This window comes from Hippoglossus stenolepis, chromosome 16, assembly GCF_022539355.2.
Source record: "Hippoglossus stenolepis isolate QCI-W04-F060 chromosome 16, HSTE1.2, whole genome shotgun sequence".
In the NCBI taxonomy this organism is placed as follows: domain Eukaryota; kingdom Metazoa; phylum Chordata; class Actinopteri; order Pleuronectiformes; family Pleuronectidae; genus Hippoglossus; species Hippoglossus stenolepis.
Window position 1 is genome coordinate 9,981,222 of NC_061498.1, and position 271,971 is coordinate 10,253,192.

General features: G+C 43.2%; 13 protein-coding genes across 32 annotated transcripts; 7 read left to right on the plus strand and 6 right to left on the minus strand.

Annotated features, from left to right (window-relative positions):
- Positions 1 to 490: 490 nt before the first annotated feature.
- Positions 491 to 3,977, minus strand: cenpx (centromere protein X). The gene is made up of 5 exons (XM_035181728.2): positions 3,887 to 3,977; positions 3,287 to 3,338; positions 3,134 to 3,187; positions 2,962 to 3,050; positions 491 to 1,901 (listed from the first exon to the last, which is right to left on the minus strand). Exons 1-5 carry the CDS (start codon positions 3,923 to 3,925, stop codon positions 1,887 to 1,889), a joined length of 249 nt encoding a protein of 82 aa, XP_035037619.1. The 5' UTR covers positions 3,926 to 3,977; the 3' UTR covers positions 491 to 1,886.
- A 599-nt stretch (positions 3,978 to 4,576) lies between these two features.
- LOC118123088 (heterogeneous nuclear ribonucleoproteins A1 homolog) lies at positions 4,577 to 7,545 on the minus strand. The gene is made up of 5 exons (XM_035180210.1): positions 7,248 to 7,545; positions 5,814 to 5,896; positions 5,601 to 5,696; positions 5,342 to 5,488; positions 4,577 to 5,194 (listed from the first exon to the last, which is right to left on the minus strand). The coding sequence occupies exons 1-5, from the start codon at positions 7,324 to 7,326 to the stop codon at positions 5,066 to 5,068; spliced, it is 534 nt and encodes a 177-aa protein (XP_035036101.1). The 5' UTR covers positions 7,327 to 7,545; the 3' UTR covers positions 4,577 to 5,065.
- Positions 7,546 to 7,696: 151 nt separating this feature from the next.
- Positions 7,697 to 17,592, minus strand: LOC118123083 (transmembrane channel-like protein 6). Of its 2 annotated transcripts, XM_035180198.2 has the most exons (19): positions 17,266 to 17,592; positions 16,883 to 16,986; positions 16,505 to 16,606; positions 16,240 to 16,372; positions 16,054 to 16,141; positions 15,715 to 15,969; positions 15,436 to 15,635; positions 15,204 to 15,348; positions 14,611 to 14,754; positions 13,353 to 13,504; positions 10,783 to 10,873; positions 10,062 to 10,159; positions 9,879 to 9,974; positions 9,712 to 9,787; positions 9,497 to 9,630; positions 8,644 to 8,820; positions 8,273 to 8,351; positions 7,938 to 8,016; positions 7,697 to 7,843 (listed from the first exon to the last, which is right to left on the minus strand). In XM_035180198.2, exons 1-18 carry the CDS (start codon positions 17,337 to 17,339, stop codon positions 7,939 to 7,941), a joined length of 2,226 nt encoding a protein of 741 aa, XP_035036089.1. In that variant the 5' UTR covers positions 17,340 to 17,592; the 3' UTR covers positions 7,697 to 7,843; position 7,938. The 2 variants fall into 2 exon arrangements, with proteins under 2 accessions (XP_035036089.1, XP_035036088.1); XM_035180197.2 differs by lacking the exons at positions 7,697 to 7,843; positions 7,938 to 8,016 and having other exon boundaries at positions 8,097 to 8,351.
- Positions 17,593 to 18,550: 958 nt separating this feature from the next.
- Positions 18,551 to 22,136, plus strand: syngr2a (synaptogyrin 2a). The gene is made up of 4 exons (XM_035180209.2): positions 18,551 to 18,764; positions 20,126 to 20,363; positions 20,491 to 20,627; positions 20,768 to 22,136. The coding sequence occupies exons 1-4, from the start codon at positions 18,666 to 18,668 to the stop codon at positions 20,963 to 20,965; spliced, it is 672 nt and encodes a 223-aa protein (XP_035036100.2). The 5' UTR covers positions 18,551 to 18,665; the 3' UTR covers positions 20,966 to 22,136.
- Positions 22,137 to 22,900: 764 nt separating this feature from the next.
- Positions 22,901 to 29,799, plus strand: cant1a (calcium activated nucleotidase 1a). 5 transcript variants are annotated; one of them, XM_035180206.1, is made up of 4 exons: positions 22,901 to 23,058; positions 27,486 to 28,154; positions 28,551 to 28,754; positions 28,845 to 29,799. In XM_035180206.1, the coding sequence occupies exons 2-4, from the start codon at positions 27,509 to 27,511 to the stop codon at positions 29,213 to 29,215; spliced, it is 1,221 nt and encodes a 406-aa protein (XP_035036097.1). In that variant the 5' UTR covers positions 22,901 to 23,058; positions 27,486 to 27,508; the 3' UTR covers positions 29,216 to 29,799. The 5 variants fall into 5 exon arrangements, with proteins under 5 accessions (XP_035036097.1, XP_035036096.1, XP_035036099.1 ...); XM_035180205.1 differs by having other exon boundaries at positions 22,901 to 23,054; XM_035180208.1 differs by lacking the exon at positions 22,901 to 23,058 and adding an exon at positions 25,726 to 26,837.
- A 119-nt stretch (positions 29,800 to 29,918) lies between these two features.
- On the plus strand, positions 29,919 to 33,378 carry LOC118123084 (galectin-3-binding protein A). The gene is made up of 6 exons (XM_035180202.2): positions 29,919 to 30,068; positions 30,939 to 31,045; positions 31,220 to 31,423; positions 31,569 to 31,703; positions 31,817 to 32,108; positions 32,199 to 33,378. The coding sequence occupies exons 2-6, from the start codon at positions 30,961 to 30,963 to the stop codon at positions 33,196 to 33,198; spliced, it is 1,716 nt and encodes a 571-aa protein (XP_035036093.2). The 5' UTR covers positions 29,919 to 30,068; positions 30,939 to 30,960; the 3' UTR covers positions 33,199 to 33,378.
- Positions 33,379 to 39,900: 6,522 nt separating this feature from the next.
- Positions 39,901 to 47,221, plus strand: timp2b (TIMP metallopeptidase inhibitor 2b). Its single transcript, XM_035181024.2, has 5 exons — positions 39,901 to 40,238; positions 44,909 to 45,009; positions 45,102 to 45,207; positions 45,533 to 45,657; positions 45,780 to 47,221. The coding sequence occupies exons 1-5, from the start codon at positions 40,109 to 40,111 to the stop codon at positions 45,975 to 45,977; spliced, it is 660 nt and encodes a 219-aa protein (XP_035036915.1). The 5' UTR covers positions 39,901 to 40,108; the 3' UTR covers positions 45,978 to 47,221.
- A 988-nt stretch (positions 47,222 to 48,209) lies between these two features.
- Positions 48,210 to 64,711, plus strand: usp36 (ubiquitin specific peptidase 36). Of its 2 annotated transcripts, none has more exons than XM_035180687.1 (20): positions 48,210 to 48,312; positions 52,204 to 52,469; positions 52,588 to 52,809; positions 53,595 to 53,705; positions 55,549 to 55,651; positions 55,749 to 55,816; positions 56,513 to 56,583; positions 56,697 to 56,779; positions 56,908 to 57,019; positions 57,124 to 57,264; positions 58,023 to 58,123; positions 58,207 to 58,345; positions 58,468 to 58,830; positions 59,448 to 59,672; positions 60,121 to 60,245; positions 60,363 to 61,055; positions 61,622 to 61,836; positions 62,170 to 62,361; positions 62,452 to 62,567; positions 62,666 to 64,711. In XM_035180687.1, exons 2-20 carry the CDS (start codon positions 52,217 to 52,219, stop codon positions 62,795 to 62,797), a joined length of 3,465 nt encoding a protein of 1,154 aa, XP_035036578.1. In that variant the 5' UTR covers positions 48,210 to 48,312; positions 52,204 to 52,216; the 3' UTR covers positions 62,798 to 64,711. The 2 variants fall into 2 exon arrangements, with proteins under 2 accessions (XP_035036578.1, XP_035036579.1); XM_035180688.1 differs by having other exon boundaries at positions 60,175 to 60,245.
- Positions 64,712 to 65,708: 997 nt separating this feature from the next.
- On the plus strand, positions 65,709 to 105,708 carry cyth1a (cytohesin 1a). Of its 4 annotated transcripts, none has more exons than XM_035180015.2 (13): positions 65,709 to 65,970; positions 91,437 to 91,519; positions 93,627 to 93,691; positions 94,822 to 94,888; positions 94,978 to 95,096; positions 96,329 to 96,409; positions 96,584 to 96,696; positions 97,610 to 97,758; positions 98,047 to 98,159; positions 101,897 to 101,975; positions 102,077 to 102,145; positions 103,144 to 103,298; positions 103,714 to 105,708. In XM_035180015.2, exons 1-13 carry the CDS (start codon positions 65,952 to 65,954, stop codon positions 103,790 to 103,792), a joined length of 1,191 nt encoding a protein of 396 aa, XP_035035906.1. In that variant the 5' UTR covers positions 65,709 to 65,951; the 3' UTR covers positions 103,793 to 105,708. The 4 variants fall into 4 exon arrangements, with proteins under 4 accessions (XP_035035906.1, XP_035035904.1, XP_035035905.1 ...); XM_035180013.2 differs by lacking the exon at positions 65,709 to 65,970 and adding an exon at positions 70,892 to 71,242 and having other exon boundaries at positions 98,047 to 98,158; positions 101,899 to 101,975; XM_035180014.2 differs by lacking the exon at positions 65,709 to 65,970 and adding an exon at positions 77,319 to 77,591.
- Positions 105,709 to 118,291: 12,583 nt separating this feature from the next.
- On the plus strand, positions 118,292 to 120,885 carry socs3a (suppressor of cytokine signaling 3a). The gene is made up of 2 exons (XM_035181554.2): positions 118,292 to 118,495; positions 119,050 to 120,885. The coding sequence occupies exon 2, from the start codon at positions 119,196 to 119,198 to the stop codon at positions 119,811 to 119,813; it is 618 nt and encodes a 205-aa protein (XP_035037445.1). The 5' UTR covers positions 118,292 to 118,495; positions 119,050 to 119,195; the 3' UTR covers positions 119,814 to 120,885.
- A 32,882-nt stretch (positions 120,886 to 153,767) lies between these two features.
- On the minus strand, positions 153,768 to 160,352 carry LOC118123571 (transmembrane protein 235). The gene is made up of 4 exons (XM_035181058.2): positions 159,835 to 160,352; positions 158,664 to 158,741; positions 158,022 to 158,159; positions 153,768 to 154,899 (listed from the first exon to the last, which is right to left on the minus strand). The coding sequence occupies exons 1-4, from the start codon at positions 160,001 to 160,003 to the stop codon at positions 154,655 to 154,657; spliced, it is 630 nt and encodes a 209-aa protein (XP_035036949.1). The 5' UTR covers positions 160,004 to 160,352; the 3' UTR covers positions 153,768 to 154,654.
- Positions 160,353 to 167,261: 6,909 nt separating this feature from the next.
- On the minus strand, positions 167,262 to 172,584 carry fscn2a (fascin actin-bundling protein 2a, retinal). The gene is made up of 5 exons (XM_035179749.2): positions 171,461 to 172,584; positions 168,561 to 168,717; positions 168,345 to 168,466; positions 168,053 to 168,220; positions 167,262 to 167,940 (listed from the first exon to the last, which is right to left on the minus strand). Exons 1-5 carry the CDS (start codon positions 172,281 to 172,283, stop codon positions 167,735 to 167,737), a joined length of 1,476 nt encoding a protein of 491 aa, XP_035035640.1. The 5' UTR covers positions 172,284 to 172,584; the 3' UTR covers positions 167,262 to 167,734.
- Positions 172,585 to 189,114: 16,530 nt separating this feature from the next.
- Positions 189,115 to 258,490, minus strand: LOC118123000 (BAH and coiled-coil domain-containing protein 1). 11 transcript variants are annotated; one of them, XM_047343739.1, is made up of 28 exons: positions 258,244 to 258,490; positions 254,874 to 255,197; positions 224,052 to 224,234; positions 215,826 to 215,948; positions 213,241 to 215,619; positions 212,384 to 212,498; positions 212,088 to 212,287; positions 211,749 to 211,907; positions 209,678 to 209,979; positions 208,976 to 209,321; positions 207,125 to 208,063; positions 205,653 to 205,822; positions 205,414 to 205,550; positions 205,174 to 205,287; positions 202,235 to 202,349; positions 201,685 to 201,919; positions 201,383 to 201,568; positions 199,257 to 199,430; positions 198,847 to 199,130; positions 197,305 to 197,431; positions 197,090 to 197,204; positions 196,251 to 196,326; positions 194,076 to 194,184; positions 193,851 to 193,967; positions 193,584 to 193,745; positions 191,867 to 193,116; positions 191,465 to 191,701; positions 189,115 to 191,326 (listed from the first exon to the last, which is right to left on the minus strand). In XM_047343739.1, the coding sequence occupies exons 2-28, from the start codon at positions 255,043 to 255,045 to the stop codon at positions 191,117 to 191,119; spliced, it is 8,736 nt and encodes a 2,911-aa protein (XP_047199695.1). In that variant the 5' UTR covers positions 255,046 to 255,197; positions 258,244 to 258,490; the 3' UTR covers positions 189,115 to 191,116. The 11 variants fall into 11 exon arrangements, with proteins under 11 accessions (XP_047199695.1, XP_047199692.1, XP_035035912.2 ...); XM_047343736.1 differs by having other exon boundaries at positions 201,685 to 201,916; positions 211,749 to 211,910; XM_035180021.2 differs by having other exon boundaries at positions 211,749 to 211,910.
- Positions 258,491 to 271,971: the final 13,481 nt, after the last annotated feature.

Below are 271,971 nucleotides of genomic sequence, written 5' to 3' on the forward strand. Positions count from 1 at the left end.
ATCAGTAAAAGAACCCAAATATAACTTGACGTTCACATTAAAAACGATAAAGAATCACCCTGGCAGTCACCTGTGCATCTATAAAACTCGGCACCGATATTGATGGCTACAATCAGACAGACATTTCGCAGCAGTGATTAGGGCCTTAGCCCATGTGCAGTGACGTTCAAAGCCCAGCCTGAGAGCTGGAGACAGATCAGTCTCCTGGGAAAAGCTTCTCACTCCGGAGCTTCTCCAAAGCGTCTGGACTGGCTGTCGACACTCCCTGCCTTTAATGTATGATCAAGAAAAGCTTTAACTCATTACTCTCTTCAATGCCCCTCCCCATTCTTGTCCTAACTGCTTTCGTATGTTTAATAATACTGCCTTCAGATGCAATTTGTTCTACTAAGATGCATAAGGAGAAAGTCATACAGTAATGCACCACTTCGCCGGTGCAGAGACCTCCTGACAACTTATTATGCAGAGAAGCAAAAAAAATCAGTTTGGCTCAAGAGCATTATTATTTTATTTTATTCAACAGAAATGTTATACATTACGAAAGATCTATACAAAAATACACTTTTTACAAATTTGTATTTTAGCACGGTAATAAGCAAGGATGTATTGTGCATTTTAAAGTGATCATTTGCGGCCATGTCTGCTATTGACCGAGGAGTCTGCTCGCAGCATTTCATCTAAACAGTCAGCTTGTCAAAGCAATAGCTCTGCAGTTTACAGTATTTCACAAACTAGGGGTCACAACTCTGCTATTAAAGACTGTAATAATTAGCCCAACAAATTATTTTCTTCACAAAAAGTAGTTTTCTGTCCTAATGGTCCTCGTGGGATCATTAAACTGAACATCACTCAACCAAATGTTCCGAAGGCCTGCTGTGGAAGTCACTCCTGGGGAACACAAATCCAGTCTGGGCTCTACTAAAAAGGTGCTGGGTCAAATTCCAGGTGCCGCGTCCTTGATCACCTATCCGATGCCTGGGCTCTAAGGCTTGAGCCCAAGTTGCTTCCAGCTGTACGTGGGCAGCATTTGTAAGCATAGTGAGTCACCCGAGAGCCACACAAATAAATAGTGTGAGGTGTTGTGCAGCTATGCTGACTCATAGTGAAGACACGTCGGTCTAATACTCCACTGGTGGAAAACCATCAGAGGCAGTTGGGTTACAAAACCCCACATTACCCTCTTCCTTGCAGCCCCAGCATCCCCCTCTGCTGTGATGAAAGGAGAGAGCGCACCTCCACTACTCGCCTCTTTTGTTTATTTACCTTCAGAATTACACCCTGCTCCTCTTGGACCATGTTCCGATGTGTTTTGTTATGTTTCCTTTCAAACAGAATATCTATGCGTGTGGTCTCTTGCTATGTTTGGCTAACACATGCACACATTTGTGCATGCACACTCCCATTCAACTTTCCCCCTGTGCCAGAGGTCCCCTTTGCCCTTCCCCCCACCTCTAACTAAACATAGCAGGACAGCAAAAGGGAACTTCAAAGTGGCTGGAGGGGGTACTCCTTTTTTCCTGGCACTTGTCATCATCTAAGGGACTGGCTGCTCCCCTTATTACTCTAATTGCTTCCAACTGCTCCAGGAGGCTTTGATGAAGGGCGCCATGGAGCACGCTGGAAGCACCTGTTGTTGCACAGAGAAGAACAGGTGGGCCTTACTAGTGGTGGCATGGAGGCGAGTGGACAGCACTGCCGCTTTGCACTTAAAAAACACACAACTCATATAAAGACAGAGAATTTCAATGAATCTCTGATATGAGAGATTATGAAATTGCAGTTATACAAAAAAGATAAACGTTTCTCATTAAACTAAACTTGTTGCAGTAGGACTGATGTAGGGACATGCAGGCAGCACTCTGGCTCCATCTTGTGGCTTCGCTGTGCTAGAAGTCCAGCAGCTGCAGCGCAAAAGAGATGAAAAACCATGGGATTAATTTTGGAAAAGAAAATATCTCCATGCAATAATGATGCATGTGTTAAACTACATATTACATACAGAATGCCAGCCCTTAGAGCCAGTCAAACGTGGGACTTCAGGAATCACCTTAATCAATACATTGAAAACAACACTAAATCTCACATGCTGATCGCTTGTCGTTGAACCTGAACCACAATCAAACTGTAATTTGTTTAGATGTATAAATCAATCAAACTTTATCAACATTATTAAAGTTAGCAACTCAAAAAGAGGAAGAACTTTGACCATCAATCTGGGCCTGTACTAGGTCTCACGATCAGCTGTAATACAGGCACATATCAGCACAGAAAATCAATTGTACAGTGTAATGTAATGAATCCAGGTTGAGTGTATATCATAAAAACAATTCAGAATTCAGGAACCAAACAAGAAAGCACCTACTGAAAGTCTTCCTGGTCTGAGCAAGCAGGTAAAATAATGGCTTTGGCATTTCATGATTATAATTTGTGGCTCTGGAGAAGCGTATGAACACAGAGGTCACAAGTGGTCAGCTCTAAGTACATGTTCACAACTACATCCTGAATGAGTCTCCTGTGACTACTTGTGATTGAATCTCACTTCCACGCTCTATATGCAAATAAACATGCATTGCATTTGTGTTCGCGAAGACCAAATGATGTTGATGTTACCCAGTCTGAATGCGTCCAATGAAAATGTTTGTGTGTCGGTATGTGTTGACGCGAGAGAGAAAGAGATGGAGCTTAGAAAAGTAGGCAATCGATCCCCTGTTGATCTTGTAGTGGTGCCTACAAACAAATCAACATATTGGCGCTGAGAGGCTTAAAAATAAGTTTGATTCATTCTGGGTCAGAGGATGTCAGCTAGGTGGGCGGTCCTTCATATGTGTCCCAGGACACGTGTGTTCACATGTGTCCTAATGTGGTTTGAACTCAGGACACATTTGGGTGCATTCAGACTTAGCGCTGACCACTTGTGCCCGGATCACTCAGGACAGGCCTGAATGGGGTTGATGTACGCACCAGCTGAGGTAGGATCTTTTCAAAGTGCTCGATATCTACTTGATCGCAGTCCTCAGATTCAGCTTGTTTCAGTGATCTCACGGCAGCTTCTGAAAAGGAGATTGAAATATCAGTTTGGTGATTGATCGATTGATCGCTGTGTGTCAGACTTTGACACAACCGTGCCTCTTACCTTCCACAAACACTTTCAGCAGCTCGGCCATCAGCAGGGCGGCATCCCCACTTACTGTAACAGAAGGAGAACGGTTGAGTTGTAGGATTACAAAGAAAATACACAAACTACGGAGGATGTAACTTGTGTCCGGACCATATCTACACAACTCACGTTTGTTTTTCTCCTCCCTGAAGAAACCTTTCAAGAGTTTATCCACTGTGTCCTGTGAGTGAGGAGAATGAAACACGAGTGTATTTGGGGATGATAATAAGATGATAATCTTTGTTTTTCAGGGTAAATTCACACTCCAGAACCTTTACCTGTTTGTGGTGGGTTTTAATAGAGAGCTTCAGGGTTGTTGTAAACCCACAAAAAGGTACAAAAACACACATTTACAACAACAAAAAGCCCCAACTTGACATCTCAGACAGATTACTACTGTTTTTTATCTTGCAACCTGGTGGTGCGTTCACGTACGTGTTGTCCTCGTACCAAATTGCGTTCGAAAAAACCGTCATTTACTTAACTAGTGTTTAGGCGAAAGTAGTTAAGTAGAATAGTGACTACAGAGCTACACTTACAAACATTGTGCACTGCTCTATCATTCGGCGCACACATCTCGTCAATCCACTGAATAACATCGTAGCGACATGTGGGAAATAAAAAGTGCATCTGGTCGGTGACAATGTTTAATGAGGATTAAAAAGATGCAAGAAGAGACAGTAACGATGAGTGAATATCTGACTATGAAGAGGGATCATTAACTTTTACCTTTCTAAAGCCAAGTGCCGCATCCTGCTGCTCCGCCATATTTGTTCTGTGAGAGAAGCTTGGCGCTCTGCTTAGGGATTGGCCAGTGATCTCTGACGTCAGACGCACGGGCTCACGTAGACGGTGAAAGTAAAAAAAACTAAATATCCATTAGGTTTTTTATTTCACGTCAGGTATTTTACTTTACTTTGATGGCAATGTATGAATACTTTTATGTAACTGCTATTATTATTATTGTTATTATTATTATTATTTTATTTGGACGAGGATTTTGTGCTTAAGGTTGAAAAGTGCTACATAAACAAAACATATAATTATTACTATAATAATGATAATAAAATCAGTGAATACTTCATTTTCTACAGCCTACACTGTAGATTAATGTCTCCCATTCTTTGCAATCTGATTATCTTTCCATGTGCAATCATGTTTACATTGTTTATATTACTGCTATTATTATTTTCTCATGTTTATTTTGCATGAAATAGTTTTTCACTGAAGCTTATTATTCTTAGCATTTCATTTGCTGCTGAATTTCTGCAAATATTCCCCCATTGTGGGACTAGTAACGGATTATTTGATCCTAAATAAAGAGGTGACATAAGAGAGAAAGGAAAGAAGGCAAAATGAACACAGAAGCTGTCAAGACCATTCATGTGTATATTATTTTTAAAAACAAAGAGACAGAGGTTAAGATCAGCAATGTGGGAAAATCATGTAGTTTATTTATGTATCAAAAATCATGAATTCACCAACAGTGGCGACATTAATGCTGCTAATCTATATCTTACCCCTATTAATGACTACAACTTTATTTCATTACATTTCATTTGTCAGACGTTTTTATCCAAAGCGACTTACAAATAGTCCATCAACATCTATGAGGGGCCATTTAGTGGTTCAGTATTTTGCCCAAGGACACTTCAGCATGCAGGTGGGGAAGACTGAGGATCGAACCGCCGACATTTTGGTTGGAGGACGACCACTCTACCCCTCAGCCACATCCGCCCCATTTCCGATTCACAGTAGACAAACAAATCATAAAAATATACAAAATAAGATTAATATGGTCTATATCACTGCAGTTTACATCCAAGCTTCATAATCCGGTGAGCAAACAGTGTTCTATGCTATCTAGGCTATTCTGGGTATATAAAAAAAAGTTGCCATATATTTTTTTTATTCTTCCTCCAATTCATCATCTAACCACTGAGCATCTTCCAGGATGTAGCCCAGACCCATTGATCGCCGTGGTCTCGGCCTTGAAGACGCTGCGGTGATCTCCGCGTCTGATTCATCCTCCTCCATCTAAAAGACAGATACATTTTTTCTTATTTACTAAAACCTTTAATAAAAACGCAGAGAACAAATCCTTAGGTTAAAATGTAAATAAAAGCATTTCTTCCAGTCACGAGAACAGGCTTTGACAGGAGAGGGACATTGGCGTCTGCTCACCTTTGGACTCACAACTCGTCTCACTCCCACTTCAATGCCTCCAATAAAGTGAGGACCGGCCCAGTCTGCTCTGTCTGCTTCATCCTCCGCAGAAAACCTCACGTAGGCCACAGACTTATTATTCTCCGTGTTGGAGCCCTTGCTAATCTGTAATCCAAATCAAGATTAAATTTCATTTTGTGACAAATCTCATAGATCTTTATGATTTATACAAAAATACAGTAGTCACTTATAAAGCTGTATTTTCTTCAGTCCTCACCTTACACCTTGTGATGGTGCCCCATTCTCTAAAGTAAGCTTGTAGATATCCTTCATTCAAATACGGGTTCAGATCTTTTATAACCAGTCCGTGGTCCTGTTAAATTCCAGAAAATTACGAGAGTCATACATTTATACTGCAGCTTAGGTCAAAAAGAAAGAAAAAAGTGATGCTCCCTTCAGCCCAAGTTTAAGAATCAGAGAAATTGTTCACCAGTTCATAGTTTTCACCCAAAGCAGCCATGTATTTTTTTGGAAGACTGATGTACACTCTTTTTTGTGTTGCTTCCATGTTATCTGGAGGGAGTAGGAGAACATTAATGTTGATAATAAAATGATTTAAAGGGGACATAGCATGCCCATTTTACCACAAGTTGATATGGTTCCTTGGGGTCTTAATGAAATGTCTGTAACATACTTTGGTCAAAATACCACAAGGATCATTTAAAACAGCACCCTTTTTACCCTGTATAAAACAGCCCTCCACAGAGTGACCTGTTTTGAGTGCCTGTTCCTTTAAATGCTAATGAGCCAGCTCCCCCCTCCCCCCTCTCCCCCCATGATTTTAAACGATATAAATTACATATTTTATATGATATAAATTATCAAATATGCATCCCATACTTTGTATTCCCCTTCTGTTGTCCTGGAGTTTTAATTTTCCCAATCACATAATTAAATGTCCCCTCTGCCCATCCACTACAAGCACACAAGCAGACAGACAGAGAGAAAGAGAGGGGTGGGGGGCTATGAAGACCATCATTTACCCCGCACCCGACATTCAACGGGTACAACAACAAGCGGAGAAAGCAGAATCGCGGGCTGACCTTATATATACAGTCTATGGGGCTGACCAGCGCGGAGAAATGCTCGTCCCGTGTGAACAGCCAGGCGGCTGCGTGCTGGAGAACGGCGCTGCGCTGCCTCGCAGCGGCACTTCCGCGTCCGGTGTTAACCCGGCATAACTACTGTAACCCGGCGTACAGTAGTGCTGAACACTGCGGAAGTCTTCCACACTGCTGGCTGTGTGGCGCTGACACAAATTCCAGCTCACGCACGGGAGAGCGGCGGCCGCTCCCGAGCAGCTGCTGCAGCCTCCCAGTCCCAACGATCCAGACAAATGCCACATGTGAGTGAATCGCGGGCTGACCAGCGGAGAAATGCTCGTCCCGTGTGAACAGCCAGGCGGCTGCGTGCTTGGGAACGGCGCTGCGCTGCCTCTCAGCCTCGCTGCCTCCGGTGTAAACCCGGCGTAACGAGTGTGGGGAGACGGGGGGGGGATGAGGTGGGGGTTGGGCCAAGACCATGTAGGGAGACTTCCAGTACCTTGTTACGACACAAAACCCAGGAAGCTCAATCGAGTCGCTCAAGCATGACGTTTCTGACTTAGAGGAACTATAACATATAACAAGAGTGTTTTTTCCCCAGAGTTTTTGGGTTGGTAGACATGCCAGATACCCACATTAACCTGTAGAAGCACTAACAAAGTGGAATTTGCATGCTATGCCCCCTTTAAATAAAACAATTATGAGAAGAATTTGCAAAAAATAGAAATTTACTTTTTCATTTCTGCAAATTAGGAACATGTTAATTAACAATCTGAGACTCTTTGCAGATGAGGAGTGAAATCAAGGATGTGTTTACTTACCAGAGTTCACTGAGCTGTTGATGTGAGTTGCACCTGCTCTACAGAGTAGACTGACTCCGTAACCTGCTGCAAAGTGCATTCATATAGTGTCGTTCTACGTCACCTCCTCGCTGGAAATTCTGTTGAAGTAATTTGAACCTGTGTTTTTGGGAAACAGCTGTAGGAGGCAGGTCAATTTTCAACAGTTGACAAATACACAGGTATGTGAATCCATATTATTTCCCCTTCCGATGGGTTAGTGTAACCACATAGTGTAATGTGGCAGACACATTTGGAAATCACACACAAAAAAATCTGAATCAACTCCACCAAAAATGTTTCAAGAGTAGTTATTATTAAGAGTGGTTATTATTACATCAGATAAATTATCCAGAACACTTGTAGTATTTTGGTCAGTCGGATAAAAGAAACAATGTTTCTAATTTCCCAAAAGCACTTCAAGATGGTCACTCAAATAACAGTACATTTATTTTGTCTTTGTACACAACACATTTAATATCATAATTCTGCATATACAGTATACAAACAGTATATATAAAACAACAACCATCTTGGCAGAGATGGGATCAGAGCTGTCACTGATGTTCAGCCACAACCTGAAAAATAAGAAAAACGTATATGTGAGGTCCTTAAAACAGTGAAACGATACATTGCAACCACAATAAAATAAACAGCAATGACACCACCCACCTTATCTATGAGAAACCAGACTATTCTGTTCACAAGTCGCTTGCAGTCTGGTGATAAGGAACTTTTTGTCCTTACCCTCCTGTATATAAGAGCAAAACACACACACAATATACACTGTAATCAATATCAATGTGCCATGCAGCTGTCATGCATTTTTAGCAATGCTAGCACAGAGGAGTGATTTGTCAAGATTATGTTGACGTTGGTGGGGATTTTAAACATTAAACATGTTGGCATTGTCACTGTGAGCATGTTAGCATTATTGCTACAGCCTCACATAGTGCTAGCACGGCTCTCGACTCATAGCATTGTTTAAAGAAAATGATCATGCCTACGTTTTCTATTTGACTTTCTAACCGACTGATGATTTTCTTTTGGCCATCAACAACTTGGGCGTGAAAGTATATCACCAATCTGAAACAACAGCAAGCACAAGGGATCCATTTAGACTCAAAGAGCATAATTATAGATACTTTTTACACTCTGTCACAAGTGTTAAATGTTTCAAGGTTGCAGATTCTCAATATTACCATCACAATGCATTCAAAATTCTAGATACAGTCGCCTGATGCTACATTTTAATCTCAACTTCTATGCAAGGAGAATCTTAGGCTCTGCTAGCAGCATTAAATAAGCAAAACCTACATATCAAACTATGATATGGCGAAAGAAGTGATTGGGGAAACTGGACGGTGTCACCACTCACAAGAAGACTCCACTGGCGAGGAATAAGAAAACTGGGTTCTCCACCAAAGAGTTATAGACCCAGCTGAGCCCTGACAAGACTGGGTGGGCGTTCTTCAGCCCCTGGCCCCACTGGCTCCCCGACTGAAACATTGTGTCGAGATTCCTGAAAGGTCCGCACCCGGATGAGGGTTTAATCCTGTAGATTTAAACAAGAGAATATACACTGCAGTCTTGGGCAGCAACACACTGACATAAAAAAACATGGTTGGCAATGGTTATTCCACTCTTCATGGTGTCAACAAGTCTAAAAAGAGCAGTGCATTTGTTATGGTGCGCAGCCTCATGCCCATTTATTTCTACTGTAGGTACATACATTTTTAAAAAGACTATAGTCTGACATTTTGGTAAAACTATTCCTTTAAGGAATACATTGCAACATTTTCATTTAAAAAATAATTACTTTAAACAGCTTGGTGCTGTAGATATAAGCAGACATTTTCTTTACACTTTGTTAAACATTGAGAGACAGGGCATTTTTTGGACATTTTCACTGATACCTCAGAAGATAGTTCATGGACCATGATATAAAAAAACTAAACAGGCTTGTTAAGGGGACTGCTAATTATGAGTGCGTGCAAGTTGGTCAAGACAATACCTGTCAGTGTTAAACATCTTTCTTTGTTTCTGTCTTTTCATCTTTTACCAGCAAGAAAAGCAGAGAATCCTCAGCCTGCGTCAATGGTAGTGTTGTGTATTAAATGTTTTACCGTCAGCGTGTATTTAGGGAAGTATGTGCTGCTGAAGACGTGGAATTCCGTGGAAGATGTGTCTTTTGTGTTGAAACTTTGCGAGCAGATGCAAATTTCACTCACTTCCAAATCGTATAAGAGACAGACACGGCAGCGCTGACAAATGACGGGAAACACAACATGGTAATGAACAGTGTTGTCATCTGACTGGCCCTCCAGGGCTTTCTGGGGGCCTGACAGTTTACCATCAGACTGCTCTGTCGAAGAAAGCAGACAAAGAACATTGTTTGTTATATCAGACACAGCGTGCAACTGTGAGTCAAACTTGTTCAACTGACCTTCTTGATGTAAAACAGCACAAGCAGTTTTATAATTTGCACTGCGGGTAGAAGTGGAGCAAACAGCACCCCGATCCTGGGAAGAACAGAAGACCAGTTAATGTTTAACTCACCTTTCCTATGAATTGAAATGCTTTCCAAAATGTGGTGAAATGCTGTGTATTCACCAAGTAAGAGTTTGTCCATAAATGAGCTCCATCACATTACGAGCAATGTCAAACACTGGCTTTCTGTCCCTTCCCCGCACTTGCTTGGAAAAGAGCCTGGAGAGAAGATAGCGGTTAGCTCGACTGAGACCAGTGCTTTCAGAAAAGTATGGTACATGACTTGCGGGTAAAGCACCAACTTGCCTCCACAGGAACTCTCCCAGAAAGGTGTAAAGCAACGTGAAGATAAAGTCCATCAGGAGCAAGCGGTACACTTCCTGACCCACAATGTCCTCCCAGCACTGTGGACAGCAGACACACATAAATGTGAAAAAACAACAAAAAGTGGATTCAAGTTCGTTTCACCAAATTGTAAGTAGAGCGATATCTGCGTTTATCTTTGTAGATATGAACATTTTTATTTTACAGAATAAACAATGCAGAAATGATGAATTTATGTTAACAATTTACGTTAAAATTGTTTATAGTCTGGAATCAAGACCTATATATTTGTTTGTATTTGTGTTTTCTTTTTATTTATTGTTATTTATAAAAAAAAAGTTTATGGTTGAACTGCAACATGTCAAGACTCAACAATATTTCTTTGTTGTAATTTGATAATGACATCTTTCCCAATAAAAAAAATATATATATCAATCAATCAAATTTAAATTTTTTTGCCCATATTAACAATCACAATTTATCTCATAGTGCTTAACTAGGGGCGACATCCTGTGCCCTTAACCCTCAGTTAAAAGTAAGGAAAAACTACCAAAACCACCCAATTTTACCAGAAAAAAAACAAACAAACATAGAAACCACAGAGAGCCACATGTAAGGGTTGACCTCCATTGTGTCTTAACAACATTCTTTCCACCACTCCAAACTATAATTATGACAGTTTTTAACAAGAGACTCTTTTAACCTGGGAATTCTGCCTTCCTGGTTCCACAGAAATTCTCCCCAGCCAGTGGTAACACAGCATTCCAACAATAGTGATCTTCAACAACAGGTTCCTGAGAAAAATATGTTGAAACAACATAGTTTCCATTTGACAAAAGCAGCTTAAGGTTTCACTAAACACATACAAGATGTGATCATTTTATGTAATTTTATAAATCTAAATAGTACTTGTTTTCTTATCATTTCTGTATTTATATGAACTTTTATAGAATTTAATTAAATGCAGTACAGTCCCTGACAAAAGTCTTGTCACTTATCCATTTTGTAGAAACAACAGCTTATAACCTGACTTTTAATTTATCCATTGGTTTTAGAAATGGCTCATATGAAAGCTAAAACCCTCCCAAATTATGTTTAATATACTAAAATAAATTTGCTTCACTGAAGAAAGATTGATCATTTAATGAACACAGAAAGGTCAGATTTTGGCAAGACAAAAGTTTTGTCGCCTACAGAGAGTAATGTGAAAATTGAACAAATAATTTACTTCAAATACAAAAATATGTTGCATAACATCAGTGAATTAAGTAGTGGTGCTGTGAGATCCATATTTAATATCTTGTATGACTTCCATGAGCTTGAAGGACTGCATCCATGCGGTTCGACAATGATTCATACAATTTATTGATGAAGTCATCAGGAATAGCAAAGAAAGCAGTCTTACATGCCTCCCAGAGTTCATCAAGATTCTTTGGTTTCGTCTTCCATGCTTCCTCTTTCATTCTACCCCAGACATGCTCAATGATGTTCATGTCTGGTGACTGGGCTGGCCAGTCCTGGAGCACCTTGATCTTCTTCGCCTTGAGGAACTTTGATGTAGAGATGGAAGTATGCGATGGAGCACCATCCTGCTGCAAAATTTGACCCCTTGTATGGTTGGGAATGTAAGAGGTAGCTAATACTTCTTGATATTTTAGGCTATTGATATTGCCTTCCACCCTGCAAATCTCTCGCACACCCCCATACTGGATGTAACCCCAGACCATGATTTTTCCGCCACCAAACTTAACTGTTTTCTGGGTGAATCTCGGATCCATGCGGGCTCCAGTAGGTCTCCTGCAATATTTGCGGCGGCTGTGATGTAATTCAACCGAAGATTCATCTGAGAAATCCACCTTCTGCCACTTTTCCAGCGTCCATCCTTTTAGCAGGCTATGGGCCTTGGCAAATGCCACACGTTTTTTTAATTGCCTTTTGTTTAGTGCTGGTTTCTGGGCACTGATTCGACCATGGAGGCCATTTCGAGACAGAATTCTACAAACTGTCCTGGTTGACACGGGGACTTGAGGTGACCAGGCCTGGTGGAGCTCTGCTGCAGTGGAAAAGGGGCTGGCCTTGGATTTTCGAGCCAACAAACGGTCCTCCCGAGCAGTTGTCTTGCGGGGTCTGCCGGACCTGGGCTTGTCAAAAACATCTCCAGTCTCTTCAAATCTTTTTCTTATTCTTTGTACTTGACGCTGAGACACATTGAAGGTGTCAGCCACCTCAGCAGTGGATCTGGTCTTCAGCCTCTTGATAATCAACGCTTTGGTCTCAGGGTGAATCTTAGGCATGTTGTCAGAGGTCAAGTTGCAGTTGATGTGAAGGTCTGGTGTGCTGGGGTTCTTTTTATACACACCCACTAATTGATTGATCAATTATTGATCACAGGTGAGGCTGTAATCTAGGATTGGGTGCATCATATGACAAGGCGACAAGACTTTTGTCTTTGCAAAAACTGACTCAGTGGGCTTTACCAAGCTGTGAACGTTAGAATGCTTTTCAGCAGTTTCGTTTGGCACCAAAACATTATTTCAAAAGCTGTTGGGATTGAAATTAGCCATTTCTTGTAAAAAAATTGATTACAAATATATTTGAGGGGCACTTAAGGTCAACTTGTACCCAAGCGACAAGACTTTGTCAGGGACTGTATATATTCACGTTATTTGAGATTATCTTTCATAATGGCATTGTACCTTTATTTACCTGACTGGAGCACATTTTCAGTGTAGCCACACTTTCTTTTATTTTATCTATAACAATATTACATTTGTAAATCCAATATCAATATATGGGCTCAGTGGTGTGGGGTGTATATGCTGTCATGTTCCAAAATGTGTTTGTCCTCCTAGGAGGGTTTTATGGGTATCATGATTAAAAAAATTTGTATCCACTTGCTATATCATTAAAAATATATTACGAGAATACTTCAGCAGTTCCTTTGACTCCCAATTTGTATTAGGAGACAGATCCCAATTACCAAAGATATCAAATGGACTTCATAAGTAATTATAGGGCTTGGAGTTAAATCTTCCAGAATTATATTTATCCACTAAAAGCTCCAAATGAAAATACCAAGTAAATAGCTTGTTGCCATCGTTTGGTTTATCTTTATTCAAAACCTGTGAAAAGAGAAAACTGTCTCTGTAAATAAAATAATAAGAATAATAAAGAACATTTGAAAGTACTTGTTTCTGTTAAAAGATGAACGTCTAGTGCGTTATGACTGATTGTGAGTTATTTGTAGTTTTTTAACCCATGGTTCTTTCTCACCTAAAGATGGAAACATGGACACAGACACTGGGTGAGTCGTGTTTCTCGACCCACGCACACAGGTTGAAGAGGCCCGGGAGGAGCAGGTTGATGCCCGACACCACTGCAGGCAAGAGCAGCACCTCAGTGTCTCCGTCGGTTGCAATGGTGGCCTGTGAAGAAACAGAGAAATCACAGTGACGGCTGCAGACCAACCCCTTGTGAGGGAAAAGTAAAGTTGAATCAACCTTTTTGCCAGGATTTGAATTGATTGATTCATTGATTGGTTCCAACTTTGCTTTTCCTGCTAAGAGGAGTCAAAATGGCTACTGTGGAAAAGGTATTTGAATCTGCTTCACATAGGCAATGAGCGATGAATGCTCAGAATGGTGTTAGCAAGCTTTACCTGTTTACCTGTCACATCATGTTAAGCCTGTTGCAAGGAAATCTCTACCTCAGAGCTATATTTAAAACTATTGGAAATCCTAGAGATGGCAACACAGTCATCACTGCTTTTATCTCCTCGCTTCTTGATGAACGTTGCGTCTTAAACGATAAAACCTTGGAACGAGTACAGACTGTTCAGAACTCAGCTGCTCTGCTTCAGTAATCACATACACCCCTTTTAGCCTCGTTTTACTGGCTCCCGTTTGTTTTATGATTGATTATAAGATTGTGTTGATCAAATTTAAGGCTCCTGGTTGTATTTGAGATCTTTTTAATACCACGAGAACATTTGCATATCTTGAGATCCTCCGGCAGAGATGTTCTCACTGTTACAGAAACCAGGATCCTTCCACCACAGAGCCTTCATTTGCACTGAGGGCTGTCAAAGCTCTCTGCACATAATAATCATAGCGTAACGCGTTTTGAAAAAGTTCTGTAAGAATGAAGTTTATTATTATTAAGAATGGGAAGCGCGCGTTTTTTGAAGGTAAAGAGAAAAAACAGATGATGCTCATATGAAGTAAACATGAGACAAATCTATAATAGGAACAAGCCTGTCACTGTGTCATTTGGGTTTAAAATCTTCGACAGTTCAACTTCCATTTTCATTTTGTACAACAGAAACACGCATTTCACATATACTTTTTCAAAAATACAATCTAAAACATCTGACAGGACAAAAAAAAGGGAAGTATACAAACTGCACAGGAAGGAAATGATCAGGGTTATTTTTGTGGTATAGTGTTGTGAAACTACACACATCGTTTTGCAGATGTACATGAAATCTTTTGTGTGTGGTTGCACTTCATTTTCTGCACAAGTTTTCTCAAACCTCTGACAGGTAGTAGACCCCCATGGCGCCCAGGCAGATGCTGGACAGACACAAAGTCCACGCCAGCAAGTGCACGATGAGGCGGCAGAGTCGCTGGGTGCAGCTCTTTTCACCGTCTCCTGTGATCATCTCAGACAGAAGCTCCTGTTGGGAAAAAGCAGCGTTAATGATATTCAACCAGCGACACTTGTGTCTCAGCTCTATTAAACGTGACTGCTGCGATTGATGATTATATTTACATATTTAAAAAGCTTTCCCTTGTGCGAAAATGGCCATCTTAAGTTTGTTTGTGTGCAGGCTGAGGAGCCAGGTTGTGAAATGCATCTTTCAAACTTCCCCTGTGTGAACCTGCTGAACAGAAACTAACAGAGCGTGATCGTGACTAAGCATGTGACACTGAGCTCAGTCAAAATGATTGTTCTCAGTTTTACAGAGGATTTTAAAAATGATGATATGTTCTTTTTTTTTTTTATGGTTTACAACCTCACATTTACGCTTTGGTTTCGAAAAGGAAATGTCAACGTCAGGTTTTTTGACATCTGTCCTTATTCACACTAAAGACAGTCTGAAGGAATATTTAAATGGGCGCATACTTTGAGCTGATTGCTGATTTTCTCAGACTGAAATCTGACAGACGTCTTCTTGCTTAGTTTAAAGTCCCAGGCGCAGAAAACGTTTACTGCCAGATTCCCATTCGACTTCAGGACGTGAAAACTTCTCCCGAAGGACTTGGAAATGCTGCAGGAGAACAATATAGCCATAAAACTCACAGCACACGTGGACTGAAATTAAATAAATGCATGAATAATTCACCCGTTGTCTAACCTGTACACCAGGATCATGCAGATAATGAAGAAGGACGAGGCGAGGGTGAGGAGGTAGGCTGCAGGCATGTTGTATGGCACCGTGTCGCACGGGTTAAGGGATTCACCAGTGGAACCAGGGGTCCAATGAGCAGCATGACAAGTTGTGAGGTTGGTGTTGGTGTAGTAGCCATAAAACATCAAACTATGAGAGAAGTAGCCCTGCCACAGATAACAAGAGATCCGGTTCAAGAGAAAGGAATAAACATGTATATACTGCTCTGACCTAACGCTACCTCACCTTGCCTGTTAAAAGCTCAAGACCAGTGAAAGTGTAAGAGTTATAACCATGAGGAGGGTGGATGGCTTGAGGGATGACCACGAACAGGCCGTTGATGATGAAGAGCAGGAGGTTCAAGCCCAGGAGGGTTCGGAGGAAGAGGAAATAGGAGAGCACTCCGGTTCCGAAGCGTCCGCTCACCTTCTTCATGGCTGAATGCCACAGCTGGAGGGAGCCGAGGACGTTGAGGCAGCCGAACAGGCATTGACGACAAGTCTGAGGGGAGAAAAACACGAGCGTGTGACTGATGCATACAATCATTTATACCTCATCACGTATAAGCACAACATTTGTACTCACCTTTGAAATGTGCCCACTGTGATCACTGCAGCATGGAATAACTCTGCTGGTAGTTGAACCTTTAGCTACGTCCCTAAAAGCAAGTCGCCTAGGAAATGACAGGCGAGGGAGTTATTTAAAACTTGTTATCGCAGTTGTAGGTGTTCTACTTTACTGGTAATCTCGTGTTTCCAGGGTCACACGTACCTGAGCTCCATCTTACTGCCCAGGCTGAGTGGCATGGCCCGCAGCTTCCGCTTGCCCTCTCTCACAGAGAGGCCTCGGAGGTCGGTCACCAGCTGGTCCTTCTTGTTGGAGATTACTGCAGAATTATATTTCCCTGTGTGGACAACGGAGAATATTTTGATTTGACCTTTTCAAAAGGAAAATTTCATCTCATCCCACCAATTGCCACAGAAATGTTTTCAGGCCTGTCGACAACTTCAACAGTAAAAAGCACATTTCAGCTCACCAGCGGTGCAGCTCGGCATGTGAGAGAGGACCTTCTGGGTGGCAGCTGAACAGTGGTTCCTCCGCAGAGGTGTGATGTGGTCACTTGTGGATGACCAGCTCTCTGAAAGACATGTGAGCTTGAAACATTTTCAGAGCAGCAATATTTTGATATTCTCTTCAGTACAAGACATTTCCTGTAGTCATTATTTTTATTCAGGCATATTAACAGAATGCTTTGTCATTATGTCCTGAGTCCTTTGAGAGAGTTTATTTGAACACTGACCAGTGGAACTAAAGTGTAAGTGAAACATTTATTTTTACTATAAATGTTGCAGGGTCGACTTTAAAGTTTAAAAGATTTACGTTGCATTAAACTGCAAACAATCTGTATTTGTACCTGTGCTTTCAAACATATCCAACTGCAGGGTCTCAGGGCACCTCTGGGGGCCATCTGCCGGTTCACCGAAGGAGCCCTGACCTGGTTGACCTTCACTCAGATTCCTGCAGGAAAGCAACAAAAGGAGGAAATTCTGAACACTGAGAAACCCTCAGTACAGGAGCATGTACAGTTTCAAACTGAAGCTTAACCGTTTTTAGTTGTCAACGGCTGAAGCTGCAGGTACAGAGTGGCTCCAGGTTTTATACAGTCACTCAGAGGCTTGAAATATGCATACTGGCCTAGCATTGTTGTGTCCTGACAAAGAATGTACTTACATTTAGTGTATCTAGAAAACATAAGTACAAGAAGTAACAGACCAGAGAGACAGAAAGTGAACTTACTCATAGTCAGAATCTATTGAACAAATGTTGACATCGAACCTCACGCTGCGCGCCCTGCTCCGTGATGAACTCATTTTACTGCAAACGCACAGCTCCCAGGGAATCACTCTTCCTCACCTGGCATTGCATACAATACAGGACAATAGGCTCCTCTGTTTATCCTGCCACTATGTAAAGTCAAGCACTGTTCACTGTTCTTTGTTGAAATCCTCACACATCCTCCGTCTGACCCTTATCACCGAGCTGCTGGCACATCGACCCCCTCCTCACCAAATGTCACAAATGTAGAGAGGATGCAGATGAAAGACAAAGAGGAGGGCAGCAGCAGTCTAACCTTGACTAATATCAAAAGACATGTTACTTCCTCTTCCCCATCTCTCTCAACACAAGTGTGACTTATTTGCAATTGGTGCCAAGCATTACCTGCCTGCGTATCTGTAAACAATGGCTACATTAACATTTGTAGTGTATAGTGTTATTTCTAAAAGGTTCACGTGGAAGCATCAGTCTAGTTTCATAGATGTTTTATCAATCTGAAGCTGCTTTGAGCTGCAGTCTCTTGAACTGAGTGCATTCAGAAGCATGATTGTTTACTGCCTCCTAGTGGCCACAGAGAGAAACTGTTGTGCTAAATTTAGTTATTCAAATCGGTGTCCATCCATGCAGACACAGAAGTTACGAGAATGTGGAGAAAAAGAAAAAAAAGACAGAATCAAGTGCAAATTAGAATCAGAATGACAAAGGATTAAGGGATGTTTAGACGTGGTGGTTGTAGTTCTGCCTATTTTTGTAGAAATAAAAGTGAAGTTGATTTTCACTCAGTCAAAAGTGTTACTTGATATACACAGGGGGGTCAGTTTACGATTAGATGTTTTATTTTTAGATTTACAGATAGAGGAATGATTTAAATTTTCAAGTTTTTACATAGGAATAAAAGTGAAGTGAGTTTTTACTCGGTCAAATTCGTTTACTTTTAGCAGTTTGCAGTTTACGAGGAGCTCCTGAAACGCAGTCAGTTGAACAAAGTTTGTTCAGAATCATGATTAATCGGGTTTTAATCATGATGGTGGTCACGGTGAGGAACTGCCAAAGTTAAAATAATTTAGAGGGGGGAAATACAGATGAATATTAAAAGAAGGATTCACCACTGTATATAAAGTGAGGAGGGACGGGAATTGTTTGATTTCTCGGGTTTGTGGGGTAGTGAAGGTGAAAGTGTTACTCTCAGCTTTCCGCAGTTGACGGGGAGCTCCTGAACGCACCGCGGCAGGGGGCGGGCTCAGTGAAGTTTTCAGGAAGCCTGACTTTCTTAAAACCGAAACTGTCCAAAGTTTGACAGGAAGTTTTCCGCTCGTCCAGCAGCTCGAACCTCGATCGCTGATAATCAATAATCACTAGACATGCAGGGCAGCGCTTACGGGGCCTCTTTGGCCGGCGGTGCTTTCGATGTAGTGAACTTTGTCAGACAGCCTCAGACCATCCTGCGCTGCCTGAGCTGGGTGAGTGAGACCGCCACGGCGCTAGCATCACAGGTAGCATCAGGGTTAGCCAGCTGTCACCTCACCGACCCCGTGTGAACAGATGTGCGCTGCCCGGCTCGACACGGACCGGTCCGTGACGCGGCTGCCCGGTGTAATGAGCCGCTAACACCGAGCACGAACCGGCGTGAAGCTTAAAACCTCAAATACACATTAAATAAAGTGCCAATAAGTTTGTTTCTGTTGCTGTCGCAATAGTTGGACGCTAGCTCAAGTTAGCTAGCACGTCCTGGTGCTGTGTCACCGCACGAACCGCCGCCAGATGAGGGATGAGTTTTGCTTTTAAATAGTTTTTTCTGTGAGTAGTTCTGGTTTAAAAGTGAGACCAGTGATGTTTTCAAGTCCAGAAAGACATGACTCATTCTTCTCTGGTGTTTTCAGCGTCTGACACGATCAGGGAATTGCACTCGTACTGCAGCGTCACCTGTTGCGCTGCACAGTTGTCTTCAAACGCATCATTTCACCAAGATGGATGATTCACTTTAGTAACAGTCACTTTTCTTTACGTGGCCTCATTCAAACACTTTTACACAGGGTGTATCTGTACATACGCTTATTCTATCACTTGATTATAGTTATTTGCTGCTGCTATAACAAAACCATCTTTATATATATATATATATGTATATGTATTGGGAGAGTGAAGCCTCCAATATATAGTATAATGACAGTAAAGATCCTTGAATTATAATTATCTTTACAGTATCACTGCTCAAATTAACTGTAAAAAAACGATTTACACTTAAAAGCTGTTTTTTTTCTTTTATTAAAAAGCAGTGTCACCTTATTTCTTGAATCCAGAAAAATAAAACTACTGAGGATCTAAGGGCACTAACATTTCACAAGTACAATCATTCAGAGTCAATCTAAGTTCTGAGTCCATGTTGATATCTTCAAATATCTTTATTTTGATCAACTAACAATTCTTAACCAAATGATCTTCAATATGAAATTAAAAACACAGAGAAGCAGCAAATTGGATAAACCATAACATGTAGGTTATCGCCAGAATTGTTGCTGATTAATTTATCTTCAGTCATCTAATTGACTGATGGATTAATCTCCGCTCTTGTGTGAAAAGTGGATGAGGAACAGGAATCCCTGAAGATTCAGTGTTGGAATAGTTCAGGGTTTAAAATTCACCAGTGTCATCTGCTCAGCTCCACTGTGTGAAGTGGCTCAAGAGAGGTTTCAATATATTTTTTATGGTGAAAGCTTCATGTGATGTGAATCATATGACAGGAAAGGAAGCAGGCAGCCCTGCGGCTGCTTTTACTTCCCTCCCTCTCCTGGCATTAACCCTGTTTGTCCCTTCTCTGCAGTTGTTTTCCATTGTCGTATTCGCGACTATCACAGCAGAGGGCTACGTTAACGAAGCTGAAAAGCCAGAAGCCCAATGCATGTTCAACAGCAACGACAGTGCCTGCAGCTATGGGGTGGGAATCGGAGTCCTAGCCTTCCTGGCTTGTGTGGTCTTCCTCGTACTGGACGCCTACTTCCCACAGATCAGCAACGCCAAGGAGAGAAAATACATTGTCATAGGAGATTTAGTCTTCTCAGGTGAGAGTCTGGTTTCACTGGAGTTCTACTAAAATAAAGGAAATGTATAAAAAAACAGGAAGTGCAGCAGTCGAGGTAAATGTTGTCACCTTATGTCATGTCTGAGCTGTATTGTTTTTTTTTATAGCTGCTTGGACATTGCTGTGGTTCATCTGCTTCTGTGTCCTGGCCAGCCAGTGGTCCCACACTCTTGATCAGACTGCTCTCCCTGGTGATGCCGCGCGGGCTGTTGTGGCCTTCTCCTTCTTCTCAACCATCACCTGGGTAAGCCTCTCATCCTCTCCTCCTTGTGTGGTCGTCATTTGACTAACAACGGTTTTTAATTTGATAACACACAGCTGAGCCGGTTTAAAGCTCAGGGCTGGCAAAACACTTCACTCACTGTTTCACACGTCTCTCAACAGGCTCTCTCGTCCTACTTTGCATATGCACGGTATAGTCAGGGCGTGAATGACTTTGACCAGGACTACAGAGACCCAGCTAGCGACCAAACTACTCCATACCCACCCGCCCCATACCCCAGTGGTCCCACAGGCTACCAGCAGTCACCTTTCTCCCAAAATCAGGAGCAGCCAGGGGACTACCAACCTCCAGCCTACTGAAGAACTGAGATTCAAACGCATGAAACCAACAGGGGAGTTTTCTTCTTTTTTTCAATTAAAGACGTGTGCCAATGTTTTCATTTACAACCTGGATGGTTCTCTGCACTCCAATGTTCTTCCTGCAAAAGTGTTTGCATGTTTTTGGGTGCACTGATGCGTTTTTTAGTTCGTTCCGATGTTGTAAGTTTTGGTCAATTTTGGTTGTTGGGTTCCCAGGTGTTCACACACACACACACACAGCAAGTGAACTCTAAAGATCTCAAATTTTTTTAGAAGGAGATTGTCTTGTTAAGAGTGAAGATGACTGTGCCATTGTTTCTTTGTACCAAAACATTAGTAGTTCTTCCTATGCTCCTTTTATTTTGTGCAATTTGAGAGCTGCTAATGTCAAAGCACAAATCAACAAACAGGTTAGGGTTTTTTTGTTGTCTGGAAATCTGCTTTGCATTGTTCAGATGCATAACAATTTTTTTATGAATATGTTACTGTTTAGTACACATTTTTCTTGAATGTCAAATTCATTTACAGCAGTTAAAAACAGGAAATCAGTCCCTTTAAAATGATCCAGGTGTCTTTTTTGCTCATAAAACAAACCCATGTTATTTAATCTATGGGTGCATTGGAAATGTTCCCTCTGTAACTACTGTAACGCCATGTTTTTGTTTCTTTTTTTAAATCACCAACCACTGAAAAAATGGCTTTTATGCACTGAGGCTGGGAGCAGTTAATTTCCCATATCTGATTTAATATTAGTTGCGATGGTTTAAATCCAACATTTTAGTTTATTATTTAAGTTTATTTTTTATTTTTGAGGTAGCCAAACCAATTGTCAGCTACCTCTGTAGACGTCTGTGTGCCTTATTTAGTTCCTTTTCACTTTTTATTCTTTCTAATTCACATTGTTTGATTTCAGGAATTCTTTAATGTTGGGGAAATTGATATATTTATTATCCAACCTAATCCTTTCAGTCCAGGTGCATGACAATCAAACCATTGTTTTCAACGTTTCTTTTTCCCTCTTGCTTTTCCTTGTTTGTAATCATACCTTTTTACACATGCTGCAGTTTTACTGTCAGGTTCAAAGGCTTTGCAATATTTCCCCATTGAAGTGCCTTATACAGTGTTCTGTATAACACAAGGTGTGTCAAATAAAAACTGATCTGGTTTTGAAGCTCTGGTGATTTATATCCTCCTGTAGAGAAGGAGCCGGACTGTGGTCTCCTTTGGTAAATATTTGAGTTGTGATTGTGTCACTGAGTGTAGAGGACCTTGTGGAGAGTTGAGACGGCCCCTTTATGGTGCAAAGGAACAAAGCAAGTGTATTGTATGGATCTTATACAGAGGTGTAACAAAAGAAAGATGTATGATTCATATATTCTCACATATCTACACTAACCAACACAAACTCATTGAAATAGCCAACTATCCAGCTTGAGAGTGCAGCTAAACACGACTTAATAAACGAATAGAATAGGAATAACATTCACAATAAGAATGACATTTATTTTCATTTCGATCAAAGGTATAATATTAAAGTCATCAAAGCCTGAAGACACAATTTCCCCACTGACAAGTGCAGTTTAGCAGAAAAGGAACAAAGCTGTGCAACATTTCAATATTACATTTGAAGTAGTTTCTGTGTGGCCACTTTGCGTCTCTTTGTTTTACGACCGTTTTAGGTCTTTTTCTGCAGATATAAGACCCGGGGTCCTCTCACCCTTTAGGTCCCTGGTCTGTGCACTATTCCACACTTGTATGCTTATTATCTTATGCGGGAAATAATTCAAAGTTAATCTATTTATTTCAAGTAGCCCGAGACACTTTGGGCTACACTTCTAGGGAGCTGCCATGTTCTACACCTCTATCTAAAGTCTACGGTTTGCAGTCGTCATATTCCCGAGTGCACGCGAAGGCAGCGTTCCACAGAGCCTCTAGTATCCAGGGCGCGCGCAGGCAGTGCACGATGCCGTCGTCATCGGTATACAGGAAGTAATGATCGCGTCTCTGCTGAACGACTCAGCGGAGGAATAAGGAGCCGAGGCGGAGGAATACTGACATGTGAGCCGAGGAGCAACATCGAACATCTGCGGTGAGTGAGTGATTCTGCTCCCTGAGATCTGTGATGGCATGCGTGTGTGTGTGCGTGTGTGTGTTAACCTCTGTGCTGCTGGCAGGGCAGGGACACCAGCTAACACACACACTCAACACACACACCTACACGAACGTCCCACTTTTGTGTGTGCACGCGCGCGCGTGTGTGTGTTAACCTCTGTGCTGCTGGCAGGGCAGGGACATCAGCTAAAACACACATTAAACACATACACAAACATCCCGTGTGTGTGTGTGTGTGTGTGTGTGTGTGTGTGTGTGTGTGTGTGTGTGTGTGTGTGTGTGTGTCGCGCGCGCGAACCTCTATGATGCTTGCAGGGCAGGGACATCAGCTAACACACACATTCAACGCATACACAAACATCCCACTTGTGTGTGTGTGTGGGTGTTAACCTCTGTGATCCTGGGACATCAGCTATCAGTCAAACACACACGTACCACTTGCATGTATGTGTGTGGCTGTAGAGGAGAGATAGAAGAGTAGAGCAGTAGTACTAGAGTCCCAGGGGCCCTTCTGGGGCCTCTGAGGGTCTGCAGCTAAATGACAGATACTTAAATATCTCTGGACAAAAACACATGAACAATCAGGTTCTCAGTGTAACACACATCTGTTTGGGGTCCTTGATGTGCAAATGTTGCCTTACAGCTAAATGTGAACTATTTATGGGCCTCACACACACACACACACACACACACACACACACACACACACACACACAGGTGTGGCACAGGCTTTTCTTTTTAGGTCTTTGAATTGACTTCCATTCATTGTGGACAGCCTAACCTAAAATCTTATCCTTAAAATTAACCATGACCAATTCACACTTTATCCCTAAACTTAACCAGGATTTCAGAAGTTAAGTTTGGCCTCATAAAGACCGGGCTTTGGTCCCCATGAGGTCTACTGGTCTGAACAAGGTCAGTGTTTATGCTGGAGAAAGTCCTAAATAGGCAATAAAAACAAGTACACAGGACACACACACACACACACACACACTCTCTCTCGTGTCTCTTTGATCTTCTTCCCTTGGGGCCCACCACCCAGATGTCCTCCTTCAGGGACCTCAAAGCAGAAACACTCGACATTTTCACCCCTGTAAATTCTCCCTGTTAAGAATGACTCGTTACTACAATTCAGTTTTCATTAGAGTTATTGATTAGTATAGGATCAGAGTATATCGTTTAAGATTACAATACTGTTATAAATATCTAGTGATTTAATAACTGACTGCTCTGGCCTTAATGATCTAATGAAACAGGACTTATTGATATTAAATCCTATACAGGATTATTTATGAGGTTGTAGTAGAAGCTGTTTCACCAGACTCCACAGAGAGCTGCTCCTTATCTTCTTCTGCCTTCATGTTTGTCAATGGGTTGGGCACAACATTAGAAACACCTCCCAGTGTAATGCAAACTACAGCCTCAGCATGAAACCAGTGGGTTAATGGCTAAATTAATACCTAAGTGTCAATGTGAACTTTGTAAATGCAGCATGTAAGACTGAAGTAGGTTTTCACAGAGCGACCTGAAGTATATTGAAATCAAACGATTTGACTCAGAGAGTTTGCCCGACCGATATTCAAATCAAAGCCTTTGTTGTCATTGCACTGTGAAATGAAATGAAGTGTCCCAGTGGTACAGAGAGTAACAAGTGGACACATTACATTCTAATAGATGCATATGAAACAATACATTTTTGGGGATTAATGCTGATAGCAATATTAGGGTACTGAATATAGTGTTAACAATATATTGTATATATATATATTTGGTTATGATTCCTAAAATGTTATCAAACCCGTATATCAAATGTAGGCTTGATATTTTGGGAAATTGAGAGGTTGAGGCTTGATACATTTTTTTTTTTTTTTACAAAAACATTTTTTGAACAATTTAACCAGAAACTTTATAATAAATAACTATAAATCAAACCAAATAGAACAGAACTTGAATAAAGAAAATAATGAATGTAAGTTTTTTTCTGAATTGCTCATTCAGCAAACATAAACACAAATACGTCTTATATTGATTTTTATCGGCCAACCAATAAGGCGGTTGGGCTCTACTGAGAATGTCTCAAGTGTCTTGTTGGATGATTTCTGCAGTTAATGCTACTAAGAGTCAGAGTAAGTGTGGGTTTCTGTGGCCCCAGCGTTCAATGCTCTGCCGCCGTTATCAGGCCGATCTCTGGCCTTGGTCCAGTCAGAGCACTCTGAGGCTCATTGCATCACAGGAACACCCCTGTTATGCAGTGATCGAGTCGTTGTAGCGGCCACAGGTTTTCCTCTCAACTATTCACCCTGCAGCATTTGAGGCTTTTCACCTTTAAAGCAGGTGGAGTTATTGTGCAAATGTTTTCCTGACCTCTGGTGCCCGGCCACTCCGAGAAGTCGCTAAGACGAATGACAACCTGGTGAACCGGGTTGGCCTCCTGCAAGATTTGCCCCTTTGGACTGAATCGTAATCCTCCAAGTCTAGTTAAAGTTCACTAGCTCTAGTACAAGCCCTTGTCATGGTTGCACCACAAACAATGAGCAGGAAGAGACATTAGAGCTCAAGTTGGTCGTGGAGGTAGATCTGATGATGCCGGCTCAGCGTTCTGGTCGGAGGAGAGGAAGAGGTAAGCCGGTTTAGTAAATTAAAGTTTCAAATCGGATTCTGTTGCTGTGGGACTCTAAGAAGTGTTTTTAGCTAAATAACTAAAAAGCAACTTGGTGGTGCATTTCAGAGAAGGATGGTTTTCTTGCCAAGAGTGTGTGGGCCCTGATGTTGTCATAATGGGCTGTTTTGTTTGGCTCTGGGCCCTCGCTCATGAAAGACTCTTTCACTCGCTGCCCTGCTTATAGAGAAACGCAGCCGTGTTCAGGCCACAGTGTGTGTGACGCTCCCGAGGCCACGTTTAGAGGAATTTAGCTGCAAGCGAATGACACAGAGTTAAAGACCACAGAGCCTGACTGTGACCCGCAGCACAGTGACGATTTAACTTAAATGTCTCATTAGTTTTTATTTTAACTTTATGTAGAAACATCATATAAATAAATAAATATTCCTCCTCTCCACCTCTTATGTACTAGAATGAAGAATCTACTTCTGAACATCATTTTCTTCAGCTATGTAAAATCATGATTGTTGATTATTTTCCTTATTGATTATTCTTTTAATTATTTTCCATTAATCATTTGATCTGTTTAACATTAGACATTAGACCCCATTGAAAATATAAATGAAAACATCCTCCGATATTAAGATGTATAAAATAGTTCACTTTCTGTCATATAAGATACAGAAAAGTAGGAAATGTAATGTGTACCATTTATAAAGCTAGAAACTTCTTCTGCTATTAACTAATCATTTAAGCTCAGGGTATAAAGTTCTGTATTAGATAAGGCTACGACTAGAGCCATTTTTGTTTGATCGCAAATTCAGCTTTTTGATTTGTGACAGTAGCTGGGGCCACATCAGCCATCTGTATTTATATCACCATGTATATCCTGCTCCACCTGTTCACCATCCATTGTTGAGCTTGCTCCTCCCATCCTCCATGTTGACAAGCCTCTCCAGAGGCCACATGATATTCACCCAACCTGACACCGGGCCACTTCTTTCTTCTCCACATAATATTTAACCTTGCATGCACTCACTTGTGTGAGCGCCTACCAGGAACTATTTAGTGACATAGAATACAGCTGTAAAGGAGTGATCTGCCTGCTGTCAGGAGAACAGACTTCATTTCAGGTGAACACGGATGGAGAGTACGTGAGTAAGATTGGGTTTATTATCTAAATGTGACTGATTTTGTGGTTTAAAGGCAGCTTATTTTTCAAAGACTGTTTTTCCTCAGTTCTCATGTTGAGCAGCAGAATTAAGAAATATTCAGACCAAGCCCTTCTGTCGAGCTTCACTCACAAGGTAAAAGCAGGTGGAACAGCTATTTCCTGCCAAGTGAAATAGCTCGTCAGCCTTCAGCTCAATTTACTGTTGCTTATTCCTGATATAAAAAGAGACTGTAACTTTAAAAAGAAGACATAATACTTTCTTGCTTTTAGAAGTGAAACATTGTATCCATAATTTTCTTTGGCATCTCTTACGTGTTCTGCTCCTCCTTTTTATCTGGAGAAGTTTGAATCATCATTTTGTTGTGCTTCTTTCACCTGTTAGAAACGTCATTGACTCATCCTCTCGCTCATGGTGAATTTTCCAGACATATTCCTCACTTGGACAGTCTCTGGAGATTTCCAGAGATCTCCAGAGAATGCCCCAAGCAACTGACTCCAGTTCAGTGCATGTCTGAAAGAAGCTTTAGTCAAACTTTGAATGAGTGAACACCACAGATAAGGCCGTAGCTCCTCCTCTCTTTAGTGATCTGCAAGTGGATATGACTCATCTCTCTTTCTCTTCTTTTCTTTAGGTCATTCCAGGCCTCTGTCTTCCATGTCTGCTCCCCCAGGCTACACTCGACTGGAGCAGAATGAGCCTATGAACTCCTTGCGAATCTCCGTAGGAGGCCTCCCCGTTCTGACTTCTATGGCCAACACCACTGACCCTCGTTTCCGCCTCAAGTGGAAGCCCATCGTGGCCGTGGCTTTCGCCCTCTCGTTACTCCTGCTGCTCTTCATGAACTTGAGCTCAGGCTTTCGCTCCCGCCACTACAAGTCGTACAGCTGGAGAGCCACGCACGGTGACAACTGGCAGTCCGATGGCCATTATAATGACACCTACCCTCTCAGTCTGCCTGAGAGCACGCCGCAGGGCACCCGCTACCGCATTGGGGTCATCGCTGACCTGGACACAAACTCCCGTAGTGACAAGAAGCTGACGTGGTTCAGCTACTTGCGGCGGGGGTACCTGCTGGTGTCCGATAGTGGCAACAAGGTGGCGATTGATTGGGACGCGGACATGGTGGTGCTGGAAAGCCACTTGTCAGAGAAAGGCAGGGGTATGGAGCTGTCTGAGCTGGTGGTGTTCAACGGGAAGCTGTACAGCGTCGATGACAGAACGGGCGTGGTCTACCACATCGATGGCGACAAAGCTGTGCCCTGGGTCATCTTACCTGACGGCGATGGCAGCGTTGCCAAAGGTCAGCATGTATGCTAACCAGTGACTTCTTACTTAACTAAAGTGTCAGGTTAGAGATTCATGACATGTTTCAGATGTCGATGAGTTGTATGAGAGGTTTCCCTTTCAGATGGAAGTGCTCCACATCAAACATATAAAATTCATTGTGACAAATTTTAAAAGCCACATAACACAATAGAAAAAAAGCTTTTAGAATTAAATAAAAATGTTTGGCATTAAAAATATAATAGTAATAGTACAGTGTAATGGAGAACAGGATGTCGTCAGCATTGATTTAAAAGAACTGAGAGTTGTACCACTGTCGCCTGACGTTCTCTGGGAGCTTGTTTCACATAACTGGTGCATAATAACAGTATTTTTACATGAGTATATCGGTGCTGTTACTTTCTCCTGATAGGGTTCAAAGCTGAGTGGCTGGCAGTGAAAGACGAGCACCTGTACGTCGGTGGTCTGGGGAAGGAGTGGACCACCACTGAGGGCGAGTTCGTCAACAACAACCCAGAATGGGTAAAAGTAGTTGGCTTCAGAGGGGACGTGCAACACCAGAACTGGGTCCCCAGGTACAAATCTCTGAAGTCCGCTGCAGGGATAGAGCCTCCAGGTGAGGATGTAAATCTGGTCTTACGTACATTTGCTTCCATTTCTCTTTTCTATGCTTTACCCTTCACTGCATCCCTCTCAATCTCTGCAGGCTATCTCATCCACGAGTCAGCGTCGTGGAGCGACACCCTTCAGCGCTGGTTTTTCCTCCCCCGCCGTGCCAGCATGGACCGCTACGAAGAGACGGCGGACGAGCGTCGCGCCACGAACCTTGCCCTCAGCTGCTCGCCAGATTTCAAAGACATCGTGGTGGCTCGGGTGGGTCCTCTCAACCCCACTCACGGTTTCTCCTCCTTCAAGTTCGTCCCCAACACAGACGACAAGATCATTGTGGCGCTCAAGTCGGAGGAGGACGCTGGAAAGGTGGCCACGTACATCATGGCCTTCACGCTTGACGGACGCATCCTTTTACCTGAAACCAAGATTGGCGACGTGAAGTATGAAGGCTTGGAGTTCATATAAAGGAACTCGGACACTCGGTCTTGAGGCCATTGCACTGTAGTTCTATTTTGTTTACAAGCCAGTCACTGTTGAAGTTAATGCACTCGCTGCTTACTCATTAAGTTTGCAAAAGACACAAGTCAGACCCTTAGAGGATCCTCTTCAGTGCGAGGAGGAGAACACGCGAGCTGAGACTGTGAAGCGTGGTCCCGCTGTGGCTTCAGAGAAAGTGTCCGTCAGACCGAACAATACCAGCATTTTTCATGGTGCATCATCTCCTTCCTCAACATTACTGTAGCCTTTCTTATAATGAATGTACTAACGATTGATTTATCAGACTGTGATTGGTATACATTTTTATGCACATACTTTACACTCTGAAAAGGTCAAAGGTCATTTCCCCCTTTGCTCCATGTCGAACTGCATCACTCTGTACACATCAAACATTAATATTGTCAGGGGAAATCACTGAAAGCCTGTTTTTATTCTTCGTAAAAAAACAAAAATCTACATCATTTGAAGGATTTGAGGAAATTAGAATTACAATGTATGTAATGTGTTTTTTGTCTGGAGGGTGTGCTGACTAAGTAAATTCTTGATTCCTCTTTTCTGAGTTCTTGTTATATAATTCATATTTTGGATCCTCTTTGCTACATGGCTGGTTAAACAAAGACCAGTGTTCGGTTTTGTTTGGACAAAAAACAGTTTTGCAACACCCTGTTTTTTTTGGGGGGGGGAACGAAACTTAGGGAAAGCAGCAGAATTGGAGAAGTGAAGCTCTAACCCCCCTTGTTTTTAGAAGGACATAAAGAGGTGATGCTTGTACCACACACTTTAAACAAGACAGCTGAGGAGAACAGAGAAGAAGAAGAAGGTAATGTGGCTTCCTTAATATCCAAGGGGTTTTCTTCTAAGCATCATTTCAGGGTGTCACAATAACGACAACCGTGATATAAAAAAATATCTATGTTAATAATGCACTTATTATGATATCAGATAAATAATTGATTGATGTGTAGCATTATCATTAACTTATGTAATTTTAATTTGTTATACAAACTGACCTCAACTGAGACAAAAGGGAAATATATATAGTGGCTGATCGGGCCAGTCAAACACAAAGGGGGATAGATTAAGACATACTAACGTTTAAACAAACTACAGCAACCACAAAACATGCCGGTCAAATGCTCTCTAATATTAACTAATGAACAATAATTAAACATCAATATCAAAACCAGAGTCAAAAGATTAACAGCCAAAAATCTAAATAACAAAACAATGTACCTCCCAGTGATTATGAGGGAGGTGGTGCAGTCCAATTGGTAATGAAGACTGTTGAAGCCTATCTGCTGTAGGTGGACCTGCTGTCGATGGCCGAGCCAGACGACTCCGCCAGGAACCGATAACTCCAAGGAAACTTCATTCATTCTCACAAACAAAAAAAAGCTGCTCCAAATAGCTAAATTGTCTAACCTATTATATTTTATATATATATTCATAATTCATTTGCCATGATAATTGTGAAGGGGAATCTGATGTTGTGAGAGCCTTACTTAAGTATAGCCATTTTCAACCATATTTGACATTGAATTTAATGATTGCAACAGTGGCTTCTTTTAAAGCCAAAAACTAATTATATACTCCCTGCACCACATAACCATTAAGCAGAATAATAATTTTAGAATGTTAAAGACAGAAACGAGAGCACATCTCTCACGCAGTCCTTTTTGTCGTCTATTAGAGTCCTGCAGTGGTGAGTAGAAATGCTGACGCTTCGAAACATATGCACTCTTTGGATTCTGCTACTTCCTCATGTCCCTGGAAGTGCGACCCGTTTCAACCTGTTCCGTGAGTCACCTCATACACTTCATCATCGTTTGTATAAAAACTAACAAGTAAATTAATGATGGAAAAAGGCTAACACTGATTATATTCTGCAAGGGCCACATTAAGCTACACATTTTGACCTTGCTCATTTGAGACCTTGGGGCCTTGGTGAATATGACCTGTGTTTGCACACAGGGAGGATGGCCGAGCAGCAGGAAGGTGACCTGAGACTGTTTGGCTCTCAGAGCGTTTCGGAGGGACGCGTGGAGGTCTTCCATGAAGGCAAATGGGGAACAGTGTGTGACGACGGCTGGGACATGGCTGAGGCCCAGGTGGTGTGTCGTCAGCTCCACTTCTCCGGGGCAAAGTCTGTTGTCATCGGCAAAGACTACGGAGAAGGTGCCCTTTACTTCCATTTATCCCCCAGCAGAGGGCAGTGAAATTATTGTTATGAGTGAGGAATTGTGATTTGAGGCCCTCTGTATGTGCTGTTTGTTGACATAACGAGTAACAAATGGATTCTCTTTAATTTCACATCGCACAGCGTCTGGACCCATCTGGCTGGATGATATTAACTGTAAAGGAACAGAGACTCATCTGTTTACTTGTGGATTCAAAGGCTGGGGAGTAACTGACTGCACCCACAAAGAGGATGTTGGAATAATTTGTGAAACAGAAAGTAGGTAGTGAAACTTCTACGGCACTGATTCAGCAAAAATAGATAATGTCTGACCTCAGTTCTTCATGCTCATCTTTAAATTAAATCTTCATCCCAATGATTTGTGATTCCAGGCACTGATTCCACCACCGGTGATTCTAGACACTTGCTGGACCACAGTTTCAATCTGTCTGGTGACTTCGGAAAAATATTTGACAGCAAAACCGGCAGTGACTTCCTGATCTTGGTCAACAGCCCCACTGGAAACAGACGGGAGGACGGTACTCTGGAAACGGTGGAAACAACAATCAGCGCACACAAAATAATCCTCTCGCAATTCCCTCTCTTCAACGCATCAGAGGACATTTCTAACATCACTGTCGACATCAGCCAACCTTGCAATCCCTATTTCTCCTCCTTCATTAGGTATACTGAAATTAAGAGGATTTGTATTGCTTCAACATTCAGAAGTCCTTCAAAAATCTAACAAATATTCTATACTTTTCCTCTCAATTTGTACATTTACACCCGCAAGATAGATGTGACCTTGCCCTCTGTGCAGTGCTTCCACTGGATGGCCTCTAGATTTGGGGTGAAGCAGCTGATGGAGGGCATGGCCCGGCTGTTCTCGAAAGTCCTTCCAGAGGACCCTCTGTTTCACACTCAGGTGTCCATATACAAATATGCACAGGAGACCGAGGACCTGGTTCTTCAGGATAACTGCATCCAGTACCTGGCCTGGAACTATGAAAACCTGACGACATCTCCAGCCTGGGCCGACCTTTCCGTGGAGCTCATTGGATCAATCCTAGCCCGCTCAGACCTGGTGGTTCCAGATGAGTATTTTCTGCTCCAGACAGTAGAGAGCTGGATCAAAGAGAATAACAAGTCCATCAGTTTGGAAACCCAGGCTGACCTCTTGAATTGCGTTCGTTTCCCCATGATCCCTGTGGAGAAACTGTATGAGCTTGAGTCCAACTCTTCTCTTTACGGCACTCATAAGAGACTGTATCGTGATAACATGTTGAAAGCATTTCAGTTTAACATTCTCCTCTTCAGCAAACTTCTGTCCAACCCACAGTTCAACGGAGACGATGATGACTTCAAGCCTAGGCTCTACACAGCCAGGCCATGGAGCATTTCTCTTGACTCTGCCCCTGGTCAATCCAAAAGCCGGTGGTTGAACACACCTCTGCACAACAGCCTGATCTTTAAGGACAACGAGATTCAATGGCAGGCAATTCTCTTCACCCATCAATATGAATGTTCAAACCAAGGGCTCAACTGCAAGTCGCTCCCCATGACAAGGCTGTATCCACACAGCAACTACGACCACAACAAAATCCTCTTTCGTAACCAGCTGCTGCTGCTGTGCGAAGGCAAGTACATCTGTCAGGTGCAGGAGTTCAAGGTCAACCTGGCCTATGTCGGTGGAAACAGTACGCTTGCCTACCCGTGTCCCGATGACAAGCTCACCTACCTCTTTGTAGTGAGACCAGAATATGTCGTAACCTGATCACTTCTCCCACCTGATCAGTTGGTCAGGTTGTTATTCTACAGATTGCAATCAGCTGCTTACTAGATTATCCATGTATCTGAGTGTGTTTTCACAAATCTACAAATGTATTAATTCATCAGTCATATCCTTACCTGCTTCTTTTTTGAAATTTTGAAATAAATAATACATTTAATGTTTGCGGCTCTGTGTTGGTACTTTTCTTTTCTAAGACCCAGTTTATCCAGATGAGATGGATAAAATGACAAGTGAGGCCAAGTTCAATTAATCCTCAGACTAATTTTAAGCTTTTGTGCACCGGACATACACTGAGTGCGTGTCTGTTCAAGGTGGGCTAAGCTAACATTGAAATATATTGTAGCGAGCCAGAGGTTTATTGTCCGAAGGGTTCATATGCTCAGGCCTATTTTGAAAACATTAGATAAAAAAAAGTTAACCATTAAATAAGTCATCCTAAATGTCCTGCTAATATTAGCTTAATTGAAGTAAGGTAGCTTTGAAGAAAGACTGCTAACAATACTGCTAATTAGCGTGACTATAGGTAACAATACTCAACTTAGGTATTAATACTTTTAAATTCACCACTTTGCAAGGGGTATTTTGTGGACTATATCTTTGCTGTTCCCAGAAACTTTATGAAACCTCCCACCCACCTCCCAAATACATCAAATCATCATTGTACAGTGTTTTGAACTGCTTCAACCAATGTGATATGATGATAATAAGATTATTGAGCTTTAAAGACAGATTTTGTTACCTTTGGTATACGAGCTAGCCATGTCACCCTGTTATTAGGCAATTGCTGTAGTTGTAAAGGTTTTTTTTTTCTCCATCAGAAAGTAAATACATTTTTTTAACGAAAACAAGTTTTATTTTGAATGTATCCAGCAACAGTGATTCAAATTCCTTTGTTGAACCATTGTTTTCAGCAATATTACACAAATACACCTGAACAGATTATGATGGAACTTGGTGGAAGGGTACAGAATGGGTCAGGGAAGAACCCATTAAATGTGGGTGCGGATACAGGATTTATTTTTACTTTAACAAAAAGGCTAGGTTTGTTTGTTTGTTTTTTCTCTCAGCATTTTCACCATTTTCACAGGCAATCATTCATGGATCTCGATGGAAAAAAATTCTGGCATATGTACTGGTACCAATAAGAAATTTGGTACAGCTTCATTTAATTTAAAAGGACTGTTGGGCCATGGCAGAGGTATGTGCTCAACTCAGTGTCATTCTACTTTTTGGGTGTAATAGTTAAAAGTCAAATTGTTCTCATATTTATCATCCCTTTCCTGCAGCAGTATGTGAAAACAAACAACCTTCAAACATGTGGGTTTGATTCAACATCAGATAAGAGACTGGATATGAAAGTGTTTGTGGTTACGGGGGGATTTGATTAAGGATGTGATGACCGTTTCCTTTTCGGGAATCATCACATCTCCCCAGGGCTATTCTGTTTTCACCACACACCAGACTACTGTTTTCAAATCCTCCTGCATTTCTGCTTCACACAGGCTCACTCTGACAACATGCAGGCCTACATGCCTGAGCAGGTGGGCTGAACAACCACATATAACACATAGTGACTCATGAGTTCCCGAGAAACGTATCGGTCGGTGAAAGCACCAAAACATGACGTGGTAGGAGGTGATCGATTATTAGTAAAGAAGACGTGATCCAGGTGTATATTTAAAGATGACTCCTCTGAGATACACTCACAGTTGGGTTGTGATTTGATCGTAAACAGAGAGATAGTGGCGTCTTTTCATTCACACGTAATCAGACGGTGAGCTCAATGTAAAGTAATGAGAAGAAGTTCATGAGAAGGGAAAGTTTAAATATTTCCTCACAGGATAGACTTGTTTTGTAAGTGACTAATTTCTGGCTGCGTTGTCCTTGTTGTGTCATTTGACCTTAAGAATAATCAACCCCAAGTCACAACAGAATTTAGAAATTTTACTCTGTGGTTTTATGAGCAACAATTTAGGCAAACCCATTTAACCCATTGAACTCTGATTCTCTGTTGAAATTGTCCAGTTTCCCCTTATGTTAGAAGAAACTGTTGTAATAAGAAAAACACAACAAATAGCAGCAGAAGTAAAGGTCCAGTGTCTAAGATGTAGGTAAAGGGAGCTAATTGCAGAAATTTTATATAAAAAAAAAGAAAAGGGAACTGCCTTTGTGTTAAGGAGGCATGGGTTGTGTTGGCAAGTCAGTGGTCATGTATGGAGAAGTAGTTCATTCTTGAGAAAGGGATTCTTCAGTATGAATAGTTGCCCCATCACACACAGTGAAAAGACAACTTAAAAATGTTGTTTACGTCCTTGTATAGTAATCTATCTATCTAACATCTATCAGTGCATTGTTTTTATTTGACAACCTAAATAGAATGATCGTGTTGCGGTTGTATGCCACTGCCAACCAGTACCGCTTTAGTCTCATACTCACATATACTCAGACACATATGAGGTCACCGTGACCTTGACCTTTGACCACAAAAATCGAATCTGTTCATCTTTGAGTCCAAGTGAATATTTGAACCAAATTGGAATTTCCTCAGGCTGTTCCTGAGATGTTGAGTTCACAAGACCAAAAACGTGTTTTGTTAGGTCACTGTGACCATGACCTTTGACCTCTGACCACCACTTTGAGTCCAAGTAAACGTATGTTCTAAATTTGACAAACTTCACTTTGGGCATTCTTGAGATATCGTGTTCACAAGAATGGGACGGACGGACGGACAACTCAAAAACATAATGGCTCCATTAACTGCCTGTCGCTGGCGAAGGAGGCAAAGCAGAAAGCTCTGATAAATAATGGCAGCTAAAGAGTCATCATCATATTCGTGATCGTGATCGTGATCAGTCTTTGGTGACGGTACAGTAGAGTTGCTCAAGAGGGTTGAAAAGGTTAAAGATGTGCGTTAGTCATTTCAGCTGCATCCTCAGACGTCCTTGTCATGGAGCATCGTGGTATCGTGGAGGAAAATTTCTTGGAAAGTGTGTGTTACATTTTCAGGGAAACCCAACAGCAGTGACACCAGACTGTGGAGAGTTCTCACCGTCAGACACCAGAAAGTCCTCTTTCAGTAGCTTCCCCAACTTAATGCAATCTGATGATTTTCTTTTTCCATTAATCTGAAATACTGAAATGTGCTGTGTGCCTTACTTTCAGTGATCATCCAGTACAGCTCCTCACTCTCCATCTCTTTCTCTTGTCTGCCCAATTTCACTTATTTCAACCTGAGCAGTTGAAGCAGATGATCGTTCACCATGGGTCTTTTTTTCCTCTCTACTATCACTGCTTCCTCATGTGTAGAAAAAATCTTTAATTGTGAGATTTCTTTGGAAATCTGCAAACACAAATTTAATTTTGCTTGACAAATCGTACCTCTCAAGAACTACAAGCATGGCAGCATGGGCACCAGAGACTTTCATTGACACTGACTTTGTTTAATTCATTTTTATGTAAAGGTGTTGACAAAGGCTCTGCTCCGATTTCATCATTTCATCATAATGGTTGTTATTGGCTTCGTTAGAAATTTCAGAGGGATTTCAATTACTTCCAGAGCACAATCCAGAAATTCTGGTTTCACTTGGAACAATGGTAAGACTTTATTACTTTCTCTTCCAAGCAGATGTTTCCCTCCTCCTCCCTGTCCCACCTTATGAGAATTCGGTAATGCTGATTCACATGGTGAACAATAAAATTCGAATAGTCGGAGGCCCCTTCTGATGAATGGAAAATGTTGGGAATTACCACTGGGCTGTGGCCGGGTCTCATCAAAACAAAGATGGTAAAGAGGAGGAGGGGTGGCGGGGGTGGAGGTGCAGCAGGGGGAATGGATAGTTGAAGCGCTGCGTGGTGGTGGTCAGGTCAAATGGGATGTGTGGAGGCAACAGGGCCGAGGGGGTGGGAGTCAGAGGATGTGGGTCACTGCCACAGCACCCACCAGTTCCCACAATGAGACCCTCTTTTTCTGCCTTACCGGGCACTTCTTTTTAAGAGTATTCCTGGCCTTGCAAGTCTGTAATTTAGGGTATGGAGGTTCGGGCCATTCCTAAGCCCCTTTTGCCGTTTGTAGTGGGTAATGTACACAGGGGGGGCTGCTTACATTGCACTTTGACAATTCCGCCCTCGTTCAACAAATCAAAACCATATGTTGATACAATAATCCAGATTTTAACCGGCGAGAAAAAGCCTGTTCTAGGTAGAGCTGTAGCGTTGGAAATAGCTCAGAACGGTCGTGCTGTGAGGTCATTTGAAATGTGGCTGGGAGTCTGGGACACGGCAGTGATCTGAGCGGAGCCAACCACATTATTCAGCATCTCTGTGCAAAGGAAGCTGAGTGTTTGGACAGGGAGCGGCAGGTTTAGCCCAGAAGAAGGCGTCCGCTGTTCCTCTCATGCTTCTGGTAAACGGCAGAGAGAGACGGAAGTATATTTCCACCCATTTCGTCTTGGATGTGTCACTTCCTTTCATGTGTCCTAACTTCTGTTGCACACACTACATCTGCGTTGATGTCTGTATTTGTGTTGTGTCTTTTGTGTCTGGTAAATTCCGCTTTCCACTTACGAGTCATACGGGCTTGCAAAATTACTAGCGATGTGGAAATTCTCCTTATCTAACATGGCGGCGGTGTCCCTCTAAAAGACAAATATGTCCACGAATGTCCAAATTTCCCCTCAGGGAAAAGACGCAGGGGCACTTGAGTCACTCCAGATATGACATTAACTTGGGTGTCCCAGTTTCCTCCCTGCTCCCTCTTACACAGACATCAGAGACCTGTGGAAAAGCAAACAGGCAAAAATGCTCAACTATGGAAAAGAGAGAAAATATTTGCCACATTGGCCAGAAGACCAACAGTCGGTGGTGGCCAAATATGATGTCAGGGAGCGAATGCAGATACAGTCCTCTCTCACTCTCTCTGTCGCTCTCTCTCTCGCTCTCTCTCTCGCTCTCTCTCTCGCTCTCTCTCTCTTTCTTCCTTCCTTTCTTCATTATTCATCATCAGCTCTAATCATCAAACACACCGTGCCCTCACTGTGATCTCCCCATGTCGGAGCCAGAATCAACACGGGAGTCCACAAACCCAGAGCTCTGGAGATCCACGGTTTCCTGAGGTGGTGCTCCAGTGGTGAACATTCCAACTGAAGAGCTACCTACTGTATTTTATGCAGGAGAGAGGGATGAGAAATAACTGAGGAATTCGACTATAGCATAATGTTTCTTTCACAGACAGGGTGGAGGGGTCAGGGTAGCTTATACCGGGGGGAAATGCCGCCAGATTGGATCCATTAAGTTTTGAGGGGATGATGTCACTTCTCTCCATTGCGCCACTCCTCCTCCACTCATCCTTCATGCCTCCTTACGGATACTGCGATTAGTGGATCAGATGGAGGTCAGACCAGAGCAGAACACCTTCACAGATAATTATAAGGATTACAGGGGTGCGGTTGTAAGGTGGCCAGTGGGTTTTTGGACTAATTAAACAACCAAGACATAACATGGTGCTGGTAAAGGCAGGTTTTGTTTGGACAGAGCCACGCTAGCTGTTTCAAGTTTTAAGGATTAAGCTAAACTAACCGACTGGCAACTGGAGATTCACATTTTCTCATCTGCTTATCTTCTCAGGAGCATATTTCCCTAAATGTCAAACAACATCCAAAATCTTACTGCAGATGTTCAGGGATTGTAGAAACCCTATTCCCCCTTTTGACTTTGACTGTCTGTCTTTGTCACGAACTGACCTGAGTCATATTCACGCTCCCCAGAGGACCCATTTGGTGATTTTCCGTAAATAGTTAAGCTGGCAAGGCAAAAGCACAAAATACTTGTGTACTGATTTAGTGAGACACAAATGTACTGGCAAAGATAATTAGACGAGGACATTCCTGAGATAATGGCAAAATGACCTTATTTTTAACCTTAACTCTTATCTGTTCAGGGTTATGGTTGGATAGATTTCAAATGTTTCAATATTTAATTTGTAATGAAAATAAACTATTTATCACATTAATCATTCCCTCTCTGTATTTTTCCGTTGTATAATATATGTCCAGTTTTCTCTTTTATACTAATATATAACCAGTATTAAACTATAATAAAATCTATATTTGAACTGATGGACATTTTGTAACTTTAATCCCTATTTTTATATTCTATTCATTTTTGAAAATAACAGCCCTGTATATATAGTAATATTTCTATTTTATTATGTATTATTTGTGTTATGTTATCTTATATTAAGATTGCACAAGTGTTCTATTCAATATTTTCTTATAAAACTTATAAAGTAACTAAATTTATAAAGTTGCAATAAAAGAAAACTTTTTTAAAAAAGAGCCCAAAAACAAAAAATGAGCTAATGGCTGAAGTTGTTATTAGATCTAAGTCTGGGTATTTTGTGGAGTGGGATTTTAGATTTGGAAAACTGAAGGTTATGTGTTTATTATGGGAGGGTGTAAGGAAATGTACAGGAGGATAAATGCATGTCTCTGTGTGCATCAGTGTTTAGATGTAAACAGAGGCAGCCCATCATGGAGCAGCTCGGGTGACGTGGGTTTTGCGGTGGATGTGTAAACTCTGGGAGACCCTGACCTCCGCAGCCTCCTTCTCATTGGCTGAGGCCTCAGTGTGGGAGGAGGCTGCTGCTGCCTGCGGGTATAAAGTGGGAGGCTGCTCAGGACTCTGGAGGAAAACAGAAGGAGGCGTCAGTGCTGCAGACCTCAGCTGGAACCTCTCATATGTTGTGCATGTGTAGAGTTTGACAAGCAAGACTTCAGTGTTTGATTCTTTTGAGGCAAAGGGACATTTTTAAAACTTCCTCTTCAGGAACTTGGCGCTGCTGCCTTCACATTTGTTTCCCTCCAGCTCCTTATTTTAATATTTTCGTGCGTCCAAGATGACCTGGACGTTGAGCAGCTGCTTTGTTACCCTGGCCATCCTGTGTCTGTGGCGGGTGGAGGAAGGAGCAGAAGCCTGTAGCTGCTCCCCAGCTCATCCTCAGCAGGCTCTCTGCAGCTCGGATGTCGGTAAGTTGATGGATGGATGTCAAGCTGCTTGATTGCAAAGTGTAGATGCTTGTGTGTTTTTAATACCGAGGGGGAAACTTCTCCAAACTTTCCTTAGTCTTATGTTTACAACAGGATGAGGAGGATGGAAATTTCTCTGCCTCACTCTTTTTTTCCCTCTGCCCTCCTCTCCTACTCTAATCAGCTGTTAATATTGAATTTTTGATTTATACCCACATAGATGTACTTCACTTTTTCAATTTTATGTGTATTTCATTGAGGTAATTATTGCTCAGCCTACAGTTAAAAAGAAGCCCTCAACAGTATTAGTACCTCTGCCACACCCTTGCCTGATGATGATCAGAATTCCCATCAGTGTTATTTACACTCCTTTTTAATTGTCATTTCTGGAATTGATGTGTCACGCAAACAAACAGACAAAACAAAGCAGCCTGTAATTTAAGTATTTACCTCGCCTCCTCCATTGTAAAGTGGATCCTGCTGAAAGGTCATTCGAGCTTCTCTCGCTCAAAGCCCAATGAAGAAAGTTCCCCTATTACAAAACACTGCTTGTTGCCGCCTTCAACACAGGCCATAAGTTCACTGGCCCCAAACAGTGACCGGCTTGTGCAGTTATTTAAATTGAGGTTTTTGCTGAGGGTCATTTTTCTTGGTCGTGGGCTGGCCGCCGAATGTGCGCCATGTATACAGAAGTTGTCTCATTCACAGGTTTCTCTTCACCGATGGATTCCCGGAGTAATTTGGTCAGAGGGGGCACAGCTCCGACTAGTCTGTGAAGCCATGCCTCTGAGGTCAGGTCCTAACATGACCTTTAACCCCCCCGGCATCTGCTTCATATAGAAAAGGAGACTCATAGACTCTGTGTCCGGAATGTGGAGCCAATGCGGAAGGTCCTGAAACCTGTATTCTCTTGAATGACCCGCAGAGGGCGACTCCACTGGTTGCGAAAAGTGTTAATGGTGTCAATAGCTAGTTTCAAGTCTTCTTCAATACAGCACAGTGTTTATTTCATAAATATGATCCCACCTAGAGTCAAATGGGGGATAAAGTACAGTGTGTTGTGGTGTTTGACGAGATCGAGTTCGGTCAACAATCGTGAACTTGCTAAAAAGCCAATGCTAATTTCAGAGAGAAATGATTGTAGTTCATTTGCTTATAAGGTCACTGGTACATTGACAGTTAGTGAGTGGATTAACAGTTGTGTGATTAAGTGATTACAATATTATTATTATCATCTTCAAAAGGAAGGTCACCATTAATTACCCCAGCACCATTATGCTTTTTCAGTTTTTTTAGTATTATGTTCTGGTTGTTAGTCTACTGTCTGCTGAACTAGTTAGCAATTCATATTACAGTGAACTTATTCAATATAGTATTAATGTAAAGCATAAACAATGTATGTTATTCCCATGCTGTTTCTACACAGTTAAACATTGCCTTGATTGATTCCTGCTTAGTGCTGACAACAAGAACAAGAGTAGCTTGCAAACAGGTTTTACAAGTTGCTCAAGAGAAGTCAAGATTTGTGTCATGTGTGAACGTGTCACTTTCACTGTGTGTTTTGATGACGTCACACTGTAAATAGTTTCCTCTGTGTTTGGCAAAGTCAGCGCAAAGTGAATAAGGTCAAAGCAGATACTTTTGAAAGATGCTGATAGAAAGTTGAAGTAGCAGAGCCATGAATCCAAAAGTCTGTTTTAGTTTTATCAGACTAGTTTTATCTAATTACAATACCACTTTACTTTTTATTTTATTATACCCTGGCTTAATTTATCTTTCCCGTCCTGTAGACAAAAGGAAAATAACAGATCAACTTGAGTTGTAAACATCTAGTTTCATTTATCTGACAGAGCAAGAACAAAACAACAAATCTTCCCTCATGAATCGAAAATCCATCCTCTGGGTCTTTGGCCGAGGCACAGGAATGTCGTGCAGTCATATGCTGCGCTCATCATGTGTCTGCAGTTTGTTTTGCAATCCTCTGTGATTATACCTGTGCTGCTTTATTTTGTGAAAAGAGGGCAAGCGAATCACTTCGGGACCATGAAAGGAAAGTCGGCTTTGACGTGGCTTCCGGTATAAACGCGGTCCTGCAAGCTGTGCAAACAGAGCTGACATTAAAACCAGATTTCCTCTCTGAGTGTGTGCAAGCTCTCACAACAGCTGCTTTAAACTCCAGCATCCCCTGGTGAGAATGCAATGGATCAATCTGTGCGGCAGGTTCACGTCAATGTGCAAAAAAATTCACTTTGAAATGTAACTTTTCGACTCTGTGTACGTCAGCCTCATTATACAAGAGTGCAAGAGTTGTGAAAAGAAGATTTGGGCCATGGTTTTAAACACTAGTTTTTAACGTAAAACAACATCCTTGAAGAGGATGAGCAGAGGAGTTGGTTTGAATTCACCGGTTAGTTTCCCTCGTTCAAGGTCTGACCACTATGTGGCTTCTCGGAGAGTAAAATGAATGTACAGGCCCTGCAATTACATGAAATGCATTTACTTTAGTCTCCCTTTCTTTCTTTTTTTGCAGCGCACACACAACCACAATACTAGATACAAAATAATGTGTTTATTGTTTGAGCAACTAGAAGATTCGATGTTTCCCACAGCTTGCGCTTTTATGAAACACATCATTTTGTTAAAGGGCATGGTCAGCCTGTTCCAGTAAACACCGTCTTTTCCTGAGAGAATTTGCACTGAATATCAGGACAGAGAATTGTTATAATCCTATACTACTTCAACTACAGAGGACAAACCGAATCTGCACTGGCAAAGTTAGAGCTCGTTTTTGATGGATTACTGTTTAAATTGCTTTATTATGGATGTTCTGCAAATGACGAATAGGAGAAAACACATAGAACATTAATCGGCATCTTCATCTGAATAATTTGTCTATTTTCAGCATATTGAATGTTTTTTAAAAGAGCTAACTCTAACCCTCACAAAGCCTCATATTTCAGTGTTTTTCTTTTTGTACATACTGTGCATATTTCCACCTGGCCTACTTTACAGCAGTAGAATGAGAGTTGATCTGTGTGCGATTCTGCAAACTCAGGCAAAGGGGATTACCACTAATCCACTTTGTAGCCAGAGAAGTTTGAGTTTTTTTTATTTGTTTTTTTCTTTAACTCTGGGCGGGAGAGAGAGAGAGAGTGTGTGTGTGTGTGTGTGTGTGTGTGTGTGTGTGTGTGTGTGTGAGGCAGTTTGTAAACCAGAAACATCTTGACTGGTGTAGACGAATCATCACGAGGTGCAGCATGTCATTCTAAACCACGTATTTGTTTGCGAGTGTATCTGCTACTTTGCAGCAGCTCCCAGCACAGAGAGGCTCACGCAGGCTGTGCCAGCTCAGTGTTTTGCACATTTTCCTGGCTACGAACTACACCCCCCCGCCCACCCCCTTCCAGTCTCTTCTGCTCTCGAACTCCTCCTCCCCCTGTCAACTCGTATGTTTGTGACAGTATTTCAGTTCTGCTTTTGAAGGTCTTCTCCCTGTTTGCACAGGACACTGTTACTACCTCTGCGTAACTCTTCCCGTCTGTTCTCCCCTCATCACTCTGCCACTCTCCCCGTCTGTGCACACACTCTCGTCTTTTCCCCCCCACTTGTTTTGCTCCCGTGAAAGGTCGACTCTTTAGACCCTTAAAAGGAGATGTTCTGGAAGACTCTATTGACATTGAATTAGGGCACATGTGGCTCACAGCTTCATGCCTTTCACCGTGTAAAAAACAAACTAAAAGGCTTTATCTTCATTTGGTGGCCTGTGATGGTCCGAGGCAGACGGGAGCTGACACCTTGGGAAAGAGACGACTCATCTGGGACAACAGAGGGAACATCTGGTTTACCTCAGCTCTGTCGCTAGCCTCCTTCGTTGAAAATTCAGATTTTGTAAACCTTTTTCTCAGCAGTAGCCATGTGCATTTAAAGTAATCACCGCAACTTGGGAAATACTTGTAATTCATAGGTATTTAGCTATGACTGATGCATGTTAATTACCATGCTATACTTCAGCTTTTGGATTCACAGGAAGGAAAACATGTTTGTGAAACACATTAGTCATATTTTTTTTTTATTGAATACCCAGAGGCTCATCTGACATGGCTCTGATCATATTTTTCCACTTGAACTGTTATATTTCTTGCCCATCCAAACCTCAATGAATCCAGGAACTGGAACTTTAACGGAGAGAGAGAGAGAGAGAGAGAGAGGGACAGTTGGGGGGAGGCTGCGCACAAAAAGAGAGAGGGGTGTATTTGCATGTCAGCACCTCAATCCAGACAGAGAGGCAAGGCTGGCAGAGAGGCCTCAGGGCGAGGGGAGCTTTTCTAGTTCAGCTTTTTTAAGATTGCTGACTGGCTTCCTCCTGTGTCGGCCCAGGAGCCGGGAAGAAGGCAGCACACATTCCTCCCTCTGATTGCAGCTGATGAAACACTCATGGGCCTCTGTCTTCCCAGCACCTGGCACATGCAAACTCCACAGATCCAAGCCGCAGCAATGTGTTGTGGCCAACTGTGGCGTGCCAAACCCAGGGCAGGGCTTAGATCAGATACAGACAGACCTAGATGTAGTTCAGTTTTAACATGTCAATAGTGTTTCACTCAGAAACTCTGTTTTCAAACATAATGCATTTAAATGTGTGTGGTTTTTCTTTTTTTTTTGTCTTTTTCCAGTTATCCGGGCAAAGGTAGTTGGATCGGAGCAGATTGAAGTTGGCAACAATATCTATGGATATCCCATCACACAGATCAAGTATGACATCAAACAGCTCAAGGTACATGGAGTAAAGTGTTTAATTAATCGTTTATGTTTGGTCATGCACCCAATTCTCATTTCTTGCCTTTTACTCTGTTTAAAAAATTTCAGATGTTCAAAGGTCCGAGCGAGGCTATCGAAGCCATCTACACTGCCTCCTCCTCTGCAGTGTGTGGGGTGAATCTGAAGACTGATGGCGAAGACTATCTGATCACAGGTATAATGCACCTGCCTTTCTCATCCATCCATTATCAATACCGCTTATCCTTTTGAGGGTCAGGGGGGGGGGAGCAGGAGCCAATCCCAGCTGACATTGGGCGAGAGGCGGGGTTCACCCTGGACAGGTCGCCGGTCCATCGCAGGGCCAACATACAGAGACAAACAACCATTCACTCTCTCATTCACACCTATGGTCAATTAAGAGTCTCCAACCTAACGCCATTGTACAGCAAACTTGTATTATAAAATATAATGCATATGATTCCCTCATATCAGTTTTCACATCATCTAACTGCCTCTACATCACTCTCTCTCCACTTTAGGCCGTCTGGAGAGTGACGGGAAGATGCATGTCACACTGTGCCAATTCATTGAGCCCTGGGATGGCCTGACTGCCACCCAGAGGAAGAGCCTGACTGAGCGCTATGAAATGGGCTGCGAATGCAAGGTAGAGAACCTGAAGTGTTGTCAGTAGTTAAATCGGCGAATCAGATTGTGAAAATAATCTTATGATGCATTGTGTGTTGTAAGCTCAGTCCCCTGATCTCGGTCTCCTCTCCCCCTCCTCAGATCACTCGCTGCACCTCCGTCCCCTGCACGGTCAGCGGCCCAGCGGAGTGCCTGTGGACGGACTGGCTAATGGAGAAGGAGGTCTACGGAGAGCAGGCCAAACACTACGCTTGCATCAAGAGGAGTGATGACTCTTGTGCCTGGTACAGAGGATCTGCGCCGCCCAAAAAGGATTTCCTGGACATCGAGGACCCTTAACTCCACCACTGTCCTATATGGTCTGAGGATGTCCACAGTTTAAACAAAGATTTAAATGCCACAAGCAAGCTGCAGGGTGTGTACTCTGGTGAGATTTGGGGAAAATAATGTAATTGATTATTTTAGTTGCAGGACTCATTAGGTTTTTTTTTAATTTTTTTTAATCGATCAGTCTTATGAATTCAGCACTTTCTGATGCTTCTACCCCAAACTCTAAAGCACTTCCTCATAAACCACTTCTCCCTCTGCTGAAATAAAGGGATAATCATCACAGTTTAAGGTTACACTTTGCTGTCCTTTTTATTTTTTGCACTAGTAATTTCTCATTACTAGTTTTCATTTCCTGTTTTAACCAAAGGAACTTTGATTCTATAATGAAACGCATACATACATACATAGCTAAAACTCAGTGTACTAATTCTGTGCGTCTCTGTGTTTAATAACATGAGCTGGTAATCGGCAGCCAAGCTACCACGGAGTTAATGACACCTTTTGCCTGTCGTATTCTTTATGTGCTGATTATATGCAAATATTTTGGCTTCTGTTTTATTCTAAATCTGTTTAGAATAAAAGAGTGGCATGTTACTGCCTGTGCACACGATAAAAGCTTTGGTAATTGTTTTTTTTTTTTTTTATAATCCTAAAAAGACAAGTATGCACTTTGAACACAATGATCACAGCAGTCATATCGTCTCTTGTCTGAAAAAAAGAGGATTGAATCCTCCATTTTGTATGATGTATGTTTTTTAATATTACAGCTCTTCTCTTAATGCTTTGGTAATTGTAAGAACATATTTTATTTAAGAAGATATTGTGATTCAACCATGTATTCAAAAGAAAAGCCCTTATTTTGATACTTTTTTAAAAATGACAAATGACACAGAAGACAGTATATTTTAAGTTTATATCAAAATACACAAAGTTTGAAAGACGTCAAATTGTTGGCCTTACTGTTTACAGGCTCATCCTCTTGGGCACTGAATTCAAGAACACATTCCAACCAAGTATCAGTTTTATTTGAGAGTCATGGGAATGAACATAAACATGTATAACGGATGATAAGTGACTTTATAAATTAACGAGTGTGAAAAAACTATCTTGATTGGAATCTGTAGTCAAGTATGATGATGTCTTGTGCTGGTTTCACATGGGACTTTTGATATGAGATGAGTTTTGCATGCATCTCCAACTGAATCAATACTGTACATGTGACTTTTTTTATTAAATCCCAAACCCTGTTTTAACTCGCTTTGCTCTGGTAATTTTTTACATCAATGCTCTGTGTACAGACTGAGGAAAAACTCCAGTTTACAGCTTATTCTGAAGGGCTTTGAATCCAGCAGAGAGTCAGAGTGCCTTTTATTTGGTAGTTGTGTAATTTGAATATTCAAATTCAATCAGAAACGTAACTTTATTGTGATGATCCGAACAGGCACGGAGAACAATACCTCACTTTTGTTTGAGGGAGGCATGAATTAAGAAGAAAAACTACTAGGTCAACTGTAAAATCTACTTTAATCGTCTATAATATATTAGTTTCTTAAATTAGTATTTAACAGGATCTGTAAAGGCACAGTAAAACAACACTGCAACACTACAACAGCAGTCTGCTGCCACCTATTGGAGACAACATGTGACAGTCATTTACATTCCTCCACGGGCCCATCCATGTGCACACATGCGTTATTCTCAAACATGACACAATGTCAAATCATTTATGGTTTATTATATTGGCAGTGAAATAATTTATTAAAACATGAAATTACAGTAAAATAAATTGTTTTCTTTCACCAGCAGGGTAAAGTTAAATTACAAGCCTGCATCAGGAGGTCTATGTAACACTAATAATACTACTACTACCACTACTACTACTATTAATAAGAATAATACATGTTTGTGTCAATCAGTAGAAATGTGGGAAGTTGTCACGAGGGAAGCGATTTGTTGTCTCGAGGGATTTTGTTGCAAGCGCGTGACAGCGATGCATCCCTAACACACATGTGAACATACATGTAGACAAACATGGAGACAAGCAAGCATGTAAAACGCAACACAGGATGTTTGTTCCGTGCTCACATTAATAATTTTTAGACATGTTCAGTGTCGGTGGTAAACAGCGCTGGCTGGAAGTCACGTGTGCTCCTCTCCCGAGCGCCGATTGGCCGGGCCGCTCAGCGACGGCGCGACCTGCTCCCCGATTGGGCCCTGATCCCCGTCAATCACCGTGGTCGCCGCCCTCTGATAATGCAGCATGGGCGAAAATAGCAGATCGGAAAGCTACAGCTGAGGAAGCGAGGCTCTCTACCGTCAACGATTTAGCACGATTGGGGCCAAGGTGAGTGAACCGACGTCCCGAGGATAAACGCGCCGTGTGTTCGCGGCTGTTTCCAGCTGGATGTTGTCGGGCAGACAGGCGCAATGTGGCGGCTGAGGGGGACGTTAGCCACCCGGACGCAGAGATGCTAACCCACATTGCTGCATTGAGCGAGGACGGAGGCTTCTCGCCACGTTAAGCTAGCTCGCTGGCTAAACCGCTACAGCCGCTGTCAAGCGCGCAAAACTGCGAAATAAGACGCAGTCGAGAGCAGCAGAATACAAATCGCCCATTATAGAAGCTTGCGCGTCTTTCTCAAGGTGACCGCGACGTCTTATATCTGAACTCGAGACCCTTGCGGTCGATATTAGCTGTGGTTGAGGTTAGCAAGTTAGCATTTGAAGCTAAGATGACTGGTGCGGGGAGCAGAGTCCAGCCTGTGTGGAGGAGGCTGCCCCGCTGCTGTTTGGTGTTTATAACGATGGTTATTAACCTGGAGAAGTGGTAACCAGCAGAACCAGGGAGCTAACTAGTTGTCTAACCTAGCTAAACTAAAAGAGGGGTTTTAGAAGTGACAGCAGTAACGGTGCTGCCTTCAGGCGCTCCCCCTAAAGTCCCCCATCTGCAATCCACGAGTGAACACATGTGCGTTCAGGTGCTCCTGTAAATAATCCTGTTGTAGGAACTGTTTGATCTTTGGTTGCTGATATGTGTGTGTGTGTGTGTTTACAATTAGGGGATCCAGTAGCTTTAGTGCCAACAAATCAGTTGTATTGATCATTCATTTGCTAAAAGAAAGTTTACTTTATAAATTGAAAGTAATGTTTAAAGTGTGTCTGGGTAAATCATCTATCCAAAGATCTCTACTTCACCATTGACTTGATCCCACTTTTCTCTGTCATATTTACAATGTTTTTGGAAGCTCTTGAAGTCATCACATGTAACCCACTGTTGTCATTCAGGTGTAATTCACCCTGTGTGATCTGAAGTGATCAGGACACAATCAAACATGTAATATCAGTATTTGGTAATATTACTATTAATCCGCCAAACACATCCCAAATTCATTTGCTGTTTTGTAAATGAAATGGCAGAAAACCTTAGCTGACTTTTACAAAGGTTTGTGTTCATCCAACTGTCCCAAACCCTGAGACGTTTAGTTTACTGGCAAATAACATAAATAATGATAATATCGACTTTCAAGAGACCCAAGGACTGTACATGTATTTATCAACTCATTGTTACAGCTTTAATCACCATTCCTTAACTAAGTGCGTTTAGTTTTTATTGACCAAGGTGGGGGGGAACTATTTTCTTATTTCCTGAAGGGATTTTGTCGTAAATTCAAGACAAAACAACACAAAAGCACCACAACTTTTGTTGTTTACAATTTGAGGGCAGCCCAAACTTTCAGATGCACTTTCACTTTAAAAAATACAACCAAAATTTATTTGGGGGGGGATTTGCAGATGTTTTGCCACTTTCATAAAATCTATATATTTTAAACGCAAGTGTTTCAGAAAGCTGGTAAGATTAGATATTGTTAGGACTCTGGATATATGGATAAATAAAAATGATGACTCTTGAGTCCACGTTGCTGATTATTTTTCTTATGCACCTTTACACTGCCTGTAATTTGAGGGAAACTTAATGTTTGGCCTGTATTTGCATCATCATCATCAGATGTAGGGGTTAATGATGACTGCAGCAGTTCTACAAGATGACTAAAATAAGACGTTTTCAGACTTGACCTGCTAGTAAAATCCGGAGTTTGGTTACGGAATTTTCCCGGAGTTTGCCTTTCACACATGAACAACACAGTGAGAGGTTCTCTGCACAGACGCGTTCACAACCGCACCAAATCCTCTGCATTATTCAGAAGAGAGGTGGAGCAGCCGGGTGCAGCAGGCAGGAAGTGACGTATTAACTCACAATTCACAGACACGGCGTCAGGTCTCATCACCACAAACCCTCTTGACATCTTCTTTGGTGTCTTCTACGTGTGTGTCACCACTTTTTTATCGGGAGATATTCGATTTTTGGATCTTTCATAACCCCCCCGGTGAATCCAGTGGGGATCCCCTGCTGTGTTCACACATCGATTTCTCCTGGATTTCTACAGGTTTTATACTAGGAGGCCAGGCTGAGAAAGTCGGCAGAAACTGCGGATAGTCTCCTTCGGACATTTGCGTTCACACATGCGCCTCCTCCGAAGAAAATACAGAGGAACTGCAGGGTTCAGGGTTCATATCTGAAAGCAGCTATATTAACGCAGCCACTGGTATCTAAGCCTGCAAAACAAACAGCTTATTACAGTTTTTACATATTAATCACAGAGTAATTACTTGAAGTGGTTTAAGTAAAGAGTAAGGCTATATCTTAATACTTGAGTCTAACAGGGTTAGTATGTTTTGGATATAAGGGAATTTGACTGAGTCATTGATAGTGTTATCGATACATGGACATTTGCAGAGACAGTAAGTGAAGCCACAGGCCTGTCAAACTACAGCAGCAACATGCACGGATGTCCACACTGGTAGGCTCAGCTAATATTGATACCTAGATACATGGGTAAATTCCTTGAATTATCAAAACATTGGCTGAATATCAGTGTAGCTGATAAGACGTTTAATAGTCAAGTGTAAACATTAAAAAGTGTCAACGTGAGATAATAAAATGACAAATTGTCACGACCTTATAATCAAATCAAACACCTGAATTGCGCTAAATACAACAATGCTGCCTGATCCTAGCAGTAACATCACTGCAGTTAGCTGTGTGGCTGTGCTCTGTGTCTTTCTTAGTCGTATCAGTATCAGCAGCACGTGAAGGTCAGTGTGCCCTTGTACGTACAATGCTTGTTCAGGCCTCCTTCTCTCCTCATGACGTCACTGCCCACTCTGATGAGCACGACACTTATGCCGCTCCATGCCTTTTGGTGTTGTTTTTTTTGTGCAGTACAGTAAAATGTACATGATGCAATGCCTTCACTGTCAGTGGGGGTTGTGTTGTGTTTGGGGCACCTTGGCTACACCGGGAGTAAATTGAGGCAAAAGGGGGACTGAATGATTGCTTTACTCACCGCTCAGTCAGCACTGAAAACATTTTGTCAGCCTGCTGCCTTTTGTAGAAAATGACACGTCAGAAGTCATTCACTGGACCGACTCTGGCAGAGGGTTGCTGTGGAAATGTGCACACACTATTATCTGAACTGAAATGGCCCTTTTAGTGCTCTCAGCTCCACTGTATTTAAAGGGGATAACTGACAGCTAATGATGCAAATGTGTTCCAATTTTCAAGCCGTTTGCAGCTCTCATATTACTGATAATGTACTGTTAGAACCACGCCGCATTACAGAATCAAGGTATCAAGGAAAATACTGATTTAGGTGAGAAAATGGTGAGTGTAAGAATTTGATGTATTGGAATTTGGCTTGTCAGTTAACAGCAGCTGCTTACACCTCATGTCCTCTCAATGCTCATCCTCTCCTCCATCTCATTCACACACCCAACCCTCTGTTCTCAACGTCTGATGGCTTGCATAACTGTAGGGACAGCTGCCAAGACCCAGCTGGCTCCTCAGATGCACTCATATCTGTTGTGGAGCCACGTCAGGATATGTGGCCTGGAGAGGTACCTACTGTAGCACAAACAGACAGGGGTGGTAATAAACACTTAGCTGAGGGATTATTTCAACATTAATTAGATCAACACAAGTTTTACCTTCACCACTTTTAACCCCACAGTACTGTGAGGTGCGTCAGGGTGTAGACGTGATAAGAGGACATGCTATAGATCCCTTTGGGGAATTTGGGTGAACAAGCTTTATTAATTGATTAGTGCAGCATCATGTGACGTGACTGTTCAAAAAAAAATGTACGACACTTGACACCCGGTCTATCTTCCTCTGCAGTGATGTTCCAACAATGCCGATAGTGGATAAACTCAAGGAGGCATTAAAACCCGGCCGAAAGGAGACAGGAGATGAGGGTGACCTTAATAAACTGTTGGCTTCTTCTGCCAAGAAGGTCCTTTTGCAGAAGATAGAGTTCGAGCCTGCCAGCAAGGGGTTCTCTTATCAACTGGACAGCTTAAAGAACAAGTATGTCATCCTCAATCCCAGGAATGAGGGTGCTACAGGGCAGAAGGCAACAGAGCCTCTCCAAATTAAGAGGCAAGGTAAGACCTAAGTGTTTGACATTTTCCATATTTTCCTTTTCATTTGAGTTTTACTCTAAAAGCTTAGATCATGTTTTCTTTTTGTTTGTGTCACAAAATTGACCACACTTCATTTCAGTCTCAGAGAACATGGTTGGTGGCCAGACCGATGGGATCCCCGGTCCACAGAAGATGCTCTTTCCAGGAAACAAGCTTACCCTCAAATGGGAGCGTGTGTACAGGGTGGGAGCCGGCCTCCACAACCTGGGAAACACCTGCTTCCTCAACTCCACAGTGCAGTGTCTCACCTACACCCCGCCACTTGCCAACTACTTACTCTCAAAGGAGCACAGCCGTGCCTGTGAGTGCCTGTCTCTTCTTCTTCAATGCTGTCAGTCTCACAACATTTACAATCCCCATTCATTTACATTTCCTAAACACTGCATGGGGACACACAGGTTTAAGTTTAGAAAATGTCCGTTACCCTGCAACTGTTAATCTGCATGCAGACAGGTTTCGCTGAACGTCACAGTGAAATACAAACCAAAGCAGCTGCAGAAGAACAAACTAAGACAGCTGCTTTATGCTCTTTACATTGATTGTTGTATTCAGGCCCCGACTCTTTCAACAGTCTATGATCATTTCTAACGAGCCAAGAAAACAAAAACTCACTGACCTTTTAGTTTGTACATTTGTAAAAGCAATAAGCACTGAAACTGGACAAAAACGAATTATTTTCTACTTTGGTCCAGACGAAGCTGCAGTTAAATAACCTTAAATACATTCATTCGAATTAAAATAGATAAATACATTTTCAAGACCTGCAAGTGAAAAAGACATTAAGAGGTTTAAGCCTTTGAAATTGCGTCAAATGTGTCCATAAATGCCTTGAAGGGCAGAACGTTCTTGATAAAGGCTCTAACACTCACCTTTCTACATGCACTGCATATTCAAGGCTTATAATCAGTTTTTTATTTTGAAAAATACCTGAATATGGATTGTGACGAGCTTTCTGTCGGTCAGATCTTTAGTCCCTTTCATTCATAATGTGTTTTTTTCTTCCTTCTCTCTTCTGCTACAACAGGACATCGTCCACAAGAGGAGTTTAAATTTACATTTGTGTTGTTGCTCTTGTCTGTGTTTCAGGTCACCAGCCAGGCTTTTGTATGATCTGTATAATGCAGAACCATATCATCCAAGCCTTTGCCAACACTGGCAATGCCATCAAGCCCGTCTCCTTCATCAGAGACCTGAAAAGTAAGGAAGCGACCACCCCTCAACACTGTGTGATTATGTCTTTGCAGTTTCTGCAGAGTTTCACTGTGGGTAATGTCAGGAGTCAAAGCCACCTTCTTAAAATTTTGGTTGAATATTGCCAGAGGCACAATGACGCAACAATAGGCCACAGTGTCCCATGTGACGACAGCCAGTAACTGCAGTGCTTAAGTGGAGCGTTGTGGCTGCAGGGTGTGAGTGAACACCATGTAGAGAGCAGGGACGAGTCGCAAGTTAAACCTTGACATGGTGAGGTACTGTGCTGTAGTCTCACAGGAGCCCTCCCTACCTACCTACCTGCCTGCCTGCTTCTTCCTTATGTGCTGCTGCAATCAAGTCTCCACCTCCTGCGCCTCTTTTTCTCTCAGCCGCTCCCTCCCTTCTCCCTTCTCCCTTCTTTCCCTCCCCAATGCCCTCTCTGTCTCCTTGTGACTGCAGGATGAGAGGAGCAGCTTTAGCACAAAAATGTACAGTCTATCCCCTTTTCAAAAAAACAACCAAAAACATGACCGCACGTGTTTCAGAATCTCCCTCTCCATTCATTTAGTTGTTGGCCACCTTCATGAAATTTGCCACAGCAGCGGTAACGATGTAAATGCATACATTCAAAAATCTACGTCTGTGCTCAGCATGCCCCCCCCCCCTCATCAAAACAGTACAGCACAATGTTATCACATAAAAATCAAAACACTAACTACAACTGATGCTGAAATCACGGCAGGATCTCACAGCAGGGGGTCTCCAGTGTATTGCCAACAAATTTCCAATCTTCAGGGCGTCCTCTTCTCTTAAGTTCCCTGAACAGGTCAATAGTGCTTGGTCTCTTATTCCTTTTTCCCACTCAAGGGTGACTCATTGTCATAAATCTGCAGGGATGCTATGCTGGGAATGTGGTGATGACCACATTACAATTCTACCAGCTCATACTTTCCCCTCTTTTCCATTAGGAAATAACAGCAGAGGCACAGCTGCATTAGCTCTAATGCGAGACTTTTAGACCAGACATCAGGCTGCTGAAGTCACTAAGTGACTGTAAGCTTTTTATTAGATCATTATTGAACCGCTTGTCTGAGTTGCATGAGGTACGAACATTAGAGGCCTCTAAGTACCCACGAAAGAGTAGTCTTTAATCTTTACTGATTATTACTTTATAAATGTGCCTGTTGGCCATGCGTAAACGTCCTTTAATAGATAAATTCCCCCTGTAACCTGCTACTCTCTAATATGATACAGTATGAGTCTTTTTTTAACTAAAGACCTTCAGTTAGCCGTCTAGTGGCAGTAACTGTGTGGCCACTTGTTTGTATTCTTTTACTTATGAATTGGATCACTTGTCTTTTTATTGTGCCGTCACTTTGTTGTTTCGTAGAAATGCAGTTTTAGACATGAGTGTTTACAGAACAAAGCATAAGTGATGATGCTGATATTTTGTCTGTGACAAAAAAAAACATAACTTATCATTTAGCTGACGCTTTTATCCAAAGCAACTTCCAATTAGTGCATTCAACATCTATGAGGGGCCATTCGGGGTTCAGCATCCTGCCCAAGGACACTTCGGCATGGGCTGGTTTACGAGCTACCGACCTTCTGGTTGGAGGACGACCACTCTACCGCCTCAGCTACCGCAGACCACCACTAAACAGAGACTGACTTTGACCAGTCAGTGGTCAGTCAGTTTATTGAACTCACTACAATGATCATAACCTGCCAGTTAGAGGTGCATGAACATTTTTGCTTTGACTCAGTGTTGAGTAATTGTCACAAAGCACCTTTTAAAAACATGGAATTAACACAAAGCTAAAAATCCACTTTTTGTCTCCCACAGAAATTGCCAGACATTTTCGCTTTGGAAGCCAGGAGGATGCCCATGAATTTTTGCGGTACACCATCGATGCCATGCAGAAAGCCTGTCTCAATGGCTACCCCAAGTAAAGCTCTTTTATTATCATTATTGTCTCAAAAGGTTTTGTTTGTTTGTTATGATGATTGATTTGATCTTTTTCTTTGTGTACTTCCTGTGTGTAGGCTTGACAGGCAGACCCAGGCCACAACGCTGGTTCACCAGATCTTTGGAGGTTACCTCAGGTCAAGAGGTATTGACAGTTTTCTTCAAAAAAAATGTTAACTAATAGAATTTTTGAAAACTGTACATGTCTATGAATTTTCACCTTTAATACTTGTATTAGTATTGCACTATTAATCAATTTCCCTGCAGACGTCACTAAGTCTAATGTCATTGTCAACGAAATGTATATTGTGAAAACTGCTTGCTGTAGTTTGAAATTGAGGTACCACACTGCACATCTGGATCTGGTCATGGTTTAAGATGCCTCCAGTGAAAAAGTTGTCAGGGGAAATTAGCAAGTCATTCTCTATGCCCTCACTGCTTAATTCTTGTACTGTCTCGTTTTGTTTTTTCTGATGCTCAGCATTAGTTTAAAATCTCGAAACCTCATACATCTCATTGGTGTGTTGACTGACTCAGTAAGTGTTGATACTTTTATAGTCCATGAGATTTGCGAGCGCACTAGTTAAATGCATAAATTTGGCATATTTCTAGACAAATTGATTTATTACGGTTTCTTCAAGTTGAAAGCTTTAACATGTTTGTAAGATGCAAAAATGATTTCATCATAATTATGTCAAGTTAATATATTTTCATGTGGTTCATAAAAGTTGAACAGAGAACTAACCGCTACTGTGAACCTTTGACATAAACAGGTTTTCTTTCTTCAGAAATGACCCCGAGGCACAAAGTCAGATTTTGTTTTTTCGCTTTTGTCTCTCAGTGAAATGCTCTATTTGTAAAAGTGTGTCTGACACGTATGACCCTTACCTGGACATCGCTGTGGAGATTCGGGTAGGTTCACAAGAGTTTAATGTCTCATTTTCATGGAAATATTACATAAATACTTGATCATTGTTTATTTTAACTTCAGCAGAACTCAGTAGATTTCTCTTATTGTCTTTTAGCAAGCGGCAAACATTGTGCGAGCCCTGGAGCTGTTTGTTAAACCAGACGTGTTAAGCGGAGAGAATGCCTACATGTGTGCCAAGTTAGTGTCACTTTTCTAGTCTGGTGACGTTTTTAAGTAGAGCAGAACATCAAAATATTTTTTCCTATACATATATATTCATTTATTCACATCCTTTTTGGGTTCAATCTATTTTTTTCCCTCTCTAGGTGCAAAAAGAAAGTGCCAGCAACCAAGCGTTTCACGGTCCATCGAACATCCAACGTACTGACTCTTTCACTGAAGAGGTTTGCCAACTTCAGCGGTGGCAAAATAACAAAGGTTAACAAGGAAATCCTCACACAGTCGACCGTTTGAAAGAACCGTCTCATTTCTCAGTGTGTCTAATTTTACCATCTTATTCGTCTTTCGTTCCTTTTCTTCAGGATGTCGGATACCCAGAATTCCTGAACATCCGCCCCTACATGTCTCAGAGCTCAGGCGACCCTGTTATGTATGGCCTCTATGCTGTCCTGGTGCACTCGGGGTACAGTTGTCACGCTGGCCACTACTACTGCTATGTCAAGGTAAGCGGAATCGATGCACATATGCTTATATGCTTATAAGTTATTTCAAAGTCCCAAAGTTTTCTGGAGGATTTTCTTTGTCATAGAAACAGACACTAAAGGCAAACAAAAACTGGAGGAAAATGTTTTTTAGGCTGAAAGTAAAAAAGTTACTTAAAATGTCCTCCGACCATACCTGGTGGATTCATATAATAGGAGTGCTACGAAACAACACAGAATAATGAGCAGAAATAGCAACTGGCAAAATATTTAATGATTCAGCAATTTTTTTGGAATCACTATTCAAGAACTACATTGTTTAACACAGAAGTAGCATAAATATTTGATGCTATAATTTAAACTGTACAATGGTGTCTGATGTCTTCACTTTTAAAGCATTTCTAGCTTGGATTGTAAAACATTGATACAATTTTCTTTCTTCGTATTAATAATTTGATATTTGTTTTATGGCAGTATCAACTTTTATGATGTTAAATTCACTTATATAAGATATAAAATATAAAATGACAAGTCTGCTGCTATCAGATTGTTGCAACAATCCTGTAATCCTGTATTGCCATGAAGCAGAACTGCTTGTCGTTTTGCAAAGTTGCCATGCCCTAATATAGACAGTTGATATTATTAGAAATTATCTGTCCTTGTTCTTTTAGTATTTTATGTATTTATTTTTAAAACTTTTTTTTGGAGTACAGCAGCAAATACAAGCAAAGCAAATACATTTCACAAAAAATATATATATCTTCCTTGTTTTCTCTCAGGCAAGCAACGGACAGTGGTACCAAATGAATGATTCAATGGTGCACTCTAGTAACATCAAAGTGGTCTTGAACCAGCAGGCCTATGTGCTTTTCTACCTGAGGTAAGACTGAAGCACTGCAACAGATCAGAAAATATGTCTTATTGGCTCCTACTGGATGTTTAATTCAATTCAATGTCTTAAAGGATCCCTGAAACTAAAAAGAATGGAGAGGGTCAGACCACCAAACAGGGGATGCTGTATCAGGGGAAGAACAGCACGTCGTCTGAGCAAATAAAGAGGGCCAACCTGAACGGCCCTCTCTCCTCCCCGCAGGTCACAAAGGTATAAGACATTACAGTCATTTGATAAAAACATTTTGTAAAACGGCAAAGGATGTGCCCTATTTTTACAGCTTTCAACATTTTGGTTTTCAATGATTTTGGTGTAACTTCCCCTTCTGACAGAAACTTGAGCCCGCACAACTGCGTAAGATCCAGTCTGTGGATGGTGGTTTGGGCCTGCCCGTTTCCAGGAACGGTGTGAGCTCTCAGCCACAACCCAGACTCTCCAACTGGATTTCATCGTCCAGTGGCCCACCAAAGCCGCCAGGTGGACCAACGGTTATCGACGAACCTTTCAAGAAGCTGAAGAAGCCGTCTCCCCAGAGCCAAGTGCAGTCCCGCAGCAGCACTCCGACCCCTTCCAACAACGGGATCAGTAGGACGGAGGGAGATAAAAAGCAAGGTGGCGAGGGCAGAGGCATTGCGGCATCTACCTCATTTAAGTCTCTGTCTGACTCTTCCTCTGCCGACACCTCTGAGTCTAAGGTAAGGTTTGCAGTGAAAACGAACAAACACAAATCTTAAGAGGCAGGATCGAGGTCAATTTTATCTAATCACTTCTCTTGTGCAAAGAGTATTACTATATAAACTAGATGTGAAAGCTTTAAGACAGATTCTCATATAAAATCCTTGTCATAAATAAATTGGATCTTGAAAAAGGCGATTAAGCTATTTAATGGCATGGAAAAACTTCCATTTATCCATATAGTTGCAAATTTCATATATTCAATGAAAGGTGTTCATAAAACAATGTTTACCAATCTTGAATGTAAAAGTCTGAGTGAGTCTGTGGCACAGATCAGCCACAAATAAAAACAGATAAATGCTTTTTAATGCTGTGGCAGATCTGTGTGTAGATCTGTGGCCTGAACCATCAGTAATGTTATTAAAAAACGTATTGTCTAGTTTTAATTATTTTCCCCATTGCTCTCATGGTTTGATTAAGTCCCAAAAAATAGTGGTCAGTAAATCCATGTACCTGTTTTTTGGCTGATCAATGTAGTTTGTAGTCGTTGGTATAAACTTCAGCGCGTAAAATGTGGTGCAAACGTGGATGCACAGAAGCGTAACCACAGCCTGCCATCTCCCTTGTTTCCTGCCAGGACTCCTTGTCTACCAAAAGTGCGCCGGTAGGAGAGACGCCCTCCACCCCTCGGAAAGGCTCCAACGGCCTGTCGTCTCCAGCCAAGAGTGTGGAGCGCTCGCAGAGCACGGAGGAGCAGAAGACGGCGAAAATAAAACCCCCAGCCCTCAACAACATCACATCTGAAGCCACCAGCACCATGTCCCCTCCACCTGCCAAGAAACTGGCCCTGTCAGCCAAGAAGGTGAACTTCATTGTCCATCCACAGCAGCACCACTTCCTGTCTTTGTACAAGCTCATGATACCTTGGTTTCCTGTTCCCTTACTCCACACTGCTGTCCCAAATTTGACCATTGATTTCAATTTGTAGTTTTATGAAGGCAAGTAAACTCCTTTTCCTAGTTTATTTTCTGCTGTATGTAATGTGTTGTTTCTCCAGTGTTCCTGTCTAATCAACCACACGGTAGCACTTGTTTAGAGTTTGTCTTCTTTTCCTTTTTAGTTTCTTTTTTTCTAACCATTTCTAATTCTTCTCTGCCATACCCTTTCCTCCTTGTTTTCCTCCCTCCATCTTTTCCTGCCATACCTTTTTAATCACCCCCTTTCCTTATTTGATTCTCTTCCTTGTTTTTGTCACATTCATGGCTATTTTCTTTAGACCACCAAGTTTTTATTTATGTCGATAACTGCAGGCTCGCAACCGGAGTCCGAGCAACATTGATGCTCTGCCCCCTTTGTCACGCCAGCTGTCCAGTGACCCCACGCATCAAAATCAACTTAATCCCCCCACCTTTGCCTCACCTTCTCACGCTCACAGGTACGAAATGTGACACTGATATCACATAGTAGGAAAACACAAAAAAAATACCAATTTGTCCATGTGAAATGACATTGGCAGGGTAAATCCAGATGTTATCTCTTGTTCTCTCCTCAGAGCTGGTCCATTCCATTTCCCTAAAGTCCAGTCACCGCCTTTTGTCCACTCAAGTGGCTCCTTCAAACAGCAGAGCCCTCAGAAACAGTCTCTTCACTCCACACTGCAAAAACCAAACGCCAGCCTTTCTCCGAAAACCAACGGGCTTCACAGTCCCAGCCCAAAGAGCCCCAAGTCTTCCAACAACCTCAGCTCCATGGTCGAAGAGCCAGACCTCAACAGCCCTTCAGCTGAAAAGGTCAACCAAAAGAAGAAAAAGAAAAAGAAGCGGCGCCATTCGGAAGTGGAGGGTGACGCAGAGCCAGTGACATCTCCGGCTACAGTGACACAGGACATTGTTGTGGAGTCAGCCAGTGAGAAGAAGCGCAAGAAGAAAAAGAAAAAACGAAAGAGGGAGACTGACAACGAAGAGCCGGCGAAGGAGAGGGAGTGCGTCTCGTCTCATCTGGACACAACAAATCAGGAGGAGGATTGGTGTCAGGGCGGCATGTGGAGTCTAACGTCCAATCCGAGTGCAGAACAGTCTAAGAAAAAGCCTCAGTCAGATTCCACAGTTCCAACGCAGTGTGAGTCACAGCAGAAAGAACAGGAAGGGGACTCTGGGTTGTTGAAGAAGAAGAAGAAGAAAAAGAAGAAGATGCAACTGATGGAGGCTCTGCAGGACACGTCGTCGACATGCTCGGCATCAGAAAGGTTGGTGGAAGGTTCTTTTTGATACACGTCTGGCTTTGTGTCACTGAAAGGGACAAACATTCACTTGGATTTCATTTCAAAGTATGTTTATGTTTTTCTTGAACATGGTGTCTTAAGATCAGCTTGAGGGAATCTCTTCAGATTTGGTACAAAAGTTCACTTGGACTCACTAATGAACTGAACAGATTTTGGTGGTCAAAGGTCACGGTGGCTTCAAAAAGATGTTTTGGCCTCTAGAGTGACTGCTTCAGGGAATATCTTCAACTTTTGATCAGTTGTCACTTGGACTCAAAGATAAAGTGATAATGTTTCAGAGGTCAAAGGTCACGGAGAACTTATATCAATCTGGGGGAAAGTATGAAGAAATATGTGCATGAAAACTGCTCTGGTTAGCGGAGGCATACAACCGCAGTGAAGTTATTCTAGTTCATCAGTTATTATTATTGCTCTCCCATCTAAAAGTCTCAAGTGCAGGTGCTTCATGACGTTTCATCTATGATCACAAATGTACAAAGATAACTTTTTGCAATAAGCACATTTCCTTAAAATTTTTATTTCCCCAACAGCAATTCTGAGGTGAAGGCTGCAGCTGTTCAAGATGACGAGGGAGAGTCGAAAAAGAAATTAAAGATGAAGAAGAAGAAGAGGCTAAAAGAAGAAGTGAGACTGTGGGAGGAGAGCAGGCGATGCTCAAACGGCCAAGATGAGGAGCGTGACGTGGCGGAGCCCCTTTCCGAAAAGATCACCACAGAGAATGACAAACTGAGCAAACAAAGCACAGGTACGTGGGCGTGGACTCGCATGAACACACAAGTACGTTCATGCTGTGCAAACTACAGTGAGAAATGTGTGACTTTGTTGCTGCGCCAACACAAAACTTGTAATATCCTTCTATACTGATTTAGCTATTTGGCCAAAAATCACTGCAGCGCGACCACAGCCTGTCAGCCTTTAATGCGAGTGACCGGTCGTTTCACAATGACACTAAGAGCATGGTTTTCATTCATTTCATCATCTCATTTCATTTTGACAATGCCATATTTAATCACAGCCTAATCTGTGCTATTTTATTTCTTTCTACTGATTTTTTTTTATTTTTTTTATTCACATCCAGCCACAGTGGTAGTGTGGGACAGCCAAGTGAAGGACGGCTACAAACGCAGCCAGGCTCCAGCGGCTGATGGAAATGAGTTAGGAGATAAATCCGCGACCCGTGCTGCTCCCGTAGCCTGGGATGGAAAAAAGACGAGTGGTGTGGTAGAGGAGCTGCTCAAGAACGCCACAGATAAGGCCTACGGAGCCAGCGGTGAGAAACTGAGTTTCTGCATACATTCAAACTTTGTATTTTTAGCAAAATAATTTGTATGCGTTTACACATTTTGTTTGTCTCATCTAGTCCTCAGCTGGGATGGAGATTTATCTGCAATCAGTAGAGATGCCATCGATGACGTACACCATGCAAAGAACGACACTGTGATCGATGAGTGGGATGAAGACTTTGACAGTGGAAAGGTGAGCGGGGAAATAAACAGGACAGAAAATTGTGAGAATAATACATTTTAGATCTTCTTTTCTCACTTCATCACCTTTCCCCCCTTCTAAATAAACAGGTGAAGAAAATAAAGAACTATAAAAGAGAAAGCTGGAGGAGTGGCAGCAGCATCTTCCAGAAAATCCAGGACAGGAGGAACAAGTGGTCTGTGACACCCGGAGGGAAGAGAGTGTTTGGAGTCCGTCGCTGAGAGTCCAGAGTGCTGTTGAGATCATGCCGACTGGATATTGAGACAATACTGTATACCAAACTTCTCTACCTTTTTTTTTTTCCTTCTTATTTTTAAACTTTTTTTTATCCGTCTTGTGTTCACCTCAGACCCAAATTTAAGAATAGGATTGAGCCAAAAGCAGCACAGCAGACTGTTAACTGTTTGACTGACAGCACCTTCACACTCAAGTTCCAATTAACCAACATGAAGAGTGTCTTCATCATAGCTGGATTTAACAACTCATTACCCCTTTTTAATCAGAAACGCTTTAGTAAGTGGCTCAAGCTTTTTTTTTTCTTTTTTTTATCCATGCAGTATTTAACAGAAAAGCCTCACACATCCATGTCACATGAATTACTGTATGTTGGCATCCTGTGAGCCTCAGTTATTGCCCTGCAACTCTGAATGACAATGAAATTAAATACAGTAAATCTGTTTTAGAGCATAATCTGTTGCTTTTGCAGACGCAAGGGTTCAGTTAATTGGACATTAAAAAAGTGACCTTTTTTAGATCCTTCTCCCCTGAAATGATACTAAATTGAAATGATCCAAAATGACTCTATATTAAATCTATAATGCTTTATTTTATTTTATTTTATTTTATTTTATACCTCCATCAGCGTTATGGTTTGTTTTTAAAAGACCAGATGTTGCCTGTTGGTAAAATTAGGGTTTAAATTGGTTCAGAAACATTATACAGTAAGTTTGTTTTTATTTTTGTTATCTTGGTTATATGCCATGTCATGTACTGTTTATTTGATACATTTAAGACCACAAATAAGTGCTCAGCTGAACATTTTCACTGGAAACATTGAAGATCAACACATTAGTGCAACGTTCATTTGCAGAGGAGACGTTGTGGTTGCTTGAGGAAATCGGACAAGAGCATTTATTTTCTACTGTGCAGCTATTAAACTCTGTAGCTCATCTCACCAGTTCCACAGTTCGGAGGCTCTTTCTGGATGTTTTCCACTCTGTAACGAACCTCACCACAAAACCAATGTACTGAAATAAAAGGGTTACATTTTTTACTTCAGGCACTGTGTTAGACCGGGACTGCCACATGCTAATAATTTATTTCCCCCTTGTATCTCTATGCAATTTTCTGATGCTCATGCTGGTCACACTACAAACTGGGCTGAGACTCAGGAATCAGGCATCCTGTATCGCATCTTCACCTCCTTTCAGACTCCCCCCTGTTTCATACGATGACAAACCACCATTTTGCATCCTGTACATCCTGTAGAAACTGTTTTATACCAAGTATTTCAGGTGTGGAAACCATGGGATCATCTTGCACCAATCCAGACACAGATGCGTATAGAGAAACTAACGTCGCAACAAAACGCTTTGCCAGTGTAGAAGACTGTACAGTCCATCTTGTGCTACCTGTGTTTCCCTCCCAATGCTGTAAAGATTTGCCCATGCATTTCTATTCATTCTAGAGATGTTGCCTTGAATTGGCTACAAAAAAAGTATAGAATATGATGTTATAAATATATAATTTAAAAGAAAAGACAGATCTTTAATGTGCTACTAATACTTGGATCAGTTGGTGGAAGTTAACTTGAGAATTTATCTGCAAATGTGTTTGTTCATTTGTGTAAAAGAGAGTTGTCTGTTTTCATGCAAGACCTTCCCTATGTCACTGTAGTGTGTACAGTACAGGAGAGGCCACGACTGACTGATTTCCATAGGACGTGTTTGTAAGGTGTGACTCTCACTTAGAGGAACGTTTACCATTGTGAACGGACGGTCCACATGTTTGCATTGATGGTTCTATATTTTGCACCACCTTTTCTGACCAAGGAGGAGACCTTTCATAATGAAAAGTGGCTCTTACCACACTAGTTAAACGATAAAGGTGCAATAAAGTTGTGACTTTTGTGAGCACATTCTGCAGTTTTCTTAAAGCCTTTGGAAAGTTGGTTAACAAGTGTTTTCCTACTTAAGACATGAAATAAGACGTATGTAGCAAATCTATATTTTTTCATGATTACAATTCATCTATGTACGTTTGCATTGGACACAGCAAATATAAATGATAAATGTCCCTTTATTTGTCAGTGTGCAAAAGAGACGATACAGTCCAATAATACAATGCAAAATAATTTAGATTAAATAACGAGATCAATTTCAATATCGGTCAAATATCAAAAACTTAAGTTAAATTAATCATCAAAAATAAATGAAATATCCAAATATAAACAAAACCAAGTCACTAACTTTAATATGGGGAAATAAGGCTTAATTATGCAATTATCAAAGTTTGTGGAGAAATTAACCAATTTTGAAGTTAATCATGCAAGTCAGAGGCCTGTTATTACATTTAACTCAGCGGTTTACGGCTTTACAAATGTGTATATTCACAAACATTGCAGATATGTGATCAACACAGAAAGTATCCAGCTAAGTGACAGTATGGTTTAAACAGTCTTGTAGATAAGTAAATATATAATTACATAAACACACATCCAAATTTATATTTAACAAACACAAAGGAGAGAAAAGTTAAAAAGTTAAATTTGCATATCGACGGTTTTGTTAGTGTTTTTTTTGTGTGTCTAAATGTCTCGATGTTTCTTTTTAAAGCCACATCCTGGATGTGGAATTTACCAACCATGAACAAGTCAATGTTATAGTTCTCGTCTCTAAAATGTGCAATAAGGTTTTACAGTCAAATTACTCACTAAGATTAGATTTACACAAAATATGATCCTTCCGTTTAGTTGGTTTCACAAAGTGATTGAATGGATGAAATGTTAAAAAAACGTTTGTCAGAGTTTCAGGTTCGTTCAGCAAAGTTTGTTGGTAAAAGAGAAGTTGGAGCGTGACGTCACTCCCGGGGTGGGCGGGGCCAGCATGTGCCCCACCGGCTCCTCTGGGTGCGTAACAGCAGACGCAGCAGCATCCACAGCGCGGCACGGCACGGCACGGAGAACTGCCCTGGTTGAACAAAACAAAACAAATCAACAAGCTGAGAAAAGTGTTGAGCCCGTGTCTCAAGTCTGGGAGGAAAGAGAGAAGAAGGTGAGAGGAGGAAGAGGAAGAGGAAGGGGAAGAGGAAGGAGTCCATAGGGCGCTTTGGCGAGAGACATCCCCGGACAGTGACGCCTGCATCAGGACCACCAGGATGGAGGGCGAGAATTACGGTTGGTCTTCATCCCACCCACCCTCACTTACAGCCTGCACTGCATTTAGAGGAAGCTCCTCTACGCGACACAGAGTTTCTATTCACAGTTAGTGTCCATGCTCTGCTGTGCCAAGTGATCAGATATGTGTTCATCCCGGTGCCAGTCTAATGCACTAGTGACAGCATGGCACAGCTCTAGACCCACATCTCCTCATGTGGTGTTTAATTAGTCGAATGCATGCACAGGAGAGGACATGTTGGCAGTTTTATAAACCAGTGCAGGTGGCCTCCATGGAGCTCCATATAAAAAAGATCTGTGTGATGAATTATTAAGCATCACACTGCAGCTGTACGACAGCTCGGTGGAAACTGGAACTAATCCACACATCTGTGAAATTACAGCAGCGAGAAACAGAAAAAGTTCTCGTGCTGATCCAAACTGATTTGTTTATGTTGGCCTCTGCTCTGAGGCTCTTTACACGATGAGTCCTTCTCCTAAACAGGCCCTCATTGCTGAGACGAGTCATCTTTAATGTCCTGACATCATCTCATCGAGCTGATGGCTGCATGTCTCAGGCCGTGATAGAGTCTTCATCTCAATTATTTAGCAGTTTTAGTTTTTCTGTGAGCTTTAATGCATCTCAAAATAGAATCACCAGCAATGGCCTCATTGCGAGGTTTCAACTCGTGTTCTGTCAGAAGGAGGGTGGGCTTTTCTCTGGGTTGAATGAAAAGACAAAAAAACTTTTATTGGGTCGGCTGTGAGATAATTGATCTGCAGTTTCATAAATCTTTTGTGCAGTGTCAAAGAATTCTCATTGAGTTGTTGACATACTGGACGGCCCATCCTGCATGTGTCTCCTCCGCCCTGCAGCTGGATAATCCTATTTGTTTGCAGCAGCCTTCGCCTCGTCAGTGCTGTCCCTTTCTTACCTTGCATTCAATTCAGCAGAACAACTGCTGGATGGTTATGTAATTATCTGTGAAAGAGCGAGGCAGCAAGGGAAGGGACACATTGAAGCTCCCAGCAGATGCAAAATAACACTCACACTGTCCCTGACACCTCCTCATTCAAATCAGCTGCTCCTGGATATGAATGAGGTCAAAGCATCTCGTCTGTCCCTGAGCCCAGGGACTGTTCCATCCATTGTCAAGACTCTTTATTTCGGTGTAGACAGGACTTATGCAACAGGAAATGTTGTATCCGTGAGGGGACTGGCAGGTTAATCTGTTTGTTTACTAGCTTTTCTATGATATAAGTGCAGTAACCTTCTAAAATAGTGTGTTTTTTTGCTGCATGCTCCTGTGATGTTGCTTAAGGTGCTGCTGCCTGATACATCAGTTATCTTGGGATTCATTGGGTGTAGCTCAAGCTTCAAAAGCTCTGAACTGCAGGGTGTCAACCAAAATGTCCCCGCTGCACTTGTGCCATCTACCTGCACTTGTCAATGCAGCCCTGGTTCCTCTTTGCATGATGAAACGTGCGCACACAAAAGGAAGTTCATGGGCGTGGCAGGTATACGTGTGGTTGCTGTGGTTATGTGCCGTCGCTGCTCTCGGTCCGACCCCTCCTCCTCCTCCCCCCTCCGCTGAGTGAGTGACATGCGAAGAAGATTATTGTTGCCTCCACTGGCCTGTATTGTGTGTTTTTTTTTGTTCTGGTTGTATTCTGCCACTCTGCCCACGTGATGAACGAGGCACTAAGCTGCTTCATGTTCAAAGCACACTCGCAGGAAGACTGTCAAAGCAGCAGCAGCAGCAAAGTCTCTGTGGACTCACGCAGCCGAGCAGACAAAGTGTGACACAAAAAAAATCTAAAGATATAAATGAGAATTTGAAATCTATCCCTTCAAAGTGTGAGAAAGTTCTCGGAGTTCATCTTCTGACACAACCCAGAAATAAACATCCTGATGACACAGGCAACAAACTTATCCTTTTGCCTTTTTTTTTTATCATTCAATTGATGCAGCTGCACACAAACAAGGATATCAAACCTTTTACATTGAATGGAAATGGAAATCTGGAAGTGCTGCAACTTTACAGGAAGGTGTCACTAAGCCCAGTCAGTCTATATTTAGGTGGTTGAGTTTTTTTCCTTGTGTGGTGTGAGTGTGTTCGGTTGAGCCGTGCCAGCAGAGGTGCTTGTTCTGCTCCCACTACAGACAGGTGTTACTCACTGGAGGTGATGCTAACATTAGGCCGCGGTGTGGGAGTTCCGCCAACACAGAACAACAACCTCTCTGCAGGTTTGCACCCAGCTGGGGAAACTACAGACCTGACTTCTTAAAGACAAACACATGGTCGACTTTCTACTCTGGCAGAAGCAGCTTTTCTCCCTGACTTGTCTGCACTTGTTTTCACTTACTTGTTACAGATGAGTTAAAGCAAAGTCTGATCAACTCCAGGAAGCTGAGAATAAGGGTGTTGTTGCCTGATATGTCCACATGGTGGCATGTTTGCACAAAGATACCTAAAAGGAGCTGAGAACAGCCACTAAAAACATGATGTTTGCAACATGGTGCAGAGGCACATTCACTGATTATTATAATTATAATTTATGTGATTTGAAGGTGTCTTGATTTATAGTAATTTACGAAATAGACGGATTAGGTTCGGATTGAGGATAATTCTTGTTATGCTTCCCCACCCTCCACTTTATAAAAGAATAGAGTCAGTTACCAGTTGAGTTTATACAGGATAACTGCTGTATTGTCACGCTATTGTGGATTTTGAGTGGCCTTTATAGCAATTATGCAATTCTATTATATTTCCACTAGGGTTTGTTGACTTTTTACAATTAATTCATCTGAGCATCTCTGTGATTGTGCCAGATAATAATAAGTCTATATAATGAGTCTATTAGAAGTTAAAGATAGTTATTAATTATATCTTAATCCGGCCCTGTTATTTGAAGAGTGTTTTGGACAGTGAAGCTCCAGAGCAACCAGAGCTTAGTGGGATCTCGTCATTCAGAGAACTATTGCATAAGTGATCATTGAGTGTGGGCAGTCTGGGCACCTATGGGCCCTTATGGGTTTGTCAGTGAGAGCAACTGGTGCTGGGAGTCTCTAATGTCTTTTTGTGCTTTACTTAATATAACCTAGAAGCTTGAGACTCATGAACGGTTTAGTAAACCTACCTACATCTCAATGAATGACCTATAGAACGACCTATCTACCTTAGATAAAATGAGATAAGACACAAGATAAGATAATCCTTTATTTGTCCCAATTTGCAGTGTTACAGCAGCAAGAGGGTAGTCAAAAATAGAAGTCAGTAAGTAATAGTAAATAAACATGCAATACTTATTGTAGGGAAATGTATAAAATGGAATAAAGACTAATATAAACAGTGTAAAAACAGAATATATACAGTGCGAGAATATATACAGTGGAATGGATTGCACATAAGCCATTGAATTGCACCTGCCTAAAAACCGCCTGACCAATCTATCTATCTATCTATCTATCTATCTATCTATCTATCTATCTATCTATCTATCTATCTATCTATCTATCTATCTATCTATCTATCTATCCATCCATCCATCTACTGTATCTATCTATCTATCCATCCATCTACTGTATCTATCTATCTATCTATCTATCTGTGAACATGCAAATGAAGCTGTGTGTGGTGGAGTTTACGAGTGGGTGAGGAATCTGCATGCTTAAAAAAGAGAAGAGAAACATTTGTGCCTGCTTCCCTGTGTCCTCTGCTGCGCTTCCTTCTGTGACAGGGCTGCTGCTCCTCTGGGTGATGTGCAGCTGCAGCGTTTTAAAGTAGCCAGGACTGACTCTGCAGTTCACCCAGGGGTCAGCCTGAGCCACTCGGCCCCGCGGTACTGAACCAGGGCTGATGATGGCCACATCAAAAGTGACGTCACCGCCCATGTGAACAACCAACAAGTGCAGCGAGTGACAGAGCTACCTCATCGCATTCAGCCACGGCCTCCTCGGCCTGTTGCCAACACGCTGCCCTTGATGGCGTGATTGACAGAGAGGGCACGGTCAAAGAGTCTACTAATGACCGAGGGTGAATGAGGGAGGCGGTTGTTAAGGAGACTCTGTGTGATTGACAGGTAGGCTAATTCAGAGTGGCAGGCGGAGCGGACTTGGTTCAGGAGTGGAGGTAAATATTTATCATTTGATCCACATAAGAGGAAGTGATCAATTGTCGCTAATTATGAGCAGATCTGTGCCAGAACCAGACCAATTATTTTTTTTTATGACTGTACAAATCTGTGTGTGTGTGTGTGTGTGTCCATATGTGTAACGTGGCTCCAAAACCCCAAAATGTGATATTGCCGTGGTGAATGACTCCCAATAGCAGTGAAAATAATCGAATCAAAACAAATGGCTCACAGTGTTTTGCCCAGGAGCAAATCATTTCTTCCACCCTGTTGCTAAGCAACAATGAAATCTTGATTTTTATGTACAATGCTGCGAAGCCAAAAAACGACGAGCGACCAGAAGCTAAAAGCAACTGAGGGTAGAAAGGGAACTTAAAACTGCACAGCACAAAACAGAAGCAGCGACGACGGGTCACTGTGATTCTCGTGTTATGTGAAACTTTCAATTTATTCTTAATTGTTTTCTTTTATTTCTTCTGTTGATTTTCGCTGTGATGGTGGTTTTTTTCAATTGGTCCGGCTATGGCAAAAGTCATAGAAAAACACAGATTTGTCTCAAAGGAACATTTTGATATGATTTCACCCTTGCTTCTGTATTTATATGTGCAGTCTGTTGGGTCGTAGCAATATCTGCTTCAATCAGTATGCAAAAGTAGCAAGGGAGTGCAAGTGGGAGAGAGAGAGAGAGAGAGAGAGAGAGAGAGAGAGAGAGAGAGAGAGAGAGAGAACAGAGGAGGATAGAGGGAGGCTGAGACACCGGCACAAAAGGGGAACAGGGAAAAAAGCAGAAGAGATTTCAGCAAGTTGCACATTCGAACCGAGGGAGGAAGAGAAAGTAGGTGAACGTGAAGGGATCGGCCTCCCAGGAGAGAGGAGGGGAATTCATCCAACTGGGAGAACAGGTGACGCCCAGCAGGACCTTACACTTGGGAGTCTCTCTGTGGACGCAATGGTCAGGGGCTCGGAGTGAGCGTCGGAGTCAGGGCCTTCGCAACTTCCCTTTTCCTCCTTCCTACCTCAGTGCGACTCAAGAGGGAGCAACTTCACACATTAACGCACACAGTCCAGACTGCAGCTATGGGGACAGTGAGTGAACTCTGCGTGTCCAGTCTTCAGACGTTCTTGTGTCCAGCTGTGAAGACGCTCCAAGAAGTTCCAGGTAGAGTAAAGTCAGAGCTTTGGGCCATGTGGTGCAAGCTCCATTGACATAGGGTTGTTTTTCTGTTGGTTTAGTTGTTGGTGTGTTGAGTGATCATATTTAAACCATCTTTTACTGTCACTATTGACGGACTTCTCTCCATTCGTGGTGCTTGTGTGGCGACCGGAACAAACAGGCAGTTGGACAGAAATAGCGGGAGCTTCTCATGGCTTAATGAGGCTCCCTCATTTAGCTCAACTTAAACCTCTGCCCCACACACACACACACACACGCTGAGAGAGGCCGAGCTAAAGTAATTACTCCACCGAGCAGATCTAATCTTAAGCAGGTGTCACACACGTTCACAGCCGAACTCATTTCAACTGACTGTGTTCACGGTTAAAGTTGATCCACAAACGACCAAACTGAGAATATCCCCTCTCTTTCCAGTTGATAGTTGACGTGTTGGCGGCGGGGGTTGTGTTTACGGGAGATCACCTCCTAAACCTGGATAAACAGATTTCACTGCTTCCCAGTTTAATTACAGATGGAGGAGCAGGCACGAGTGGAACTGGCTAAGTCTCTTTAGGAGATTGTTTATACTCGCCATCTGTCCCCATGTGTCCAGATTTGCTCTTTAAATCTGTAGTAATACTCTGTGTGTGTGTGTGTGTGTGTGTGTGTGTGTGTGTGTGTGTGTGTGTGTGTGTTGGTTGTTAGGTGTTGCAGCTGTATTACCTTGAAGTGTTGACATGACTTAACCTCCCCGTGTTGTGGTGAATCAGCTGACTGAGTGCGTAGCGATGGGGAAGCGATGCTGTCTCAGTGATTTTAAGAACGCCTGAATCAGCATCGGGCACGTGTTTGAAAGATGGGAAAATTGTCATGAAAACTGAAGAGGGGGAAGTGAATCCGGATTCTTCTGATGACAGCAGCGTTTCTAAATAAAAAATGACGCAGAAGAGCTCAAGTTTTAAAATGTAACAATTCTTCAATTAATATGTCTAAAAACGACCAGACCTACGTTATATATTTTGTTCACTTGTGTACGGACATTATCCAAAATGTTTCCAACAAACCCAGAGGAATCCAGAACAGGACGATTCGTGTCTGTTTACTTTGCCGCTGCTGTAACCTTTGGGCCAAACAATGTATGACCGAGGAAAAACCCACTTAGTTAGCTGTTTTTTCCTTCCACTGTTTGTAGCAATCGCTTGTAATAGATCACGTTTATTCTTTGTCGTTTGCTGTGTGACGTGAATAAAACTCAAACATTACCTCATCTGTGAAGACGATATGCGCCTTAGTCGCGTCAGGCAGATTTTCATCAGCAATGGTGGTGAAGTCAACAACTCCCATGATCCCGTGCTGCTTCACGTCGTTTTCAAAAGGGGTCTTTTGTTATTGTTTTGATTGAGAGACCCCTAGTGGCTGAATTTACTAATTTTATTTAAAAATACTAGTTTGTGAGTTTAATATTCAGCCTCCAGTCCAGTACATGAAGCGGCACATTCACTTCAGCTGTCACCCGCCTGCACGTGTCATAAACTGTGATAACATTAATGTTGTGGTGGCAGCCATTATACATTCTGCACCTCTAATGGTGGGAGGAGGCTGGACGGTGGTGTTTCTGTTTCTACTTTTAATCCTGAATCATGCAAGTGATTCATGTGTGACTCATCTATAACTGGCACCGTCACATTTTATCAGCAGCACGATTACATCGCTCCTAAATATGTACTTATTAACAAGACGTTCTGTCGTGATATTTCTCAGGGGGGTGACTCGTTTGATTTCAGCAGCGTTGTTGCTCTTCCCAACTTTAAATGTTAAACTTAATCTTCACGGGACACAAAGCTGACACAGAGGTGGAGGCGCGTGTTTTACTTATTGGAGCTTTTAATTCAGCTCGATTGAGGCACAGGACGGTTACATGTGTGGTCAGTCACACATTTGCATCTGCTGAGTCGGGCAGGTGTGCCCAGGATTTTCCTGGCCTCTCTGACAGTAGAAATTAGTCATGTGGGCTCCAGGGGCAGCTGGGGACACACTGATCTGTTTGGGAGCACAGACAAGTCCGTCAGCAGCAGCAGCAGCAGCAGCAGCAGCGGCGGTGGTGCTTGTTCGGGAATATTTGCCAAATCAGCTTTTTGTAAAGGAGGGGATGGTGCAGTGACGGCTGTTAAAATGACAAGGCAACATGACTCTACTTACTGTAAGTCCTGTTGTTATTGTGTGATCGTGTAGACATTGTGTTGATATGCCTGCAGACACACTCCCAGCAGGGACTTTTTGATTGCCCAATTGATTATGATGATAATGATGATTTCTTCCTTAGCCTTCAGTCTTCCAATGCAGTGGTTGTGCTCGTGTTTGGTGACCATGTCAAGTGCAGCAATGAACGCCGTGCAAACTGCTGTGAGCCTGGCCTGAGGAAGAGCGACTCGCCAGGCTCCCAGCTGTCCTTCTTCATCAGGCGCTCGCTGCATTTCGCATCCTCCTCCTAAAACTGATCTGCAAAGTCACAGCCTCTGACAGCGGTTTTCCTGCATGCATATGTGCAGGGGCAGGAGCGAGTTCTGCTGCAGGCTGACATTAAGGAAATGTGCTGTCCGAGATATATGAAGAGCATGCTATATTTACAGCATGTTTGTCATTGCAAAGTATTTGGCTGGGTATATATTTTCTTTCCCTCACACACACACACACACACACACACACACACACACACACACACACACACACACACACACACACACACACACACACGCACACACACACACACACACACGCACACACACACACACACAGACACAAGAAAAGTGACATTAAAGCTAAATATACACTCGTATTACTACATGACTCATGTCAGCAATCGAACTGCAGGGGCACACTCCCTCTCGCACAGAAAATTATAGGATGGATTGATCCAAAGGTCTCGTGCATTTAGTCATGCATGGAGCAATAAAACACCAGCAACAGCTTTTGCCAAAGAATGTCTGCTATGCACATAGTAAGCTCCTGTATCTCAATAAGCCTCTTTGGGCTTATATGAGGCTGTTGTTTGTATGTGAAAGAGGCAGAGAACAAAAACAGGCATGTCATCGTGTGAGATGACCCAACACCCTGCAGCGAACAAACCACTAGATGTTTCTAAATGTGAGGATAAATCTGTCTGCGTGACAGTATCTGACCATTAGATCAGTAGTTTTTGTGCAATTTTGCCCAAAATCAAACAAATGGCAAAAATTGTTAAAACATAACCTCCTTTGGTATACGTAAATATTTATGCTTCCCTACATGTTGCTTCTGTCTTTTTTCCTGCTGGTACAACTGTAAATATTGCAAATGATCAGCAGGGGTCACTATTGGCATCTCCTCTCGTAGGATGAGTACAGGTTATTTTCTCGCCCAGAAGACGAGCTCAGACCTTCAACGATGTCACATAGTGTATCTCAACTCAGGATCTGTCACAGCAGTGTTCTGTCTGAAGAGGACAGAGCCCTGTGCTGGTTCAGTGATATGATGACTGTGGAGAGTTGAGCCGTAAGTTGCCTCAGGCGCACACAGCTTGAACCAGTGAGGGGTCTCCTCAGGAAAGCATCAATGTAAAGGCTCATTCCACCGATTTTTTAAAGAATATGATCACTTTACCTGTTGTCGTCTCTGTGCGGAGGGAGTTTTCTCTTAAGAAAACAACCCCATGATATGATTAGGGTCATATCGGCTTGAGTTAGGAGAGTATACACTTTATAAGCCTGTAACAAACTGCGACTGTTGATTTTGCTGCTGGGAAGTTTTTCAGACAGAGCTAATTCTATATATCCTTAAGGAACAATCCATCCATCCATCACCTATCCTACGTAAAGACAAATACTTGATCAGATACGCTCTGTGTTTGCATTGTATTGATAAGTACTGGATGTTTGTTACATTGCTATTGATGAAGGTTATATTTAGATAATGTTTTATTGCCCACCCCTACATGTGCATGACTTTAAATTGTCTGGTGTTCCCGTTTCAAACTATCACTCACTGTTGAAAAAAAGAAGTAAAGCAGAAGAAAATCCTTCAAAGAGTTTCTTCTCTATTTTTTTAACATGCATGAACCAAAACCTCTTTCCACTCCATAATTCAGCGTTCGATTGGATGTTTTCAATAAATTTGTCACGTCTTTGTGCCGACACGGAAGTTGCAAACAATAACTTTGTGTGCTGATATCCACTCATGATCTCTGCTGATCGTTTAAAAAGGTCACGCCGCTCCCTCTGCTCTCACTTGTTCCAGCTTCTTTAGCTCCGATTTACAGCAATGCTCTGGGGAACAGACAAACCCATGACAATGAATTGGAACTTTGTGTGTACGGGGCTCACTTCACAAAGGGCCGCATTGTCCGTCGTTTCGGTTTAGGTCCGCACAACCGAGCCATTCACGTCGCACAGCTTGAAGAAGAGCGCCTGAAATGGAGTGGCTGTGCAGACTGTCGCACTTCTCAAAGAAAGAAGTCTTGATGAAGTCTTCAAACAAGAGGTGAAGCCCAGCATTTGCTGTCGCTACTCAACACGTGTCTTCTCCCATCGTTCGTCTGGTAGAACGACGGTGAGAGAGAAATAAAAGCAGAGAGGAGCTGTTTTCTCCCTCTACCTGGCCTCTTTCATTGGCTGTGAGCGCAGCATTCCTCTTCGACTCATGTGTTCATCAACAGGCAGCCACAAGCTCGGCCTGCTCCTGTCTCACAGCAGCACAGTTGTACTTAGACAAACAGCAGGCTGATAAATTCACTTCTAACAAGGAGATAGGGGACTGTGTGTTGAAACAGACTGAAACATGGAAACAATAAATCCAGAGGGAATGTTTGTGACGAGAAGCTGGTTAAAGTTGCATTGGACATACAAAAACATATGTCTCAGTCTCACCACGATTTGGCAGAACCAGTTTCACCATTAATGACGCATCCAAATGAATGTGTTAGCAGCCTTGAGAGGGTGGGACCACACTTTCACTTGTGTAACAGTGGACTTCGTCTGACTGCACGTACACACACGCGCGCACACACACAATGGGTGATGGTTCCCATGGTGACTGATTTTCAGGGAGTGGGATTTTCCAGGCGGCGTCCAGAACAGTGGACACTCCAGAGTTTGTTCTGGAGGTTGACTTTGATCTAAGTCAGTAGATCAAGGGAGGACAATTCCTGACCCTTTAAATATACACACACACACACACACACACACACACACACACACACACACATCTACTTTTGGCGGATGTGCAATATTTATATGTGTGTATTAATTACACTCTCCCTGCCCCCACTCATTCCTGTCTCAACAACAGGGTGTTTGTGTGTGTGTGCGTGTGCGCGTGTGCGTGTGCGTGTGAGAGAGAGAGAGAGAGAGAGCCGAGGGCAACAGGGTGGGAACGCAGGCGGCACCAAACGCGTCATCTGGCCCATTTTGTGCACCTTCGGGCAGAGCAGTGTCATCAGCAGGGACAGGGGAATGTTACCGGATACGGATCAAGCTCTCCTTCAAAATAAGTCTACCAAATAATAATAATAATTATTATACGCTACTAATTGAACCCCATTTGTAGTAAACCAATACCACGTGCTTATTTATTTTCCTTTATGCTCTTTTATCATTGCTTGCTTGTTGATTCTCATAACAACTCAGCACCGTTTTGTGTACCTCGATTTACTTTTACGAGATGGAGTAAGTAGTCAACTTTTTTCTTGTAAAGCACTTTGGGCTGTGTTTTATGTAACAAAAGTGCTAAATAATAATGTAATATTATTACTAGGATTTTCGGGTTGCAATGGATATGCCTCAATATTATTACATTTGAATGCAGTTAAATCTGAATCCTCGCAAGCATTTTATTACAACCTTTTTTTATAGTTTATAATTCACAACACATGCATCTGCCGTTAAGTGTAATAAACAATGAAAAATAAATACATTTCAATCAATTGGAGCTAAAACACTTTTCTCGTTCTCACCAAAACAACATGTGGGACTGTCAGTTTAAAGAAATTGCTTCGTGGGGGGGGTTTATTATGAAAGTGTGGAAGGGAAGCTCCTCGTGTCTGTGTCTGGCGGGTTGACAGAAAGTCTCGCACAGGAAACATTGGCTGGTTAAAGTCTGCTCAGGCCACTCCTTCAGTCTGCCGACGCGCTCCCAACAACCCGCCACCCGGAGGAATTCTTCACTTACACAATAAGCAACTTTAAAGAAAATCTATACGTCCGTCGATAGTCGATAATCCCGATTGTACTCGACGAAGTTGCCGACGCGGCTGAAACTTTTTGCGGACGTGCGAGGCGCAGACAGACCGACAGCATGGTGTTGAAGTCGGAAGACGGGATCGGTGAGTGAGAGACATTTTCACGTCTTTACCGGAACGTGTGAAGTAGAAAAAAAAGCACATTTACGAGATGTTTATAATTTGTGAGGCGTCAGCAGCTTTTCAAAAAGTCACTCTCAGGAACCAAATGTGTGTGTGTGTGGGGGGGGGCCTTGTTTACAGTGTTTACTCCTCTGCCATTTGTACTATCACTGTGGTTTGTTGTGTTCGCAATCAGATCCTCGCACGATTCATCAGAAGCTGTGGCTTAACTCAGAAGGATAAACTTTTCATGCCTTTTCCTGAATATATGAAATAGACTTAATACAAAAAATGCTACTTAAAATACATATATTGTAATTTGTGTAGTAATAAGAGATTCCACAAAAAGAATGGACAATAAAAAAGTGTTATGTTTTGGTGTTTTCAGAAGCTGACACTGATATTAGGGAGTAATACAATTTGAAAACTGACTAATCAGCTGATATATATTTGAAAACATTGGCATTTATTCCCAAGATGTCATTTCCAAACTGTAAGGACACAAACAAAGTAATTGAGGCTTCATATTTTACAGCTAAACCATAAACTTGTATTATAAATAACTATAGATTAAAAGGTAACACAAATACATGTATTTTGGCACTTTTATTTTATTTAATTTAATATACTGATACAGACCTATGAGACTTAAATAAAACTTAACCAACTGACTAGCAACCAAATACATAGAACTTGAATTGACATAAAATGCAAATGTAATTGTTTATTCTGCATTTTAATAGTTTTCATATGGGTAAACAAACACAGATACTGATATTTCTCATATCTGCCACCACATCAGGCACTATATATTAGTTATTAATTTGATTCATAGACATATTGTAGTATCTGCTCCCTTTCTGTTTATTTTGTCACCATTTAGTATCTGTGAGTCTGTATTGCCAGGCTTAATACTTTTTGTTGTATAGCTGCGTGTGTTATGTATTCATTAGTTTGGTATCATAGTTAGGGCTCAGCCTTTCACGCAGTGGTCACAGTTGAACAGCTTTTGCCTCCGAGGGAACATCCCCAGTGTCAGTTTTCAGCGAGGGCAGCAACAGGTGTGAGAGCAGGCGGTTCACTCCTGCAGTGTCAGCATTGGAGGCAACACATTGTTTCACATGTTGCACTTCAATTTCCTGTATGATCCCTGCTTTTAAATCGCTTAGCTCAGTTTAAAAGTGACATTTCTCCCTCTGAAGCCCGTTCTGACAGTTGTAATATCCCTCTAACCTGTATGAAAAGACGATTGTAACACTTTGACATGAGTTTTTTTTTTTTAATGGAGTGTATTATTGCATTAGCATGAAACGCCTTTGAAGCCTGACAGAAAGCCCTTGTTTCTGAGTGTGACGCCTTCATCCCGTAGCCTCGCAGCATTAATTAGCAGCACCCTGGACCTGCGTCACTATTAATCGTGTTAGTGAACAGTGAACGTCTGACTGACTGATCCCGTTATACGCTGCTGCTCCTTTGTTTTGCTGATGGATTGGGAGAACTTTGCACACACTCTGCCTCCGCGGCCCCTCGGCTCAGCCCGGCTGGCACACAGCTGCATTGTTGGTACATGCACAGAGATGAGAGAGAGACAGAGAGAGACAGAGAGAGAGAGAGGGGGGAACAGTCGATTCTCTTCAACTCCATTTGCCTCTGCCGTTTATGGGGTGGGTGGTCTGGGAAGTTAAAGTAGTTGTCAGTAATGGTTCCCTAATGAGCGGTGCTGAGAGCTCTAATGGGCCCTCCAGAACAATGTGCCCTGCCTGGCACTAATGCCCCGGTGGTTTGACAACTGTCATCCTCGCCCCATAATCACATTTTTAGCCTTCGCTCTGTATCAGTGGCAGTTCTCCTTTTTCCACCCAGGCCAGTTTGAGTTTTTTATAGTTCCTGCAGTAGACAAAAAGTATTTACTGTCCAGTTCATCTGGGCGTTGTAAGTTTTAATGTTTGGTAGCTCAGAAACGCAAAGAAGGCAGCACTGCTGAACTTTTTTAGGAAGGGGTGGTATCACAAGTCAATGAAAAGGGTTAAAAAAATAGTGGTAGATGGTATAGTAATTTCACCACTGTGATCTGTCATGGTAACGTAAAGATACCTGTGGGATTCAACTGTATTCATTGTTTTTTAATCACTTTTTAATAATAGAAAGCTCAAGAATGCTAAAAAATAGCAATTGCCAATCAAATGTTTATTATAAACCAACTAGTTTGATTATTCAAGGTAAAAGCCACAAATACAGTCAAATAATTTGTGATCATATCATTAAGACTGTTATATAGATATTAACGTTATATTATACATTTTCTGGCCACAATCTATCCAAGTGTGTATAAAAAATATATCAATTATTCAACTGACAGAGAACAAATGAACAGAAAACACAAAGTTTGATAAAGTGCTAATTGCTTAAGATTAAATTCCAAATTTCCGGCTGGTTGAAGCTTTTCAATAATGACTTACAGTTTTTCTCTTTGTTATGATTGTAAGTTGAATATCTTTTCGTCCAAGTCGAGTTTCTTAACCTCACCTTTGGATCCAGGAACTTTTCTCACATTTTATAAACTAAAGTATCAAGTGACTGATTAAATGTGAACAAATGCGACTGTAATTTGTTGGCCTTGCTGAAACTTCCTGCTGCCTGTCAGGAAAACAGGAGGATTTATCCGTAGAGCCCTATATACCTGCACACTTACTGTTGACAGTAATGACTGGTTCGCATGTGTCTTTATGTCGACCTGTCGTCACACAGGCCAGGGACAAGCCATATTATCCTCTGTGTTCCACGAATAGATCAACTGGAACTGAACGTTTATCTGAACGAGACAATACTGTAGACAAGAGTGTGGCATACAGCGTTTCTTTCTCCGTTTGTCTGAGCCTGCTGTTCATTTCCCTCTCTTCTCTCCCAGCACTGTTCTGAGTGTGTCTCAGGTTTGTCCGCAGCAGGTACAGACACGCCTGGAGTCATTTTCTTCATACAGGAATAAACTCTGTGAGCCGCCGTGTTGATAAGGCCCAGAAATTCAAGATGGCGGCTGACGGGAGCTCGCTAGCCAAATCATTATGAATGAGTTTACAGCTCAGGGTTTGGTTTTGCTCTGGTAACCTAGTCTGCTCAGCATTATTCTGTGTTTGCGCTGCGGGAAATAGACATAAAACTGAAAGCATGTTTTTCGTGACATGACATACTTCGCTCCTGACATGGATTAGCAGATACTTTTGGCGCTGCTTTCTTTGAACAGTTCTCTAACTCCTATTTTTTCTGCTCCGCTCAAGTTGTGTTGTGATAGATTAGAAGGTTTAAAGTAAGAAAGAACGGTTATTTTACTGCCTTTCCCACAGGATGGGAGGGTTCAGCCACAGCTTTCACTCCTCTGATCTGAACTGCTCACAAACAGGAAGCCGAGAGTTTGACAGTATATGCTTGACGGGAAGCGATGCCCTACAGTTTGTGTGTGTGTGGGCAAAATTTTCTAGACTGCTCTGCTACAGAAAAAGTGAACACAAGATGAGCTGAAAGGGAAGTCAAAATAAAAAAAAAAAGATTTGGGTTCCTTCAGCTTTCTCCTCGTGTGTGTGTGTGTGTGTGTGTGTGTGTGTGTGTGTGTGTGTGTGTGTGTGTGTGTGTGTGTGTGTGTGTGTGTGTGTGTGTGTGTGTGTGTGTGTGTGTGTGTGTGTGTGTGTGTGTGTGTGTGTTTTACTGGCCAGGGAGGATGTTGACAGTAGCACAGCCCCGATAAGAATCGAGGCCAATAGCATCAGAGGACAAAAGCATGCACTGTTGATAGAAATAACTGTCCCGCTTTTCAGGGAAAACAATAAGACAACTCCACATTGGCCTATCAAAACATTCAATGATGATAAACGCCAATGAAATAGAATGGAGATTAGTACAGAAAGCTTTTGTGCGTATAATGATGGCTTGTACGTGTGTGTGTGCGCGCAGCTGCAGGATGTTTGTGCTGTGGAAGTATCTGTATGTTTGCTTTACACTGAAGCAGTGTGTGTGGTGGTGGGTCCAGCTATACGTTCTCCAGCTCCAGTTCCCACCCTGTCACATCCTCTGGTCCCAGCATTCCTGCACAGCAGCGTTACCACTGCGAGCAGACTGGCTGCGAACTCTGTTGGGGGGGTGGCCATTGTTCTCCTGGGGGTCTGACGGCGTCATTTTAAAACAATCTCCATCCAGACAAGTGTCAAATCGTATCAGAATAAATCTCAGCTCATACAAACACACATGAAAATATCACCACACCATTCATGTACACTTGGTGTGTGCCGGTGTAAACAGGAAGCGGTTTATTTAGTTGTAGTTTGTTGCTTAGTTACAGAAAATAACGAGGAACAACAATGGTTAAAAATAAGGGCAGAGATTTATTTTCAGCTATACTTTAATTTGTCAACAACATTGTTAGGGGTGTAGAACAAAAAAGAAAGAAAGATAGAGAAAAGTTCCTGACTTTCTTTCAGATTAAATTTCTTTTTCTTTTTGTGAAATATGGCTAAATTTTCTTTTTTTTAACCCTCTATTAAAACATCTATATTCAGATTCTTAAGATTCAGGAAGTCCTCTTAAAAATCCTCAAAAATGTAAAATTACAAATTACAAAAATATAATTCTCACAGACGCGTGGTTTACAAGTTGGAAAGTTGTCATGGAAATTTGCTGCTGTGCCAGATGACGAACTGTGTTTCAGCAGATGAGACTGTTTCCAATGAGACGTTGTTTCATTTGAAACGAGGCCAAAAGGTTTTCGATCCATTGTTAATATACTTCATATTTAATTTTTTAACAACACAGAGACAAGGCACCTAATCTTTAAATGTGAGGTTTTATCTGTATTTAAAAGACACAACTGCAATTCAAAGTGTTTTGCATAAAACACAGAAAATGTATAAAAGAGGGACAAACAGTAGATTTAAATCAGTTTATTTAAATTTCTTTTATCATAAAGAATCTTAAATGACTTTTTCCTAAAAGCTTCAAATGTTGGTATAACAAAGATATGTTTTTCTGAGGTTTGTGTCTACACTGTTGCTGTTTTAATGTTGAGACACTCGACTTGTCTGGAAATACAGCTTCCTAATGCAGGACATAAATCATTACTTGTCAACAAACACATGGAACCCATACTGGCATTAGTCAGAGGAAGCCCCGTCACTGTGGGACTGCAGAGTTCAGTCAGCACAGCAGAGGGCTCCAGGTTGACTCATCCCACTTCACGCAGACATGAGGCAAGTGCTCCCGTCTGCTCTGTGCTGCCGACGCACCCAAGGCAAGTGTGCAATCTTTTCGGGAATGCATCATTAGCACGGGGGATGATGCTCAGACACCATCCTGAACGTGACAAAAATACATGATTGTCTTCAGCACAGGCTCCATTGTTAATGTGGACTTTTGAGGTAGTAACGATAGTATGACTGGTTGGATGACTGGTCAGGGAAGAGCAGGCCTGGCTTCAAGTGCTGACTCATGACAGCAGCTCATCACTTCCGGACCAGATGTGTCCAAAGAACAATTCATACTCATCTTAATTAAAAGTCTTTTTGACAAATTGGCTCTGGAGGCACCGAATTCAGATTCTTTTATCTTCCCCATGTGAAAATGAACCATTTTTTTATGTTTAAGCCTTAAATATGCAAACTCTGTGGCCTTGGGGGAGATGATAGTGCATCTTGCCCTGTAAAACACTAAGTGTGCGGGTCAGTCAATATTAGTTTATTATTAAAGACATCCCGATGGATTGGCTGGAGATAATTGGCCGGTTCTCTGCTCGATCAGACATGACCGGTGGCCACCTGATCAGGCTCAGCCATCCGATTGAGACACTTAAAACATCGCAGGCTGAATTTCAAGAAGCTACAAGGTAAAGGAGCTAAAACAACTAGCGAGCACAGAGGCCGCCACAAAAATTCAGAAATGTTGCACATGTTTTCTTTTGGGAAAGTAAATGATATCACTGTCATTTGGATCTTCGACTAAAATAGTAACCTGACGCAGTTTTGCAGAGGTTATTTTGATTAAATGTTTCATTATGAACATACAGGTGATTTTTCCATTAAGGAAAAGTTACCAAACTCTTTGTGGATGCTGTCAATTATTGTTAAAAGTTAGAATTCGCCAGGAAGATATATAAACATAACATATACAATTACATATACTTAGATCAACTCAGCATTGGAAGAAAGTCATATTTTTATCGATTAGTATAGACTTGTATATGTGTGTGTGTGTGTGTGTGTGTGTGTGTGTGTGTGTGTGTGTGTGTGTGTGTGTGTGTGTGTGTGTGTGTGTGTGTGTGTGTGTGTGTGTGTGTGTGTGTGTGTGTGTGTGTGTGTGTGTGTGTGTGTGTGTGTTGAGGCAGAAAAGGGAATGACCACTGGGTGGAGCCTCCATGTTAAATGGTAGTGACAGCAAAACAGAGAGAGGGAGGGAGGGAGGGAGTGAGTGAGTGAGGGAGGTGGTGAGTAAGGCTCCTTCCCCAGTTGGACTGAGTCAGTGTGTGTGTATGTATGTGTGTGTGTGTGTGTGTGTGTGCTGTGAGCAGGCTGGGAGCTGATATTTGTGCTGTATGTATGAAAACGCCGGCAGTATCTCCGTGCCTGATCAGGGGAGCAGGCTCCTTCTCTCTGCCGCTCGACATGTTGACGTGCGGCCGGCCAGCATCAAACAGCAGCTGACAGAAGCAGGGACTGCCGGGTGTTTTATTATTTTTATTTTTTCTTAATTTGATTTACATGAAGATGGAGTAGAAAAAGACAAGGAGCTCCCTGCAAAGACAGAACAAAGTGACACTTCGGGGGATTTCTCGGTCAGGTCAGCAGTTTGATTTGACGATGCCTGTGTGTTTTATTTGCTGAATTGATCCTGTGTTTGTGGAGCTTGTGGTCTTTGGCCCTTGCTGTCATGTGGGTCAGTTTTCATTGCTTGTACCTGCTCCCTCCACACATTGACAGTATTGAAGATTGAGTCAGTGGAGATAATGAATGCATCTGTGAGTTAATAAAGAGCTAATGGGAGAATCAGTTTACATCCAACCAGGAGGAGGTTTGACTTTTTAGTTCTGGTGCTCGATCATTGTCCAGCCTCGTCCCTGGTTGTAGCTTGTTGCCTTTAGGCCAATGACTGTCGCTCCACTGACTGACACTTAAGATGACAGGGCAGTGTGGTGCTGTCAGTGTGGGTGAGTGGGTTTTTTCGTGGGTGTGTGGGAGGGGGTATTATTGCTCATATATCTGAGCTGTAAAAGTCCAGATGCACATTATGACCCTGTTGGCTGTGGAACAAAGTTTTCACATTTCACTTCACATCAGGCGACTTCATAGGACACAAAGAGTCTAAACTTGGAAGTAACGCCAAGGATGCTTAAGCCGTCAGATTGAGTTGAGGAATGTCCCGAGAGGCAGCTTTTAGACACAAAGGGAGAGCTGTGATCGTCCCACCGCTCTTCCCACTGTCTCTGTGTTGTCCCTCCACTCGCCGTCCCACACCTCCCCGACCAAACACAGGGCTCCTTCTCTCTCCCCCTTCACCTCCTCCTACCCTCAGGCCAGGTCAGGTTGGACGCTTTGTGGCTTTTTGATCCATAAATGGGGGTCCCTTTCTTTGGTCTCATTCTGATTCTGTTTTGTGTTCAGCAGCAGCAGCAGCTATGGATCAGGAGGTCAGAGTTCAACGAGTTCTTTCGGGCTCATGCCCAGTTTATTAACTTGCATTCCTTCACACCCCCTGCACTCTGCTTTGATACAGGCTGTCTGGTTCAGAGGCTGAAGGTGTGTGTGTGTGTGTGTGTGTGTGTGTGTGTGTGTGTGTGTGTGTGTGTGTGTGTGTGTGTGTGTGTGTGTGTGTGTGTGTGTGTGTGTGTGTGTGTGTGTGTGTGTGTGTGTGTGTGTGTGTGTGTGTGTGTGTGTGTGTGTGTGTGTCTAGAGATGTTGTGGCGACCTGTTTACACATCTACTTTCTGTGTACTGTCTTTATTATGAGGACGAGGCAAGTCCCTAAATCATAAGTCATTGAATTTTAAGGTTCAGGTTAGGGCTGGAGTATGTATTCTGGAAAAAAATGTAAATCAATATAATTTTAGTGTGTGTGTGTAAAATATATATGAGGCTGAGTAACTATGGGATTTGCTTTAGTAATGAGATTTAGTCTCATATCAGAGATCAGCAGCTGAGACAATCACGTTTTAAATCACCGTTGCTTGTTCAAGCAGGAAACAGCAGAACAGACCAGCAACCTCACCTCTATTTAATACACTTTGTGTTATCTTGACTGTGTGTATATATGTGTGTGTATATATATGTGTGTGATCACATGTGTTTGTCCATCTCATGTGTGTGTGTTTTGTGCTAGATATATTAAACCTCATCATGAAGTAGAGGCTGCTTCTTCTTCACATCTGGCGCTAGTATTGATTTAGGCTCGAGGGCGATTGATTGGGACTTTGGGTTGGGAGGTCGCCCTTTTAACAAGTTTAAAGAGAACTGTCCATGATACTATGAAGACAAAAGGCTGTACAGCAACAACAAGAGCCCAGAGGGGCATGGGGGATGGGAGAAGGTGGAGAAAACTGATGCTCCCGGTTGCATTTTAGAGATGAGATTGATGTAGGACCAGCAGGAGGAGAATGATCAACTCTAATGGAAAGTGTGTGTGTGGACCAAATGGATGTTGTTTGGATATGGAGGCAATAAGCTGTGGACAAGAACAGATGAAGAACCTTGTGCAGGGAGCGATCGCTGCTACCAGGGTCATTCATCCGTCTCCAATCAGTTTGTGCACTACATCAAAATGTGATCACGTACAGGAACAGACACACGTGGCTACGGGAATGGATTTGTATGTATTTGCATATTCCCACAGTCAGCAAATCACAGGCAGTATTGCGGTGGAAACACATTCAACAAAGTCTCCATCTACGGCTGTGGAGCTTCAAGAGTCCACACTATGGTGTAAAACGTCCACGGAGCCAGATGCGGAGCTTATTTAGGTAATACGTCTGTGTGTTTTTTTTTGGCTCCCTAAATTGGGTCACATTTGCAGGGAGGAGGAGGAGGAGGGTGAAACATCCCTGCGAGCACTCAGACTTCTAATTTCCTTATTTTCCGAGGAGAGTTCTTGAGTGATCTGGGTGGAAATGAGACATCTGCCTCTACTGCCAGGATGGTAATCACGGTGCGTATTAGTGGGCTCCGCCGCTGTGGGACAGGGAGCTATAATTGGTATCTCCCTTGATGTCACCTCCCCAGCTCGCTCTGCTGACCCAGCCCTCGCTTGAAAACTGCTTCGCCCATTCGCGAACTCCGCAGACACTCTTAGGAACAAAAGATGAGGTGGTCAAAAATATAAATTAAACAAGATTTGGCCGCTCAAGTGAAGGATTGTGTCGAGTTGAAGGGGATCGGCATGCATGTGATCTGAATGTGATCTTCCTTTAAAATGGGATGTAGTGAGGGATAAATTTAGGCTAAAAAGCACTCGAGAGTAATGAGGGCCAGGCTGTGTCAGGACAAATCTCAGATAATACTGTCCTGGATTTGGCAAAAGAGCATTTATGGTGGACATAAGGTCATGATCTGAATCTGATCTGAATGTTTTTTGCCCCACATTGGTTTTAGCAACATATTTCACACAGAAAATGGAGTCTGTGGACCTCTGCACTGAGCCTCTTCGACTTCCTCTGATAAGGAAACAGCACCTTTGCGGGTGTGTGTGTGTGTGTGTGCACGTGGTATTTAATTGACTTTAAATGGCTGCACTCATTGCATGCATACCCCCCATGTGCATATTCCCCTTGATTGACCTGTTTTCCAGACAGCACGAGTGCTCAAAGGAGTGAAGATGTGGGCGGCTCTGTGGAAATCACCACTTACAGGCTCGCCCCAGACATTGCTGTAGGGGCCCCTTGCTTCTAAGAGGCTCCTGAAGTCCGATATAGACGAGGCAGAAGAGGAGAATCGCATCTCGTGAATAAGGAGCAGAAAACACCAAATGTTCTCTAGCATCATATCAAACTTTTTTATCAAAGTCACTGCATCAACGAGGCGTGTATTTTATTAGACTACCAGTAAATGTGTCTTCACAGAACCAGTTGCTCTCTCATCACTCTATCTTGACCTCATTTACCCTCCTGTCTTTCTCACTTCCTGTCTTTTTTCTGATGACTGCCTCTTTTCACGGGCCCTGCCAGTGCAGTGGTTTGCTGAAAAACATCCAGGAGACAGAAGAGAAACAAGCAGCTCTCAGCGCTTACTTAAATGGATGGGTCCCCCACCCCCTCTCATCTGCTGTGTCCTGGAAAATGACACCCACTTGGCACAAGCGTGGGTGGGGCCTTTCCCTTCCCTGATGTGGTCTTGACAATTCTGGGCGAAGTCAGGAAGACAGCGAGGGGTGCACCTGATTGGCTCTGTGAAGTCTTGATTGTGTGGGTGATGTCGGATGACGTGTGGAGGGGTAGGGCGGCCCGTTGAGTAGAAAACCTGCCCTTTAATCGCAGGCTCAGAGTGTCATCGTACATCTGCCCTGCTGATGGGGTAAGGTACTGGTTCTCTAAAGGCTCCTTGTTTGTGTGCTCCCGTCCCTCAAGAGGGGGAGACGGACAGTTTCCATCCCCAAATGATCACGTTCTTTTGCTCAATTTCTTTCTGTCTCCTCTTCTGTGTCAAATTATAGTCCTTTCTGTCGCTCTTCTCTTTCACTTTGTGGTGCTCCTCTACGCCAAGAACGCTGTGGTGGCAGTTGTTAGATCCCGCTGTCCTGTGTGGCGTGGCTTCTTTTAGCTTCTGCCAGCCAACCAACCTGACCTCACGCTTTCAGAGAGAGGAATGTACTTCCTGCTTGGAGCTCGTCCCATCTTTCGGTTTTATTTGTGCGTCGGAACACAAGGTCTGGGTTTGCTCAGCCTGACATTAAGTCGTCCAGTCGATCGGGAGTAAATCTATAATGCCAACTGTACACAAGAGGATTATCACAGTCACAGCAACACGCGTAAAAGATTTTTAATCTTTTAATCGTGAGAACGCACACACTAGACGATTCAGTCGAGACGCAGGAACACACACTTGCTGTTTAAACACATGATTTTTTAGACTGTTGCACAACCACCAGGACACATTCAACACATATAACGCACTTTTACTGTTGTCATGATTTCTGTTTGTCCTCCTTTTCTACAGGTAAACAAAAGTCTTATTTACTGTAGACAGACATGTTTTGGTTCCAAACACACGCACATGACATCCAGCTGATGGCGTTTCCTCATCAGCTCGCTCTTATTGGCTATTGTGGGTTTCTGTTCCCCCAATAGCTGTTGATTTCATACTACATTCTCCCCAATTTGGAATAAAAAATGTCAAACATCTTCGATATTTATGATTAAAAATCAGCGAGGCTCAGATTCAGTTGGTGACATTAAGATTATCTCTGTAACCTCCTCATACTACAGGATCCTTTCGTTAGATAATACAACATCCAGCGCCCACACGAAATTGGACCAGTTATCCTCTTGTGTTCAGCAGGCGATAAATACAAGAACACCCACGTATATCATGTCCTTTGTGTTCGTGCACTTGTGCCTCTTTGTGCTCCCCAGTCTGTATCTTAAACACTCATGTCTTCGCTGATATGAGAGGCTTTCGAGGGTCCTGTTTGGCCGAGTGAAAAACAAGGCCGTGCAAACAATTTATTTTGGTTCCTATCTTTGCTGTAACTCACCGTCATCTCGTCCTCGTGGTTTCCATGGAAACCCAGAACATTTGGGATGGATGCGGCTGGTTCGCAGAGAATACTGTAGGCTGTGAGGCATGGTGTGTGAAAGGTCAACCCGGAATGGAGCGCCACCCCAGCTGTCTGAAAACAATACTGGAAGACAGCATTGCTTTGTTTTGGAGGCTCCTGACATAAGGCTCCTGTTTGGAGCTTTCATCGTCTACTAGCAGACATTCCAGTCAATGTCATGGGTATTTGCCTCGAGATGTTTAGGTTTGCATGCCTGCTGTTATTGAAATAAGTGGATAAAATATGCTGGAAAGACTAAATGTCCTATATTTGGATAAAAGCTTCTGTGCAGGAAATTTGAAATTAGCTGATGGTGTGTTTGTGTATGTTTCTCAAAGCCCTATGAAGCTCATAATTTCTGGATGGATGGTTGCATCCCTGCTTTTATTGATTGCTGAGCCAGATTTTTTTTTGTTGAGCTTTTGTCACCTTAAGTCCGCTGACCCTTTACTGCACGTACGCCACTTTGCCACTCACATCTAGACGTGAATACTACCTCTGCGGTTTAGTTAGGATTATGTGGGACTAATGTTGAATTAATGTTTTCAAAAAGTTGGAGGATGAAGGAGCTTTGTTTTTTTGGGTCACTGACTCACTGGTGGAATCATGGAAAGTTGTGCATAGAGTTAAATAGGACCTTGTGTCCTCAGCCTCCATCACTCTATAACCAACACCTAGTTAACCGTTTGCAGACATTCACAGAGTCGGCCCGAGACCCCTTCAACCTCTGAACCCTGCTCCTGAGGTAATGAGGGGAGGAGGAGGAGAGGTCACAGGAGGAGACGTGTGCTCGGCCACTGGGGGAATCGGAGGAAGAGCCCCTGAGTGACAGATATGATCTTCTAACAGAGAACAACCGCTGTGACCTGAGCAGCTCCTGACACTGTTTAGGTTCAGAGGGTTCAACTGCCATTCGGCCTACACGTGCAAATAAATATAGTCTTGTGAAACTGCAGAAGTTGTTTTGCAGCCCAGCGGCTGAATGGTTAGTGTTTCTCACCTCAGAGATCACAGACTTTCATTTCACGCCAAAGGAAGTTCAAGTGTGTCACTTAAATCGGGACAAAATGTGTGTATTATTTGTGTTTTTATTTAAATTTCACCCTGTGTAGTTAATTATTAGTTCATGTCTGTAACTGTTACTGAGGTCTGCATTGTTTCTGAGAGTTTGGAGTCATTAAATGAGATTATTGTTGCTGTACATTGTGTAATGCATCAGCATATCATGCATTTCTTCAGCAAGTGAAAACATGCACGCATCAAAGTTTGTTCCCTCAAGTCACTACATTCTTTCCATATTGACTGACAATAAACCGATCACATGCAAGCAAGCAACAAATAAAGGAGATCTGATGCATGAGTTACTTGGTTTTAAATGGCGTCTGAAAGAAAAAAAACAGGAAGTGCGTGCGGTGCAGTGCTAACGTAAATGAAACTGAGATTGTGCTTGTGCTGCTGTTATGATCAGAGTGCTGATACTAGTGGTGCTTCTCAGTTCCGTCAACCGGGACACGTTTCTCGGCCCTCAGTCCTTGAAACAGACAAAGCTAATTATAGCTGCGTACAGTGAGAGACAGGAGTGACGGAGCTGTGAGACCTGTGACAGTTGTGCTACTCTGGCACTGATGCTCAGCGCTGCAGTGGTGGTTTCGTTTAGTCAAAGTTAAATCCTGTTTAAAGTGCACTGTGCTGCTGCAGACTTGGTGTAGGAGCTTTGCACACTCTTGGTATTTTTACTGATTGTTAGAGGCTCGGCTAATTACGCACGGATGCTGTAACAAATCAAGGAACCTTCCCTCCTCTCCTCTGACCACGTATCACCTTCTCCTGAAAAACACATTTTCATGACTGTCACTGTGGTTCCACACCTCTTATCGCCGGCATTCACCTCATAAAATCAAGAGAAGTTAGAAAAAAATTGTTCTTCCCGTACACTGTAATATCAGAGATATGCCTCAAGGGACAGATATACATAGAAAAGGATAAAGGTTTCATACATTTTGGGATTAATTGTCTTAACCCTTCATCTTCTCTCTCGTGTCTCCACAGTGCCCGACGACCTCACCCCAGAGGAGCAGCAGGAGCTGGAGAATATCCGCCGGCGCAAACAGGAGCTGCTGGAGGACATTCAGGTAACACTGGACATTGATTCAAGGGCTTTTTTAAAACGGTCTTAAAACGTGAGATAGGTTTTATTTATTCTGATAAGTAGAGGTTTGTAATACTAAAATATCAGTATTTTTGAAAAAGGTGTCAAAATGCAAGTCATTATAGTGAAAGTGAAATCTCATACACATATTTATAAATCACAGTTGAACTTACCATAACAAAATATGCTTAGGTTCTGCCCCCATTAAAATGAGCTGGTTTGAGACATAATGGTTCAATGGGTAAGAGGGTCTGAATCTCCTTATTGTTTTGTACCTACAAGTTGCAGACACAGCACTGGTTTGTCTCCTCCTCTGCTTTGCGATTTACTTCATAGCCAGACTCACTGCCTTTGCTCTAGTTCCTCTTTTCCCCGCAGTCCTTCACACATTTCACCCGAAGTGTGAGGTATTTCTTACCAAGTGCCCACCCTTCTCTTTTTTTGGGGCGTTTTCATTGAAATGTCGTTTTGAATATAATGTACATAATAAAATAAATCAAGCAAATGATTCTGCGTGCAGATAACACAGCATTATGCTCTTATGAGGATTGTGCTCGTGCAGCCGGTGGAATAATCTCGTGTACTCTCTGGTTCCCAGACAGAGCCAGGATTCAAATCAGCTCAGCCGAATTTCCCTTAAGTGGTTTGTTTGATTCCTGTCCATGACCCATGATGATGATAATTCTTTATTTTTTGGACTGTTGCCTTCACCCAAGTGAAACTGCAGCTGATTACTCTAGCTCAGGTCAGGTCAGTTCTGTCAGTCAGTAACTAGCTCCATGCCCGGCCTGGCAGGAGAGTCGGCCTCCAGATGTCCCAGCGGGTGTCTCAACTTCCGCTGGCCCTGACAGACAAATATTAGAGGCGTGATCCGACACTCTCTCTTTTATGAGCCCAGGCCCTTCCCCTTTCTTCTCTGGCCACCACTACCACCCCAATCCTCTCCTTCTCCTCCTCCTCCGTGGTCTGCACACTGACCCCACTCCTCCTCCCTGACTCCCACACCCAGGGTCAGCATGCCAGAAACTTCCCCTCCACCACCACAACCACCCACTTTCCTGTATGAGCATGGCCTTTGTTTGCGGAGACAAGCATCTGAGGAATGTGTTGTGATTGCGTAGAAAACACAGATGTTCCTTTTGTGGTTTGACATAAAGTGAGTTGGTATTATGCATGAGAAATAATAAACTAACACTGTGGCTAGATATGAATGGAGAGCCTTGATATTTGTAACCTTTACTTGGAGCGTTGTAGTGTCTTATGACTGTATACAGCACCTCTCTTATGCTACACTCCAGACTTTCATCAACCTGACATCACCCTCTCCATCCCTTCTGGCCTGTGCATCTGCCTTTCTGCGCCAGTCTGGCACCAGCAGGCCTGATCGACTAAATCTGCCTTTAAGGCCATCAATTACAAAAAAGCCACACAAACTATAATCCACTTTTAAGCTTTCTTACTCCATTTGTATCGAGGTTATCCCCAAATGTTCTTCCCCTAATCAAATTCAGAACGGGAGGCAGACCCACACAAACACACACACTCTCTGATATGACTTGCGTGCAGTCATTGTGAGTTCATACTTCACAGCGACAGGGGTGAGGTGAAACGCCTCAGTGGACGTACGTTGTAAAGACAAGAGAGCGGCTCGGACCATATTTTTTCTGTCCGAGCCATATTACAGAAATGTGAATTGTAAAAAAAGTCAGGGATCACCGCACCACTACATGTACCTTCACCCCGTCCTGCACTGGGATTGGGTGTAGTTGTCGCCAACTCATCCAGTTGGATAAGCATGCGAGAAACCAATGATGCGTCGGCCACCCCCCTCAAGTTTTTAGGTTCACACATTGCGATCAGCGACCGCCAAGTGAACGTCTCCAATCTGAGGCCTTTGTCTGTGACTGAAACCTGGCTAAAGATCATGTAGTGTGAACGAGGGTTTACTGACAGCTTGAAGCTCAGAGATGTTTGCCTTTCTGAACTGTTTAATGGAGCGCTCATGTCCCCCCCCCCGGTGTCAGGTACTGATGATGAATGAATTCTTCTACTCACCATAACTCATACATCTTCTTGCCTTTTCTCTGCAGCGGCTGAAGGATGAGATCGCAGAAGTGACAAGTGAGATCGAGAACCTGGGTTCCACTGAGGAGAGGTAAGAGAACCGGACCCGACCCTCCTCCTCGTCCCCTACACACACTTCCCTCCCTGTTTTGCCTAAATCGGCTTGTTGTTTGCCTTCTATTAACTTAGCAAATGAAGCTGTCAATTATTCATGTTTGATGGTCGGGCCATCCCATCACACCGAAAACCCCTCCCCAAATTGGCTATGCTTTTAAGGCAGTTTTAAATGTTTCATCAGGCACACCCCCGGCCTCATTGAATAATGCAGTGGGTGTACGGGCAGAGGCAGACAATGGACGGTCTCAGGGGAGGGAGCGCTCGTGTTCGGTCTACTCAAGTGTATAGGGATCCCATCAGCTACCGAATATTCCTAAAGCACTTGGATCTAAACCCCATTAAGGGATAAGGCACCTTCTTGTGATCAAAGTTTCCGATGATTCGCTCGAAAGTCCGTCTGAATCTGTTCAGCTGAGTGTCGGACTTTGGCAGACAAAAGCCAAAGGAATGTTGGTGTGAGTGAGTCAGTGGGAAGAAATTATGACCTCTCACCGGCTGGGGATGGAGATGTCGCCATAGTGACGGCGGACTCCTGGAGCGCACTTTGACCCCTGAATAACTCTAGGCCCTGAGAATTGAGACTTTCCCATATGCATCATGTTAAACGCTTCATCAAGGCTCTGTCAACACAGAGGAGGGGGGAGAAACGCCGGCCCCAGACAAATACATGAAAAAATGTGAATGGGAAAAATACTTTCATGAAATTAAGTATTTGTTGTAGTTCCCTGAGCCACGATGAATAAATACTGTGATACATGAATTTGAATTTAATTTGAATGCAATATAACAGTGATTGATTCTGGAAGAAAGGTCCAGAGTCACTGGTTTCAGCTTCTCAAATGAGAATATTTTCTGGTTTTCTTAGTCTTTGATTTGATCAAATTTAATATATTTGTATTTTGGTCAGTCATACTGTTACTACATGTTCTGGGAAGTTGTGATTGTTATTTTATTGTCTTCCAATATTATATAAAACTAAATGCTTAATCAATTAATTCAATTATTGATGGATTATTAATGAATCAATAATACAAAATAATTGTTGACATATGCTACATTAGGTTCTCAAAGGGAAAAACTAACAACAACTATCGTATTTTTCAGGAAAAATATGCAGAGGAACAAACAGGTGGCGATGGGCCGTAAGAAATTCAACATGGACCCCAAAAAGGTAGGAGGAAGTAACTGAGGAGACATTATTTCCCCCCCACATGTTCCTCATGAGCAGGATGTAACCTGGGGCTCCTTTCTCCTCCTCAGGGGATCCAGTTCCTGATTGAGAACGACTTACTGAAGAATACCAGCGACGACATCGCTCAATTCCTCTACAAGGGCGAGGGCCTGAACAAGACAGCCATCGGCGATTACCTCGGAGAGAGGTCTGGATTAAAACTGTCTCTGTGATGCTTTGGTTTTTCTCTCTTTCTCCGTCTAACCTCCACCGTCATCATTCCCATCCACGTGGTTGATAATAGCATCGAATGGCGAGCGCATATTTTCTGTATTGCTCCGCTTCCTCTTGGTCAGGGACACACCCGTCCCTTCCCAAACAGATTATTGGTCCCACATTTAGACCGTCCTGCCTGTTGCTCAATGGGCTCCATCTGTCTTTGATTATCTTAGTCATCCCTAAGTTACGGTGACACGATTTGGGAATGCATGTGTTTGAAGTTCTCACTCGAGAGCATGCTTTGTAGAGTAAACGCACAATACAGGAAATGGCCAGTACGCCCTGCTCTATGTCAGGCGGCGTTATGGTCAGGGCGTGGTCTGTGAGGGAAAACCAGGAAATGGAGCGCAGGCTATTGATGGACGCTCTCTGTTTGATTGTCACACGCTTGGACGTGTCTGAGTAGGGAGGAGCCTGAGGAGCGAGGGGCTGTTCCGATATGATTGGTCACTTTTCCACTGGGAATAGCTGTGACTGGATAATACTCTGTCAACGAGAGCTCCTTAGAGCTGCCCCATGATCCCACAGGGCGGATCGTTTACTCTGAAGGGCGCGAAGGTCGAGAATGATGTCATGATTGAGATTAGCTGATAAGTGAAAGGTGGCCTGGCCTCCTCCATTGGGTTTGATTGGAGTACGCAGCATATCACTGACATCCGAAGCCCATTCGAGCCAGATCACACCCTGAGCTAAATCCTCAGACACGTTTCTGATGAGATCTACTTTTTTTCAATTTTGATGCAGGGATAAGAGTTTTTCTCAAGATTTTCAAGCCAACCACAACAATACAGGCTCTGAAATTCATGAAATTCAATTAAAATTTAAACTCACTCTGACAGATCTGGGTTATGATTTTATCATTCGATGGTCTTAACCCGCTGTTTTGATAATTGTTTGATTTATTATTTTAAGTTATTTTCCAAGCACAACTGCATATTTATGTTCCTGGTTCCAGATTCTCATTATGAGGATTTCCTTACATGATGTGATAGGAAACAGAAAATATTTCAGCCTCTGATTTTATGGATAAAACTGTTTATTATCTGTTAAATACTCAGTTAGTTAGACATAATATTTTGTGCCTATATTTCATTTTGCCTGTGCAGAATATGACTTTTGACATGTTTACCAAAGATAAAATGTATGTTTTCTCTCCTATAGAGATGACTTCAATATCGAAGTCCTCCATGCCTTTGTGGAGCTTCATGAGTTCACAGACCTCAACCTGGTTCAGGCCCTAAGGTAAGACAGCGTGTTTCCACACTATATCTAGTACTTTGCATGATCCTCACCTTATTTAAATTTAGTTAGGATGCAGCTCTCGGTTTGAGTCCTCTGCCCGGACGGAATAATTCAGCTTTTTTCACCGTGGAAGTGAATGTGTCTGCTGACGACTGAGCTGTGTCCCCCTGACAGACAGTTCCTGTGGAGTTTTCGACTGCCGGGAGAGGCTCAGAAGATCGACCGCATGATGGAGGCCTTCGCTCAGCGCTACTGCCAGTGCAACGCTGGCATGTTCCAGTCCACAGGTAACGCTCTCCTGCTTTTTTGAGCCTGGCTTTCAGTGCAGTCCTAAGATAAAGGAGCTGTTAATGTGTCAACAACACTGATAAATACAGTTCAATTTCTAACCTGACTGCATAAAAGTTCATTCTAACTTTTTATTTCTTAAGAAACTTAACCAGATTAATATTTGTCTTCTCTGTTATTCTATGCCATCTTTTTCCATACTTCCCTGAGATCTAGTGGAATGTCGATAGAAGTTGCATCGAACCTTCTTTATTTAACTTGGACAAAGTCTGCTGAGGTTAATTGTGTTATGGAAGAGTGTCTGGCTTTTGGGAAATAATGCCCCGAGCAGACAGCCCGACTGCCTCTAACATGATTGCAGATGGATGTGAATAATGCATGGGACTTCTCAACAGCCTAACGGGCCAGATAAAGTGCTGCTGTGTCAGCTGTGTGCCGGCCACATTGTCTCTTAGCACACACACACACACACACACACACACACACACACACACACACACACACACACACACACACACACACACACACACACACACACACACACACACACACACACACACACACACACACACACACACACACACACACACACACACACACACACACACACACACACACATACATATGCATACTTAGCTGCCCACATGCAGCCTTTCACTCCAACCCACTCCCCATGCAAACGAAGCTTCTCCAATCTGTTTTACTGCAGCCCTCAAAGTGCAGTCTTTTCAGCTCAGTTAATTTCCATTCATATTTAAACAGCACGTTTAAAAACACTGGCAGCATTTTTATGGTAAACGGCAACATTCTGCTATCTGGTTAAAATCTCACCGCTCGGCACTCGCTCACAGCGTTATCGCTCTGTTTGTGTGTGTGTGTGTGTGTGTGTGTGTGTGTGTGTGTGTGTTACAGACACCTGTTACATCCTGTCGTTTGCCATCATCATGCTCAACACCAGCCTCCACAACCCCAATGTGAAGGACAAGCCGTCTGTGGAGCGATTCATCTCCATGAACAGAGGAATCAACGATGGAGGGGACCTGCCTGAAGACCTGCTCAGGGTGAGTGGGGACCTGAGCCGACTCGTTGGGTCCCGACGAGTCAGGCTGGGTTCGGCAGGGCCATCTACTTTTTTTTTTTTATGCTGCATGTGCCTGTTATCGGGGAAAACATCTCTTTCGGGACGGGCTCAGCTAATTTGTTCCTGGGCTTGGTCGGGTTCTGACAGAAAATTTCGCCCAGAGCAGCACTCTTTTCAGAATGTGTGTGATTGCTCCACTGTGGCCCTGCACTGTCCGCAGACCTCAGACCAGCTCTGTATTTATGGTCAACTCTCTCTCTTGCTGTAGAACCTGTATGATAGCATCAAGAACGAGCCTTTCAAAATCCCAGAGGACGACGGCAATGACCTCACGCACACTTTCTTCAACCCAGACAGGGAGGGCTGGCTGCTGAAACTGGGTGAGTGACACTAGAAATACAGCGTATGCTCAGTACACTGTAATGTATAATTGGTCAAATGTTGGTTCTCATCACTGTGCTGACGGATAACCTTGCATTGCGTTTCGTAGCAACAGAAAGTGATAACGAATGTTGCCCCTGAGGTCGATAACCTGCGAGTGTGTGTGAGAAGCACCTGTGAGCGTGTGTGTTACGCTCGACCCATGACATCTGAAGACATTCCTGCTTTAATGTATTATGAATGTGGCCTTGAGATCAGAGCACTACATGAAGAGGCCTTTAAATTATTTAAGACGCATCTTCATACACGGACATGCACAAATGCTGACTTTCAAGTGTGTGCACATACACAGATTTCACGTTACTGTAAATATATGTATATTTATAAATAAAAATGTAAACCTTTCCCTTTTTTTTTCTGTCGGACATTTTTGTCTCGGGAGAATTTTCACTTAAGATTTGAAATGCATACTTTGTCCCATATTAATGTTTTCGAGTGTTTGATGAACTTTCAATGGTATTTTTCTCCTGATCCTTTGACAATTTCTGACTGAATCATTTGCACACACACACACACACACACACACACACACACACACACACACACACACACACACACACACACACACACACACGTACGTAAGGCCACCTTTGTCTTTACAAATGTCTCACAGGAAGTCACCCGATCTGGTACATTTTCTGGTCTGTTTTCATCCTCTGTTTCCTCTGAGATCTCTCGCTGTTGTACAGATTCACAATGAACTTTAGTTTTAAAGAAAAACCAGAAGAAAACATTAAGTTAACTGACATTAAATCTTCTGATCGCTGTGAATCTTTACAACCCACTCACAAGTGAGTGAAGACTTCTCTTTCTCCAATGACTCCATATTGACAGAATTGATCAATCATGGTGGAAGGTAAACTACTGGAGATAAAAACTGAAATTGATACAAGTAGAGGTGATTATTCCATGTAGTGCTTTACAGTAGTTCTCAATGAGTAAAACTCCCCCTTGTGGACTGATGTATTAACAGCAGATTGGTAAAAATCTACTGACCCTCCTGAATAAAGTCTGTGAAGCAGTGCATCAAAGCCTCCTCGGACAGGACTGTGGTGGTATAATTCTTTATCATTTAATTTAATTTTTTTTGTTTCCTTTTCCTCTTCGTTTGTTCGTTTGTTCCCATGATTTTGGCTGTTGTCTTTCCTCAGGAGGTATGTACACCTGCTCTTCCCAAACACTAGCCCGTCTCTCAGCTCTCAGGTGCTTTCGGTGGTCTGCCATGCTTTCGTTCTCATCTTTTTTTTTTTTTTTACATCCATACAGGGTTGTTTTTTTGGGTTTTTTTTCATTGTGTCTCCACTGACTCATTTGGATTTCAGATGTTTGTCTGTTCAGTCTGCCATTGAGCTGGTGGTGTCACCACACTCCTTTATCTCTGTGGGTGGTTGCTGAGTGGTCGCCGGGTGCGTTTGCCACCCGGGGGCTTGGTTCTGGGAGCCCATGCTTTGTGACCACTCTGCTGAGCAGTCCGACCCTCTTTTTCTCTGTATGCTGTGGTGGTCACTCTCTTCGATCAGTTTTATTGGAAGCTGCATTATACCTTATTTCCATGCAGCGAGCACAACAAAAGCACTTTTGCCTGTCTCTCCAAATTGATCACGAAGCCATTTACCCATTGGCTTATTGTTGTTTGCTCTCCGGTTGCATGGAAAGGGAATACTGCACCTTTTTCGCAAATGTGGCTCTGCTCTCCTTATCTCATGCTGTTATTTAATCTGAAGGGCAACAGTGTGGTGCTGGATCGGACTGGACCAAACTGTGGGAGAGAAGCGTGGGCAGAGGAGTGTCGAAAAGGGATTCAGGGATGATTAATATGCTCAATAGTCTGTGCATTTTAGTCAAAAACAAAGCTTTTCTATAAATGAGATTTTAGAGTCCTTACATTGGTCTAAATGGTATTTTTTTCTTGCACAAAAATCATAAAACAAATAAATCAACTTAGTCAAAAGAACCAAATGTAAAATCATCTTGGTGAGAAATAAATTTCACAAAAAACAAATCAACAACTGGATATGACTTAGGAACAAAACCCGCTCCCTCTTATCCTCCACCTGCCCGGCCTCCCACAGTTCCGTCTTGCATGGGTGACCCCCTCCACTCAGATCCTCTCCAGCCGAGCGCCGTCCCCACACCCTCAGCAGCAGCCTGCTGGGACGCCCCGCAGACGACGGTCACCTCTCTCTCTCTCTCTGAGCGATGACGGGAACTGACGTGACCATAAAACCCACAAATCACAAACCCTCTGACCAACCCAATCAACCGTATAGGCCGCTGGCTCTGTGATTCTGCCACCGCCTGTGTGTTGTCTGTTTGTCTGCTTCCTTGTTGTGCGGATGAGGTGGCGAGGAGCTGTCCATCTCCGCCTGTCCCATTAGAAGTGTGGCGATAGCGTCTGTAGACAATAACAAGTGTAGACTGAAGTGTGCGACCTATCATGAGTTGTGTGAAATGATGGGGTATCATATACAGTGCCAGTGCTGCTATATGATAAAACAAGTGTGTTCAATATGTGTGTAAATATTCATCCGTAAAGCCTCCTATCCTGGTAGATGGGTTTCACAATGCAGCTTTTTACTAACAGTGGTGGTGGGAATGTCTGGTCTAGTCAAGGCTCAGGTCTTTGGTATGATTACTATGAAATCTTGTCCCCCTGCTCACCGGGAAGGGACTTTTCAAAGACGAGACAGGAAATTCAAGTCTGAGATGCCTGTAGAGTACCTGAGCATAGCTGCAGGCGCTGAGCTCCCTGCCGCTCTCAGTTTGTTGGTATCCCATCCTCCCAGCGCGAGGCCGCCATCTGCTCCTGCCATCAGGTTTCCCCTCACAGGAAGTACGGGTGACAAAAGGAGGTCAGAGGTCAGCCACAGATCAGCGAGCAGCAGAGTTAACCAGGGAGCCCCCACTGGGCGTGAAAGAGGAGTAAACTTAAAGGGATAGTTTTACTCATTATCTACTCACCACTACACCGATGGAGGGGTGGGTGAAGTGTTTGAGTCCACAAAACACTTTTCACAAAACAATTTGGCTGCAACGCTGTTTAGCCCTGAAACTCTAAAAGTGTTTTGTGGACTCAAACACTTCGCCCACCCCTCCATCTGCATAGTGGTGAATATATTTTGAGTGAATTTTCATTTTTCTGTGTACTGTCCCTTTAATCCTCAGTAACTCCTCACAGTCATTTTAGTTTCCACGTTTCTTTTTCGTAGCTTCATCCAGGCGGTAGTTAAGTTTAGCGAGCTCATAGATCTGTGTCCTGCCTCGACACACTGATTTACACTGTCGGCAAACAGGGAAAAAGAAACGGGGCCACGTGAGGAGAGTTTCCAGATGCAGAGAGACGTTTATGGAGATGTGTAGCTTTTACAACACCACATCTACTCCAATTATCATAAAACACATCAAAGAGGAAATAAGAAACCGTTATTAAGTCGAGTGAAGCAGAGAGCTGAAGGCTACGCAGTCATGGTGATGGTAGGTGCATGGTGGAAATGCGGTGGATCTGGGTGAATATGGGGATGTTCTGGGTAAAAGGAGCCATCATCTGTCTGTCTGCCCATACATCTGTCTGCCTGTCTGCTGCTCTACCCGGTGCTTCGGTGCTCCTATATCTCTCTCTCTCTCTCTCTCTCTCTCTCTTCTTGTTGAGCCTCTTTGACGCTCGCTTTCTGCTCCACAGGGGGACGAGTAAAAACCTGGAAGAGGAGGTGGTTCATCCTCACCGACAACTGTCTGTACTACTTTGAGTACACCACAGTGAGTACAGCTCAGTCCCTGAGGCCCACTGGGGGGAAAAAAGCTGCTCATGATGTCGCTGTTGTCGCCCGTGTGGATTTACACCTTTTATGTTTGTGCAGGACAAAGAGCCCAGAGGAATCATCCCCCTGGAGAACCTGAGCATCAAGGAGGTGGAGGATAAGAAGCCAGTAAGTGCAGCGCCCTCTGCTGGTTTATTATGTGGTTACACACAGTGAGGGAGATGGATTTTACTCCAATGTAAAGGTCCCATTAAATAAAAAATCCACTTTTCCATATTTAATTCTGTAACTGTCTTAACTGTTTGATGACTCATCCTACACTCGGATGCGTTTACAAATTCTGCATCCGATGACATCAGACATACACTGTCTGATTCGTTGGTTAAATCCGCAGACGTAGCTGAAGCCCCATCTTTCTACCAAACGCAGGTCAATCTGTGGAATCAAATAGCAACCGGACATCACGGGGTCTTAAAATATATGTTAATATGTTTATTGTCAGTGGGACTAACAAAGATAAATAAATTGAGCAAAGCGTTTGTTCAGGCAGGTGACAAAGTCGATCCAGTATCTAATCTGACAGGAGCAGATCTCTACGCTGGCTCCAGCAGCTGATTGCTCAGCCCCTCTCCTCCTATGCATTCGATTGGCAGAGCTCATATTGTGCGCTCTATTTAAGCTGCTCTTACTCTTTCAGCAACCCCCTTCCTCCACAGCATCTCCTTTTCATGCTGAATCTGACATGCAAGGGCCAGAAGGTCCCACCACAGAGCCATATCACTAAATATAACTTCTTGCAATTATTGAATCAAATAACTTTTGACGAGCGGAGTCCTGACTGAAAGGCTAAATTATCCAATGGTTGATGCAAAGCCCAGTAAAAGTGCAAGTTTCCCATTGCACAAGTGAGCCAACAAAAGAGGAGCAATCAAGCTTTCTGCAGTCCTCTCTGTGGGAGGCTTCGCTAGTGCAGACTCTCCCCAGCGCTGCCCATTTAGAGAATGGCCCTCCTCGGTTATTTCACAGCTGTGGGTTGTACAAGCCACAGCGTTGACATTTTAAGATCACTTCAAAGGAATAACACTGCCTGACAGGAAGTTGCATTACAACGTTTAAATCTGTCTTTTAAGGGAATTACTGTAATTTCCCACCTCTTACTTCCGCAGAACTGCTTTGAGCTTTTCATCCCGGACAACAAGGACCAGGTGATAAAAGCATGTAAGACCGAGGCCGACGGACGCGTCGTGGAGGGAAACCATACCTTCTACCGTATTTCTGCCCCCACCACTGAGGAAAAAGATGAATGGATGAACAGCATCAAGTAAATGTTTTTTATTTAAGTATTGTTTTTTAAGTTTTCAAAGACTGAAACTGGTGGTCTCACCTCAGAAGCTCCCACACGCTTGGGGCTTTGTTGGGATGAAAATTTATGTCTGCATGTCCAGTCAGTTGAGCCTATACTTGTTTGCATTTTGGTAATATGTGTGGGGGGGCCAGATTAAACGTCTCTCCCTCCACTCCTCCATTTATAAACAGAAATGATTAAACCATGCTGGCCATGCAAATGTTACTTTAACAATTTTATTTCAATGTCGACCTTAAATCAGAGCGAAAGATACATTTTTTAAAAAATCAGCTCCAATTACAGTATTCTACAGGGGGCTGCACTTTGAACGCTCAAACCGTTAATGCCTCTCACTGACATTTTCCTCTCCGCTTCTTCCTCTCCCCCACAGAGCCGCAATCAGCAGGGATCCCTTTTACGAGATGTTGGCGGCCAGGAAAAAAAAGGTGTCGTCCATGAAGAGGCACTAGATCCACTGAAGGCTTTTCTGCACTTGACAGAGCAGGGGGTCCGGGTATCCGCTCGCCCTGTCTGGGCCGGTGCAGAGGCCACGGTTAAGGACATCCTCAGACAATTTCCAGGGGGACTTCTCTTGGACACATACTCGCTCTGGCTTTGGGACTCTACTGGCCAGAAAAACAAACCGGAAGCATGCCGGGGATCATGGTCAATAAGAGTCAAGGCCAAAGCTTCCTCTAACCTCTCGTCTGAATGTCTCCCTTCTCTCTCTGTCTCAGCTTTGTGTGCGCTCTCTGTCCCGGAAGCAGAAAGGGAATCTTGCTTCAGCGAAATCAAAAACACAGTTCCCGCATTACGACGCGTAATGTGCACAACATGCATACTCTCACCCGTAGCACACATCGTTTTAACTCAGCAGGTCTGATCGCGTGTGGCGCCCCAACCAAAATATTCCTCGCTTTATGGAAGAAAAGTTAGGACCTTTTCGGACGTGCTTTAACATGTTTGGGTGATACTTGTCTATTTTTACAGCTTTTACTGTAGATTCCTCTTGAGTCCTCTGTTTGTTTTGTTTACTTTTGTAAAATAAAATGGTCTTGCAAGAGAAACTACTGGGGTGGGGGGGGGGGGTAATAATTTGCCAACTGTTAGTGATTTTATATAAAAAAGAAAAGAAAACAAAAACTTGTCTGTTTTTAAAAAAGGAAAAAAAACAAAGTTGCCACTCAGGAGATTGCTAGGATGTTCTGAAACGATGTTGCGTGTCGCCGCTGACGTGGATCCTCTCAGCCGTGAAAAACCTCGCCCGTTGTCCCAGACCCAACTGGTTTTCAGTTTTTTTGTAAATGTGAAGCGTACCGCTGCAGGTGAGGGTGTCTGCTTGTCTGGGCAGGGTCTCAGCGTCAGATCTGTTCATTTCCTGAAGGTCTTGGAGGTGCATATCCGCGCATTAGTGTCTTTTTTTTTAAATTTTTTTTTTTAAAGGGACGAGTGTCCATCACCCTGGGCCTCTTCTTGAGCTCTAGACTTTGAGTTGTTGTTTCCGCTCCGCTACATGTTTTTTCATGCTTTCCCCTTGTCTCAAAACACAAGAACCCCTTCTATTACTGTATCATTTTATTTTTTGGGGGAAAAGTAACTTTACTGCTGCACGGTGCCTGGCGCTCTAGATGAAATGTGATGAGAAATGCTGCTGGTTAGCGACAGTAATTCACTTTTTTCTTTTCCCACTTGAACATTTAATCTTTTTTCCCGCTGCCTTTTCAGAGCTATAAATGACTCTCGTGGCATTTTAGCCATCCTCCCGATCATTGTACAATACTGTGTGCTTCAGGTTGTTTTATGTATAAGATGATATATATATATATATATATATATATATAGGACATTATTGTTGCAGAAGCTTTAAAGCAGCACAAATCAACGTGTGGCGAAACTAGATGCCCGGAAAGGAACAGGGTTGTCCCCCGTCTCAGGAAGCGCGAAGTGAAACAATACAAAACTACTGCTCATATCAGGAACCGTGGTGACCCCAAAAGATGGAGGACAGCTGATTTGATGGCCATTCTAAGGCGACGTCTTGTCAAATAAAAAAACTGCATCGAGGTACAATTTTGCAAGTGCAGTGTGAGTTGTGTCTCGAGCAGTTGTCCCCCCCCCCCCCCCTCCTGTTTCCCTTCCTTTCTCTTCTCCTCTCAGCGCACTAATCTTAGAGAAATATGGAAAAAATGCTAAGCAATCATAATTCTAGACAGTATTGGTTTATTTATCAGAGTTGTACATACTTAAATGTATAGTGGGTATTTTGTCTTAATTTTAGTTTCTTATTAGTTGTGCCATTTTCTGTTTGTTCTTCTATTCAGTAATGTTTGATTTGAGGTTTCTATCATCGACATTTAATCAAGCTGAAATAAAGATTTGTCACAAACGGTGTGTGGGTGTAAATGGCTGTCAGGCAACTGCAAGTCAAAACAAACTCATGTTGCTCCAGTAGGTGGCAGTATGGTACCAGGACCGTTGAGGCACTGGGCACTAGTACTGCAGTAAACCAGGAAGTTTCCCGTGAAGTTTCTAGTACCTATTTAGTAAGTATGCAAATCAATTACTAATGAAACTAGCTCATGCAGTTTCTGAGGAAAATGGTGTTGGTTTGCTGCCATATACAAATATAATCAAATGAATTCCAGTTAGAAAGTTTTATAGTTATATAAATATTTAAAGTTCTGTGTACAAAGACAACTTTCACACAAAGGTTTTTATAGTTGTAGAGGTTTTCTGTAAACACATTTTGAACACATTTTAAACAAAGCACTATTTTCACTCAACTACTGTGTTTAGATGACAAAGAGAAGATTTTTATTTTTTTTCTGTAATAGGAAAAACATCTTAAAGTCACTATTTCAGACAAACTGCAAGAAAGGTATGAAAACATCCCATATCCAACTGTTCCACACCACTAGATCTACAACTCTCTACGGCCTGTGGAGGAGGAAGTATGTTGTATTTTTTTAAACCAAGGAAATGCAAATTAGCAAACCAGAAGTTCTTTAGGAATGTCTTTGTTAGGTATCCAGTGCCAGCTCAGAAATACTACAAGGTATTTACAGGTGCGCGTGCAAGTTACTACGTCAGCTTCATTATGATGTTGGAGTCCTCGTTGGAAAGATTGTAATGGTTCTGACACATTTAAAAGCTGAATACAAATTCCAGAGCTGAAAATATTGTGGCCTCAAAGCTAAAATTAGTTGATGAGAGTGGTGAGAAGATGAATGGGAACATTTTCCAACTAAGTTTTCAAATTGATCAGAAATCTTAAAAAAAAAGTCAATAAGCTCCAATAGTGAATGCGTCGATTGAAGTGTTGAGAAGAGGTGGAATAAAAGGAAAGGATAATAATGACTTTATATATTTATAAGTTATAATATGGAACCATTTAAGCATTTAGTCATCATTCATTCCTTCTCGTCTGGCTTTCCAACCTTAATATATATATATATATATATATATATATATAGCACTGAATTCCCCATCTGAGGACGAGTGTGCGCTCCGTCAGGTGGGGTTACCATGGTAAACCGTACACGCCATATCCAGGGGGATAAATTGTTTTGACATTTTAATCAATTTACACCGATAACCAGCATTGTAAACACTTGACAATTTCATATGTCATGTAAAAAACATTGATTATCTAGTTATAATTGCATCTTTAAGAGAATACGAGAATGTCAGGTATCACTGCTGTGATACTGTTTACCTGACAGGATGGAACCCTTATTTGACGGTGTCTCACTGCTGTGACCTTGACAAACAGGGTGTATGCCCTTATTCGGTGATGTTTTCCTCCAACTGCTACAGCAGATAGACACAGATGATGATTTCCTGTCTTTTTTTCATATTATGTTTTATGAAACGCCTCTTTGTATAAGTTCTGGCTTTTGTGAACTTGCCGCCAGTTCCATTTTGAGCACCCGTGCTTGTTGGGTAACCTCTGCAGAGCTTACTATTAAAAAGACTCAAAGGCAACTCCAGTCTGAGAATTTCATTATTTCAAATCTCAAGATGAATTTCCATCACAGTGGCAACAACTGGCACCCAAGGCTCATTGATGGGAAGGCTGGCCTGTGTGGTCCGATTCCGGAGAAGAGCGACTGCACTTGAAAGCACTTGAGCACTTGAGCACCAGACCTGCTCCATGGAGCAAAAGGAAGAATGTGATCTAATCGGATGGATCACGTTTTCTCTTAGATCACGTGGACCATGTCATGTGTGTCAGGTACCTGGGTAAGAAGCATGTTCTGAGCATCAGGACACAAACTTGTGTCCTAGCGACCAAGTTGACACGTGCCACCTACAATGTTGGACACCAAGTCTTTCATGGTAAAGGTATTCCCTAATGGCAGTGACCATGCATCATGCCACACTGCAGGTTGTTCAGGAGTATTTTTGAGGAACATGAGGTGTTGATGTCCTGTAGATCTCATGCAGTATGTGTGGAAGCCACAATTGGCCCACCTCAAAACTCACAGGACACCAGGGGACACCTTCAGAGCTCATGTGGAGTCCAAAGCTTAATGGGTCAGAGCTATTATGGCACCACAAGGGCAATCAACACAATAATAGACTTACAGGTGCAGATATAGACTACCAGGTTGCATCAGTTGCCCTTTGATTTGACTCAAGATTTTTTAAGTTATGTTTTCACCCCTGTTTTGTTACTTTGGTTTGTTTGGTTGTAAGAAAGATTAGGCAAAAACCACTGAATGGATTAACACGAAATTTGGTGGATGGATGCGGTGCAGATCTGGATCAGGGGGCAGATCCAGGATTTTTTTTATCACATTCTTTCACATTGCGTTGTTTGACATTTTCACTTATTTCCCAGAGAATAATCCATGGATCTTGATGAATAGAAAAATCTGGAATATTAGGGAACTGATATCCAGGAGCGTGTGCAATGTAGTGCGGCTTGATTGAAGCTGCTGAGACCTCTGGGTGATGTTTAGCAGGTAATACAGTGAAAGCTACAGCAGTTCTGTCTTGGGATGTAAAGGGTTCATAGTTTGCTCTAATTGTTAAGTTTGTCTGAGTCGTAAAAAGGGAGAAAAACAAAGATATTGCTTTGAAACACCCTTTGATCTGCAAGATTAAAATCTTTTTATTTTTATTTTCAGAAAACCTAATCATGCACTAAACCATGGCAAAATTAATGGATGCATGATATTTCCCCTTGAGAACTTACCCGCAGTGTTTTGAGAGAAAGTTGCTACAAATTATGAGAGAGTTTGTTCCAGATGTGCACAATGAAATCAAGACTTTAAAAAAAATTCCTTCTTTGCATCTTTGTTATTAAATAAATTGAGTTTTGCCTGAAAAAAAAGAAAAAAAGGCGGATAAGAAACTGTCTGTAATATTTTGCACCACCGCAGTGAAACAGGATGATAATGACATTTTTGAGAGTTACAGTCAGGGCCAAGGAGGTGACCGTGACTGATGGGAAACGAGAGGCGTGTTGCCACGGCGAGAGGAGGAGGTGGGGGGGCGGGGGGTGAGAAAGTGAGAAAAAAAGTTGGTGAATGTGTGGTTGTGGTGGTGAAGCAGCAGCAGCAGCAGCAGGGGGGGGGTTGTTTTTAAACCATCTGCGCTGTTCTTTACTTCTTGTATTTCTCACTGCAGAGACTGTGTACTTGTAAATCTTTGATCAGTTGTAGCCAAGAATGAGTGAGTGAAGGGGGGACAACAGGAGGAGGGGGCATGCACACACTGTGCAGACTGGAGATCCTTGGAACAAACTGTACACAGAGGGATTTTTACTGAGCTCAGATGTTTCCTTTGAAAACACTATAAAAACTGGCACAGCTCCGTGTACCTGACCTCACTGCACTGAGACACACTCAACCACACCGCTCAGTCATGCTGTCATGTCAGGTCTGCTCGTCTGTGGTTATGCTGATGCAGGGAGGGGAAAGGCCTGGGCCCGCTGCAGCTCTCATTGGCCGGGCGGCGGGATCCTCCGTCTCCTCCAGTAAGTGGAGACATGTGAGACCAGTCAGGCTCCAATTAGGCCCAGACTGTTTCCCAGAAGCGCTGGAGGCCTCCCCCTGCCTCCTGGCCCACCGTGGCGGGAGGCAGGGTGCACCCCACGGTGTCCGGGCCTGACCTAAGCTGGCACACACATTGGGCTCCTTCTCCAAGCGGGCTCATGCAGGCAAAGAATGTTACACACAGACAGGCATGCACACACAGACACTGTCACGCGAACCTAGATGCGGCGCGCCATGGTTGACATTTTCACGCAAAACCAGGTCACAGCTGTGTAGAATTTCCTTTCGGGGCTCTCTCACTTCTCAGCTTCACATGAGCAGGGTGTTGCTTTGAAGTTGAGAGTTATCAGGTAAGATGCCATCAATCATGTGACTCATCGTTGTGGGACCGTAAAAAAGAAGAAGAGCTGTCAGAGCCAGTCCCGAAAACCAAACCTTACATACTGTCACTTTTATGCAAATAAAAAAAGAAAAGAAACACACAGAGACAGACTGGAGCCCTCGGCAGCTCGCGCTCAGTTTTTGGTTTGGATACAACATATTGCAGTGGTTTAGGTGGAGGTTCGGTTCAGGTGCTGCGCCGACAGATGCATTGTGTCTTTACTGTAAGAATAAATCCAACTTAATGCTCTTGGCAGGAATCTCCTTGCTCTGCTGAGAGACCCTGAACTCATCCTGGAGGCAGGGTTTCTGAGAAAGGGAGTTAAAAAGCAGCCACAACAAAGCCCCCTCCATTCCGCTATCTTACCTCCCCGCCTCACACGCACACGCACACTCGTATAAACGTGCACACAAGGTATTTACAGTATATCCCTACATCTGCTCGTGAGCCAGCGGTTGATAGTAAAGGGTTACGACAGTGATAGAGAAAAGTGGTAAAACTTTGGCTTGTGCTCAGGATGAGAGAATAAAATATTGGTCGGGATATGATTTACCGAATCAGTTCACATCATTCGCCCACAAACATGCAGTTGTGTAAGTTTTAAAATTGCCCACATGTGAAATATTGCAACACATTTAATAGCAAGTGGCCAGAGCAGAAAGTGAAATATAGCTCTGTGGCCCTCATTTTAAGTTTGAGTTGAAATGATTCTGTTTGCATGTAAACTGCTTAGTGAGCTGATTCTGAGATATCCCTGATATAGCTTCTCATTGAAAGCAATTGTCGCAGAAGCTTTTTCCCTCCAATAACTGCAACACCTCTTTCCCCCTTCGCCTGCTGGTGTTGTTCACAGGTGACAAACTGACCCTGATATGAGAGTGTGAAGGAAGACAAGCCCCATCTCCCTCCATCTGAAACTGGAGCATGCTTGAATTCATAACGACAAACAATAGATGGTCAAGTAATAAAAAAAAGCTGGGATTGTTTTTATTTATAAGAGGAACTAACTGCAGTTGCTGTCTGAGAAATGATGCAGCCACCTTGAGTCTAAAATCTTTGTTCCTGTATGAAATTAGCTCGAGGGACCGAGTCTGAGTCGAGACAGACGCCGTCTGTGTGGCACATTCATTAGATTTACTGGAAAGTGAAACTTCTCTTTTTTTCTCGCATACCATATTTTTGGTTGTGAACTTGCTGATGCAGAGCTGCAGAAAAACCATGTCAACAAGACAGAGTGCTGTTTGTCCCAGTGGGGGAAATGGTAATGTGGGATTTTTCTGCACATTCATTGAACTGTGGGTGGCTCTAATTCTAGGAAACTCTGAATTTGTTTAATGCGGTCTGAGGAGCAGAGTGATTTGTTTCTGTGAGATCCTTTTTTTTTTCTTTTGTGATTTGTCTGACGACTAAATGAGGCGCGTTGATTGCAGCTCATTGTGCGGGACAATAATCATCGCAATAATCTCAGATGAGAACGACAAGCTTCAGTGATTTCTGGAACCGGGGGATTGTTTGTTTACGTGCAGGTCGAAAGTTGGGACAGAGTGCACCCTCCTTCCAAGATTTCTGGCTAAGAACGGGAATAAGAGGGAAAAGGAGGCCGTGGCTTGGAGCGGCTCCAGTAGAATTTCCTGTCTACAGGGAGTGCCCACCGAGAAGGGGACAAAAGGAAGTGCCTTGAAAAGAGCGAGAGACGTTTGAGCTTGTTGAGCTCCTTTATGATGCCTGATCCAGGACATCCAGGCACCTCTTGCAAAACAATAAAAGCCTGCAGCATTTGAGGGTTAAATTCAAAGTAAAAAGTGCGATTGTTCTCGAGGCCTTTAATCAGAATACACATCTGATATCTATACGGACAGGAGCTGCCCCTGTTCGCCGGCCTCTCGAGGTAGCAATCCTCAAAGTGTGGGAGTTGCAACTCTACAATGCGGGAAGAGGGAAGAATGGGTCTGTGTGAGATACAAAGACAACAGAGCTGTAGAAGCAACGCATCCATGTTGACCAATGAGGCCGCTGCAATTTGAATAAAAAAAACACAGGAACTAACACTCACAGATGATTAAGCGCTCCTGTAAATCCAAACAGGAACACACCTGCACCGGCAACAATAGTCTACTCAGCAGAACCAACGGCTCGTGCTCAGCTTGTAGTCCCCCCCGATATGACTTCATCTCGTCTGCCGTGGAAGACTCCGTGCAAGGTCACTGAAGGACCAGTCATACACGCAGATGGAATCGTTTGGGGATCAAAGCTGTCCTCGGGATGACGGAGGCATTGTGTGCATACTATCCTCAAACATCTGTGACTGAGTCAGGTTTTGTGTGAGATAAAGTGTGAGAGTGTGAGATAAAAGATGACTCATGAGTGGAGGGTCTCGTGCCTGTAAAGTAAAACATAGGTAAAAGTCCTTCCAATCCACTGACTTGTCCTTGTCGTCTGGCTGACTACGTGTCGCGGATGGCTATCGGCACCCTTGTCTGAACTGTAACCACAAAACTGCTGTGTGAACGCTGCACGTACTAAATCTATCTGGAAATATCAGACTTACTGGCACAGCTCGGGATCAAGTTACTTCTGTGGTATGTGTGTGTGGCATTTGCATGTGTGTGCAGATCCATATGGATAACCAGAGAAATATTTAAATTAAAGATGATTACTGTGTTCCGTGCACAGGCACTAATGTACGATTTGGCTCAACGGCCTCTGGCTTTAGAGCATTCAACAAGGTGTTCTCCGGTAACAACAGTGCAGGCAGATGTATTACCATCTGCCCCATGACATCAGCCGGCTATTTCTGAGGTTGGTGGGAATCAAAGTCCATTTTTAAGATCCCGATTATGTCATTGGCTTCCTCTGTCGCCCAAGCATATGATACTGATAAATTGACGGTGACGGCAGTGGCAGGTGAGCCGAGATAGGCGGGCAGCGTCGGATCAATCAAATTATCTGCCATGATGCAGCCAGTATGTTTGAGGCAGCAGTTCATCAGGATCTCGACGACCCGAGGAAGGAGTGCATTCTCCAGATGCAACATGCACCATCGCGGTGATGTGACATCATTTCAGAAGGAAAGTGCAGATTGTTATCCGGGAAATGCGGGTTTCCTTCAGGGGGCTTATCAGTTTCTGTCCCAGTTTGCACATAACCTACTGTACATTTTAAAAACATGTTGTTTGTTTTTCTGGCCCAGAGTTAGATCAGAAGAATGTAGATAAAGATGGATGTCATGACCGCCGCCCAAAAGTGAAGCCAAAGCGATTGAATCGCCCCCTGGTGGCTGGCTGTCAGGCTGTCACATCTTCGTCAGTGTCTTCTATGTGTATGGCTCGGGAGATATTTGTTTTCTTTCAGTTTTTTTCATTTTTGGCTCAGTCACATGTTAGAAGCGTCATCACCCCCATGTCAAACCACTAAAGTAAATTGTCTTTATATAGAATCTCTACAATGAGCAAGATTATTTCATGTGCTTCATCAGCTGACTTTCACTCTATTATGTCAAATATTTGAACTTCACTTTTCCAGTAAATGTTGAGGTGCGATGTGTTCAACAACCTCATGTAGCACAATGTGGCTCAGTGGAAACCGGTGACAAACTAGCATCCAGGGTCTGATGACGTTTGTGACATTCTCTCCTTTGACCTGTTCCCCAACACAATGACTGTGCAGTCACACTGACCCTCATCACAACATGCATTTCCTGTATTTATTGTCGAGAGTGAGCACTAAATGTCCAAATATTTCAACATTTCCACATCAGCTGTATGTGATTTAGGAAAAAAATAGGGTTTCGAAATTTCAGTTCAGCATATGAGAAGTCAGTCCTGTGATGCTGGTTTCAGTAATAGCTTACCCCTGAAGCTGCCTGCTCTCTGTCACATGGATGATGTGTTGGTAAGTGACCCACATGCTTATCACAACAACACTACACATTCCTTTTATTGTGTCATTGGCTCATGATGGGAAAGTAGAAGCCAGGAGAAGAACTCAGGCCGTAGACAATCACCCGTGAGGCCAACGGAGAATGACAACAGCTCTCCTGTTTTAAGTATCAGAGCTGTGCCTGGAGCTGAAAAGTTGGCCGATTGTTATCTGGCAGGGCCGACGTCCTAAAATAAAGACTCACGACAATGTATCTGAAAAGTTGTGGATGCAATAGGCTACTGTTGAACAGAGATATCTTTAAGTTGTGATTTTCTATGGAATGGTTAGATAAGTAAAGCAAGAGTAAATATCAAACACACAGGCCCCATTGGGATTAGGAGATTGAAAAGGCCTCATTCTTAACCCGGAACAGCTGTGATTGTCCGACCTCATTGTGGATAATGTTGTGGGTGTGAAAGGTACAAGTTAATGGAGCTGTGTTCTTCTTTTAGCACTTCTCAGAGGAAAGCCGTCACAGCAATGATCCTGGCAGCCATAAATAGGCCGCATGTGATACGCATGGAGGAATGCTGGAACTGCATATGCACAACATGTTAGGCCAGAATTTGACTTTCATACTTGTTCACACGAAGTGCCAAGTAACTGTCTCATTTGCATAAAAAGGATCCGTGTCAGTTTCAGGAATCTTGAGATGGGTTTAGTAAAAACAAACATGCAGACAGATAAGGTGGAGCACACGTCTGGCACATGAACAGAAATAGGATGTATCGTTTTGCACATTATAGATTTTAACTGCAAATTCAGATTCTCTGTTTTTCTGTATTTGTCTTTATAGAATTATTTTGTTTTACTGTTTTTTAAATGCTTAAATTTCTGCATGTCACAGCACAACGCTGTCAGGTCCCACCAAATAAAGTTCAATGACTAATATGCAGTAATACTAACAACAAGTTGTCTTCCCTGTAAATTCCCTGAAACACTCAGTGGACAGAGTGGAGTTGCACAATCAGGCTGAAGATGAGTATCTCTGAACAAAATGTTCTTTAGAGAACTCCTGGCGTCACTCCACATACCAAGGAAAACGGTGAAATGTTTGGAGTCAACATGATGCATATCATACACACATAATATACAGATACCAAAAACACATAGTTACAATTTATGAATCGTAAAAGAAAAGGGAGGCCCCCTCAGGGTTTTGTTGCTTATTTTTAACTCTCAACTGTGGCGATCACACATGGCACTTCCCATAATTCACATATACACACAAAGACCAGCATTGACAGCGACACAATTAAGAAAAATGTGAGTGTGTGTGAGTTTTAGAGAGACAATAAGGGAGACACAGGAACCAGGAAATAATTAGAAGATAATTGATGATCGCACTTAAGTGATCTTACACAACCAACAAGGAAGTTTTACGGTAATAGGCCTGAAGCGACAGTATGTAGCAGACTAGTGCTGACATTAAAACAAGGAAGACATGCAGGAATTGGACTGAGTGATGAAGCAGGAACCTACCTGGTGACTCACATTTCCACAGTAGTTGACTGGATTTCAATCGTACAATATTTTGCATATCTCGCAGCAGCTGCTCCATTTCTGCTTCCAACCTTTTATTAAATGTGATATCATGTAAAGGTTTCAGTTAAACAGAAAAAAATATTTTATATCAAGCAGCCCTGGTAAAAAAAAAAATTACCTTGTTGACTTAACCTGAATTCAGGGCTGACTATATTCAGCTGTGCAAACAATATGAGGCGCCTTTGTAATTGCCACCACCGCAAATAATCACACAGAATTGGCACAGCTTGCAAAGTTTTTTAAAGATCCCCCTGTTCAGGGAAATCCGCCAAGCAGCTCCAAAATATTTAGTTGAATAACATTTTTCTGCTTTTCACCCCAGTTTCCAGTCGAGCAAAAAAGAAAGCTCTGCCTTTTTTCCCCCTCTCGTTCCCAGCGGGTTTACTGGAACCATGAGAGTAAATTTCTGAGTCAGTGTGGGAAAACTTAAACAGCTGCCTTTTCCACTAAACACTGGTTTAAACCAACAAGCTATCATGCAAAGGCTTCATTTTTTACGGGCTCCACTCAGGGCGAATCGGTCGACTTTGCACGTGAATTTCAACTTTATTAATGTTTTCATGACACTATAGGGGAGGCTACATTGAGCTGAGCCTGGACACACATTTGAGAAACAAAAAAATCAAGTCTTTCTTGATTTACAATTTAGATTCTGTAAACCTACCAGAAATAAAAAAACACAGAAAAGCACATACGTACAGACTACAGAGCCAAAGCTGTTGCTGCCAAGACTCACACCCAGAGCCTCAGACGTTTGGCTGGAGCCCTTCAGTAGAAACCCCTTTCTGCTCCAGCTCACTCGGTTGGCTTCGGCTGACCGACCAGTTGAGTGTTGACCTCTGGTTAAGTACACACTGTTCTGGGTTTATTTATTTTACTTTATTTTATTATCACAAGTCTTCATATCTAGGGAGAGGTCTATTTTCTTTAAGTGTTTCCTCCTCGCTGTACCAAAAGTCCCTTCTATTCCACTTTATCAAGTGAAAATGACTTGGGAAACTACAGCAGACGTCCTAATAAGCCAAGTCTGCATGCTGTAGTTATGTGCATAGTGGTTTCCATGGAAACCAGGCGAACTAAAATACTGCCTTGCTGGGTTTTTTTCTAACTTTCTGCTCCTTTTCCTTCCATTGACTCCTGTTGGGATCCCAGGGGGGACTTTGGATGCTAAAAACATGCCTCACAATGATGACCCAATAGATTTTCTGGAAACAAGTGGACCGTTAAGAGGCTGTTGTAGTGATTTCCCCTCCCCCTCTCTCTATCCTAATGATGGCCTGAATCAGACAACACCTGACTCACCTCTGTGGACACAGCTGGCTTTTACCAGGCCCCATCCGACTCTGTGGCGTCAATCCGTCTCCCACAGACCCCTCCCTCTGTCTCCGAGGTCTGTGAAACTAACGCCAAAGCAGACGGCGTGTATCTTTTTGGTTTCTGAGCCCAGGACCTGTCTGTGGGAGAAGTTTAAGAGCCGTTTTTTCGTTTTGTCCGATTTCTTTGTTTTGTTCACCCTACGGGCAGCAGCACTTTAAGACCTCCATCGACACGACACCATAGCCCGGAGTTGATCTACAACACAATAACCACCTGAGGCTTGAGCTGGTCACTGCTGAGTCATCAGGGAGCTGATGCGGATGGTATGAGCACTCTATCAGTCACATGCATGTTGCCAAAGATTAGACGAGGATGTGAACACATCTACTGCATGTAGACAGCCACTGATCGTTAAAGTGATGATGAAGACAGTCTCACAGGTAGTAGAGGTATAGGGTCATCACAGTGGGCGGGGAACTGCAAAGAGGAATGAGGTTATATCCAAAATATGAAACCCACAAAGCTGTTTGGACAAGTAATAATAAGATGTGAAACAATATATAACATTTTATTTCAAGTACAGTATCTAACTTCTTGTGTTAAGACATAAGGGAGAACTACACAAACACAGCTGAACGGATTTCAACAAAACTTGGTTGAAGGATGCTTTATTTGTCAGGGAAGATCCCACACAGTTTTGGTGTGGATCTAGCTCAGGGGGCAGATCTGGGATTTAACATTGTTACATAAGATGTCTTTGGAATTTTTATTTGCATTTTCCAGAGAATAATTCATGAATCTTGATGGGAAATAAAATCAATTGGACACATTTACTCTCGTCGGAGGTATGAGCTGTATTTTACTATGAGCTATTGTCATGGGATCTGTTTATACACCAGCCTGAACTTATATTATTTCCTAACAAATACATAAACATCTGCTAACAACTACTTTACATTATGTTTCTTAGACAATCTAAATTGTTTTTAGAGACTATATTAATAGAGGCTGGAGTTAAACTGCTTTGTATTCACTGTTTTGTTAAATGTGAAGAAAAAAAAATCATTTAACAACATGGAACTTATTAGAGTCTAATAAAGACCATGTTATTAAAAATAAACGTAAAAAAACCCAATAATATAAACTACTTCACTAAATAAGTAAAAGTCTGCATTCACAGTTTAGGATTTTATGATATTACCAAATATTGGGGAACTTCTCTCAATGCTGAGAAACGCCTGAAGGGAAGCGTATAAACAGTAAACCGTTGCCCTTGGAGACCAGCTGCTCTCACGTCAAGTTCCTCAAAATCTGGCGCCCCCTATGGAGGGAACCGGTGCTCAGTGTTTAATGTGAATTTCTCAGAAACCCGATTACACAAACCACCTAAAGGCTGAATCACTACCTCACACACTGAAGGACAGCTTTTAACAAGGAACAGAAAACATGAAAGAGAAGGAAATATGAGAACAGGAAAAGAAAGAATAAGATATGATCGCGTTGTTCTAAAAAAAAAAAGAATTCACAAAAAACGGTTGAGATCTAAATTTAATAAAATAAAAGAGAAGTGTATATAAAACACCACGTAGATGACTATTGCCTGGAATTCCTCCTTAACTTCATTTTGGAGGAACAGATGAGGGTGTGGGGTGGGGGGGCTGTCCTCTTCTCATAGCAGGAATCCTTTGAATAAAATAAATACAATCGTCGCTTCCTGACAACGTGCCAAGAGAGAGGTTTTACTGGAAGGAGGAGGAGTCGGCTCAAAACCGAGGAGGAGGAGCATGCTCCAGTTTAAAACCCTGAGCTCAACAGGGCAGCAGTCAGGTTGTCACACACTCTCTCTCTCTCTCTCCCACACACACACACGGAGAGGAGACACATCTGAAGTGAGAAACTTTTAAACTACTTCCACCTCCTGACAGAACCAGGACAAACTGTGGACGGCCTTCTCCCTCCTGCGCCTTTGGATTTATTACACGAGCCAATCTGGAGAAACACTGAAGGTAATAAAACGCTCTTTTTCTTCTTTTTTTTTTTTTCCTACCAGCACTTACTTTATTAAAACTAGCAGTTTAAAAAAAAAAAAAGGGCACGCAAAATGTGTTTAGTGTTTGTCTGAAAGTCAGGTAGAGTTTGTTTAGGGGAGGAGGTCGTTCCGCGTAAAATTGCGCAATCGGGAATTACGCTGTTTTTACTGGAACTGACCGAGTCCCGAGGGCAGATTACAGAAAGTTTCCGCGAAACGACTGGAAGTTCAATGAATGGAGGAAATGTAGTTAAACACGTGGACAACACTCCAGCGGAGGAGTCAGACAAGCTGGCTCTTTGTTGTTGGTCTTTAGATGATACAAGAAAAGAAAGAGGGGGAAAAACTCGCTGTGGGGCAATTTCCCACTCATCACAAGTTTAAAGGCACAACTTCCACATCTGGGAAAGTTTCCGACAGAGATTTACATTAGAGCTCAACATTAGCAGATCAGTTATTTTATCAGTGTGTTAAAACTCAAAACCTGGATTTTAATGTTATATTTAATCTCTCCCTTTTTTTCCTCATCAGGTGTTTTCCTCCAGACAAACAGAGAGCTGACCTCTTCATGCCCTCCCAGACAACCATATGAACCCCTGTTCGACTCCACCTCCTCTCCAGCTTGTCTGTGTGGCGACCGGTGCTCCCCAGGATATCTAGAGATCGGGCACAGCGCCATGGTAACTCACAGCAAGTTTGACTCCGCAATGAGCAGCAGCCTCTTGGACTCCAACATGCGGCAGCCTCACCGTTACAAGACGTTCACCTCCAAGGCGCAGCACCAGATGGTCCTCGCCACGCACAACAAGCTCCAGGAGAGCGGCTTCTACTGGGGCGCCATCACCGGGAAGGAGGCCAATGCCATGTTGGCGGCTGAGGCCACCGGTGCCTTCCTCATCCGGGACAGCTCCGACAACAGGCACCTGTTCACACTCAGCGTCAAAACGTCATCAGGCACCAAGAACCTGCGCATCCAATGCGACTCGGCTTCTTTTCGCTTGCAAACAGACCCTAAGAACATTCAGTCTGCTCCCAACTTTGACTGCGTACTCAAGCTGGTTCATCACTACATGCCTCAGAGCAAGGGGAACACGCACAGTGGGAATATGTCCTACATTTACTCTGGAGGGGATAAGATCCCTCTGGAGCTCATCAGACCTCTCTACTGCAGCTTGTCCACCTTGCAGCACCTGTGCAGGAAAACGGTCAATGGACATTTGGACATTTCGTCTAAAAGAGACCAACTTCCTCATTCTCTGAAGGAGTTCCTCCAGAAGTACGATGATCCGATCTAGAGATGTTGGACTGATGCTCTTGAAGGAGCAGTAGAGTGTCACAAAGAAAACCGTGATGGCCTCAGTGCAGCTGCGTCTGACGACATGTGAGGAGTAAAGATGAAGCAGAGACAGGAGAGTCAGGCCCGGGACTGAGCTTGTGAGAAGGAGCAGTTTTGAACTGAAAAGTTGTGTGTGGACATCTTTCTCTTGAGGTTCACATTTAGGAAGAAATACTGGACTGATGAGGACTAAGGCACAAAGAGGCCTCAGAGAAAAATCTCTTGAAATGAGAGATGACACCGTCGGCCTCCGCTTCCCCTCTGCCGTCTGATGACGTTCAACTTACTGAAAACCGAAGTGAGGATCACAGTCAGCCGTCTCCAGTCTGATGACACACAGGTTCCGTGTCCTGCTGCTGCTGCTGCTGCCGCTGCTAACCATTGTGCTGTGAGGCTGTCGAGCTCACGCACATCAGCCTCAGAAAACCATCCATCCATAAAAGCTGGACCTGCTTTTACGATCAGACTTTTTTCACAAATACGTTTTATGAGACCATTAAATGTGGAAAGAAGATATATATTTTTGATATTCTGTTTAGAGGGAAGGTTTATGCCAGATTTGCCTGAACTTGACAACAGTTTGTTGGAACACGACTGAATTTAACCTGAGAGAGGAGTACCACTGCTGAGCTATTATAACCAAAATCATAAGTTTGTGTGAAAACCAGTAGTGAGGAAACACACACACCAAAAACATGAGGCAGTACCTGTGGCACAGACAGGATTGTCACTTACACGCAAATGAATGAATGAATGTATGAAATGTGGCGTCTTACTTTTCCCAGTAAGAAGAAGAGTCTAAAACGTATCTCGTTCTTAAAAACAATGTTTACATGAGTGAAGGTAAAGTGGTGAATCTGTTATTGTGCTGTCTTTTGTAAAGATGAACCCTTGCCGGCCGAAACCACTGGCTGCGGATGCTTGAAGACAAGTTTTGACGAAGTGAGCGGACTGAAACGATTTTGCACTTATTTATATTTGTAAAGAAACGTTTGTTAATTTATAATAAAGAGCACTATTTTTCTATGAAATGAGGTCTCGTTGTCTGATTTTGCTTTGTGACAAACTTTGACTCCATTTAGGTTTTTCTTTTTCCTTTTTCTTTTGAGCTTTTACATCACTGACACTGAAATACATTATTTGCATGCATCCCATTTGGCTCAACTTGCCGCTGAGGTCAGACCACAAGTTCACTGTTTTTTTTGTTTTTTTTATGATTTCCTCGGAAACTTAAATGAGCACCAGTTGCTTCCTTGAACCCACATGGGAAAACGCTGCTCAACATGACGCTGCACTGAACACAAGCAGCTTTCAGTATGTTATCACTTTGACGTTTCCCCTTTAGAGATATACAGAGAGATCTAGCTTGCTATAAAACTCCACCTGCCTAGTTTCACCTTTAAACAGATGTTTAAAGATAACGTCCTCCGCTTACAAAGAGCTGGAGCGGCCACTTCAGACAAAATACAACAGAACTGCGAGGTAACTGCCTGGCATAAGGTGACTCCTTTGTTCTGGTGTGACACACAGCATTTCTCTGTGGGTGTTAACGTGACCTAACATGCTCTCACATGCACATTCATATTGATGCAGCTGTCTGCCTGTAACATGAGTGACTTTTTAGGGGCACACGTGTTCTCAGAACTGTTCCCCAACTTGCACATGAATACACACTAAACGCACCTGCACCTCAGCGCAGAGCAATTCAGAGACATGTTGTACTTTCCCGGCGCACATGATGCACCATGTCTAGTAATCAAGCAGACCGCTGCAGACTGTTTGGATCAACTTGTTCTTGGGTTTAATAACTACGTGTTTGGCTTACTGGCTTTTTACCTGCAGGTTAACAGTCGGACGTCAGCTGACAGAAAAATGACAGATCTTTATTTGAACTTTCTTTAAAAAAAGCTAACAAAGCCTCCAATCAGGAAGCATGTCAACTCCAAGCATCTGCACTGGGAAACACATTAGCATCAACATCATTGTTAGGATTATTATTATTATTCTTAGAACAACCCATCCTGTACTCCATGGCTGTCTCTCCTCTGAAAAGGAGGCCTGGTTTCTGTCAGTATATGTGTATGGGAGAGAAACAGTTTTTTTTACTTTGTCCCACTTTATGGCAAGAATTCATGTATTTAACCCTATAATGTTGTTTTAGTGCTAGCAATGATCTGTGGTCAGTTCTGTATTGGCTCAATGCTTTTCTACATACTGCATTTTAATGAGGTCAGAGGAAAAGAAAGAAAATGGAGAGGTTTCCGGTTCGCATCCCAGTTTGGCCACGGTCTTTCTGTGTGGATTGTGCAGGTTCTCCCTGTGTTTGTGTGGGTATTTCTCCAGCTTCCTCCTACAGTCCAAACACATTCAGATTAGCCTTAAGTTAACTGGACACTCAAAAATGACCGTAAGTGTGAATGTGAGACCGAATGGTTATTTCTCTCTGTATTTTGGCCATGTGATATATTGGCGGCCATGTCCAGGCTGCACAGTGTCTCGCCCAATGTCAGCTGGGTGGACTATTAAATTCATTCATCAATTTATTTATTATAACTTGTAGTATTTTTTTAAGAATTCACACTTTTAGCCTAATGCATCTGCTTTTTTGTTGTGTTATAGTGTTTGTGGATATTTGTCTTGTGTTTTGTCTTCTTGAACCAAATTGCCTTCAGGATTGATAAAGATGTATTGTATTGTTTTGCATTGTAGATGGGTTAAACTATTATGTATCTATTGATTGTGATTATCAATCAATTACTTTCCCGGATGTTCTGTAGCTTCTTTATTGTCAGCCCTGTGTAAACATGGATCCATCATGTCTGCTGCGCATATACAGTATCATTAAGAGAAACCAGGAATACATGCACATTTACTGCAAGCTGCTAAAATGATGGATGAACAGGAATCCACAATAACCTCCATATCCAACGTGGTTACGGGAAGGCGCTCCGGCGCTACCTGCTTCAGCAGCACTTTACTGTTTCCTCTCAGTGCGGAGGGTTCAATGAGATAAAGGGTCTCCGAGGTGATTTGCACTCTGAGTGCTTCAGAACCATGTCCATTTTTTCTTGGAATGTGCTCATGTGAAGTACCCGTCCTATTAAAATACACATTCAGACACTTCTTTGTGAATATAAATTATATCTCAGATAGAGCCAGGGGTCTTTGCTTTCTGAGTGAAACATAAAATATTCAGTTTTTAAATCCTTCCTCAGAAGTTGTGGTTCAGATGTTGAATCACTTTTCTGGCTGAATTTATTTTAAGGAGGTGAGTGCAGGATGTGACTGGGGAGTTTTAAATACTCTCTTTGTGTGTGATAATACCAAATAAGTCCGTGGTCACTGCAAATTTGCTTAGCTTAACAAAATCATCCCATCCTCCTTGTTTCCTAGTAAGTCTGAGCTACGGTGCAGCAGATAGATGTGTACACAACTCTGCATAGTTTATTATATGGTGAGTGTTTTATGTGACTGTCTGCGATCAATTGAGGGTTTATGTGTTGTGTAAATTCTGTTAAATAAAACTGAGCCTTTTGGAACATCTGCCACTGCTTTATGTTTCTTCATCAGGTATTTAATGAGGAGTCTGAGGAACCTTTCAAAGGCTTTAAATACTAAAACACCTCCAAGGCCTCACACCCACATCTGAAACCAATCCGACGGCCAGCGGAAGTCTATTAAACATGCTCAGTGTTTTGTTCAGGAGAAATTCTCTGGTATTCTCATGGCATCCCCGCCCACTGCTCTCTGTCTGATCTGAAACCATCAGGGCTTCCACATCAGGGTTTTCTCAGGAAGATCCTTTTGAATCCTCCCTGGCTTTTGTTAAACTGTCGAGGCAAAACACACAATAATGAAGGGGGAAGGATATCGTTTCCATAACATCTTGAGACATTTATTCAAGACTTTTAATGTTTAACAAAAAATGCCATACAATCTCAATGCATTAGCAGTGTTGATAATGGATGGATTGATAAATACAAGCCAAACAGTGCACTTTTTATGTAGCATTATTATTGCTTATGACTAATATGCCATGTAGGTGTCTTTACAAAATGTAAATGTGAAAGCCTCACAGCTATATTTGCATAGTCAAATTTTTCATTGCCTCATGATAGTGTTTCAAGATTCTTGAATAATTCTCTGGGAAAACGGTGAACATGTTGAAAAAAATCTCACAGTCTTAAAGAAAGAGAGAGAGAAAAATCCTGGATCTGCCCCCTGATGTTTCATTTAAATCCGTCCTGTTGATTTTGAGTCATCATGCTTACAAACAAGGAAACAAACAAACATACAAAACAAACAAACGAACAGGGGTACACTTTATAATTTAATTTACTTTATACTTTATAATACTTAGCGGCACTGGTCAATGCCAAAATGTCTGGAACTATCCTTTCTGGAATTTAGGGAATATGTTGAATGATGTATGTTGTTGTCTGGTGATTCTTCAAACGATTACATTACATAGAACCAACTCTGCGACAACAATTGGAGGGGTTACAGAAGCTAAACAATTTACTGCAAGTCAACAAAATAAAGTTGTTGTCGTATAGAGAGAGCAGGATCATTCATTTTTCAGTTTTGTTCACAAGCAAGATTAATGTTTTATGTTGTTTTACAAGAACTGGAACAAGTTTGCAGTGGTCTAGGAATTTAAAGCATTTATTATGCACTCACTTTTTACTGTGGTAGAACTAACTCTGACATAGAGAGCTGCGTATATCATAATAATCCTGTGCAGAGGCGAAGGTCTGTTTGTGCTAATTTGTTCTCATTTTCTCCCTTTGACCTCAGCACGTGTGCACCTAGTAAAAGCCGAAAGCCTCATTGGTGCTCTCCGAGCACATGGAGAGACGTCAGCAGCCCGATTCGCACTAATCTTTCCAGTATCTCAGTGTGTTTACAATTCCACAACTGCTGGTTGCCATGGAGCTATTGTGAGTAATAAGGTCCAGATGCCAGGTACCAGAGCCAACCAGGGAGAAGCTTTGAGTCACCACAGGCCGCAAGTCCCACCCACCAAGACTCTTCTCCGGGCACGCTCCTCCTGTTCCTCCGCCTCCTCCTCCTCCTCCTCCTCTTCCAGGCCTCCAGATTTACTGTAAGCACTCCACTCCCCTGTGCTGGGCTCAACCTCAGGCTGTAATAATATAAATCTGCATGTCCATCTTCACTGTGTTCATCCAACCTAACTGCTCTGCCACTTCAGCAGGTCTGTGCAGACTTTTAGGTCCCGGCTCTGCTTTGAGGACAAAGCAGGAAACCAGATGGATCAAGGATAAGAGGGAAAACTGCAAAATTAGAGTTTGATTTTAAGCCACTACCACTGACGGTAATGAACATAAGCACAGCTGGCACCTCTCAAAAGGAGCCCAGCTATTTTAGTCTTAGTTCCCAGATATCTTCGTGTTTCCTGCCTTTGAAACACTTTTCCATTTTACTTCACATCAATAGTCTCAGGATTGTAGTATCTTTACGATCCACTTTATATCACTTTTCTGTCGTATATGTGTAATAATCCACGACTTTACAATCTAATAAAATCCACTGCACCACGCCTGCCACACGTTCTCCATTTTACAAGTAATAATGAGTTTTTGTGAAGAGGTCCCAAGTTGTGTTTTTATTGCTGAGCTCACAGGGTTGCTGTTGTTCCACATTATATTCAGATGACTTTCGAATATTTTTCTCCACTCCTTTTAGTATGTGGGCAAACACCACTGCAAATTACAACCTGAATAGTAAGCGTGTATTTTTAATAAAAGGTCTCAGACGGTTGTAAACAAGGTTATGTTTTCATCCCTGTCTGTTTGCGTGTTGGTCGGTTTGTTTTGTTATTTGTTTTGTTTTTTAATGCAAGATTGTGCAAAAACAGCAGAACAGATTTCCATGAAACTTGATGGAAAGATGTGGTCTGGGTCAGGGAGGAACGGGCATTCAGGATTTTTATATCCACTTTCTTTAACTGCGTGAGATCAGGCTTTTCTTTTATGTCTTTAACATTTAGGGAACTGTTTTTTATGAGTGTGCAAAATTTAAAGCAGCTAGATTGAATTGAAGGGGACTGTTGGGTCTTGGCGGCAGGTATGTGCTTTACTGCCATTCTAGTTGTTGTGTTACTCCTACAGCTCCTGTCGTAGGGTTTTATTGAAAACCAGCCATACAGGTACCAACATGCCACTTTGAAATGTTTACATCACCTTGGATGTGATCTCTGTTTTACTTTAACTCACACACCAACCACAGCGAGGCCATGTCACAGTGCGGCTCCACACACCAACACCGTGAGCTTACAATAGCTGGCAGGTGAGTAGTCAGATTCAGTTACTACAGTTGAAACCATTACTCATACTGGTGTGTGCAAGAATAAACTGCAGAGCAGATAAAGCTATAAATGTGTTTGACTGCTGCAGTTTTGCTTTCATGTGATAAGCCGCTCAGTTCCTGAAAAACTGATGCTTCAGGTAAATCACTGATCACATTTCTTCTCTGCATTTCCAGGAAGTGATGGGTGACTGCAGCTGCAAAGCAGGTAGTGCATGTAAACACTGTCAGCTGAAGAGAAATCCCTAACAGTCCACCCGCACAGCCGGGAAACACCCTCTGAGTCACAGCTGCAGAAGTTAGAAGCTGTTGTGGCCTGGCCAAGGGTGAAATGAGGTATTTCTGGATGCTGGTTCGTGCACAAGACACGTTAATACTTTGTGTAAACATTTCTGAGTTACAATACGGGAAATCAGGGCCCGCTTCGCATATGGCAGTGAATTAGGAGCCGCATGCAAACTGTAATCGACAATCAAACAGCACTAAACAGATAAGTATGACGGAAAAAATGTGGCAACATGTTTAACAAGCTTGTTGCCGTGCAGGGGTACTCAGGTGGTACCCTGACTCACTTCCTGATCCTCTTGTCTCAGTGGGAAACACTTTGAACGATGAACATATAACTAATGAGCAGCTCTGCAGATAGTCCACAATGCATGTTTACTTTGCTCTTTGTTCTTGCATGTGTTGTAAAAATATATTCAAGCCCTTAAAGTAAAAGCTCCATCATTTCCTTCTAAATCATAAATGTATTTGGAAACCCATGACATTTTGTGCTGTCGTCGGTGTCTGCAGACAAAAGAAGTTTGAACAATTTGTTCTATAAATAATCGACATAGTACAATGAGAGTCTTGAGCTTTTATTGGACTGTTATATAACAACACCGTGTGCCTGTGTGTATTTCAGTCAATAGAGTCTTTTATTGGAACAGGGTGTGTCTTTGTCACATCTTGACACTGGGCCTGGTTGGTGACGCAATTTGGTAATGCGGCTGCATGCTTACGTTGGTACTCTTCCCAGTCATTGTGGGAAACAGCTTGTCATCACCATGGGAACCAAATAATGCAGTATTTGTATCTGTGTACTTTATTTAATCTGCAGTATGCCGTAAAGGATTCAGGGCTACATGCTGCTCGCATAAACCACAGATGGGATTCGGCTTTGAGGACATTACTTTCACAATAACATAATTCTTAAAAAAAAGAAAAAGACGGACATTTAGTTTATTTCTGTTGGAATTCATTTTAAGGGCCTAATAGGATTGCCAGTTCAATTCTTCTGGCTATGAAGAGGAGGTATTATAAGCCCATGCTTCATGTGGTGGAAATTCTCTGTGAGAGAAATTTAATAAGAATCTCAGATCGTCTTTTGTGAATTTATTGAAGCAGGAAATACAACAGAGAATATAACAAAACAAAAATAAAAGAATATATCTAAATATATAATCGAGAATCTATCGGAATCTATCAGAGTCTACATTCAGCGGAATAGGACCGAGTTCTCAACACCGAGATGTGACGCAGGAGCAAGGAGAGTTCACTCCTTCGCATATTGTGATATTCTAGTCATACAACAATCGTCAGACACTTTCGTCAAGGAAACACTTTGAATGATCATTCTTCCGTTAACGCAGTCAGCACTGGATCAACGCCAGTTCTGTTGCTCACATCAGCATCTTTGTTTCTTACAAGGTCAAGAAGGGTTCATTCAAAAAAAGGTAAAGGAAAGTTCATGGAGTAGAAAGACATTACATACAAGGTAATACAGACAGTTAAAATGTCCATTACAATTCATCCCACACCTTTTCAGCCTATGTGTTTGTTTTTTTGTTCCCTTATTTATTTTTCTGTAAACTTCCTTCTTTGTTTTTTGAAACAAAGCCTTTCTTAAAAAATATTTATGTGGACTGAAATCAATTAACCTGTAATAAACTGGTTATACTAGTTATTATGAGAGTCACAACATTGTACGTGTTCCCACACATAACACATCAGCACACTCAGTGCCAGAAAAACACACAAAATACAGGAACTTCTTTCTCATTTGAAACCATAAAGTTTTGCAAGATAATTTCCCCAGGAGGATTCCAAGAATAACCCAGGGAACTCATCTTAACTATTCCTTATTTTAGTAGCCAAACACTTTTAGGATCATGCTGTTATCTTAGGTTAACAACTCTTTTCAAACACTGAGTAACCGTAAAGGAGAATTTGGCACTCCTTCTGCTGTTTGTCTGTTTGTGGCCCAACAGCTGTCAGGGGCAAAATTATGACTTGCGGACATGACTAGTAGTTCCTCTGAAATTTCCTCTGAATTTGACTTATTACAGATGCCGTCTTAGTACGAAATACATGAGAAGATGAAGTTAAAAATAAAAGCATGCATGCATGCCTGTGCAGGTTGCGTGTGCTGTTGAGTGTGTTGAGACAGCTGTGTGAAGCCGTTCTGATATTCAGACACACGTCACATTATCATTACATTAAAACAACGCAAACAAAGGACACATTACATGACAAAAACAACAGTATGACTGTCAACACCTCATGAACTATGTTATTTTACACATTAGTGTTTGTCAGTGTGGTGATACCTTATATTTTTCCTTTCACAGCTTCATATTTCATTCACGGACCATAACCAACCATGGATTTAAACCACTAACAAGTATCGTCTGTGTAACCGAAGTTCGGCCCCGGTGCCACAGAGCTCCGTTGTTCTCCGAAACTATTAAAAACACATGAATGACCTGTTTCGTTAGGTTCCTTCACTGATATGCAAGGTATTCTGATTAACCTGCAGTGATGAGTTCTGCATTTACAGTTGTTCATCTGACAGACCAACATACCAACACTATACCATCTCTGTGTTTGGCATCTTTTAGAGACACTCCCTATAAAGCAGCAGCTGTGAGTCATGTGTGAACATACTGTAACTATGTGTTTAATTAAACATTAGATGCCATGTGAAGTTGTCACCTCACGTGCAAGTTGCCATCACGTGAACCATTCTTTACACACATTTCCTCTGCAAGTGCTAATGGTGAGGATGATTCTCACAGTTCGCTGTGAAAGTGTCATTTAAAGTGAAGCAAAGCGGCAGAAACAGAATTAAGTCACGTTTAATACAAAATTATCAACACACTGTCGCTCAGACATGCAATGCACAGTTTTAAATGTAGATTCCTGATTCAGAATTCAAGATTCATTACTTCATTGTCATGTAAACAAAGTAGATTGGAAGTGGTCTTGGCGAGCTCAAACTAACGTTGACAATAAGAAAATACACAAACGTTAAAGTAAACAAATCATTCAAATATACTCAGCGTATTAAATGCATAGATAAGACGATAATCGGCAGTGATAATCAGCAGCAGTGACCCATTAGATAAAGTGTATAAGTGCATGATAAAAAAAAAAAGACATTTGATTTACTGCCCTTTCTTAAATAGCACTGAGTAGCCCGAGGAGCTGGATCTAGAGTGTTACGGCTTCTGGAATCTGGTTGTTCTAGTCTATTACGAGAAGGGAGGACATTAAAAAGGCCGTTAGCTGGGTGGGAGGTGTCCTTTAAAATCTTTAGGCCTTTCCTTTGTAGTCTGGCTGCGTGGATTTCCTTCAGCGGTGTCAGAACACACCTAGTGATTCCAGCACGCACCACCTTGTTTAACTGTCTCTCCTCCTCTGAAAACACATTTCCAAAGAAGACAGTTTGGGGCACTTAAAATCGAACATAAATAAAACCCAGCCAGTGTTGAATCAGACTGTTGGATTCAAACAAAAAGGTTTTCAACAACACATCCACTGCAGGCAGACAAGAGTAACGTGTTTCCACTGGAGAAACTGGATTTGCTATAGGCATCTATGTAAACACATGTTGCTGCGTGTTGTTGCTGCTCTTCCACCAGTTTGGCTCCCAGCAAAGCTTTAGAAAGTCCAGCATGGAGTGTCCAACATGAACAAACTCTGGAATTCAGACACTTGAGAGAAAAATAGACCTAAAGCCACATTTTTGTGTGGACAGAGCCAGGAGGTTAACTGGAAACTCCCTGATAGTGTGATAGCCATTCAATACGTCAAGCCACTCACTGAGTATACTATGACAGCTTTGTGTGTGTGTGTGTGTGTGTGTGTGTGTGTGTGTGTGTGTGTGTGTGTGTGTGTGTGTGTGTGTGTGTGTGTGTGTGTGTGCGTGCGTGTGTGTGTGTGTGTGGATTAGTATTTACACTGTATGTGTGTAAGTGTGTAGATTAGGCAACGAGGTTATGATAAGAGAACAAAAAGCTGAAAAACACGAGCTTAGTCAGGTGGCATTTCCTGTAACAGGGGTCATCAGGTGACCAGAAATGACTTTGAATGACCTCGAGTGCGGACTGCTGGGATGGTGCGTCAGCAAACTGTGAAACCACTTACTGGATCATGGGGGAACAAAAACATGTACAAAAAGGACAAATTTGAATGCATCCATAAACATGAACATTTAATAGGGCAGCTGGTGAAGGTTGGACAAACTTTGGTAGTGGTTTGTATTTAGCCAGCTAACTTAATCTTTGATAATACATTATTTGTTAACCAGACTGAAGTTAAAAATACAATGCCGCAATTAATTATATAAATAACAAATTCAAAGTTAAATAAAATTATAATTATAAAGTGTTGTGAAGTTGCAAAGTAACTGTACAATGTTACTTTCTACCAAAAAAACCCACTTTGTCAGTGTTTGGATTTTTGTGGTGTGAGGGTATTGAAAGTTGAGGGAACATGATGATTATAACTTTCCATATGACATTTAAAAAAATTACACAACCAAGGATTTCCATAGAATACATGTACAAACTAAAACAGGTCTGGGTTTCTGCAGAACCATACTGAGAATTCATTTTACACAGAACTTCTTGTAGTTCTGTGTAAAAACCCTTTGTTTTCAGAACAGAGGTGTGGTCTGGCTCTAACATTTTAAGAACAAAGTTCCTGTCAGGACATGACAGGTATCCAAGCAGTTGGCACAGAGATGTCCGCTTGAGACACACATCTCTCACATTCACAGGGAAATTACAGAATGCTCCGGGAACAGCTCAACACACAACAGAGTGAGCAGGGAACAATCTGATACTGTACACTGCTCTTTGTGTCCCTGCGGGCCCCGCACAGCGCACACACTGACTCCAGAGCAGGTCCTGCTGTGTGCAAGCTCTCACAACACAACAAACCTAAACCTCAAATGTCAGTACCATGATGATAAAGTCCACCATTATGAGCTCACTGGTCTGGAGAGGAAACAAAGCTTGGGGAAACCCTACTGGACGTAGATACTGCTGCTTTCCATTGGCATGAAATGTTGAAAATGTTTTAAACATAATTTAAACTTTATGACTGTTTGGATTTTCACTCTAAAACACTTCCCAATTTTTTTCCCCTCCAATAGTCAAGGCTCAGTGTGTGTGTCTGTGTTTGTATTGCACATGTTGTGGGGACCTACATCTGTTTACAGTCACATTATTCGGGTGGATTTCTTTATGGGGACAAAAAAACAAATCCACATAACGTAAATCATTGTATTTTGAGGTGAAGACATGTTTTAATCTAACGTTAGGTTTGGTTTAGTGTGAAGTTTAGGTTAAGGTTAAGGTCCCCAGGAAATGAATGTAAGTAAATGTAATGTCCTCCTAAGTCATGGGGACACGGCTTTGTGTGTGTGTGTGTGTCTGTGTGTGTGTGTAAATGAGAGTTTCATCTTCATTTGTGAGTTAGAAAAAATAGAAAAGAAATACCTTAATATCAGTTATATCAGCTTTTATCCGGTTTACATGAATTAAAAAACAATACAGCGTCCTGTGCATGTATATAATGAGTGAATTGAATAATCATGAAAACTCTTGATTAATGAGTTCCAGTGATGAGTCATGAGGTCCATTTTCTAATTAAGCTCTACAAGAGCGATGCTTGAAGAGAGCGGCTTTAAACGCTCATGTCTGATGCGCTGGATGTCACCAAGATTATTCGACACCAATGAGCACAAGCAAGAAAATGAGGCGGTAGCACGGCAGGATCTCCAATACTGCGAAAAAAACAACACCCTAATAACCTTCAAAGCTAATTTCATTTTGCTCAGTGTGGCACAAACATAAAGAAGCAAAGCTCTGGGATCGGCCTCGCCAGATGTCAGAGCAGGGCCAGCGAAATGGTGTTTTGATGCCAGGGGCTGTCTCTTCAGTAACAACAAGGCCACATTTAGAATAACAGCATAATAGAACATTACATCTGGGTAACTGCAGCTCTCATTGTGTGATACACAAAAAATACAGTTGCATGGACCAACAACCTTGTTGGCTGGTTGGTTGCTAGGGAAGCGGCTTCTGTCCAGGGCCTTTCTGTGTGGAGTTTGCATGTTCTCCCTGTTTCTCTGCCTTCCTCCCACAGCCCAATGACATGCAAGTTAATTGAAGACTCTAAATTACCCTAAATGTGAGTGTATAGCAGAAATGACCTCCGGGTAAAATCCAGAGAATTGGCTACAGAGTACCCAGTGTCTGCCTTACACACATGCACAACACAGCGGGGGGTTCTCTGCACAGACGCGTTCACAACAGCAACAAATCCTCTGTATTATTCAGGCGAGAGATGGAGCAGCCGGGTGCAGCAGGCTGAGGCAGGAAGTGATGTATTAACTCTGCTGCGTAGATCAGGTGATCACGTTTACAGCACCTCGACACTGTCGTCAGCTCTTCGTCAGCTTCGTAAAAAGCGCCATCAACCCCCTCACTCGTGCACACACATCAACTTCTCCTGGATTTCTACAGACTTTATACAAGGAGGTCAGGTGGATAAAGTTTTTGGACACTGTGGAGCGTCCCACTCGGACATTTGCGTTGACACATGAAACTCCTCCGGGGAAAATACAGAGGATCTGCGGAGAGCAGTGCATGTCTGAAAGCAGCTGTAGTCAGCCCTGCGATGCACTCGTGACCTGTCCAGTCTGCTGGGATTGGCTCCAGCTCCCCTCCGAGACCCTCAAATGATAAACTATATTTGATTTTGGTCTGTATCCAGGAATGTTCTTTTTCCATTTCTTTAACATTGTGAGACTGCCATTTTCACATATTTCTCAGGAAATAATTACAAAACGTAATATTCTTCTGCAACCTGATTTTCGTGATCCACATTGTTTTGTTGGCTTAGTTGTAAGGCCTCTGCGGAGGTGTGCGTTCCACTGAGTGCCGTTCTAGTCAGCTTTGTTTTTCTTCAGAGGCTTGTGAATTGGCTAGACATCAGTCCAACACGAGCATTTGCTGCGGAGAGCCGAGGTAGAATGAGATATTTGCTGCATGACTGTGCTGCCCAACGTTTCACATGAACTGCATGAGCGAGCACCAACCAAGATACTGCTGAAACAATCGTACTGAAAACAGATAATGAAAGACAGGGACGGTTCAGATGTGAACACATGACTCCTCTTGGAAAACAATAATAACTGCAGTTGACCTGGACTGACTCACAGGATTGGAAACAACCGTGTCGTGCACGAGGACGGTCCAAAACGTTGCTTGGTAACAAACTGAGAGAAAATATAACAGATACGCATTGGAACCTCAGCAAAATGTGTTGAATATTTAACCTTTACTGGATTCCATTTCTTCGCCTGTGATGGTAAGTAAGCATGGAATTTAGAAAAATGAGCTCAGGGGTCAGCTGAGGACAGGATACATGCCGGCAGGCTCATTTTCACTGGGCTGACTCATGTGTTTAATACACAGAGATTTAGAGAAGGAGGAGGAAAACTAGGATTTAATACATTGTCTCTCGTTGTTATTTTCTTTTTTGTGCGGGGATCATTTTCTGCATTTATTACATCCCATTATAGTTCACAAAACCATCATAAAAGTTTAAAAGTGTAAAACACACAGTCCCACAAATCCGCTTTACCACAGAAACATGGATTCTGCTACATAAAGACTCTCCACTGTAGATTGAGTGTGAGGCAAACTCATTAAATAGCTCCTTGAGGACACAATCGTCAAGACCCTTGATTATTATAAGTGGCTGGTGATTATTGATCACAGTCAGAGGAAAAGTCTGAAGCAGTGAGCTCTCTCAGAAAACCCTTTGAATGAACAAAGGTGATTATGAGCGTCTGTTCCAGCAGGTTGAGTCACTGAGCACACACGGTGACTGTAAACTGGGAAGGATCACTCTTCCCATCATCGGCGCACACACTCATGCACACTCACACTCACACATCCTGTCCAGATATATAATGTCGAAAAATTGAATTTTTATCATGTTGGTTCATCGTTGTACAGTCACAGTAACAAAAAGCGCTATGAGTTGTGACAAATCTTCAACATTTTGTTGTTTACCGCAAACCATGTCCATGTAGGAAGTGGAACTACAGACTATACTGGAACTAATGTCATAATTGCAACATTGGTCAAAACAGGACAAAAATCCATTGCTACATGCAGTACTTGCTGTATATCCTGGCACCAAGTTGCTATGCAAAGTACAGTACATGTTTGCAAAAGGCTTCTAACTAGAAATGCCCTTGCTCAATTTACAAGCCAGAGGAAGTGCTGAAATACCTCTGATTCGTGTGAAATAAAGATTGAGGCATAGGGGCCAACGTAAAAAAAACTAAGAAAAGAATGTGCGGTATCTTGTGGTGAATGGATCAATGCGAAACAGTGAGAACAGTGTGAACAGTTCTGTATTTTTATCTCTGCTGTTGAAGTTCATTATCAGAGTTCACGAGTGTGGTCGGGAGGTCTGCTGTGCAACTTGCCCCAAACCGCATACAGAGGTAGTGGAAATTATCTGGAAATAGAGCGTTGTGTTACAACAAACCTGCCCACCATCACTTCCATTCTGATGAAAAATACGTGAATTCCTTCAAACTAAATTGAAAGTGAAATGTTTCAAAAAGAAGTGGGTGTATTTATGTGGTAGTAGCAGGGCATCGCTATTAATGCTCACCATTACACTACGCAGTAATTCAAGAGGGGGAAATGTTTTCTGGTAAATATGAACTGGTGTGTATATTAGACCTCATAAATAACCATTTTAAGCCAGTTCATAGTTTGTTGGAGAGAAGAAGAGGAAAGGAACTATTAATTGCTCTTTACTCAGAATCTTTATGGTTATTTAGAATATATGCACTCATCGAGCACATACCTCCGCCATGGACCCAAAGTCCACATTTCAAACTCATAAATATCAGTCCCTTAAACATGGCTGACATGAACGACAATACTGGAAAATGACCTATCTTACAATGTTAAAGTAAGGAAAAAAATTCTGATCCACACCAAAGTTTAATGAATTCTCTTTTGACCCGTGCCGCATCCTTCCACCAAGCTTCCTGGCATTCCATCCAGTTTATGTTTTGTGTACCCCTGCTAAATGGCAGACAAACAAACAGACAAGCACATGATGTAAACATAATCTCCTCAGCGGAGGCAGTAATCAGTAAGAAAATGTGATACAAGAAAACACCATTTATATGATTAGGAATAAAAAGCAAGGAAACCTTCAGCCGCTGCCCCAGCTGGTCTGACACACTTTGCATGAATGAGAAAATGACGACCATAGACAGAAGAATGGGAGGAGAAAGAGGGAGGGGAGGGGAGTTGCTCTGCTATTAGTAACGATTCAAGGAAGTGATTGTGGCATCTGAGAAGTGTGACTCATCCTGTGGCGTATCAGGAAACCCTTCAGATGTTGCTCACGGCCTGTGTGTCTTGAGCAAACTCAGATTCATTTCATGCAAAACCATCACACTCCTCCTTATCTTATCCTCCTTTTCTTTCTCTTTCTCTCTCTTCTCTCTTTTCTGTAAATATCGTTCACACTCTCAAATCCACATGTGGGAACATCAGGCCCCAACACAAGCAGGTCCTCCGTCTTCTCGTGTCAGTTTTACCAAAACTCAAACAGGATATTGACACATTTGTGATTGGAAGTGCGGCGTATAAACGTGGCCTCACATGCCAAACTGCTCACGTCATTTACTCAGGCCTTGTCCCCACTTCCCATAACAGAACGACATGAAATGCAGTCAGCCCGAGTTATTGACTGTAAACTGTTCATGAGTAAACTGTGAAACTAATAAAAAGCAACATGTTCACGACAAGTTGCCTCTTGAGAACGAAGAGATGAATCAAGAGCGAGGACACGGAGCCTCAACCACTATTTTACTCATTCATCAGGAATCTGTGTGTCAAAGCCCCACCAGACGCTTTTACCCAACTTTACATCTAAAAAAGTCAAACAATTACTGTACATCATTCTTTTTTTTAAATGATATTATTCTATACAGTTCTTCCTATTTTATTAGTTTCAACTTTTGATACCGATTTATCCTATTTATTTATTTTGCCTCTTCTAATCCTTTGTCTCTTTTACACAACTCCCTTTCATTTTGTTCAGAAATGGTCTTGAACTGTGCTTTCAGATTTGTTTTCTTTTAATTTTGTCTGTGTTTTTTAAAAAAATGTCCTTGAATCTACCCCCATGTATGAAAGGTGCTTTATAAATACAATTGCCTGACCTTTATTTCTGATAAAGAACAATAGTGTTACTCTCTTTCTGTTTTGTGACATCAGGTCGAGAGAAGCCTCCCCCTCCTCTCTCCCACAGCAGTGATAGGAAGTGACACCGTCGGGACCCCTGTGTGATGATAACACCGGAGGCCCCCCCTCCTGCCAGACGATTGGTTTCCTCTAAACTCTTGTGAGTCCTTCACCACAAGTGTTGCGTTGTTTCAGTTTAAGGTTAAAAAGTAAGCACCCAGTCAGATTGAATGATTCCACTGCTTTGTTTTTGGCAACGTGGATATGAGTGTACTCTCGGTTCCCCTGAGATTTACAACACTTCACATTTCTCGGTGGTGGTATAGTGAGGTACAGTGCGTATACGTACTCTGTCATGTGGTAAGTTGCCCCCTCAAAGAGAGTTTGAGTGATTTTAGATTTTTTGTAAATTCCTTTACCTACTGACTGAATCACTAAACACAGTGAGAACACACTCATCAGCCTCATGGAAACACAACCTTTAATTTACTTTATATCCAGTGGGGAAATCGAATGGGGAAGCGAAACGAACCCACGGCTGCTGCAGGAGGACTCAAGCCTCTGTATTCGGCTCAATACCTTATTTAAACTAAAATGGTTGTGTACATAAATATAAAAGTGAAGTGGTCTGACAGTCAAAATGATGTATTTGTCATAAAATATAGTTCAAGATGAAAAAAGATAATAAAAGAAATCTACATCTACACCAAAATTGAATGGGTTCTTCTTGTGGCTCAGGCTACATCCCTCTACATAGTTTGGTGGAAATAGGTTCGGTATAGTTTTTACATGATCCTGCTAACAAATAAACCAACAAACACACAACCAAGAAACAGACAGGGGTGGAAAGGTAACCTCCTTAATGCCTCTATGTTTGTCATACGAAAGAGTTGAGCTTTACTTTGTTTATTGTTAGAGCAGATGCACTTGCTTTATCACATCTGGTGCAGTTTCTCAAGCATGTCACTTTATCATCTGGTGTGTGTATGTGTGCGAGTGTGTGTGAGTGTGTTGTGCACGTGTGTGTGTGCGTGTGGCCTCAGAAAACAGAGGAAAAACACCCCATGAAACACAGCGAGATCTCTCCGTGCAAATTGTGGGAAGTGAGAGCGAAACACTGACGGCTTTGGACATCAGAGATGTAAAACCTCATATCTTTATGGTAATTGGACTCAGGTGAGTTGTGTCAATCAGGCCCTCTCCCTGCTTCCTGGAAAAGTCTGCTGCAAACCAAGAGTTTTTTTCTTAACACATTAGATAAGCAGAAAGCATGCGCTTCCCATAAATAACAGGCTTGCGACACCACAAACCCACTTCGCTCTCATGAAAAGAAACAAGCCAGGGATACATTGTTGTGACATGGTAGAAGAAAGTCAATTTTGACATCTGAACAACCTAAAAATGACTTGAGGATGCTGCCTTCTGTTCTGTGTTCTTCCTGGAAATCAAATGCCTTATTTGGAAGCCAAATTACATGAGTGCCATTCAAATGTCCACGAGTTCCAGTAATTCAGATATGACACAGGGAAATACCTCATTACACTCCACTGCACATCACATTCAGCATTTCCTGTCAGTTTTCATATTAGAGACTTTCTTACTTATTGCCACAACCATTCAAGAATATTCAGTGGAGTCCAAGAGTCTAAGATCTTCCTCACTCCCCCAAAGTCAGCATGAGTTTTTTTCTGTGCGGTTGCTCAAGGACAGACAGAGCACGTTTGTTAGCTGCACTGTTTAAAAGGGGGATAACAACATGTAAATGTTTAACAAATGGGACCCAAAGGTCAGGAAGCTCTCATTTTGTTTTTGCATAAACAAATTACAATCACACATCTACAAGCACCACATCTGGAAAGCTGGCTGCACATGTGGAGGAGCAGAACTAGCTTCTAGTGCTCGTGGCTCTGTCCAGTGGCGAGTTTGTTTTTGATTTATACACTCTGAGGAGTCTTGACTTGAATCTATCGTGCAATTTGTGTTGAGAAATACTGCAGTTCTATTCAAATACCCTTGATTCACCTCCAAGGGTTCTGGATTTATAGTCCAATAACAGATTTTGTGACCAATATACTTATCTTAGATGGTGGATTGACTGCTTTCCACAAAACATCCTTCATGAGCATTGGACTCAGTAAAATTGTGTTTTTTGCTAATGTATAAATGTTTCTTTTCTTCACGGAAACCAGACTAGTCCCAAAAGCGAAAAACTCACAAATTAGCTTGCGAAATTAGGGAAACAGCAAATACAGGATGATGCCCACGATGAGCAAACTGTCTTATAATCAAAACTAACGTTACACATGGGAGGGGAACTGAAGTCATTCGATTTTCCATTCGCTATGAAGTCAGACACGGACATGGCAGAATATACAAAAGCAGCTGCAGCACATTACTTGGCTATCAAGTCAAATTTCTTTTCTCTCGCATATTTCTTACGAACGCCAATTTGTCGTTCTGCAACAGCGCATGTGGTCCTGGATGAAGGTTGTCAAGGTGATTCCATCCAATTGTAACTGGGTAGGTTTTTCCAACACAACTCTGAAGAGAGAACAAGACTTTATTAGGAAACATCTGTACATACAGACACTGCTCGTGTGCTCAGGGAGTGCAGATAGATTGACCACTGATAACACCTCTTCTGTGGAAGCAACAATAATATCAGTATTGTGACATGTCAGCTTTCTTTGGAGCTTCTTAATACCAAAGAAGTCCCTGCCAGTTCTTATCAGTTCCCTTTAGATACATTTGCTGTAGTAATTAAATATTGTGAAGTGCTCCTGGAATGATAAAGCAACACAATGCAGGGAAAGCTATGAATCTTTTGATGTGGAACTGAATTCACTGCTTCCCCAATAGCTCCCCTTTAAAAGTCATGAGTTTTCCAGTACGTAACACACACGTTGCGTATGTGGAAACTTTAGCCAGCTTCTGTTAATTTTTTATTTCCCGCACAAACCACGAAAGGTCAATGTATCGAGGTGTGCGAGCGAATCAGGAAACAGATGCCACACATGCACGATTACCAGGTCAGTGCCAGACAAAGGGTGCAGCATTTTGAAAGCACCACAGTCACAGAGGAGGGGTGTTCAAGACAACCCACTCGCTGGGGAGAGACAAAGGACCAACGAAAAAGAAAAATAGAACGTGAGAAAGAGAGAAACAGGTGGACAAGTGGTGCAGCTGTAAGAGAAACCAGCCAAAGAAGAAGAAAAAAACTGCTTTCACAAAGGCACTTGAAAGGAGGGTACTCCTGCAGGATACGGATCTGTTATTATTCCACGCTTTACGGGAAAGGTCTGACCACACTGCACTGTTGCTGTGGCAACCAGGTGACATGGCATGATTCGCTATGCAAACAGGTCCAGTGGTCGACGGAGAATGGACACCACAGTGACCGACCCTGACCCGAGGAGGCCGAAAGTGACGCCAGGCAAAACCCTGCATTCAACCGGCGTTAACCCGGCTGCCTCCAGTCAAATGAGCACAGATACCATCATGCACATACAAGTCTATTGCGATTAGCCGACAAATGCATGCACACACACACTGACACACTTTTACCTAATATTGGCAGGCAGCTGAGTAATTTTGCACAATGCAGTGAAAACGTAAATAAATCAACCTCAGTGTTATTTATTTATTATTTGATCTGTAATAAGATGGAGGATCTGCGCATGAGGCCAGCGGGTCAGCAGACACTAAATCAATCGGACAAATATCCAATCAATTCATTTAGGTTTCATTTTCTGGGTTCAAACGTGCAACATTGGAAAAACAATGTGCCAGAGCGGTGTGATTTGTTTGACCTTTACCTTACATTTGCCCCCATTCTAATCTATAGCACATGTTACAGACAGTCAATTCAAAAATAATAATACAAATCTACTTGCAGAGAGTTGTTTCAGATAAGTAATGAATTGCTGTGAATGTCTCATATGTTCTACTTGTTTACATGTTTCATTTTCTACACGTGGTATAAACATTGAAAGCATGCTGGCATTTTATGTGCTGGATTATTTATATCTTTATGTTTTCTTACAGTGGTTTCAATTCATTACAGCATGGTGTAAAAATAAGATACCGAGTCTATTGCATTCAACAATTTGTGGATATTATATTCACCCTCCATCACCCGAGCACCCACCTGTCAGACTTTTTCAAATCAAGTCGTAGTTTTCTACTGCATCACAATTCAACAGTAATATAGGAATCATCATGGCTACTGCAGGTGAAATCCCCGCCTCAGTCGGGTTCTAAGTGCATAAATAGATGTGGATGCAGATGAAATGACTAAAATACATTTTTCTTTCCAATCACAAAGAAGCAGAAACACTGTATTCTTCAGTGGCTGTGTTGTGATGGATGCTCTCCAGGCACATTTTTTGGTTCATTATCTGGGGACGCTGTAGTGGATGGTGGAGAAAGAGCTGCTGTCGCACAAAGAATGGGCCGGACTGTATCTGTCCTGCATGAGAAACCCAAGCTCCTCCGGTCTTAGGTAATGCCATTGTGTGTGCGGACGGCTCCACGAGTGGATCGGGTGACAGCAGAGAGACCGGGGAGAGGTACTTCCATTTTTAATCAACTCACTGACACACACACACACACACTCTCTCCCTGTGTGTGTGTGTTTCATGTTGAAGCCAATTCTGTTTTTGCTCCCCTAGAGCTGAAAATACCAAGGTCTCATCAAACTACAGATCAAACTACTCTATTATGTGTCTAAAAAATAGTTGAATGAATGAACGAGAAACAGTGAGCTCTTCAGAGACACATTGATCAAAGAGGTATTAGGTTTCCCTCTTGCTAGTTCAATGTGTTTTAAGTGCAGCATAGATGCATAAAGGCAACACACAGAAAGTGAGGCCTCTTTATACTCTAGACTAAGATGGTCACAATCCAACAGGTGGATTTTGTTCCCATAAGTCTGTAAAATCTTATCTCGAACTAGAGCACAATGTAATAACTATACAACACCTTCCTCCAGACACTAAATAAACTGTTATAACCATCAGGGTGTAAACAGACTGTGGGGGTGTGTTTGTGTGGTCCAGGTATTGGTGTGTTGTGGGGACCTAAATCTGTTTACACACAGACATTAGGGGGACTTTCCCAGATTTTCATGTATTTCCCAGGAAATGTTAGCTTGGTTGTTAACTTAGTTGTAAGGCTTGATTGAATTCATGGGAACTGTTGGGCCTTGGCGTTCTACTGATTGCCATTCTAATTAGCTTTGTTTTTCTCCAGAGGCTTGTGAAATTGTAAGACACCAGTCCAACACAGACATTTGCTGCATGACTGTGCTGTCCAACAATTCACATGAACTGCATGAGTGAGTGTTTCCTCTTTCCAAGTAACAGGACTAGAATGACAGCTCTATCAGCAGATGTCAAGTTCCCATGCACTCTATCAGGACACATTTAACAGAAAGTCGGTCAGTTATTGATTGACTCCGAAAATACTACAGGATCTGCAGCTGAGCTGGTGGCCGTGCACGCACAGTCTGAGTTGTACTTTTCTCTGTTCTTGTGACCCCCTGTAATATTTCAGCATTTAGGGATGTTGACAGAGAGAAATTGTAAAATACAGCTCAGGTTTTCATTGTTTCCTAGAAGAAGGGAGGGAGAAGAGATGAGAAAAGTGAAATATAACTTCAGAGGAATGTTGGAAACAGGCTATGAAGAAGATAAAAACGTTCTTACTGGCTGCAACATTGAGGGCATTTAAATCAAGCTGTCTTCCACCTCGTCCAACCCAAACGCAAGCTCCTGTCTGTTTTCACTGGACGATATAGGCAGATGGAGGAGTAGGGGTGCACACCCAGGGAAGGAGTGTTGGCAGGAAAACCAACAGTGAGCTCATGTTAGTTCTTCTCATCTCGGCTTGACTTCTGCTTCGTCCCCCACGACGGGTTGTACGGCGAGCTGTTCAGAGCCCCTTTCTTGAATCGTAGTGGGAGGGGACTCTGTCCAGCTGGTGGGGCGCACATGCTGAGTGGATTAAGTTGGAATAGGGCACATAGTGACCATGCCACAGCACTGTTTGCTTTGGCAGCAGAGCCATGTCTACGGGAATGAACTCACACATCTCAGCTAAGCCCAACGCCATGATCCAGAATTGGGGCTCTGCAGAAATAGCAGTCAGCAAAAGTAAGTGCAGTGCTCTATCCTTGCAAACACTGCATGATTGTTTGTTTGTTTGCCATGTAAGTATATGACTCAAAGCAGCTTTGAAAATGGAGATGTTGCTCCCCCTCAAATAGCACAAAGACCATATAGAGGGCCCTTGTTCTGCCTCCACACAAAAGGAATTTCAAACTCTAAACAAAAGAATTTTCCTCCTACAAGACATTGGGAGACAGAGTCTGCAGAAAGAGACTGGGACAAAATTAAACCTTAAAGGTTCAGCGTGTAGAATTTAGTGACATCTAGTGGTGAAGTTGCATGTTGCAGCTGAATACCCCTCACCTCACCCTACCCTCCATGAAAGAGAACCTGCGGTAACCTTCAGTTGTCATAAAAAGTCAAAAGGTGTTTAGTTTGTCCAGTTTGAACTACTGTTAAAAACATGACGGCCTGCGAGAGGACCCGCTCCCAATGTAAATATACAGTATTTAAATAAACCTTACAGAAGTTATAATTATTCATGCAAGCAATTGTCATCCAAAAAATATATAATTATGAAATGTATGTATGTTTTTTATTTCATTATTAGTATTATTAGTATTATTATAATCATATTAAAAACAAGCGCAATTTCCATAAATTCCACTGGAGTAAACTGGCCTCTAATAGCACACAGGACCTTACTGTAATGCAACTGAATAGGAGGAAACAGTGCCAACACCCATCTCGGCCTTACTGGAAGTGCGGTGCCCTTTGGATTACCTTACCCGACACATGTATGTCACCTCATGCCTGCAACTGGTAATTTAGTTATTGGCCAGCAGACAAAAGCAGATTATGTCTCAAAACAGATGCCACAACAATAGTTTACAGCATGAACTTGTGCCGCAAACGTTTCCAGTAAAATCCTCTGCAGTCTCATTATGGATTCTTAATAACACAACCTAAGCTTGAGTTTTAATTTGTTCTTACATGTGAAAATAAGGAGGAATAACCAAAGAGGCACAATGTATTTTTCTGAGATTCTGCTGAAAACTACCATTGCAAGTGAAATTAAGCAGGAAAGTTGCCCCCATGTGTGCGACGGCATAATGAAGGTGTGTGTTTGGGTCAACAAAGACATCAGTTTGTGGCCTGTGGCAAACTCTGGATGAGGGATATTTGTGCAGGGTGAGGAGTGTGGACAATGGAAGAATGCTGACCCCTGCTGGAAGATGGATGATGGGAGGATGAGTCCAGAGCAGATGAGGGTTGGATCAGTGTGACAGTTGCGTTCATTGTGTGTCCATCTGAATGATTAATTCCATGCTGTAGGCTCACTGCACGCATAATGAGTCTGTGATAAAGCTGTTGTTTATCTCAAAGAAACCAGTGGGACACGCTCACCGCCGTGTTAATTGTTAATGGGGTTATTTGTGGGCCATTGCTATAGATTTCAGACATCTAATGGTGATACATGGTATAGTTGGAATTATTCATTTCAAAGTTTTCACACAGTGCTAATGTAAATTGATCTTCCATTTCCCTCTGAAGCCTCGCTATAGGAGCTTGGCTAAGGAAATGTTGCTCTGTGGAAACTACTGAATGGACGGTCGATATGGCTTCTGTGGTTTTCTCAGACAAAATCAACCATTTGAATTGAGATTGTTATCCAATTAGATAATTAGAATGCCTATAGATTAATTGATAAAAATGTTTACAGCTGGTTTAATTTGTACTTTTATACAAACTAATAAGTCAAATGAATATGTGTAATGGTAAACATGTCACTCATAATGGCACACCCATAAACAAAGACTATTCATTTCTGTCCTCCTACATCTCATTGCTATTTTCATTTGATTATTTTTGTATTATTATATTTTTATTACATTTGTAATATATTTTTTTAATCATTTTTTATCACATTTAATTGGTGTACACAGTCTTCAGCGCAATATTCTCTAATCTGCTTTGCTTTGCAAGGCAGTCTTGTAGATGTTACTACTATCCCAGCATCGCTCGCAGCACACAGCATCACTGCAGTTGGTTATTTTTTCCAGGAGCCACTTATTTCAGGAGGATTTGTAGGAGCTTAATCATAAAATGTCACAAGGATTCAGGTGATGACTTGAATCAAATTAAAGGCCATGTGTATCAGGGTTTATTGGGTTACCATGACTCTGGAAGGCATGCCGCCATTACATGTTCTGCTAATGATCCTAGGTGGAGTCCACATTTTGTGCACAATTTAAATGTAGCCCTCTTTGCGCTAGTTCCTCGTTTCATTTGACCTCATTAGCCTCCCACATATATCGCGGTTCCTGGCAATTTGGTTGGCGCTGAGGAAGCTGCACAGTGGCGATAAGAATACACTTGGCTGCGGCAGGAGCAATTTATCTTTGTGTCGAGAAATAAAACCCAGCAAGGCAGAGAAAGTGAAAGGGAGAAGGTTACAAAGGTGGAGGGAAAATAAAGCCATTTGTGCACTGCTTTCCCTGTCATCAGTCTGCTTCCCTCTCTCCTGCGGATGACAGCATTGTGAGGCTTTCATCAACAGAAAGAGGGACTACTTTATTCTGGGAGACATGCGTGAACTCTGCTGCTGTTCTCGCTTTAATTCCACTTCCTGTTTGATCTGAAATCACACTTAAGCAATATTTTCAACTTAAAAAAAAAATGTAAAAGCATTTTTCAGTTTCATTGTACAATCTACTGAACCACTGGGGAAGCTTTTCAATTTCCTTCCCTCTCAGCTGAAATGACTGAAAAGCTGTAATATGTTTTATTCAGGATTTCTATTTGGATCTGCCTGATTTTGTCATCAATATCCATTAAATCAAGAACCAGGTTGAATGTACTATCTCACAATGTTAAAGAAAATTGTAAAAATCCTGGATCCACCCCATGATTTTGGTCCATTAGTGGATTATTTTCTGTTAGTTTCATTTGTATCCGTCCAGTGGTTTTTGTGTAATCTTGCTCACAAACAAACAAACCATTAAACAAACGGACAGGGGTGACCACATAACCTCTTCGGAGGAGTTAACAAACAATAAATAAAAGTAAGAACTGCATGCTTTGTTTCAAGTTGGAAAATGACTCCAAATCGGCTGAACACAGAGTTTAAATAAATATATGAAGCGCCTAATTTTTGTCCTTCGAGAGATTTTAATTCAGCTTTTAAGTTTCAGGCCTGATCATGAACCTGCAGGATGGATTTTACTGAGGAGGAAACAGTCAATCTTTTCTTCAAGTCCACATATTTGCTATTTGCGTCAAGTCAATAGGTTCAGATACAAGTCCTCAGTCTGTCAGGTGGGAAAGAAATGGGGGAGAGAGGGGGCGAGAGAACAGAAGCAGCAGTGGAACTGTCATATATATAAATCACTGTCATACTGCTTGTTATGTTGACTATAATAATAATAATTATTACAGTGATATTTAGAGATGAATGAGAAATTAATGATAAAATGTGTTCCATGGCAACAGCTTTTTTCGAATGATCCCATTACACACAGAGCAAGGCACCGTTGTAATTAACTTTTCAAGTGGTTCCCAGGTAAAGAGAAAACACATCTTATTCAGGCTCCTCCAGGGGCTGAGTCCCTCCTCGCTTTATGAGATCACTCCATCTTGAGACGTCTGCTCCGCACCCCCCTCGACGGGCAGCGCGACAATGGAGCAATGTGATGCGGTGAAGTGTCCAGCAGGTTAAAGATTAAATATATTACTGCAACAGGGAATACAGATAGGTTTGAATGAGAATGAAACAGTCAAAGCATTTTATCATCGTGACACCTGCATCCCATTTCCTTGAAAAGTTTTGAAAATGTTCTTGTCACAGAACCACATTAGCTTCAATTCCAATGAGAATATATATATATACACTACCGTTCAAAAGTTTGGGGTCACCCAGACAATTTCGTGTTTTCCATGAAAACTCACACTTTTATTTATCAAATGAGTTGCAAAATGAATAGAAAATATAGTCAAGACATTGACAAGGTTAGAAATAATGATTTTTATTTGAAATATTAATTTTGTTCTTCAAACTTTGCTTTCGTCAAAGAATGCTCCATTTGTAGCAATTACAGCATTGCAGACCTTTGGCATTCTAGCTGTTAAATTGTTGAGGTAATCTGTAGAGATTTCACCCCACGCTTCCTGAAGCACCTCCCACAAGTTGGATTGGCTTGATGGGCACTTCTTGCGTACCATACGGTCAAGCTGCTCCCACAACAGCTCAATGGGGTTGAGATCTGGTGACTGCGCTGGCCACTCCATTACAGACAGCATACCAGCTGCCTGCTTCTTCCCTAAATAGTTCTTGCATAATTTGGAGGTGTGCTTTGGGTCATTGTCCTGTTGTAGGAGGAAATTGGCTCCAATCAAGCGCTGTCCACAGGGTATGGCATGGCGTTGCAAAATGGTGTAGCCTAGCCTTCCTTATTTAAAATCCCTTTTACCTTGTACAAATCTCCCACTTTACCAGCACCAAAGCAGCCCCAGACCATCACATTACCTCCACCATGCTTGACAGATGGCGTCAGGCACTCTTCCAGCATCTTTTCACCTGTTCTGCGTCTCACAAATGTTATTCTGTGTGATCCAAACACCTCAAACTTTGATTCGTCTGTCCATAACACTTTTTTCCAATCTTCCTCTGTCCAATGTCTGTGTTATTTTGCCCATATCAATCTTTTCTTTTTATTGGCCAGTCTCAGATATGGCTTTTTCTTTGCCACTCTGCCTAGAAGGCCAGCATCCCGGAGTCGCCTCTTCACTGTAGACGTTGACACTGGCGTTTGGCGGGTACCATTTAAAGAAGCTGCCAGTTGAGGACCTGTGAGGCGTCTATTTCTCAAACTAGAGACTCTATACTTGTCTTCTTGCTGAGTTGTGCACCGGGTGTGCTGTTCTCTGAAGGGAGTAGTACACACCGTTGTAGGACATTTTCAGTTTCTTCGCAATTTCTCGCATGGAATAGCCTTCATTTCTAAGAACAAGAATAGACTGGCGAGTTTCACATGAAAGTTCTCTTTTTCTAGCCATTTTGAGAGTATAATCGAACCCACAAATGTGATGCTCCAGATACTCAACTAGCTCAAAGGAAGGCCAGTTTTATAGCTTCTCTCACCAGCAAAACAGTTTTCAGCTGTGCTAACATAATTGCACAAGGGTTTTCAAGGGTTTTCTAATCATCCATTAGTCTTCTAAGGCGATTAGCAAACACAATGTACCATTAGAACACTGGAGTGATAGTTGCTGGAAATGGGCCTCTATACACCTATGTAGATATTTCCACCTAGAATGGTAATTTACCACATTAACAATGTATAGAGTGTATTTCTGATTAATTTAATGTTATCTTCATTGAAAAAAACAGTGCTTTTCTTTGAAAAATAAGGAAATTTCTAAGTGACCCCAAACTTTTGAACGGTAGTGTATATATATATATATATATATTTGAGATACTGTGCACCTGAATGGATGCGCTATTAGGATTTGAAAGTATTTTCGTCTTCCTCTTTCCTAGTGAGTTATTTTCTCTGTCATTTACACAAAAGCATACAGTCCATAAGTGTGTTCTACCTGATGAGGGCCTTTCATCGAAGAATTGACGGCTGGACACCTGAGCCACGATGTTCAAGTCACAGGGAGGTGAAGCAAATAACACAGCTCATGACTATTGCTTCTGTCAGAGAGTGGGGAATAATAGGCCGCAAAGTGAACAGTTGAAGTTGGTGTGTTGGAAACAGGGAAAATGGACTGGCACAAGTTTCTAATGTGTGATGGTCAGATACCAGCTTCACCGAGACAGCAGGTCTTGTGGGGTCTAGGATGTAGCTACTAAAAAAACCAAGGCAGGACAAGGTGCTCATGACTCATGGATTGATAGGATGGAATCTTTTTCGGGCAAGTTATCTGAAATCACTTCTTCAACCAATCTGGTCATTTCTCAGTTCGGTTTAGCTCTTAGTCACTTGTGCGTCAACGAGCAGGAATATATATACTCACACTCTGAGTCATTTCGTCTCTCATTTATATCACAGACTTTGGCCTCCTTGCAAAAAAACACAACCCAAAGGACAGTGAAACCCAGTCATTTATTAGTAGCCTGAGAGCTCAGTGCGAGGGTAACTTAATAAAAAAAATTGCAAATACAGACAACACAAGCAAATTGAAAAGTATATTCACGGCACAACACAATATCAATATCAGTTTGACGGTTGGGCAGCTCCTGAGACTGTCTCAGTTCCTCTCACTGTGAGGAAATGGTGCAAGCAGTGATTTATTGACAGCAACTATGCAAACTAAACAACGATCATTAGCCGTGAGCGATGGTCAGCAGCTCAGACTGACAGAATCAGGACCAACGGGCTGCACAGTAATGACAAAAACAAACAAAAGAGTAAATTTGTTAAAAGCCAACCGTCATCTCGGATATTCTTTGGAAAATGTCTAAAAAGTCAAGAATTAAGAACAGAGCTTAAGAACAGAGTTTACATGATGTGGAAAACATACAGTTGGGTCATGTTTCTTTTTGGTAAGAGGGACCAGAGGTTCGGTCAAGTACTGAACGATTCTGCGTGCTGCTTATGGGGCTGCGTTGCCAAATCAAGGCTTAACGCTGACCCCTGTGCACCGCTGACAGCTCCAGAAGACACACGAGCAGCAGAACTGCCGCTCCTTGGAGAAATGTCAGAAGGTGACTCAGTGTGATGGAACTTGTTTTCTATCTTTTTATATAATGTGGAGAGCATCATGTGTGTCAGTGACCTGGGGAGGAGATGGCTGCTGGGTGATGTTCTGCAGGAGAACCCAGTCATTCATATGGATGTTACTTTACCACCTACGTAATTGACTTATTAATTTAGACCTGATATTTGCAGGTTACAGTTTAGACCTGATATTTGCAGGTCATAGTTTAGACTTGATATCTGCAGGTTACAGATTAGACCTGATATCTGCAGGTTACAGTTTAGACCTGATATTTGCAGGTCATAGTTTAGACTTGATATCTGCAGGTTACAGTTTAGACCTGATATTTGCAGGTCATAGTTTAGACTTGATATCTGCAGGTTACAGATTAGACCTGATATTTGCAGGTCATAGTTTAGACTTGATATCTGCAGTTTACAGTTTAGACCTGATATCTGCAGTTTACAGTTTAGACCTGATATCTGCAGTTTAGACCTGATATCTGCAGTTTACAGTTTAGACCTGATATCTGCAGGTTACAGTTCAGACCTGATATCTGCAGGTTACAGTTTAGACCTGATATCTGCAGTTTACAGTTTAGACCTGATATCTGCAGGTTACAGTTCAGACCTGATATCTGCAGTTTACAGTTCAGACCTGATATCTGCAGGTGACAGTTGTCTCTAAGCTTAAAGCTTGACTGCTACATAGCTCTTCTAAGACCAGTGTGGACAGAGCACTTAATGTTAAAGGATTAAACTACTTTCATGACAGTCACGTGTTTTTAGTTTTTTTTTAATATACAGTATTAGTTTTTGTTTCATTTCATTTATGTGAACCTGTGCACATCTTGGGATGCAAGACAAAGTTCAGAAGAGCCTTCTGATGGTAAAGTTATTGTTTCTCTTTATTTTTTATTTCAATAAAGGGATTCAGTAAACTACTTGGACAGGCTAAACCCTTTTAGGCAGAAAACCTTGAAGGCAAACTGAGTGTGTGGCTCATTCATTATGATGATGTCCCCAGAGAAAGAAAACAACGATCTGAACTATGCACAACCATTTAATCCATCCATGAAGCTGTTTGATTTATGTTTTGCTTTTATTTATCTGATAATTGTTTCAATTCTGTATTTAACTCTTTTAATTTCTTTTTAAATCCTTTTTATTTGTATTGTCTTACATGTTGCCTTTCAAATTTGTCATGATACCTTTTGTATTTTATGCAAATACCTTGTTGTTGAAATGTGCTCTACAAATCAACTTGCCTTGCCTGTTGTAGGCCTACGGCTTGTAGCAGCATTGAGATAATGATGTGAGAAAACAAGATCTAAAATCTAACCTTTGCCTACAGCATTTTTTTGTTATATAAGATATATGTTAATGTTGTATGGACTTATAAGAGGTTTCTAATCAACCTTGTAAATACTGTTATTTTGTTGATGTTCTTACATGCGGCACAGTTTTTATTCCCCTGTTAATAGATTTTTTTTTGGCAGTTTTTCCTGTGATTTGTTAATATGGGCTATACAAATACAATTTGATTTGATTTGATACAAAGATATATAAACACTTTTTTAAAGATTCATTTAACTCCACACAGAGTGTAAGGATATGTAATATATTATGTTTACCCCCTTGATGGGGATTGTGCAACAGCCCACGATTGATGAAAACGACAAATTTCGAGGATCAACTTTAAAAACAAACGTTTTAAAATCAGCCTTTGAGCGAGGAAAGCAGTTCTGATAAAAAAAAAAAATAGGCTGTGTTTCTTCAAAAACTTCTTTAAACTGTGAGGTTTGTCCAAGTCAGAATTAAAGCACTCAGTCAAGGACGAGGCCACAAACCAAAGAGTGATGGCCGAGAACCAACTTTGGTGTTTTTCTGCCAGGGAGGATTGAATTATTATGTTCTATAAAAGTTTAATGGGATTTCAGCAGGCCTAATATATAAAAGGGAGGCAGAGAGACTGAGCCGCTGTGCTTTGGTCCTTTCTTTATAGCCCCCTGCTCTCTGTACCATGTGAGAGGATTACTGGGCAGGGAGCTGCAGGACAAACAGCTGAGTGGACACAATGTTTCATGGTTTGGATTTTGATTCACCGGCTGAGGCACATTCAATCATGTTGCAAATCACATTTAGGCAAACACAAGCACACCATTCAACGCTTACAGCCTGACTCGACCATGAGCACCCATTAGCAGAGACCTCTGCGCTGCTTTCCCATTACAAGGCTGAGCGCTGCAATTTAGAGGTGTGTTTTAGGCCACTTACGACGCTATTAGTCGAAAGTGCAGCTCATATTTTGGCCTGAAACCAGTCAAATTTAGGTGAAATTACTAAATCATCAGTCTAATCGGGTCAGTTCCAGTCACTAAATTTGGTCATGACCCCTCATATAAAAAACATGGCCTGAATTTAGATTTCTTGTGCTACTGTATATAAAGTCTTTGCTCGTGAGTCAAAAGGCAAAGACAGTTGAATAAATGTATACAACTCTTGGTAGTTAATGGGTATAAAGTCCCAGTACAACTGCCAGGAGGACTCATGTCATCATTAGGCCATGACCAAGTTGTCAGTGAATTTTTGGGAAGGAAGTCGGCCGATCACTGCGGAGGCCCTCTCCAATCAAAATATGCTCAGTGAATTATATTATACTCTATATGATATGTTTCCCTCAACCCTGCAATCGTTGCTCACGGCCACATTCTCACTTGTATTTGATGTAGCATATAAATGTTTTATTAAATTCAGTCAGGCACTCCGTCTGTACCCTCTGGTGGCGTGGCACAGAGCTCTGGTGGCAGCATGGCGAGGGTGGGGGTTGGTGGGCTTCATCTAAGACCCCACCAACCATAAAAAAGAAAAGAAAAAAACACGTTCACAAAATGTAAAAGCTATATTGTTGTTATGTTATATATATCTATATATAGGGACCTGCCCTTCTCCTTCCTGGGCTTGAAGCTGTGGTGCTGGGGGGGCCAAGTGGGGGGTCACACCTCACCACAGTAGAGAAGTATGTTATTATCATAAAGGTTAATATTATATAATATATTATTATATGTACCATGGACTCATGCAGACATCACACATATGCACAGGGGAGCGAGCGCGCGCACACACACACACACGCACACACGCACACAAACCTACTTCATCTCTAACCCATCATATATCAAATACATCATTCTAACTGCTTTATGTTTTTTCTGTATGTAATCTCATTATATACATATTTCTGTATGTTTTTTCTATCTTGTATGTCACTCTTTTTGTCACTATTTTCACACAAAAAAAAGGTTAAAAAAAAATCATATTAAATTCAGTCAAAACCATAGTGAGGCTGCAAACAACAAAATGTTGAATAGGATATGGGCCATGTAAACTTTGAATAATCTCTGTTATTTTGAAGTTAGTATCACACTGATGTATGTGTGCTAATCTTTTTGGTAAGTTTGGTTAGTTGATGCAATGATAATGGGGTGAAACATCATGAGTGACAGCTGAGACTGACTCGAATGCCTTTATTGGCGGGACCCCCCCGACGGCGGCTCCATCCCATGATCCCTAGTGTGCAGACTATGGCTCCAAATACTGTCATCGGTGCAAGTTGGGAGAATTTGTATCCAGGATATTTGGCTGCATTTCTGGATAGTGGGATGAGGTTTATATAAAGTCTTTGATTCTCACTTATTTAAATAAATTCCAATACACTTCCAAACCAAAGCGCTGACTTTTTGTCTTGACACAACATTTCCAGTGGTTTGATTGTGCAAATAAATCTTCAAATTAGTGTAACCTTTATGGGCAGCAGAGTTTCAACACATTGTTTAGAGCTTGTCTGTGGCAATTCTTTAAACAACTGCTTTTCTGTCTGGCCCAATTCTGTATGTGATTCATTTGCATTTAGAGGCAGCAGCAAGAGAGCGGTCCTCTTGGTATTGGTATTTGGTACTTGGTATTCTTGTAAGCTGCAGGACTTGTTGTCTTGTACATAAAAATATACAGTGCAGGACAGACATGTCTCCATTTAGATGATCGACGCTATTTTTTGTTGCACTCACGCAACAACTGGATTGATGTTTCGTTGTTTTTCCGTCCCCGTTGAAAATAAAAAGCCGTTCAGTTACGAGAGCATGAACAAGGTTTTTCATGATTGTAAAAAAAGAGCATCGACACAGTAAAATCCACTGAATTGCAAAGTGATACATTTTTTCATGGTTACAGCGCTTTTTTACTTTCAGTATGCAGAGAGCAGAAGTCTCATTTTGTACAGCACAGGCAGATCATTACAATATGTAGCTGTTAACTACGGCAAAGCTGACAGCAACTATGAGCATATTTTGTTCTGCTGAAAACTGCTTGAGGGATCCTCAAGAGTGCACTTATCCTCAGCCCGGTTCCTGTGATTAAAGAATTTACCAGCAGGATTGTTGTAAGCAAAAGGGCTGAACTATTATGTTTTGTATTTCCTTAAAAATCCATAATACTCTGCAGCCAACATTGTCATAACAATTACATTGATCAAACGCTAAATGCTCTTCAAAAGCCGTGAAATGGAAATTACTCCAGAAAATGGAGCAACAATGCAGCAGCTGTATTATGAAATACAACAAACTCTAGCACCTGTGACTATGCTGGAGTGTAGGTGTCTCCGTTGCATGGTGTTTTTCTGCTGCAGAATCAGCAGTAAACCATATATATGTATGTATATATATAAATACATATATATGTGGGTGTAGTAGGTGTAATGGGTGTAGTAGTGGTACAGATTTACTCCTCGAGTAGAAAAGCCTATCTGACACACATCAAAAGAAAAAATTACCCCATACGACTGAAACGCACAGTTTGCCTTTGTTCATATTGACATGCAGTTTGCAGTTGGGCTGCGGATGAAGCTGCGTTCAATAAATTAAAAACATGTTTCAAGACACATTTCACGGAAAAGACATTATACTTTTTGCTGCAAACTTGGACAGAACTGCAAATGCAAAATAATGAATACTGCTCTATTTCACTACAGGAAATAAATACATTTTAAAAGCAACAAAATACCATCCAACCTCAAGGCTTTTTTTTCTTCTTCACTCACTCCTTCTATAACATGGCAATAGCCACTCCAGAGTCATAACGTCCCTTCATATGAGTTATTGCAGCGGCGCGCATGAGCAGCAGCCCGGTGGTCACCTCAAGGCTGTAGGAGAGCCAGGCCAAGGCCAAGGACCAGCCGAAGGACACGTGCACATAGGCGAGGTCCCCCGGGGACACGATCTGCTGGAACTCCTCCATGGCCCGGTTTGAATATTTGATGTAGATGCTGACGCCGCACAGGGTGAAAAAACCTGTTGGTGCACAGACACAGACAAATGGTACCACAATGACTTATGTACCTGTAACATGAAAATTGATCCATTTGACTTACTAGAAGAATTCTGTGTCTGATCACACACCCCAACAGTTACACGGTTGGACCATTGAGCTAGTATTGCAATTAACAAAAAATAGAAGAAAACTCGAACTAGAATTGTTAGGACCTGCACCATGTTTCTCACACTCATAAACATTTGTACTGTGAACATGCCTGATTTTTTTTTCATCATCTTGAATTATCCTCTGAGAAATGAAGGACATTGTTGAAAACATCTCTCAATTTTAAAGAAAGCGAAGAAAAAGCCCTGAATTCACCCCTTAGTCCGGACCTGCACCAAACTTTTATGAGAACTTCCCTGAGCCCTACTGCATCCTTCCCCCAGGTTTAATGGTAATCCGTCCAGTAGTTTGGGTGTAACTTGCTTACAAACAAACACAAAAACATGTGTTTATCTTTTGTGTTTATCATTATCTTCATGCAATACAATGGATGATTTAAGCCCATTAGCTTAAAATAATTAGTCTTATTTAAAAAAACAAAAAAACAATTTCCTCATTCATATGTAAATTATTCCATCAAGCTGCTTCTAAATTTAATCCAATTCTTTATAAATATGAAGCTTCTTCTGTGTATTGTTTAGACTTGTTAATCCTTAAATACAGAGCTGTCAACACAAATTGTATAATTCAGGCTAGGACCGTGACAAGCAGTACCAGCACAAACTGCAGCAATTAACCTCCGTTAATTACTGATCATTTCAAATTACAACTGCGGACAACCTGTCTCCCAATGTTGAGTGTGCTTAGGAGTGCTTAATTAAACCAATCAATCAATAAATCAAATTGAATATGTATGGTCCAGATTCACAAATCACAATTTGTCTCATAGGGCTTAAGAAGGTGTGAAGAAAGAAAGAAAGACACTCGACTTGTGCTCCTGCATTAAGCAAGATTTCCCCTTCAGCTCTAATCGACATCCATTTTGTTTGCACAGGCCCCTGTGTCCAAAGGCTGGAAAACCAAATGAATCTCTTGGAATCTGTCTCTGCATCACTGGGCAGCTGTGTCTCAGGAGCGGGTCGTCCAACTAACCAAGATCGGAGGTTTAATCCTGACTCCCCAAGCCACAGTGTCCTTGCCCCTGAAAACTCACTAATGATGTGTGATACAAAAATACCTGTGTATAGAAGCGTTGTGTGAATGGGTGAACGTGACGCGTACTGTAAAGCCCTTTGGATGGTCGATAAGATGAAAAATCCACTTTATAAATACAGTCCCTTTACCATTTACTGCAATTCATCATTTGGAATTCTCTCGTACTAAAACTTCAAACTCAGAGATAGGTTGCTATAGTACATTGAATAAGGTTGGACAAGAGCAGTAAAAAACACAGGAATCCATCTGAAAACCTTTTTTCCCTTTTTCTGTTTACCGACCATCAGCGGTGGTACTGAGAGTGCAGGAGCTTGGTGATTGCAGGTGCTGTAGAGATGTCGAAGGGAAATTCAAATTCGCTGTCTCTGCTGGGGGACATATTGGAGGCTGGGCCTGTCTGCAGAGATGTCAGAGTAAGACCTTCATTTTCTGTGACAGATTCATGCCGACACTCTCAACTTTACCCGAACTGACATTCTAACCCATATAGAGCGAATCCAATCGATTTCTGATGGATATGCTAGTCTTTGCGACTGTCTTCTTGCCGGACACTTCAAAGTGCAGTGGAGGAAATAAAGAGCAGTCTTATTTTGCCCTCGTCCTGCTGAAGTGTGTCCTTTCTGTGTAGATCAAACCTAAAGGCCATTTCCACTCGGAGCGGACTCTGCAGTGCTCTGTTGGACATTCAATGCATATTTATGAGCATGCACTACCCTGTATGGATAAGTATTGATGCTGCGATCACAATTACATGTTACATAGATATTAATGATTTCAGTGTCCAAGATTGTTGTCAAAGACATCATTGTGTGTGGCAGGTCACTGTCTATCCATTTGATCACAATAAATTTCCCCCGAAAGAGGAAGTTGAATTTTAGAGTGACACACAATCACACAAGAAATTGCCCACTGATGATCTGAGGGTCTGAGGGAATCATTCAATCAAGGACACGCTCTTCTGCAGCTTGATGCCACTTCACGTGCAGGATTCACTCCGCATGCTGCAAAGACCTGGTTGTTTGGTATCGAAAAAACATTGTTCTGGCTCATCAGGAACAAGCCTGCAATTATGGTTGATTTTATGCAAATCGGGCCGTCATCTGGTAGAAAAAAACGACCTCCCTAAATCAGCACTGGCAACTATTTTTGTTTATATTTTAGGACAGGATGCCAAAGCTGTGATTTAGCATATGGGAGTGTGCTGTCAGAGCAGCGTGAACATCTCACACAGTACAGCTACAATGGCAAGTTAATCATGCAGCGTCTGCTCCCAAAGAGATTGAATAAAGAGACGGAAGTGCTGCACAGCACTGTCACAACCACCAGTCTAAAAGTGCTTTGTGACTAATTTCCTTATTTGCACCATTAAATCCCCATCTTCACCCACTCCAGCAGTGTGAGCAAAAGCATCATTACCTAACCCGACTCAATTAAGTCAAATGGGGCTTTTAATGTCCACGAGGAGATATTTAATATGTAGCTTCAAGTTCAAACCCATAAGAGGATTTTTTTTTCCAATCGAGTGCAAGATATAATATTTTCACAAATGTAGCTGTTCAAGAGACGTGTGGAGAGGCTGAGACGTGCCGCTGGTTGTTGTCTTTAGTTGTTTGATGTAACTCAGACGTGAGTGAGAGCAGCTGACATTTGGATTTCCAAGGTTTCCTAGGTGTCATTATTGCACACAAACACAGACACACACACACACACACACACACACACACACACACACACACACACACACACACACACACACACACACACACACACACACACACACACACACACACACACACACACACACACACACACACTTGCATGTGCCACATGCTGCACTTACACACTAAACGAAGGATTTTCTTCGTGCAAGCCCTCAAGTAGAGCACTTTTGCTGGAGGCTGAGAAAATAGAAGCAATTGATAGTTATTGTGTAACTTACTGCAGAGGAGAAGGTGTGTTGCTGATCCGGCCAACAATTTCGGGCTGCGGGCCAACGAACTGACAAGACCAAAGATCCAGCCAAACACCAGCATGACCAGGCTGAGGGGCAGCAGGATGACCACCACCTTGTGTAAGCCTGCAAACACACACGCACACACGCGCACACACGATCACACAATGCACACTGCACTTACAGTTGTTAAAAGGCTATGCTGTGATTTGTATAGGCCCTGTGTTTACAAGTCCACTGGATTTTACTCAGTGCAACCTTTATGAAGCCCTTTGATATTGTCGGGTTGATTTCTATAATTCGGGTATCCATTCGTTTTATATTTTCTACATCAGCAAGACCTGAAAATCAACTTGCAGAATATTGGGACTGTGTTGAAATAGCTTATTGTCTCAGTGAACAACTAGACAGACTGTTTTACAAAATCTAAAGTCAAAATGTGCTTGTTTGCTTTGTGTTTAACACCTGGATGTAACTGTCTAACAGCACAGCTTATAAATACAATGTCATATTTCTGTTTTCTTTCCTTTCAGCAGCCACCACAACCTTTAAATTACAACTGCCAGGGATCTCTTTTTATGTGAACTATTAAATCAACTCCTGCTTCAGCTGATGAACAAATCCACTCACCGAGAAGGTGCCTTTCCACCTCTGACAGGCTGGACATGTTTGCCGTGAAAGAAGGGATGACCGAACTACTGTTTGCTCCTGAAAATGTCAAGGGAAAAGGTTACACATGACAGGACATAGAGAAAGAGCTGTAGGACTCTGCACAATTGCTCTCGGATTCCAAGCAACGTGCTATTTTTGTCTTTGAGGAGTGCAAATAATTAGATGTAGAGATGCAACCCGTGATTAAATGAATTCAACAAGTTAAGGCGGTCTTTACATTTCACTTCACCTGTGCATGTGTTGATTGTTTTGCACCGTATCAATGGAGCCAGTGCTTGTTCCTCTCCTGCCAATTTGTCACAGGTGGGAGCTGCTTGAGACGCTTCATTGTATGTTGTCTTATTTCTTTCCTGGCAGCTACTTTGCGTATCATGGTGCGGCCACAAATTGAACGCCTCAAGCTGCGCAGCTAACAAGCAGATAACATTGCAGCTGTGTCGAAGAGCATCCTTTTCTCTTTGCAGCCTCGCCTGCAGGGGCTGATACAGAAGTCCCCACACAGTAGTATCAGTTATTACTTAGGGGGGTTAGTGGGGGGAGCTATTATGGATCTATTATTGCACACTTAAAAAGGCAGCACCTGCGGTTCATCACACTCACCAAATCTGAAGTGAAAAATTGAAAAATCCATTTTAGAGCAGTTGCTATTCATCATATGACCATGCTCCATTCATTTCATCAAACATAAGGCACTGGGATGACACCTCCTCTGCGCACCAGCTAAGACTCACTTGCAAAAAAAAAAAAGGCAAATGTTGCTTCTGCTGCTGAGAGTACATCAGACTCATGCTTCATGAGCAATGCACATTAATGGTGGGTATCAAAGATTCAACTTCTTTCTTTTGGTGACAACATCAGAGACAACATCAATACTGACATACATGTACGTGCTAGCAGTGCAAACACTCCTGGTTCAATTTAGACCTTATGCATATGTTGTGCCTTTTACGCACGACACCATTGATATTTAACTGCCCTGGCGAAGCTGCGCAAAAGTTGTCCTTAAAAAAATAGAACTGCGTCCAATTTTATTTACATTGTACATGAGTAGACGAATTAATACCCTCTTAATAAAAGCTCGTGCAAAGTACAAACCACGTGCGGAGGTTGAGCGGACAATACGACATACCATAAATCCTCCACAGTCCAGAATGAGAACTCAGGTCGTCTGAGTCTGTGTGGTTGGGTTTATTCACGTCGATGATGTACCAGTAGTCAGTCCCAATTGCCACTGCGAGGAGGCAGAAACTGAGCAAAGCTGTGCACCCAGCAGAAACGATCACAGATCCGTACCTCATTATGGATATATACGGCCCGCACGCAGGGCGCAGTAACGCTGTAGACCTTTTATTTCACTGTAATCTCAACCGACGCTCCAAGATGTGCGATGCGTAAAAGCTGTCCAAGCGGATCCTTCCCTGGAAAGTGTCGCTCCTCTGCGCTGCAAGCATGTCTATACATGTAGTTTTGGTTGGGCTGAAATACAATATCCAATCAATAAAAGATACAATCAATTATCATTATTTTTACTTCTTTGTAAAAAAAAAAAAAAGAAAAGAAAAGAGAAAAAGAAAGAGAGATAAGCAGGATGCGCAATTCTCTGCGCCAGTTTCCCCCACACTGACAGATAATTGTGGCGGACAGCAGCAGCACTGCTCCTGATTTGACCCATAGTGTCCAACTCCTGGAATAAGACACCGTGTTTCCCGTATTGCCTTTCAAAATAAACGTCCGACCAAGAGTATACATGTTGAGAATGTGTTTGGCTTTTACTTTTGGATGCAAAATAGCTAATTTCCGACTGCAGTTTGATCATTAAAGTGTGTTTGACTATTTAACTGTAATTTTTAGCCTATTTTCACCAGTAACAGTGGCTGCTGCTTTGACCAAACAAAGATACAATTCTGACCCCACCCAGGCTTTAATCATTATATGTATAAGTATAAAAAGGCAGCTTAGGATTTAATGTTAAACCAGACGTAATAAACTAAAATCAACATTTAAGCCTTTAGGGCTTTCACCTAATAATAAAGATATAAACATATCCCTGGCTTTAGAGATGATTGTATTTAAAAAGTTCGGTTGGCATGACGAATTAAAACATGGCAACCTCTACTTTCTTTAGTCACCTGTCATACCGAAGGAGTCCTCCAGGTGGGGCAATTCTTATTTGACGTTGCTAATAAAGGAAAGACAGCCGCAACGTGCTTTGCGAACAGAAAACGTGTCGGATGCTTGAGCTACAGGAGGAAAAATACACCTTAAACTGATGAGAGGTGAAGTCACAGGCACCTGAACCAAATAGCAAACTTTAGCATCCAAATGCAGTTGGTGTTTCGCAATTAAACACTCAATGTCATTCTGCTTTTTTTTAGATCAGAAAATAAGTGTTATGACATAAATATCAATGACTAAAAAATGTCACAAATAATTATTAAATAAATGGATAAACTGGGAAAAAGTCTATTTCTGTAGTTCAACATTCATTTATTTACTTTATCAACATTTCTCAATTTATTTATCTATTTATTCATTTATTTATTATGTCATACATTAAAATAGGATGAATTGGACTTAAGTCTTGACTCGTTACTGTAAACAAACAAACAAACAGACAAGGAGGTGGATGTGATCAACATAATATAATATACTTACTTCAGAGCTCGTAAGAATAACGAACATGAAATCAAAAACCTGAACAAAGCCTCAGTCTTTCACTTCGAGTATCTCTATCTGTACCTTTTGTTGTTGCCAGAACGGACCCCTGGTTGCCAGGTTGTGTGGAATTAGCCTCAGTAACCAAGTTGAGTTCACTCAAATTTCTCTCAGTTTTTAGTTGTTCGGAGTTCAAAGCTAATCGGCCATTCAGTTTTATCAGTTCTGTGCTAAAGAGTTTACACAGTATGCAGAGTCCCATTGGTTTAATGACTAAGAGGACTTCTCCACATCTGTTCCTCTCTGTAGCTTTTAACAGGCTGGGCAGTTTAATGGCTCTTTCTTGGATCCTAATTATAAATGGAAATTGGTGTCTTTGAGCACAGCATTGGTTTTGTGCTGCTGTGTTTCTGTGGCCTGAGACTCAGAGAGCAGGTTTTAGTACGTCAGTGTCCCTGTACCTAACATCTATATGGTAGGTAATTCTCTGAAGCCTAACAAAATGAAATGTAATTTGTATTTCTTAAGGTGTATAATTATGTCGTGAGTTTGTCCGAGCTCAGTGGAGTCAACGAAAACCCTTTGTGGGTTTCACCGAAGTCAGGACCTCTTGTTCAGGTCTGGCAGACTGTGTGCAGATCACGCAGCTGCTGTAATATCTCTCTATGTGAAGCTAATCACATCAGCTCATCTGCAATTATAATTCTCTAAATATACAGATGGAGACCTAAACATACACAAAAGAATCACACACTGTACAGATTTTCATACTCCTTTTCACTGCACATGCCAATTAGAACATTCTTTGCAGAGATGGAGTGCAATGCTCAGTCAGCGGTAATCTTGCAGGTGAAATAAATGTAACATTGTGTTACATTACGCAAGATTAGTGCCTTTTTGGGGTTTGAACATCTGGGCTGTGGGTTTTCCTTTCAGGCTTTAGGACCTGAATTTTGGCCTCTGTTCTGTGACTTTCTCTCTCCCTGTAAAAAGTCGTCTTATTCAGACACACAATGTACAGAGTCCACAGTGCATTTACACTGTTTCACTGTCCACGTTGCCGATGTGATTCTGATTTTAGAAGGAGGTGTAAATATGATAGATGATATTGTATACTCTATATACTGTTAGCTGGTTCTATTAACCTTTCCCTGGGCAGGAAATCAGCTAGTGAATACGGTACAAAGCTTTATTTAGTTTTTTGGGACTCATACATATTTGTGTATTTCTAAATTGCTCCAAGCATCGTTATATGAATAAATAAAGTTGAACACGAGCACTCGCTGTTGATCTACAACAAATCAGAAGTGGATTTCTCTCTAACTTTTGCATTTTTTCAGATACTCACCTTGATGGAGCTAATCCAAAAATGGGAGGTTGTGTGTCTGACAGCGTAGCACAAACACTACTGTGTTGTTTGTCCAGAACAACATTGACTGCAATCGAAGAACAGTGCTAGGAGTACATATTGACGTCGAGCCATCAAGTCTCACCAGAGCTCCACAGCCTTCCGGTTCACACTCACACACACAGCAGGAGATACCCGGGTGAGAAAAGGGGGTCACGTGAAATCGACAAGTCTGATTTACTTTTCAAGCTCTGTTGGATTCTGTTTGCAAATACTGCAATCCTTGCCCCCCTGGTTTTGAATGCACCTTTGCCAAAAACTGAGTCTATGTGACGTTAAAGGAAAGTTAAGCCGTTGAAACAGTTCAGTGAGCAGTGTGTGATGATCAGGGCCAGCGACCAAGGCGTTTATGGGCTGGGATTCTCAAAGAAAGCTTTTGCCAACGTAAGCGTTGAATCAAACACGAGGAGGCAGAGTGTCAATTTAAAATTTGTTGCGCTTGAGAAAAAGCGACATGCGTGTGTAAATGAAATACCATGCTATGTTGTGGATAACTGGTTTGAAAACTGTCAGAGAAGGTGATGCCTGGAAGGTTTCCCATACATCCTGTGAATTCACGTCTTCCAGGGCTTTAACATATTGTGTTTCACATGTATTAGATGTTGAGTTGCTGGAAGTGTCAGCAGATGATCTCGAATGCAGTGAGGTGTGATGCTAACAGCTGGGTGTTTTGCAGTAGATTGCAGCAGGATATGGTGTTTTTACACCACCTGTCACTGACTAGTGCTGTAACAGAAGGAACTACGGTAGGTACACACTGCCACCCAGTGTAGAGAATGGGAAACTCCTCATGCTGATCAGATTCTTCTATGCCTTTTATTTATGAAGGAATACCCAAGAAAGTGTTTTTCTGTTGTTTTTCGTGTGAAAGTCATACATGGGAGGTATTTTGGAGCCAAGAACTGTGTCCGTCAGCCCTTTTCAACAGACACTGTGAAATATCATAGCAGACATAGCACTAATATCATGTCTAATCAACTTAATGATACCTCAGTTGCATTTATGCTACAGGAAAATGCTTGAATTTCATATAATGAGCCATAACAAAAATAAGCCTTTTCACGCACAGTTGAAGAAGCACATGCGTAAATAACAGCGATTTTGTGTCAATGCTGTGTAACTGTCCCACTGTCATGAGTCAGGTTTTCAATTCAAGTGTCATGTAGATTCAACCAAATTCTGACAAAACTGGAAAAATAAAATGTGAATTAATTTGTTTCAATCCAATACTGTTATGTGAATAGGAAACATGATGTAAAATTTGCCATTTATATTTGTTCCATCGATGAGTTTGAGGAATTTTCCAGTCTCCTCGTCGGTTCTCACTCAACTTTTCAAGGTTAATCGAGCTTCAAAAGGTTTTTTGCAATATTTTGACTTATGTTTTCAAATTGCTGGCGTCTCCGTGCAGGTTTTTAAACAAGAACATTTAACATGCCTATTCTCGGGTAGCAGACCTGAAAAAGAGTCACCAAATATAATACATAGAATTGATTATACTTCATACTTATTATTCATTATAATTCTTTCATTTGTTGGATAATTCTGACTCTGGCAGGCATATCATTTTCCACAGATTGATCATTTGTTCACACACAGGATAAATATGGATGTGAGGACATTTTGACATGAACATGAAAGGAGCAGAGTTCCAACCAACCCTACAATTGACGGCTGCCGTCTTGATTACTGAATCAGAAATGTCACACATATTTATTTTTAGACATTTGCATTCAATTCTAGTCCCGAAGCCAACAATGATGTTGTCATGTGTTTATTGTTATCAACATTTTTAAAAATCATATTAACAAACAAAAATAATAAAACAGCAAACATCTATATATATTTTTTAAAATACATTCTAAAATATGGCCAGAGTCTCTCTATAGAGCTGATACAGGGTGCGTAGGTGTCTGAGCCTTGCAGACCTTGCTCTCTACAAAGTGTCTCTATCAAATGCAAGTTTCACACGTCACACAACCTTTGGTTTAGACATTGCACTTGAACTATTGCAGATTTGATTTCTTCCTGGAAGACAGCTGACAAACATCTACAGGATTAATTGGATACAGGTTCAGGTTGTCCTCTGCACAGCACACCAACATCTGTTTCAAACCAGAATCACAGCCTTGCAGCTGTATTTCTCCGCCATCTAGTCAAGTTTTGCTTACTCCCATGACTGTATTCATCAGGTTTTCTTTTCCATTTTGACCCATTAATGGGTGTTGATCCTCATCCGAGTCTAACAGAACAGGATGTGGTTTGCTGTACAGATCGTGAAGCCCCATGAGGCAAATGTATTATTGGTGATACGGGGATGTATAAATAAAATGTATTAAGTTCAGTTATTTGTATCTTGTCTACTTTACTAGCTTGTGCATGTGTCCATGTGCTTGACCTGGAGGCTGGTTCTGATAGACAGCAATGTTGCAGCAGTGACAGTATAGGCAATGCTTCAATTATGGATGTTGCTAAGAATAAGATACTAATTCTAAAATGTGGATGCTTCACTTTGGGCACAACAGAAGATCTGTACAATCACCACAGATTCAAGGTGGGCACCAAAGATTCTGAAGTGTTACCAATTCTGTATCTGACCAAAAGTGAAGTATGGCCCAAATCTCCCCTTCTTCTACTGAGCTATGTCACTGAATAATGGACAAAAAAGTGTTTTAGCAGAACATTGTGATGTCACTGTCAAGTTGACCTTTGACCTGTTTTGTATAAAATGTCATAATTTTATAAATTTAGACTATTAGACATCTGTGTCACATTTAGCATATTAGGTCATGTTTTGTGAGGTCACAGTGACAGTGACCGTTCACTACGAAATCCAGTTCCTCCTCCACTCCACGTGGGCATCTCTGCCAAATTTGAAGAAATTCCCTGAAGGTGTTCTTGAGATATCACAGTTACGTGAAAAGGACAGGCGACCCGAAAAACATGATGTCTCCAACCATGGCTCTTTTCAACATGTAAAGGGAATCTCGTGCCCTTAGCGATTCGATTGGTGTCAGGAGTATGTAATCAATTGAGTGAGTATTGTAAGAGATTGGGCCTGCACTGACAAAGAGTCAGCTAGAGGCTGCCGATCACATAATGGTTAAGTGCTGAAGACCTAAGGTGAAGCAGTGTTGACTGCTGTCTTGAGCGATGCATCACATCCAACATTATCTATTGACAGGCCGTGGCAATGGCATCTCGCGAAGATGGCTGCCCCCGTCAAAGCGTGGATTCTAACACTTTTCATTCCTAAAAGCAAGATATATATAAGGCTTATTAAGAGACAGAGCAAATGATTTATTGTTATCGTTGTTATGTTAACAAAAAGCCACAACATGCATCATCAGTGATTCAACTGTTGCATATTTACTTGAACTTCAAAGTATGAGTAAGGGAATGGTTTAGCGTTACAGAATGTTGTTATTATCTGCAAATCATTTCAAATATTTTCCCGACTGAAGCAAAAACACATTTGCAGGTGATTTTCTTAACCGCACATTTCTCCAGTGATTAAAAAAGTGTTGAGACAAGGTCTTCCGGTGTAGGGAAAGGGTTGCTATCACACTTACTGATTAAATTGAGACTCACGTGTCAAGATATTTCGGCACACCTAGATAATTGTAATTCAGCCTTGCGATAAATCCTCCTTTGAATCATCCTCTTGAATTTGTAGTCCAGTATTGAAATGGATGTTAGATGACGACGATTAAATGATTGAACTATTCTCTAGAAAACAAGAAGTGACATAACACAAAATAAATAAATGTCATCGTTTCAGCTCGAGTGTGGGTAAGCAAACATTTCAGGATTCCTCTGTTTCAATGGTCTAATGAGTTGTTGCATTCCACTCATATGTATTCCAGTAAGTAATTATACCACCCCACTCTGAACATAAGTACAGGGTAAAAAGGGATACAGAGTGCAGTATGGTTTAAGGCCCCCAGGCAGAACACCAGCAAAGCACTTCCTGAGTTCCCACCTGGTACATTAAAAATGATGTATCGTCCATCAGATACTTTCAATGTGCTCCCCTTTTGGTTTCTTGCTTGTCCCTGACATGGATATATGACATCTCTACTGATATTTGTTCATGATCATGACATGTATCTGTATTCCTGTATTTAATAACTATCTATATTAACAAATAGTATTTGTGTGTTTAAGTCATCAGCATTGCAGAGTTGCCTGATACAGTAGTCTATTTGTTCCTATCCACTTTATTTGCTTTATATTATATTAAATTTATGTTAAGATAAATGAAAATGTCCCTGGAAACAGTCACTCACAGTTATTGATGCGTGTCTACCTTATACAATTGAAGGTAATTTTGTGTCCACACACTGTTTTTCTGAACTAAGATGAAGCCACACTGATAGATCATTACCCATGATTGATTTTGGATATTTGTGAATGTCGTCAAGACTGATGTCGTCAGGACTGATGTGTGTTACATTTGTTTTGGTTTTGATAGACAGAACAACCTGCATAGATTTTGACCTTTAGAAGATATTTTTAATGTTTTCTGTGAAGGCTAAACAGAGAAAGATACAACAACTTATGGAGCAACACAACTGTTAAACTTCTCTTTATTGACTGACCAGTGTGGCTGATATGTGTTTGTCACTGCAACTAAATTGAAAAAAGAAAAAAAAAATACGTGTCTGGAAGCATTTGGACAGTGACTTTCTAATTTCATTATTTGTGAAATTACACATTTTCACACACTGTGTGTTCTTTGATGTTGGCATTGACCGTTGAACATTTACAAGAAAAAAACCACACACATACCTCTCTAGCATTCACTTCTTCCCAATTAAAAAAACAAACAAAAACAGACCCGGCATGGGAGCTAGTATAAAAACAGGCAGGAAAATGGTACCCCGTCAGTTCGCCTCAATGAGCTGAGAGAAGCGAGTTCTGCAACCACATCTTCTGCCCTCTTTGAGGACCTTTGTTGAAGGGATCAGTACTCCCAGAGAGAAGATGCATCGACACATGTACCATCACCCATAAGTGTGCCTCCCTGGTCTCCACGAAGGTACTTGCCATTGGAGCCCTTGATGGCAACACGTCCGTGTTCCAGGAACTCAAGGAAAAAGTCCTCTGGCTTTTCTCCATCGGAGCACACTAGGCCACTGCTAGAGACGTACCAGAACTTTCCACTCACACCTGCAGAAGGATATCAGTGACTTATATTTCAATTTGTTCAATCACCATTATCTAAAACAGGATACAACTATATGCATTGTTGAAATTGAGTATGTTGTGCACGCACACTGACTTTTTATGTTGTAGGCGCCATCGTTGAAGATCAATGAGAATATGTCGTAGACGGATCGATTGGCATCCAGAGTGTTGGAGCTCTTGTGGTGACACACAAAGCCATTCTCTCCATGGAGGATCAGCATGGGGCGGTTGATGAGCTTCATCAGGAACAATTCATCGTCACCTGCAGAGAAGGATAAATACGGCTGAACTCTTGTGCATTTGGGGCATCAGAGCTGAACACGTGGCAGCAGTTTCAAACACACACAGCACTTGATGTCCAGCATCACTTGCTTCAAAGCTCTTACCCACTGTATCGCTGACCGCTGAGAGCTGCCCATTCTTCTTTGTATACACATACTTTCCATTTCTTGCTTTGAGTGCCACCCTCTGTCCTCGCCACTCGATGTCAAACATTGTGTTGATCTCTCTGGGGGGAAAAAAGACAGGTGGAGAGGATCAGGTAAGCGGCGTGTGGAAACATTGAAGAAATCTCTGTTCTCACAGCTACAAGCGCATCTTACACTTCTTTGGCAGTGGACTGGATCTCTCCGTGAGACACAAGGGTCCAGTAGGATCCACCATTGGTCCTGAACATCGCCTTTTTGCTCTCCTTATCAATCTCCATCTGGAAGGTCTCCATGTCTGTCTCCACATCCTGATTGGCTGAAACACTCACTCCTGGTGATAAGGGAAAAGGGAAATCTTGACAGTTGTGCTTTTGTTCAGAGGAAATTGTGGATTACAACATTGCATCCTCTTTAATGCCATTAAACCACCTGAATCACCAAATGTTATTTCCTCCCTCAGTTATTACAATATGAGACTTGTGGGCAGAATGATAATTCATATAATTACATCCATGCCTCCTCCTCCTCCTAAAGCAGTGTTCTACCGACAACTGACTCATTCAAGACTTGTGTGTCCCCATGTGGGCAGCGGATGTTATTAGGTCACATAAAGCATTTTATTGGGCAGATGAATGAAATGTCACAGCAATGAATTTCATATCGTCACATTATTTTATCTAGAGAAAACACCCATTACGTATTCAGCATTGTTTTATTCTGTAGATGTAGACTATATATAAAGATGGACAACATGACTGCTCCCCAAAAGTGAAGCTAAAGCATGACTGGCTGCACTGTTAGTCATTAAGCCTGCCTCCTCCATGTTAAAGGATGGGGCATGGACTAAACTATATCATGATTCTCTCGCGATTGGTCGAACACATATCGACAGGACCCCATCCCCTGTTCCCTAATGTGCAGATTCGGGTTATGTGCAAGATGGCAGCGTTTGTTTCTGGGATAATTTCTGGATAGTGAGATAAAGTGGAGACACATCAATGAGCTATATATAAAGTGTATTCTATGATTCCGACCTATTTCCAAAATATACCTGGTTGCTAATAGCAATCAAGGGTTCTAGCATCATAAATGATAAAAGTGTTGCCCACTCCAGTGGATGTCATCACCTGGAAGTGATGTTGCTTCAGCATTCCTGTTGAGCTGAGCAAATGAGCTTCGGTAATGCAGGGGCATCTCAATGTGCAATGTGCTAACGTCCCATTACACAAACAACCAAAGCTAAAGCCAACACAGAACTACCTCCAAATTTTGCTTAATATTCTGCCTTTTCAATTAAATCAGTTAGAGCACCGTTTGACTTATCTTGAGTGCCTCACTTGCAGCCAACCTAGTGTTATGTACCTAATCCACATGTATTAACTCTGTCTGGTGGGGTGTGTCAGGTGGTGGAGAATACACAGACACACAAAACGTAGCGGTGTCTGCTGTAGTTCAAATTAGATGCCACAGAAATATCCTTCAACCTTTCTCTTAAGCCTGTTACAACCCTAATCCCCCACAGTCACCCCTCCACCCTCCCTGTTCATTCGCTTGCTGTAATTCCCTGAGTGGTGAAATGCAAATCTGCACCGCAGGGCCCACTAAGCAGCTTTCAGTGCCTTGTTCCTTAAAAAATGTGAAACTGCCACAAGGCCAAACGCCGCAGTCAAAAATGTGATTCTTTGCCCCATATTATGAGGATGAAGTGCCACATTGTTGAAATACTGCCCCGAAAGCAACCATTTTTTAAAGCAGAGTTCTATAAATGCTTAAACATAATGATGACTGCAGTCTAAAGCTATAGTTTTCTTGTTTGTCGTTAATGCTGTTAGTCGATTTAATGGTGTTTTTAAAGCTTTAACAACCTGTAACAGAACCATGTTTACTCCCCTCTCCTCCCCACATTGTTTACTTGAATAGTTTTAATAAAAGACAGAGCAGATCACATGCTGCAGGGCTCTGAAGAGACCTTGTAACTGATATGTCTGGCTGCTGCTATTTTTTGCTTCCACCTCACCTCCACACCGGTCGAATATAATTTCTCATAATTTGGAGCATTTCGCCTGATACAATAGTCTAAAGAGTGAGACGCTGCAACGCTTTACATTCCATTGGTGGTAATTGACACCCATGGGGCACAGAGCCGCCCTGGAGTCATTTGCACTCTGCTTAATCTTCAACGGACACATGGTGGAAATGACAAAGCCCATTACTACAGTTACCTCCACAGCATGACTGTCAACCACTCCAGCATGTACAGTAAACAAGAAAGACAGGGCCCTCTCTCATTAGCTCCTAAATGTTCCTGATTTGCTCATTAAGTCACTGTAATATAACTGTGAAGATCAAATTAATTCAGGGCAACTCAAGTTAATTTGAATCCCTCATTTTTATACACAGTGTGATATTTTAATTTACTTCACACCCACAGTGGCACTGCTCCTCTCAATAAGGTACAAAGAGCATTCCAAGTACACTGTTGTGCTATTTTACAGAGAGTCAGACTCGATTCTTAGTCAGCATCAATATTTAAATCTACAAAATGTGTCAGTTTTCTTAAAAGTTAACAAAACTCTTGTGGAGATTAAACAGAGACACTCAGGGAACAGGATGCTAAAATAAGGTAGAAGACCAATGAAAGGAGAGGACCACTGATCTGAAACCAACATCACCCACAGAGTGACCCAAGGTTGGTGAAGAGTATTTCATAACTGTAGTGTTTTTGCCTTCCTAAAAGATCTAAAAATGGAGTCCTACAGTACATGCTAACACAATGGTACACTGATTGAAATTGCTGTGTCAATTATGTTTAGCCATATTCTTTTCATGCCCCTTTGCTTCTCTTTAGAAACCTCGGCCTTGCTTAACTTTGAATACATTCATTTCTTTTAAAAGACCATTTAGATTCTTTACAGTAAACATTGTTATCACGCCACTATACTTTTACTGCTGTACTGGATAGAGCCCTCAATTTTTTGTAAATATCAAACTCTCCACTTTTAGCATTAGATAAGGAAGTACTGTAATTGCATGAATGTGTTTTTTTTCTCAAGACTGCACTACAAACTGATTACCTTGCTTGACCGAGACAAATCTTTTATTGGCGGCTTGGAAAACTACTTGTGGATGACTCTCCTCAAGATCAAACAGCTCATCTTTTCCAGGCTTGGAGCATCGACCTGAGCGCAGCGTCCCTGTCGGACCCATTGGGGTCAGATATTTCCCATCACAGTCCTTAAAGGCCAACTTGCCAGATTTTAGCTCCAGGGTGAAGCTGGTATTATTGTTGTTCTCCTTCACCAGTTTGCCATCATTCCTGAGGAAACGGCTGTCACAGGTCTTCAAGCTGTACTTGCCGTCCAGGTATACCAAGGTGACGAGGGAGTCCACTCCCCAGGGAATGTTGCTGTCCACGGAGATCTCTCCATCTGAGGAAGACAGATGGGCATAGCGCTTACGTGCCACACTGAGCAGACTGGCCTGTGGGTGTAAAGCCAAGTGGACGGCCCACAGCTCTTGTTCTCCAACGACTTGGGCAAAGCAAGACAGGTAGTCAGCCGAGCCTCCAAAGTAACGCAGGTAAGGCTCCGATTGCAATGCCCATCGACCATCCGATTGGGGCACGATAAGGAAACGGCAGTCGGGGTCAGGCTTCTCCGCCCCACACAAGATCTTTCCGTCTTTGTCAGAGGCCAGGTAGCGTCCCAGGTGGCTGCGGAGGAACACCACTTGGCTATCTTGTTCGTCCTGCTCCAAGGTCCAGATCTGTTTCTTCTTCATGCTGGTGCCCGAGGCATTCACCTTGAAGCCAAAGGCCTCAGCGGTCAGGTAGCGGTTGTCATAGTTAATGAGGCCAAACTGCAGCTTCAGGGCCCTGTTAATTCCGTTTGTGGGCATGCTTGAACAGGCCGCACGTCAAGATCGAAAGCAAAGAGACTTAGGACAAACAAGGGAAAGGGTGATGAGGAAAAGCGGGCATGAGAAAGAAAAGCAAGAATAAAATGCTTGATTTCTCCCTTATTCCGCCTCTCAAGCCGTAAATTAGCTCCACTTAGCTCTCTAGATGAGTTGTGAAGTGTTCCTTCCCTCGTCACTTTCTCTCTCTCTCCCCAGAGGACTTGCACGGGCACTTGCTCCCTGTTCCTTAATGAGTTAGGATTAAAATCAGCAGGACACAGCACCTCAATCCAACAAGCCGCTGACGTCACACACCAGTGCACCAACCACAAACCTCCCTTCCTCCCACTCCTTCCCCGGCACACTCTCAACGCAGGCTCCTTCTCTATCTCTTCCATATTTCCTCCTCATATTCTCACCTCTTTCTTTTCTCCTCCATGTTGTCTTCCTTCCCTGTAATTCACACTGACACACTCATTTGTCAACCTGACTCCCCATTGGTTCACTCTCATATTTAGGTCCGTACACTCGTAGCCACGCTACATCCAGCCCTCGGATTATCTTAGCTCTGATCTGCTGGCGAGCCACAACCTAATTGGAAAATGTCCAGAGAGTAAAGGTGCTTTTGTTGTTCCTGCTGCCTCTCCTTCTCGTGCGAGTCCCCTTTCCAGGAGATTTTGTCTAAGATTGATTGTATTTTTCATGGGCATAAATACAAGCACAATTTGAATTACAGTTCCTGTCCATGAATAAGTTTTCCGCTTGTTTTCACAAAGAGCATTTTTTTTTTTACATTGCTTCAGACCATGGTCAAAATGCATGGGCGACTGATTTAGAAGAATAGTCTTAAATCCAAAAGCAGTACAAAGGTTTCTTTAGTAAAGTTATAATCCCAGTTTTCCACATGCAGGTTCAGACGAGCTATGTAGCAACATTATGTTCGGTTTAAGTCATCAGAGACATTTGAATTTGTGATCTCTGTGAGTTTAGCTTGGACGAATTTGAATAGGTCACATTTGAATGTACAAGCATTGCCCATTTGCCTTTCCTCCACTTACACCTTGGTTGACGCACAACCTTATTCTTTCTAATCCTCCTCTTTTTCTGTCAGTCAGTTGACAATAGAGGTCGCAACTTCTTGCCCCGTGACCTTTGTCACAGTGCACGCCAAGATCAACCTTTGTAAGAGCATTACCACCCTCTTTCCCTCAAGTTCCCGGGGGACGTTGAGGACAATGCCAAAGAGACATCTGCACTGTAAATACAAAAACACAAAAGTGTGTGATTCAAGCTACAGCACAAAGCAAAAATCCTTTGGGTCTTTACTTTAGTTTAATACTCTAATAGTTTAATAATAATAATTAGCAGGCACGTCTAATCTATTGGACTTGACAGTTAAGAGTGATTGGCATATTGAACCCTACCACATGGTTAATGCTCAAATGTTAATCTAAATATAAAGATTAGTAAAATCTAATTAAAAACACAACAAATTAAAGGGTTAAAATGGTTAGTCTGTCAAAGGTTACATTACTGTCACACAGAATACATCCACACTAGCTTTCCCTTTAAACCTGCGTGTTAATAAGAATACAATACAACTCCTTCCAGATTTAACTCCATATCATTTCACATTAACATTTACATTCATAGTTGGTCATGTGCTTGTTGGTGATAATTGGAAGCGGTTTGTCAATTTGCTGTAGGTTCTGTAATCGCAGAAAATACTATGAACGGGAAACAGCAATGGCAGAGACCAGGGATTTCTTATCTTGGACTGACTATGAGCTGGGACTCTCACTGAAAGTAAAGGTTGGCAATGCTTTGCATTTAGTTGGAGCCTTGTGACCGATAAGAACCAATCAGGAAATGAATGTGCGTCATACCAAAAGTATTTTTCTCTGCTTTCTGGTCATTCAGGTTAATGGACTTGTTGCTTTCTAGTTCTCTTTTGTTTATTTTTGTCACTTTCCCTGTGAATAGTGAAGTGCAACACAATGACATCTCTGAAGAGAGACGATGTTGCCTCTTGTCCCTCTCTATGATGATTAGTTCTTCACTCTGCCTTTGAGAGCGGCTTTTTGGAACAACTATATACACATCTGATTTCTGACAAGGTCAGACGATGAGTCATACAAACTCAATCCTTTTGAGAAAAACTCAAGGTTAGCCTCCTCAGTCCCATTGTATTCTGACTAATTCATCTTTGTTTTTTAATTTTCCAAAACTCCTTTAAAGTATTTTCATTCAATAAGGTAATCAGAAATTAATTATCTTTAACAACCCGAACTAACAAAACAAAATATACAAATGTGAATAAAAACCTTTACACACGCACATAACCCCAATCCATCTTTTACAAATATACTATACTGTAAATTATTTTTCATGTACTTTCACCCTGTGCTCATTAGATGGCAGCATTGCCATGAATAAGTGCATATTAGGGGTTTACAATTACAGGTGTATGAGGCATTGACATCAGTAAATGTAATACATCAACGTACTTATTAATTTGTAAATCACAAGAGTTAGGATGTCCCTAGATCAATTTTATCTATCTATCTATCTATCTATCTATCTATCTATCTATCTATCTATCTTTCCAGCTATCCAGCTATCCAACTATCCATCTATCCACCTATCTATCTTATTTGTTCATTTCCATAGCGAGATACCAAGCATTATTAATTATCTAACTATGAAACTGTCCATGCTTATTAAATTGCCGACACAGTCAGTAAAAACAGTTGCTGTGCATATGTAGGAGTTCTGTCAAGTATTGGACAAACACACCAGTCACACTGCTTAAGTAATCTTTTGTTTTGGGCTCTGAGACTACTTATTGTTTTAATAGAAATGGCTTGGGGTTTGAAAGATGTCACTGCTTACCAGGCTGAGTTGCCTCTTTCGGGACCCAGCCCAGCTTTCAGTTAATTGTACAAAAATTAGCTTGAATCATTTTCTTTTTATATATCTGTGACCCAAAGTAAGTTTGATATGTTTGCATAGATACACAGGAGTATTTGTAATGGTTGGTATAATAATACTAACAAATGCCCAGTAGATGGCACTGTTGACTATAGATTGTAGCCGGTTTGTTTTCTCTCATAAATTAAGATGCTCCTGTTCACTGTGTTATGCAGAGAGACGAGAAATATCTATATCTATATCTTCTCTACCTGATAAAGAAGAGTCTCATCAATTAATCCATTTAACCGTTTTCTTAGTTTATTGTTAATTTTTCGTTGTTGTTGTTTTTACAAGCTCCTGTAACTTATATTTGCAAGAAATATGGAAAATAGGACAAAAACGAAGCAAAGATGATTTAAAAAAATCATTTAACAACTGCCCGGGTCAAAATTAGACAGTAAGAGACACAACAGAATTTGGGTGTTGCAGGTATTCAAAATAAAAAATGGGAAGTAACCATGAAACTGCTCTAAGGACCTATTATCACTGATATCCCATGATGCTCTGATTATTGAAATATTTTACAAATGAGGACAATCGTTCTTCTGTCTTTCAGACACTCCTCCTATAGTCTGGGTTGCCCAACGCTCCAGGAATCCTGGATACCTGCAACACATTTAAACTGTTGTGGTCCAGTGGTCAAGCACAATTTCTCCCTCTCTGTTTCTGTCTGGGTTGTCTTCATATCTTTTTTTATCTTTATTCCACACTCTTCTCTCTCTTTCCTGGTATCCCCTGCCGGAGGTCCTAGTCAAAAAGAATAATAAAACCTTTTACCGTTCAGCTCTAAAAGAAAATGATTGAAGGAGGGGAGAAAATGAGCGAAAGGGTGGCTGGTTACTTGCAAACACACTTAGCCGTGCACGTGCACAGGCGTACACATACTGTATACATGCACTCACACACAGATCAAATGGTGAGCTGAGGTCTCCCCTAGGGCATGAACATGGATTAATGTGCCCAGCGCGATTATTTAATTTATAACTGTCCTGGACCTTTTCAGATAAGACCATTTTTCAGGTTGCCATCCATTAGTACCTTTAGACTGCATCTATTAGCCTGCCAAGCACTCACAGCTCCATTTAAAGGGCCAGCACCCTCACTGTTCAGCTTGCTATTGAAAGCACTTTCACAGGAGTCAATGTTGTCTACTGGCAAATTAAAGCCAACTAACGCTCAAAGGACTAAAGTGCAAATGTCTTCATCGGACAAATAAACTGACACAGTGGTCACCCCCAGTAAATTCCACTATGATATGAAGATTCTTCAGAAAATGAAATATCATTAGAAAGTTGGCGTTACACATATTTGCCAGATTGAATGCAATTGAACATGTTCTTAACATTTTCATTTTTCTTTGTAAAAACAATTACAATAGTTAATCTTCATCAGTATACACCCGCTGGAGGGTTTATAAAATCGTAAATGTATAACTAGGTCCAAAAATGTCCTTTCCTTGCTGTCTTTTGCCCCCTCGGGACTCTACTGCGGCCCTCTCTAAATCCAGCAGAGGAAAACGACCCGTGAGACATGCAGTAAAAGTAAAAATGTAAAATGGCTGCCTTGGCTGGGATTCTCCTTCCTCAGCAGCTTGGTGATCACTGACCCCATTAATCCAGGTGTTCATTCATCTATAGGACGATCCTCCCACAGGCCGTTAACGACTCACCCCACCATGTTTGCCCAGCCCCAAACCAAGCCCAGCCCCTGGACTCCTCGCGCCGGCTCTACCCGGCGTAATGAGCGCGGCCAATGAGCTAAGTGTGGGCAGCCATATAAATGAGCCTTGGTAAATGTCAAGCCTTTCAATTCTCGGTTGTAATGCCACATTTGTGTTGTAGGCTGTCATTTGTTTTTGGAGGGAGCCAAACTTGTTAAACCACCACCCCCTCCTCCTCCTCCTTCTCCTCCTCCTCCACAGTCGCCAAGGAGCGAAGACGGAGAGCCGCTCATGCAGAGAGACGGTGGAATAACTTAATTGGAGGTTGCACCGTCGTCAGTGCCACACATTATTGACGAAGATACCTCAACGCTTAGGGAAAGCAGTTTGTAAATAGGTACGGAGTAAAAAAGCTGTTCCCCATCGATGTTGCATGACCGGTGGTGGTCGCTGTGTTTGGCCGTTTGCAGACTGGGCTCTTGTTGCGATGCAGACAGGGTGAGCTTTAAGGGACAGGAGCGCTCATGTTGATGTCATCCTTTGCTTACCGGCTCTGACAGCAGGGCTAATACGAGGCCTCAGCTTCTGCCATCCTGACAATTCCCTGTCTCTTTCATATAAAGTGAAACGATCATGTGAATTACAATGACAGGTATTTGTGTGTCTGTAAAAATGTGCTTCTCTCTCTCTTTCTGTGTGTGTGTGTGTGTGTGTGTGTGTGTGAGGGAGAGAGAGGATGTCTATATGAGCTGGCATCTGGAGCTAATTCTGACGATGCTTGGTTGTTTGTGCGTGCATGTGCATGCGTTTATGGCAAATTATGCACAAACATACGTGTTTCAGTGTCTCCACATGTTGGCCTGTTCGGTCAAAGGCTTATATATACATGTGCAGTGCCGGTTTTAAAACCTGCCTGTTTGGAATGGGCTGTTTGCCTGTGGTGATTCTGGTAGTAGCTTTCTTTCTGAAACTGTAAAAGTGCAGTAATTGAGCCACAGCAAGTAAAGACCGGCCGCACAAAGAGCTGTTCACCTGTTTACTCAAAGTTTTGGTGAAGAAAAACGTATATTTGTCTTTTTTCATAAAGCAGCACCTATTGTTATGAACGCCAACGTGATATTCAAGAGTTCTAGCCGCCGCTGCTACAGAGCGCTGGTCGCCAGTTTATTCAAACTTTATTAATATTTAACTTATTGCATTTCCAAATTCAACACTGCACTTCCTTCGGCCCTGTGTGCCTAGTGTGAAGCCGATAACATGAACGGTTCTCGAGATATGAGTTCCACATACGTACAGACAGACAGAGATTTTTGGGAATTAGCAGAGAGATATACATCTTGCCATTCTTCAAAAGCCAGATGTATGACACAGGGAAATTCTCCTGTGCGATTTAAACCAAAGTGAGTAAATACTCTTAGCTGGCGACACCGTCTGTGCACTATTCTGCTCCCGTGTTGATTTCAAACCCTCCGTTCTTCCCGAGGATCAGAGGAGCATGTTTGTTCAGCTTCCCGGCAAGATCTAATAGCCGCGGGGGGGGAGGGGGGAGTATCTGAAACAGTGCAAGTGCAAAACCTTTAGGATCATCACAGGTACGTGCATTAAAACAAAAAAAGTTCACCTTACTGTCTCGAAAGACGATTACACACGGGGATCAAAGTCAGTGCTACGGTAGCTACTCATGGTGACACATGCGATAAATATTGGTGCTGATAGCTAATGGAACTGGCTAGAGGACGGCAGTTAGGCCGGGAGTTGGAGTACAGCGGACGATTGGAGGGAAGAGAGAGTGATAAAAATAAAAAAAAAGGAGAGGGAGCCTTTATTATGAAGTGTGAACTCAGCCAAGCTGTATATCCAACGTCTGTCTCCATAAGCCCTGAGCACTTGGTTTGTGTTCATCTACACAGAGAGATGCCATTTGTCCTGCCACACACACACACACACCCACACACACACACATTCCCCTCAAACAGACTACCGTAGCTTGTCTGACAAATTGAGCACATTTGTTCACTGGGGAAATGTTCATTGAACAACTGGGTCTTCTCCCCGTCTCCTGTTGTTTCTCATTCAGAGGTTTCCTCCCCTCTTCCTCCGTCTGGGTAGATTGTTTACAGCAGGAAGTGCCTGGCATCCACTCACTTGGCATTGGGATACTGAGTGACTTGGCTGATGCCGGTAGCCCAACATCATTCACACAGTCCCCGGGCCTGCTTCAATGCAATTCATGTGCTTTTGGGAGACATCCTTACCCGAACAGAGAGCGTTTTTGTTGATTATTCCGTCTGTTTTTGATTACATCCTGGCTGTCCTCGGAAATGCTAGTGGACAATTTAGCTATCATTCCGAGATTGGTTAATGGGGCCCGGGCTAGAGGTTTGTGTTTGGGTTAAAAACAGTAGGTTGGCAGAGATTTTCAGTTGTTACAGCAATGATTACGGCTCAGAAATGTGTGTGTGTGTAATTTCTCCTCCATGAAAATACAAGTATTTAATTCAATTTAATTCTTTTTTTTTCGACAAAGCTGTAAATCATTCGACGTTTAATCCATCTCAAGACTCTTTGGCCAGGCCCTGTTGTTTGCCCAGCTGTGTGGTTTACATACTGTAAAACAGAGGATATTGGCGTCTTTAAGGTGCAAACTGAATTTGCGGCCTTTGACCCCCCCGACGGATGTTGCATGGTCGGAATAGTGCTAGCTTCTGCATAAGTACTCCAATTGCTCTCTGCTGAGGTGCTAAGCCTACTGGGGCTGTTTGTGCTGGGTAAGCTTGTATTTCCTTGAGCATGCAGCACCTGTCAGCAGACAACACAACTGTGCGTGGATGTATGTTTGTGTGTGTGTGTTTATATGTTCATGTGTGGACATTCGGAGCGTCAAAAGCCACAACTGGTGGCACAAGTCAAACCCATATGTTGTTTTCAGTCTACTGTACAGCAGCGGGAGGTTGGCATTCACTTGTTGAGGAGCTTTTAGACTGTGTAATTGTCTTTCCAAGAGTGTTTGCGTTAGTGTGCGCTCATGCTATTGCATGGGTGTACATGCAACTTTCCCAGGGGGCTACCTGATCCTATTACATTATCCGGCGCACATCAAAGGTCTAAGAGCTGTCTGCCTCTATAGTCATTAAGCCCTCTCTTAGCCACAGTAAATCAACGCTGTGCCGCCAACAGCTGCTCTGATCACCTATTAAAACTTCCATAATGTGCCGTGTGTACAGAGTGGGGCCTGTAAGCCGACACTAGCCAATAGACCCCAGACAAAGGCCACCTCGAGCCTCTCATCTGGTTCCTATGGTCTGGATGGAGAGCTGAGTGGGAGAGATGACAGAAAAGCCTTGTCATTAAGGACAACCGCCTCAGGGCTCAAAACCCCGCAGATTACAAAACGGATACGCACTGTACTCTAGATGTATTTATATCTAAAGGCACCAGAGTTTAAGATGTTATCAAGTCTTTAGTCCAGTTGGTTCGGAGTCTTTAAACCCTAATATATTCAAAGCTGGAGATTTCCTCAGCAAATGCCTCGTAGCAGCTGAGAAAACATTTTATCTGATGCGATGGGAGCTATACATTAAAATGAAAGCATCACACGCACATGAAACGTCTCTTAAAATGATGACTGGGTGTCAGCGATGAACTGAAAAGGGAGCAAAAGAAATGAATCTGAACATTGATGAGGATGCACAGCAGTTTTCTGCACTGATCCCCATCAGTCAAGAGGACTTCACCACAGGTTTGCTCGTTCCACTGATCTGGTCAAGGAAATTGCGTGTATATTAGTAGCAGGACTAACTCACTGGATGACTGTCAGTCTGTACAGAGGTGCACACTCAGGAGTCCTGTCTCCATGGAGACACAAACAGGGCATAAGACTGCCTCAGGTGAACGCTCTGTGTGGCTCCGCCAACTGAATTGGTCCATTTAGGTTTCATTTTCTTTCTTGTCTACATCTTTCTGTGTCTCCTTTTCCTTCACTTTCTCCCCCGCTGTTGAGCAGCATGGCCTGATCCCGACTTTTCTATCTCTTTCTTTCATTCACTCACTCTCTGTTTCTCTCCCACTGACAGGTGGAGGGGCTAAAATTCAAGAGCAGATATAAGGTGAAATTGGGTCTCCGTACATATCAGCTGTCACAGGCCATTCATGGGATGGAAGCCGATTTCCCTCCGCCAAGGCTGCAGTGATGTTTGCCAGCTGATCTCATAGCGCGGCCTGAATATGTTGTGCCCTTGCCTTTCCTCTCTCAGAGAGATTTTTCTCCCTTTATTCGTCCTCCTCTCTTTGACATTTTTTCTTCTTCTTCTCCTCGCTCACATACTCAGATAGTTACATTCGCATCTCACCTCTTTATTAAGCAGATTGTATATGGCTGAGGCCGTTTCCTGCATCACAAGGTACATTTTAGTGCTTTGAGTTTGTTTCGAATTTAGCACACCAACCCCAATGGATTTGTTTGAAGAAAATGAGAGATGTCTCCAAAATGTCTGATCAAAGCCTGGTTTAGTTGCCCAGAGGCTTCAATTCATGTTGATGAGATGTCCAAGTGCCACGGAGCTTATGACTGCAGAGTATCTAAGCAGATTGTATATTTTTAAAAGTGCTAGATATAAATGAGCAGGAGAGGAGCGGAGAGTAGAGGAGCCATCCAGTGATGGATGTGTTTAAGGGCTCGGGAAACCAGGGCTGGGGGCCTGGCAGCTGGGCCGAATTCTTTTATATCCCGCTATGACTGGCACTTTTATACACACACATAGGCATGCATGAGTCCCTGGTCTGCCTATCTCTCTCTCTCGCTCTCTTTCTTTCTAATATGCTTACTTACTACTCGTGCCATATATGCTGATATCCCTTTTCTCCGTGGTTGAGGCTACTAGAGAGGTACGCCTGACAGGAGAAATAGGTTATCAGTGTGTGTGAGAGTGTGTGTCTGTGTGTGTGTGTGTGTGTGCTGGGCAGTTTAAACCTCTGTACACATGTGTCTTCATCACCCTGAGAGGTCCCGGTATCATTTTTTTCGACCACCTGCATCCCATGATAAGGGGAGAGATTCCTTTCTCTCTTTTTTTTATTATTTATTTTTCTTGTTCTTTCAGGAAGCTTCGCAAAACGACACAATAGATCTCATGTTAAACAAATGAGTTCATTTGTCTATCTGCTGTCAAATTTCTTGGAAGATGTCTTTATCAGCCGCCTGGTTTCCCTTTCTGCACAAAATATCATTGTTAGTCTCTAATTGGTTCTCAAAATGAATAAAACCAGCAAAAAAGGACAGATGTAGGTAAGTGGGGGTTACGGTGATTTTGTTAGAAATAAGCTTATCCCTCAGTCTCTGATTGAAAATGCACAAGTTAAACAATTACAAGCTATTGAGGTAACTTTGGCCGCTAGGGATCAGCGTGGGATCGTGGGAGTTGTTGATGAAAATCTACCTGACGCAACTCAGGTGCAAATCATGTTCACGACTGTGGTTAAAGTTTTATTTAATGTCACGTTCATTCATTTTCGGGATCCATTATGTCTGACCAATAAAAACAGTGGAAGAGGAAAAACTGGCCAGCGGAAACGGGCAAAGCCACACGTGAAGCAGATATGACGTGTAAAGGCGACTAAAATAAAACTGGTGGAATCGTTTTGGATGATGAAAGTGTACAAGTCAACAAAATATAGGTCTTTTACTTTTTTTACACATTTTAATGAAGAACTGTTATATTTTCTATCTCTGAACCAAAATGTAGTGAGAGGGAATGGGATCTGTAGCTCTCAGATCATGAGGTGTTACTGGCCATCGTAAAATGGATGATGTTTGTGTATTTGGCACTGTATACTGTTACCATAGCAACATGAAATGGATGGATTTTATCGTTCGTGTCACTCAGGTCAGAATTATTTCACATTTAAAGGATTAGATTGGATGGTACCAGCTCTTTATATGTGGTACTTACTGTACAATATTACTGTGCTAATCAACACAACTACACACACACACACACACACACACACACACACACACACACACACACACACACACACACACACACACACACACAGCATGATGTCATTCCACATATTAGCACTTATATACACATGGAGCACCATATAGACCAAGACAGGCCCATATTCCTCTCTGGCCTTCGGCAGCAGCTATTGTATTGTGATAAATGGAGTGTCTCCTGTCCCTGTAGCCACAGGGCCCAGGAGCAATCTGCTGGGAGCCTAGGGATGCACGGTGGCCTTTCTTCCAGGTTTCCTGTCTCCTGACTCAGCACCAGCTGTGCACAGCAGCAGGAAAAAGAACATGCGAAGGGTAAAAATACTTCAGTGGAGATTCATAGTGTAGAATGACCCTAAGGCAGTCAGTTAGAGAATAGTCTTACTTTTACCTGACAGCAAGCCAGGCAGAAGAAATATGATGGAAGGATTGTCATGGCCCCTGCGGATGATGTCATGAAGGAGCAGGAAATATAGATAATTAACCGAAAAGGATGAAAATGCAGTTTGTTTTGTAATGACACAAAAAAAAAGCCTTATTCTACTGTAGAGCTGTTTGTGCCAGTTTAGTTGAGATCATCTGGATATGATTGCTGCTTGTTTAACTCACCACCACAAAACAAGACACTTAATCAAAAGCTGAACTTGGCAAATTTGTCTTGCGGTTTGTAGACAATCTCTGACAGTTGCCCTGGCTGACTCCATGCCCAAAAGCCCCTCTGGCATTTAAGAAGGCTGAGCTTTATGGCAACAATGGCAGGCGTGCCAGCAGACCCAGGCAGTCATCGTGGTAGCGACCGCGGTGGGCTGTCAGAGAGAGCTGTGTGGCAGCATTGTGTGGTTAAAGCGGCTGCTCTCCCCATAATGGAACAGCTGTTTGGAGCGCGGTGCACCAGGGTGCTGGGGCACAGAGTAAATAGAGGAGAAGAGCAATGTAAACAGAGATGGGATGGCGGGAGTTACCGGGAGAGGGGGTAAACACCCCAGAGAACTAGACGGAGGGGTTGTCGACACAGGAATGCACAAACACCACAAAAGAGGAAGGTGTGGAAAGAAAGGGGTGAGTTTTGTGAAAGAACAAAACAATAATACTCTATTACAGCCTCGGGTCCTGTATAATTGGTGACTTAAATGTTTTTTTATTTTGATGGGAAAGATAATTACAAGAATTAGGACAAGAGTCATACCTGCTGCCTCGGAGACTAGTTCCAGTAATTCACTTTTGAAAAGGTAACACTATAGTCTATGGATTCATTACCAACTACACGTCTTAATTCCATTTGATTTTGTGCGCAACTAATTAATTGAGTTCATAGCTGATCTCTGTTCCAGGAAGGCCAAAGGGCTTCCTTTATTATTTATGAGATATAGAGTGTAACCAGCTGTTCAGCACTTACAAATTGGATAGTATGAGAAGGCGCCTGACCCTTTTTATTGCAGGCTGTAACTTTTCCTGCTGTTGTTGGGTCAGTAGAGTGCTGTGGACAGTGAGAGCACAACTGTGGCTGTTGGCACAGTAACGTCTTTGCAACACGACAAAAGCAACACACACACAGACACACACACAGTTCGATAGATCAAACTCAAGTTCAGGATAGGAGCAACAAGTGACAACCAGCTGAACTACACCATTGTTTTTTTTTTCTCCAAATTTAGAAAAGAGAAATAATTGATCTTTTTGATGCAGAGAACCATTAAAAAACTGCATCCATCTCATGATTGTGCAGCAGAGTGACTAGATTAGGCTGGATACACACCTGAGGTAGTTTGACACCATGTGCTCATTAAATCTCCTTTTTTCGAAACTGCCGTCAGGAAATTACCCAAATCTACCTTCCTCTGTAAATAGCCGTATGAACCATGGACTGTATATAAAGATGGCCGACATTCCCCCAAAAGTGAAGCCAAAGCGTCTCTTTACCAACCTGGTGGCTGGCTGCAGTAGGTCATAAACCCCACCTCCTCCGTGTTAGTGGATGGGACTTGGAGCAGACTAAAAAAAGTGCACAATCAAAATTTTGTTTTCTCAAAGATGGTTTCTGTCGTTTTAGGTAGTTCTTATCACATTGATGTTTGTTCAACCGTTCGTATTTCTGATAAGTTTGGTTTTAATTAGTTATTTAATGCTATAAAATCAGGGTGAAACATTGTTGACAGCTGAGACTGACTCCTGATTGGTCGAGCACGTGTGGGCTGCTTCTGGCTTCAATTGTGCAAGATGGCGGCGTTCAAATCCGCAATATATTAGCTTCATTTGAATCTCAAAACTCATTTTCCATGGTCATTCATTCAAAGACAAACTACAACTGCATTGCACAACAAGACATTAAAAAGCGTCTAGCGAGGAGCAACGGTAATCCCATGTAAAACTGTGAAAAGCCCTTTTAGCATAGCTGATACAGAATCTTTACAAGCCACTAATAATGAGCAACGGAGAAATGGATTAGAGGTGGCATGGCTGGATGTGGGCCAGCGTACGCAGCACAAAGAGCAGTTGAGTGGACTGTGTGCTGCCGTGTGTGTGTCAGGAGAACGCATTAGTCCAGGATATCCTCACGAGGAAGTGTAGGTATTTGAAAACAGCAGGTGGTTCGGCATTCAGCGCACCCCTGAAAGCCTTCCATTACGCATGTTGTAAACGTGCACGCGCTTTCAGCTTTTGGAGGTTTCAAGCACGTGAAGCAAAACGATGGGATCTTGTTTACCACGGAAAATGTTTCAAACTTTCCTGTAATTTTGGCTTTTTCATTTATGCACACAAAACTACCACAATTCTCTCATTTGTACATCTCAATCTTTAATATTTGTATGTAGACATCAAAGATATTCTATGTTTTGCTTCACTACGTAATGGAACGGCTTGAAAGCCTCTGCGTTCACTACAGTCAGGATGGTTGAGGTTATTTTACAGTGACTGTAACTGCTTTATTATTGATAAGCTCAAAGAGGAACGATCAAGGCTTTAGCGTTCACGAAGAAGACGCAGTCAACATCTGAGTGATGTGTTTGTCCTGCTCTCTTCTCCCAGCACCCTGTTAAGACCCAAGACCTAACCTCAAGCCCACTGCTGCGCGCGCACACACACACACACCTACATGCACACCAGGCTGTCTGTCCCCCGTTCAACCCCCTCAGAGTCAGGGGCCAGACAGGGTCAACCCGGGGGCGAGAAATTTATGAGGTGTAGATATTTGTGCAGCAAAGCATTCCTCCTGTTGACACGGAGCAACACAGCCTGGATGCTGAGCGAGCTGAACCAGAAAGGCACTGAAAAGTGAGGCAGACAGGCCGGTCCGTCAAGTAACACAATCCAGGTTGGAGACCAAATGAGGAGAGAAATAGACGACTCTGATGCATTGACTTGTTTAAGTGATACGGATGCTGCATGGTCAGTTGACTGTGGAAACTTTGTCCAAAATAAATACAACTTTGATTGTTTTTATCAGAGCCCTGATGAATCTTATCGCCTCTGCCAAGGAGGTTATCTATGTCTCCCTGTCTGTTTGTTTGCTGGCTGGTTTGTATGTTTCTTTGTTTGACTGCACAAAAAAACTCAATGTATTTCCGCTAACCTTGAGAGAAGAATGTCACATGGGTCAGGGAAGCACCTATTAAAAATGTTTGTGCGGATACAGGGATTTTTGCACGGACTGATTCACGCATGGATGTTGATGAAAAAAACAGGCACATTTAGGGAACTGATATCACTACGAGTGTGTTAAAAAATGTGTTTTGAAGGGGACTGTTGGGCCTTGGTGGAGGTACGCACTCTGAGTGCCATTCAATTTACCTCTGGCAAAGAGATTTAATGCAGGTTTGTTTGTTTGTTAGCCTGAAATTTTGTTTTTTTAATTTTAAGCATTAAGCGATGAGGACGTTTCATTGACACATTTGTTCATTTCTAAGAGAATAATTTATGGATGAAAAAAACACAGGGACGTTTAGGGGACTGCTATTTATGAGTGTGTTTTATTCGGTGCAGATCCAAATAAAAATCAGTTGAATTTGGGCCTTGGCAGAGGTATGCATTCTACTGAGTGCCATTCTTGTCCTGATTTGATATCTTTATGCACACAGAAGTAATGAAGCAAATCCTCTCGAAACACAGTAACCTAAACACCCCCACCCCCCCACCCCACCCCACCCCACCACACGCACACACTCATTAACTCTGTTCTCAGCTCCAGCGGTGAGGAGAGTCCGTCCTACCCTCATGCCGCTGATACAGGAAGGGCCCCGGCTCGGACACGGGGCAGTGGCCACAGTCAACACAAAAGGTTGTGGTGGTAAACAGCTCTGTTTGTGTTCGATGGGCTGCTGTTAGGGATGACTGATGTGCCCATTAGCCCCAGTCTAGGCATTAGGGGGAGGGGTGGCAGCGCTCTGGCTCAATGCAGGACAAAAAGACCCCTGGGCCTGCAGAGAAAGGTCACTGACCCATATTGTGTCTCCTTCGGGCTGAGCCAGTGGTTATTTCCCGTATTCAGGTTACAGAGATTGGCTTTGTCCAGGCAGATGAGCATGTATGCAAATGGAACGATTCAGAAGAAGCTTATGGATAATGTAGTGGGATAGATGAATATACCTGCTGCTCCAGATAATGAATGGAGGGGGGGGGAGGGGGGTACACATTCTGCTCATATTTTTTCACTACTAAAAATTCATTGTTCTCCACTATATTCAGTCAAAATTAGTCTGCAAGATTATTTAGTGTGATGCAGCATGCTTTGTGTTCCACTAGAGAGCGCCCTACTTTACATATACTCTCCATTCAAGAGATATGATATGTATACCTCTCCCTTTATTTTGATGAGAGACAAGAATCTAATTTGAATAAAATTGTACTCTTTTGTTGTGATATTTGATCATTAGATCCTTTATAAAAAATCTTGATCCTAAATTAATTATTATGTCCTTTGAGTTACACCACGAATACAGAAATTGCACTTTTCTAAATCACGGACAAATCCCCACACTGAACACTGACACAGTTGTTCAAGGGCTTGGGAGAAAATGTAGTTTTACTCAGCTTCTGGCTCCACCTCATGAGTTCCTACCACCCCAACAAAGAACCAATTCATTTTAAAAGAAAAATGGGCAAATGTATCATGAATCATGAAAATTTACATTTCTCTCTGAATCAGTCAACATCATATTTTCAGAGCTTGGCAGTTAAACCCGGCAGGCTTTATTTGATGCTGTGACAGATCCGGCTCTATTTGCTAAAGAACTCAAAGCTCACATAAACTTAGTTCAGCCAGAGACACTCACATCAGAAGATTTATCGCAACAAATAAAAGAATTTGGCAGAAAAAGGACTCGTGCTTATTGAATTTTGCTTAAATAAATCCAAGTAGCCTCAAAAATTCAGAGGGGAGCATGCTAAAGCTCCCAAAGGGGTATAAATAACAGAGCCCCCCCCCCCAACACCCCACACTCACACACACACAAACACATATAAATGAGATATGTGATATACATAATGCACAGCGAGGCAAGTGCTGCTATCGTCACGTCGAGTAATTAGAAACTGGAACAGGTGCAGGCTGGGGGAGGGTTACGGGGGAAAAGGTGTGAGCTGGATATGTAGACGCCTTTTTGACTTGTTGACTCGACTGATGATTGTTTCAGTCAAAGGATCAGCTGACGACATGCACACCTCGGTGTGAGCTAGTTGCTCCATATATGTTCATGTTCATAAACTTTCACAACTCCGGTTTTTCTACTTCCTTTTAAAATGCACTGAAACCCACCTTATTCATTTTCAGGAGTAAAGTGCTCATGCTCGTCACGAACTGAAGACATTTGTCTCTTTTGTGTCCACTTGTCCCATTTGGAGGACAAAATTCAATTTATCATGTTCATTTATATTCAGCTATTCCACTCTGAGGTGGTCTCTCTGTAATATCTCACCCTGTTTGTTTCTGTCACTTACAGTGAGGAGTGGCTTTCTAATGTCAACGCAACCACGTTCATATCACACACACATTCACACACATTGGTGAAGGTAGGACATTTTTTACTGCTTTGAAGATTTTGTTATTTTTGTTTTTATGTGGAGCAAAATTGTGCAAACTGATAAAAATCAAGTTTTTAAAATAGGTGAAAAATGCTGAGTGTAACATATATGTGTTGGTGGGAAATGGCAGATGGAGTCAGATGAAGGGGACACAGCCAAAAATAATGGAATTAAATCACAGAGGATTGTGGATGAGAAGAATCCAGTGTTGCTTTATTTCTTTTCACTACATGGCCTCTACAAGACCAGTTTTATTTAAGAAATGCAAATGCGACATCACACCAATAAAAACAATGTCACATTCTCATAAAGCGCTCTTGGCATGAACAAACAGCAAAAATGACAATAAATAAAACGTTGGCCAACAAAAAACAAACAAACTTTGTGAACAAAGAATACTTAAGATTGCATAAACAAAACAAATAAAGAAACAACAGACAAAATGTACTTGGCACAAATTAAATAAACTTAAGGAATTTTTTCAGATTGAGTGAACCTACTCTGTGTCCATTGCTTTGTGAATCTGATTGTCCTTCACAGTTAGCATTTGAGTATGTGCGTGTACTGTACAAAATAGACAAAGATGGCTGATGAAACTAAAATATACTAATTCCAACATTGTTGTCAGCACTCAACATCTTACTTTGTCAGTACCTTGACCTTCATAGTCACACTCCCAGGCGGCCTTTAGCTGCAATGTTTTGTACTAAACAAAACTGCAGGTACATGTGCAAGAAACCATTGTCACAATGCAAAGCCAATATATATGCAAGTATATGCAAGTATTCTAAGTTACCAGTGATTTCTGATTTGAGTTCAGTACAGGTGCTTGACATATGTTAAATTTAAATAAAGAAAATAAAGGTATTAAAGACACTTTGGTATTTTGTAAGTAATAATGGGCTGAACCAATGCATCCATGAGAGCAATGCAAATGATTTAACACATTTTCATTTAAAGACCCAGTCTTGTTCTAAATTGATTTGAGTGGACATTATTATAGTGATGCCAGGACACTCATCACACACAGATATTGTGTCATAAGGGTTCACACATATCATTACTCTTAAACCATTTTTGACCCGTGATTGCAGTCCATTGGGATCTGCCTCGTGACGATGACCAACTGAGAGGTACATAAATAATTTTTCTCTTGTTTTTTTCTCTCATTTGTTTTTTTTTAATAGGATAACAAAAATGCAAAGTTACAGAACACGTATACCAAAAAGCCACTTGACCTATTTTAAAACAGGATGACCCCTCTCTCTCAGAAAGTGTGTCTCGTCCTGTTGTAGACTAACTCCTTCTGTCTTTGTCTGTGCTCTGTCTGTCTCTGTCTCAGCAGGGCATATGCAGTGCAACACTAACATCTCCAATCTTGACTTCCCAAAGCAAAGGAAAAACAAGGTAATGTATTTCACACCCATATAAAAATAAATCAATCGCAAACATGGAAAGATACATCTCATATATATACAATAAACTCCTATATAAAATAGCTTTTATGTACATATAGACAACAGACAACAATACAATAACTGAACTGTACAATGTACACCTGAACAGTTAAGACAGGCGAGAGGTACTGAAGTGTATGGCTTGATTGGGAAAATTTTCAAAAATATTTACAGACATCAACTTTACATCCTTTACATGTTTTCAACTTCCCTGGAATGAAGAGGTCTGGGGAGAGCCCCGTGCCTCACTTTCGTTTCCATTCCCTCAGGTAAGGCTACCTTTAAAGAATTGGTCCGCTGAGACTCTTCAGCCTCGTGGTATTTTGCACAGTCCATTGCGATCTCAGCTCTCCTTTGGTGACATATGATAGGAGCTGGAAGCATAAGTCCTAAAACCAGTTATGAAGCTGTCAATCACATGGGATCTATTAAAAAGAGATTAGTTCGACGATTGAAACGCCACTTATTGAATTTTGCGATGCCCAGGAAGACCCAGACTTTTCTACTATTCCTCTTGAAAGGATCAACCAGTTATGGACATCCCCTTCACTTCTAACAAAGATAGATGCCAATAGACTCCAGTGTGTAACCTCAGACAGCCATGCATTGGTGTTGACATTTAGTCCATGGGACATCGAGGCATACCCAGGGAACAATTTTGCGTCTTCCAGTGCTGAACTGTCATATCGGTAAAGTCAGAGGAGTCCTTCAGTAGTGTCCTCATGGAGGCTCAACACAGGATGGAAACCCCTTCAGCAGTGACCAACTGACCAGCCGTGGGGTCATACGTCCCAGCCAGGTAGTAGAGGTCTGGGGAGGTACTGTTCGGCTTCTGAATGCGAGTCAGACATTCATACTCCTCCCTGCTCACCACCTGGCACTTATGTGAGATTGTCTGGACGTCGTTCTCATCCTCATGACATGACTGGTACAGGGCGTGCTGGGTTATGAAAAGACAAGTTTAGTTTCAACATTATGACCAACAAAGAAAGAAAGTAATTTGAAAAGTCCCATTCCATTAGCTACAAATACCACGGTAATAACATCTATAAATGTATAAACCTCCATGATGACTTACTTTGCCATCTCGATGCCTTTTGCCTAGCTTTGTCTCTTCCGGGTGGTAGAACCATTTGACTTTCACCACCATACTGGAGGTCCAGGATTCCCAGAAGTTCTCAATTCGCCCAATGTATGGGAGATTAGGGCGTCCAGCTGAGAGGAACACGGCACAGTCTCCCACCTTCACTGTGTCTCTGCCTCGTACAATGGCCTTATAGAAAAGTTTCCTGGCCTTGCCCTTAAGACCTCGCCTCTGTGGAAAATCAGACACTTTAGCCGATGTTTGATAATGACAATTTATCATTATTATTGATATTTCTTCACTTCTAATACATTAACGGAAATGTTATTTTCAAAGCAAAGAAGGACAAATCTTTGCTACATTGGTATGCAGTAGAACCAAGGATATGCTATTCACCTGTGTAGGGTTTCCTGACCATTTCCACATTTGTCGGCCTGCTAGGAATGCAGACATTTTGGGCCTAGGAATAAATGAGTTGTCATCAGGATGCATCCGAGGTTTCTTCATGAACTCCTTAGGTTTAGGGTTGGAGCTGTTGCATTCTTTCCTCTTCAAAGACTTGCTGTTGGACATCTGGTCTGTCGTGCCACCTTTGGTATTGGAAACAGCAACAGCTTTGGCCACAAAGGATTGCTGATGTGACCTTGAAGACGTAGTGGGTTCAGACGGTTGCAGGAGCCGCCGGTGGGAAGACAGACAACTCTGCAGCATTAGAGTAGAACTTTCCTCATCCTCTGAGCTGTAGGATGAATCATTGTCTGAGGAACAGAGGCTGGAACTGGAGAGAGAGCCTGAAGAGGAGGAGCTAGAAGAACCAGAAGAGGAGGAGGAGACAGAGAGACGAGAGAGGAAACGGCCAGGTGTCCTTAATCCTCCTGAGGCTGCAGCCAGTGCAGCCCTCCTCCTCCTCTCCTCCTCTTCTTCTTCTTCATCATCATCATCCAGATCAGAGTAGGAACTGTGACAGTCTCGGTGGGAGCTGAAACCCAAATCGCCATAGTCCCCTAGACGCAGAGAAGGGGAGGGCTTTCTTTGGTGTGTGGTTCCTTTCAGGAGAAGTTCGACCCTGGAGGCACCACCCTTTTTGTTGTCTTTAACCAGAAGGACTGGATGCGAGTAGGCCTCTGTCGTGGGCATACTACTCACACTGGAAGTTCCACCTCGCAATAGTAGAGCCTTGCCGTTCTTTGTCTTGGGGGAGGTCACTCCTTCATGATCTAATTTGACAAGGAACTCTTGTCCAGACTTCCTACCCCTTGGCGACTCATCTTGTCTGCGCTTGTGGCCATACAGTCCACTTCTGGGGCCCAGAGATAAATCTGGACCTTGCCCTGAAGACTGAGTACAGAAGGAGGAGTAGCCATTTGCAATACTGCTAAATGAGTCCACCTCAAAGGAGCTGCTGCTAAAAAGGCCCTTGGATGGGATGGAAGCCAGTGGTTGGGTTTGAGGCAAGGTAAACCGGTCATCCTCCTTCCCTCTCAAGACCTTCCTGGGTGCCCCATTGAGTTGAAAGAGATTGTCGGACGTCCTCTTTCTGGTGTTGGCTAATAAGGGCCAGCCCAGGAAAGGTGAAGGATTTTTATTGGCACTCTCAGCTTGTTGCTGCTGTTGCTTTTGTTTTTTCCCAGAACCCTTTGGTCTCCCTTAAATGAAGAAAACATAATATGTTTTAGCCGAACAGTCCAATACACTGTCCCCACAATATGTCCTACTGCTTCTTTATTATAGATATATATAGTTCATGTTGACACTGTGACAGCGATATATTGGCTTTACTCTTTTCACGCCATCCCAATTTATGTGCATGATAAAGACACAAGATTATAAATACTTCTTAATATCATGAATATGTCCAAAGAAACAACTAAAATGACAAATAAGCTACTTGGAATTAACACCTGTCTGAGTGTGAATAAGCACAACCATTCAAAAACTAAGAAAATACAGCATCTTTCTACAAGCCCATGTTTTTAAAAGATAAAACATAAGATTAAATAGAATATTAAAGAAGTAATATTTCCATATGATGTGCAGCTATAAAACATTTGTTAAAATGTATCACTCAATGTAATTTGAATTTTATAATAAAATAATTGGTGCTCATTCTTACCTGGTCTTCTTTTGTGAACATTTAGTGTTTGACTACTTGTTAGAGTATTGATAGTGTTGAATCTGTCAGAGTGTCTGTCACTGATGGGGGCCTGCTCCAGACTGGAGCACCTCTTGGTTGTTGTCCCGCTGGGTACCAGCAGGGCAGGAGATGACTCCCCACCTAGAGGAGAAGGGGGTAGAATATTATTAGCACTTAGTTACAGGTGGACAATACATTGCAACATAAAAGGACAAGTTCCCAGACACAAAGAGAGGAAACACCCACAGTGAATCTGGTATCCTGGAGGCAGGAGGCGGATGTTTGGGAGGGAAATCTTCCCTCGGTCTCCATCATCAAACTCTACCATCACCCCTCCTTGTTTCCCCTCATCAGATGAACCAACTGTAAGGAACAAATTTGCACTTTATCATGTGTAGGAAACAATGGTATGTATATGCAGTAAAATATTAAGTTGAAGAAAAACAGAGATGGAAAAATCTGATGTCTCACCTCTGCGGACATTGCCAGGATATAAGCAGCGTGAGCGTTCACTCCAGTAAGCACACACCCTGGTTCCCTCGCTGAGCAGAGCATCCGACTCTGGACGTATATCCAGGACCTGAAAGCCAGACCAAAACATGATTAAGATTCATTACATGCTGACACACACACACACACACACACACACACACACACACACACACACACACACACACACACACACACACACACACACACACACACTGTGAGAGCAATGGAGCATTGTGCATGGGCAGCCACTGTGCCACGTTTCCAAGCGGCACTTATCTCATGCCAATGTGCCAGTCAGGGCTGAAAAGAACGGAAGCCATGATGCAGTAAATCCTGACTTGCTGAGTAATACTAAAGAGGGCCTGAATAGAGGGCTTGTGATTGCAGGTTGCCAGATCTTCCCTCCAACAATGCAGGCAGCCCCAGCATCCGCCACTCAGTGGGGGCTCTTTCAGGTTGCTTTCATTTACTGTTGCCATGGCAAGGGACCCTTTGACTGATGAGGTGTGGATGTGGCGGTAGAGGGTGGGAGGGACACATGGGCTTGGAAAAAGGGAGTTCAGTGAAAATAGGGGTATTGGTGTCATATAAATGGCTTTTGAGCTAATTTAAAGACAAGAAGTATGGCATAATTAGAGCCAGCTGCTATCGGATGAGTGTTTAGATAAGACTAGAATTGCTTGAATGGTGTAGAACTTCCAGGAGAGAAAGTGAGATAATATGAGCAAGTGTACATCGATGGAAATAGACGTAGATAAGCGTTCAAATAGTAAAAGGACTCAAGGCTAGAATTTGTGAAGGGGAGTATCTTTAATTGCAGGACAACACTAACCTGATGAATATTGATCTTGGGGACAGTTAAATGTTATGATAAGTCTTAGCCGATAGAGAGATTAAAACAATAATAAGATATTGGACTTCTTTTATGATTTTGTTTGAAAGATCAAAATAAAAGTAATAGGAATTGTATCTGAATCTAATGCGCCAGGGACAAAGTATTTATCTAAAAAATATTGCCATTTAAATTTGCGTACATTATGTCCTGAGTATTTCATTCTGCTTTAATTAAAAAAACGTTATGGGTATGGCTATTAAGTGCTCAGGACTTCCAGTGAAAATGTATGCTAGTTATAACCCTTCAAAAATTAGCAAGTGGCTCAGGTCAATACATGCTGCACTTAACCATAATAACAGACAATTCAGCTGGTTCTAAAATACAGGTATGTGTACAGTTGCAGAAATTACTATTCATGTGATCACAAGACACTGTTATCTTGCTCTCATTTGTAAGTCCAGTCATGCCAGTTAAACTCTGCTCTACTCTTCCAGGGTCCTCATGTCCGGACAATGCATCGTGAGCAAACACAACGAGACACTTCCATAGTTAGACAAGATGTGGGTAATGACGGCTCTGTGTTCGGAGACCATAGTCCACAGAGACTCAGTCAAAAAAACTGCTGCAGTAAACATGAACTCTCCTTTCCGGATGCAAAGCACACCAGGAAGTGCAGGTTAATTCAATGTGAATGAATACCAGCCAAGAATGTGCTGTGGTTTCTACGATGTATAATTATGTCTCATTATATGGATGACTGTAATTGTATCTTAATAAGAAACTGAAAGGGGATTACAAATACAAATGATCTCATCCAAAGGAAAAAACGTGCTATGGCGCACAAAAAGGAGTGCATCGTTGTTGTTATATATATATATATATATATATATATACATATTTGTGTGTGTGTGTATGATCGGAGCCTTTAAATGATTTTTTTTTCAGCCTTTAAATGACTCTGTTACTTTGGCCAGTAGGGATGTAAAGTTCACACCATCTCCCATTGAAACTCCAAAACCTGAATGAATCCAGGTGTTTGTGGGATTATTCCACCCAAAGACATTTACAGACACTCACACACATAAACTTAAAGAGATTTGGATGGCCTCAGTGATCCTGAGAGAGAGTCAAAGGAAGTTGAGAGAGAGAAAGCAAAGGAAATGACAGAGCCGCAGAAAGGCTGGAAGGAAACGGAGGAATGCAAAAAGGGGTGAGAAGGATGCTCAAGAGAAATAGAAGTGTTGAGCGACCGAGAAGACCAAACAAGCGTTAGCTTTCTCTGTAACAAAGAGTGTTTTAGTGCAGCGGGGTGAACTCACAGCTTCCTGTAGCAGTTGCTCCAGCGAATAGATTCTTGGGCGGTTTCCTCTTTCACCATCGATAACAATGCTGAAGCTAAAGAAAAAGCACAGATAAGAAAATAAGAGATGAGGTTATTTCCAGATGCTTGTTTTATATTTGCCTGATCCCATGTCATAGGTTACTCCCACTCTGCTTTTGTTAGAGCATCCCTTCGCTGATTGAGCCAGAGGAGGTGTATTGATAACCAGAGCTACGTATGAGACAATGTGGGGTTTGTTATGTAAGGAAGACAGAGGCTAAAAATGTGGATAATATAGAAAACTTCTAGTCCTCTCATTTCTTGATTGTAACGACTAATAAATCTAGTTTGCATGAGTTCTTATGATTTGTTGAAGTCTAGATGGATGTATTTGCATTAGTTGGTTCACGTCATTGTAGCAGAAGAACACTGACAAAGGTACAAACTTTTCACTGTAATTTGAAAGAGGGAAGTAATCTAGAGCTGCTTTCAGAGGTGAACTGAAGTCTGGACATTTTCCTGAAATTATCCGGGGCGGCAGAATGTGAGAACCCAAATGAGCACTTCCTAGAACTTTTCCTGCCAGTCTCCTGGTAAAATGTCCAGAAACTGTCAGCATGAGCCAATGTGAGAATAGAGAGGACATTTTTTGTGAAAGCATCTGACCCACACAATCTCCTGCTGCATTACTCATACGTGAAAAGTCTGGAAAATGTCCTGATCCAATTTTCCGGACACAAGTTCATGTCTGAAAACAGCTATAATCTTAAATAACGTTTTAATTATCTACATGAACATGTGAAAACCATCTAGTTAAACCATTGCTAATGTGCATACATGTCTGGGAGCTCCAGAGAGTGGATCCTGGCAGCGTAGAGAAGCTCATCCTCCTTGGAGATCAGCACCTTCAGTCCATCGGTTAAGAGCTCTTTGGTCAGGACACAGTTAGGAACTGCATGAAGAAAAGCAAACATCTCGATTAATATTTCAAAATCACCGACATTATCTGCTGCTGGGAACACTATTGCAAGAAATGCAGTGTATTGTCTTACATTCAGGGCTTTTGTTGAATGAACAGCTGCGGTCTTCCTCCTCTTCTGAGAAGCTGCTGCCATCCATCTGAAAGCCCTCATCTGCCGCAAAGCTCTCCAGAAGCCGACTCACCGCTCGTCCCTTTGGCTGCAGAATGGAACAGACGGAACGGACAGAAGAAGAGATGGATGTGCGGATGGATAAAAAAAAAAAAAAAAAAAGTTAAGATAGAAAGTGTGATGAAAGATAGAAGAAACTGTTTAGCGTGCAACTCAAAGTAGCAACTATCCACAGGGGACTTCGCAGCGCCTGTATCATGTCCTATCTGTAGCCATTTTAATCCAAAATGTTTTTCACTCTGTCACAGTAGAAGGTGTGAGACCCCCACTCCCACCTCTTTCCCACAGCTCCTCTCCCAGCCTCTCCTCCCATAGGTTGGGCTGTGTGCAATGTGCAAATCACTATTAATAGTTCTACAGTCAAATTCGTCAGGGTGACGGAGAGCTATCGCCAGATTTGTTCAAAGAATGTATGACAGGTCACATTTTCATACGTTTGGATTCAGTTTGGCAGTTTCTATGTGCCTGGTTCCTAAGTGAAGGCAGAACCAAACACAGCCCACAGCCATGAATGTCCATAACTGACAGAAAGCATTGAGTTGCTGATGAGGCCATTGGTCAGTTACAGGCGGCCAAGTGTTGGGAGTTTCCCCATTGGCTGTTGCTATTGAAACTGAATAGCACACACAGTTTCTATTACGTTATCAGGGGGCATTAACTTTGCCAACTTGGCGAATTTGTGGCTGATTTACCAGCTTTTCACACCCCCTTAGTAACTTTTTGTCAGAAAAGCACCCCAGAGACAAGCTAATGACTTCCTGGACGAATGTCAGCTACTTTCCGTAGAAGACAGTCGCCAGTATTACCCCGTAAACGAGAAGCTCGCTCCTCTCTCCATCTACTATTCCGTTGCAGAGGAGTTGAGAAGCAGTTTGCTAACCAGGTAGAGGCTGTGCAATGTGTGAGACAAAAGCTAGTTTCTCAAATGCAACCCCTCTCAAATGCAACCCCGGACTTTTCTAGGTATTACATGTAGGAGCTGTTTGTGTGAACGCAAATGACTAAATCAGGTGAACGAGACTTTCAAACAGATTTCACTTTGCCCGCGCCCCGAGTACAACGTCTATGTAATGTGAATTCTTACTGATGAATGGCTGTATTCACACCTCGGCTGAGACGAGCAGACAACGAGTATGTATCCTGTATGTGCGAACACATCTCACATGGACCGTCTCTGGTTCTGTGCTGCATTTTTGAAAGGGCAACTATGCCGCAATGTCCACATGGGATTTTCCAGACATTGTACAGTTCAGATAAAATAGAGCATGGGCAACGCATACCCTGAGTGTGTGCTGTATATAAACCCATCAGGAAATGCTAATTTATAAATAATCCTGTAATGGCATTTCATAATGACATCATCATCAAAACGTATGCATCGTACATTTATTCAGCTGCTCTCATTCTGTATATCAAAATGTCTATCAAATGTTTTTTGCTAACCTTATTGATGGCCCCTCTCAAGATGGTGCTCTTGCGAGTCGCCCTCTTTAGCCTCTCACTGGTGGTCGGGAAGGTGGCCAGTCCCATGCTCCTCCTGTAGCGTTTGCCTCTGGTCCCCAGGCCGCCCCACCGAGGCTCCTTAGACCGAGATCCACTCGGCCTTCTGACGCCTTCAAGCCGGTGATCTTCACGGCGGCTTTTGACTGCAGGGGCCAGGCCCATCCTACAGGGGGGCTTCTCCCTTACTTTGACCACTCCCTCCGCTCCAGACAGACACTGGGAGGCTGTGCAGTTCAATTAGAGAAACAGACTCAGACCAAGCCAGGAGGAGAAACACAAAACAGATGCTCCCCATGAATGTGAGGGGCAGTTTTGTTGACTCATAAATCAGTTTCAAAGTACGGCCTTACCATAAAGCTCCTGTCTCTGCTTTTTGTTCCTGGCTTTCTGATTGGCCTCCAGCTTTACAATGGACGAGGGACTCGGGCCTGTCATGGAGGAGCTAGAAGTGACGTCTCTGGGGGGATGGGCTCTGTAGTCTTGACCTTCATCAGTATCATAACTGCCTTCCTCTTCGTCATCATCTAATGGAGACAGAAAACAATACAGCACAGAGATGCTACTATTAGGTGGGTTTTTTATGAACCCACTTGGCTTATCAGATCCAGCTCTTGAAGTCATTACCCACCAGTGAAGTTCTTTAACTTCCTCTCCATCATTCCACAGGCACTTCATTAGCATATAAGTAAATAGTTTAACTGTTCATTGAAATGATCTATGAAGTGCTTTGCCTCCGTGGTATTTCCTGGTGTGAACCCACATGCTATAGTGTGCTGGGGAGTGTAGGAGCGAGCGAGTGAGTGTGTGTGCATGTGTGCGTGTGTGTGTGGGTGGGTGTGGGTGTGTGGGTGTGTGTGTGTCACTGCACTTTCTCAAGCAGCTCTTTGGCGCAGTCAGCTAGTCTCCAGGGCTGTCAGAGCCTCTCACAGGCAAGTGTCCACAGCTGTGGCTGCACATCTAACCCAGATCAGCCAACGAGGCCGTTCGCTGAGGTGTCAAATGTCCATGCACACCCGTCTCTGTTACAAGACATTCATCAACACCTTTTCACTCACCTCTCATTGCTTTTAAAGGTGATTTACAAATTAACAATAGCATGCTGGACATAGAGTGGCATTGCAGGACACCTGATTCAATGTGTCAGCGATACTCTGGTTAATTACATAAGTGCTGTAGCTTTATTTTCTAACTTGAGACAAGTTGTATGTGCTTCAGGCTCTGTGATCATCACCCAGGCCAAGGAGGTTTGGTTTGTCTGTTGGTTGATTTGTACGTTTGTCTATACGCAAGATTAAAGGTTCAGTGTGTAAGATTTAGGTGATAGGGATCTACTGGCAGAAATTTAAATTAATACAAAAATTAATCCTTGTGATGTTTTCATGTGTGTAATTATCTATATTGAACAACAATTTGTTCAATATAGATTTAAATACTTTAAATTTAGATCGGGAGCAGGTCCTGTCTACAGAGGCCACCATGGACCTTTTGAGTTTTATGACAACTGAAGGCTTCCACAGGTTCTCTTTCAGCTTTGGAAGGGTGAGGTGAGGGGTATTCAGCGGCAACATGCAACTTCACCACTAGATGTCACTAAATTCTACACACTGAACCTTTAAACAGAAACAACTGAACAGATTAACATTACATTGAATGGAAGTATAGGCTGTTTTCCCAGGGAATAATTTATGGATCCTACTGAAAAAAAAATCTGGCATATTTAGGGGACTGATATCTATGAGTGTGTGAAATTTGGTGCATTAAGGGGAGTGTTGGGCCTTGGAGGAGGTATGAGCTCTACTGAGTGCCAACCTTCATAGGTGGCTTTTCAGTCATTCATGCAACACTTTCATAGAATAGAGAATAGGAAGTCCCCAGTTGACCTGATTCATCGGTCTATTGATGCTTTCAGACATGCACTGAACTCTGCAGTTCCTCCATATTTTGTGTGAACGCAAATGTTCAAGTATGAGCCTTTGCAGTTTTCTGCAGACTTTCTCTGCCTGGCCCCCTAGTTAATAGTCCATATAAATTCAGGAGACTTTGATGTGAGAACACAGCAGGGGATCCCCCACTGAATTCACTGCGAGCAAGTGGGGGGGTTGATGACGTTCTAACACGCAACAGATGCAAAAAGGAAAAGAACCCAAAAAAGCAAACAAATATCTCTCTGTGAGGACACGAGCGAAGATGTCAAGAGAGTTTGTGGTGATCAGAGCTGACGATGGTGTCGGGGTGCTGAAAACATGATCACGTGATCTCCACAGAGGAATTAATGGCTGCTTAAGTAGTAGTAAAGGAGAGAAGCCAGAAATCTACAATAATACAGAAAACATTAATACTGCATACAGTAGGGGTCAAGGCCAAAAAACATGCCCAGGTCTTTGTTGCTTTGAGGACGTTGTGTACCACTGAGCGATGGGTGGCCAGTTTCATTACCTGTCACTGTACACGCAAGTCTCTGTATTCACTGCCTCACCTTGATCAGAGGAGTCACTCTCTGCAGGGGAGCTCTCTCCCTCTGCCATGGGGTCCTGTCTCTGGCCACGGACAATCCTCGATCTGGAGGAGGAGGAACCCTGTGTAAGGGTGGTCGATCCCTTTTTACGTCCATGTCGCACCTGCCCAGTCCAGCTCTCCTGGGGGCTGCTGTCCACACTGGCTGCTGAGAAAGTTTGCGAAAACAAATCACAGTTCAAATGTGAGTTAAGGAATATTGGTGGGACATTAAGAATTCAATAACTGAACAAAGCAGCGTGGGCGCACAATCTCTATTTCTACCTGTGTCACTTTGTCCCCCTGACTCTCGCCGGGATTCCACCTTGCTTGTACCCTGGCTTCTGTGTCCGTGCTTGGGGTTAGAGTTGCAGGGCGAAACCTCCTTGTCCCTGGAGCCAGTCCCTGAGAGGTTCTTTTTACCCTGGGCTCTCTGTTTGAGCTGAGCCACATCACTGGCCAGCTTGGAGCTGAGCACGCTGTGAAGACTGCTTTTTCTGCAGCCCTGCGCTTTTATCTGCTGCAACAGAGAGAGAGATGAGAGAGCCAGAGACGGCCTGTTACTCTCCCGGTCACAGCAGCTGCAAAAGCATCAGGACGTCAGAGGGAGAGGACTCTCATTTGCTCCCACACAGAAAAGGAAAAAGGAACAGCAGAAGCCTCAATGAAATAGAGATATTAATATGGAGAGCAGAGGATTTGACTCCTGGGGGTAGCACCTAATTAGAAATCGTGTGCAACAAAAGAGTATATCAAACACAAAGAAACAAAGACTGCCTTCTTTCATTTCAGGTTGCACAGAGGACGAGAGGGAGGAGGACAAGGGGACTCTAACCTGTGAGCTGCTAAGTCGCTCAAAGCCTCGACTGGACAGCCTCTTCTTCCTTCTCTGGCTGTCTCCGCCCGCTCCAAGGTCCTCAGGCGACAGCGCAAGCCCCGCCCCCATGGACCTTCCAGTCAAAACAAGGGAGATGCATTCATTAGAGAAAAATGGTGGTGGTTTGAAAGAAAAAAGAGGGGGTAGAACATCACAGGGGAAAACAGAGTTGAGTCACCTCTCTGTGGGATCTGATAACTCTCCTTTCTCTGTCTGATGAACAGAATGACAAAAAGGGGGAAACAAAGGAGAGCCCAGTGTCTGAGCCACACACTTGAAAAATTGGGATCTAACAAGGACCCTGGGATTGTTTGAGGGCAGTGTGGCATAATGAGCCTTAACGCCACATCTAGGGAGTGTCCTTGCGGCCTGTGAAGCGCCGCATAGCTTTGAAAGATACACTGAACGGTTGGAGGGCATAGCATTTGTTTGCAGCTCCATTGTTCTCAGCGAAAAATTCGTGGCTCTCCAGTTGCATTTTCACATCACTGTGGCACACTCTTTCCCCTACGCTGAGCAGCATCACAGGCCAGCCACTCCAAATACCCCTTGAATTTCCCCCTGGAAGCGTGCCCACAGACCACACCGACATGAGCCTGGCCATGCTCAAACAAAAGATTAACTTCCCCTCTCCTGGTGAGCGCGCAGCCTCCGTATTTTTACAGAGTAAGCAGTGTTTTAAATGTGACAAAGATAAATAAAGTATATCCAGAAATTTCATGTTGCGTCTTTGTTTGCATATATTTCTGTGACTGCACATTGAGGAGGGATCAAATATGTGCATGCTTCCCTGTCGCATTCAGCGCAGAAACACAACCCGTTGGCCTTGATCGTGTGTGAATCTGATAATCGGAGAGAGTGTGTGTGTGTGTGTGTGTGTGTGTGTGTGTGTGTGTGTGTGTGTGTGTGTGTGTGTGTGTGTCAGTGCACGTCTGTAACAGAACGTGAGGAGAATGAAGGTGATTGTCTGGGAGTCGGACTGTCTGCCCATTGACTGACAGGAGAGCGACACAGGCGGCAGTGGAGTGTGAGTTGTCCCTGTGAGGCAGATCCCGCCACGGCTTGCCTCGCGCTGCTGACAAACACAATGTGACAGAGTCCCACCCCACTGTGGGGGGTTGGTGGGGCTGAGCGTACAGTGACTAATTAAACAGAATTGATTAGCAGGGTTTGCTGGCAAGCAGAAGTTCTCTGCAGCCCCCCCACCCCTCCCCAATCAAAGTAGCACCACAAAGGACCCAAGTGCTCTACCCATAGGCATAACAGAGGCACGCGCGAAAAACAAACAATGCCGGGATAAATGCTCATAAGCACACAGCTGCATCCATACCAAATTGTACAGATGCATAGAATGCACAGGCAGGGAGGCACGAATACATCGCTGGCTCCAACACTGCCACACGCACTCCCTGTGGTTCCAGCTAAATAAGCGAAAGAAAGAGATTGGCCGGGCTCTTACCCACTGACCCACTGCCCTCCATCATAGCACCCAAGCATCAGCGTCTTGTAGTGGCATGAGTGGCAGGTGCAGTACACGTTTTTACATAACCCTGCCATGTAAAGCAACATGGGGCTAATCAGTCCCCAGTCTGCTTGCCTGTTCCTTGCTCAGAAGTGTCATGTCATTCTCTGCAGCGTCACACACACACGCATCCGCAGACACTAAGGGGAGAACAGCCTGGATCCCTTGAAAAGTAAAGTGCCTGAGCTGTGGCTCAATTTTTAACACAATAGAGAGTCACACTGCAGTTTACTGTACAACACCCCACCACCACCGCGTGGGCCCCTCCACCGCACTCCGCTGCAGGGCCCTGGCCCGTTACCCTTTCGTTTGAGTGTCATTGTCACCCAGCATCAGCGTCCCCACTCCGATCAGTGCTGGCCTGGCAAGGGGGCAGGGGTGCACGGGCGGAAGGAGAGTGGAGGTGACATTGCAGAGGGGCAGCTGGGAACACTATGGACCGTTGCCCAGAAACCACAGTGAGAAGCGGAGAGAGGGAGGAGAAGATGGAGGGAGCGAGAATGCTGCGAGGTGACATTTAGTGCTCTAAGCCGTTCCAAACCCTGACGACAAGGCTAATTGAAGCCTGACAGCAAACCTTTATCCCCGAGGCCTGTTTGGTTTATCAGTTGCCGTGCCACACACAAACAGGGCTGATACCCCTGTTTTGACTAAAGCTGACACTTGAACTTTTAAAAATGTCACCAGCATATTTTGAAATAAAGCAGGGTTCTTGTTTCTTGCATATCCCTCAATCTTCTTTTTTATATGTCCCCTATTCTTCTTCTCCTGTTCTTCTCACCGTGTTCCACTAACTGCTTTATTTTGTTTTTTTTCTTTCACACACACATGATGTATGAAAGCTCGAAATGTCAGCTCGAGTGCCTGGACTGTCGGATTGTCACATTATCCTTTGGACTCCGGGTGACCCCGTGGGGCCGTAATGGCAGTGGTGTGTCACATTCCTGCTGCTGGGACAGATTACAGGAGAATTCACAGTACTCTAATTACATCCTCTGCCTGTCATCTCCCTCCAGCCAGCCAGCCACCCCTCCCACCTTCGAACACTGCCCAGCTAAGCTCGACATGCACCGAAGTAAGGCCACTGTGGTTTACAGTTTGCCGTGTTGAAACCTAATCAGAGTCATGGGTATGTATCGTTTACATATCACACATACACCAAATATTCTTGACTCCCACACACACGCAACTGACAGCAACCATGCACCAATAAACATCAGCGTTGAATTAATCAGAAGTGGACTTCCTTAAGTGGTTCAGCTGTATTCTCCTATTTCCTGTTTATGCCAGTGAGAGGCCGTCCCTGTATGCCAGTGGCACAGAGGGGCTTATCAGGTAGCATCCAGCCAGCAGAGATGGGCCGACCGACACTCACTTGACTTTTCTTTGGCCCTCCGATGAGGACACTGGACCTGAGGTGAGGGTGGGTTTCCGCTTCCTCGGCCGCCCCGGTCCTCGTCGTGCTGGGCTGCGAGGGGTTTCCTCCTTCCTGCTTGCACATGCAAAGATGTAGAGGACAGAGAGAGGAACTCCTGAGATACATAATATATTGACACACTTTTATCGGGATGGGTGGAAATAAGCTTGAGGTAGAGGGGGATAGGGTCACACTCACTGGTGATCGTGCTTCCTCTGAAGTTTGGCCAGCTCCTTTTGCTTCTCTTTGTAGCGACGCTGTAGCTCAGCCAACTTCACACGCATTGCAAGCTCAGGACCATCCATTGTTTCCATGCTACCTTTGGCCGGGCAAACCTGAAGTACACATCGGTAGTAGTTATTTTTAGCATTAAAAACAACATTTCAAAAGATTGATTGCTTTATTTTAACAGTGGAACGCCATAGCTGCAGACTTACTGGTTCGTTGCGAGGCGTCCAGCTGCACTTCCGACGCAAGTTGAGGATCTTGCGGGCGGGGAAGTGTCGCCCTGAACCCGCAGCGCTGTCTTCCTGGGTGCCCATCTCCAGTGCACGGGCTGTGGCCAGGGTGGCAAGGCTCTGGAGGTCAAACATCAGCAACTCATCTTCTGTAGAGGGGGGAACAAAACATGGACTTAGTTCACATTTACGCTCGATTTAGATACAGCTGAACTAAAAACTCCTTAAATTTGTCAAAAGACACACATGGCAAGAAATGTGAGGGGGTGTTTGTGCATGCTAGTGCTACGTGTGCACATTAAATGTCAAATCATGCATATGTAGTTCCTGATTTCAGCAGTTACCGTGTTATATTGTGAATAAATTGTGAGGGAGAGACATTGAGGGAAATTATGTATATCCTGGCAGCATGGGTTACTGCATTATCGTGGAGCTGGAGAAATGTGACACCGTCTTATGTCTTTACATGAATTTAACAAAAATACTGATTCTCCTTACTTAGTACTTGTTTTGGTAAAGACTACTGCTGCGGCATGTTCCACTTCTCCGAGCTGCCGACAGTATTGCATCACAGAGACAACATCACAGACTCTGGAATCAGTTGATGATACCTTTTTTTTTATTTTTAAAGAAGCCTCTATTGGGAGCAGTTAAATGCATTAGGATGCTGTGGTAAACACAAAACATCCTTTTGCATGAATAAAAAAACAAAAACACATTGCGCTTTGAAAACAAGGAAGCTTTTAAAGGCACTTTAAAACAATGGGGTCTAATTAGCCAGGCAATGCCCCAGGGTGCTGAAAACATCGACTGCTTTTGTGATTATACACTAACTTTCAGTAACATGTTTGGGAGAGTAGAATGCCTACCGGTGTGTTTCCTTTTTTTCCCCCTTTTTGTTTAAGTGCGTATTTGCGGTTGCGTGTGTGTTTTATGTGTGTTTGGGCGTGCATGTGCGTGTGCTTGTGCGCACGTGTGGATCAAGCAGCGGCAGGATGGAGAGACAGAGAGAACAGCTCCCTAAGGAAAGCTGGAAGGGAGAGAGAGGGAATGAGAACGGGGAGGTGTACACTCCTCGCTTGCCGTTCAGCCCTGTCCTCCTGCTTCTTCTCCCTCTCCTGAGGCCTCTGCATCGTTAGAACAGCCTTTTAGGAAATAAAAGTGCCTTTAACACACCAAAGAAGAGGAACGGCAAGCAGGCATGCAGACAGCTTCTCTGGGGACATGTTAGAATCCACCAGAGGCTCTTTAGACCAGCAGGAAGAGAGGAGAAACTGGGAGGGAACGCAGAGCAACCGAGGCTAGGCCTGGGGGGGGAGTGGGACTTTGTCACAGAGGATGCAAAGGAAAAGGAGTGTAAACTCTGAGAAAGAAATGCATTCTGCTGATAAGTGTGTGTTCCTGTGTGCATCGTAATGTGTTTAAGTAATGGAGGACCCACTGTCCCTCACCCTGGCTTTTCCCACAGGTGCGCCTCCGCTGTTGCAGCTCCAGATCTGCCAGCTCACTCAGAAGCTCCATACCCTGGTAGGGGTTGGGATGCGATGGAGCAACTGATGGGGTGCTGAAGGGATACAAGGGAAATGGAGGAACGTCTGTGCAGAATGCAGCAGCAATCAACAGCTCCAGACTCCAGTAACACGGCACAAGAGGTTTTTGGGGCACAGCGACAGTTGCCTGGCATGGGCTCGGAGAGGAAGCTGAGGCTGGGGAAAGACACACAAATTCCACCGAGGCGTCATCAGTGGTCATCTCGTTCTCGCGCTGCTGCTCACTGTCCTTTGCCCCGTCAGGGGCCGGGGACTGTGGCTCAGCGGCTGCAGGGGAAGCTGGGTCAAGCTCAATGATGGTGGGCAGCTCTGGCTCCTGCTCTCCAGGCATGATGACCTTTTGAGCCGGCTCCACCTGGGCCCCCTCACCCACCGCCCCATCATCGTCTTCCTCTTCCAAGGTGATGACAGCCTCTGGCCTTTCAGACTCCTCTGTTGACAGGGGGACTGGACAGGAAGCAGCCTCGCACACTGGGCTCTCAGCAGGGGGGCAAACCAGCACCTCCTCCTCAGCAGGTCTCTGCTCCTCCACCTCCTCCTTTCCAGGCACATAGTTGGCTGCTACCTCCGCCTCCTCCCTTTGCTCCAGAACTCTATCAACCACCGTTCCCTCCTCTTCCTGCTCCACTTCATCGACAGGGATTGGCTCTGAAAGAGGCCTGACCACCGCTTGGCAGTCTAGCTCCTCTCCCAGGCTGGAGAGAGACTCAGGAGCATGCTCAGCAGGCTCCACTTGGACTGCTTCCAGGTCGGCTGGCTCAGCCAGTCGAACATCCTGAGGGGAAGGTCCGCTCCTATAGCCCATGGCAATAGCAGGGTAGGTGTAACCTGGAGGCAGGTCTATAAAGAGAAAGAAAAATAGAGAATCATTAATGTTGGTGAGAGGATTCTGATGAAACCTGCCACAAAAGTATAATATAATTAATATAACAGTTATTTTCACCATCTAACAGTTCATCTGATTCATTACAGACAGCACCATTTTTCTTGAAGAGATTGTTACATGCGGAGGTGATGAACAGAACTAAAAGACTTGCTCTTCAGGCCCACTGTGAACTTAACTCCCTTGCTACCTTTGAGGTCACGAGGGGTGAAAAAACAGGAAAAGGAAATGAAGTGGCACGCTGCCTTGATCTCCCAGCAGTGGGATGGGGAGAGGACCACATGCAACCTTTTGTGAGTTTAAAGTATTTTTTTTTTAACTGGGCCAGGCCTTTGGTTTATCCGAGCGCCTGACACAATTCCTCTGGCGTGCGCCGGCCGTTAGCTCGACATTAATGATGATGAAGAGAGTGAGGTGCCCGTGGGGGTGGAGGAGAGGCGAGGGCTGCTATTGAGGTGTTTCTCAGTCATTACTGAGGTAACAGTACTGGAAAGCCCCAGCTCATCTGGCAGTCATTTTCTGCAGCTTAGAGCTGTTCGGTCAATCAGCGGCTTGCCAGCAGAGTCACCCGCACACAATACAACAACACCAGCAGGAAAAACAGATTGTTAAAAGTGGCTATTCCATTTACTTTGGGTATCATGTACAAGGTGCTGCTATATCACAGAGTTCACTATCATTATTCGGTTGCTGTGTCAGACTTATTCAGTTGAACGTTTGTAACTGACTGCATCTTAATCTGATTACATACAGCATGCAGGCTTTCATCTGATGTTATCCGTGTTGCTCATGCTTAAACCATGCTGGAAAATGATAAGGCAGATTTGTATAGTCTTGAATGCATATTGGTGCTTTTTTTGAATACTCACCAGGCTCCAAAGACTCTGGATAAACCTGTGGGGGCTGAGCCTCCACTCTCTTGTCCTGAGAGTCGCCCCCCTTGGGCATCTGTGGTGGGGCAGGGCTGATGGCGGGCGAGTGAGGGGCCGCTGCGGCGGGGCTGAGAGCAGGGCAGGGTGTCGAAGGAGTGCTTTTGGGATGCGCTCGCAGGGAGGGGGACTGGCAGCAAGGGGACAGGTGAGCAGCACAGGCCCCAGGGGGAGAGGCGTTCCTCTGAGGCGGGTTGTAAGAGTAGGGCTTGGCAGGTTTGGACGTTCTGGGTTCCGAAATGAGTTCCTCCAGCTCAACCGAGGGCTCATTTGGCCTCTTCTGCATCTGTGGCATTAAAAATAAAATCATTTTCATTTTATACATCAGCTGAAGGGTCCAACAAACCAGTCAATCTTAAGCAACTGATTTTGTATAATAGCAATAACATTATCACTTCCTCGCAATCTAGTCGTTGACATAAATAGCTACTTGCTCCGCAGCCTAAATTCCCTGGTGAAATCAGCACATCCCAGAAAAACATTAGAGGAATTAAAAATAGACTAAATGGTCATGTGAGAATATAAGCTGACTCATTACTTGCTCTATTTGAGACTTGTCCTATTTTGTATAGATGGATCTATGGCAGCTTATGTTGATTGAACTCTTATTATGTTTCTTGAAGATTTTGACTGTGAAGTCACCTGTGCATTGTGAGTGGCTTGATGTTGCATGTCCATGCCATGTGTAGCTCTATGCTGCTGTGGCTGCTGCTGTTGCTGCTGCTGCTGCTGCTGAGGTTGAGGCTGCAGCTGCAGCTGCTGTGTCGGGTGGCTCTGGTGCTGATGTTGATGCTGATGTTGGAGTTGTTGATGCTGCTGGAGAGCGTACAGCTCCTGTTGCCGTAGAAACTGGGATCGGGAGTACACAGCAGGGTGTTGCATGTGGGAGGGTGGGCCCCGGGCGCCGTACACAGGGGGCCACAGCCCTTGCTGCTCCATCACATCTAATGAGAAAAAAGGAGGAGGAATGTGACAGAGGCTACCTTAGAACAAAAACACTTTTCATACACATCAACACCAATACAACAGTTTTTCCATCCATATGTCCCATTATCTACCTCCCACACAACATTTCCAAACGCTGAAACCATTATGGATCATTTAAAAATCATTGAATTCACATTTTATTACAACGACAAATCTTTAAAAAAGAAAAAAAGCCGAGATTTCCGACTTCCTGGAACAACATCTCCCCAGGCAACACTAATCCCACACTCTCTCCTGCTCTGAACAACGGAAAGCTGTCTGTTAAGAACTGCCTAGAGAATTTGCTGGAATGCAGTGAAAAAGTCATGACAATGATGAAATGCGAACAGATGATGGTTATAGACTGATTAGGGGTCAAAATACTGGGGTGGCTAAGCGGGTTTGTCTCGCCGGAGCATTCCGTTGAGCCTGTTCGACGAAAAATCCCACCTGCCCGGCCAAACCACAGAAGGGGGTCAGCGAAAGAGCTCAGCAGGAAGTGCAGTTCCCATGTCTGTGATTGGACAATGTTTCTCAATATGTGGCTTTGAGGACTAGTACAACTTAAAGATGCTGCTGCTGTGACAGAGGTCCCACTTGGGTATTAATAGGCCCACACAGTAATACAAGCAAAACTGGCATTTTTCTATTCTCTGTATTTAATGGACTTTTTCCCATAAACCGTTATGTCCAATTTGACTCACTCTTCCACCCTTTTTGCTGAGACATTGCAAAAATCCTTGTTCAGTGACATAAAGTTGGACACACAAATGTTTCCTGTGGGAAAGCTTGATGCACGTCCTCTCTCAGCTGAAACTCCTGTGGAGTGCAGAAGGAAACATAACGCTGAAGATTGTGGGCTAATTAAATTTTGCAGCCTGTTCACCGAATACGTGTCTACAAGGACTTTTGAGAAGCAGCCTTTCCTGTACTCTCACACTTCCTTTTCCTGCTTGTGCGGTACTCAGTGTATACAGGTGTGTGTGAGTGTTTGTGTGGAGCCTTTGTGTGTGTTTGTGTGCGCCGGGTGCACTCTGACCCGTTGAGAGCACAATTCCTGTTGGGCCAAGCAGATGGTGAGCAGGACATTTTGGAACAGTAGTGTGTGTTTGAGAGTGTGTGTGCCAGTTACACACACACACACACACACACACACACACACACACACACACACACACACACACACACACACACACACACACACACACACACACACACACACACACACACACACACACACACACACACACACACACGCTGCCTCAGTGGAACCATAGGCATAAAACAACGGTTAGGGAAGTCCATTTTTTTAGGGGTTTTTGGGGGATTTCACGCTTATTGAATGGGCAAATATGAAGTGGGGGGAGGCAGCTGGAGGAGGAATGAAGCCTCTGAACATGCAATGTACATTTAAAATTTTCTCCCCTCACAGAAAGCTGCTGCTTATCATCAACCAATAACTGTTAAAACCAGTAAAATGAACACATGATGATTCACATCATCACACACATGCAGCTCTGCTCTTAACACGGTAAAACAGAATAAAGCCTACCTGGGTCTACTGTGTTTCCCATTAATTACATATACCTCTTTTACACCATTACGAGTGGGTGAATTTTAAAAACGCAGGTAACACAGTGTGTGAGGCTACAGATGCATCACTTGTGTGCACTTGCCTGACTCATTTGTTTTAAGTGAAATGAAAAATACACTTGGCTTTACAGGAGAGACAAGGGGTATGACGTACCCAGGTGATGGGTTGTAGGATGGGCAGGGGGCTCAGTGGGTAGGACGACCAGCTGGGCAGAGGGATCCTGAGGCAGAGGCAACACCGGCTGCAGAGGGCCTGGCATTGCTGCAGAGAAACCTGGGGGCAGATTCTGGTGGAGGGCTGTATGTCCTATACCTGCTTTATGGAAAGGATGTCAGTTTAGATGATGTACCCGTCATATTCCTCGTTAAAAAAAAACCCAGCTACTAACATTCTATGACTGTTGATAATCAGTGATCCAATGAAAGATGCTTAAGTGGAAATTATTGTTTTAGATATTATTAATAAAGACCAAAAATATCAAAAACCTCTTACCATAAGAGTGACCAGTCATCCAGAGTGATGGACTCCCAGTTCTTGGCATCCAATGATGGTGAGCAGAATGTGCAGCAGGATCTCCTAATTGGCCAGACTGGAGGGAAGTCCCGCCTGGGACCATGAGATGAGAGGTGAGGTCACCGTGACAGCTGTTAGAGGGATGGATCCGTGCAAACTCCACCCTTTCCTTGTTATCCCTGACATCAGGAAGAGACAAAGATAAAGAAATAAAAATGAAAACCCGGGTACTGAAGATTTTTGTTGTGTATGAAGGAGTGGGTTCAGTCGTTCACCTGATGTATGGATCTCTGTCTCTGTCCAAACAAGTTAGACCTATTTGTTCCCCACTCATCCTCTTCCTCTCCTCCTCTGTGGTGGGATCTGAAGGATACATGGAGCGGGGCAGTCCTGTGAGACAAATATTAACTTAACCATTAGCTTTCACTGCTGTGTCTCTTGGTGAAGATCTATTCCCAAGTCTCACACCATTTTCAAAACACTGTTGTGATTCCCAAGAGACTTGAGAGAATGTGCTCATTAGTTTGTCCCACCCAACAGATATTTTATTCTGCTTTTCTAAAGCCACCTTTTCTCTGTATTTTCTGGCCTAATGCTCGTATCATTCCTGACATTTTTCCTGAAACATGAAATCAGTTAAAAATCTGCTGACATGCTTGCTAGGAAATTTAAATTATTTTTGATTGGGGCTGGTTAATTTAACAAATACGATTGTGTGTTTTGCTTTTTGGAGCCAAATTTAGGAATCTTGATACGATGTGATATTAGTAGTAATAACTTTTCATTTACTTTGACTTTTACTTCTTGGGATTCAAGAATAAATAATTGTGAAAAGTGTTATTTTGTTTAAGTGTATTAAGCTAAATAATACAGAACTTGTGTAAAGTTGGATAAGCATGTTTTGGGACTGTGGAGCAAATTATATTCAAATCTTTTGAATATCATTTCAAAAGAGTCCTAATGCATTCACCAACTGAAGATTTTGTCTCATCATTGCAATAAATGCTGAGAATAACCAACATCTTTCATGTTTTACAGTTTTATATCTTGTTTTATAGTCATGTTTTTGCAACAGGTAGATCCTGAACAGGTCACACAAAATGATGATGAGGCAGTGACACTGACTGCTTACCTTTCACAGAAGGATGTACCCTGCCCTGCCGGCTGTTGGGATGACCGTCTGCTGACCGACAAGTTGGCTCCCTTTGTCTGGCCACCGCCACGGCAATTCCTACCGGTGGCTGTCGCACCTCACTTTCCCCATGACCTGTTTCCCCAATATCTCGGCTCCGCCCACTGTAATCAGGGCGCTCGTTGTCATTGGCCGGGCCCTTCCTGGAAGGTAGAGTCTGTTTGTTGCCCTGCAGTGCACAGCTCCCACCAGCAGGACCTGATTTGAGGTTGCCCAGACCCCCAAATGGGCTTTTCTGGGAAAGGAGCAGTGGCTGTTGCTGGTTGCTGTACTTTAGTAAGCTTTTCATGGCACTGCTCTCCCCCTGGGTTGTACCCTGGGGCTCAGGCTGCTGCTGCTGCTGCTGCTGCTGCTGTTGCTGTTGCTGTTGCTGACTGAGGGGAGGTGCAGCGAGAGGTTGGGAAGGAGGCAAGCTCATACCCGGCTGCTGCTGTTGCTGCTGCTGCTGCTGCTGCTGCTGCTGCTGCTGAGAGTGTTGCCCACCAGTGCTTCCTAACTCCATGTAGGACTTCCTCTGCTCCTCCTCAGGTTGTGACATTTGGTGGGGAGGCCTCATGGTCCAGGGTGGCACCGGGGGCTGCTGGTGGTGGTGCTGCCCACTGCTGTTGTTGTAACCATAAGGAGACATGTCCATCTTTCTTTTCATTTCCTGACTAGTCCCCTGGTTCAAGTCTGCTGGAGAAGAGGCTTCAGGGCCAGGTCGGCCATGTTGCTGGTGGCGTATCCTGGCTACCTTTTGACCATCTCTCTGTAAGGAGCAGCTACCACCTGGACTAGGGCCATGAGCTGCTCCAGCCCCACTATGCTGACCCATGCTTTTATTTCCAAGAGGTGAGGCATTAGGTGGGGGTCCTGAATGGGAACAGTCTCTGTAAGGGGAAGTGTTTACAGAATGAGAGACAGGGTGCCCAGTCTTGGGCCCCTGGGGCAGCGAGGATCTGAAGACATCCATGTCCACGCCATTGTTGATACACTCAGCACTGCGTGATCGTACTACCTGGTGCTGCTGTTGGGGATGTGGGGGCTGTTGCTGTTGGGGAGGTGGAGGAAGCTGTGAGGGCTGAAGATGTTGGTGGTGGGACTGCATCCAGTCTGGAGCCTTCTCTGCCTTTCTGTAAGCTTGCTGCTGCTGCTGCTGCTGCTGCTGCTGTTGTTGTTGTTGTTGGTGCTGTTGTTGCTGTTTTCTATGCCAAGTATTATGATGTCCACTGCCTCCATTCTTTTCTATTACCTTCTCCTTGGCATTACCGCCTCCCCCTCCATTGCCCACACTGTGGCAGTCAGGGTTACCAAGCTGGAATGGCCCACTAGTTTTGTCCCCCAGATCTGCCACAGATGGCACAAATGTAGGTCCTGTGACTTTAGGCTCTCGCCCCACATTGGCTGCCCCCCTCTCGTGTGAAACAGGGTTGGCTAGAGGGGCAGAAGGGGGCGGACAGAAGAAGTCCGGATGGTGGTGTGTATGGTGGGAATGATGTGGATGGTGTGGGTGGCTGGGGTGGAGCTGAAGGCAGTGGAAGCCCCCTGGGTGAGGATGTGTATGGGGGTGAGCATGAGGATGCGGATGGGGGTGTGCCCCACCTGCAGCAGAACCCATGTGTAAGGGTGGGGGTACAGAGTAGGACAGAGAGTGGTGGAGTGGTGCCTGACCCCTTTCCAGACAGTCTGAAGATTGTTCACTTATCCTCATCTCCCCACTTACCCCTTCTTTGGTGCAGCGGCTACTTCCACTGGACACCATATGTCTGCCCTGGCTGCTCCCCCCACCTCCCATTGCCCCTAGGGCTGTGCCCTCTCCCCCACAGCTGGACATAGAGGCCTTAGCCCCTGCCCCAGTTCCAGCATCTCCATTTTGCATCTTGCCATTGTGCAAGCAGGCACTGAGGGGCTTGCCCATGCTCTGAGGATGTTCCTTGCTGTACTCCATTGCTAGTGATGCCTTGTGCCTCTCCAGGGCCCGGCTGTTGACCTCCTCCAGGGGCAGTGGGTGCTGTGGATAGTGTGGGTGCTGCTGATGGGAGTGGGAATGGTGGTGGTGTGTGGGCTGGGGTGGCTGGTGGCTGTGGTGCTGTTGCTGCTGATGTCTCTCCTTTGCCTCCTGTTTGCTACTGGACCTCTCCTTGTCCTTCACAGGTACCACTCCTCTCTCGACAGACCCCTCTTTAAGACCCTTATGTAGACCCGTGCCCACCCCTGCATCTCTGTCTCTGCTGCAGGACCCCTGAGAGTGGCCTGAACCTGCCCTGGACATTGGTGGCAGACTGTGATTGGCTGAGATGAGAGGAGGCTGGGACGGGAGACCTCGAAGGTAGAAGTTCTCTGTGAGAAGAAGGAAGGCAAAGACAAATGCATTAGTGAAGAAAGGAAAAGGCAATGACAGAATTTGATTATACAGCTTTCATGATAGTGTCCCTAGGCATTCTTATATCAGTATCCCACATCAAATTACACCATACCATGTTGAATAAATTGGATTTAACTATGTTATTTCTGTCTGATTGAATTTTAATCATCTCACGTCTCACCTTTTTGGGTGTCATAGAAACGGTGCTGCCCATAGAGAACTCCACTGTTGGCATGGTGATCCAGGTGGCTCATGGGAAGAAAAGTGTGGGCCAGACTCCCTGAGAATCGAGGATACCCTGGAGCTGCTGAAAAGGATAGTGGAGAGAGGGAAAAACAGAATTGATAAGACAGGACAATAACCACCACGATGCAGTTATCCGGACTAACCCAGTATAATCCTTCAGGTCCAATGCAGCTGGTGGTGTTCATACGCAAATAAGTACCGGCTCTGCCTGTCATGTTTGCCTTTCGTGCCTGAGTTTACAATGTAAACAATACAAGACAAGCTTGGAGATTGCGGTGGTGTATGAAATTTGTCTTTGACAGATATGGCCCCTTTCTTTATCTCTCTCTCAGAACTGGCAAAAGCACCTCTATCCATCTGAACAAAGTGATGAGGACGGGTTTGAAGGTTGTGTTTGTAGTGAAATGAGAGGTGGGCGGCTGACCTTTACTAACCCACATCACGGGTAAAAGGTCATTCAGATGCTGGGCCTGGAGGCCAGTAAACCTAGGCTTATTACATCCAGCCCATCTGGAGGACGTTTACTCCACAACCAAACACAAGACTCATTTTGCCATGGGACATTCAAAATCACAGAGGAAATGTTGAGTAGAGGCGAAAGGAGAAAGAAAAACATGGACGAAGATCAAAGCTCATTATGAAATTAGGACAGAGAAACAGCATCACTATCACAACCCCTAATGTTTAAATATTATTCACACTACTGCAAAGAGGAGAGGTAGTGTAAATCATAAACAGGGTATTATGGCTATAATGTGATACAAAACTAAGAAAATGAAAACTAATCTATTCACCATGAGTGAATCAGAATCTAGACATGTTGTGTTTTTTTGCAGTTTCTGTGTGGGACAGAGCGGTTGAGATACTGTCCAATAGCACATAAGCATCTCAGTGACCTTTACGTCCAGGTGCTTCACGTCTCCTTCTCCCCGCTTCTGCACCTGTTTCACCCTGAGCTTCACTTTCAAACACAACTCACAGATGGAATGAAGGAAGGGGGAGGGGGAGAAAGAGCGGAATACATGGCTCTGGGAGCTAAATGAAAGACAGACGTATTTGTGTTGGCAAGCCTGTGACCTGATCCCGTAAAGCGCAGATGCAGTGTGTAAGCAGCGCAGTGTTTTTTCTTTTTTTTTTTACGTCAGCTCCGCGTGTTGAACGTCTCACTTTCTGCCAGTGGAACAATGGGACCGATGCTGTGGGACCAGCTCTGGGGAGGGAGGAGTGTTATGGTGGGCTTAATGACCTCGTCTCAGAATGGCCTCCGCATCCTCCAATTTTAATTAATGAAATGCATAGAGAGGGCCAACAGCCCTGCAATAACACAGGAGGTGCTGCTTTCCGAGGACGGCAATGGGGCGATAATTACATACCCTCACTTTTTCTTTCGGCTTCTTTCTTTTACCTATTTTTATATCTCTCTTCCCTCTCTCCCCTTTTGTCTCTGTTTCTTTATTTACTGTCATGATTAATAAGCGCACACATTTATGCCAATTCATCTACAGATAGAGGAGGGGGAGGCATCCTTTGTTTAAGACGTTTTTCTCTGATTTGGGGAGGGAGAAGAGCAGAGAGCTGGTTGGCAGTCTTTATCCAAGCTGAGAGAGGGGCTTTTTTTTTTCTACGGCAGCATGTTGTTTGTGAGCGTGACGATCGACGGCGTAATCCCTTTTCACAGCGTTGTCTGGCTGTGCCCGATAATGCCAGCCCGCTCAGTTTCAGCATGCCGTCCACTGGGGCAGCAAGAGGGGGACTGCTGGGCACGGCAGAGCCCATTCAGCCATTAATCTGGCCTGGACAAGGGAAGCTGCTGCTTCTGCTGCAGGCGGCGTGAGCAGGGTCTTAGTGCAGTCTGCTGACTGCACAGCAGCCCTGCTCTCTTTTGCTCCCTCCACACATTCACACATAAACAAGTTAGCATCGGGAACTGAATGAGAGAGAGGAGTTCACAGCGCATGTCATCCTTTCCATGGGCAAGGCAGGGGCAGCCGCAAGAGGCAGAATGAACAGAGGTGCGTCCCATGGAGGGAATGCTAGAAGTTCTGAAGGTATTTCTCACAGCACAGTGGGACGAGAGAAGCAGGCCAACAAGGAGGACAAAGAACAGGGCTGGATATAGAACAGCACCGAGAGGCAGAGGAGAACTAAGCCTGCTGAATTGGAGGCAGGCGACAGAATATTAAGATAGCATCCTCTCTCCACTCCTATCGCTCTGAAGACACCAGCACATACAATTACTGATGAGGGTTTCTTCATTTTTGCTAAAAGGCAAAATAACACAAAGGCCAAATTGTATTCTATCTATGGGAGAATGGCTGTGCCATTTCAGCGATAGAGAGATAGAAGGACAGAGAGACAGCGTGGCAGAGGAGGACCAGGAGGAGAGGAGCAGGCTGAGCTGGCTGTCAAGTCTGCTAATTGAGAAAAAGTGACAGAACCATCAAGACACAGAGAGGGAGGAGACGCAGAGAGAAGACTGGAGCTGTTTGGTGGAGGAGGGGCAGTGCTGTGGTGGATCTCCTCAGGTTTGACTAATTGAAAGGAAGGGATGCAGGCTGGCACGAGAGAGAGAGAGAGAGAGAGAGAGAGAGAGAGAGAGAGAGAATGAAAGAGGCAGCAGTATGTAAGGGAGGAGAGGTGGGGGGTGCAGCTTAAATCCCACAAAAGGAAAAGCTAGCAACTGCTCACAGAAGGAAAAGATGGACAACTGAAGATAGGCTTGGAAAGGCGTATCAAACAGAAGTGGATTAGACAGGTGTGTGCATGCATGTGTCTCTGTTTGCGTGGAACGTGTGGACAGAGATATGAGACTGCGATTGTTTCTGGCAAAGCGTAAGAAGTCATTTGGGCCGCAGCCAGCTGGCCTCAGGCCTGTGAGGTGACTGCAGGGGATTTTTTTGTCGTCCATTTTCTCCTTTTTTTAATTTTATTTTTTGCACTCAGTTGTTTCAGTGAGGTTTATTCAAACTGTTCCATGCATGAAAAAAAAAAAAACAATCTTTCAAAAGCTCCGTGGGCCTAATCCTTTTTACCAGGTGTTATTAAAAAAAAACATTTTGTATTACATTTATTAAAGCAGTCGCTACACGACATCTGTCTGTTTTTCCCCGTTTAAATTTTTGTTTTATCCCCCTTCTTGCAGCCACAATCATACTGCCGCTCCTCTCTCTAGTGTCAGTGAGTCCACATCTCCCCTCAGCAAATGAACAGACAATCCCATGTATTGTGCACACAATGGCTGTTACAGTACTTCAATCAATCAGACGAGAGAATCTGAAACAGAAAGACCTCTTTCATTCCGCTCTCCCCTCGGACATTGTGAAAGCCACTGGTTTAGTTCTTGGCACTTTCACCTTGTACACATATCTCAGCATTTGCACCGCAGCACACTGTACACTTTCAACACAATCAATCTTTAAGCAAAAGTTACCACAAAACCAAATCTGTCGACTCTCTGTTGGGTGGAGATGTTATTTATAGCTGTGCTTAATGTGTCACTCAGCTAATGGTTTGTCACTAATGCTCCCAGTAGAGATGTGGTCTGTATGCATAACTGGCCCTCTCTGTATACATACCCAGACCATGTCCGTGCACATGCGGATACAGAGTTAACAACACGCCTGCTTCTCTTTGGCTCCCACATTCAGAAACTGAGCTTTGAAAGCTCTTTACTTGGAAACATTGGGAAATTATGGTTTCATTTTAATGTAGACCAGGAAAAAAAAATAAGCATTTATGATTGACAGCTTGTTTTTCAAAAACATGGTCAAAGTACTTCTGCTTCGCCAACTTGACTCTGTGATGACTTCTTTTGTATTTCAGTAGCAAATCAGATAATACATGTATAATTTATTTTCCACTTTCTGTTTGAAAAAAAGCTACAAGAGCATAAAATAGTAATATGATCAATAGAAAAAACATAAGTCGAGTAGCCATGTTTGGCAGATCTATTTGTTCACTCACATCTTTTATACTTTTTTTCCACCACGGAGGTTTTGATTTCATGCCAGTTGTGTTTCTGTTGGGAGAATACTATCACTCAAATAATCTGGTGGAGATTTAGGGCAAGGTTGTCTGATTAGTTTTTAGTAAAAAGTCAGTTTCAGTGTCATATCCAGGAAAACAAAAAGTTGGATATATTGAAAATGGAATAACAAAAATATACCGGCCACATGTATCTCTTGATGTCTTTCGCAATGTTTTTGTAAATCTAGATTCGGATGAAGATTTCTTAACCTTTTCTTATTTAAATAAAACATTGAGAGAAGATTGTAAAGACCTAAAAAAAAATCTCTAAAAGTTCTTTTGACTATTGCGCTTGTCAGAAGCTGTCTATCCAGTCTAACCCTTATGCTCTGATTTTATAATAAACCATTTAGATCTCTGTCCCATACATGTTTTAACCAGATGAAATATTTGCATAATCATAATGGTTGAATCTGAAGGGAATTGAGCGATTAAATGACACCTATGACGTACGAGGACGTCAATGTCTTGGTATCCTCATGAGAGATTGGAGGAAACAGACTTTAACCCTTAGTGGACACATCGATTCCAAAAACACAGCCTAGTTTGGATTTGCTGTGGAGCAAGTAACAGCAACATCTAAAGCTGCATCACCACAACAGGGCCTGTTGCAGCCTAAAGGGGTTTTGCGAACTCACCGGCATATTCAGACGTCAGATGTCACAGCAGGCTTTTGTTTTTTGCAGAGAAGGAAAATGCAGTGTTTGCACACAATGCACAATTTTACTTTGTCCAGTGGAGGAGGCTCTGCAGTGGCAACAAGGCACTCCTTCATAAAGCTCCTTCTGACTGAGGTTTCAGCTTCTTAGCCATTATCTTGCTCACCACAAAAACTTGCCTGCATAAAATTGTCTCTGACCGAATGTGGTGCTTGGAAAGCTGCTTGTTGGGAACCCAGACTCCCCCAAAGACTGTTATCATTATCCATGGGTGTTTGTCCTTGCAACTCACCCAGTTTACCGTGTTCCAGCGGCAATGATGCTTAAGACTGGTCTTTTCCTAGGCACACTGGCTTGTCCCTGACTTGCCATTTACTTCAATAAAGAATGAGCATTTGTCACATTTTTCTTGGAAAGCATGACACAGTACGGCTACGTGCGTGTCGTCTTCACCCTGACCATGAGCTGACAGGTATACAACCAGAGGGGACCAACCCTGGAGGACATATGGGTCTACTAGTTAAGTCATTTTCGCTAATTGGAGGATTCCCACCTCTGGTCTGTTTACACGCTGCCCCTTGGTACATTTAAAACTAAGTTTCCATTCCTATGCAGTTGATAAGCAGCTTTACGTCTCCTTAAGCCTGATGTCTGTCATCACCCTGCGAAGCTGGACGAATGCCGAATGGAAAACAAACACTGGATCACATCTAACTCAGTTCTTCTTAAATGCTGAGGGAACTGAAACGTTTGTTATTGATCCAAAGCAGATTTGAAACAAACTCAATGGTCTAAGTCTACACTTATCTGAAGCCACAATTACACAAAACTCTAGTATTAGAAGTCAGTGTCTCTTATTTGATCCAGACCTACATATTAAAGATGATATCACAAAGAGTGTGCATTTGTATTTACATCTGGACTTAGTGGTGACACCTTTTGTTCTCCCTGTCTTGACTAAATCTACCATTAGCAAATTGAAACTTGTACAATCACTGCTGATAGGATATAAATCAAGACTGGAAAACCTGATCATATTACCACTGTCCTTATTTCATTACACTGGCTTCCTGCACATGTCGGCTTGGTTGACTGACTCCAAAGTAAACTCAAAACACTATTTGCATCATACCTGTGTGCAGATATACACACGTTTTATATACAGACAAATGTATATTGTTGTATTTTATAATAAACTTAAAAATATAATGACATTTTTTAAATTATGTTTTATATCCATTCATCTCAATTTTTAAATTGTTGTATTTTGATATTGTTGTTCATTATAAGTCCCTTTGAGACATAGTTGGCGCCATCAGGCAATAATAAACTTTGGGGGCTTGTTAACATTTGAATTGGATCTTTTTAATTACAAAGTTATTTTATAAAAAAATAAGATTTATCTGTTCTTAATTGACTTGTCCAATAATAATAATTTTAAAAAAGCATTTGTTAAAATAAACAAATAAAATGTGCTAATTGTGATTTAGCCTGCTCCATGCACTCACAGACAACTAGTAAAGGGTTTATCCACATTAAGTGACTGATTAGTAAGTGACTAGTGAGATCATTTTTAATATTTCCTTGATACATGGTAGATTTTAGCTCTGAAATCTGTGACAAACATGTCAGAATAAAGACAAAGACATTCTACACCATGACAGGTATATGCCAGAGACATGCAGATCTCACAAACTGCTGTGCTCGGCTTTGCATGCAAGCTTTAAAAAACACACTTGCAAAAAGAGGGGGGAAAAAAATCCAGAGAATATTTCTTTAAGGTTACGAGTGACACACTAATACACAAACACACGCGCACAAGCCAGCGCCTGCTCCGCTGCTGGTGGGGTTCTGCTGACACCCGGAGAGAGGAGGCGAGAGTCTGGGTAATTGTGCCGCTCATTTTGATGACTTGCTTTTTATGCAAAACAGGAAAAAGACAATATGCAATTATCTTGAGGAGGGAACAGCTGAATGTGGTTGATGAACAGTCTGGATTCAATCATGCTCTTAGTGCGTTATATGCAATTAAACTGCAATAGAGATAATGGCCTCCGTTGCCAACTGAGTAATAATCCCAGTCATAATCACCTCCATTACTTTTATTAGGCTTGGCATTATCATCATCACTCTTATTAATATTATTCTACATTTCCACAAGAAGAGAGTCTGACAATGAAACCCTGTAAAACTATAAAGGTAAAAGAGACTCTGATGCTTACAAAATGAGTTTGGAGGGGAAATGTTTCTGACCGAGCCGGCATGTCATTCAAACCTAGTCTTCCTGTCTCCATGTTTATTTGAAGAGGTGCAGAGTTTCTCGTCCTATCACTGTTGTAGGAGCGTGGGACACTGACTCAACCCCTGGTGGCCAGGACATGGGAGCAAAGGGGGTGTGAGGGAGGTAGGGGTGGCTGGGAGGTATCCAGTGGCTCAACACGGACAGCTTCTCGGCTGCAATCGGCCCTGGCAACATATCACGCAACCGGGACGCCACTGATCAGTGACCACAAAATAAACAACCCCCTCACCCACCACTGCCCCAACCGACCGGGCTAACAGCTGGGCTATTTTAAACAAACACAAGAGAGCTGAAATAACGAATCTGCTAAAAATGGCCTGTGGGTAAAGTCCGGACCCAGTTCTCCGGACTTTACCCGCAGGTCACTTTTGAAATCTCTCTTCCAGCTGTCTTGTATTTGTTTATTTTCCAAGAATAGCCCAAATCAATTTGTACTAGGGGGGCCAGGCGGAGAAAGTCAGCAGAAACTGCGGAGGCTCTGAGTTCACACATACACCCCTTCCGGAGATAATGGGGAGGATCTGCGGAGTTCGGTGCATGTCTGAAAGCAGCTTAGGTGGCTTAGGGTGGTCATCACATCACGTAATTAGCAAAAATTGCAAACAGGTAAATTTAACAGGAGAGCAGAACATGGATCAGGTTTTACATTTATCGTTCATCCTTCACATTTGAATTCCTGAAATACCTGAGCAGTGTGTGTGTGTTGTGTGCGTATAGCCGGGGTTTTGTGATGCTAAGAGTTGGGTGGGAACCAGCCTATTAAGCTGTGATGGAGACACCAGCTGAAAGCGCTACAAACGTTTTAACTGCCCTGCATTTGCACGTGCTGCCTCGGAGCATTCCTGCTGACGTGAATGGAATACCGCAAGATTCCTTGGCTGAACTTTTGACCCTGTGTCCCCATCCAGAAACCATGGCACTGTGCTCCAGCCCAAATTTATTGGGCCTGGGCCTGTGCCTATTTCGGTTCACAAATAAAAGGGTGGGAGCCTGGCTCTTGCGAGACAATTACAAGCCTTTGCTTTGGCGGAAACCTGACACGGCCCCAAAATACACAATATCAGAGTAACAATACACCCTGTGAAGCTCTGTGCCAATACAAGACGTGATCGCCTCATCCGGACAGTGTGGTCAGGTGAGAACTGTGGGCGTGTACATGTGTGATTTGAGGTACCTTCATGCGAATGGGGGAACCAGATTTGCGAGGCGCCGGAGTGGGGTCCGCCCCGGAAGGAAGGTGAGGAGGGCGAGGAGGGCGGCCGGGAGGGGTGAGACGGGTGGGAAGGGGGGGAACCCAGACTACTGGCCAGAAAGGTCCCCATGAAGGAGGCGGAGGAATTGCCCATCAATCCACTGCCTGCATTCCCACGGGGACAGAGGTAAGGAGAGAAAACATGGTTAGAATCAGAGGGGAGCATGTACACTGTGACCATGAGTGTGACCAAAAAGGACAAATAATTAAACAGAAAAGAAACTGCAGCAGATTTACATGTAGATGTAAAACGACGGAACCCCATTGGCCCTCTAGGTGGAATCATTAAACCAGGCAAATTTGATTGCTGTTGAGAGGAGAAGGTGAATGAGTGTGTGTGTGTGTGTGTGTAAGCAAGAGAGCGAGAGAGAAGAGAGTGTGAGACTCTCCTCCCCCTCACTGACAGCAGAGTCCTCTCCCCTCGTCTTCTCTCCCCATGGGCAGACAGAGGTCTCATCTCACAGCTGAGTACACACTTTCTCAGGCTCTCTCCCTCTCGCTCTCACACACTTTTGCTCCCGCTCCCCAGTGTCCCTTTCTCAATTTCTCTCCCTCCCTCCATTATCTTATGCTCTCCATCTCTCACTTTCATGCCCTCAATCTCTCTCATTGCTCTGCTCCATTTCACCTCCTCTCCGTCTCTCTTTCATTCTTGCTTTCTCTCGACATGACTCTGACAATCCTGTCCTCTTCTTTGGTTCCATTTTGGTGTTTTGCTCCCTCTCCTCGCCGCCTCTGCTTTGTCACCGAGGCGCTTTCTTCTCTCCTCTCTCCGTTCGTTGGTGCCATCTCAATGAGCCTCTTCCCCAACCCTCATTTTCTCCTCTTTCCCTCCCTCTGTCCCTCTTTTTTTCCTGACACATAGCATTGTGTTGCTTTGTTCTTTACCATAATGATGGCACCAGCAGAGCAATCTGTCCCTGGCTGGCTGAACTATGTGTTTAACAAGACTATGATGAGTAATTGACCATTCGTAGCAACGCCCGTGTGACTGGGGGCTGATTGTCTATTATGCATTACTGGGCAAGCTGGAGAAAACACACTGATTAACCACTGCTTAAATTGCGTTCCCATTACGCGCCCGCCAGTGCACTTGAGCGAGGGGCCCAGGTGCCCGGCTCTTTGCACATTCATTTCCCCCAAGTCACACTGCCGTGAACACTCATGCATATGTATGAAGATGCCTGGATGAGAGCTCACATGCACATACTTGCACAAACACACATTATTGTGCGCGCAGTGCTAGCTGTGAAAACGTTGGGGGGAGAGCAACATAGCAAAAATTCATTATCAGCCCCTGATGACAAGCAGATCTAACATGGAACGCTGTGTGATGATTAGACTTTCTTTAAGCATGAATCAGCCCAAACATGAATCGATCCATTTCTGGGAGTGGGAGAACAATCGCGTGGAAGTCTTAATCAGCCAGGCAGTGAGTGAGCACATCCACAGGGCAGACAGCGGGGATAAACCCATCAGTCTGCTGCCTGCTCCTGCACAGCATAGGCTATGGCTCAAGGGCCAGAGCGCAGGAGCATGCAGTGGCACGCATACATACACACACACCCATACACACACACACACTTTACACATAGAAATAGGCAGGGATGTGCTCTCACACATGCATCATACAGACACACTCCTGTCACACTTTGCACCACAGCCCCAGACAGGTGGAAATCCCCCACAATCCCCAACCTAACGGAACCCTACAGTGAAAACTACCTTAAAACCAGCCTTGTGTGTGTGTGTGTGTTACATGTTGGTCACACACTAAAACAATAAAACAAATACCTCACTGTGTAAGTAGTATATTTAATACTGTGCAGCAAAGTACCCTCTGAAATTTGACCAAAGTAGAATTTATTTTGTTCATGAGTAATGTAAACCTGCAACTTTTTGAGTCAGATTCTACAAAATCTGTGAACATTTTAACTGAATTAATTCTCCTGATGTGCTACTATATGGACAAAATACAGAACAGAAACCAACCAGACTTGCACTTAGAGAGAGCACCTCTGCTCTGGCCCAACAGTTCCCTTATGAAACCTGATTTAAATCCACTACATTCAGATTTTTATTAGGATCTGCAGCAAATTGCCAACACAAATTAAGTTTAGTCCCCAAAACATGCATCCAGATCCATGAATTATTCTCTGAGATATCAATGATCCGGATCTGCACCAAAACTAAATGGCCTCTTTCCTGACCCCTACCACATTCTTCCACCAAGTTTCATGGAAATCCATCCAGTATTTTTTGGCGCAATCCTGCCAATTTACTGACAAACAAACATAACCTCCTTGGCAGAGGTAACTACCATTGCAAACATTTGCAGAATAAAGCAGACCAAAATGACGAGGGCCTAAAATATGTTTAAAAAGACCTCTAGCCGCATAAAATCTGTTTCCGTAGCAACATCGTACATGTAGGTGGGGGAGCATTGTGAGTTAGCCTGATGACATGCTACACTGTCCGTCCCTTTCCCCTCCTTGCTTCTCCGTTGCCACCTCCTATCACCCCTGTCCCTGCGGAGCGCTCCTGGCACAGCCCCGTGGAGTGCAGGCTGGGGGTCGAGGGAGGAGGAGGAGGGGGTGTGGATTATGGCCAGCATGCTCACTGGGCACACATCCAGCCCCCATCATCCAGACACCCAAGGCTCCTGTATGCCACCGCCCCGCACATTGCTCACTCGTCAGCGTCGTCTTCCTGTGCGTCGCCCCCAGGAACCCCGGCTCACATAAATCAGCTAATCCCCATGCATTATTAACAGCCCTGCCCCAGAGGAGAGAGAGAGAGAGAGAGAGAGAGAGAGAGAGAGAGAGAGAGAGAGAGAGAAAGCCCCTCTTCACACACCAAGAGGGGAGAGAAAGCCTCTGCCAGAAAGACAAGGAGAGGAGAGGGATGATAATGTACATAAAAAGAGGGGATGAAGAATGTCTAAGCTGATGTCGGGGAAGACGAAGGAAAACCTTAGGACGGTCTTGGATCAATACAAACATGAAGCCGTTCCCACAACACAACTGGGGCAAACGTCTAAATTGCCACAGACTAAGTGAACGGTCGACCACTGGTCCAATCTGAGCTGTAGTGGGCACAGAGTAAGAATGGCACTCATGAAACAACATTTGAATCCACTCATAAATATCAGTCTACTCAACATGTCTGATTTTCATCAAGATGTATGAAGTGTAAAAACAAAACCCCGTACAAACCACTTAAAGACCGGGTGAGGACATAACTTCTTTGGCGGAGGTAAAAAGCAGTCGCCCTCACCTCTGTTACACTGGCTGTTTGTTGCCTCCTCAACCTGTCACTCACACTAAATGACCCCTCCCTGTGTTGTGTCCACTGTTTACCTCCTGCTGAGAAATGCGCCGAGCACGATTCTTCTCAAATCTCTTGTCTTTCTCTTTGCAGTTTGCTCGGGTGTCCTCATACCACTACACCGCCACTACTCACGCTGAGTTTATATGATGCTCTCCCTGAACCTATTGAAAGCTTTATGAATCCGAGGTGTTGGTGAGAAAGCCCACAGGTTGTAAAAGAGGTCTGGTCTCCCTCAGTGCTGGGGCAGTTACAGTTGGGGTGCACAGCAAAGAAGTGGAGCAAAGGTCCGAGGTGTGACAGCACCAGACTCACCATCGCTGTTTATTTAGCAGCTTATCAAATGGTGACATGGATCCATGCCTCCGTGTGTGTTTTCTTGTACCCCTGTGTTGTTGTTTTTTTTCTTGAAAACCCTGTTTATTTATTTCTCTAGTGCTTAAGTGGTGCCAGCCGTGCACTTGGATGGGCTCTTAAGAAAATCGGGTCATGTGCATCCTAATCGGCGCCGATCCCTGACAGCGATGAAGATTAATCCTATTAGAGAATTAAAAGAGAGGGGAGCACTGGGATGGGGGAACCCCACCTCCTTCCCTGTATTTAAACATCCCACGCTAACACCTTCACTTACAAAGTTGTTTTCAAACATAAAGCCTACTGTGAATTTTCTAGACAGAAATCTTTTTAATATGCTCGTCAACAACATTTTTTCTATGACTAAGGAGACAATGAGGAGACAGCACCTATCAAAAATCTACTATACACCAACCAGCAATGTAGTAATATAAATGTCCTTTAAATGACTGTGCTGCACATTTCTTTGCACTGGAATGAACATAGTGGAGAGACTGGAGAGACTGTACTTAGCTATGTACATAAACCCTATGGCTGTAGGACATCATATAACAAACTGTGAAGGGAAAAGAACATGACAGCAACCAAACAGGTTAACATTTGGACCAACTTCAAATGAATGCTGCCGAGAGAAAAAAAACCTGAATGTGTAGTATTGTCAGGAGAGAAGACCTGCGGCTACAAAACCACAAACCTGTACAGACGCCTCGAGGCGCAACACACAGAAATTCAGGTAACCTAACATTAAGATGTTCAATAACATACTTTTATAGCCACATTAAGCACAACGACTAAAGGAGGTGTTGTAATATTGTCTATTAGTACCTCACATTGCTTAAAGGGATAGTTCACTGAAAAATGAAAAATCACTCATTATCTACACACCACCATGCCGACATGAGGGGTGGGTGAAGTGTTTGAGTCCACAAGACACTTTTGGAGTTTCAGGGGTAAACAGCATTGCAGCAGAATCCAATACAATTGAAGTAAATGGTGACCACTTCTTCAAACGTAAATGACCTTGTTTCAAGTGGAATTTGAATGCCGGGGCTTAGGGACACTTGGATGACAACACAGGAGCAGTCTGGAGGCATTTGATGTTTTTTTCTGATGTTTTTTTCTGTTTAAAGAATTGGTCCTCAGGTACTTCAATTAAATATTGGATTTGGCTGCAACACTGTTGAGGTGTGTTTTGTGGATTCAAACACTTCACCTGCCCCTCCATCAGCATAGTGGTGAGTAGATAATGATTTTCATTTTTGGGTGAACTATCCCTTTAAGTGCATTAAACATGCTATGGTAAACCACAAATAAATGAAATTGCCATAAACATTTCAGGTCTTGACAATTTTGAAAGACCTGAAATGTCTATTTGTGACATCTACTGGTTATTAAAATGCACAACTTAGTATGCAAATGATCATTTCTGGCTTCAATAAAGTCGTTCTCTGAGCAGTGCTTAGTTTAGTATTTTATATTCTATGATAAATTATACACTGTTTAACACAAGCTAGTGTAACACTTTACTACCAAGGCCTGAACATTTTAAGAAGTCCTTAAAGGTCCTGACAAAAATTAAGATTATGAGTGTAGGATTTTAGCACTGGGCTGCTGTATGCGGTTTCTTCTGGTTCTAACGTGATTCACTCAAACTGCAAGAGTAAGATTGCATCAGAGTTACTGAGTCATTCCAGAATGAAATAAAAAATTTAATATGAAAGCAGCTAAAGTTTGACTACGCTGCTCATTCTTGGTCTGGACTAAAACTAGACTGAATTGTTCATGTTTTCTCTTAATAAAAACATCTATAATGTCCTGATTAGAAATATAAAAAAAAAAAAGACTAAATATGTGTAAAACTAACATGGACTTTTAATTTGGGGAGAAAGACTGAGACAGGATCTCAAAATAGCAGACAGAATTAACACCACTAACAGAGACAAACGCACAAATATTGCAAAACATCACACGGTGGAGGTGTTAACTAGTCCTATGGTTTCATTCCAGTGTGGGGGTGTGGGGTGATGGAGTCCAGTGTGTGCACAATAATGACATAAATAATCTGGCTTCAGTTGGAGGGAGTTGTCACAATCTTTTGCCCTGTTTAGGTCACATATCTGCTTCGGTATAAGGGCCCCTGCCCATTTATGTAAGTGGAGGATGAGTGGTTGCCTGGTGCCTTAACAAGAAATCACACAATAATGGGATGTAAAGGGATTCATGGAAGTGTGGGCCAAGAAGTGATGGGAAGAAGAAAAAAAAAGCTGAGAACACAACGAGCACCCACCCACAACACGTTGTTCTTTTGAATGCTGGGAATCAGATCAAAATTTCCTCCTCGAGAAACACACACCTATCCGCATGCACTCGTGTGCTTGAGCGTGCACATACACACACAGATCTACGACTATACCTATTGTCTACGAGAAGATAAGGCACAATTATTTCACCGTGCATCATATTTCCCTGTCTGCTCTTGAAAAATGAGCCAATAGGTAGTCTTCAGCGCTCCGTCTTATCTGGAGACGGCAGCCCGAAGGGACGGATGGACGTGTCGTCTAGACAAGGACACCAGACAGACGACGAGAGATGAGAGTGATGGTGACAAGAGGAGAGGAAAGACAGAGAGAAAATTGCAGGTGTGACTGCATCAACCTGTTCTCCACAGCTCAGTTATCAGCAGGCACCGGAGAGGGGGGAGGATAGAAGAAGTAGAAATGCCAGGAGATAAAACGCACGTACACACACGCACACACACACACACACACACACACACACACACACACACACACACACACACCAATAGTTTATTCGACCTCCTGTCACAGAAGGAGTCAGTGAGCACAAGGCAGCTGAGGTTGTACAGTAAGTGGTCAGTGCCATAAGGAAGCCAGCCTCTGTAACTCCTCACAACACACCTTGAACGATCGCAGCTCTCACACACACACACACACACACACACACACACACACACACACACACACACACACACACACACACACACACACACACACACACACACACACACACACACACACACACACACACACACACACACACTCTCCCTCTGTCACGTCCGCAGGCAAAAACACAGCCTCCTTTCCTTTTTGTTTTACATAAATTCTATGTCTATTCTAATGTCCCCACGAGTTAAGCGATCAAAGAAAGAAAACCGTTAGTTATTCCAAGGGCAGCTTAAAATCCAGCAGCTGGTTGCAGAAGTAGCTCTGACACAGAAATACAATGCACAAGGACATGTATGAGGAGAAGATGACTGATTTCAAACAAGTTTTCCAATCCGAGCCCTGAAGAATCTCCCCATGTTGGAGGCGAGTCTCAGAAATTTGACTCAGCAGAGACTGAAGACAGAGAGAAATTCTGAACGTTTACTTACCAAGTACAAACATATTGAGCAGGATGTCTGTTGGTAGGAGAGTTTCACTCCCACTTCGGTGTCTTTCTCATCAGACTTTCCTAGTGATGCAGTTGCATGTTCTGCCCAGGAATTCAGACGCCCAAGAACAAGAAGACGAAGACGAAGAAGCCAGCCAGACTTTCCACACACATATCCACTCATAAACACAAAACCTAAGTTTTCAGACCCTTTCCAGTAACGTAGGGGAAACTAGAGTGGATTGGGCAGCCGCACACACCAGTGGCCCCAGACAGACTGAACACGCTACCCTGAAGGGCCGCTGACTAAACCCAGCGCCTACTTCCTCGCAATAAAACACAGAAGGAATTTCAAATGGCTACTAAAGTGGGGGGATTTCCTTCAAACAGTCAAAGTCATCTTGAAAACATTAGCGCAACTGGTAGCCAAATTCCTCCTAACTTCAGAAACAACTGTCGCTTTTTTTGGGGGTTGTTTTGTTTTGGTTGCTTCACCCCCCCTCTGCTTTCCAAACTCCTTTCCCTGACTTTATCTTTTTCGGGTCTGTGGGTGGTTGGACGGCGGGGCTGAGAGGAGAGGGCCCCCTCTGCAGCTTTAGCAGGAGGCTGGTCTGATCAGAAGCATACTGAGTGAGTGAGTGAGCGAGTGAGAGAGAGAGAGAGAGAGAGAGAGAGAGAGAGAGAGAGCGAGGCGGTCCAGTCCTGGAGCCGGGCCCAGTGCAGGGGTGGGGGAAAGTGCCAGCAGCGCACGCCTCCGACACTCTCCACACTGCGTGCCTGTGGAGTGAGTTTAGTGGATGTGGTCAGTGAGGGGGTGAGCGGAGAAGTGGAAAAGGGAGCGGGAGAAGCAGCTGGAAGGATGGATGCAGGAAGGGAGTGAGAGAGAGAGATTGCCGCGCACTGCAGGGCAACATCCAGAGGAGGGGTAGAGGGCGAGAGTTTAGACGAGAAGAGTAGATAAGTGCGGGGAGCTGTGAGAAACTTTGAGAGTGAAAGAGCAGCAGAGAGTGTGTGGGAGTGTGTGTCGCCGAGCATATGTGAGCCTCCGTGTGTGTGTGTGTGTGTGTGTGTGTGTGTGTGTGTGTGTGTGTGTGTGTGTGTGTGTGTGTGTGTGTGTGTGTGTGTGTGTGTGTGTGTGTGTGATTGTGTGCGCGTATGGTGGTGGTCTCGCTGAAGTTGCCAGCCTGTGTTTGCAGAGTGGCTTCGTGGTCAGCCACTTACTTGTGATTGAAGCGATGGCGGTTAGAAAAAAAAGGGGGCATTGGGATTTTCTAAGCCTCCACGACAGCACACAGTATGTTTTTGGGTTGTCGAGCGTCCGTACGTCACTGTGACCTCACAGGGCAAATGTTTTTTCTCGTAAATGAGATATCTCTGGAACGTCTATAGGGAATCCTTTCACATCTGGCACAAACATTCACTTGGACTCAAGGATTAACTGATTAGAATTTGGTGGTCAAAGGTCAAGGTCACTGTGACTTCACGAAACACATTTTTGGCCTCTTGAACTTCATTTGTTAAGATTGGCTTGAGAGAATTTCTTCAGGTTTGGCACAAATGGTCACTTGGCCTCAAAGATGAACTGATTATATTTTGGTGCCTGGAGGTCAAAGGTAAAGGTCACGGTGAATGTGATATTTAAGGAATGCCCGTAGGGAATATCATTACATCTGGCACAAACATTCACGCAGCGGAAGGTTCTTTGCAAAGACGCGTTAACAACAGCCACAAATCCTCCGCATTATTCAGGCGAGAGGTGGAGCAGCCGGATGCAGCAGACAGAGGCAGGAAGAGATGTATTAAGTCCACTGTCGTCAATTCTTATCACCACAAACTTGTTATTTTCAATTTTGTGTCTATCTCAGGTAAGAAGCATCATCAACCCCCCAACTTGCTTGCGGTGAATCCAGTGTTCAGTGCAGGTCTGAACGCAGCTTTGGACCCTTGGATGACCTGATTACAATTTGGTGGTCAAAGGTCAAAGCAGCAACACAACGCTGTGAAGAGCCTCAGAGCCGAACTCCTTAAAATCTGTGAATTTAAGGCTCCAAAAGAAGGAAACTAGTCTCTGAAGGAGCAACTTGAGCAGCTCCAGGACCAGCTGAAAGAGAAAGATGATCTATAATGAAAAGAGACCAAGAAACAGCAGGCACGCAGCAAAGCCTACATGGACTGCTTAGCCGAGCTCACTGAATTTCAGGGCAAGTGTGAGAGTCTGGAGGCGAATCTGCATCAGGAGTCGGCTCAGCCTGAAAAAAGGTGGAGCAGAGAGGCAGAGGCAGACGAGGAAAACCAGGCTGTGAAGGAGCAGGTCAAGATCGGACAGAGGATGCTCGAGGATGAGCCCCAAAAAAAAGGATGAGCTCATCATAAGTGAAACCTTGAGAAGGCAAACTCGTACTAGCAGCCTGGCAATGCTCACGGTCAAAGAGAGGGAGCAGAAGAAGAGTCAGGCAGTGCGTGAGACGCTGGAGGCGAGGCTGAAATGAGGCTCTAAAGGAGAAAGTTCACAATCTGAAGGAGGTCCAGATCCAGAAAGAAACCATGAAAAGACAAGCGTCCACTAAATCAGACCGTGCCTGCTTGGAAAAGCTCAGCGACATGGAGAGCGAGCTGGAGAACGTTGGGAGGAAGTGGAGAAGAAGGGTTGAGCAGGTGGAGACGGTGAAGGTTGAGGACGAAGATAAACTCCTGAGCCAGGAAGAGAGGAATAACTGGATGTTTGCCCTGACACCACTCATCCTTGTCCCTTACACCACCCACTCCTCCCTCCTCTCCTCCTTCTCCCTGCCACCCTTCAGCCCCACGCCTTTCTCTCCCACCCCTCACCCTTTCTTTACTCCCAACAACAAACCAGTCACTCCCACCTACAACACCAACCGCCCTTGTATATATGTAAATGAATATAACATCTACCTGTGTGTGTCTTGTGCTGTTGGGAATAATTTAGTGTGTGAATTATTTGACGCTGAAATACGTTTTCTTGCAGGAGTGATTTGCACATAAGGGAGGTCAGCCAGAACACACCGCCCACTTCACCCAGCTGTTTATACAAATACAAGTTGACATGATAGGGATAAGAGATTCTAATCCTAAACAAATTAGTCCAACTGGCTTGTCCCAGTTTGGCAAGGAGCCTGAAAACAACAATGGATCCACACAGACTGCGATGCTGAAAACAGACAGGACCAAAATGTCTAAGGGGTATTTTGTTGTATAACGGAACTGAGGTGGAGCAATGTCAAGGAACAGGCATCTCTTTCTCGTCCTCTTTCATTATTAGTGCAGGAGTCTGCGAAAAACTTGGGCACACTAACTAAAGAGAAAGGGTTTTTCACTTTAAGAGACGATAAGACCTCAGATTGTCTAAAGTCATTTTCAGACATGAAATAAGGAGAATGTCCGTTCAATTAAGTCTGGAATTTCTCCAGAAATTGACTCTCAAATATGAACAACCCAGCGCTAGATTCTCCACTCAGGCACATTCAACACAACACGGACATCTCATGTTTTTTGACACCAGCGTCGGCCATTATCAACAAAAGGTCTCGACATCTTTTACCTGATTGTCACTGCATTTTCAACCAGAGATATTTGTGTTCTTTTAAAAAGTTTTTTTATTTTACATCTGTCTCGTGTTAGAAACGTCATCAACATCCCCCACTTGCTCCCAGTGACTCCTCTGGATGATTTTCCTGCTGTTACAGGGGGGCGGGCCACAGAAACTCTGCAAGAAGTCCAGAGCCTCTAACTCGGAGATTTGCGTTTGACACATGGTGAAGGTTAGGAGATAATCTGGGGTTCCGTGCACGTCTGAAGGCAGCTAAAGTAAGAGCTGGCTAATAGGTCTGAGCAGTGTGGTTGAAGGCGACACGGTGAGACGAAGCAGCTGGGGTAAGGGTAAGGGTGAGGAGGTGAGAGGTAAAGCACGGGACACGGCCCACGGTTCAAGTTCCGTGTAACCGATAGATTATAAAGGAAACTGGACATTAAGTCACTGTGACGTTAATGGCTAGACAAATGGCTGAGGAGAAGGTCTGGGACTTGTTTAGGTGTCCTCGCTGTGATCCGTGTGAAAGTGCGGCCGTGTGCTGCTGAGTCACTGGGCCTCATCTGTGGAGAACATGCAGGCATTCCAGGCTGGGACACAGGAGGTGGGAGGATGGATGTGAAACAGCATCGGGACCAGGCCAGGACAAATGAGCTCAAGGCCCATTACCTTCCTTTTTACTCCCACCCACACATGCACACTCACATTCCCTACGCCCACAACACACATTTTAATAGCGGACACAAGGAAAGCGGTGTCAACACTCAACATAACCGAGCTCTGCTTTCAGTTTTTTACATTCTCTCCTCTCTGTTCTGTCTCTGAGAACTTAAATGTTTATGATGAAACGCAAGGTGCACGTGACGGCTTTGCCTGGACCGGACTCTCATTATAAAGCGTTTCCTCTCCAAGCGCCACCTCTTTATTTCCATCAGCATTTTACTTTAATCGCCCCCCAACCTCACCTCCATGTGACCTGCAGAAGCAGCCACTTTTTTGTCATTTGGTTCACATAAAAATTAAAGTGTTTCTTATGGAACGGCAAATAAAGGCTCGACATTTTGCTGAGAACTTGCAGGGCCAGAGGCACTTTATTCTTTGTATACAGGGGAGCTCTACACTCCTCAAGGAGAACCATTTGTTATCTGTCCAAACTTCGGTGAGTGTGCTTGTTAACTGACCCATTGTTACACAAGAGCGTTCCAGGGCCATTTGTTGAGTCCCGGCTTTTTATTCCTGAGGCATGAAATTGTGATTACCATAGTGGGGCTCATCCATCTCGTTCTCTCATCCACACATACACAAACGCTAAACATCCGCATTTTTATTTAGCTTTCTCTCCCTCTACCCCTAGTTGTCTCATGATACACACACGCACACACACACGCACACACACACACACACACACACACACACACACACACACACACACACACACACACGTACACTGCAACACACCCAAACACTCAAAGAGCCGCCCACAGCTGCGTCAGGCCATCTCTCCAACAATCCAATCTGTTTTCTTTCCCATGATGTTTCCCATTGGCACGGAGAGGAGAAAATCAGATTTACTCCCCCACAGGGCCCATGCAGTTGCAGTTGCACCGATATGGAAAATGATTTCAGTGCTGCTTGAGCCCATAAACATTATTTTGGTCTCCCCTGTTAATGACACATTTCTTCCCAGCATTGTGAGTCTCACAGAGGAAGGGATGAGTGTAAGGGGGCGAAGACGGTGGGAGGAAGAGGAGGAAGAGAGGAAGAGGGGGGAGGAATCCTCCAGGGCCTTGCATACAACAGGGGAGTACTTCACCCTTCAAACTGCATCCTGACATCCAAGACTTCTCTCACCCTCTTCCTCATTCTCACACACACTCACACACACACACACTCTCTCTCTCTCTCTCTCTCTCTCTCTCTCTCTCTCTCTCTCTCTCTCTCTCTCTCTCTCTCTCTCTCTCTCTCTCTCTCTCTCTCTCTCTCTCTCTCTCTCTCTCTCTCTCTCACACACACACACACACACACACACACACACACACACACACACACACACACACACACCGCTAATCAACCATGCAAGAACTTAAAATTGTCACAGCCTTCAAATAAACCCCGGAAAAAAAATCAAAGCACAAAGATATCCCTGCTGGAGAATGAGCGGAGTCAAAGAGGGATTTCTCACCTCACTCTCTCTAGCTAGCTGTCAACCTGATTCCGAACACACTGCATTTGGCTCCGGGGCTCAAAGCAGCCCCACTACAATTGTGTCATACGGCCCACATATCTTTTATTGGTGGTACAGCAGACAATATAGCTCCCCCCTTCCTCCTCATGAACACAGGAATAAAATGTGTACTTTTAGTGGTTAGTTACAAACACTCTCTGCCCGCGGCATATTATCAACGAGAGGAGCGCGCTGTAGCCTCGAGTCCTAAACACAAGTCATTTATTATGATGGTGTTAAAAAGAGACTCCAACAAGCCAATAGCGAGGCACTAAACCTCCCATTTGGCATCCATTAAAACCCATCTGCAGGAACAAATACGAGGGGGCGAACAGGAAATAGCCACGTTAGATATGACTAGTGTCCTCCACTTTTAAATATTCTCTCACAGGTCTCTCAATCTCACGATAAAATCAAAAAAAAGAATAAGATTTTCATGGTTCTCCTGTTCCACTGGAAACATCACATGGAATGCTCTGGATCTGGTTTGTTTTACAGCTGATGACTGATCTGTCTAAATCCATTGGTTTTATTTCCTGGCCATGAGGACGGATGGGTGAGTAACGGCGGATTGCGTGCCATGTTTCAGCCAAAGCCTGAGCTCAGCCAGCGAGGTCAGGGACGCAGACAGGCCAGGTAGTGTGGGGGACGACGGGACGGCAGATTAAAACACAAGCTCAGCGCTCTTCTCTCTAATTGGTCCCCTGTTAACTTTTGAACTTAATTGGTTAATTGAGCTGTGGTTAGACTGGGCAGGTTTCCCCTCCCTCGGGGTGACCATACGGCTCCAGCATTTCAGCCTGGCACTGCCTGGCACAGGAGGTGGCTGCCTCTACCTCCCTCCCTCTCTCTTTGAGCGTCCCGCCGCCCTGGTGACGAGGAGTAATGGTGCCGCACAGGAGGCAGTAAAACCGCGTTTTGTGAGTGTGTTTTAGCAGAGATTGCACCCATGCACTGCACATATGCTTGTGCCACATCAAAGCAGCTCTTTGACTACCCGGTCCTGGGTGGTCTCTTCTCTCAACCAGCGGTGCTCGATAGATAGGCTTTGGAAAAGTGGAGTGTGGACGTGGGTGGATGTTACCTCACCACAGGCGAGAGTGTTCTGTTGAAGTAACTTTGCCTTGGAGGAGACATGAGCGGCGTGAGGAGGCCGAATACAAGTGTGGTGCAAAACATACACAGATAAACACACAGATAAACCCCATAGGCATCACATTACTTGCGTCTCTCCTCTGGACGTATAACGATACCCACAACACTACATAAATCTGCAAGCAGCTCCATTCAACGGGGCAGATTTTGCCTGCTGTCTTCCCCTTTTCACTTTCATCCCCTCCTCGCCCCCTTGCTCCTTCAAGCCCCATCACTCATTCCCCTTCTCAGTTTCCCCTTTCCGTCCTCACACCCTCTCCATCATCCCGCCTTCCCCCTGCTGCTCAGCTCCATATTTCTGTCCTCTCTCATCACCTCACTCTCTTCCCTCAGTTGCCATCATCCACATGCTTTAAAATGGAAACACTTTCTCTTCATTTTTCAGCTTTTTAAAAAACCCTTTCCCCTCCCACACCCGCTCTGTTTCTCCGCTCTCGTTCGTTCGTCGGTTTTCCTGAGGCCTAGGTGTGTAATGAACGTCTTGTTTTATGGGGAGTCACAGGTTGACCCCTCCCTCTGTCAGAACCGCCCATAAATCAGCGTCCATGCATTCAAGTGGCAACCAGGGCTTGTAGGAATGTCCTGTTCTCTCTTGTTCTCCCATCCTCTCTCACTCCCTCTTCCATCTGTGGCCCAGCGCCTCCTTTAGATCACAGGGAGCAGCAGTGGACTTGACCGGCCTGGTCGAGGAGGCTGCTCGCTGTCGTCCTTTGCGGTCTCTCGGATTGGCCTGTAATATGATAAAAGTCCTGGAGTGATGCGTGTGAGAGAAACAGAAGGCAGCCCCCTGCTCTGGCTTCTCTCCGTCTGATGTGTCCTGTCAGAGGCGCAGAGACAGAACAGTGCAGATAACGGAGGCGAGAGCCGCCGTGCCAGCCAGCCAGTCCAAGGTCTCTCTGCAGCCCTGAATATAATTTGCCATCGGTTCACAAGGGGAACAAAGGAGTTTCATTCTTGCAGCGTTTAGCCAAGACAAATGCAAGCTTTCTGTTCCGATAACCCACAGACATGGTTGGGGGAGGCACCAAGTATCCAAGGCTTAATGATATACAGTATTACCTTGTAAAGAACACGCTGTACAATCACATGTGCATCCCCTTGACTTCTATTGCTGCAAAGCCTCGGCCATAAGGACAGTTCTCCAGTTGGGCCCTACTGTTACTATACTTCTTCCCCACTGTGGCGGACTAGGATGTCAAGTGTGTGCAAGGTCAGCCAAATCACACAGTAAATTCTTTTATGAAATGCATGTGACAAACTGGGCCTTAAAGCTGAGTTATGTCTCCTGACCGCTGACACTGGTCATCCATGGAATGCCGCTGCCGGGGTCTGCTCGACATCTGCAGCAACACACTTGAGCAGAGACGAGTAAAATTAGGAGCATTTCCTGCAATCTGCACGGAGGAGAGAAGGTCATCTCCATCCGAACGCAAACAGATGAAGTGTGACCTAGAGCAGGGCAGCCATAAAAAAAAAAAAAAAGCCTCTCCTCTCTTCCAGCTGAGCTGAAAAAGCACAATCCAAGGTCAAAGCAGGGAGACGGAGGGGAGGGGGAAGGGTGGGGCTGGAGGGATGGAGGGGGCTGTTTTATCTTGATCAACAGCTCATGGCTTGTCTGTCCGGTTGGTTGGCTGCATAGCTGCCATTGCAGTTGTCCATCTCCTTTGCAGTGATCACATCCAGGCAGCTGGACAGGTGGGCAATCACATGTTGCACCCCCAACTCACACACACACACACTATTTGTCTGTAGGTCATATTCAGAAATGGCAGCTAGGAGGAGGGAGGCCTAGTGGGGTAACAAGAGGCTTGCACCATCTGATCGAAGTCAACAGATGTGTTGCAGCTGCTCTTTTTGGTTTGCCATAGCACATCCTCAAACAAACACACAGACACACACGCACAGTTACACACTCGCGGAAAAAGACACAAAAATACTGCAAGCTCACACATACACACATGTTAGTGGGATGAAAATTAAAATCATATATTTTCTAACTGGACATGTTCAATAGCACTAGTGGCTGTGTTTTGGGTCTCAAATAAAGACCCAGAGTCCCAGAGCAACCATTAAACCGACTTTGAACAGTGTGCCTACGAGCGCACATGTTGGCTTTTCTTATTTTTCTTTAATATACGCTTCGCTCTGTCGGCCATAAAACATGTCAGCACCTTCGCGTTGGGCCAGAAAGGCTCTGCGGCTACGTGATGGGCCCCGAGCGGTGAAATGGTTTTGGGAATCTGCGGACGGAAGGCAACGAGTCTTTGCAGTGGATTTAAAGAGAGGAAGCACAAGGAAGATGAAGCGCAGAAAAACCTCGGCTGGGTGTCCTCGTGTTCAGGGGGAGAGCAACAGCTTTCAGCAGGTTATCGCAAAGCCAGTGGAAGCCAAAGCTTCGGTCTAGATCTGGCAGGGGCCATAATGTAGCGAGAGCGGGAGGCAGAGGGGGACGGGGAGAGGCAGGGGAGGGAAAATAAAGAAGAGTTATTAGGGTGATGTGAGGCAATGAGGGGAAGAAGGTCTAGTGAAATGTTTTGACACAGAAAAATAGCAAATGTGACACAGGTACTTAAACAAAGGTTTGAAAAGCAAACTACGGTGATCTTTCTTTCTGTGCCCTCTCTCCTTTGCTACTCTTTTCCTTTCTCTCCGCTTAGAGACACATACACACACACACCACACACACACACAGCGATAGTCGCAGCTGCAACTTCCACAGTCTCCTTCACGTAAGCCTGCAGGCAGAGCTCGTCTCATGACAGTCAGACTGCTCTCCTTCGCATGCCAGGTTGTGTTGAGCCAAGTCCAGGTCCTTCAGCCAGATTACTGGGATCCTAAACATCCCATTATTTTTATGAGCTCACATGAACACGAGGGAGCCTGGTAGTATTATTAGCCCACACTGGAACCAAAACTCAAAGGTACTACTTGCTGCACGGTGTTGTATTATCGGTTATGATTGTTGCGATGTGTCGGCATCAGCGGCCGCAGCTTTGACTGGTAGCACCATGCGACTCATTCCCTTGCAGTCCATGTGTATGTGTGTGTGTGTGTGTGGACTTGTGGTTTCTATCTCCTTACTGTATTTGCTCTGGCACTCTTCTATTGTGGGGCTGGGCTTTGCACTCCTTAGATAAGAGAACAGATATGTCAACACCAAGGGCTGTGAAGGAGCCGCCTGGTCATGTTGACATTCTACAACACTGCTTATTTACTCTGACCACAGAGTCAAGCCGTCATCTAGCCTACGATGCACGAATGACCGAGGGGCCTCATGGGGTGGAGCCCCCTCCTGGCTCTGCGTGGTACTGGCCCTCTGTAAGGTGACAAGAAAGATGAGGGGGGTGGGGTTAAGTAATGGCTTTGAAAAACCCTGAGTTTAAAGCGGACCGATTCTAAAAAAAGGTTTGACAAATGCTTCCAACAACACACACAACCCTTTGTAGACTCCAGCAGCATGAGTCTGCATATTGAGCGGAGCTGAGCAGCCCTATCAGTAAAGAGCCAGCGGAGCAATCCATGCATAATTAGGGAAGGGGGGAGGGGGTTAATTGACTTCTTTGAGAAAGATCCTGATTTCTATCAGCCAGTCCCATAATCATGTGAGCCAGGGCTCTCATTAAGCCCCCTCCCTCATTTATCTCTCTTCCTCTAACCCTTTGCTCTCTCTCTCTCCCTCCCTCCCTCGCCTCACCCCCCCACCCCCCACTTTGAAAAAGGGTGAAACCCCAACCGCTCCCGCTGTGTCCTCAGCGGGCCAGGAAAGGGTGAGGCAGATTTATAGCTAGCACCTAAATGTGAGTGAGGTGCACGCCGGCACACAAACACAGGGCGAGCACACACTCACAAGCACACACACACACACGCGGTAAGGCTCCAGACTGCAGTTGACCTGACTGTGACCTCAGTGCAGTAATGTACTGGCTAGCAGGTATTAGCAGCAAACCTCGGTGTATTTGTTCCTGTGGCTAGAAATGTTCCGCACACACAGTCCCAGTGTTGCACGTCAGATTCAGTCGCAGTGTTTTCTTTTTCTATATCCAACAATAACGCTTGAACAGCAATACAGCAGGAACGACACCAAAACAAGTGGTTTGAATTATTTACAGGCAGAAAGTATACACGGTCTAATGACACGCATCCTTACCACAAACAAAGTACATTAAGCTGGAATGTCAACACGCCGGCGTAACGTTCAACTATGAATATTTACAGAAACATATCCACAAAGAGACGCCTTTTCTGCAGCGTGGTTTTAACCAGATTCAGACAGAAACCAGCTCCCTCCTGGCTTCTTTCCTTTCCTCATCCCTCCCTCCCTCCCATATCCCTCTCTGTTCTTTGGGAGCAGAGGAAGACTTCGGGGAAAAAATCCACTGAGAGAGAGAAAAAAAAAGGATGACGTGGAGAAAAGAGATGAAAAGTGACAAATGAGAGATTTCCTTCACAAGCCCATAAATCAGTAGACTCGGGCAGGGGCAGTGTGAGGCCTCCCTCAAAAAGCCAAACTTTTTTTTTCTTTCACAGCCAGAGCTAACCACTCCTCTCCTTTTACACGCACACAAACACACACCTACACAAACATATGTGCAAACTCACATACACAAGAACACACACTTTCTCTTCCTTCCTCCTGCACACTCTCCCAGATGGTGCGTACTGGAATGGCATCCCTCTTGCTCTCCACCAATCTGGTTGTGGCGCAGCGGCCTGCCTGACTGGCACAGAAGCACATCTCATAAAATCACTTACACTTAAGAGTGGCGCATGGCTTGAAAGCAGCGCGCCTTCAAACCAGCCCCGTTAAAGGGTGCACGCACACGCGCTGAAATAAATCCCGCTCGTTCTGTCACGTAAAATGCAAAGGATGGAGGGCTGGGGGAGGTACAGCTGCTACTTCAGGTAAGCGGGACAGGCAGACGAGGGAAGATGAGGGAATTGAGATCTTCAGAGCATTTGCTGTATGCACGCAGTGGGGTGCCACACACTGGGCAAGGATGGGGAAGAGCAGAGGCACCCTGCTGGGTTTGGAGGTATCTGCTGAGTTGGTGGGGATGAAAAGGAGTGAGCAATGGGAACAACTGTCAGCGGCTCCTTTTTTTTCCCCAGCACAAATGTGTTTGTGCGACTGAATGTGGACCATTGTTGGATGTGAGATTAAATAGCACTGTCGTTAGACTGGACATATGCGCTGTGTGAGGAAGGCGGTGGCTAGGGTGAGCTGGGAAGGCGAAACTTGAGCCCCGTGTGGGACGGTCCCAGAGACTGGTGGATTGATGGAGATCCAAAAGGACTTAGGATCTGCTTTCATTCTGAATGTTCGCCATCTGCTTGGCTGGAAAGAGAACCTACGAAGCTGGAGAAAGCTCTGTCAACTGACAGATGAGACAGTAAGCCTAAAAGTGTGTACGTGTGTTGTGTGTGTTTGTGTGTGTGTACTTGTGCAGACAGTGTGTCAGTATTGATCCTCAAAGCAGCTCCACTTTCTGAAAGAAGATCTGTCAAATGGGGATACACACATTTACCCACACATACAAAAAAATGACTTTAACACATCGCAGACCTTATAGCTTAAAAAACCCTCTAATATAAGAGACATCTGCAGCACCATCATATGTTCCAGTACGCCCAACCACCTTCTCCTGCCCACGCAGCTGCAAAGTTTACCACCATACCAGAGGTATTGATCCATCCAGTTTCCATGTGTGCAGACGACTCCGGTCTGGCAAAGCCCTGTTACCACGGATGACCACTTCTCTCCTCATACTTCAATGCTCTGTCACACATTAGCGGGGGAAGTACAGACACATCGTCCACATCGACAAAATAAACCCAACACATGCTTGTTTCGTTTCCTGACAACCGCTCACAAATCCACATGTGTACAATCAGGCCCATCCTTGGTCTACTGCTGACCTCCTGCATGAAAACACATTCCCTTCAATAGTCCTTGAAACACTCCAGCCCATCTACGACCCATGACTAACCCAGGATGTCGTCAACAGCGATGCACACAAAAACATTCCTGTTGCCGTTATTTGAAAGTTGTCTCTGACCCTTTGACCCCCCCCCCCCAGAGAAACAGCGGGGATGTCTGCATTGCTTCGGTCTCGTTAAAAAAGAAAGACATAACATGGGCAGAATGTCCTGATGAAGAAACAGCCGATACACGCTCGTAACTGTCGTCCCATATGCTGGGAACTTGATGTGATTTACTGCACTTGCCAGTGAAACAGTGAACCACAGCTTCTTGTAAACGGAGGCGTTGGCACACCTGAGAACAAGCTGTTCCAAAAGCAACACAAAAATAAAAATTCAGCTTCTGAAATCTCTTACTTGCTTATTTATGCAGCAGATTATAGTATACTGCTGTATAAACCAATCGTTGTGTGATATTATTTTGATTGCTGTCACAGAAATATCGGCTAATCAGCGCTGTAGCTGGAGCATGTGGATTTACTGCATCCCCGCAGCAGCCTCGCGCACAAGTGCAGAAGACAGAAATGGATGGAATATAAAACGCTCAGGGCTGAGGTAGAATTAGGCACCTGCATCAGCCCCCCGTCCACCCCCACACGCTGCCCTCTCAGCTGCCTGCCACTCTTGTATCCGCTCTCACTCCTTTCATACAATCTCTCCACAACGCAGCTCCTTTGATTGCGCTTTCCCGTGGGCATACACCAACAAATACAACACATGCATGCACAAAAACTCCAAGCACACAAAAACACTTCTTCTCCCTCAACACTCAGAGACAGTTGCGCCAGCTGAGTTTTGATTTAGGAAAAGAAAAGTTGTCTGCACTACAAATAATGACAGCCACTCAAGAAACAAGCAGAACACAGTTATCGCATGGAAAATACATACACACGAACCCACACACGTATGCAAGCGAAATGCATAACGCACAAAAACACAGGAACCCACTCTTACGAGCAGGAGTAATCACACAGGCAGACACCCACTCACAGAAAACACACACACACACACACACATACACACACACCCTTCCATTATGCTGTATAACCAAAAGGCATTCAGCCATTTCAGCAGCATTCTGAGAGCCAGCCAAGTGAGAGGTCTGTCAGTGCATTAGCCAGTATGTAATCATAGCCCAACCTCACTGCAATTAGAAGTGGTTCTAATTCTTCACTGGAAACACGGCCTTCTCCCACCGCTAATAGTTTACTTTACTCCAACAGCTGACAGACCAGACCCTGCCTCCCCGCCCCAGAGCCTCCTCAACTCACACACACACACACACACACACACACACACACACACACACACACACACACACACACACACACACACACACACACACACACACACACACAGAGCTGTAGCTTGTCTGTCAGTATGGGAGATCAAAATGGATCCTGGGAATGGTTCCCTGTCATGTCCCACTTGTGCCACATCAATCCCACAAGTCTTTAGGCCTTGCCACAGTTCACCTGAGACTTAAGGCCTCCTCTCTCTTACTTTACCAAACACGACAGAGAGAAATGAGTCTCGAAATCATGAAACAACTGCAAAAATAAAAAAGCTGAGGGCTCTCCGTGGATGAGGCAGGCGTGAGGGTGGGAGATAGCGCCGGGGAAACATTAGCTAATGAAGACTGAGGAAGAGGGAGCTATACTGATGGTTGCTATTAGCCTGTGAGCCGGTGCACTTGGGTGTCACTTCAAAGCATTCTCCACTATTAATCAGAGGCTATCCCGCCCTCCAGCGAGGGCCCCGCTGGCTGTGCCGCTAACTACCCCCCTCAACATCAACACAATGGAGCCATCATTACGGCCGTTACGCTACGCCTCGGCCAGACAGCGCACCTTTATCTCGGTATACACGTTACATACTCGCGGCCAATTAATTTACCTGCCATGTCTCAGAGTAAAGGGGGGGGGTGGTGGAGGAGTGTAAGTAAGCACGAGCTGCCATTATGGAGCGGTTTATGTATTTGGGTGGGGGATGGGAAGCACCTGGCTCAGGTTGCACGCAGCGGCCTTTGCGTTTGGCCTTGGGGGCTCTTTATGAAAACACCTGCAAGAGGCTGCAACCTGTCGGGCCTGTGGACGCAGCACAGCCACAACCCTGCCCCGCTCAGGTTCTCACCTGGCATCACGAGGCGGCCAAACAGCTCCCCGACAGACCCCCACCTCTCTCCAGGCCCCACTGGCTAACAACAGCCACTCAGCTGGATATCAGCCACCAAGCTCGAGGATTAACCACTGCACTGGCCCTGTCCCATTAATACTAGATACATTTTATTCAACGCTAATCCCAGACATCAAATCTTTCCTCCTTTTGTTTTGACTGTTATGACGGACAGCATTTTCTGCCGGGTCAAGGCAACAGCCCGCCGGGCAGGGGTGAGGAAATTAGTCTCTTTTTTTATATCGGGGCGATTGTCAACTAAATGTAATGGGGAAAAAATACATCGCCTTGTTTGCCATTACTCGCTTCTCTTAAATTTGCACATTCATGTTACATGAGGATGAGAGGGCTTACAATACAAGACACTCTCCCCTCCCCCCCGTCTCCTGTTGTACTGTACTGTGAGCCTGCAGACTGTAGCAGCGCTGAGGGGATGAGATAACCGTTCACCATTGTGAGAAAAGGCTGTCAAAGCTTTTTTTTTTATTTTTTTACTCGTACTCGCTCTTACTTCTCGCTCTCTCTCTCTCTCTCTCTCTCTCCATTTGTCTCCCTCTCTTTCTCTCGTAAGAATATAAAAAAGCTGGAGCAGCAGTTGCAGAAATAGTCCTGTTTCTATAATTAGATGTAAACAGACGAACCAGACTCTCGAGCTTGCTCTGTCCCACTGGCCCCACAGCCTCCTGGGAAGCAAGATGTGTGAGTGTGGATGACGTGTGTGTGTGTGTGTGTGTGTGTGTGTGTGTGTGTGTGTGTGTGTGTGTGTGTGTGTGTGTGTGTGTGTGTGTGTGTGTGTGTGTGTGTGTGTGTGTGTGTGTGTGTGTGCGTGTGCGCGCGTGTCTGCCTTTGTATTGCATCTGCTTGCAATGCACCAGTAAGTGTATGACAGCATGTGACAGTGTGCATCTAGTCTTGCCGTTGTCGTTCTCTCTTTCCCTCTGTCTGTCTGTCCCTTTATTGTGCAAACACACAAACCCACCCCAGTCCACCCCCGCCCTCCCCCACACCCACCACGGGGTAGGTCAGTGGTCGTACATGGCTAGCGGAGAAAGCTAATGCATGCGGCACCGGCAGACAAACACACATCTGTTGCTGAGAAGCCAGTCACTTGCCCCAGATCCTCGGGACACATACAGTATCAGAGAGAGGAGGCAGTGTAGCCTAGTGGTCACACCAGGCAGAGGGGACCAAATGCAAAAAAAAAAAAGAAGCAGAGTGAGGTAGTGAGGTAATGGGACAGAAACAGGGAGGACATTGAATGTAAAGGAGAAGGGGGGAGGACCACAGGGAGAAGTGGACATGGTACAGACGTGGATTTTAAAGCAAGAACATGTACATTAAAGAATCTGTATTGTAAAACAAGTGATTTGACAAAAAAATTAAATACAGGCGGGAAGGGGTTTCGTTATATTCAAGCACAAGAAATCCATACGAGAGAGAGTGCAAGAAGAAAAATAAGAAAGAGAGAGAGAGCAACAAGTCCCCTTTGGATTGAGGACGAGGCAGCTGGTTGGATCGTCCCGAGAGACTTATTAAAATGGAATTCCTGATGCTAATCTTTGTTTTCTCACAAAAGGGCTGACACATCCTTGAGAGGCATACTGCATGTATATTTAATGACAAATCTCCGCATATATTTAGCAGCACACCTCATTGTTTGGTACCGCGTGTCACCACCGCCCGCTGCACTGCTGACAGTCACCGAATCGTGGCCCATTATTTGAGTTTATCTGCTCTCACTCCTGGCCCTCCCAACACGTGCCATCCACATTCGTGGATCATAGTCAGCCAAGTGAAAACTAGGGGGAAGCTCGGAATCGAGAAAATATGGAGAAACAAGAAACAAACAGGAGAGCAGAGAGGAAGAGCTGCACAGGAACAACCGCGGAGCTGTACTTCAAAATGAATCCTGCACATTAATAACGTGTTAAGCCCAATTCATTTATGCTTCTGCGTCCTAGCTACACTTAAGGTGTGCACATAGCCTACGTGCGGGCATTCATAGTTGTCCGTAGGTGTGTGTGAGTCACACTGCAATTACACCACCAACACTGGCGGTAGAGTTTCTATGTCTCTGTTTATGTCAGAACAATGGCGATTTTTGTTGAAGAAGATCGTCAATTCAAAAATGGTGGCGAGTCTGTCGATGCTACCAAGCGGACCAATCACAGCTCTTGCGGTCTGCACTGCCTCAACGCATATTACATTTTGGGGAGGTGCTAGTCAGGGTACGGCGTAGGGCTCTGCGAAGCGTACATCTCTACAAGTAGGCTACAGAATAGCTTCGACACAGAACCATGAATTGGGCTTTAGTACTGCAGCAGAAACTTCAACCTGTTCTTTGTAGAATTTTGCAGATCTGGATAAGCACCCTGTACGCTCAACTGTTAAATAGAAAAATTGTGATTTTAAATAGAATGTTTATGTGCACCATTTGTGCAGCACAGTGGGTTGTGAACGCAGCACGCAGTGGAACCGCCACACGAGCTGCATCGTGAGCATGATATCTTCGGCAGATCCCGCAGGGACAGACTCAGACGTTAGAGGGTTAACAATGCACCTGTCTAGGCCTCACAGCCAACCACAGGGTGCCGCGGCTGCAGTGGGGCGGGGGGTGTTGTCTGGAGAACGCAGTCCAGGATTCACACACGCACGCAAAAAAAAACACCCACCCAAACAAAACCACACACACGCTCATACACCCATGTGCAATCAGTATTGTCACTGACCACAAATCTGCCAACAACAATAGGGCAACGGCCCTTTTTTTGTTCTTTTCACTGAACGATTACAATAATAAATTTGAAATTAAAAAACAAATAATCTGGATTTTCTGCTTGAGCCGTTAATAATGTCTAACAGCTGTCACATGCAATACAGCCATGCGCTGAGGTGGGCCTGGGGCTGCCTGACGAGAAGCAGCCTGATACTGGGAGAGGGAGGGAGAATGAGAGGGAGGGGTGGGTGAGACAGAAGGAGAGAGAAAAAGAGCAAAACCAGGGGAGAGATCCAAATCACAAACAAAACAGCAGTGGCTGACTTTGGGTAAATTAATCAGTCTATTCAATCTCGCAACAATATATTTTTGGTCCAAGTATTTTTTTTTTTTGCACGTGTGTGCATATGTGGTTGTCATGCAAAGTGATCAAATGATTTCAGCCGTGTTGGACTCCTCATCCAGCTTCTCACTTCCTCATATTGAGTGTTTAAATAGATGGGAAGGTTTTGAAATCTAATGCCCTGAAATCCGATACAGGAAGGTATTACCCTGCCCGTCGCTCTCACCCGTGGGTCTCCTTTGTGTTTGTCCTGTGTACACGCCCCGCGCTCGAGGCAAGGGCTCTGTGGCACCATGCCACACGGTGAAGTGTGGGTGGCGGTCTGTTTGAAGAGCCCGTCTCTGCGGCAGCATGGCCACTCGCTGGCCAAAATCCTCTTGCAAAGCCAGACCCCTAATTTTTTGCTTTTCTTTTTTTTTCCTACTCATCCAAAGCCTTTTCGTTCTGTGGACAGTTTTACTGATGCGCAGAGACATGCAAAGAATAAAAAGATGATTACACCTTTTATCTGAAATCAAATCCGTTACTTTTACCTGAATATGTGCTCAGATAACAGATGCTCTCACTTTATTTTTTGGGGTGTAATTGGACGTTAAATATTAAGGCAAATTCTGGGGCTTGCCAACGTTTTTACGGTATGCAAGATTGAATTAATTCAAAACACTAAGTGTGTGTTACCCTTGTAACCAAAACTATTTGCAAATATGGAAGGGACACATATCCTTTCTGAGACGGATGACCTTGCCCTTGCAAGTAATGTGGACTTCCAGTGGGAGCGTCAGGGGAAGGTGACAGATGGCGGCAGCATTGGGCAAGGTGCTATTTCAGCCAGGTGTAGGAGGCCAAGCAACACCTCCACTATTCAGGGGGACTCCTGTGACATCGCGTCTGAACCGTGTCATCTCACAACAATCCACAAACGAGCCCGACAACAGGCCAAGGTTCTCACCCTGTTTTGCAGTGCTGGAGCATGAGAGGGGAGGGAGGGAGCGCACGAGGCCGCAGCCAAATGGAACTTGGCCTAAGACCCACGTTCTGTCACTGCTCTTCCACCACAGTGGCTCCCGGATACAAGAATCCCTTTAATGTAATATTTAAGACAGGTTATTCAAGATGTCAGGGTTTTTTTTTCCTTTTCGCTCAGGTAAGCCTTGTGAATTTCTCTCTCCAAATACAGCAAAAGTGTTACATTTAAAAACAACGGACTGACACAGGCTTTCAGTGGAGTCCTGAATAATTACTCTGAGCACGCAACACACTCTTGTCACTACTCTTGTCTGGGGTCAACAAGGATGGGGGTAAGTGTATGAACTGTGAGTGCTCACAACACAAGAACTACAAGGCCAAGAAGAAGAAGCAACCCTTCCCACAAACAACCCTCACCTACTCACTGAGGTTTATTCTTTTAAAGACCCTGGGTTGTAACCAGCTCTTTGCGAACTCCGCCAAACACCTGTGTTTGCCTTTGAAGCGTCTTCTCAACAACCACAGACCCATGGGATGTTCCAGCAATGACACGTTCAATAAAAGTCTCAGTAAAGTTATTTATTCCCCTTTGGAAAAAAAAAAGCAGGAGAAGGCAGACAACACAGCTAACCTTTGAAGGGGGAAGCTGCTCGGATATCCAGCTAGGACATAAAAACCAAGGGAATGCCAGGGACATCCTACCAGAAAACAATAAAGGGGGTGGAAGGGACTGTTTTTTATCTTTAACAGCAGCCGTAAAAAACACACACAAAGCTGGGGTCTGCAACAATGGCCCGGGGCAGGGGAGGGTGGCTAAAACAGAAGTGGCAGGAAGACCACCTCTTCCCAGACACAAGGGTCTTCCTGCTGGAAAGAAAGGAGACAGAGAAATGGAGGGGAGGAGAGAAGGGGCCAGCTTACGGAAAGGGAGACAGAGGAGATGTGAAGGAAGGGGAGGCCGAGTGAGCGAGATGACATAAATATGACCTTTGATTACATGGGGTGTTTAGAGCATAGCTCAGCCATGGACAGCCTCCGAACCTCCTGCTGCTTTCACACAGCCACACCTCAGCCAGAGCACACTGATCAGAACAATATGGCTGAAAGATGAGCCCCCAGCCATAAATGCCAGCAGTAAAGACAGCTCCACTGTGTCTCCTGTTCTGACACTATCCAACATCTGAATCCCAGCCTCACGGCCAAGCGAGGACTGTCTCCAACCCTGCACCGGAGCCAGCACAAGATAAAATTACTGTTTCAAAGTCCTTGTAAATGAACTGGCTGAATTAAACGGTATTAGATGAGTTAACAGGTCTGTGGGTCTCAGGGTTTGAGAAAGCACGCGCAGAAAGAAGTTGCTCCAATGTCACATTCCCAGAACACGGTGCAAGTGTAAACTATAAATCGACCACCTGACACGCATTACAAATGACTGACTTGTAGTAGGTGAAGATGGACAGAGGCAAATGCACACTGACAGAATCTGTACCAGTGCTGAGGAGCATGGCTCAGTGGACAAGACGGCAGGAATGCATGTTCGCGTCTGTTGGTGCCTGATTGAAACCAATCTCACCCGTCCGTGCAAAACAAAGACAGTAAATTTCATTCCAAAATATGCTGAAATCCTGCAGCCCAGCGAGGAACAATGCCAGGGTGTTGCAACCACCATCACTCTTTTCAGCGGCGAGGGTGAAGGGTGCGCTCAACAATAAATACCTCTGCAAAGTCAGAGGAGCCCTTTCAAGGAGCCACATCAGAAACCTGCCTCTGAATGCATTTTTACATCAACGCTGAAATATTCATGCTCATTGTAAAGTATTCATGTGAACCAGTGTGCAAGTTAGTCCCCGGGGAGAAAGTGGAGAGAAACTGAAGGGATCCAATACACTCGGCAAACAACAAGCTCAGTTGTGCTAATGTTGCTAGCATACAGGACACTTGAGGGGACACTAATGACCTGCGCTGTCAAGATGAACAACAGTCTGAAGCCAGTAGGTTCAGACAACCTAGGAACATTTGACAGTTGTTTCATTGTACAGCTGGCCTTTATTCATATATAAAAAAAACTGCTAAAAGTAAATACATTCGAAAAGAATACTTAATACTACACTTTTATTAAATTTTGACCTAATTAATGGAAATGGCTTTCAAAACCGATTTTTTTTTTCTTGTGTCACAAAGATTATGAATACAACATTATGTACTGTTTGATGAATTACTGTCTTAAAAATATATGCCAGGAATAATTGTGAATTATGCCTCGTGTCCAATCCACCTACTTGCATTATGACAAGCTTGACATTTTCAAATATAATTAAAATAAATCAAAGATTCCGCAGAGCGCAATACCAAAATATTATTCTAACAGAGCCCAGAGGAGATTTACAAATTATGTGAATTTATGTCAAATTATTCTCCATTATCCTCAATCAAACACCTGAAAGGTAAAGATTTAACTCATTTTCCCAAATCTTGCCGATATTAGAGAGACTTTGTCTCCAGTCACACCCATGTAACCGACGAGACTGGGGAGAACAATAAACCACCTGTGCTGCTCATTGAACAGTGTTGACATTTGGAGGGTATGTATTCATGTTGGTGCAGCGCAGCACTACAAAAGAAACACCAAATCTCGTTGGGTAAGCACCTGTACCCTGTAGCCAGCATTAGCCTTCATGCTCTCAACAAAACATCTTTAATAAAAAAAAAAGAACACATATGGACGCAGGCACTGTGTGTGTGTGTGTGTGTGTGTGTGTGTGTGTGTGTGTGTGTGTGTGTGTGTGTGTGTGTGTGTGTGTGTGTGTGTGTGTGTGTGTGTGTGTGTGTGTGTGTGTGTGTGTGTGTGTGTGTGTGTGTGTGTGTGTGTGTGTGTGTGTGTGTGTGTGTGTGTGTACTGCCAAAAGCAAACATGAATGGTGAGAGATGAATGGTGAACAGCACCCATGAATTCTCCTGAATGACTAATTATACCTCATGCTCAGCACGGTTTTGCAGACGAATTCTGGATCCTTAGAAACACAATGAATTTGGGAATATCTTTGATTAGCCTGCCACAACACTGCCTGCAGTTTAATAAGATATTAAAAGATATAAATAAACAAACACACAAATAAATACATAAATAAAATGCAGAAAAACAAAAAAAACTAAATTCGGTGATTGCTGTATTTAACCACCTACATCAACCACCTACATGTAGCCCACGGGATTCAGTTATGAATTTTGCAGATACACTTTACATAAAATAACTTTAAAGAGCTCCGCTTTCTTTGCTTCCCAGTGACCTGCAGATTCCTCAGCTGCCGTATCATAAACATGTGTTTTTAGAAAGTGCATTTACATATTTTCAAAAGAAGATGGTTTCAGAGGTGTAGGTGTTTGATGCAACCAATACTCCACTGATGTCCCTTATCTTATTTAGAGCCTATTTTGTTTTACATATGTGGACAAAATAAAAAAAGATTTGCGTTTTCCTGACATCAAATTTAAGAAAAGCTTTAATTAGATCCAATACAACATAGATACACCAAATGGAGTAAAGATAATTATTAAAGGCATCACCAAGGATTTATTCTATTTTATTTCAATTTATTTTATTTTGGAGGATTATTGTATGACACCATTTGACTATACAGGTGTTTCTTTCATTGTCTCCACACCCTGATGCATTTTCAAAAACACGTCTCAGCAGCTATAGATTATTCTGTTCTCTGTGGACACAAATGTGTGTCCTCGTGTTTGTAATCAAGCACATTCGGGAACACAAGATTCACAAGTCCACTTGTTAAACCTGACTCGTGCACCGTGAACACATTTGCACCCAGTCACTTCCAAGCCCATGCACAGCAGGAGGATTTTCTATAGCAGTGCTCGTCCTCCTATAGCTACAACCTCCAGTCCACACACAGTAAACCCAACGCAGACCTGCTCGTCCAGCTTCTCCCCGTGATTGCTTATGGCTCTGGGTATGGCCCAGGGTTTTATGGGTAAGTGATGGCATCAGTGTGACTCGTATCAATTTTAACGTGAAGTGACAAAATCTCATTTTAGATTCAGCTGCATATAGCCAGTGGGAAACCAGTGCCAGTGTGTCCAACTCCATACAGTGCAAACTAAAACAGACTTCAAATGCCATTTTTAAATACCATGGCATTTACCTAACTTATCAGATGGCTATTTGTTTAACTAAGACGCCTTTATTACCTTTAGAGATATTTAAGCTACAAATGTTGATTCAGCTTAATCAAAATTCCTCCGGGGCCTCGTGTAAATCAAATTTATTAGCTGATATTTGAATAGTGAAACTCTGTCAACAGCCACACCTGAGCCATCGTTTATTTAAAACACAGAGCCTCCCTTTTGTGCAAAAATAAATCAGCTTTGTGCTCCAGCACACATGCAGGCCACAGCCCCTGCACGCTGAGAGACGCACAGGCAGCGGTATGAGGAGAGCATTGGAAACAACAGCCAGCGTAGAGGTGGATAAATGTTGCTCCAAAAAGAAAAACACACATTTCACTTGCTGCTCCATTGTGTGACATCGTCGATGTTGGACTAACCTGAGTGCGGAGCCATTGGTATGTGCGACGGGTAATATTTCCCCGGCGGGAAGTGACCGGCGTGCTGCACAGAGCCGTGGCCCGAGGGAGCGATCCGAGAGGCGGCTCGGTGCACCAGGGCGCCCCGCTCTGATAGGAGGTGCGCCGGAGCAGCGAAATCCCGTCCTTCCATTCCGAGGAATGTTGAGTAATCCGAATTCCGGATGGGGCAGGTCAGGAAAATCAAATGCAACCCATATAATAATCCTTTCCTTCAGATCTATGTGTTGCATTCAGTCGACTGCAGGCTTATCCAGCCAAAAACGTAGCCCCCGATCATCTTTTCTGTCAAAAGGAGAAATTCAAAGCAAAGGTCCATTATCAAGAAATAAAATTAGTAAAGCCCAGTTAGGAATTACACGCTGCAAAAATACTGACATTGCATTATAGCCAAGTCCTTTGGAGATGTCAGAGAAAACAAGTAATTAGTAGCGCTCCATTGCGTTTAGTTGTACTGGCCTTTCCTCTCGCGTCAAGGGTTCCTTTTTTGTGCGTAAAGGTGAAATCGCCTAAACGCTGATGCTGGAAAGTCACCGCGGATGCAAACGAGCAGCGAGCTCGTCCACAAGCCCAGTGAGCAGCCCCTAGCTCTATCGATCAGCCTGGGATATATAGGCCTGACATGCATCATATGGAGAAGAGCACTTGATATTCCACAGACACACGCACGACGAGCACACTGGCGCACATGAGGGATCCATATTCTTTTTTTCCCTGGTTAATAAATAATAACCGTGTTACATTTTATCCAAACACGTCACAGCAGTTGTCAGCTGTCACTCTCCTCCAAAAATCACATTGTGAAATATACAACCTATATATATTCTTATGTTTTTTTATTTATTTTTATGCTGCAACAATCTTAATCAAAAGCTCTTTGGTTGTGTTGGAGGCTGGAGTGTGTTGCAGTGTTTGGGTGGATTAAACTGATGGAACAGCCCACATCTCAAGGTGAACAGCGCTGCCTGCCTTCATGCCTCCCTCTCCTCGTCCTATTGTTTCCGATTGATACAGGCGTTTTTTTTCTCTCCCTTTCCCATCCCCACCACCACCCCCATCCAGATCTCAGCACATTTCACGTTCGTGGTCTTCCATATGACATGAATGCCAAATACACAAGTTGTGCACCATCTGCAAACTACCCCTAAAAATAACCCACTTTATAATAATGAATAAAACAAATGTACCATCCATCAAACAAATTGCATCATCAAATTTAAAGAACATTTCCTTGTCAGTTGATAAAGAAAGAAGAGAAATCATAGTGATAATTAAAATAAGAAAAATAATCATAATATAGATTCATAACAGAGATGCTTCAGCTCCTGCAGACATGGTCTCTCCCTCTCTCCCCCCTTCTCTCTCTCTCTGTGTGTGTGTGTGTGTGTGCGTGTGGGTGCATGTGTGTGTGTGTGCATGTGAATAACTGCACTCTCACTGCCTTGACCTAGTTCAGGTCAGGTAATCAAATGGAGTATAGTAAATACATTACAGGCAGCATCCTCTGCCATGCCACAAAAATAGTATTATTTAGTCGAGATGGGGGGAGAGAGGGGGAGAAAAGGTGGGACTCATTCTTATCAATTGAAATACAATGTGCAATAACTTCACTGTGAAAAAATATATAAATAGATATATGATTTTTGTCTTAAGGTGACAGCCTCAAACGTACTGATTAAAAACCAAAGCAGGCTGGCAGAGGGCAGCTTCATTTCGTGGATCAAATAAATAAAATATACATGGCTGAATTTTCTAAACACAGCAGAGACAGAGAGAGAGGGAGAGGGAGAGAGGGAGTGTGTGAGTGTGTGTGTGTGTGTGTGGGTGGTTAAATATTATAAATTCTCATTTTAGGGGCCCTAAATTGCAGAGGACACTGTAGAGAGGCCCCCAGCAAAATATAAATTAAAATAATACAAATTTAAATGTGTGAAATACATATGTAAACTGTGCTGTGAGTGAGGATGGGGATATTCTAATCAAATAGAAGCAGTTGCAGCCTCAACACTATTATCTCCACATGGAGCCAGTTACAGCCAGAGCCCACAATTCAGAGCTGCGTGGAAATTCCCTCCACACAACTCAGGGACTAAAATGCTACGAAGCGATGGAGTTGTGAAATGTCATGAAGTTATGTGTAAAACGGCGAAGAAGCCTTGTTGCTTGCATGTCTATCTGTGAGATGTGAGGGGATCCAAGGTGAATGGCCGCCCGTCAGGAGGACTGCCTTTGTCTCCACACTGAGAAAGTGCTCTGCAGTCGGCCATTACCTTCCCCTCGCCATGCTGTAGCCCTCTCTCTCTTTCTCTCTCTCTCCCTCTCTCTGCCTCACGTAGACCCACTAACAATCAAAGCTATGGAAATAGAAATAAATGCACATTTTTGCAACACGCACACGAGTCTTCTGCGGCGCAAATGTGCATTCGTGGGAATTTAGTCGCAGTGGCGTAGAAGGCTGAACCACCGTGGGTGTTCCTGCTGCGTTGTACCCTTTAAAATGCGCGAATTTCTTCCTTAAACCAAATAAACTGTATTTAAATAAAATAAAAAAATCCAATGATCGACGCCCCTGATGTGATTCATTACGCAGCTGCCGGTTTCACTCACAGGAGCCAACGATAAATTAAATTACTGCTGCGTTCGCCCGGGTCGTGCTGCGAGGCAGGCGGACCTCCGCGGCCGTGCGAGCCGGCAGGGAGTGCACCTCGGCCGGGGCGAGTGGCAGCGTGTCCCCCTGCTCCTTCTCACTCTTTCTCCGAGCGAACAATTCCGCCTGGATTTTTTTTTTAAAGGGTAAAACAGCCCGGGCTATAACCACCGTGTGCATCTCACTGGTAAATTAAAATAAAAAATGTAAATTTCGCCATATTATTAAAGGCTCTTAAGTCTCGATCGAAAGCACAAATAGATAAATACATCAATAAATAAATAGATCTGGCACGTTTGGAAATTGTAGGATAATTTAAATAAAACATCCACAAAATAAGTCGTTGGTAGAAACTAGATATTTTATATAATTAATAAATTGCCCTTAACGTAAAGAATAATTATATTGATGATAATAATAGTAATAATATAATAATAATAATATTTGAAGTGTATGTATATTTTGTCAGCTCGTTGTATTAAATCATTAGGTTTTTTCCACAGGAAACAGATATCCTGTTTTGTTATCTTTAAAACTGATGCCTCTGCACTGTCTATAATAGACAGCTTGTCACACACAGGATTTTGGACTAAATGGTCATTTTACAGCGAGGAAACACGCCCCTGTGATATTTCTGATGTAATGAAATATATAAAAAGTATATTAAAAAAAATGACTACTTACTGGTATGTTAAATCCTTGCATAACAATAAATAATAAAAATACAAAACACAGAGAGGGACGCTGCGAGGCCGGGTGCGCCGCCCATTTAAAAAGGAACTCTGAAGTGGAGCATGTGGCTCAGAGGGAGCTCCTACAGTATCTCCATCTGTGGCTGAGCAGGAGCCCGCTGGTTCGGTCTATGGAAGCGGTGGGACCGGGGCTTCCGGCCTGGCTGGATCGCGGCTCCGATCTCCGAGCAGCGGTTTCTCTCCCGGTGCAAACTGCGCACCTCGCTTCTCAGGGGCAGGGTAAACACGGCCTCCCATTGGTCGGATACCTGCATGCCCAATGAGCTCGTGCCGCCCGCCCGGGGACACGCAGGGCTCCGATTGGCCGGCAGCGCGGGCCAATGGTGCGCCGGCTGGAGACACTAAACAGAGCAGGAAGCGCCAGATTTAAAGCACGAGTCGGTGTGATTCTCTCACAATGGAGCTCAGTGCAGCCGCAGCTCAGCTTCGAAATGCCCCGCAGATAACGCAGGTTCCACCGGCAGCGGTCATAGCAACGTAAACACGAAAATATTACGGTCAGAACTGCGTTTGAGTTGTGTGCAAAGCCCAAATTTAACTTGCATTAGCCTAATGTTCCAAATAGAAATAAAAAAGAAGCATAAAAGATGTGTAACACATAATAGTAATAACTTTGGTTCATATTCTGTACACTTTAAGTATTGCATGTTACTTATTACTTGCTTATTTTTGACTCTTGCTGCTGTAATATTGCAAACTTCCCCACCATTGGATTAATAAAGCATTATCTTATCTTAAATTATGAATGTAGCACTTTTCAAAAACAAAGTTTCAAAAGTGCTGTACAATAAAACTGAATTTCAAGAATCCAAAATTAAATTTGAACAAAATAAACCAGATGAGACCCTTTAAAATGAAACAGTTTTTAAAAAAAGGCAATAAGATAATATTTGAGAATAGATTTAAAAGAAGATACTGTTGCCCTGAGTTCTCCAGGCAGGGGGGTTCCAAAGTTGTGGGGCCCCGGGTAGCAAAGGCCCGGTCACCTTTAGTGACCAGTTGAGATTGTGGAACCGTTAATCGGGCCCTGTTGGAGGATCTCAGGCAGCGTTCAGACTGAGAAGGGGTTAGCAAGTCACTTATATTGGCTGGAGCCTGACATCGACTACTTATATGATAGTTATTAAAAGCCTTATGTCCGAATGAATGTTAAAAAATGTAGGCCTACACCAGATCATGTTTTGAAGACATTTTTGAATTTTATTTGACATTTCAATGACAAAGATTCATAATTCCCTAATAAATGGATAAAACAATTTTTTTTAAATATTTTTCTTTCATGACATTTGCCTATGAATTTACACACAGCTCAAACATATGAAGAGCGTTAAAGAAATAATGAAGCTGAATAAATTGTCCCATAAAACAGTGGCCTATCTCTCTTTTACAGATTAATGGCTCTATGTATATTTCATTTTAAGTTAACAATTCAGGGCATTTATAGCCCACATTAAACACTCACCATTCTTGTGTCTATATTTTTTTTTCTTCCTTCTTCGGAGCCAATAGAGGCTTTTTTTTTTTTTTGGCAAATGCTTTCGGAACCAATTTCTCGAAACTCCGCACTGAATCAGACAGACAACACTGTGATTCCAATACCCCCCCTCATGTTATTACTATGGACTTTGGTTATTACATTATGCTAAATGTTTACAAATGAACCCCACACACACACACACACCCCAGTCTCTTTTTGCATGTGCGCTTTTGATTGGCTGGCGCGGTGCCAGAGCATTGTCAGTCACCGAGTGTAAACAAGACTCTGATTGGCTGTTGGCCAGTCCGCATTGGGCTGTCTTGAAAAAAAAAAGGCAATAACTGGCCCTGCGGTTTCAAGGCGTCCCGGGTTAGATGATGAAAGGGGGATAAAAAAAAGAAGAAGGGACGGTTTCCAGGCGCCCCAAAGGCGGACCCCTATTGGCCCTGAAGCCATATGAGTCAAGCGTGAATCAAAGGGAATACTGCAGAGAGGGAGGGGGGCGGGGGGGGGGGAATTATACGTTGGATATTTAAAATAATCGAGGTTAGTTTTCGGAATAACACGCGACGGACGGCGTTAATGAGAAGTTGCGAAAACGAGCGGAACGAGCGCGTCAGGTTACCGGCTGCACGTGAGAGTTTTGAACGGGGGGAGAAAACAACGACCGTCCCGCCGAGGAGAGAATCTGCACGGAGCGTTTTTTAACGGTGCCTGCATTGAGGTTTGTCTTTGCGGTGCTGCTGCGTTCAAATGGCAATCACGCTAGTAATAAAGAACACGTTGCATTTGTTTTTTTATGGTGCATTTTTTTTGGGGACAAACTGGTAGAGCGTTGCGTGCTGGTTGTAATGGTGGTCGTCCAGTGAATTCAGATGAGGGTGTGAAAAGCTTGCATGGAGCCAGCAGAGCTTGATCTGAACGTAAAGCAGCCAGCACTCACTCTTATACAAAACATTTTAATTTTTTTTAATCACACGTTTATTTTAGCAGAATAATAAAGACGTTTCCTCATTTCCATCTATTTATTTTATTTATTTACACAATTTCACAGTGACGTTTTTCCCTGCATAAATATTTTTTGGGGCAAATGTCTCTTTTAAACAACAGATCATATAAAAATACACCAACCCATCCAAGAAGGGAAATTATATTGGTAGATTATTTACACTTTTTCTTTGTGTGTGTGTGTGTGTGTGTGTGTGTGTGTGTGTGTGTGTAAGTGCCCCCAAGCCCACAACAGAATTTTTTTTTTTTAACATGGCCTGGCAAAATTAATTAAAACTGTGTTCATTTTTATTTAATTAGTTTAATTATTATTTGGAGCAAATGAAACCTCAAAAGTCATATTTTATTTATGTATAAATATTATTCAATTTTGTTTAATCGCTCTATCAAGAAACATATTTATGAAATTGTCTTTATTCGCACACATTAAAGTAGAGTTGGAGTAAATAGATTTGTATGTATTTATTTTATTGTTTACTCTTTGTGACCACGATGTAATTATACAGTGGACACAATGTTTTGGGGGTTTCTTTTTTTTATACTGCCCCTTTGTGAGATTTTATAAAAGCTTTGCTGCTTTGCTCTAATGCGATATAATGTGATATATGTTTTATATATGTTATATATAAGAAGGTGCTGGAATTCCTTCTCATCATGGGCTCTTCTCAAGTGAGTGCATGGGTGCAATGTGAAACAGTCAAGGAGGGGGGTTAGCTGCACGAACACATACGTACGTACACACACAGACACAGACACACACAGACACAGACACACACACACACAGACACACACACACACACACACACACACACACACACACACACACACACACACACACACACACACACACACACACACACACACACACAAGTGATAATTAATGCGGAGTGAGTGATTTCTTAAGAAAAAAGGCCAGTTTTACGACGAGGATTGTCCTTGATCAATGAAGCGTTGATGATTGACAGCCTGAGCCTCCCACCCACATCTACAGTTGAAGAAAGGACCCATGGATATTTCTTATAGACAAACTCGTTGGCTGAATGCTTTTATTTCCACATATAAAATACACAAGACCACTCTACGCATGGCTGATCATTTGGAGCATCTGACAATGATACATGATTCCATGTTCTACAAAGTATTGCAATGGTTAGTTAGCATAAGTTTTAAAGAAAAACGCCAAAGTTCGAAGGGAAGATTTAAAAATGTTTTCCTTCATGAAATAATAATATTTAACATCTTCTAAAACAGGGGAACTCATGGGTTTGGTTAGGTTTAATGCATTTGGTCAAGTTAATTCCACAAACCCACAGCCCAACGTAACACGGACATGTTCACAATGGATACCCTTTGACTTTTGTTTGTGTATATTGTGTGTGTGTGTATGTGTGTGCAAGCACTGATGCATGCACATATAATCTGACTGGATATCAGTCGATATTATTAAGATGTCAGAAATCAGTTTTATCTTTGTGCATAAATATGAAACATTTTGTCAGCAAGTTTAACGCCTTAATATAAAATGTTGTGTTATGTTAGGTGGTTGGATCATCGAAAATGTGTGTGTGTGTGTGTGTGTGTGTGTGTGTGTGTGTGTGTGTGTGTGTGTGTGTGTGTGTGTGTGTGTGTGTGTGTGTGTTCACTGCTTGAATTCTGGTAGCAAATGTCAGAAGCCTAGTGAACACACTGTTTTTAAGACGGCACCCATGTCTTCACTTCAGGGAAAGAAGCTTGATCTCACCCACACACCAATAAAACTGTTGATTTTATTTTTAGATATATTCTCTCTGACCGAAATGTACTTCTTTTTTTTTTTTAAAGGGCAGAAATTTCAGTAAAGTTGTTACTTCACATCCCATTTCCTCTAACTGAAAACAAAAGATCAGTGGAAGCGTGAATGTCAGACAAACAGTGGAAACACACACACACACACGCAAACATATTATTTCTATACATTGACCACTTTACATAAATTGAGGGTATAATCATTACAAGCTGATGAATCCCGTGACGCCCTCTGACATGCACTGTTGGCCCTTCTTTACCTTTAAGTTCACCGACCCAGGCAACCTGACGTCACATTTTAACCCCGTCATTACCTCACTGTTTCCCCCTGTTTAGCCCTGCAGGCCTCAAATGGAAATGACAACATTGGCAAAGTTCATTGTCAGTTACACAACTCTACGCTTTAAAAAACAAGGGTAAGAACGTTTTTTTAAAGTAAACTGTGTGTGTTTATGCTCATGTACGTGCCATAAAACCTATATCGGCTCTAATGAATTCTATTGATTCACTCAGACCCTGTTCAACAATCTGTCTTCATGTGCTAGTTGAACCCAGAGTGTATAAAGATGCATATATCAGCATTTCTCTGATGTGGCCTGAAAATATCACCTCAGCCTGAATGTGTGTTTAAATACAAATAAATTAATAAAGTTTTAGTTGATTCTTTTAAAGTTGCTCTCTCAACCACTGCGTCAGACTGCATCACATATTAGGTCGTGATGTTTTTTTACTCAAGTCTTGTGATCGCGGATGTCTAACACAGCTGTTGGAGGCTTAACAACGCACAAGAACAACACTGTGTTCCCACTATGAAACTCATCAGGCATGTTGTTACCCAGGATATGCAGTAAGGGGTGTTGGGCCGGGGTTGCCCGATGCTTCCATGGTCATGTGACCAAGATGGCTGTTGTCACTAAAAAGCTCTTGTTTGAGAGAAGAAAAGGAGGTCTGTGGTGTGATTGATTTCTCCCCCAGCTGCAGGTTGGAGGAGCATTGCGTAAGCGTCACATGGCCGAACTGGGCAGCGATCATCAAGCCGCTCAGTTCAGGGTTCCAGACCCAGGTCTGTCCACGGCTAAGTCAGCGCAGCCCTTTGGGCTTCCTCCGGTCATTCACAGAGCCCGCACATTCATTCCACACAACTCAGGCTTTATCCTCCTTCTCACACGACAACCCCGAATGCTTGTTAGAGCCGATTTATCAGGATATTCTGATTTCTCTTGCCAGTTTCGATAGAGAAATAACAGCACACAGTTTCAACTGGAGGTGAAATGGTGCAAATGAAGACTACGTGTTTGTCCTGGTTACATTGCAGAGTGTGGCCTAAGTCAATTGGTAACAGGCTGCTAAGATATCCTGCATGCAGATGAGTTCAGAAAAACATGAAGTTTCACAATGAGGAAGAAACAAAAGTGAGTCGCGTGTCTGAACTGAGCATTATCCGCATGTTCTTTCAAAGTCAAATTATTTGCTATGAAGATCATGACACCAGACAATAATTAAAAAGTGACCGATGTAGAATTATTTTTTTAATTTCTATAGATAGACTACGAATCATTATACAAACCTAGTTTTACACTTAGACAAAAAAGCTTTTTGCCACCAGCTCCCAAAGGAAACATGTGAGGCTTAAGGTAGTTAAAAGCCTTGTATTTCGATATGTATCTACAGTATCAACTATGACAAAATGAGACGTGCACTTAAGTAGGATGATATTAAACTGCTATGACTTCTCAAAATACAACTAAGAAAAAATTACCTACTAAGCATTTTTTTCTCAGTGGCAGCCTCGACTTTTCTTTTTCATCCAAGCATCCCCTTCTCTCCTCATGTCTCTTTGCTCGCTGCCATAAATCCAGCTCTGCCATCATACCAACGAATCAGTTTATATGACATGTATATGCTTTTCGTATGAAGTGTCCAATTAAAAATGTCCTCTGCAAGGCCTGAACCAGTTTTCCTGGTTGCCATTCGCCCCCCTCCTTAAAGCAGATGGCCTTTCTGTCATATTAATTTCACATCCCGATGGCCGATTGTGGTTCCTACATAAAAGTGATGAGCCGTATTTCAGTGCCCCAGCTGATGGGACTCCCAAAGATATGGGTGCTCCTTTTATGGATCTTCAAATATGCAGTTATCACTCTCGCTGCCCACCTGACAAGTCTGCAACGTCTGTCAGAGATAAAAGTTTAACAACGCCAGATCACTGCAACAATGCTGAAGTGGGGAAGAGGAGAAACAGCAGCGGACGCAGTCAGCTCAAAGGGCAATCTGTGCTCTAAAATCCTCAGAGTGAGATGATGGTAGAAGATGATTCTTGAGAATAAACGGCTTTGCGGAATCTTTTTTGGGAATTGTTCAAATGTTGCTGTCTGATCCAACATAAAAGAAAGAGAAAGAAAGAGTGAGAAAAAAAACACAGATCTTCACCACAGACTCAGATTCAGCCTTAGCAGTAGGTTGTCACATTTGATTTAACTACTATATGCATTGAGAATCATTTGCACGGAGCAGGACTGACTTTAAATGTAGTCCACTTACAGTGGATGTTGTCTCATTATTAATCTGCTCCAGTACATGTCAATATGTCTTTTGCATAGGGATTCTTTTTTTCCTGTCAGAAATGTAATATCTTTGTAGTAATTTAAAATGATGGTTTGCACGTCTCTGCATATGCATGTGCATCACTTGCCCCTCTGACAAAGATATTGCAAAAGATTAAGTTAATATTATTGTTTGACCAAGGAACCATGTTGCCCGTCTTCAGGAGGACGTGACACATGGCCTCGACCAAAGGACAGAATAATGTGTGGCGGAGTGAATGGCTGCACATGCTCATTAGTTTCATTAATCACCGGGGACAGAGATGCCTAATGATAGAGAGACCAGGGACTTCACCGAGGGAAAGAGGAAAAGGATGTGACAGAGATGAAGGATTCCTTGAGAATAATAACATTTGGAACATATAAGTTTCTTTCAGATTCATTTAAATTGAACTGTTTTGGGTAATCGTGGTTCTGGCAACATCACAGGGATTGCTGGAAACAAAAGGCAGAGTGTAATTAATACCAGGCCTAATTGTCACTCTAAATTGTCGTATCATTATAATTTAATGTAATGCTCTCACTCAGAGTGTGAGGGAAAACTGGGCCGAGCCTGTTCCCCTGAGGAAACAAAGGATCTCTGTGGGGATCAAATAGGTGTGCGGCATTTTCTCACAGACGTTTGATTGTGAACTGAGAGACTCCTCTTCCCCTCACATTCTCGGTCGTCCCTTGCCCAATATAGCATGCAGTTAATGGGAGTGGCCGAGTCTCGCACCAGATCGCAGGGTGGAGAGCGACGGGCGTAGCTCAGCCAGCTCCTCTGCAGCCAGCTCCTCTGCAGCCTGTTCGGTGGGAGCGAGAGGCCCTGAGCTTGGCCGTCCCTGTGCAGCAGCAGCCGAGGCCCCTGGGATAGTCGTGCACGGCGAGGGCAGGCTGTTTGATCAGCACATATTTTTAATTGGCTCCGGGCACCCTGGAGTGTCAGCATTGCCACGGAGTAGACTCCTATTGCATCTTTCCTAATTACAATCATTATAAATTCAAGGCACATCATAAAGGATTAAATGAGACTTGTGTGTGTGTGTGTGTGAGTGTGCCTAGGTGAGTGTGTGTGTGTGCTTTATCTGTTAGTGTGCCTGTGCATGGGTGCGTTGTCTCCTTGATAGCTAACATGTATAGCTTAATTGTTTTTCTCCTCAATAACAGTAGATGAGTAAGGGCTTGAATCCTGGTCCACTAATCAAATTATATGAAAGGGAACTTCTTAACATATTCACTCTGAAATACCGTGGCATGAAATACGTCTCCGTAAGTCTGTTAAATAGTCATTATGAATAGAAAAAAAAACTTTGGGGAGTGTTGAACCTGCAGCTTTATTGAATATTCACATCTGTCCCGCTGTGAACGACAGGTTTAACAGGAGCAGTTTGTCTTATTTGAAATAACTGATGTCACACAAACCGCACAACTCTACGGAGAATTATTTCTGAAAGGCTTGGAAAACAAATGATCTTGAGAAAACGTCAATGTTTTATTCATCACTACTTTGAGGGAAACAGAACTGGTTCTTTCCTGTCTTAAATTAGACGTATAGACGATGATGATATTGTGTTGAAGCGCCGTCATTTTGCTCCTTATACTCTGCTTTAGGGAGCGAGAATAGGAGGGGGTTCAGTTCCCTAAACAAAGGAGGCTTAAATCTCTTAAATATCTACCAGTGCTACTTTGCCCCGGAGGGACCGAAGAAACAAGGCAGCGTTTCTTCGGTCTGATATTGGAAGCTAGAGTTCACGAGGGCAAAATGCATGCGATCACTATGGAGGGATTTTAAGAGCCGGCTCTGTTCGAAAACATGCGCCTGAAGCCTCAACACACACCCTGACACAAACATTAAAATCATATGACATATGACAGAGAAAATTACTACAATTTATAAAGGTAATAACCATGTCTGACCAAAGTTTGAGATGAATATCTCAGTCATGAGCCATTACAAGAACCTCTGCAGCATTCAGGGACAATAGATAAGTGTTGGACAGAAGCCTCTGAGCACAAGCCAATAGTTACGGTGATCGAGACTGATAATGTCTCTTGTGGAACACACTGGGACTTCTATTCACAATCAACATCCAATAAAACTGCAGCCGCTCATATAATAGTTAAAGGACATTATTGTACAGCAGTGAATGGACATGCTGTGGGGAGGCAGACACAACAACTCAACAATGGATGTTACAGAAAAGCCACAAGGTTTACTCTAATTCTTGCGGTTGGTGATGTGAGGACTAAACTAGTCACAGATGGAAATGTGTAAACAGAGAGAACTGCAATGTTTCGGTTTGTCAAAAAATCGGACGCAGATGGAAGAAACGCTGTTATTTTCCCCTAAATGAAATGAATTTGGATGTTTCTTTAGATCCTAAGCGTTGCTCGCAACCAGCGCAACAAGAGTGAATACAGAGCAGAGGTCGGACATTCAAAGGATATATTTTGGAATGCGATCGCTTGGCTCCTACTGAGTCATGGAGGATGGACAACAGAGGAGTTGTGGCAGAGGAAAGAAAGTGAAAAATGGATCAGACAGATGAGTGAGGGTGGGGCGTCTCTTCAACCATCGCTGTCCGGAAGAGTCCATTCATCATTCTCACATCTTGGTGTCACGGCTTTACTTTGGCAATGGCCAGAAGTGTGGCAATGAAGACACGGAGGATTGATGAGGTGCAGGCGGGGGTTGGCTAGCAGGGGTTCGGGGGTGGAGATGGTCAAACCAGATGTGGTGTGAGGTGGGGCTGCGACGGACCACAAGCGGGCACCTGATGAAGGTCATGATGTTACCCACTGCCCCCATTAACCATAGCCATTTGCGGACACGCATGAATGTAGGCCACGCACAGAGACTGTGGCATATTCATGCATATTCATGACAGCTTTCTACCAGCAGGGACGCTTCCTCATGATGTGGACACCGACCTTCCCGGAACTCATGACACTGCAACTGTACAACAAAGACAACACACTGTGGGAAATGTAAAAACCTGCTCAGGTAGACGTGTGCTCATCAATTTTCTTGCCAGGACTTGATATCTCTCTTAGCTTAGCGCACCACAAAGACTGGAAATGGCAAGAAACTGTTCGTGTGGCTCTGACCAAATGGAAGAAAATCTGCCAACCAGCACCTCTAAAGTGAACACTTGATGTCTTATTGCTTTAATCCACACAAACACCAAAACATTCAAATCTAAATTTGTGATTTCGTGGTTTATTATTATATTATTATATTGGCCGTTATTTTGGGACCTCCCGTGTAGACAGTGGACATCTGGGTCGAACACGTCTCCACACGAAAACACAAACAGCAATACTTTCTGTAGGTGTTTTAGGTCCAGTAGACGCGTTGGCTGAACAGCATCTGCATATGAATACCGATAAATTAAAAAGCATATTTCTGTCAACGTGTTCTGTCTTTTTTACCTATTACCTATTGCATTCTTTATGCAAAAGATCTTGTCTATAGTGTCGGCTCATTGTGGGATTTTTAGGTCTTGATCGAGAATACCTCTGCTAATTGACCCCTTAAGTTCAATCGAGCTACATCAAAGTTCACAGCCTCATAGAAATCAATCCTCTTAATGTCAAACTTTTTTTTCATCAGGAACCATGAATTATTCCCTGGGAAAGCTGTAAAATCTAAAAAAAACGCTATCTCACAATGTTAAAGAAAGTGAAAAAAAATTATAATGGATCCCTAAATTTAATGGGTTCTTCCCTGACCCACGTTCCATCCTTACAATAAGTTTCGTGGAAATCCTTTTGGTAGTTTTTGCAAAATCCTACAAAAAAACAACAACAACAACCAACAAACAAATAAAGAAATGGACAGGGGCGAAAACTTAAACTCCTTGGTCAATTGAATTGAATTGAATAAAATTTAAATGAAATGTGTCAGGTTGCACCTTATAGACAAAATTTAATATTGCATTTTATTCAATTGAATTGAATTGAATAAAATTAAAATGAAATGTGTCAGGCTGCACCTTATAGACAAAATTTTATATTAAAGCTCAGTTAATCTCTTTTCTGTTGTGTCCATGCTTCAGGTCCTCATGAGCAGACACAGTGATACACACAGTGGATATTCCTGGACTCCCCCTTGTGGTTAAATGTCACACAACTGTAAAAGACTACAGTCTGCCAGACAAGGAATACACCGAGAAGTGGAGGGGGTAACTCAGGCTGATTTAAATTAGTGCCAAGAGTAATATCAAAACGTGTTTCCTCTTCCTTCCCTCCCTCTCTTCTCACTCCGCTGTGTAGCGTAGCCCCTGCTGGCACCGGGCGTACTCCAAGGAGTGCGGTTCTCCCAACTCAGTAGCTGATCAGAACCAGGTGGGTCGGCCTCCATGTGCTTTCCATTTGCACAGGATGTAAATGGATTCAATTAAATCCAAATGCACAACCTGTCAGCCAGGGGGAAGTGGCAGACTTTCAAAGGCCATTAGATTATGGACAGGATTTGGAATAAAAACTTCACTGGCCCGGGATTGTGCCATTAAATTGGTGGATGTGAAACTATTGAAGTGATTTGAGCTTGCATGCTGACTGAGCGATAATAACGTGGGTGCAAAATCTGTCACACGCAACACACGCCTCCCAAATTGTCATTAGCAGCCCGCCCCATTCTTTTTCTGTCCCTCTCTCATACACACAGACACAAACATACAAACGACATACGCAGGGCTGTGAGTATATCCTCGGACATATTGCGAGTGGCCTCACAAACTTGTCTGCATTAACAAACGGGAGCTGTTACAGCTTTTAAGCCAAACGTCTCCATCAGTCATGGCTGTTAAGAAGCCCAGCCGTAAAAATTAAAGACTTCCAGCAAAGCGGACCAACTGTAACACGTCTCCTTTGTTTTGATTGGCTGGAAAAATGTGATGTCCACTGTTAACATTCGGTTTTCCCTCGCCGGCCCGTGTAAACATGTAAAATAAAGTAAATTGTTAGCCTGCTGAGGTAAAAAATCACTTATATAAAGCAGCCCTGTACAGATGTGTAAGGTTGAGCAGATGTTTCACCTACAAAACAGTTTTCACCCGTCATGAATTGTAGGGGGAGGGGCGATGGTGTTGAAAACAAAGGACTTGGCGATAAAAGAGAGGGTTCACTTGACCTCCTATGATTTTAATGTAGAGAGCCTTTACTTTACAGGCCTGATATAGAAGTGAATCAATGGGACATTTCTGAGCCATTATTATCAATCACCATTGCTTATGACACCCTAATGAGCTCATTAGATAAGATGAACAGCAGATTGATTGCAAAATGGGCCAAGTAAAAAGTAGGATGTAGAGAAGCAGAAGGTGATGGAGGAGGAAGGAAATAGGTCTCATGTTTCTGCAGAAAGAAGAATGGGTGAGAGAAATTAAACGAGTAGGAGACAGGCCATGTGTCTTGGACTGCATTTTTATTCCATCAAAGTTTGTCAAATTCAAATTCTTTGCATCTTTTCAGTCCGCTTAGCCTCCTACACAGGCCATAATAAGATCACATAGAGGTTCACTGAAATATCATCAAACCTGTTGACAAAATGATCCCACATCTTTAACAGCTATAGAGATTTTTGGACTCGGCGTGTGTCTCCCACACACATGCAACTGCTGATGTTGGCCGTCTATGATCCACAGAGGAGAGCAGCTCAAGGCAATTCACTTGCTGCTGTGGACACGAGAAGGAGGGAAAGGCGACAGGTCAGAAAAGTGGAGAGAATAAAGACGAAGTAAAACAACAGAGGGAGGGAGCCGCGGAAAGTCAGTGGAATCGCAGAAGAAAAGAACACAAAGAAGGAGGGGGAAAAAGGATGTGTACGAGAGTGTAAACGATGTGATTTGAGCAGACATTTGTTCCCCTTGGGCGAGCATGATAGGCCATTCTGTCTGAATTGGGGGGAACGTAAGAGAACCCTGCTGGTGCTCGATTTTGGCTGCTGTGGCACTAAAGTGGATTGAAAAGTGAAAATATGTAAGAGAAGGTCAGTATAAAAGCAGCAGCAGCAGCCTTCTCCGTTTCCACCCAGGACGGAACAGATGTGCTCACGACTCCAGCTGTTGCCAGATGTGGATGCGGCACCATCTGCAAGAGCTGTTAGCGCGTGTGCACGCGTAAGTGTGCGTGTGGGTTTAGAGCAGGCACATAGAGCTGCAGCTCACATGAGTCAAACTGAATAACAATAATCGCTGTTCTTTAAGATTTAAGTCTCACAATCACCTCTCTGATTACTCCCTGTCACCATCAAGTTACAAGTTGGGGCGGAAAATACAGCTGAAAGTTGAAATGCTGTATACGTTCACATTTCTGCATTAAAAAGCAGATCATAAAAAGTTGCTGCACAAACACACTTTCATCTTGTATGTGGTCGATTACATCCTGATGACTGCGTCTATTCATCACTAGAACCACACAGAAAGCATTCATACAAGGTGAATCAAGAACACTGACAATATACATTTCTATATTAGCGCAGTCGCACATATATATATATATATCTTTCATCTTTGACTCTTCTTAAGGCTTATGTGTCCATTCATTTGGCTGAAAATAACCAAGAAGTAAAAAGAAAATATGATGAAGGCTAAAAAGCCAAGAGATTAAAAGGAATAAAAAAAGGGGGAAATCATTTCTTGTGTGATCCTCGAATATAAAACCTAATGAGACATACGAGTGTTATGAGACCCCGGGAGATGGCAGATTAAAAATGTGCAAGGGCGATTTCCACCAACAAAGCGGTCGCTCCACTGCTGTGCCCTGCTCCACCAGGCAAAGAGAATGGTCTGAATAGATTTCA

Excerpts from the sequence above, each read along its gene's own strand:
- LOC118123571 (XM_035181058.2), bottom strand. The coding sequence starts at position 160,003 with ATGAGGTACGGATCTGTGATCGTTTCTGCTGGGTGCACAGCTTTGCTC. Across the intron at positions 158,160-158,663 it reads GGTGGAAAGGCACCTTCTCG|GCTTACACAAGGTGGTGGTC; the intron begins GTGAGTGGATTT and ends GTGTGTTTGCAG. Across the intron at positions 154,900-158,021 it reads AACACACCTTCTCCTCTGCA|GTTTTTTCACCCTGTGCGGC; the intron begins GTAAGTTACACA and ends GTGCACCAACAG.
- LOC118123088 (XM_035180210.1), bottom strand. The coding sequence starts at position 7,326 with ATGCACTTTGCAGCAGGTTACGGAGTCAGTCTACTCTGTAGAGCAGGT. Across the intron at positions 5,897-7,247 it reads CAACAGCTCAGTGAACTCTG|ATAACATGGAAGCAACACAA; the intron begins GTAAGTAAACAC and ends TACTCCCTCCAG. Across the intron at positions 5,697-5,813 it reads TGGGTGAAAACTATGAACTG|GACCACGGACTGGTTATAAA; the intron begins GTGAACAATTTC and ends GGAATTTAACAG.
- fscn2a (XM_035179749.2), bottom strand. The coding sequence starts at position 172,283 with ATGCCCACAAACGGAATTAACAGGGCCCTGAAGCTGCAGTTTGGCCTC. Across the intron at positions 168,718-171,460 it reads ATTTGTCTCGGTCAAGCAAG|GAGTGAGTGTTTCAGCCAAT; the intron begins GTAATCAGTTTG and ends CCTTATCACCAG. Across the intron at positions 167,941-168,052 it reads TGGCGCCTACAACATAAAAA|GTGTGAGTGGAAAGTTCTGG; the intron begins GTCAGTGTGCGT and ends ATCCTTCTGCAG.
- cant1a (XM_035180203.1), top strand. Across the intron at positions 28,155-28,550 it reads CGATGGCAGCGTTGCCAAAG|GGTTCAAAGCTGAGTGGCTG; the intron begins GTCAGCATGTAT and ends TTCTCCTGATAG. Across the intron at positions 28,755-28,844 it reads TGCAGGGATAGAGCCTCCAG|GCTATCTCATCCACGAGTCA; the intron begins GTGAGGATGTAA and ends CAATCTCTGCAG.
- timp2b (XM_035181024.2), top strand. The coding sequence starts at position 40,109 with ATGACCTGGACGTTGAGCAGCTGCTTTGTTACCCTGGCCATCCTGTGT. Across the intron at positions 45,208-45,532 it reads CGAAGACTATCTGATCACAG|GCCGTCTGGAGAGTGACGGG; the intron begins GTATAATGCACC and ends TCTCCACTTTAG. Across the intron at positions 45,658-45,779 it reads AAATGGGCTGCGAATGCAAG|ATCACTCGCTGCACCTCCGT; the intron begins GTAGAGAACCTG and ends CCCCCTCCTCAG.
- cyth1a (XM_035180013.2), top strand. The coding sequence starts at position 71,161 with ATGGGGACAGTGAGTGAACTCTGCGTGTCCAGTCTTCAGACGTTCTTG. Across the intron at positions 96,697-97,609 it reads TGGCATGTTCCAGTCCACAG|ACACCTGTTACATCCTGTCG; the intron begins GTAACGCTCTCC and ends TGTGTGTTACAG. Across the intron at positions 102,146-103,143 it reads AGGTGGAGGATAAGAAGCCA|AACTGCTTTGAGCTTTTCAT; the intron begins GTAAGTGCAGCG and ends TTACTTCCGCAG.
- usp36 (XM_035180687.1), top strand. The coding sequence starts at position 52,217 with ATGCCGATAGTGGATAAACTCAAGGAGGCATTAAAACCCGGCCGAAAG. Across the intron at positions 55,652-55,748 it reads TGTCTCAATGGCTACCCCAA|GCTTGACAGGCAGACCCAGG; the intron begins GTAAAGCTCTTT and ends TCCTGTGTGTAG. Across the intron at positions 56,584-56,696 it reads ACATCGCTGTGGAGATTCGG|CAAGCGGCAAACATTGTGCG; the intron begins GTAGGTTCACAA and ends ATTGTCTTTTAG.
- LOC118123083 (XM_035180197.2), bottom strand. The coding sequence starts at position 17,339 with ATGAGTTCATCACGGAGCAGGGCGCGCAGCGTGAGGTTCGATGTCAAC. Across the intron at positions 15,636-15,714 it reads TTGAGCTTTTAACAGGCAAG|GGCTACTTCTCTCATAGTTT; the intron begins GTGAGGTAGCGT and ends TATCTGTGGCAG. Across the intron at positions 8,352-8,643 it reads CTCGCCAGTGGAGTCTTCTT|ATTGGTGATATACTTTCACG; the intron begins GTGAGTGGTGAC and ends CTGTTGTTTCAG.
- LOC118123084 (XM_035180202.2), top strand. The coding sequence starts at position 30,961 with ATGCTGACGCTTCGAAACATATGCACTCTTTGGATTCTGCTACTTCCT. Across the intron at positions 31,046-31,219 it reads GACCCGTTTCAACCTGTTCC|GGAGGATGGCCGAGCAGCAG; the intron begins GTGAGTCACCTC and ends GTTTGCACACAG. Across the intron at positions 31,704-31,816 it reads AATAATTTGTGAAACAGAAA|GCACTGATTCCACCACCGGT; the intron begins GTAGGTAGTGAA and ends TTGTGATTCCAG.
- LOC118123000 (XM_035180019.2), bottom strand. The coding sequence starts at position 255,045 with ATGGAAGGACGGGATTTCGCTGCTCCGGCGCACCTCCTATCAGAGCGG. Across the intron at positions 211,911-212,087 it reads GATGACTGGTCACTCTTATG|CAGGTATAGGACATACAGCC; the intron begins GTAAGAGGTTTT and ends CTTTCCATAAAG. Across the intron at positions 201,569-201,684 it reads AGGGGGACAAAGTGACACAG|CAGCCAGTGTGGACAGCAGC; the intron begins GTAGAAATAGAG and ends AAACTTTCTCAG.
- cenpx (XM_035181728.2), bottom strand. The coding sequence starts at position 3,925 with ATGGCGGAGCAGCAGGATGCGGCACTTGGCTTTAGAAAG. Across the intron at positions 3,188-3,286 it reads CAGGGAGGAGAAAAACAAAC|TAAGTGGGGATGCCGCCCTG; the intron begins GTGAGTTGTGTA and ends CTTCTGTTACAG. Across the intron at positions 3,051-3,133 it reads GCTGAAAGTGTTTGTGGAAG|AAGCTGCCGTGAGATCACTG; the intron begins GTAAGAGGCACG and ends TCTCCTTTTCAG.
- socs3a (XM_035181554.2), top strand. The coding sequence starts at position 119,196 with ATGGTAACTCACAGCAAGTTTGACTCCGCAATGAGCAGCAGCCTCTTG.
- syngr2a (XM_035180209.2), top strand. The coding sequence starts at position 18,666 with ATGCAGGGCAGCGCTTACGGGGCCTCTTTGGCCGGCGGTGCTTTCGAT. Across the intron at positions 18,765-20,125 it reads TCCTGCGCTGCCTGAGCTGG|TTGTTTTCCATTGTCGTATT; the intron begins GTGAGTGAGACC and ends CCTTCTCTGCAG. Across the intron at positions 20,364-20,490 it reads AGGAGATTTAGTCTTCTCAG|CTGCTTGGACATTGCTGTGG; the intron begins GTGAGAGTCTGG and ends TTTTTTTTATAG.